Source organism: Rana temporaria, chromosome 9, assembly GCF_905171775.1.
Source record: "Rana temporaria chromosome 9, aRanTem1.1, whole genome shotgun sequence".
Taxonomy (NCBI): domain Eukaryota; kingdom Metazoa; phylum Chordata; class Amphibia; order Anura; family Ranidae; genus Rana; species Rana temporaria.
Genome location: NC_053497.1, coordinates 51,933,857 through 52,146,688, shown reverse-complemented (window position 1 = coordinate 52,146,688; position 212,832 = coordinate 51,933,857). Strand labels below are relative to the sequence as shown.

General features: G+C 45.2%; 3 protein-coding genes across 4 annotated transcripts; 2 read left to right on the top strand and 1 right to left on the bottom strand.

Moving 5' to 3' along the window:
- Positions 1 to 7,909: 7,909 nt before the first annotated feature.
- PPP1R18 (protein phosphatase 1 regulatory subunit 18) lies at positions 7,910 to 65,348 on the top strand. The gene is made up of 4 exons (XM_040323450.1): positions 7,910 to 8,359; positions 13,353 to 14,765; positions 55,777 to 55,969; positions 61,518 to 65,348. The coding sequence occupies exons 2-4, from the start codon at positions 13,497 to 13,499 to the stop codon at positions 61,535 to 61,537; spliced, it is 1,482 nt and encodes a 493-aa protein (XP_040179384.1). The 5' UTR covers positions 7,910 to 8,359; positions 13,353 to 13,496; the 3' UTR covers positions 61,538 to 65,348.
- Positions 65,349 to 88,802: 23,454 nt separating this feature from the next.
- Positions 88,803 to 154,319, top strand: DHX16 (DEAH-box helicase 16). Of its 2 annotated transcripts, XM_040323448.1 has the most exons (23): positions 88,803 to 89,029; positions 92,682 to 92,972; positions 96,173 to 96,381; positions 96,583 to 96,742; positions 96,918 to 96,974; positions 97,427 to 97,678; positions 100,677 to 100,895; positions 103,135 to 103,329; positions 105,121 to 105,231; positions 105,780 to 105,895; positions 107,654 to 107,864; positions 111,805 to 111,903; positions 115,428 to 115,580; positions 115,678 to 115,818; positions 124,458 to 124,620; positions 124,950 to 125,068; positions 128,390 to 128,457; positions 131,810 to 131,972; positions 134,880 to 135,041; positions 135,965 to 136,138; positions 138,055 to 138,202; positions 138,719 to 138,730; positions 154,212 to 154,319. In XM_040323448.1, the coding sequence occupies exons 2-21, from the start codon at positions 92,775 to 92,777 to the stop codon at positions 138,181 to 138,183; spliced, it is 3,099 nt and encodes a 1,032-aa protein (XP_040179382.1). In that variant the 5' UTR covers positions 88,803 to 89,029; positions 92,682 to 92,774; the 3' UTR covers positions 138,184 to 138,202; positions 138,719 to 138,730; positions 154,212 to 154,319. The 2 variants fall into 2 exon arrangements, with proteins under 2 accessions (XP_040179382.1, XP_040179383.1); XM_040323449.1 differs by lacking the exon at positions 138,719 to 138,730 and having other exon boundaries at positions 138,055 to 138,184.
- Positions 154,320 to 155,281: 962 nt separating this feature from the next.
- MRPS18B (mitochondrial ribosomal protein S18B) lies at positions 155,282 to 189,782 on the bottom strand. Its single transcript, XM_040323447.1, has 7 exons — positions 189,674 to 189,782; positions 184,469 to 184,580; positions 174,959 to 175,056; positions 165,896 to 165,964; positions 161,438 to 161,504; positions 161,275 to 161,334; positions 155,282 to 155,554 (listed from the first exon to the last, which is right to left on the bottom strand). The coding sequence occupies exons 1-7, from the start codon at positions 189,731 to 189,733 to the stop codon at positions 155,352 to 155,354; spliced, it is 669 nt and encodes a 222-aa protein (XP_040179381.1). The 5' UTR covers positions 189,734 to 189,782; the 3' UTR covers positions 155,282 to 155,351.
- Positions 189,783 to 212,832: the final 23,050 nt, after the last annotated feature.

Genomic DNA, 212,832 nt, shown 5'->3' with positions numbered 1-212,832 from the left:
TCCCAAAAAATGTGTCAAAAGTGTCCGATGTGTCCGCCATAATGTCGCAGTCATGGAAAAAATCACTGATCGCCGCCATTACTAGTAAAAATAAAAAAATATTAATAAAAATGCCATAAAACTATCCCCTATTTTGTAAACGCTATAACCTTTGCACAAACCAATCAATAAACGCTTATTGAGATTTTTTTTTTTTTTTTACCAAAAATATGTATCGGCCTAATATTTTTTGTGGATATTTATTATATATATTTATTATAGTAAAAAATATTGTTTTTTTTTTTTTTTTTTTTTTAAATTGTCGCTCCATTTTTGTTTATAGCGCAAAAAATAAAAACCGCAGAGGTGATCAAATACCACCAAACAAAGCTCTATTTGTGGGAAAAAAAGGACGTCAATTTTGTTTGGGAGCCATGTCGCACGACGGCACAATTGTCAGTTAAAGCGACGCAGTGCCGAATCGCAAAAAGGGGCAAGGTATTTACATGCATAATGATCCGGGGGTTAAGTGACACTGTACAATTTTGTATGGCTTCTCCCCTGGCTGCTGCTTATATGGTTATGAAGGGAGGGTGGAGGAGCTGGGCCAGCACTGAGAGTAGCTAGACACTCTCAGAAGAGAAGAGGGCTATGACATGACTGGAGACAGGGGGTTGTGCTATGGATTTGATTCTTCCTTGAGTCCTAGTCCTATTCACTAGCAATTTCAGAGGCACATTGCAAGTCAATAAAATCTTTAAGTAAGCATTTAAAATACTTCATTTTTCTGTGCTTTTACATGCAATTTTTCTTTCTCTGTCTCAAGGGTGAAACACCAGAGGTCTAGAGTGACCCCTGATATCTCACCAAAAATAATTCTAACAAATATAAAAAAAAAAAAATGACTGACTAACAAAGGTCACACTTGCGACTGGGCCCTGGCGTTCTGCTGCCTTTGTGATGAAGGGTAAAACAACTGGTAATACCAGAAAACTATTTTACAACTTTTTGACATGTGTTTGTAAAACTGTACATACCATCACAATGACTTTGTGTATCCAGGTGGGTTATACCTTGTTTTGTTTTTTGTTTTTTTAAGCTTTCTTTTGGTGGTAAATGGTAACGGATATACTATATTACCAAAAGTATTGGGACACCTGCCTTTACACGCACAACAATGGCATCCCCGTCTTGGTCCGTAGGGTTCAATATTGAGTTGGTCCGCCTTTTGCAGCTATAACAGATTTAACTCTTCTGGGAAGGCTGTCCACAAGGTTTAGGAGTGTGTCTATGGGAATGTTTGACCATTCGTCCAGAAGTGCATTTGTGAGGTCAGGCACTGATGTGAACGAGTTCTAGTAAATCAAACCCACTGATATAAATTTCTAGAATATATATATTTTTTTTTTAAATCCTACCCAAAAATATACCGATCCTGACCTTTTGACCCTAAATCTAACCCTGGCACTGAACTACATCAAACCTTGATCTAGCTATTTTGTTTTCTTATTTTTTTTTACACACTTATTTGTTTACATTTTTCCCTCCTGCAAGGATAGAAAAATACAATGTGCCTTCCTCTCCTTTCAGAAAGGAAAAAAATAGGGTTGTCCCGATACCACTTTTTTAGGACTGAGTACAAGTACCGTTACTTTTTTTTTTATGTACTCGCCGATACCGAATACCGATACTTTTTTTTAAATGTGTCCCCAAATGCAGCCATGTCCCCCACATATGCAGCCATGTCCCCAAACATATGCAGCCATGTCCCCAAACATATGCAGCCATGTCCCCAAACATATGCAGCCAGGTCCCCAACATATGCAGCCATGTCCCCAAACATATGCAGCCATGTCCCCAAACATATGCAGCCATGTCCCCAACATATGCAGCCATGTCCCCCAACATATGCAGCCATGTCCCCAAACATATGCAGCCATGTCCCCAAACATATGCAGCCATGTCCCCAACATATGCAGCCATGTCCCCAACATATGCAGCCATGTCCCCAACATATGCAGCCATGTCCCCAACATATGCAGCCATGTCCCCAAACATATGCAGCCATGTCCCCAAACATATGCAGCCATTTGGCATCGGGGGTATTTGCTGGAGTACGAGTACTCCTGCTAATACACGGTATCGGTATCGGGACAACCCTAGAAAAAAACACAGGGGCACGCTATACAGTGACTGATCACGGTGATAGGCAAGCAGAGGCTGTCACAGCGATCAGGTGACCAGAAACCGAGAGTCCTGTGTCCCAATGGTTAGTATAAAAGCCAGGGCTCTAGTCGAGAGCCTGGTCTCTGCTCCCAGCACAAATAGAAGTACACAGCTATGTGGGCCTCACAGACAAAGACCCACTTCTGTGAGGCTGCATATCTGTGTTGGTCAGCAGGAAGGAGTTAATGTAACTTCAGAGGTCATTTTTAGTCTTTTTAAATCTGCAGTTTTCATAAAAACAATTTCTGGTGCTGCTGCTATAAAGGTCTCTGTGCAGGCACTTCCTGTGATAACAATGATGTCTTTTTGCCTCGCAGTTGTACTTCTGCATTGTCAATCTGGCTTCCGATGGAGACCACCTGTAGCAAGACACACAATACTTAGGCATGGTCCATCAGAAGCCTGCCCTAAGAAATGTAACGCAGCCATTGCTGGAGTGCATGTGGACAGGAAGTGGCTGCAATAGCACTTATCCCTTATTCACACCTGTGTGATTTATCCTGCTTTTTCCAAAGCATAACAACGCTTCAGCATCATTACCTGAGCGTGGTGCTGCCACTTGTCACTTCAAAAATGTACACGACCTTGACTTTGGGCAGAAACTGCATTATTTTTTGGTCCCATATACCTCAATGAGTGCGCCTGAATGACAGAAAATAACATTTTTGCTTGTTTTTGTGCCTAACAATTGGTCTTGTAGCAATATCAGGTCCTTAAATAATATTAAGGATTTAGGAGCATCTGTGCTGGATGTGAGAACATTCATTTGCCTGGTAAGGGTCCATAGAAACCTCTATGACCCAGATGATCTTTATTACAGGAACCAAACCAAGTGTCAAAGGGCCTGAAAATAAATTGGCATAGTGGACATGGTTCAAGAACTCCAATACCACAAGACACTATGGGCCAGATTCACCAAAGAGATACAACGGCGTATTTCTCTGTTTTTATCTATGCGACTGATTCATAGAATCAGTTACGCATAGATATCCATAAGATCCGACAGGTGTAATTGTTTTACACTGTCGGATCTTAGGATGCAGTACCGCGGCCGCCGCTGGGGGGAATTCGCGTCGTAAACCAGCGTCGGGTATGCAAATTAGGAGTTACGGCGATTCCAGACGGATTTTCGCGTTCGGTACTAGTCTAGTTTCCCGTCGCAAAGTTATTTGTCGTTTGACCTGCCCTAACTTTACTCAGCAATCGTATTGCTGTTTAAAGTATGGCCGTCGTTCCCGCGTCGAAATTTAAAGTTTAACGTCGTTTGCGTAACATGTCCAGGAATACGGAAGTACGCTACGCGCGTCGCCGTTCGAAAAAATTACGTCACGGCGCGCAAAGCACGATGGGAATCGCGAAACTGAGCATGCGCAGTAGGTCCGGCGCGGGAGCGCGCCTAATTTAAATGGCACACGCCCATTTGAATTGGCCCGCCTTGCGCCGGAGGCCGCCGGCGTAGGTTTTCATTGCAAGTGCTCTATGAATCAGGCACTTGCGATGAAAACTTGCGGCGGTGTAACGTATGTACGATACGTTACGCCGCCGCTCACCTACGTGAATCTGGCCCTATGCCACCACATAGAAAAATCAGGAAGCCAACAGAAAGATGACAATGACAACAGATAATACTGCTTTTCAATGGCCATAACAAATATGCATGAAAACCTAATTGAATGCAAGTTCTGATGCTCGGTTGATAATTTTTAGGGTCTATTCACACCAATGAGTTGAAAAAAAACAAACGCATGGATTACTGCAACATGCCTTATTGCTTCAGATATGCATGGCAGCTTGTTGTTACCGTGTGTTGAGGTGTGCTGTGATGCTAAAACGAATGCATATTATTTTTTTAAGTACAATACATTTTTATAAATGTTTTTGAAACATTAAACATGCATGAGGTTTTGTATTTCACATACAATCGCAAACGTTTTACAACATGTATACAGCGGATTGAACATAAACATTTTTTTTTTATTTAATGCCAAATTAAAATTTAGTAATATATTTATAATAATTTTTATTTAACTATGGCCATTCTGGTCTCCATTTACCAGCCCCTTTCCCCGGGCACCCAGGGGGAAATCAGATGTGGGCAGCATGGGGAGGGGGAGCGGTGTGGTGGGACAAGAGGACAATTACAAAACAATGCACTGTGTCTGTGTCTCTCCCTTCAGCGGGAGAGAGTAGGGGAGAAACCGGCTTTCCGCTGCTGAAGACGGAGACACAGACGCAATGCGTTGTTCTGTAATTGCACCCCCCGTCCAGCCACACCGATCCCCCTGCTGTCCAGGCCCCCCTTTGTGCCTAGGCCCTCTATATGAGGAGTGGTGTCACCTAGGTGTGGTCCACACCCCCATAGCGACTCCACTGATCCCCATTGGGATTGGTTAAACAAGCATGCAAGGGGCAGCAGTATCCTCTCCTGAATGCCTGTAAACCGGCTGTTCACCATGCATTGTGGATCACTTTTTAGAGAGCGGTAAAGTTTTCCGCTTGTGTGAGAGTCCTTAACCAGCATGGCTCAATGTGTGATGTGAATGAGGCCATGGTGAATTGAAAGAAAAAAAAGTATATTATTTTGAGAATTTAATCTAAAATCTGCAAGTCTGGTTTTACAAATACGTTGTGCCAGTCTTTATGTGTACACTCTGGCATTGCAGGTGGTTCTTGTCTTCACGATGGATGCTGGTAGAAGAGACTCAAACATAATGTCCAGGAACAGCTTGTACGGCAAAGGCAGTACATTGATTGAGTCCCAGCTGGAGACTGGAATCTGGCTTGCTTGAAATGCTGACCATCCTGATAGGCGACTAAAGCATTCCTCACGCCTTGGTAAAGCAGGAACGAGTTTCCGGTCAGGACTGTAATGAAAGGCTATTGTAGTAAAATGGCACAATGGCACTGGGTTTATTTACTAAAGCTAGGGAGGGCAAAATGTGTCACATTTCTGCATAGTAAACAACCAGCTTCTCACCTCAGCTTGTTCAATTACGCTTTGGCAATAAAACCTGGAAGCTGAAGTTTCTATGCAGAATTGTGACAAATTTTGCATTTCCTAGCTTTAGTCAATAAACCCCTAAATTATATTCTTGGCTGAAGGGAAGATTCCAAGATTATTTAATGTTGTGTCGGGGATGACTGGTCATGCATGCTGAAAAGTCTATTGTGATCAACTTCTAGTTGTAGTTCTTTTCAAAATAATCCTTTCACTAAAAAAATCACAAAGAGGAATGAGAAAAGTGTATAGGCTCTTATTAAGTACGTGCAGATTTCCAACTTTTTTTTTTAACGCCTCTCAGATGTTTGCAACTGTTTCCTTTTCTTAAGCCTCGTACACACGGTCGGACATCAAACAAACTTTCCCTTGGATTTTTGTCCAAAGGGAGTTGTCCGACGGTCATACCCATAGCATACACACGCTCAGAGTTTTTCGGCAACAAACACGAACGTAGTGACGTTTCAACGTACTGACAAGAGTTTAAAAGAGGAAGTTCAATTCTCCGGCGTCACCCTTTGGGCTCCTTCTGCTGATCGAGAGTTAGTAGAGGTTTGGTCTGTGTGCATTCGCGATTTTCAGTTTCGTGCAATTTTGTTCGTTTCTGAACGTCCGTTCGTCAAGCAGACATTTTGCGCAATGGAGTTGTGCTAACTTGACCCACAAAAAAAAATTTGAAATATGTTTGATTCATATAACCAAAATACACTAAGGCTGCATTCACACTACAACGCAGCGTATTTTACCGCAACAAATTGCGGCGTTTTGTCCCGCGATTTGCCGCGACAAAACGCGGTAAAATACGCAGCGGTAACATACACAGGAGGGGTGATCTACATTGTCGACTATGGCCGAATACCGAAAGCCGCCTGAAAAAAAGGTCCGGGACTTGTTTTGGGCTTCAGGCGTTTCGGCGTTCAGCGTGGAGATGTGAACCATCTCCATAGCCGACAATGTAAACTCACCCCTCCAGCGTATCAGGGGCTGCTGCGGCGTCGCGCTTCAGGCGTATATACGCCTAGGTGTGAATGGGCACTAATTCAAAGTAAAGACATTTGTTTTTACTCCGTCAGTATCACCAGCAAAGCAGCTTTTAGTATTATCACATTATAAAGAAGAAGAGAATGTGCGCTGCTTTTCTTGATTTCAGAACTTGCCACGTCACGAATGTGCTCTTTCAAATACGAACGCTTGTTCTACCAGACAGATGGCTTTCGGCTGGTCTTTGCTTCTGAGCATGCGCATTTGTACTTTGTACAAAATTACGATTGCTTGCTGTACACACGGCCGGACTAGGCACCATCGGACTCTTGTTGGCGTAAAGTTTGTCCGTTTGCAGACCAAACTTTTTGTCCGATGAAACCCGAAAAAGTTTGTCCGATGGAGCGTACACACGATCGGACTATTTTGAAAACTTGCTCATTTTGAAGTTTGTTGGCAAAAAGTCCGACCGTGTGTATGGGCCTTTAGACAGACCTCTCACTCAGGGAAATTCTGCTATCTGTGGACCTTAGGCTACATACACATGGGAGCATATCTGCGGATACTTTGTTGCATTCAGAGGTCGTCACATGCTGTCGTAATATGCGGGTTTGTTTTTGTTTTTTGCAGTCCATTCAAGTGACAAATGCTCCCAAGTAGCTCCTTCACCTTTTTTGGGCATTGAACCTTGCATTTGTACCGCACATTTTTTATTTTCTCCTAACCACGTTACGTTCGATGTGCCATTAGAAAATAATGGTGCGGCAAGCCTGATGGCCGTTTCTGGGATTGCTCTCAGAATTGCTTGTTTCTCTGTGCGTTCCTGGAACGTGAAAGTGATTTGTATTTTTTTTTTTTTAGCTAATGATGAAGGTAAATGAAGAGCAGTTGTTGCTGGCAATCTTGTGTACAATCGTGTGTACAAGGCCTAACGAGTCACATGACATGGGGAGGGAAAATGGCTAATTGGGCCCAATTTTGACATTCTAACTTGGGGGTGTACTCACTTTTGTTTCCAGGGGTTTACACGTTAACAATTAGGCTGTGTGTTGAGTTATTTTACAAGCTGTACACTCACTACTTTACATTGTAGCAAAGTGTAATTTCTTCAGTGTTGTCATTGTTGAAATGATATAATAAAATATTTACAAAATTCAGCCGACTTGTGTACAATCTCCCTGTTAGGTTTTTCCCCGATCACTGCCGCTGGCTGTATCTAGAAACACTGATCATTGTATTGTGAGGTTGAGGAAGGCTCCCTGCTAGCCGAATACAATAGCACAGGAGGAGTGATTCAATCCACATTGAATGTGTTGATGAGGAAATTGGTTGAATTAAGGAAAAAAAGGAATTGTGTATGGCCAGCCTAAGAAACTCTTCATGCATTCCAGGGCATGGATAGTCTTTGGGATTTTTTTTTTTATCTGTATAGTCTCTCTCATTGATATTTTTGAAAAAGTAGACAAAGATTTTTCTGTTCTAACATGAAGCTTCTGTGTGCTGATTGTTTAATTGGGACTTTTGCGTAGAAGAGACGAAGAGGAAGTTATGATGGGAAGTGAGCAGTCAGCATCGGAATGTGGTTTTCAGTAACATTATCGGAGCGTTTAGCAGAAGCCCCTCAGCAGTGGCAGGGTTAATAAGCCTGTATCACCCCCCCCCCCCCTCTCCTCAGTATCTCCACCCTCCCCCTTTACTCACAGTATTATTCATAGCAGTAACCTCACCCTCCACCCCCTCTCTCTCCTTCTGTCTCTGATTCAATTTCTTCTTTCCACACACCCTCTTCCTTCTCTCTCTCTCTCTCTCTCCTTCATTTAAAGGCATTTTATTCCACAAGATCTTATCCAACAAGAGAAACTTTAAGATTTTTTGTTTTAATCCTCCCAAGTAGAAGCCCTTCATATTCTAAAAATCCCAACTTTTCTCCTGGAGAAATCGTAGAAGAACCAGGATCTGTCTGTGATTTCTGTGACTGCTAACCCCAGTACCCACTGAAAGCATTTGTTGTTATTTTCACTGAAACTTAGGTTGTAGGAGGAGAGTCAGCGACGGTTATCCCTGGTCCATTGCCACGGGTGGACGTTCACGTCAGGATGGGTCATTGGACATAGCGAGAGCGAGCAAAAGATTTGGAAGCTTTTGTGTCCAGATTTGGAGAAGAGGCAAGCAGTGGTATGTACATCTAGACTGTCCGTCATGTCATTTGTGAATATCGATGCATAAAATAAGATGTACACATATGGATTGTTTCACTCCTAAACATATATGTGTGTGTGTGTGTATATATATATATATATATATATATATATATATGTCATTCTACAGTATGTGTAAACTGTAGATGAAGTCTATCACGCTGGATAATGTACACATAACTACACTTTTAGTCTGTTCTATATGTGCACATTTATATAGTGTGTGTGTATGTGTAATATATATATATATATATATATACATATAATATATATATTAAACAATGGGCCTCATATATGTCCCGTCTTCCTTTTTACAGCCCATTACATTTTCCTTTACAAGTTTCCAAGGAAGCTTAGAAAGGGAAAGGAAGAATCTGGTTGCCAAAAACAGCACAGACTGTTCGCATTTTTTTTTACTATTATATATACTGTATTTTGTACTGTATGCTGCTTGTCCTTTCTGTGTAATGCTGTATAAACCTTCTATATACTGTACACCTTTTATATTTCTATTTTCAAATAACATGCATTAACATACATTTAGATTATAACTTTTTATATACAATAGATTTACATCATGTACCTTTTATTCACTGTACCCCTAAATCTGTAAAATGGTAGATATAATTTGTTTTCTTCGTCATATACAATCATCAATGTATTTATTCTTGATCTGTCCTTACAGTAATGGGTTCTATATGTTGCCTGTGTGTCAGATTTCATAGCAGAAGCCCCCCTTGGGTGTATATATCTTAGAGTGTGTGTGAACAGCTGCGCCTTTGTCTTGCTATTGTCTCTATAGACTGGCCTGATTACCCAAACTGTGCATGTCTTCCAATCACGACTGTCTGGACACAGCTCAGTGACACTTGCCTTGACATTTGTCTGTCTCTGCATAGTCTAATTGCTCTGTGTTGCCCCTACAATATTTTGAAGCTTTTGAATGCCCCCTTCCCCCCCATTTCTAGGATCTGTGTCCTGCTATATTAAGCCTGTGGTGTCTTCCTTCCGTCCCCAAGCCCCCCCCCCCCCCTTTTCCTTGTCTGGTTGTTTTAAGATGTCTCACTATTCTGTAACAATGCAAAGAGCCCAATCTATGGAGGTCTGTGCGCTCTCGTTGCCTTGGTGGCTGATTCTACTGTACTGTCCAGTTCCTTTGTCTAATTTCACTCAACTGTCTCACTCCCTTTTTATTATGGTGCTACCCCTCTGTCCTCCGTGATTACACTATGCTGTCTCAGATCTCTAAATAATTCCACTTTGTTGTCTCAAATCTCTATATGATTACACTTTGCTGTCTCACCGCTTTGTGCTACTGTGCTTTGCTGTCTCCCTGCTATGAATGATTGTGGTGATGCATGCCTACTATGTATGATTATGCTGGGTTGCCTGTACTGTTTAACTCATATGCTACCTACATGTGATTAAGCTTTGGCGTCTTACTCCATATTTTTTTTATCCAGCTTTTGACTTTTTGATTGGTATTGCTTTATTACCATTCCTAAGTCCATTGTGAGCCTTCAGTATATCAATTTCTCTCCAGTCTACACCATCCTTGCTGTTTATATATCTTTTGGTTATCTCTCACAACAAATCCACAGTATTGCGTAAAATATTATGCCAGCCTATCCTGTTCTTCAAAAGAAGATAGGAGCACCTTGTCACCACCCACCACATTCTACCGGTTTAGAAGGATTACATTTTTGTTCTATAAGTGCCACTAATGCAATCACTAGAACCAGTGCCGTTTTAATAGCATCATGGGCCCCTGGGAAAAGTAATGCTCTGGGGACCCTACCAGCTTGTCCCAATTTACACACCTACTTTGGCTACTTTCAATAAAATCGATTTTACAAAAGGAAAGCATTCCATAGATCAAAGAATGGTCAACACAAAGGGCACAGTACAGGAGGGGAATGCAGAAGGGCACAGTACAGGAGGGGAATGCAGAAGGGCACAGTACAGAAGGGGAATGCAGAAGGGCACAGTACAGGAGGGGAATGTAGAAGGGCACAGTACAGGGGGGAATGCAGAAAGGCACAGTATGGGGGGGGGTCAGGAGGGCACAATACTGGGTTCAGGAGGGCACTGAATATGTTCTGGACCATATTGGGACAGTTTAGTAAAAAGCATGACTGTCCCAGCAAATCCGGGACAGTTGGCAAGTATGATTTTTTGCAAGATTATTGTGGGGCCCCCCATGTACCTGGGGCCCCTGGGCAGTGTCCTTGCATTAAGATGGCCCTGACTAGAACACCTTAACACCTAGTACACACGGGCCGCATGTCTGGTGACATCAGCCAGTTCAATGGAAACCGTCCGACTTTTGACCCGTGTGTATGGCAGCCGGTCCAACAGAAGCCGGGCTTTGGCTGGCTTCTGTCGGACATGCATGCTGGAAAACCAACAGCCGACCTGCTTACAATCGGCACTCTCAGCCAATGCCTGAGAACACTGACTGGAGTGTTCTCGCTAGGGGGGAGCAGAGGAGATTGTTGTACTAACATTGGATTGTTAGTACATTGGCTCCAACCGGGGCTGTCCGTTTTTTTTCATTCAACCTTTTTTTTGGGTTGAACAAAGAAAAACTTGTGTGTAGTAGGATTTAGTCTGTAGTGTGCCCTCTGAATCCATTGATGAATAAATCAACGTAAATGGCCACAATGACATCGATATAGATATTGAGAAACCAGACATCACACTTATTTCTTGTTTTCATTGTTAACATCCACCTCTTTATCTCTTCTTTCATTTCTTTTATTCATTTTTTCCATTCTTATGCAGCTCATGTGTATTACACACGATCGGATATCCGATGGAATCTAATTCGATGGATTTTTTCGTCGGATATCCAATGAAGCTGACTTTCATCAGTCTTGCCTACACACCATCAGTCAAAAATCAGAAACGCGGTGACGTACAACACTACGACGAGCCGAAAAAAATTAAGTTCCAAGCATGCGTCGACTTGATTCTGAGCATGCGTGGATTTTTGACCGATGGAGTTCCATACAGACGATCTGATTTTTCTATCTTTTTTTTATCCATAGGAAAAATTTAAAACATGTTCTATTTTTTTTACACCGATAGAAATAAAACCGTTGGGGCCCACACACAATCGTTTTGCCTGATGAAAACAGTCCATCGGTCTGTTTTCAGCAGACAAACCGATCGTGTGTATGCGGCTTAACTATTCTGCAATATAAACTCAACTTTTTTTCTAGCACATTTACTTCTGTTTTTATTCATTTTGAGATTATTTTATCACAACATATATGCTATATGTCTTGGTGTGTGTTTATTGCTCCAATATACCTTTTTAGCATTATTTTGTTGCAAATATTGTAAATTTCAGTCACAGCCTTTGAAGAAACCCACAAAGTAATGTCCCTAATAGGCCTCGTACACACGACAGAGTTTCTCGGCAGAATTCACAGAGAAACTCGGTCAAAACCCGGATTCTGCCGAGAAACTCTGTCGTCTGTACAGTTTTGGCTCGATGGAGCCGCCGAGGAACTCGACGAGAAAATAGAGAACATGTTCTCTATTTTCTCGTTGTCCGCGTTGTTCTATGGGAGAAGGCGGCCCGCCGAGCTCCTCGGCGGCTTCATCCCAAAACTCGACGAGGAACTCGACGTGCCAAGCACGTCGAGTTCCTCTGTCGTGTGTACGGGGCCTTACAGTCGCAGACTTTTTTCGGCCAATCAGATGCCAAATTGGAAGCCAATTTGTCTACCGATACCTCTTTGAGATGTGGAAGGAAAGTGAAGAACCCAAAGAAAACTTAAAGCGGGAGTTCACCCATAAAACAATTTTTTCAAAGAATCCCCTTAGATGGATGCTCGTTTTGTCTAGGGGAATCGGCTAGTTGTTTTAAAATATGAGCTGTACTTACCGTTTTCGAGATGTATCTTCTCCGTCGCTTCCGGGTATAGGCCTTCGGGAGTGGGCGTTCCTTCTTGATTAACAGTCTTCCGAGAGGCTCCCGACGGTCGCATCCATCGCGTCACTAGTAGCTGAAAGAAGCCGAACGTCGGTGCGGCTCTATACTGCGCACCGACGTTGGGCTTCTTTCGGAAAATCGTGGCGCGATGGATGCGACCATCGGAAGCCTCTCGGAAGACTGTCAATCAAAATAGGAACGCCCAGTCCCGCAGCCCATACCCAGAAGCGGCGGAGAAGATGCATCTCGTAAACGGTAAGTACAGCTCATATTTTAAAACAACTAGCCGATTCCCCTAGACAAAATGAGCATGAAGCTAAGGGAAAAAATTGTTATGTACGGGTGAACCCCCGCTTTAAGCAAGCCATAGATGGCTCAAATTTTTGGCCCGTTCAGCAGGGACCGGCCAAGATTAGAACCATCTATGAGCAGGGTGATTGTCTCCAAGTCGATCCATTGATCAGCTTTGGTACAATCAGCATCTCTGATTTTTACATGCAATTATTGCCAGCCTCTAGCAATAACCACTGTGTTCTCCCAGCAGGGACAGCTTCCTGAAAATAGCTCAATGGGAGGGATTCCCCCATCAACACTGAATATGTTGATGGGGAAAACTTTTAATTTTTCTTTCCTGCAATCGCATCATGTATTGCCTGCCTTACACTGGATGTGTAGAAGAGGCTTCATACACATATGCACATGAAAAAAAAAGATTCCTCTATCTGCACAAATGAGGTGAATGGAGGAATCTCTCCCCAGGACCATTGTATTCCAACAGCGCAACCCACAGCTGTTGGAATACATTTATTGAGGAAAATTTTCCAACATGTCTCTTTCTACAGAAGTTGATTACGTATTGGCATTCTGTCAAGTGGTAGAGGCCACAAACTGATTGAAATTTGGCCTGTCCCTGATAAACTGGCAGAATTTCAGTCAATGATTTGCCAGATTTATTCTGCTGCTTTATTTGTTTCTAGATCTATCCTGCTGCCATTCCTTTAAATTTACTTTTTATTTTCTTTCCCAGGAGTATAAAAAAAAAGGAGAGCACACTAAATTGTCTTCTGTACAACCATGCCGCCTTGGAAGATACTGGCCACTGTGTTTGGACAATAGGCCAGAGCTGAGTCCACAAACACACTTTATAACTGGATTCCACTGCCAGGACGTGATGGAAGTCCCTGATTGGAAATTCCATCTACTAGAGCGGAAAAGAAAAGAAGAGGAAGAAGGAAAGAGGAAAGAAAGGGAAGAGGAGGAACGACTTGCCAAGATGCCTGCCTGGAAAAGGGAGATCATTCTACGACGAAAGGCCAAAGCTGAGGCTTCAATGTTGGAGAATAAAGTTGAAGTGGAAGATGGGGAACAGGAGGAAAGAGAAAGGATTGCTATCATCGAGGAGGAGGAGGAAAGAGAGAGCAGGGTCCTAAGAGAAAACATTGGGCCGGTTCAGCAAAATCCGTTTATCCAACAGGAGAAGCAGAGGAGGATCCCAGAGTATTCCTGTACAAGGTCCAAGCCTATCACGGAGCAAACTGTCCACCGCACTGCAAAGACAGAAGACATAGTCAGGGATCCTCACCTAGCTAATGAGGTGATGGACCAAGAGGCTTGGTCAGAAGACCAGCAGCCTCTTTCTGTAGAAAGTAAGGGAAGGGTGAGCAGGTTGCTTAGCCGTTTTGGAGGCTCAAGGACAGAAGATGAGAACAGTGATCCTTGTATGCAGCAGATGAATGGGGAGGCAGGCTCGCCATCAAAGACACTGCCACCCAGTCCTGTTGTATTAACTGACTTTGAGACCCAGGCTTCTACTGCTTTTGCCAACCCTTTTCTTTCTTCTCCTTCCTGTCATCGAGCTGTCACGGGAAGTCAGATTTTAACTCAGGAAACCACTCTCTCCTCCCACGTCTCCCCTTCCCCTTCCTGCATTGACTCTGAGCCATCTGAGCTCTCACCCTACGTGGCCCCCACGGCCATGAGTGGCTTCAGCAACAGGCCTAGCATGACAGAAGAAGTCAGGTCTTTTCCTTTCCAGCTACGTCCAGCATCTACCGGCTCTCCCAGACAGTTCAAACAGACTGCCCAGGTTTCACCAGCCAAAACCAAGCCAGAAACCTTGAAACCCAGTCCTGAGAAATTAGTGGAAGATGTGGAAAGAAGTGTCAGTCCATCGACGATTCCTTCCAACCTCCAAACCTTCAAAAGAGCACCGGTGGAGAGCCAAGCCATGCAGAGGAGGAAAGGTAATACCATTACTGTCAACCCACGTAAAGCGCCTATCTGTGAGAATGGTGTCGCCGCCACAGAGACTAAGACCCCAACTTCAAAACCAGACTCAGGCAAGAAGCGTTATCCAACAGTAGATGAGATCAAAGTAATTGGTGGCTACCTGGCTTTGTCCAAGTCCTGCCTTGCTAAAAACGCCAGGGACAAGAAAAAGGTAAGACTCTATATTTGTTTGCTTTATGTGTTATTGCTGCAGGATTTGCTTCCATTTTCTGTATTCATCTATTGATAATTTGCCTTACTGCAAATTATTCCCTTTCCTTCATGCATCTTCCTCTTTCAGAGTTTAAACACCTGCAAACTTAATAATCAGGAAAGGTAAAGCCCAGTACCCCAAAGCAACCAATTAAACTTCAGTTTATTGAATACATTTTTCAAACAAGAATATAGGTTGGTTGCTCTTGGTTAGTGCACATACTTTTATGCCGCGTACACACGATCTGAATTTCCGACAACAAAACCGTCTATTTTTTTCCGACGGAATGTTGGCTCAAACTTGTGTTGCATACACACGGTCATACAAATGTTGTCTGAAATTCCGAACGTCAAGAACGCGGTGACGTGCAACACTACACCGAGCAGAGAAAAATGACGTTCAATGATTCCGAGCATGCGTAGGATTTTTGTGTGTCGGAATTGCATACAGATGATCGGAATTTCCGACAAGAACTTTTGTTGTCGGAAAAATTGAGAACCAGCTCTCAAACATTTGTTGTCGGAAATTCCGACAGCAAATGTCCGATAGAGCATATACACGGTCGGAATATCCGACCAAAAGCTCACATCGAACATTTGTTGTCGGAAATTCCGATCGCGTGTATGCGGCATTAGTCCACCTTATGCCCCATATAAACTGTTTGCAGTAAGCATAGTGTCCTCTGTTGGAAATGAGGGGCACATTGCATACATGATTTTGGGGTTTTGTGCACCCCCTGATTGCATCTTTCTGTACATACTTGATCATTCACTGGACACATCCCAAATCATGCAGGAGGAAAAGTGAATGCTTTTTGCATGTGTACAGCAACCATTGTTGCAGGGAAGACATAGGATGACATTTCCCACCACATACTGAGAAAAGGTTCTTAAATATCCAGTCAAACTGGCTTTATTTTTCTGTTTCCCTTCCTGCTGGGCTGGAAATGGACTTCATATTTGTAAGCAAATCCAGCACTTCCAGGAGTGTCGGAGGCTGTGTGTACTACAGAGATCAAGCAGCTTTCTTATTCTCGGCCCTGATCTCAGCTAAGGTCTTGGCAGCTGAGGAAGCCTTGCATGATTCCTTACTCAGTGGGGCAGATCCACATACATCTGCGTGGGCGCCGAAGGCATACGAAGAAGTACGCCTGTCGGATCTAACCCAGATGCCGTTGTATCTTGTTTTGAGGATTCAAAACAAAGATACGACACAGGAATTTTGAAATTACGCCGGCGTATCACTAGATATGCCGGCGTACTTTCTTTGTGGATCTACCCCAGTATGTTTATATTGTTGGACACAGGGTATTGACAGGGTCTCTTGGAATCGGCCTTGTGTTTTGACACCTGGCAGGAGTGTTTGCCATGAATATTGTGTGCTTTGCCAAATGCCATGGTTTTCTTTTTTTCAGTAATGCAATTTATTGTCAGGATTAGTAGTAAAATGTGTACAATTTCATATTTATCTAGCTCTCCTATATCTAGTCATAATAAATCATGTTCACTGATATTTTCGTCTTGCATACCTTAGCATGTTATAACTTGCTACACCTGTGTTAAAATTATTCAGCAATTGTGCAACTTGTTCAGCTGATAATGATATAAAACACCTGGCAATATAAGCATGTGTCCCTACACAGGTAGATTCATATTGGATTTAAGTTTCACCTGTAATAAGAATTGGGCCACATATGAGTGCTCTAGGCAAGGAGACCATCTCACCCCCAGTGCTTACTGCTAAAGATTTTTTTCTTGCTAGTTTATGTGGACATCTTGTGTCAATACAGAAGAGGGAAGGAAGTGTTAAAGGGAAGGCATGGTATATTCAGTGTGTTTATATTTTAAGTTATTTTTGCAGTTAGACCTAAAGTAACCTTTTATTTGACTTTTGCATCTTTACGTGCTTATTCTTTCATATTTTTTTTTTTGTACCTGTAGACATTTGTAGATGAGGCACAAGTAATAAAGATCTGCTATTAAAATGTTTTTTCTTCATTACTTAAAGAGACACTGGAGGTTATTTACTAAAGGCAAATCCACTTTGCACTACAAGTGCAAAGTGCACTTGGAAGTGCATTCGCTGTAGATCTGAGGGGGACATGCAAGAAAAATAAAAAACAGCATTTTAGCTTGCATATGATTGGATGATGAAATCAGCAGAGCTTCCTCTCATTTCAGATCTACCCTTCAGATTTACAGCGACTACACTTCCAAGTGCACTTGCAGCGCAATTTCAAGTGCACTCAAATTGGTGGCATTTTCCGTCAATGGCACCGTCCTAATCAGTGCAACGCCTCATCTGCGGCACTGCAACGATTTCAAAAAGTAGTTTCTGTACTACTTTTTGCGATTTCGCCCCCAGGTTTACATTGTGCAGATGCCTCTGTAATCGAGGCAGAAATCGGGAATGACCATCGGAAGTGAAATCGTGCGAGTTCAGCTGAACTCGCACGGCTTCACTCCGGCAGCCCAGCGTGAACCTGGGCTTAATGATACAATTGATTCAAAGCAGAATTCTCTCTTATGTTTGGCGCTCTCATTGGATTGTATGTATGTGGATTCCCAACTCTGGGTACTTTCCCTATCCCTATCCCTGAGGATAGCCCCCGTTTTGATGTCAAACTGTAACCAGTATGCCCAGTGACAATTTCAGCGAGGCTGTGTTTCCCCACAACCAATTTGCATGACAGGAGAGTGTGGCCGGATCTCAATGGAGCCGGTTTACACAGCTCCCGGGCGGCCACGGTCTGCACTTAAAAAGGGTCCTCTGCTTCTTTGGTTCTGATTTCGGACCTTCTTTGCACCTGAATTGGTGAACAGGGATGTACCGCACCCCTGCTGTGAGCCACGACTGCAGCATATGTAAACAGAGTTTTAGAAAATCTGAATCCAGCGCCCCTGTTTGTTCTTGTTTGAGTACAATAGATGGCAGTGAACATTCCTCCATCCATAACATTTTGTGTGGATGGGAGAATTGATTGAATTTCAGCCGTGGTCCAAGCTGTGTATGGCTAGCTTAAAGCCTCGTACACACAATCGTACTTCCATCGGACAAATCTGTGGATTTTTGTCCGAAGGGCATTGGACGTGAACTTGTTCTGCATACAGACGGCAGAACTTTTTCATCCTAACATTCACGAAACTACGTGTTTTTTCTTCTCTTTAGTGCCACCCTTTGAGCAACTTCTGCTAATGTTGTTTTGTACTTTTGGATTTTAGTCCAACGGATTTGTTTACACACGATCGGATAATCAGACGTAACACATTTATTGTCAGCCAGTTGGTACGCCTAAACAGCCAACAATTGTTGTCGTTAATTCCGCCAACAATTGCCTGATGGAGCATACACATGGTCTGATTATCCGACACAACACGTCGTATCAGACAATTATTGTCGTAAAATCCGAACGTGTGTACGGGCCTTTACTGTGCAGCACTTCTAATAAATGTCCCGCAGAAGATTTTGGCCCATAGATTAAAGCAATAAGACAGTTAGAAATGTCCATGTAAGGCAAGCAAAAGGCAATGTGTTCCATCATTTTGAGATGACGAGATTGAAGACTTGTCACTTTAATGCTAAAGCTGTAATTTCCAAGAGTTCTGCGAACAAAGGGAAACTTCATCCCCAGTAAATAAAAGTTCCCTTCTTGTCTGTCTGTCTGTCTCTCTCTCTCTCTCTCTCTCTCTCTCTCTCTCTCTCCCCAAAATTGAATTTTCCCATTAGTGCTGTTCTCTGTCCCTCCCTCCCCCATTGATGTCTCGCCCCCTCACACATAACTTTGCTCTCTATCTATACAGTAGAATGTTATCATCATTCCACTGACAGGCTGGGACAAGTTAGAGGTCAGAGTCTTCCCCAGCAGGATGGTGCACACTGCTAATGACATTCCTACAACATTGTCCTTTTATGGAGGGGTCCCAGTAGTGTGCCAACTGGGAATGATGTTTTTGTGTCAATTCATCCTCTAGAAATTGGCTCTTTACAGTATATAGATTTATAAAGAGCAGTGATGTTCACAATGCAGAAACCTAAGGCACAAATTTAAAAGAATATTGTATAATCAGATTGTAAGGTATGGTGTTAGTATTGAGGTGGTAGTAAACCGCAAAAAAATAAATTAAAAAAATTGGGCCAGTGAAGGTAATGTCATAATGTACTAGTATGCATTACATACTAGCACCTTATGAAAGACCTTAAAACAAAGCCCTCAGGCAGCACGTTGTCAAAGGGCTTCCATCCTTACCCGGTCTTCCTTCCGGGTTCTCGAGCTTCTGCCACTTGAATGGCCGAATCGCAATGACGTCACACACAACGGATGGCATGATGGATGACATACGAAAAAAACTATTCCAAGAGTGTAAGAGGACACGGGGCCACACAATGAGATTGGAGGAGAAACGGTTTAACCTTAAACAGCGCAGGTGATTTTTTTCTATCAGGGCAATAAGACTGTAGAACTCTCTTCCTCAATTGTTGGTGGCAGTGGGGAGTATGGATATCTTAGATGCGCATCTTAATGAACACAACATACATGGATATGGGCTCGGAAGCATTGAATTTAATTTTCTCGGCTCGTCGTAGTGTTGTACGTCACCGCGTTCTCGATGGACGAAAGTTCAGAGAACGTTTGTGTGACCGCGTGCCAAGCTTGAGCGGAATTCCGACGGAAAGTCCTATTGTATGTACGCGGCATTATGCTCTGCATACAGTGAAATTTAAAGTAAGAAACCTCAGTAGAGGAGAGGAGCCTGTACAACTGTGAAAGACTGATAGGAAAGCTTGAGTTCAACTTGAAACTGTCACACCAATTTCCACTACAGCCTGCCCTGCACAAGGTGCGTCCAGCCATAAGTTATCCCTGGCTGTGCAAACAGTCACCAGTAGCCGTGGCTGCCAGCAGCCTGTTGCACTGTATGGGCTTGGCGGATCGCAGCTATTCACACACAGCTGTCATTCCCAGCTGCAGGAATCCGTAGATTCTTGCCGCTGGTATTTGTAATGTAGCTAAATGCCTGTGCGAAAATAGCCTAAATATTCATCATTAGAACTTTGTCTATCTTCCCACCTGCCTGCTTCCTCTTTATTACTATAGTACAGGTCCTATTGAAGAGCTTTCTTCAAACCAAAATGACGAGACCAAAGAATAATCGCTATTATTTCATAAGGCAGTGCACCAAGTAATACTGTTAGTCAAAATATAGTATGGTACAGCACCCAATCAAATTTTAGCTATCAGTCTAGGGGGAATTTTGATTTGTTACTGTGCTTTGTTACACTTTGCACTTTTGGTTTTATCTGATTTTAGAGGAAAGCTACATAGAGGTAATAGAGGCTGTGTTTGCTGATAGTTGCTGATAGTTGTCGGGATATCATTCTGATCTTTTGGCTTTGCTACGTTTTGATGCACTTGACTCAGAACAAGTATGGGGAGCAGGTTGTTTGATTTAACTCGTTTACACGCCTGTTGCAGGTCAGCGAAGCCAATGACGGCAAGGCCATTGTCATAGGAGGTTATGAATGGCTATAGTTGTTGTTGTTTTTTTTTGATAATCAACCAATCATCATTTGAAATGCAGATGTAAATTGAACATCAGATCCGTCCGTTCCATTGAGTACATGTAAATATGCGCGCCTGTGTTTTTGTGTTGGTTAGTCTGTTTGTTATTAATGGCCCTTTCAGGCACGGCATCCTATAATTTAGGTTTAGCGATCCTGTAATTTTCCTGGGAGACGGTTCTTCGGTTGATATCCCCAGAGACAGGGAGTAAGCCTTCGGCGGCTCTCGTTTATAACGATCACTGAGGAAAAACTGTATTTCAACCAGATTCTAGCTCATGTTCTCGCAGTGCAGGTGGGAAAATGAAAAATAGAAGACCCTATCGCCAGACCATTCATTGCAACAAAAATCTTCCCACAAGAATGTGCATTTCACATTTCCTGCATGGTATCTACCCAAAAGATTCCCTTTTGTCTCCTGCTGAGTGCCACCATCTTGGATGTGGTGTCAGCAGATTCAGAACTGTCACTCTAGTGGCATTCTTTAATAGTCCCAGGGGCGGACTGACAACTCATGGGGCCCCCGGGCAATAGAAGATTATGGGGCCCCTCTGGCTTACATATGGCCACCACGCCAGGAGGCAGCGCAGAGGCAGGGCAGCTAAAATCTTGGTATATTCACATTAAAAGCATGTCAGTTTCGGACATATCAGGGACAGATCTAAAAAAAACACAGATTTCTACATACTGTCCCTGGTTTTACTGAGCCTGGCAACCCTGATGGGGCCCCCTAGTGGCATGGGGCCCTCGGGCAGTGCCCGAGTGACTCAATGGTCAGTCCGCCCCTGAATAGTCCCCTTTGATGGCAGGGTCTCTTTAACCAAACATGTGTCCTAAAGTTGGCTGAAATGTGACATATTGTTCCATGACATAGTGCTAGTAAAGTGTGAATTTAGCATCTGCTGTCAGTCAAAAGATACTATCACATGCTACTGTCAGATTGTATTTAGCGACAGAGGACGGCATTTATTAATTTATAATTCCAACCTATCAGCATCTATCTTTTGAAAAGTGTCTAAATGACTTTGTTGTTAACAAAATTTTTTTTTGAAGAAGCATGACTTGCAAAAAGGGAGTTTATACCCAATTCCTCCAGACCATCCCTCTGATGTTCACAATAGCTTCTTCACATTCAACACTTCTGAGTATTGATAAGATGCCTAGTTCATCTACTGTGCTTTGTGATTCCTTTCCCTGGCCTTTCTTTACTTGGGACACAGAAGTGATGTAGGAGATCAGTGGAAGAGACCACAGCAAACAGCAGAATTCACTGATACTCCCTGTCTTGTATGAAAAACCAGAGAAACAGGCATTGGGACAAGTAAAGTTGGCCATACGGATCGAAATTTGTCTGGTTCAACAGGGACTGGCTGAAATTCAGTCCATTGATGGCTGGCCGTTCCCATTCAAGAAGAGTCGACCTTGTGTTTAACTCTTTTTGGAACGGGACTTTTTTTGTTTGATCAGCGCATGCAGCCAATCAACTGCAGCACTGATCAGTGTAATATGGCAGCAGAGGAGCCCCAATGTCAGAACACAATAGCGCAGCAGGGAGGATTCCCCCATTCACCTCAAATGTGTGGATGGGGAAATCCGTTGTGGTGTGTGTTTTTTTTTTTTTGATCAGCTGGTCAGTAAGCCTGTATTTTACACGTCCTAAAATTTTAGTTTTTTTTTAACCCAGAGACCCACTCTAGGGGTGAATAGAATTTTAAACGTAAACTCTTAAGCCCAGTACACACGATACGGAAATCGTACGAAAAATGCCTGCTTTCGTAACGATCGTACGGTAATCGGATCGTTAGTACAGAGCTTTCGAGAGCCGATCAGGACAGTTCATCCGATATTATTCTATCGGACATGCACGGAATTTTTTTTCGGATGATGCCAGATCGTACGATTTTCGTTTAATCAGTACAGCTGTTGTCGAAAATCCAATACAAATGCATTACAACACATGACATCACCTTCCGATTTTTTATTCTGTCGTATGAGAATTTTCATGACTTTAGTAAACTCATCAGATTCAACGTGAGATTAGCATAAAAAAAAAAAAAAACAGACGATCATTCGTCCGATAAACGGATCGTGTGTACCAGGCATTAGGAAAAGTCTGGAAAATGTATACGAAAATTTTCACAATGGTCTCAACATTTTGTTTTGTTATTTTAATTTTATTTTGTATCATTTGATTTTGAATCATATGGAATCATATGGAAAAACCACATACACTGTTAGAAATTAGTTCATTCGAAAACGTTTTTCCAACCCGTCCTGCTCCTTCGAATTTTCTTGCCACTACAGTGGAAAATGATGCCGGTTTGACCCACTAATTATTAGAAAACCGAACAAACATTCCTAGAACATTCTTTTCATCTGAAATTCCCATCTATGGCCATCCTAATGTAGAGCATTTTAGGGTGAGATGCTATCCAAATGGCAGCCAAACTACTACAAGACCACAAATAATCTCACCAACTCAGCCCTTTTAATTACTGACACACTACTTACACAGGACCTGTGATTGATTCAATAAGGATAAAGCAATGACTGAATCTAATTTACAATGGAACCCTGTAGATTAGAACTTTAAATATATCAGTAATTAAAGGGATTAGACAACAACTTTGGAAACCACTAACACCACAAGGACCCCAGCCTATAATCCAGTTGTATCCTAAGATTACTTACTCTGTTACCCACCTTCAAGATAGTCCAGGTCAAAGCTGGGAGTTGCTTGACAAGTGAGCCTTGGTGGATTCATCTCCTATTTCCACTGACCACTAACGTAAAAGAGCGATTTTCCACTTTCGGTGTAAGGGGACAATTTTATTTTTGCAACTTTCTGATCAGATCATTACACCATGAGCTTTAGATATATAATTAGGTTGATATTATTTAAAGCGGTAGTTCACCCTGACCCACATGATGTTACCATCGAGACAGGCATTGTAGCGCGAGCTACAGTATGCCTGTCCCGATTTTTTTAACCCCGTACTCACCTCGTAGTCGTCCATCGTAGATTTCGGCTCCCGCGGGGAATGGGCGTGCCTATGGAGAGGGAGGATGATTGACGGCCGGCCCTGGCACGTCACTCTCCCCGAAGACAGCCGGAGTAGGTCTCGGCTCTTCACGGCGCGTGCGCACAGGCTATGCGCACGCGTCGTGAAGACCAAGCCTATTTCGGCTATTTCCGGAGAAGCGTGACGCGCCAGAGCCGGCCGTCAATCATCCTCCGTCTCCAGAGGCACGCCCATTCCCCGGTATCTTCGATGGACGACTACAAGGTGAGTATGGGGGGAAAAAATTCGGGACAGGCATACTGTAGCTCGCGCTACAGTGCCTGATTTAAAGGTAAAAGAAAAAATTTTTTTTTTTTTCCTGTCGATAGGGTGAACCCCCGCTTTAAGCAGAGTTTTCTGAGACCTGAAAATTATTGCTAGGGTTATTTTGGGGTAAAAAGGTTTAGAAAGGTTTGTATTGCATAATGCAGGGGTCTCAAACTGGCGGTCCTCCAGCTGTTGCAAAGCTACATGTCCCATCATGCCTCTGCCTGTGGGAATCATGCTTGTAACTGTCAGCCTTGCAATGCATCATGGGACTTGTAGTTTTGCAACAGCTGGGGGGACCGCCAGTTTGAGACCCCTGGTAATGTGACTGTTGGCTATTGGTTGCTCATTCCCCTTGAATCCTACACAGCATTTTTAAAAGAGAAACTTAATGTTAGGGTTTACATTCATTTTAAAGTTGGTGGGAAAAAATGCTAGAACACCTGGTTTGGAGCGGAATGCTGCTTATTTACCACCTTGGGTAAATAGACTTCAGAAAAGATCATAATTTATTATTATTATAATACCGATTTTTTTTTTTATAATCTCCAAGAATATTATAAGCTCAGTTTTAGAAAGGAAGTGGTATGACATGCATAATATGTCATCCTGATAAAAAGGTACATACAGCACCAATTAGTACTTTGTAGATTGTACATCAGGTTTAGTACATGACAGATTCTAGGAATAACTCCTCTGTGCTCTTTATTACCAGACTGACCACATATATTAAAGACGTTGCAAACCCATTCTGTAAACTTGTACCTACAGGTAAGCCTATAATAAGGCTTACCTGTAGGTACTATGAATATCTTCTAAACCTGTTCTGTTTAGGAGATATTCGCACTTTTGTGCAGCTGGTGATGTCAGTGGCTCATGCGCTCTGGAGGGACGGTATACTCGTGCCTTCCCTTCAGAGCTCCGTGCCGTGGTCCATGACTTCTGTGCGTCACGTCATTATTGTGACAAGGCCAATCAGACAGCTGGGGAACCTGAACCCGGAAGGAAGACCGGTGAAGATTGAAGCGTCTGTCAGAGCACAGTGTGGCGGTGCAGGGCTTCATTCTAAGGTCAAATTTCATAATGTACTAGTATGCGATGCGTACTAGTATGTGATGCATACTAGCACATTATGCCTTTACTTTTGCAGGGTTTAAAAAAATAAAAATTTAAATGGTTTATTTCCTATTTAACCTTTGCTGTGAAAGAAATAGTGTGTATGGTGGCCCCATAACTGGAAGAGCCCATTGAAATGAATTTACTGACAACGTGCAAAAAAAGGCTTGAACAGAAGACATTTTCAGTGCAAAATGGTGCGTTGCAGCTCGCTGCTATGCATGTGCATTTGCTTAGTGTATTCAGGTACCAGTTGAATGAAATCTAATTTTCTGACATTTCAATAAGTGCTCTTTCACACGGGACGGATCCGTGATGATCAGCCCCGTGAACCTCCGCTTGCTCAGCGGGGATCGCTCCTCTGATCCCCGCTGAGCCGGCGGATAACAGGGTGGTCCCCGCACACTGTGCATTGACCACCTTATCAGATCTCCGCTCTCCCCTATAGGGGGATCGGATGAACACGGACCGTCTGTCCGTGTTCATCCAATCCGCAGACGGATGGAAAAATAGGGTTTTCCTCCATCTGCAGAATCGGATGATTGCGGACCCGGATGAGATCGGGTGTTAGTGGATGTTCATCCGCTGACACCCACAATCTCATAGGGATCAATGTATGTCCCTTTTTCACTTGTAAACGGATGGATGAAAAAGCGGAGATAGGGTCCGCCCGTGTGAAAGAGCCCTAAAGGTAAAAAAAAAGTGAAAAGTGCATTGTGTTACCAAACCTATCAAGCCACTCCTATACAATGCAAAGCAGTGAGCGTGTGTTATATGGATAATGGGAGTCGGCTGATGTAAACAGGCCCATTGTCAATGGTGGGGTCAGTCAGATTTTGGCACTCGCCTGATTTGTATAATAGCAGCCTCAAGATTCAGAAATGGAGCCAGAATTGTTAATTGGTTTTATATATATATATATATATATATATATATATATATATATATATATATATATATATAGATAGATAGATAGATAGATAGATAGATAGATAGATAGATCTTACAATAAGAAAACAAAAATGTTGGGGGTGTTCCTTTAATGTCTCCAGAACAATAAGGATGGCCATTTCTCCCACTACAGAATGTTATGATGAAGGGTTGCAACTGTAAAGCTTGTTAATGTGTTCCAGTAACTGGATTCTCACTGTTGCACTGTGTATGTCTGTATGAGACACACTGGCGGATGCGTGTACAAAGATAGCTGTGTGTTGCCTTTACTGGATATGTACATGTAAATACAGGAAGCTAGCGCTACGGTACACAGGAAGTTCTTTAGAAAGATGTTTGTTGCAGATTTACACAACATGATGTGACTTTGTAACCCTGTGAAATTGGATCTTGTTGGATGTTCTTAATAGTAAACTGTGTGTTTGGAATTGATTTTTGCAACAAAAATATTATCAGGATTCAGAAAGTGAAAACATGTGTTTGTATAATTGCCTTACTCAGAGACTTTTCTTTTTTTTAAGATTGAGTGGCGGGGGTTAGAACCTATGTTGTGTTTTTATTACTGTTTGGCATTAGGGGCATTTAGGGGGATTAGGGGCATTTACTCGCTGTAAACACCAGAGAGAGAGAAATCTTTATAAGGGGGACCCTTGTTCCTATGACAACTGTCTAAGGGGGATTTCCCTCACATTGGTAAGATCTCCCACTTCCTGTTGAGTCCTTGGGGCAGGAAGTCAAGGGAAATCTCTCTGAGACACAAATGGGAGGGGGGGGGGGGCGTAACCTGACAGCAGTTTTAGCCTTCTCTGCCCAAAATGTTTTTCTTTTTGCCTTTTAGATATGCTTTAAAGTAGAAGTAAGCCCTAATTGAATGACCTTTAGTTTGCTAAAGTAGTGAAAATTATACATAATTTTCATGTTTCATTTTATATATATAACTTGTTTCAAATGTTTGTAATCCCTTGTTGCATCCCATTGCTTGTGTAGCCTCTTTTGCAGTCACTTCCTGTCTACATGCACTCTAGCAACAGCTGCATTGCATTTATCCTGGTGGGTTTCCTGATGGTGACAACAGTGATCCATGAATGAATGAATGAATGAAAAACTTATAAAGCGCGGCGCATGCGAACTGAATCGCTTCTGGGCGCTAGTTGTTCGTGTCTCATGTCATCAAAAGAGCAGAGTTTTGATTCGTCTTCTGAAAGTCAGGTGGTTTTCCTCCAACCGAATGCTGGTTGGTAAAGCGTTCCATAGTCTAGGACCCTGAAAAGCAAACCTTCTTTCTCCTTTGGACTTGTATTTGGTTTTTGGTACCCTGACCAGATTTTGGTCGGTGGATCGCAGAACGCGATTCGAATTGTGAGGTTCTATCTTGTTGCAAAGATATTGCGGAGCCTTCCCATGGATGCACTTATGTGTCAGGCAGAGTGCTTTAAATGCAATTCTGTCTTTTACTGGCAGCCAGTGAAGGGTTCTCAACGAAGGTGAGATTGATTCCCATTTTTTTTTCCCAGTCACAAGTCTGGCGGCCGTATTCTGTACGACTTGCAGACGAGAGATTTGGTACTTTGGGAGTCCGAGGTAAAGGGCATTTGCATAGTCCAGTCTGGAATTCACGATTGTTCCCACCACGACTGCTACGTCTTCTTTGGGGATAAATGGAATAAGTCTGCGTAGTAGGCGCAACAGATGGTGCGCTCCGCTGACTACTGACCCTATTTGTGCGTCCATTGTCATGAAGGTGTCGAAGATGACCCCGAGACTTTTGACTTTGGAGCTAGGGGTGATGATTTGGCCCAGAATGGGCGGGGGTGTCCAGGTTGTTGCCAGTTGACTCTTTCGGCTGGCGTGAAACATAAGGAGTTCTGTTTTTGAACTGTTGAGTTTAAGATAACTCTTAGTCATCCAGTTTTCTATCAAAGAGAGACATTTCTCTAAACTGAGATGATGATCCTTTTTGTTGCAGATGCGAAAATACAGTTGCGTATCGTCTGCATAAGAGTGATAGAGTAGTTCTTGGCTACTGATAATATCAAAGAGAGGGCGAAGATAGATGTTGAAAAGCACCGGTGACAGGGGGGATCCTTGGGGGACTCCACATGACACCGTGCGCTTTTCCGACGTGAAACAACCCAATTTAACTGTTTGTGATCGGTTTTCAAGAAAGGAAGAAAACCATGGTAAATCACCTTCTGCGACTTCTGCTACCTTGGCTAGTCGCATCAGTAACAGTTTGTGGTCTACCGTGTCAAAGGCTGCGCTTAGGTCCAGCAGAACCAGGAGACAAGATTCTCCTTCGTCTGCGGCCTTGAGGGCATCGTCCCATATTTTGAGTAAGGCCGTTTCTGTCCCGTGTCCGGGACGGAAGCCTGATTGTAATGGATCCAGTAGATTGTGGGTATCTAGATGCTGTTGCAGCTGTTGTACCACTACTTTCTCCATTATCTTGGAGAGAACATTAAGGCCTGTTATGGGACGGCGGTGAGTTGGGTCCTTTGGATCCAGGTTAGGTTTTTTCAAGATGGGCTGGATTGTGCCCTCTTTCAACAGGGATGGCACTGTGCCTTCCTTAAATGACTGGTTTATAAGCTGTGTGATGGGTGGTGCCAGGATGTCGGCACATTCCTTCAGCAGTTTGGTGGGGATGATATCATTGGGCGATGTGCTGTTCCGCAAAGCACCAATGATATTTTTTGTGGTATCGATGGAGATCGGTTCCAGAGTGAACTTTGTTGATTGTAGAGCGTTTCTGTGGGTGTTTTGTGGTTGATTGACGGTGGGGTTGAGGGGGGTATTGTTTTGCATGATGCTTTCCCGGATTCTTTCAATTTTGTTGATGAAGAAATCCGATAGTTCATTGCAGAACTCTTGGGTGTCTGAGTTGGGGACTTCAAGACATCCTGGGTTCATGGTCTGGGTGACCATCTTGAAGAGTTCGCGGGGGCGGTTTAGGGCGCTGTTAATCGCCAAAGAAAAATGATGTTTCTTGGCTTTGAAGATTTCTTTATGATATCGTGTTGTTATTGCCTTGTAGATGATGAGGTTATCCTCTGCAGGACTTCTTTTCCAGGCGGCTTCCGCCCTTCTGCGCTCTTGCTTCAGAAGCGACAGCTGGTTGTTGAACCAGCCGGACTTTCTTTTTCGAATGCAGGCTTTGCGTTTCGGTGCTACTAAATCGGCTGACTGTAGCAGGGCTGCGTTTATGGCGTCCAGTGTATCTGCAGCTGTTTGATGTGGATGGATTGTTTTGATTCTGTTTCCCAAGGTAGATTTGAAGAGTTCCGAATGGAGCTTCTTCTGAGATCTAGCCCAGTGTATTGTCACCGGCTTGGGTGCTTTTATCACTGGGGGAATTTTGGAGATTATGAAATTAATTGCATGGTGGTCTGTCCATGGCAATGGTTCATTTTCTAAAATGCTTATTTTCAGATTTTGTCTGAAAATTAGGTCGAGTGTGTGACCTGAAGCATGTGTTGGCCCGCATATAAGTTGCTGTAGCCCTAATCCCTCCAGGTGATCAATGCAGGCGTCCGCAATGGGATCCTGTGCGGAGTTGGCCCACAGATTAAAGTCCCCGAGCAGCAAAAGGTGTTTGCTGTTAAGGGTATAAGTGGATATAAACTCCGTTAATGATGGCAAAAACTGCGATTTTGGCCCAGGTGGCCTATAGCAGAGGAGAATGTGAACAGTCTCCTGGGGGGAAGTTTGAAGTTGAAGAGTAAGGGTTTCCATGAATGGAAGAGGATTTTGAAGGGCTGGCTTAGTGATTGTAATGCGATTCTTGTGGATCACCGCCAGGCCTCCTCCTCTTTGCCCTATTCTGTTTTCCGTTATAATGCGATAGTTTTCTGGCACCAATTCTCCGAGAATGGTGTTGCAGTCGTCTGAGAGCCAGCTTTCTGTAATAAAGAGGCAGTCTAGATCGTTTTGTAGTAAGAAATCGTGGATTTCTAATCGGTGTTTTACTGCCGATCTTGTGTTGATCAAAGCACATGATATGTGCTCGAGCTGGGTTAAATAGTTAACATTTTTGATGGTCGATCGTCGATCGAATCTCAAAAGTTGCTCTATTTTTAAGGCCTTTTTGGTGACGGCTGGTAATGCTGTTGCGAATTGTCTCAGACCCCGAATAGAGTGCGCAGAGTATCGCAGATTAGCCATTGTCGCCAGTCACATTGTCATCAGTCTTTCCTAATTGCGGCGGCCGCGAATGAGGCCTGGTCTGGCGCGGATGCGGGAAGAGCCGCGAGACGCCGGACGTGATGGGTGGAAGACTGTCCAAGTGAGCCGTCACTCGTTGAGTCTTCTCTCCCCGATTGGTCCAGAGGAAGGCGAAAAACCCCCGGCGTGCTGTGCCAATCTGCAGCGATCGGGGGAAAAAATTCCTTCCTGACCCCTTAACGGCGATCGGTGCAACCCTGGATCAATTGGCTAGGGGGGTGTGGTGGACCCTGCCTGGCTGCACTATCCCTGGGGAGAGCCGACTCGTTTGAGAGCGTCCTGCTCTCACTATCCCTGGGGTGAGCAGACTAAGATGAGAGCGTCTGCTGCACCGCTGAATCTATATAGCAAGAGTTCCAACTTTATTAGCTGCAAGCTTGTTCTGGATCAGTGATTGAAAAAAATAATGAAGACTCCTGTCTTACCTCCTGTTTCAAACTCCTGGTTTTTAACTCGCACTTTTGATCAAAGAATGCACTTCTGATCAGAGAGTCCACATGTGAAGCCACCATCAACTGGGAGCCAGCTCCTCTGGGAGCTTGTACAGCCACTTTAATACTCACCTGTGAAGACCTGTGAACAAACACACACCTGTGAACAATTAAACCCTCCCCTTAATTAGCAGAAAGGAAAAAGAAAAAAAAGCTGTTTAAAAAGTGTCAGAGAAAAAGAGGGGAAAAAACAAATCTGCAAGCAGAAGCAAATGATAGCCAAATCCTGGTTTTTAACTCGCACTTTTGATCAAAGAATGCACTTCTGATCAGAGAGTCCACATGTGAAGCCACCATCAACTGGGAGCCAGCCAGCCATGACTGCATAGTGTGTGTTGGAATGCACTTCTTTATTTTTTTATTTTTTTTATCTCTATTAGAAGAGGCGGTGCAGGAGCCCAACTAGAAGACTGTGGGGTAGATTCACATAGCTATTACGGCGGCGTATCTCCAGATACGCTGCCGTAATTTTAAATCTGTGCCGGCGTATCGTTACGCCGATTCTCAAAGGCAGATACGCTTAAAAAATAGGCTTCCTCCACCGACGTAACTTGATTGTGGCGGCGTAGAATTGTGTGTAATATTACGTTGGCCGCTAGGAGCGCTTCCGTTGTTTTCGGCGTAGAATATGCAAATTACCTAGATACGCCGATTCACAAACGTACGTGCGCTCGGCGGTACGCTGTTTGCGTAAATGCTTTTTCTGCGTAAGGTTGCTCCTGCTATTAGGAGGCGCAGCCAATGTTAAGTATGGACGTCGTTCCCGCTTCGAAATTTGAATTTTTTACGTAGTTTGCGTAAGTCGTTCGCGAATAGGGCTGGACATAATTTACGTTCACGTCTAAACCAATACGTCGTTGCGCCGTACTTGGAAGCAATGCACACTGGGATATGTACACGGACGGCGCATGCCATTATCATTGAGCCTGGGTTCACACTTGTGCAATGTAGACACTGGGCCAGATTCAAGAAGCTATTGCGCCCACGCAACCATAGGTTGCGCGGCGCAATAGCTGTTTTGCTCCCGCGTAGCGAATGCCCCTGATTCAGGAACATCGCTACGCGGACTGCAGCCTAGGATATGACAGGCATAAGCCTCCTTATGCCTTCATATCTCAGGCTGCATTCTTGCGTTGTCCGCTAGGGGGCGCGGCCATTGTGATCGGCGTATAGTATGCAAATTGCATACTACCACCGATTCACAAAAGTTGCGCGGGCCCTGCGCACGCAAGGTACGGAGTTTCCGTACGGCGACTTTATCGCAAGGTTGCTCCTGCTATAGCAGGGGCAGCCAATGCTAAAGTATAGCCGCCCTTCCCGCTCGTGAAATTTAAATTTCACGTCGTTTACGTAAGTGATTCGTGAATGGCGCTGGACGCCATTCACGTTCACTTAGAAGCAAATGACGTCCTTGCGACGTCATTTGCCGCAATGCACGTCGGGAGAGTTTCACACTCATGCCATGCGATTCTGGCAATCGCACTGTGTTTTTGCAATCTGTTTCAGGGTGTCGTTAAGATAACATTGACACCCGCAACAGAACGCATGGATGCTGTGCGATTGCAATGCGGTGCGGGAAACGCACAGGATTCGCTGCTTTTCCTACATCGCATACATGTGAACCAGGGCTGAAAGTAAAAGTATAAGCAAATGTCCAATTTTGGGTTGTTCCCAGAAAAGTAACAGAGAATATGTGCTTTTCAGCCATACACAGGTACATTTTTGTACGTAAAATTGAAAGAAAATTCTCAGTATGTCCCATGAGGCATTTGCAAGGCTGCTAGTTACAAGCATGACTCCCACAGGCAGAGGCATGATGGGACTTGTAGTTCCACAACAGCTGGAGGGCACCCATTTTTTACATCATCTCTTTCTATGTTTATACGCATATGATCACTTAGAGCAGTGGTTCTCAACCTGGGGGTCAAATGATGATTTGCCAGGGGTCACCAAATCCTGGGCTGTTCCTGAAACCTGCACCTCTTTTGCAGCCATCCAGCAGGGCAGTCCCTGGAGCCCACCGCCGCCCACTCAGCCTCTTTGCAGCCACCCATTCAGTTCATGACATGGCTGGGGGGGCAGAGACTAGCGGTCAGCTGACTGGTGAGGAATGTGAAGTGGGAGGGGCTGGGGAGACCCTATCTCCTGATTTCGGTAGAGGTGTCACTGCTACGAGACACCACAAAGTCGGAGACATAGTGAGGGGGTGGGGGGGATAAGAAATTAGGATAGAGAGATAAAAGGGAAAGAAAGGAGAACAAAGAGTGGTACATAATAAAATGTACCAGGCAGAAGGGGTTTTAATACTTCACAAATGTAAGGGTTAGGGGCACAAATTACATGTTTTCCCTTGGGTGCTGACAGCCCACGTTACGAAAAATGTTACTGTTAGGGGTCCCCACAACTTGGAAAATTTTATTAAGGGGTCACGACATTTGGAGGGTTGAGAACCACTGACTTAGAGGGTTATTTACGAAAGGCAAATCCACTTTGCACTACAAGTGCACTCTCTGTCGATCTGAGGGGGACATGCAAGAAAAATAAAAAGAGCTTCCCCCTACAGCGATCAACATCGATTGCACTTACAAGTGCCTGGCCTTAGAGTATCTATGATGACGCTTCATGAGTTCCAATTGTCCCCCGTGCCTCACCCCCATAATCGGCCTGCATCCGCCTCCTGGCTGGTTTTCCATACTTTCTCCATTCATTTAAGTTTTTTTTTTTCAAAATTCTTTATTTATACGATACAACGGGCGATCTCGCACAGATCACAGCAAAAGTGCAGCATACAGAGGTGAGCATAAACTCGCAAGTTAAGTGCATATCAGTTATACAGTCATATTCCTCTAAGTCCTATAAACATGACCCGCCGATACGCCCATATTTTCCTGTTTTCTAAGAAATAGTAGTTAGAGGTAGAAAGGGGGTTGGTGGACAGCACCAGTGCCCGAGGGAAGTATGGGAATAAGAGTAGAAAAAGAAAGAAAAAAGGGGGGGGGGGGCCCGCGGGCATGGACACCCGCATCTCCGGGCCCGCTTGTCTTGCAGATTCATATATATTGGGTTTGGGTCCTCGTCCTCCGCTCCATTCAGGCTGGGGCTGCTGTTAGCCGCGTTCAGCCCTAGGGCGGTGGGCCTCTGAGGGACTGTCCCTCGTCTGAGTATTTGTGTACGTTCCACAGTTGCCATGTATTTTTGTAGGATTCCTGTCTGTCCTGGTTTGATAGGGTCAGGTCTTCCAATCTTCCAATGTCGTCCACCTTACGTAGCCACATTGCCACGGTCGGTGGATCGGGGGACTTCCAGCAAAGTGGAATGCAGGCTTTGGCGGCGTCAAAGAGGTGTCTGAGAATCGACTTCTTATACACACGGGTCGGGATGTCAGTAGCGTGTAGTAGATAGAAGGCTGGGTCGTCAGGGAGCTGTCGTTCCGTAAACGTCTGGGAGATCTTTTTGACCTCTGACCAGAAGGGTTTCAGTTTTGGGCAGGACCAAAAGATATGTAGTAACGTACCCGTTTCGCTCTGGCAGCGCCAGCACAGTTCGGACGTTGTCTGGTATAGCTTACTGAGGAGAGCTGGTGTGCGGTACCAGCGTGTCATGATTTTATAGTTCGTTTCCTGCACTTTTGTGCAGATGGAAGATTTATGGGTAAAGGTTAATATGTTTTGTTTTCGTTTTGTCGAGAATGAGCAGCGTAGGTCATGTTCCCATTTGACTATGCATGGGATTAGGTAGCCGTCCGGTGGCGTCAAGAGTGTGGTATACAAGATGGACAGGGCATGCGGTAGGGCATCAGTGCCCGAGCACAGCTCCTCCAAGGGTGTCAGTGTTTGCATCCTTGTGTCGGGAAGTGGCAAGGAGCGAAGGAAGTGATGAAGCTGAGTTGCTGCCAGGAAATTTAAACTGTAGTGTCCAGTCGGGTCTGTCAGTTCTGTCAGAGTTCTCCAGCGGCCGGCCACACTAAAGTGGGAGGCCCTAAGCATTCCCTGGTCCCTCAAGTTTTGGAAACTCCCATCCCGTAAACCTGGCTGAAAGTTTGGGTTGCCCAGCACTGGGTATAAGGGTGAAACTCCCTGTGTCGGTCCCGTTCTGGATAGTAATTTAGCACACACCTTAATCGTGGTGCCTATCAGCGGGTGGTCGCGTACCAGTCTGGGGAGTGCCGCGAGGCACCACGGGGCTGTCTGCAGTGGAGTCTCGCTCTGGGCTTGTTCTATGTGAGGCCACAATTTTATGTCCCTGTGTCGACCCCAGTCAATAAGGCGATTGAGATGGGCAGCATGGTAGTACGCCCGGATGTCAGGCATGGCCATCCCCCCGTATATCTTGGGCATAGTTAGCACCGATCTGCGTATCCGGGGATGTTTTCCGGCCCACAGGAAGGTCCTAAATACGTTCTGGATTTGTTTGAAATAATCTGCTGGTATATGTACGGGGAGGGCTTGGAGGAGGTATGTGAATTTTGGCAGTATAGACATTTTTAGTATGTTGCATCTCCCGAACCAGGAGTGAAGGCCGGTGGTCCATTGGTCTAGTAGTTTTTGGACAGCTTTTAGTAGTGGCGGAAAGTTTAGACGAAATGTTTGGGCGAGGGTCGGGGGGATGTGTGTGCCGAGGTAGTGGAGGGCTGTGTCCGTCCACTGTAGTTTAGTGCTGCCGCGGAGTCGCTCTAAACATGAGTCCGGGACTCCCACTCCCATCGCCACCGACTTGCCCATGTTGATCTTAAGGTTAGATATTTGTCCATATGTCTCAAATTCTCGCATGAGACTGGGGAGGGACACCATCGGATCAACTAAGGAGAAGAGCAGGTCATCCGCGTAGGCGGACACCTTGTACTCTCCTCTTCCCAGCTTAACTCCGGAGATGGTCGGGTTGTGCCTGACACGACGTAGGAAGGGTCCAGCGTAAGGGCAAATAGCAGTGGCGACAGGGGGCAGCCCTGTCGTGTTCCATTGCTTATTTGGAACGGTCCGGACAGGACCCCATTGGCTCTAACCCTAGCGGATGGGTCAGTATATGTCGCCTCTATCCAACTGAGCATCTTACTGCCCAATCCGATATGCGACAACGTTTGAAACATAAATTGCCAATTTACGCGATCGAACGCCTTTTCGGCGTCGGTGCTAACGAAGACGCACGGTGTTTTGGTGGTGCTTACTCTGTGGACAAGGTTCAGGACTTTGGCAGTGTTGTCCCTCGCTTCTCTAGAGGGAACAAAGCCCACCTGGTCTAAGTGGATCAGGTTCGGGAGGTGATTTTGGATCCTACATGCCAGGATTTTGGTGAGGAGCTTAAGGTCTACGTTTAGCAACGAGATAGGTCGGTAACTACCACACTGACCTGGGTCCTTTCCTTCTTTAGGTATGACCGCTATCTGTGCTTCCAGTGTGGAGACATGAAGCTTCCCGCCAGCACCCAGCATGTTAAACAGTGATACCATCTTAGGCCCCAGAGTTTGGAGGAATGTCTTATAGTAAGTCACGGTCAGCCCGTCTGGCCCCGGAGCCTTGCCCGGTTTGGTAGCGCTCAGAGCCGACTGTAGTTCAGGAAGGGTAATGGGTTCTTCTAGTAGGTCTCTGGTGTCTGTGGGTAGTGTCGGCATGTCTGACGAGGATAAGTAGTCGCGCATCGCGGCTATGTCAGTGTCCCGGCGTTTCGGGGGTAGGTTGTACAGGGTTCCATAGTATTCTCTAAATACCTCGGAGATGGATTGTGGTAGTGATGTTTTCTGGCCTTCACGGTCAGCTATGTGTGGAATATAGGACGCTCCGGTCTGGGATCGTAGAGATCTCGCCAGCATCTTCCCGCACTTATTCCCCGCCTCATAGACTTTATGTCTACAGATTTGGAGCGCGGCCTTTGCCTTGTATGTCAGGACATCTGTAATCTGCCTACGTACTGTGTCTAGCTCTACTCCTCGCTGTCCTGTGGGGGTTTGTTTATGTTGCTTCTCTAATGTTTGTAATTTAGATAGTAGGTTATTTAGTTGTTCTGTCCTTAATTTTTTCTTCCTAGCTCCATGCTTGATAAGGACGCCGCGCACGACCGCCTTATGGGCCTCCCATACTACTTCTGGTCTGCTGTCGGGGGTGGTGTTGTCTGTGAAATAATTTATCATTTCTTTCGTTACATCTGCTATAATGTCAGGGTCTTGTAGTAAGGACTCATTCAGGCGCCATGGGTGTCTCCTTTCGGAGTAGAGATCCGTCAGGGCGTAGATCAACGTGACCGGAGCATGGTCCGACCATGTAATTGGGCCTATGGTGACCCCTCTAACTGCACTCAGATTCCTATGTAGCACTAGGAAATAATCGATTCGGGAATAGACATTCATTTAAGTTTTGCTGATCTTACAAGTTACACACCCTTGGAAAAATGTATTTGAGACTCTTTAGCTTTTCATTTTGTGGTTTTTATTCAGTTCTTAAAATGATCCTGTCATCATATGGAAAAAAATAAAATAAAATCAAGGTATCATGTAAATGAGGACGTTTTTTACTTGCCTTTCCGATGTGCGGTGTGTTATATCTTCGCTTTCTTTTTTTGCTGTCTGTGCTTCCTTTGCTATATTTGCCAGTGCATGCAGATGCAGGTAAAAGTGTCCCACTTTCAGCCATTGGTGCTGATGGATGTCACATTATGTCTCAAACACTTTCCTGTGTGCAGTGAGACGCTTGGCGTGTGTGGAGACACGTTCTGCCCCCACCAGCTGGCCAGACTAGCTGCCAAGACTTCATGTTGCTCATTAATTTCAGCCAGACCAGCTTGCGCAGCAGCTCAGTGTGGTCTGTTCTGATATTTTGGAAGCAGCCACCTGATTTGGGAAAAATTGCTTTGTGTATTCTTTTTGCGAGAGCACACTTCTGTTTGTTTTTGTTTTTTAACAATTCTACACAAGAATCTACACAGATCAATCATAGTATTATGACCACCCAGCTAATATTAAATAGGTCCCCCTTTTTGCCACCAAAACAACCCTGACACATCGAGGCATGGACCCCACTAGACAAAGCGTTGCACTGCTTCCTCTGGTTTGTCTTCTTTGCATAGTGCATTCTGGTGCCATCTCTTCCCCAGGTAAGCGACAAACACACGTAACCAGCCATATGAAAGGAAATCTGATTCATCAGACCCGGCTACCTTCTTCCATTGCTCTATGGTTCAATTCTGATGCTCAGGTGCCCATTATAGGTGCTTGTGGCTGTGAACACGAATCAGCGTGGGCACCCTGACTGGTATCCGGATACTCACCCCCATATGCAACAAACTGCGATGCACTGTGTGTTCTGACATCTTTCTATCGAAACAAGCATTAAAGCGGTAGTTCACCCCCCCCGACACGATTTTACCATCGAGACAGGCATTGTAGCGCGAGCTACAGTATGCCTGTCCCGATTTTTTTAACCCCGGACTCACCTTGTAATCGGAGATCGTATTTTTCGGCTCCCGCGGGGAATGGGCGTGCCTATGGAGAGGGAGGATGATTGACGGCCGGCCCTGGCACGTCACTCTCCCCGAAGACAGCCGGAGTAGGTCTCGGCTCTTCACGGCGCCTGCGCACAGGCTATGCGCACGCGTCGTGAAGACCAAGCCTATTTCGGCTATTTCCGGAGAAGCGTGACGCGCCAGAGCCGGCCGTCAATCATCCTCCGTCTCCATAGGCACGCCCATTCCCCGGTATCTTCGATCTACGCGTACAAGGTGAGTACGGGGGTAAAAAATTTGGGACAGGCATACTGTAGCTCGCGCTACAATGCCTGATTTTATGGTAAAAGAAAAAAAAAAAAAAAATTTTCGTCGATAGGGTGAACCCCCGCTTTAACCTTTTCAGCAATTAGATCGGACTACAAAAGCCAGCCTTTCGCTAAATAATCCCACAAAAGCTGCAGTTTTTCGAGTTCCCCTGATCCAGTAATCTAGCCATTACAATTTGGCCATTGACAAAGTCACTTAAATCCTTAGGCTTGCCTTTTTATCTGCTTTCAACACATCAGCTTCAGGGACAACATGATCACCTGTTGCCTATTATACCTCATCCATTGTCAGGTGCCATTGTCATGTGATCTTAAATGCTATTCACCTTACCTATCAGTGTTCATAATGTTATGGCTGATTGGTGCGTGTATGTATTTGTATGTACATGTTATTTCTTTTTGTGGGCAGGCATATTAGTCCCATTCAGAAATAAACCAATAAGTAGTAAAGAAACCTGACGGCACCCATTTATACTCTGGGGCAGAATGGTGCTCAAAGAGTTGTATATCTCTCCAAAATTTGTCCAGAAAAAAATTGAAGGCATCTACCGTATTTATCGGCGTATATCGCGCACTTTTTTGCCCTGAAAATCAGGGCGAAATCGTGGGTGCACGATATACGCCGATACCCGCTTTCCCGCGCCGAGTTTTGAACACTGCGCTGACATATACCGAGCGCAGTACGCTCGGGTATAGTCGGCCAGTCTCGGCTTCTTCCGCGGTCACGTCCTGGACGTACAGGACGTGAGCGCGACAGTTGCCGAGCCTGCCCGAGTGTACTGCGCTCGGTATATGCTGGCGCAGTATTCAAAACTCGGCGCTGGAAACGAGCGGGGAGGACGCGAGGACGCCGGACCCGCCGAAGAGGACGCCAGACCCGCCGAAGAGGACACCGGATCCGCCGAAGAGGACACCGGACCCACCGCAGAAGGACACCCGAAGCCGCAGAAGGACGCCGGACCCGCCGAAGAGGACACCCGAAGCTGCAGAAGGACTGGGGGTCACTTTGGGGGTGCGCGGTATACGCGGGAGCGCGTTATACCGCGATAAATACGGTATTTGTAATACAAGCCGCCTTTGTAAATTTACCAGGCACTGGCTATTTCATTTTAACAAGTTTTAAACGTTTCTTAGGGTCCTTTCACACAGGCTTGTCTGCTCGTTGGACTCTGCTTGCTCGACAAGGATCGATCCGCTGATCCCTGCAGAGCAGACGGATGACAGGTCCGTCTCCGCTCACTGTGCAGAAACAGACCTGTCAGAGCCCCGCTCTCCTCTATATGGGGAGATCGATTGAAAATGGACTGCCTGTCCATTTTCATCCAATCCCATCTGCCAGAGGGATGGATAATGGGCCCACCATCCATCTGGATCTGGCAGAAAGGATCCAATCAGATAACAGCGTGTGTCAGCAGACATGTCACCTCTGACATCTGCTGCTCCATAGGAGTAAATGGAGGGTCTGATCAGGCCCGCCTGAAAAAAAAACTGACAGGCAGACCTGATCGGAAAGCCTGTGTTTAAAGGGGACTTATTTGTTCCCTCTGGTCTGTTACCTGTACCATTAAATCAGTATTGCTATCCCAATTTGAAAAATTTGAAAAAAAAAAAGTTTGATACCCCTGATCTACATCATCATCTCTTTCTATGTTTATAAGCATATGAACACTTACAGTGTTAGGCCAAATGCAACTGTGTTAATATGTTGTATGTTGCCTTTTCCTGTATGTTAAATTTGTGAATTATACTTGCCCAGTATGAGGTTCGATACTGCATCTGTCACCCGCCGGCTCTAAGGTTGAGAACTGAGCAATCAAACACCGCTGATCGCTCGGTTCTTTTTTGTGGGAGGGGGGTTGGTGGACAGTGTGTGTGTGTGTGTGTGTGTGTTTTTTTTCTTCTTTTTTTACAATTTTACCTTTTTAAATATTTATTACAAATTTTATTTATTTTTTATTATCATCTTATTTTTATTATTATTTTTTATTTTTATTTTTTTTATCAGCTCTGTTGGGTTTTGGTGAGATATTGGGGGTCATGACATCTCCCCTTTGAGACAGGTAAAGAGAATGAGGACACTGATTCCCTAGTCCCTTTCTCTGCAGTCTCAGCTGCACTGAAGATGAATGGACAGGAGACATCATAAACACAGATTACAATGCTCAGTTATCTGAATGCACAGTCATTGATCACTGACTCTGAGCATTCAGAAAAGGAAGGAGCCGGTAAATGACAGATTTACCGGCTCCTTCCTCTGCTCTCTATCCTGATAGATCTGGGACAGGTGAGGACCGGAGGAGCAGGGAGGACATGGCGGGGGACCAGAGGAGCACAGAGGAGGATACAGGGGACAGTCAGGGGTGATCGGTGTGGCAGTGGGAGGAGCAACAAGCACCAATCTCCCTGTATAGATTTCAATAAAGCAGCTGAAAGCCATGAGGTGGAGAAGCGGCTGTCAGCTGCTTTATTGAAGTCTATACAGGGGGATCGGTGCTTGTAACTCCTCCCACTGCCACACCGATCACCCCTGACTGCCTAGGAATCGGGTGAAGCATCGGAGCCTTTGGAGGAGTACAAGTATTCCTGCAAATGCTTGTTATTGTGCAACCCTGTCAGTCACTACTGTATGCTCTGCCCCTCCAGCGCTCACTGGAACACTGGGCTGCAGAGGGGATGAGAGCGAGCGGCCAGCTTAGGCTCTTGCCTGAGCCGGGTGCCAGTCCAGGAATGTGGGTGGATCCTGACCATATGGTTGCGATCTTCCCCCGAGCCTGGACCGGCTCTTTGGCATCAGTCCACAGCAGGCTTTAGCATGCTGTTTGCTATAAATGGGTCACAGAAGTGCAAAACGAACTGCACTCCTGGGATCCACAGGAAAAGTACAGCCAAATGAGCTTTGGCTGTACTTCTTTAAATTTATACCCCATTCAGACCCTTGAAGTGCATTACCACCATCGTTAAAATGCTTTGTGCTAAGGCAGTTTCTTAATTTTGAATGGGCTGCCAATACGTTTCTGTGCCCCTTAAATCAGAACTGACCTTTTTTTTGGCATCCCAGCACATTACAATGCATGGTAGTACGTTACAATGAGTATTTTTTTCACCCAAAGTGAAAGGGCCAAAGTGCACCAACAACCCCCAAGTTGGGAGCTGCTTTAGATTGCTGGCCCTTTTTGCATCTCTCTCTTGCTTAAGCACACAAGGCTGCCACCTCTTCTGCCTAACCCTTGGTCCAGCCATGCTATGGTGCAATCAGGCCCGTCGCTACAGGACAGGCAAAACAAACAATTGCTTGGGGCCCCGAGCTGACCTGGGGCCCCCAACTTCCCCTTCCCAGGCTGTAGCGTGGCCGAGCTCCTCTTCCTTCCTCCTGGAGTCCTGTCAGTCTGGACTGACAGGAAGTACACACTAAGTGCTCACTTCCTTTCAGTCCAGCCAGGAAACTGAATCTCCTGTACTGCACGGTACCCGGCCCAGCCCGGGCACTATCTGATTGGGAACTGGGGACCCATAATGATAGAACACCTGACTGACAGGAGGAAGAGGAGCTCGGCCACGCTACAGCGACCGCCTACAGGGAAGAAGGGGAGGTGAGAATACAAAAACATAGGGACTAGGGAGGGGGGGAGGAGTAAGAACATGGGTGTAAAAATTAGTGTAGCGCTAATGTAGGCTTTGCGTGCGGGGGGGGGGTGCTTGGGGGCCCCCATTTTGCTTGGGGCCCCCAAATTCCTTCAAACGGCCCTGGGTGCAATGCATTGCAGTAGCGCAAAGGTATGAAGCTAACCCTAAAAATTTATAGCTGTGAGGATTTTTATTTGATTCATTGATCCTAGGTGTTTACAAAGGGCTCACATAACCCCATATTAAGTGTTGTCCTGAAATCAGGTAAAAAAACTCTCTGAATGTTCACATTTGGGTATACATCAGTGCTTTGTAAACCAGAGACGTGAATCGCTCAGATATCAGCTTTGCTCTGAGCAGAGATGGTTTTTACTGTTGCAAAAACCTCCAGATTTGGCTTTCAGAATGCAGTGATGTAGCGGAGGGTACAGGATTGGCGTCACAGGCGGAAATGGAAGCAGTGAGTAATACTGCTATGAAGACATAAATGGTGAGAGGAGGAGGGGTGAGCACAGTACTGAGGGGGACAGCTGATAATGCCTATGGCAGCTGTTGCAGTGTTCATGATTTTAACCCAAAAGGAATTTCTGTGCAATGTCATGTCGTGAACAAAAGTTTTTTTCTTTTATACATACAGTATATATACCTGTAAAATCAGTTCTATTTTTTTTTTTACAGAAGGGTTCACAGTAAAAATGTACTCATTACAATACAAAACCAAACAGAGCAGGTCAATGTGTTATTTAAACTTTGTTAAAAATGCCACGCCCACAAAGAATCGCAGCCACAGCATGTGTACAGCCCTCTCTGTCTATGTTTACAATTTGAGTAGTCAGCCAAAGGGCAATAAAACCACGGCTCAGCCTCCTGTCTGCGAGAGCCCAAAGACTGCATTCACAACCGGGCATTTTGAATCACGGGCAGATTTGCCGCAATTTCAAAACACCCAGGTGTGAATGACAAACTGCACAACGCGCATTTCAGTTGCGATTCATTTGAATGGCACATAAAAACGCGGTGCGGATCTGCTGCGATTGTCACACGATCAATCGCCTTGGAAACCGCATCGCTTGAAGCATGTCGCCTAAAAAAAGCTTCTAAACTTATTTTGGGCGACAAGCTTCACGCAATGCGGTTTTCTGCAATTGCAGCACGATTTATCGCAGGACAATCGTGGCAGAACCACACTCCATTATTGGGTGCCATTCAAATGAATGGCATCTGAAATGTGCGTTGTGAAATTTGTTATTCAGACCTAGGCATTTTGAAATCGTGGGCAGAATTGTGGTAAATCTGCCCGCGGTTCAAAATGCCCAGGTGTGAATGCAGCCAAAGAGGTAGATATGATACCTCTCCTTTTGCAGGGGGCATCATTCTGAGTTTTTTTTTTGGGGTAGGGGTGGCAGTATTATTTTAAAGAGACTGTGTTGTGTAAGGCCACCTCCTGATCACCTAATACTTGCCTCACCAGCACTACTTTACTGCTCCTTCCTCTGCTGCCCCCAAAATACCCAGTGTTGGCGCTCAGGAGGAACAGTAATCTATCGCCCCTCCTAGTGTGACAGCATGCAGGTACAGTGCCAGGGAAGCGCGATTGAGGGCACTCCCAGCACAATATAGTGTCACGACCTGTGTGCATATATGTGGCAGCACTACATAAAGCCCACCGCTGTGCTGCCAGATATATGCATACACCAAGTGGGAAGGGGTTAATCGTGAGCCTAGACTATGAATGGTCTCCGGTAAGTGGAGAGGATGGAATATCATGCATTAGTGTGAAAGACTGAGGGAACAAATGACTTGCAAATTGCTGTAATAAATGATTAGGAAATATAATACACCTCCCTGGAGAGCTATGTTTTCGGGGATCTCTTAATATTGAATAGTGTTCTGTGTATAGGGAGAGTTGCACAACTCCCCTTTTTGTGTTCAGTCCTGTGAATGTAATTCTAATGGTTGGGGCTTAGACACAAAACAGGAGTACTTGGTTCTCATGTCTGCATGAGCGAGGCAATGAGCCAGGTGACCTCATACATACACACACGTGCTGTCCTCTCTTCGATATGCCAAAGTGAACTCCAGCAAATCTGTTTGGTTGGTTTGTTTTAGACAGAGTGGGTAAAGGTGAAGCCCTATATTAGGCTGGGTTCACACTATTTGAATTGGATGTGGTTTTCTCCACATCCAATTCGCATAGCAGGAGATTGTATGGAGCCGGGTTCACACATCCCCGCAGCAGCTCCGGGTGCAAATTGCACAGGAGCCCTCTGCATCTTTTGGTTGGTTTCAGGTCCGAATTCAACACAAAATTCGGGCTGAAATTGGACCTGAAATGGTGAATGGAGAGCATCGGACTCTTGGCTGTGAGCCGGAGCGTGCTGCAGTGTGGACCCAGCCTCAATGTTTTATTACCATCAGTATTCCTTTTTGGGAGATTTTCCCTCACCCCCTGTCAGAACAGATACAGTGAAGGAAAAAAGTATTTGATCCCCTGCAGATTTTTGTTCGTTTGCCCACTCACAAAGAAATGATCAGTCTATAATTTTATTTTAGGTAGGTTTATTTTAACTGTGAGAGACAGAATAACAACAAAAATATCCAGAAAAACGCATTGCAAAAAAGTTATAAATTGACTTGCATTTTAATAAGTGAAATAAGTATTTGATCCCCTATTAATCAGCAAGATTTCCGGCTCCCAGGTGACTTCTATACAGGAAATGAGCTGAGATTAGGAGCACTCTCTTAAAGGGAGTGCTCCTAATCTCAGCTTGTTACCTGTATAAAAGACACCTGTCCACAGAAGCAATCAATCAGATTTGTATTTTTTTTCTTCTGTCTCTTACTGTTAATAAACCTGCCATTAAAATTATAGACTGATCATTTCTTTGTCAGTGGGCAAACATACAAAATCAGCAGGGGATCGAATACTTTTTTTCCCTCCCTGTAGAAACAGAAAATCTCTCAAGTGGGGAAGCAAACAAAATAAATTGTTAGTAGATAAGGGAAGAATGCCTCTATTGTCTTTATTATAAGAATGGCCACTCTATTGATCCATAGGCTTTAGCCATGTCCAGTGAAGCCAAATCACTAGACTCGGGTAAATATTTTCTAAGTTGTCCAATTAGCGGTGTCCTTTGAATATTTATAGATGTGGACTTCCCTGGCATAAAGCCAGTTTAATCTGGGTGGATAATGCTGAGAATTACAGATTTAAGACGTTTGGCCAGAATTTTCGCAAGCATCTTCTAGTCTATACTGAGTAGGGAAATTGGACGGGAGGAGGCACAGTCAGTGGGGTCCTTATCGGGTTTTGGTATAAGTATTACTGTAGAAGAATACATAGATGGCGAAGTCTACCCTCATTACCCCCTATGAGAGATAGCCAGAATGGTTGGATGATACCATCTTTCACTGTACCTGATGGATAAAGATCTATGCACACCAAATCTTCAATCTCATTTATATTCAATTATTGATCCCAGTGATTAAATAGACATTGCATACAATGAACAAAGATTTTTTTTCTGTTAACTGTTGGATTGGAACTGATCCATTAGGTGCCGCTACCAAATATTTACTCTCTGATAACACAATGGGTAATGATTCACATTCCTTGGAAATTCTGAAGCCTCCTTATATTAAAAATAATGGAAACCTTTTGGATTTAGCCTTCCATATGCAAGTTTGAGTGGACACATTAGGGTTTTTGTGTGGCTTTTGTTTTCCGTTTTAAAGTATTTTTTATCCTAACGGATGTTCCTGCATCTCCATGCAGGCAGTCCCATTTATGTCAATTAAGATGCAGCGGCTGTTCCTAATTTATTTTTATCTTTTAAATAAATTCTTTATTTTCATTTTGCAGAGAGAAATGACAGACCGTTGTACACCTTAGTAATTCAAAGCAAACCGGAGAAATGTATAGCACCCGTAAAACCATCCATACAAGAGAATGTGCATATTTATAAAACTATTAGCTGCATTCAGGTAGATGAGCTTAATGTTAGGCAGGCGTAGCGTATCTCATATACGCTACGCCGTCGTAAGTTAGAGAGGCAAGTGCTGTATTCACAAAGCACTTGCGTCCTAAGTTACGGCGGCGTAGCGTAAATGTGCCGGCCTAAGCGCGCCTAATTCAAATTGTGAAGAGGCGGGCGTGTTTTTTGCTAATGAATCGTGACCCGACGTGATTGACGTTTTTTACGAACGGCGCATGCGCCGTCCGTGGCCATATCCCAGTGCGCATGCTCCAAATTACGCCGCAAAGACTTATTGGTTTCGACGTGAACGTAAATTACGCCCAGCCCCATTCACGGCACGGCTAATTCAAATTGTGAAGAGGTGGGCGTGTTTTATGCTAATGAATCGTGACCTGACGTGATTACGCCCAGCCCCATTCACGGCGTGCCTAATTCAAATTGTGAAGAGGTGGGCGTGTTTTATGCTAATGAATGGTGACCCGACGTGATTGACGTTTTTTACGAACGGTGCATGCGCCGTCCGTGGCCATATCCCAGTGCGCATGCTCCAAATTACGCCGCAAAGACTTATTGGTTTTGACGTGAACGTAAATTATGCCCAGCCCCATTCACGGATGACTTAAGCAAACGACGTAAAAATGGTAAAATTTGACGCGGGTCTGACGTCCATACTTAACATTGGCTGCGCCATCTTTTTGGTGGAATATCTTTAGGCCTGAAAACAGCTTACGTAAACGGCGTATCTTTACTACGACGGCCGGGCGTACGTTCGTGAATAGGCGTGTCTCACTAATTTACGCATTCTAGGCGTAAATCAGCGTACACGCCCCTAGCGGCCGGCGTAAATAGACAGCTAGGATACGACGGCGCAAGCGGTCGTATCTTAGCTAGATTTAAGTGTATCTCAATTTGAGAATACACTTAAATTTACGACGGCGCAGATTCAGAGTTACGACGGCGTATCTACTGATATGCCGGCGTAACTCTCTCTGAATCTGGCTATATATGTATAAATAAATGTATAGTGGAAATACAGTAAGGCTGTGTGCATCATGCTGGAGACATTACATCGATCTCTCAGCTGTATGGCTGCAAGCGCAAAAACAATTGAACAAGACAGGAACACAAATGAACATCCTCTCAGACATTGAGGAAGTATGTGAAAAAAGACCCATTATCAGAACTCTGCATCCAACACAGAATGCTACCATTAGCTACTGCTGTTCCCAATTTGACAGTGTGCGTTCGGGGACCTACACCCACATGCATGTCAAATTGGGAGCAGCAGCTGTGTCCATGCAGCTGCTGCGTCACAATCGACATGAATAGGACTGCCTGCCTAGGGATGCACTGAACACTTGTACAAACACAGCCCTTGCATCGGCATACACTTAAGTAAAGAGTCACTAAAGGATTTTTTTTTTAGCTAAATAGCTTCCTTTACCTTACTGCAGTCCTGGTTTCATGTCCTCATTGTTCGTTTTTGCTCTGATGTTGCTGTAATCCTTCTCTGTTCTGAACACTTCCTGGTTGTCTGTTTCCTGATGAAAAAAGTAATGGGAGCTTTCTCTCTGTGGTCACTAATCAAGGAGGTGTGATTACTGTGTGTCTGAGGCTGGGTTCACACTTGTCCGACAAACGGTCCTACATTGGGAGCCTCATGTAGCATGACGTGTGAAAATCAATGTTTCCCTATGAGAGCTGTCTTAACTGGTCCTACACAAGTCGGTCCGACTTTGAAAATGCTCCCTGTACTACTTTGGTGCTACATTGATCCTACTTCAACCCATTGAACATCATTGAAGTCGGACCAAAGTAGTATCCTGTTCATGAAAGTAGGATGGATGTAGGACCAATGTAGCAGAGCAAAGTAGGATGAAAGTAGTGTAGTAGTGTGAACCCAGCCTCAAACCCCTCAACACCAATCAGTTTTGTTTTACAAACCATCACTGCCCTGTATTGGCTCTGTGTCTCTGTATATCACAGAAGCAGGAAACAGCATGCAAAAATGAAACTGAAACTGTAGGTACATTATATGATTGATTTTTATCTATTTTAATCATTTTTAAAAGGAATCAGTTAACTATTATGTTTCTATACCCTTTAAATAGTCCTGTCAGCAAAAAAAAGTTTTTCCTTTACAACTCCTTTAAGTATGTCCATGAGAACAAGTCTTTAATATTGGTGTGACACCTTATGCTCATCTCATGCAAATGCCAGGCCATGTATGGTAGCTATTAAGCCATTACCAAGTAGCAGAACAATTTATGATTGATTCACCTTTTCACTGCAAAAGTGATTATACTGATTTCCCCACTCTCCTTTTATAGGTGAAATACAAAGTTATCCATTGCTCTGCTTATGTAATACTTTTTTGTATATTTGTGTTTGAAACATTTTTGTTATTTGGTAACTTTTCCCCCTAGAGTAAAGGAAGGGAAGGAAAAAACAGCTGACAGACTGAGCCCTGGTTCACACTGGGTACGATTTGGAACGATTTGAGATGCGATTTGACATGTCAAATCGGCGGCAATTGTCGGCAATGGCACTGTCCTAATCAGTGCGACGCTGCATCTGCGATTTCAAAGAGTAGTTCCTGTACTACTTTTTGCGATTTCGGGCCGCGATTTACATTTAATTGCGGCCGAAATCGCGGCAAAATCGCAGCCGCGAAATCGCGGTAAAATCACGCATTTTACCGCGATTTTGAATTCGCAGCAGTGTGAACCTAGGCTAAAGGATATAAAAACACACTTGTAAAGGGATCAGGAGGGGCGAAGCAAAGGACAGAAGGAAAGCAATAGGGGCAGACAGATTAAGAAAAATAAAAAAGACTCAAGACGATATACATCTAGGCATTTTACCCTTTTAATTTTTTATAATTTGAAAGGGATTAAAGTGCATGTTGTTGTGCGTTTTCAATGTGTGATAGAATGTATTTAATGTCAAAACGCACCATGGAGCACAATGATGCACACTGTTACATATTTGTGTGCTTTATGAAGCATGTGTTGCGATGCATTGCCATTGATTTCAAGCAGAAATTCAGTTACATAAATTGACCCTAAAAGTGAACCTGTATTTTGCCTGCGTTGGGTTACTTAATGGCAAACCTCCCTAGAAGTATATTATTATTATTATTATTATTATTATTATATATATTTTTTTTATTATAATAATACAGGATTTTTATAGCACAAACAGTTGGTGTTTTTAAAATCTAAAGGGACGGTACAGTTACAATAAAATAAAATACAAGAAGGTTAGTAGAGCTCTTCTCATAAAGAGTCTACAATCTTATAGGGTTGGGCAAGTGGTACAAAAGGTAATAACTGTGGGGGATGAGTTTATGGAAGAATTAAAAGTACAGCTGTTGGGGCAAGATAGGCTTCCCTGAAGAGATGAGTTTTTGGGGATCTTGTAAAGGTGGCCAGAGTAGGCGATAACCTAATAGATTGAGGTAGAGCGTTCCAAAAGATAGGCAAGGCTCTGGGGAAGAGCATGGGAGGAGATAAGAGAACTTTTTTCCTTTTACCACCCTGTTCCTCAGCCTGGAGTAAAGCCAGCCATAGATGGCTGTTGGTTCAGCAGGAACCATCCGAGATTTGTACCATGTATGGGGCTCCCCCTGCCAGGAGAATACAACAAGTTTTCTGGCAGAAAAAAAAACGCTTGTACAAAAATGCTCTATATGACCGTTTGTTTATGCCAAAAGAACTGCAATTTTTTTAAAGCCCTGTGTGCATGGACCCCAATTATTATTAGACATATATTCACTTCAGTCCTTGCATTTGAGGAGCTTATGAGAAAAGAAATGGCTGCACATCCAGGAATTCCGATTTCCTGTATTGTTCAAAGTGATAACACCAAAGACACCAACACGAGGTCACGTAGACGCGTTTCACACAAACATCTTGTGCTTAATCATTACCTGGCTGCCATAACCCCGGTATCCTCTTCTTCAGCGGGTGGTCCGCTTCAAGATAAAAGTGGTCTCTGCAGCGCATTTGCCGCAAGACCACTTTTATTGGCAGCAGGAGAGGTCCCCACCTCCCGCATCTCTCCCGTGCCCTTCGCCGCTTACTGGAGCCAACGATAGTGGCGGATGTGACCGGATCCTTCTCCTGGCTTGGCATGGAGATGAGTGAGGGAAAGATGGCCCCCAACCGTTTCCATATCATTACAAGGCAGAAGCTGTCAAAACATCACTTCCACCCATAGCTCTTAAAGGGCCTTTTTTTTTTAAATTACATAAAAAAATGTTTTTATTGCATTTTTGTGTAAATTTGAGATCTGAGGTCTTTTTGACCCCAGATCTCATATTTAAGAGGTCCTGTCATGCGTTTTTTCTATTACAAGGAATGTTTCTTTGTAATAGGAATACAAGGGACACAATTTTTTTTTTAAAAGAAGAGTGTAAAAATGTAAACTAAAAAGGTAAAATAAAGAAACAATATGTAAACGCGCCCTGTCCCGCCGAGGTCGCGTGCAGAAGTGAAAGCATACGTGAGTAGCACCTGCATATGAAAACGGTGTTCAAACCACACGTGAGGTATCGCTGCGATCGTTAGAGCGAGAGCAATAATTCTAGCACTAGACCTCCTCTGTAACTCAAAACATGCAACCTGTTGAATTTTTTTAAATGTTGTCTTTGGAGATTTTTAAGGGCATTCCACGATTTACTCGGCATAACATCATCTTTCACAATATAAAAATAAATTGGGCTAATTTTTTTTTTTTATTATTATTCAAATTTTATTTTTTCAAAAAAAAGTGGGCTTGTAAGACCGCTGCGCAAATAGGGTGTGGCAAAAAGTATTGCAACGACCGCCATTTTATTCTCTAGGGTGTTAGAAACAAAATATATATAGCCAGATTCAGGGAGAGAAACGCGGCGTATCAGTAGATACGCCGTCGTAACTCAGAATCTGCGCCGTCGTATATTTAAGCGTATTCTCAAATTGAGATACGCTTAAATGTAGCTAAGATACGACCACCGGCGCCGTCGTATCGTAGCTGTCTGTTTACGCTGGCTGCTAGGGGCGTGTACGCAGATTTTCCCCTAGAATGCGTGAATCAGCGAGATACGCCTATTCACGAATGTACGCTTGCCCGTCGCAGTAAAGATACGCCGTTTACGTAAGGCGTTTTCAGGCGTAAAGATAAACCACCAAAAAGATGGCGCAGCCAATGTTAAGTATGGACGTCGGAACCGCGTTGAATTTTGAAATTTTTACCTCGTTTGCGTAAGTCGTCCGTGAATGGCGCTGGCCGTAATTTACGTTCACGTCGAAACCAATGAGTCTTTGCGGCGTAATTTGGAGCATGCGCACTGGGTTACGTCCATGGACGGCGCATGCGCCGTACGTTCAAAACGTCAATTACGTGGGGTCATGCCTTATTAATATAAAACACGCCCACCTCTCCCCAATTTGAATTAGGCGCGCTTACGCCGGCACATTTACGCTACGCCGCCGTAACTTAGGACGCAAGTGCTTTGCGAATACATCACTTGCCTCTCTAACTTGCGGCGGCATAGCGTAAATACGATACGCTACGCCTGCTCAAACATACGCCGCCCTACGTGAATCTAGGTACTAATGTTTGTGGGTTCTAAGTAATTTTTTAGCAAAAAGAAAAGAACCAGTTTTTAACTCGAAAACCCCAAATCTCAGAAAGAGGTTCGGTCCTTAGGTGGTTAACATATGCACATTTTAAAGAGTATGTAATCTTTGTATATTTATGGGGACACTGATCTACGTCTAAGCTGCAGATGAGCTTATTTCTCACCATCAGCTGACAAGACATCTGGCCTAGCGTGGACCAACTGCTGAGTTCTCTTTGGCTTGGCCAGTGAGTTAACGTACACGCTAACCGCTTAGTCTTTTTACACCAGCGGTAACTCGCACAGAGATTTCCCATCAGGTTGGAACATAAGGATGATCTTTTCTTACTGCAGCCCTGAAGTAAGATTTCATTCCAGATTATCAAAAGAATGTAGCTGAGGGTGGGAGTGGTCAAGCAAAGTTTGTGCAATGTATGTATTCATGCTTTGCATTTCCTATTCCTTTTTTATTTATTTTTTATATTTTTTGGTAATATTAATAAATAGGGGTATAATTTTCAGACAGTGGAAGGTGATCTCCAAGTCAGTTTAGTGAAGAATTAGTAGATGAGTCAGTTTAGGAAAGAGGGGGGCGGAGACTGTGGCTTTGCAGAGGAGAAGGCTCGTGACATCTGGGGTCAGAGAGGAAGAGAGACAGCTGGGTGAGGCCAGAGGGGGATGTGACAGAAGTCTGGAAATCCCCTTGAGAGAGAGCTAGAGATTATTGGTGGACAATGCATAGAGAGAATGATAGAGAACTGCAGGCTGGAGACGAGAAAATAAACTCTTTTATTAACCGAACTACAAGAGGATATGAAAGTGCCGCTGTAATGGCTTTGTACAGCGGAAGGACATAGCTCGTTTACTAAACGCAATCATTCTTGTATTGTACAGTTCTTTCACCGTTATCTCCACCTGCACACCTCGCCCTCCTTTCCTGGACAGAGATCACCTGATCCACCCCCAGCCTGTCTCTCCTCAATGACCCCTAATGACATAATCTGGTTATGAACACATCCAATTTAGATTAGCTGTGATTACCACCCTTAACCCTTTCATAGTCAGAGACTCACAATCACCTTGGGCATTCAATAAGAATTTTGTCCCGGTCAGGAGCCTTGCACCCCAGGGAACAGGGTTGAGATCCTACTCGTTCGGGGGGTGGACTAAAACACAGTGCACTTTTTAGTGTGAGTGTTTCACATGCACTCTTTTTGTTCACTTGCAGGGTTTTTTCCCATGTCCGGTTTTGCACCACCGCATACCTAAATAAAAGTAAAAAAGAACTACAACTGATTTTGAAGTCTCATCGGGGTGTACACAATGCAACCTTGCCATATACCAACTTGAAAACTTCAGCCACTGTACATTTTTAGACTGCACATGACATACTGTTAACCAAACATCCTTTTTGTCTTTCACCGCCACTCAGCCCCTGCTGCTAATATCACTCCCAGTTGCATTTTTGGTTTCAAGGAAATGTGTTTCCAGGCTGACATCCCTACATGCACCCCATCTGCCAATCCATATTGCATAGTAGACTGGCCTGCACTGCAAAAAGGCTGCTTAAAACACAAATCCAGTTTTGGATAGACTTAAAGTGGTTGTTACCTTTTGAGAAAAAGATTTACTGGCAGCCCCTCTGTTTTATCTAGGGATAATGCAGTCTGTAAGTGTTTTTTTTTTTTTTGAATGATGCCTTTTTCTCAGCTATATACAGGCCGGCCACGTGGCTTTCGGCCGCTCTTCTACTCAGATCAGGGCTACTGCGGGAGGGGCCGAGATCTCCTGATGTCAGCCAGGGAGGTCACGTGGCTGCTCGGCGCCTCCCGCTGTAGCCATGGATCGGAGTAGCGGAGCAGACGGGAGTCACATGACTGGCTTGAATATAGCTACCATTGTTAAACTTTTTATAACACTTCGGCCTAGCTCCGGAGCCGCGGCCGTAACATTAGGAAAGGCCGCAGCTTCGGCCTAGCTCCGGAGCCGTGGCAATCCGCGGATCACAGTGTGTTCCGATCCGAAGGGGGTGACCCGTTCGGATCACGGATCAACTGTGATCCGTTGCAACCCCACCTGTGACACTTACTGATATCCGATCTTCTCTGCCAAAACCAGACGGATGGTGACCCTATTTTCCATCCGTCTTGTGGATCAGGTGAAAATGGACAGGCGGTCCATTTTCATCCGATCTCCCCATAGGGGAGAGCGGGACTCTGACAGGTCTGTCTCTGCACAGTAAGCGGAGGCAGACCTGTCATCTGCCTGCTCAGCTGGGATATGCGGAGCCCATGTGAAAGGACCCTCTAAGCTGATTCAAGGTTCAGGTCTTCCTCCTTTTGGGGTCTGTACACACATTATACATTGTTAGAGGATTATCTCCTGTGCCAGGACAAGGTTATATAGAGCTCGGGGTGAATTTGCCAAACGGCACCCCTTCCCCCCTCAAGATGTATGAGCATTATGTGTCAGCAAAAATACCCTCCCTCCCAATACAGTTGAGCAGTAATCTGCATGCTTACCCCCTAAGCATAAATTCCCCCGCTTACCAGTACAAATCCACCTCCCTGCTGAAATCTCCCCCAAGCAGAAGTATTTAATTTACACCTCTACCTCCCCAATCCCCCCTCCTAGCACAAATCCTCCACCTCAGATTTACTAAAAGTTACTAAGGTAATAAAAAAGTTACTAAGGACTTTTATGTGTCTCTGAGATATTCGTCGTTCTTTTACTAGAAGGGTGTTGACTCGGTGATGGCTATGGTTTATTGGTATCAGGCAATTCATGAGAAAAGTTTGATAGAAGAAGCTTGCTGCAATTTGACACATAAAGCTCAGTCAATCAAAACTTTAAAGCAAACTATTAATTTTGACCATTTTATTTATTAGGTTTGCAAGTCTAAGGAACCAATATTAGCACCGCTCTGGGCTCCTATTGAGCAGTTTGTTCGAGGACCAGTGGTGGGTGGCCAAGGCCTAGCTGAGAGATGTTGCACTATTGCAAAATGCATAATTAAAAATAAAGGCTGTTGAACTGCTGCTTACTAAAGCCAGCCATAGACAGAGTGATTTTCTCATGCGGAGCCATTGTGTTCTCCCAGCGGGGGAAGCCGCCCCTGCTGGGAGAACACTGTGATCGCTTGTAAAGTCCTGGATCAAAATGGGTACAATCGATCAACTTGGGTGCCTGCTATGGCCAGATTTACTTTGATAAAATTGTATTGCACAAAAAGGCAACAGTATCCCACTGGAGTAATGGCTGCTACCTTAGGGGTTTCATCAAAGTAAGTAAGCAGCGGTGCATTATGCTTGTAATTATGATTTAAACTGTTTGTCTGGAATTTTTTTTTTTTTATTAGCCCTACACCAGTAGAAATAAAAAAATCAATTTTCAATGACATCCAGCATCATTCATCCTACTTCCTGTGAGTGTTGGGTGTCAGGGACCCACCCCCTGGGGTTGTACTCACAGTATAATGATGCAGAGAGCAGTTCTGACCTCCATCCGCACAACCCTGTGGATTATAGAGAGCTGCCCTGCACATCACTTGACCAAAAGACATCTGAATGCAGGGCCAAACCACCCTATAGGCTCACTATGCAAGCTGCTTAGGGCCCCGCAAAGCTGCGGAGGGCCCCCCAAATTACTAGAGGCCCTGCCTGGTGAGAAGTAATTTTTTGCCCCTCCCCCTGCTTCTCAACTCGCTGGCTGCATGGGAGAAGAGGTAAGAAGTCAGCACCCCCCGTTTCTTACTTTAATGCAGTGTTTCTCAATTCCAGTCCTCAGGCCCCCCCAACAGGTCAGGTTTTCAGGATTTCCATTATTTTGCACAGGTGATTTGATCAGTTTCACTGCCTTAGTAATCACCACAGCCTTTTCATCTGAGGGAAATCCTGAAAACCTGACCTGTTGGGGGGGCCTGAGGACTGGAATTGAGAAACACTGCTTTAATGTAAGATGTAATTTCTGACAGCAGAACACCCCCTCCCCCCGCTTCTCAACTTTAATTTTTAATGTGACATGTCACTGTCGGCAGCGTGTCATTTTGCTTAGGGCCCTAGGGAGATCAGGATCGGCACTGTCTGAATGATGGTAATTATTAAAATAAAAGTACATGCTGGGGGAGGGGGGACTAGAATTGGCCTTTAAAGTAGAACTCTAATGTAAGCAAAACTTTTTTTTTTTTATCGTTGCTAATGCCAGGACAGTTGGAAAAAAATCTAAATATCACCTATTCACAATTATGCTTCAATTTGTAAATCTTGCAAAGCTGCCAATATAAGATTAGCTGATATACGAAACTCAATGATCTTCTGTTTGTCTTTTTCTCTTCTAGATGAACATCTCTTTTCCTGAGGCGGAGCTTGAACGCACCTTTGAGTATCCATCTGAGAGCTGTCTGCTGGCAGAGTATGGTCCCTGTGATGAGCCTGAGGTCCCCGTTCCTCCACTCGCTCAGCCAGAGGAAGATGACGAGGAGGATAGTGCCCTGTTATGTGGCATCTTAAGGAGGAAAGCTCTTATAGTGGGTGAGTAAAGCATTTATTAATTAAACAATGCAGCCAGAGTCCCCCCCCCCACAATTGCAGCCAGAGTTCCCCCCCCACAATTGCAGCCAGAGTTCCCCCCCCACAATTGCAGCCAGAGTTCCCCCCCCACAATTGCAGCCAGAGTTCCCCCCCCCACAATTGCAGCCAGAGTTCCCCCCCCACCATTGCAGCCAGAGTTCCCCCCCCTACATTGCAGCCAGAGTTCTCCCCCCCCTACATTGCAGCCAGAGTTCACCCCCCTGCAGCCAGAGTTCCCCCCCCCCCACTGCAGCCAGAGTTCCCCCCCCCACTGCAGCCAGAGTTCCCCCCCCCCACTGCAGCCAGAGTCCCCCCCCCCACATTGCAGCCAGAGTCCCCCCCCCCACATTGCAGCCAGAGTCCCCCCCCCCCACATTGCAGCCAGAGTCCCCCCCCCCCACATTGCAGCCAGAGTCCCCCCCCCCACATTGCAGCCAGAGTCCCCCCCCCCACATTGCAGCCAGAGTCCCCCCCCCCACATTGCAGCCAGAGTCCCCCCCCCCACATTGCAGCCAGAGTCCCCCCCCCACATTGCAGCCAGAGTCCCCCCCCACATTGCAGCCTACCTGTGCTGGGTAGGAGAGGAGCCGGAGCCGCCACGTTGTTCAAACCAGCTTTCAATTCAATAGCTGTGTTCCCCGCCGCGCGCGTCCATATACAGCCCCCTCCCCCTTGTCCGGGAAACTTTGATAGACAGATCACCCATCCAATCCCCCCACACAATTGCAGCCAGAGTTCCCCCCCCACCATTGCAGCCAGAGTTCCCCCCCCCCCCTACATTGCAGCCAGAGTCCCCCCCCCCCCTACATTGCAGCCAGAGTTCACCCCCCTGCAGCCAGAGTTCCCCCCCCCCCCCACTGCAGCCAGAGTTCCCCCCCCCACTGCAGCCAGAGTTCCCCCCCCCCACATTGCAGCCAGAGTCCCCCCCCCACATTGCAGCCAGAGTCCCCCCCCCCACATTGCAGCCAGAGTCCCCCCCCCCCCACATTGCAGCCAGAGTCCCCCCCCCCCCCACATTGCAGCCAGAGTCCCCCCCCCCACATTGCAGCCAGAGTCCCCCCCCCCACATTGCAGCCAGAGTCCCCCCCCCCACATTGCAGCCAGAGTCCCCCCCCCCACATTGCAGCCAGAGTCCCCCCCCCACATTGCAGCCAGAGTCCCCCCCCACATTGCAGCCTACCTGTGCTGGGTAGGAGAGGAGCCGGAGCCGCCACGTTGTTCAAACCAGCTTTCAATTCAATAGCTGTGTTCCCCGCCGCGCGCGTCCATATACAGCCCCCTCCCCCTTGTCCGGGAAACTTTGATAGACAGATCACCCATCCAATCCTGGGATGGGTGATCTGTCTATCAAAGTGCCCGGACAAGGGGGAGGGGCTGTATATGACAAGCGTGGCGGGGAACACAGCTATTAAATTGAAAGCTGTAATGATCCCCGCGCTTTGAACGACCAGACGGCGGCGGTGACAGTTCGCCCCCCCCCCCCTGCTCCCAGGCAGTCCACACAAATTTTGAGGGCTGCGCTATAGTATTCCCCTTTGCTCCTCCCTCTCTGCTACATAAAAGGTTATATAGGAGCTGGGTCGGCTCAGACAATAGACACTACCAGAAGAGGAGATAGTTAGGTTGTGCAAGGAGGGAGGAAGCTGTGCTAGAGAACTGACCCTTTTTTGTGGTCAAATTAGCTAGCATGTTCAGAAGTGCATTACGAATGAATACAAAATTGTTCATGGAAAAGAAAAAGGCTGCAATAAGCATTTGAATTACTTTATTTTGTGCTTTTGCCTCCAATTTTTAAGGTTGCTGACAAGATTTTTTTTTAACGTATAACTCAAGGCAAAACTTTTTGTTTTTGTTTTAGACAGCGTGCAGAAGGATTAGAAAGCTTGTCAGCTTTGCCTATAGTTCTACTTTAAAGTGCCACATAAGGATTTACCCCCTTAAAGAGGAAGTAAACCCTGATGGGTTTTACTTCCTCTTTTTTTCCCCTGCAAAGTAAAAGCATTGCATACTAGCCCATTATGCTTTTACTTTGCAAGGGGAAAAAAGAGGAAGTAAAACCCATCAGGGTTTACTTCCTTTTTAAGGGGGTAAATCCTTCCGGGGCTGAAGTGGTTAATTAAGCTTTATCAATGAAACCTGGAAGCTGATTGGTTTCTCTGCAGAATTGTGACTCGTTTTGCCCTCTCTAGCTTTAGTAAAAAAAAAAAAAACAGTGTGACCTCTGCAGGAAAGATAGATAGTGTCCCATGCCTACTGTAATCAGCCAGATCAAGCAACAAATATATACTGTGTTTGAAAACCTACCTGCAAACGTTACTTGCTAGTGAAGAAACGACACAGAGGGCCGTTTCTTCTTAGCATATGCGCCGATGACATTGGCGCAAGCGTATATGGTAAATATCTCTTAAACCGTGCAGGTTTAGGAGATATTTACAGTACCTACAGGTAAGCCTTATTATAGCTAATATGCTGACATTGTACTTATTACACTGGCAGGGAAGGGGTTAACATCAGTGGTGATCAAGGGGTTAAATTAGTTCCCTTAGTGTGTTTCTAACTGTGTGGGGGATGGGCTTCCTGGGACAACACACAGATCCATCTTCCTGTCAGAATGGAGATCTGCCTAGTTTACTATGGCAGATCCCTGTTCTGTCTCTGCAGGGAGCGATTACGGGCAGCCGGCGGACATTGAGTCCGCAGGACCTGCTTATTGGCTCCCCTGCTGGCCATTGGGCGTGCGCCCACAGAACCTCTAGCACAAACCGACCTTCAGCTACGCCGATTCGCGCAGTCGAGCCAACCTGCCGCATTATAACTGCGGCGGCTAGTCGGCAAGTGGTTAAACAAGCTGAAGTTAGAAACTGATTGGTTTCTCTGCGGAATTGTGATTATTTTTGCTAGCTTTAGTAAATAAACCCCATAGTGGCCACAGACATACTATCACTCATTTTCATGGGAAAAAGTTAGCTGACTGATTTCTTCCCCTAATTAAGAGGAAAACCTAATGAAATAATTTCTGCCAGCTAGGATGATGCTTCACAGCTATTTATCATTATTCCTTTATAAATCGGTACACTATGTTTAAAAAAAAAAAGGCAACCCCACTTTGCACTATAAGTGCAAACTACAAGTGTAAAGTGCACTTGAAATTGCACTAAAAGTGCTCTTGGAAGTGCAGTCGCTGTAAATCTGAGGGGTAGATCTGAAAAGAGGGGAAGCTCTGCTGATATTATTTCAGTGCAAAGTGGATTTGCCTTTCGTAAATAACCCCCTATGTTCAGCTAATCAAAGCATGCATGTTTATTATGATCGCTGAATGTTCTGTGACTGGCAGTCTAAAATACAAATATACAATATTTACAGTCTGCTCTCTCAATGGTTTATATGTGAAATATTACCATATTTGTGCTTTTTATATAATTTCCTGTTTCCTGTGATAAGCTCTATAAAGCAGAGCTGCCACACCTTATGACTCAATTTATAGTCTATACATAATGTGCAGGATTGTATCCCGCACTCTCTATTGTAATGTATTGCTGTGGTTGCTGTGGTGGTTAATAAAGACATTACTCAATACACCAATTAAAACTTTGGATTTACAGTTGACTTTATTCTCTTCTCATTGTAACTGCTGTTCTTTAGGAAACATGTCCTCAATGGAGTAAAGTTTCTTGTAATCTGAAATTTACAATTAAAGTTTTGGATGGCGTAAGGAAGGATTAGAATGTCTATGAAGTTTTTATTGCTGTGTGATTGTTGTCACTGGGATAGAAAGTGATGGGAAATTCAAAATGTTAGCATTGTCACCAGAAGAAGAGGTAAGGAGAAATCATCCAGTAAGGATTGTTCCAGTGACCGCTATCTAAGGTTGGGTGCACACTGTCGATTTCTTCTATAGTGATCATGGATCTCGCTATCGACTCGCATTTAATTGCTAGCAATTGATGCAATTGCATGTAGCAAACTGTCTCTCTCACTACATCTTTAAAGCAGTAGTCACCCATATGCATACAGACTAAGGCCTCGTACACACGGACGGACAGTCCGATGAAAACGGTCCGCAGGACCGTTTTCATCGGACATGTCCGCTCCGGATTTTGGTCTGATGGTTGTACACACCATCAAACCAAAATCCCCGCGTACAGGATACGCGGTGACGTGGCCGCGCCGTGACGATGACGCGGCGACGTGCGCGGCCCTGAAAGGTCAATGCTTCCACGCATGCGTTGAATGATTTCGACGCATGCAAGGGCTTTCGGCCGAGCGGACATGTCACGTGAGTCTGTACAGACGACCGAACATGTCCGACGGACAGGCTTCCAGCGGACATGTTTCTTAGCATGCTAAGAAACATTTGTCCGCTGGAAACCTGTTCGATCCGCCGGTCATTTGTCCGGTCGGCCGTACACACAACAGTTTCAGCAGACATGTTCGGTCGTGTGTACGGGGCCTAAGGCTGGCCTTACATTTGTAGAATTACATTTGGGCAAGAAAGTATAAAAATCGTATGTTTGACTATTCGATGGTGCCTTCATGGGCTGACAAATTTTGAATGACTTTACGTTCAGTTATCACGTTAGTGTGTCAATTTTTACTCAGCTGGCAGCAAATTTAACGATAAGAAATCTGCTCGTTGCCAGTAAATTTGACAAAAATTTCTATCCTTGTCTTTTGATTTTGCTTTCTCTGGGCAAAACCTATTGTCAAATCGTCCCATTTAACTCATAGATAATCAAACAAATGTTCTGAAAATTAACAAAATTCTACAGGTGTAAGGTCAGTTTAAATAGGAGCTCCAGCCCCCCCCCCCCAAAAAAAAATACTGTAGCTGCTGACTTTTAATAAAAGGACACATGCCTACCTCAGGATCCAGCACTGTCCTCCCCCAAGCCAATTCTTCAATCGGCTTTGGGTCCAGGCACCTGCAACTTAACTAAGGGAAACTTCTAGTGATACCAGCTTCCTACTGCACATGCGTGATCCACACTGCGCTTTGTGAATGGTCCCACATGTCTGGGATCTGTGATGTGTCTCAGAAGGCTGCAGGGGAAAGAGAGGGGACCGAACCTCTGCTCGGATTGCCACGACAATCTGGTGGGGAAGAAGTGGGGAAGCTGGTACCTGTCAAAACCAATCCCCTCCCCCCAAAAAAGTGCCAAATGTAAAGTAAGAAGAGGAGGAAGAGCTGAACTTCCCCTTTTGAGTAAAGTTCTGCTTTAAGAAGGGAGTGCCCCTCACTCTCTCTTCTAACTTCCTGTTGCATCCTATTGGAAGGAAGTTGAGGTAAAGTTCCCCAACAGGACACAGACGGCAAAAGAATAAAATGACTGGAAATTTAACCCTTCCCAATTATTGAAAAAAAAATGTTTTGGTTAGACTTACACTTTTAAGGGCACCTGTAATGATGGATATATGGATCTTCATTTGCTGATTTATTTGTGAAAATGCAGTTTGCCTCTGGAGCTTTCTTTGTCCTCACCACCATTCCTCTTTGTTCTGTTTATTACAGATGAGTCTTGCAAGCGCTGAAGATCACACTCCATGTATTCTTGGTACAAATCAGCAAGCACCCGTGGATCTGGGTTATTAAACCCCTGGAACTTCATCGTTTACCGATTAAAACCAGACGACCAGCTCACATCTACTAGTTTACCAGTGGATCTCTGTTACTTCCAAAGTGAAGAGCTGGAACCTGTCTACCAATGAATGGTAGCTTAGCCACTTGGCTTAGTGTTACCAGTGATGGTCTGGTTACTGTTGAAGCTGTTGAACATTTATACAAAATTATGGGTTCCATTAAGACTTTTTGCTAAGAATTGGAACCGTTTATTTTTTTCCCCTGCAACTTGGTGGCTTACCAACTGTTTATGGACCTAGCTACACTCTCTACTTTTTTGAAGCAGAGCTGGTAACAATGACTTGTTCTTATACACGTTTTAGAGGTGAAATTAGATGTAGCTAATGAAGCACAAAAAATGAACCTAGTTTTGACCATCTCATTCAGTTCACTTTAACTTTTTCTCCAAGCTAACTGTGTCATCAAACCTTTAACAAATGTAATCTTTCCAGTTACTAGCATGCCAGAGTTTAGTTTTAGCAGAACTAGTTATTGTTGCCAACCACTGAATGTAGACCTAGTAGCTGCTTGCTTTTACATATCCTTTTGCATGCTAGTCATTGTTAGCAATAATAATAAAAAAATAACCATTTGTATTTAGTTAGCCAGTTAGTTTAAGCAAGCTTCTAACTTTGAAACAAGTTTCCAGTGAACTGTTTTAACTTTACTAGTAAGCCAGCTAAATTGCTGGTTAAACTAGTCAAAGGTACTGGTAAATAGAAAGAATAGTAAATACCACTGGTATAACTTAGTTGGCTGGGGATCACCACTTGCAGCCATTGAACAAAGGGCAAATATTGGCTCAGGTTTGTTACACTTTTTAGTGAGGACACACTGGTTCAAGCTAGTTTACGTTACTAGTTAGTGTTACCGGCGAGTATTTTTTTCCCAACTGCTTTTGTTTTCCTTTTTTATATATATATTTTTTAATATTTTTGTATTTTTTCTAAAGATGCTGATAAGAAAAGAAGCATTTGCTACCCAGGCTTTAAAGTTCAGTATACATTTGAGTGCCAATTCCTGTGTTGGACCAGAGAGTAGTCTTACTATAATGGCATGCTCACTTCAGCCGTATTGAATGTTACTATGTTTTTTTGTTTTTAGGTTCTTGTTAAAAAAAATTATAATGGAAAATGAGTTGAAGAGGTGTCTGTGTATCGGTGGCAGCCATTGTGGAGTCAGTCATAGGAATATGAATATTCACAGTCTAGAAACTCACTAGACTGAGCTCTGAGGTGTCAAAAATGGTTTACAGTATAGTAGAATACTCTGCAAAACACAGCATTGTAGACTTAGTGGACGCTGCATTTTTTAATATTTTTTCTTGTACATGCTACCTACTATTTCTTGCAAAGCATGTTAAAGAGACAATGCACTTGCCCATTCAGCAAAGCATACTCACTGATCCATGCTCTTTTGGTGACCGCCTGCTAAGTGGAAGCTCTAGCTCTGTTGCTGTAATGCTACCAGGTTACATAGTTAGTCTGGTTAAAAAAAAGTCCATCTAGTGCACCCAATAAGCAGGTATGGGGGAGAACTTGACTTTCCCTATATGCAGCCAGTCACCCAGCCTGACCACTGTCATGTAGGCAGGAATATTCACTTAAGCTGGGTATACACTGTGAATTTTAATTTTTTTCATTTATCCAGCAGGTTAAGTGAATAAAAAAACTCAGATTCCTGCATCCGCACAATGGGTGTGGATGCAAGGCGAACTCCTCTGTTGTGCTATTGTATTTTGACACCGGTAACAATTCCCCGTGGCAGGATACACTAATCAGTGCTGCAGCGGCTGATTAATTGCTGGTTTTCTAGAGAAGGCTACGCATGGATCAAGATTCGTCTGATTCCTGCTGAAGTAGCCGAATTTCGATGTGTGCACCCAGATTTAGGTAAACTCCTACATCGCAGCTTACCTGGGTAAGGTTCTTGCAGCAGCAATGGTGTGAGAGGGCATCATTGGGTGAGCATACCCTACTAGTTGGGTTAGTGGTTGTGAACTCTTGTGTGATCTAGGAGAGAAATTCCTAAACTCACCCTTTGCAGTCACCTTCTTTTCAGTCTTTTAGTAGTTTGAGTGTGATTAATAAAAGCAGAAGAAATTAAACATGTTTCAAGAAGTAGAACATTTGTACTTTGTGGTGCTGCTCCAGGCTATGGTGTAGTGCCCTATTGGGTAGTAGGGATGCCTGCATAAGAAAAAACCCTCCAGTTAGCAATGAACATTTAATCACCCATCACGATAGCCAATCCTAGTGTGGATGTGTACATACGAAAGCCTCGGTCAATGTCGCTCCTCGGGCCACACCCCCTGATATGTTTTATCCTACCCACCGTGTGGATTAATCAAAACATGTTGGGGGCATGCAGCGAGGAGTGGCATTGACTCAGGCTTTCACATGTATACATCCACACTAGGATCGCCTATAGTGAGCGGCAGTTTTATGTTTAAATGCTTTAAGAAGTATACTCCCGGCTAGCTGCATGAGGGCTGAGCAATTCAGGCATGTAGAAAATGCCAACTGAATGCATTGCTCTTCAGATTAGCATTTACAGGCTAAGACTATATGCCCTTTTATGCCTAACCATGGCAGCAATTGTTTTCTGTGTGCCTTGATCCAGTGAGTAAAAAGCACAGGTCATTGCATGTGTAGACGAGCCCTCAAGGTTGATAATGGTCAACTCAGGACTAAAACATAACCATGTTGGCTGAACAAGGCTTTCAATTTCTTTTTTTACCTTACTCTGCTGTACTGTGGACTCATTTTATTTTTGATCTGGTAGCAGTAAGTGATGAACACGGTTTTACCTGCTCTGTTTTATATTATTTCTGGCACAGGCAGACCACAGCATGATGGCTGCTATGGTTTCCTGGGGTCACATACATGTACAACAGAAACTTTTTTTTAAGTTTTTTATTGGGAAGGACCAAATGACTATAAATACAATCCATTCTATGGCTCTTTAAGCAAAGCTTCTAGTCTCTCAAACCTGTGAATTTTCTATGTGTTTTAATAAAGAATTCCCTAGTGGGGGGGGGGAAGGACACATTTCCATTAGACTAGCAGCACATAATGCAGGGCGGAAAATATTATCTTATTTCCAGATGTGGGGGGGTGATCTCCCTTTTGGGACCAAGAAAGTTGTAATGACCCAGTGAGGATGAAAAGCTTCCCCACTACAGCCAAATAAGAAAATTCCAGTTTGGGTAAGCCTGTGTTGCCCACCACCACCAGATTCGAAGTTATAGACTCCAAAGGACACCTTCTTTGTTTTTACGGTTTGGCAGCATAAAGTCCAACCATTGAAATCCAGTAGTAGTTCTTGACAAAATGGCTGCCTCCAGTGCGTGGCTATGACAGGTCTACCTTGCACACCAGAACAGAAGGGGGTGCTTTTCTTAGGCACACCTGACATGATAATACTCCAGCAGAGTTACCTCTGCTTCAGTAATGCACTGTGTTTTGCACTTATTTTGTAATGTTTTAATATGTGTTTGTATATGTTTTGTCATTTGTATTTCTTGGATGCATGAGAATCAGTAAACAGTATCTCTTTTATGTGCAAGCTGTAAAATCAGACATGAGCTTGACTTTTAACCTGTTTGGGTTTGGGACATCACGAGCTGTAAAGATCAGATTAACCAAAGTTTCAGAAATATTAAACAGTTTAGGACCACCCCACAGCATATTTACTGCTACTGGGCGGTCCTCCTGTGCAGAATTGCATGTGTGTGTATGAATATGTGTGCACTTCCGTCGGGGTGGGTGGGGGGTGCGTGCCACCAGCAGGCCACTTCTGCTTTGGCTACTTACAGCAGAAGCCGATCGGTGGGTGCCGGCCAATGAATGTCTGCCAGCACCCACTGATCGTCAACCAGAGACACAGAAAAGAGCTCTGCCTATGTAAACCAGGCAGATCTCCGTTGTGATAGGGGGGAAGGGGGTGGTTTTTGTGTCCCTGCAAAGCAGGAAATAAATTCCATCACTTCCCTGAGTAAAAGCAGCACACATAGTACAGTAAAACACCAGCTAGGCAAACAGTTAACCCTTTGAGTACCCTAGATGTTTAAGCCCTTCTCAACCAGTGTCATTAGTACAGTGACCGTGCATATTTTTTAGCACTGATCACTGTATTAGTGTCACTGGTCCCCACAAAGTGTCAGTATCCAACTATCCGGTCTGGTGCAATATCGCAGTCCTGCTATAAGTTTCTGATCGCCACCATTACTATACATACTATAGTTTGAAAAAGCTATAACATTTGCGCAAAACATTTAATATATGCTTATTGGGGGTTATTTACGAAAGGCAAATCCACTTTGCACTACAAGTGCAAACTAAAAGTGCAAAGTGCACTTGAATTTGCACTTGGAAGTGCAGTTGCTGTAAATCTGAGGGGTAGATCTGAAATGAGGGAGAAGCTCTGCTGATTTTATTATCCAATCGTGCAAGCAAGCTAAAATTCTGTTTTTTTTTTTATTTTCCTTACATGTCCCCCTTGGATCTACAGCGACTTTCTGTAGTCACTTTGTGCATCTTTACATCCGTCTGTCAGTGTTCTAAATTAGAGTTTGTACATTTGCTTGGAGCTCTAAGGCTGGCCATACACCGTTAAATTTCAAAAGCATTTTCTTTAGAAAATCAGAAATTTAATGCGTTTTGTGATCTGATGGTGCCACCATTGATTTGGAAATTCGACCAAGCCTTCAATTTCATCTCCTGTTGCTACAGAAAATAATTTTCATGGCTGGGAATCTTTTCTTTCCGGGAATTTTCTTTTCTTGCACATTCACTTTTCTTTTTCGATTACATTTCTTGAACGATTCTCCCATCATTGATTAGAAAATCATTATTTTTTTCAAATCCGATTTTCAAAAGTCTTAGGCCCCATACACACGAGAGGATTTATCCGCGGATACGGTCCAGCGGACCGTATCCGCGGATAAATCCTCTGGAGGATTTCAGCAGATTTCTATGCGATGGCGTGTACACACAATCGCATTGAAATCCGCGCCGAAATCCTCTGGCGATGACGTGTCGCGCCGTCGCCGCGATTATGACGCGGCGACGGGCGCGACGCTGTCATATAAGGAATTCCACGCATGCGTCAAATCATTACGACGCGTGCGGGGAATCCCTTTGGACGGATGGATCCGGTGAGTCTGTACAGACGAGCGGATCCATCCGTGGGATCCGATTCCAGCAGATGGATTTGTTGTGCAGCACAACAAATATCCGATCTGCTGGAATCCATCCCAGAGGAGATTTCTCCGCGGAAACAGATCCGCTGGCGTGTACACACCATAGAATCTATCCGCAGAAACCCATTTGCTGGGATTTATCTGCGGATGGATTCTATCGTGTGTATGGGGCCTAAGTCTAGGTTATGAAACGTGACGTACAGGTGGGAAAAAATCAAAGAATATTATAAAGTCCTCATCTGATTTCCAGCATGTTACATGATTGAGATGTGGAGTTTTGTTTGTTTTTTCATGAAAGTGGCATGGCAGACTTCTAAATTGCATCTGAGTTTAATGAAAAGAATCGTGGGTAGATTTGTTTTCACTGCCCTCAGCGCCTCATTATGTATTAGTTAAGGGTCAGGGGATTTTTCAAACTATACACTGAGATAGAATTCCCTTTCTTACTAAAAGCAACTCTTGTCACTTTACTATGCTTTCTTATACAGAGGTTACCTGTAGGCTCGGTTCACACAATTCGTATGACAGAAAAGTGTGATCGGTTCTCTCTGGGGCGGACGCGGAGTGCTCTGCAGAAGGGTCCTGTGCATCTTTGACTAATTTCAGGTCTAAATTCTGGCAAAAATTGGGACATGATTCACCCCTGAACCATTGAACAGGGACACGCCGGACCCCCTGCTGCAAGCCGCACCGCAAATAGCGTGAACCAAGCTTAAAGAAGCAAGTAAATATTCTTCTGCCTGTGCTTCTGAATAAAGAACTCATCTCCTGAAGTAAAAAAAAAAAAAAACACTTCCAGGAGTAGCGATCTCCTGTGTTTCCCATGATGTTCAGTGGTTCTCTCATAACTCCACATCACTAAAGGCCACAGTAGTGACAGAGTTCAGCAAAAGGAACCACTGAGGTTTGATTGAGGCCTTGTTTACATGGACAAACTACAGCATATGTCCCTGGGAGGCCCGTGTACCTTCCTGTCTCAGGAACACAGACACAAATAATAAACTGACAGGTTTTAACCCCTTTTTTAATCTTTCAAAATGTAGGGAACATTTTTTATATACATACAATTTTAAAGATTTTTTTTTTTAATTATAATCAGTAATAAAATTATTATCTATTTATAAAAATCTGTTAGGCTGAATCCTACAATTTGTTTTGTTTTTTCCAATGTGCATTTATTTTTTCTAAAGCGCATATTATTTCTAAAGCACTATTTGCAAACTTTTAATACTATGACCAATATAAGCAAAAATCACGTCTTTTTAAAGTATTATGCAAGAACATATTATTCTTTGTTAAACCCAGTGCAACAACTATTTATTAAAGTCTTAATTTTCAGCCCATCAATGTTTTTTTATAAATTTCCACTAAAGAGTTGTTTTTAGTGAAACCAGACAAGGTTTGTCAATGAAATTTATAAGGGCCGATATAGCTTGGTCCTTCATATCTTCTGCCACTGGTAGAAAAATTGTGCATGCAGGACTTGTTCCAGGATCCTTTATGGTTTTGCCTCTGTGCCACTTCTGCAGACCATTCTGGTCCTTTTGTATGCTGACCTCCAGGAATAGTGTCATTATGCCCCTGATCCAGGAGGCAAGACCTAAGGACATATCTTACTGAGGTCATTCTGTACTCCATGACAATTGGCCTTTCCTGACATTAGCCAACTTGATAATTGCATATCAGTTGGCTTCCCCTCTAGGGCTTCCATTAAAAAGAGTTCTCTGCATCGTCTAGTGCCCCCACAGCTGCCTCTTGCTAGGATGGACCCTGGGGCCTGCACAACCTGATACCCTCTACCAATTCTAATTATCCATGTTAGTAAACACAAAAAGCAGTCATAACAGAGCTTTGGTTATGTTTAGGGGCAGAACTTCTTACCTTCCAAGGGGTGGCCATTGCATGTGTTGCCTGAGGTGGCACAGAATGTAGAAATGCCCTCCTGTGCATGGGGTTGCTGGGGTAGATGAGGATGTTTTTACTCAGATGCAAAGAGCAGCTGCCACTTGATTTTTGTATTGTTAATAAAGCAGTATTCAAAGCATTTGTGTAGTCTATTTGTTCTAAATAAAGGAACCGAAGCATACAACCACCATTGGAGTATTGTGAAATAGGTAGGGTAGGGGGCGCTACGTGCAAATAAATATAAGTTATGCCCTAATAACATATATAATAAAATTAAAATATATCAGTATATAAATGTGCATCCATGTGTATACAGTCCCTGCATGACCAAATTCCAAATGTGCAAATGAATATATAATAAAGTCCAAAAAGTGATGCATCCAATGCTTTCCAAGATAAACACAGAATGTGTGCAATACTGATTTGTAATATAAAACACCCAACGTGATCGAATAAAGGATGGCTCCTTACCAACTCCAGTTGACTCTTTAACTAAAAAGAAGTCAAATGCGCTTTTTGGGAAACACTGTCCCATGTGATCAGATTCCAATCTTGCAGTCAGTTTGATGATACATATACCGGAAGAGAGACCACAATAGTGTGATACCTTTTAATAAAACTATGTAAAATATAAAAACTTTGCCAAATGGCTCCTTACTAGAACAAGTGCCACAATCCCAGCACTGAGGCTGTGGGCATGGATCAGGTAGAAAGGAGGATCTCCGTTGCGGTGTGCTGCAGCAGCGAAGCTCTCGATGTGGCGTGCGTGTCAGCGCCGACAACCAGCAGACCCGGAAGTGCGTAGTACATGAATGGTGTACGCCTCGACGTACGTTTCGTAAGAATTACATCATCAGGAAGCGTACCCATTCACGTAGTGTAGTGTAATTTATACTCAGTAACCAAATGGAGTGACAGGTGAGACGCCGTATCAACAGCCCCGGTCCCGTATCGTGCAACGGAATATTCTCACCAATCATACTAACTGCTAAATTTGGGATACCATTTGGCATATTTAACAGTGATGATTAAAACAAATATACAATTATAATAAACACAACTGCATAAGTAAATGATCCCTTTCCACAGTCATTATAATGACTGTGAAAAGGGATCATTTACTTATGCAGTTGTGTTTATTATAATTGTATATTAACGGACTTGATCAGACTGATCGGGTGAAAGGGGCCTAAGGTTGCTCTCACACTGATGCACTGCGGGTGTAGTGCACTGCACCTGTGCCTTTCCTGCGGGTTAGCAGCACTTTGTTATAGAATTCTATTATATCTTGCAGGTGTGGTGCACTTTCTGAAACCACACCAAACCCGTAGAGAACAGATATGCCCATTGCTGTTGATTTTAATTAAAAACTGACCTCAATCTTCAATTGTTTCCAAAGGATTCATGTGGGTATGGCTAGCTGCTGCTGCTGTCTATCCCCCCGGACAAGCATGGCTGGTGGCTGCTGCTGACTGTCCCCCAGGGTGGGTATGGCTGGTGGCTCTGGTCCCAGACGGAATGCATTTGGTATAACTCAGGAGCTGGCAATATACCAGAAGCATCTGCTCTGCTCTCTACTGCAGGCGAATGCTTCCTATAGCGCCAGCTTGACACTGAATATGTGGGGTGGGGGCCTCAAAAAAATTTGGAGGCATTTTATGTACTTTGCGTAACTTAAATTTTTTTACTATTTAAAAATGTACCCTATGTGATGATTTTTGGTGACAGGCTCTCTTTAATGAGACATCCAGGTTCTAAGGCTGGATTCACACCTATGCATTTTTATTTATTTTTTAACAATCAGGAGTATCTCAGCATAGGCCCCCACACCTCTGTACACTAGGTTTTGTAAATCCCGCAGGGAGCCCAAGCGGGCCCTTTCTACGCACACCGCGGCATTGGAACGCGAGCCCTCAAACCACCAGTACGTGGTGACCAGGACCGCCGCCAAGTAATAAACCTGAAAATTAGTCATCTCCGAGATCCCCCGGCAACTGAGTAAATTTTGCAACTGAAGTGTGGAGCAGAGCCGTTCCATAAAAAAGAGCTAATGTAGCAATCCACTTCCTGAAAGAAAGAGGCCGGTATCCACACTGGGCTATTGCGGAACATATAGTTAAATTTAGGCAGGAGAATCATTTTTAATATATGTATATGGCCCAGTAGATTTAGCGGGAGTCCTGACCATGACAGGCATCTTTCCTTCAGGAGGGATAGCAGGGAAGCCAAATTGAGGTTATAGTAAAGGGCAGTAGACACCCCTAGATTCTTAAATTCAGTGACCCAGCTCAGTGACGTAGGACAGGCCAGAGCGAGGCCTGACTGTCCAGGGGAAAGAGGATGGTCCAATTAATACGAATGCCTGAGAACACTCCAAATTTGTAAAAAATTTGAGTCATTCAAATAGAGCAGGGCATCATTCACATAGAGTGATAGTTTATCCTCCAGTCTACCAATCTGCAAGCCCAGAACCCCCAGGGACTCCCTAATCAAAATCGCCAGGGGCTCCAGGGCTAGGGGCGAATAGACTGGGAGACAATGGGCACCCTTGACACATGCCTCTATGCAGCAGAAAGGGATCAGAGAGCCTATCATTAGTGCGCACCCTCGCTCACGGTGCTCTATAAAGCAACTGGACCTAGCACAGAAATGTAGGACCGAACCCAAAACGTTCCAGTTTGATCGACATGGATCAATGTGGAAATAGCCGAGATGCCGATATTTTAGCCAATACCTTGGCATCCACATTTAGCAAAGATATGGGTCTATAGGAGGCAAATTCCTGTGGGTCCTTACCGGGCTTGGGGATCAGGACAATGATTGCCTCTTCCATAGAATCCGGCAGGGAGTCCATCTCAGTAATCTCAGAAAAAGGGGCTTTAAGTCTAGGGGCTAGGAGATCGACATGCTGAGAGTAGAACTCTGTCGGGAGTCCATCCGCACCTGGAGTTTTCCCACTTTGCAACACCCCAATTACAGCCTAGACCTCTTCAAGAGTAATGCCTGTGTCAAGCTAATTCTTATGACTGTCTGACAACATAGGGAAGGAAATAGGTCCCAAATAGTCCTGCAACTCGTCCAGCGCAACGCACCAGATGAGGCAAATACCAGGTCTATGCGAGATAGCGTTTTATACGTGGTAGAGTGAAATGTGAATTCCCTGCCTTGGGGATAATAATGCCTCCATACATGAGAGCATGCAAAAGCACATACCTGCCCCCAGGGTGCGTACGAACATCTAGAATCTGAAACGGGAGGGATCAATATACTAACTCCTCTAGCATAATTTGAATATGTGGAACGGTAGTGAGTTCCCACCCATGCCCTTCTAAGACCAAGGATCCTGGATCCATTCATGTGGGTCTCTTGAAAAATACAATTATGAGGGACAGACTTCTGTAGGAATTTAAAGACGAGGGACCTCTTAATGGCCTAATTCATATCCCTGACATTCCACAAGGTTATAGATATGTTGGATATTAGTAAGTGGTGTGAAGAAAAGGCGACTGACAGAGGACAGGCCCTGCATGTTCTCGGCACCCCACATATTGATTGGATAGACATTTTTGAGGAAAACACCATGTCAGTGAACACAGAGAAGAAATAATAAGAGACAACAGGTCTCCCACAGACATAAGGCACTACCATTAACAATATACATTCCCACAACATCTGCAATGAAACCTAAACAACATGTATTATTAGGAGAACAATGACTGACCGGAGTCAGAACCCGTGAATACTGCAGGATACGGGAACGGCAGGAGCAGCCCCCCACCCCGTGCCCACCATCCCAACTTTCTAGGGCAAAGAAACAGGTAAAACAATCACGTATGTATCCATGTTGGTGATACTCTTTGGGTTAGCTTTGAGAGCGAGGCGGAGACAGGCACCCGTGCCATGACCAGTGCCCTGCTGAGTAGATAAAAATGACATAAACAAGCCCTGCGAGCCGCCCGGAGGATCTCGTCTCAATCCCTAAAGTTGAGCATCCGGAAGATCAGGGTGCAAGGGTTGGAGCCCGGTGGCCCAGGAACCGGAGAGATCCGGTGGGCACGCTGCACAATGAAATACGGGGAGAACTGGGCAATCAGCAACAGTGACCTCAACATCTCCTCCACAACGACAGTTGGATTCCTCCCCTCTGCCCCTTCAGGCATGCTCACGATCCGAGGGTTGTTCCTCCAGTTCCTGTTCTCGACGTCGTCCACCTTGTATTCCAGGGCACGGGCCTTAGTCTGTAAAGTGCGGATGGAGGTAGTGTGTTCCGTGACAGTATCCTCTGTCTGCCCCACGCGCTGCTCCACCTCTGATATCTGTGATCGGAGCTTGTCTATATCCTGGCGGATAAGGCCCACGTCTAGCTGCACTGCCTCGATCTTATTCGTCAGTGCAGCCTGGCATGAGGCAATAGCAGCCATCACCTCCAGAAACCCGAGCTGTCTCTCCACCGGCGAGTTCTCAGCCTCCGTCTGTGACACCATGTTGGTGAGCAGCCGGGGGTACTCTGAGGGAGAAATCAGCCAGGAGTTAGGATAAATACAAAACGGTCAGCAGAGCTCTGAATCCCACATCCTCTCAGGTTGCCATCTTGGACACGCCCAACCCTATGCATTTTTAGTGCTCTTTGCATTTTTCAGATTTGCACTACAGAACGTGTTCCATAGGAAACCATGTTAAATGGACTGTAGGGCAAATCTGCAAAATGCAAAAAGCACTAAAAATGCATAGGTGTGAATCAGGTCAAAAAAGACCCTGGATGTCTCTTCTGTGCTCCACTGAATGTAATTCAATGCAAATCTCATTGCATTACATTGTTTCCGAACATGCTGGCAGGGGACACTGAGAGGTGGCCCTGATAGTGACATCAAACGCATTGCTTTCCGGGTCAGCAACAAAGAGGGGAGGAGAGTGCATGTGTGTCTGCTTTGCTTCCTCCCCTCTACTGTTGTTGGCCTGCTCCCACCTGACATCCTTCGGAAGAAAAAATCAAAAAAACTAGGTGAAAAATTGTTGGCTGAACAGTGGCTGTATTCATTCTGATGAAAAAAATAAATAAAAACTAAGGCTGTATGACCAGACTATTATTACGAAGCTTCAGACCGACTTCAAACTATTGTTAACTATTTTGAGAAAAGCTTACAAAGTAGCTTGGGAAAATCATGAGAAAGAGCTAGGAACTGATGGCTAAAAATGATAAAAAAACATTAAATATACAAAAAATATTTCTATATATTTGTAGGACTTAGTCAATCTTATATTTGTACTGAATATCCTAAATACATTTTTTTTTTTTTTGCTTAGCTGGCCACTTTAGGGTTAAAATTTAGAGGCAGTCAGATGGAACAACTTACCAAACCTGCTACAACCAGTTTCAAACTTAATCAAGTGTAATAAGTTGCAATTTGATCCTGTGTCCCTGGACTAAATAATTATATTTATCCCTGAAAGGGTGTGTTTCCAATACAGATTGCATCAAGGGCAGTCAAGGGATCCGGCCTGTTCTGCCCATATCTTCGATCATAGCGAGTCAGCCGCTGCTATTAAAATCCTGGAACACAGGAAATGCAAAAGCCACAATTAAGATCCATTTCAGAGCATTCTTACATGAGCCTGCATAGATTAACCACAGTCACATGGCCTCATCACTGAGACGCTTTCATGCTGAGCCTTGTGTGACCATTCAGTAAACTAGTGATGAATACGTGTTCTGCACTGAAGATTATAAAATGTTAAAGAGACCCTGTCACCAAGCTACAGGCTCCTCCTCAAATACTGTAGCTGCTGACATTTAGTATAAGAACACTTAGGCCGGGTACACACGAGCAAACATGTACGGTGAAATCGGTCCGTCGGACCGTTTTCACCGTACATGTCTGCCAGAGGGCTTCTGTACGATGGTTGTACACACCATCGTACAGAAGTCCGCGCGTAAACATTACGCGGGGCGTGTCCGCGTTGTCGCCGCGACGATGACGCGGCGATGACGCGGAGACGTGGGCGGCCCTGCCATTTAAAGGCTTCCACGCATGCGTCGAAGTCATTCGACGCATGCGAGGGACGGCGGGCGCCTGGACATGTACGGTAGGTCTGTACTGACGACCGTACATGTCCGAGCGGGCAGGATTCCAGCGGACGGTTTTAAAACACGTCCAGGAATATTTGTCCGCTGGGAAAAGGCCCGGCGGGCAAATGTTTGCTGGAATTCGGCCCGCTCGCGCCCACACACGACCAAACATGTCTGCTGAAACTGGCCCGCAGACCAGTTTCAGCATACATGTTTGGTCGTGTGTACGGGGCCTTAAAGGGGTGTTCCAGTCATTTTTTATGTTTATTAAAAGTCAGCAGCTACAAAAAGTGGAGATGCTGGCTTTTAACAAACATACACTTGCTCCACGTTCCAGCGATGCGCCGGCCGGGGCTCCGCTCCTCTCCCCCCCTCTCCGGCCGGCGTCTTCATTCCAAGTGTGGGCACCCAGCCGTGACAGCTTTCGGCTTCAAGGCCGGGCACCCACTGCGCATGCGCGAGCGGCGCTGCGCCATCCAATTGGACAGGCGATCGCCTGGGACCTGTCATGTGTCCCAGGCGATCGCCTACAGGGAGGGGCTGCAGAAAGGCGATTAGGCTATTTGCCTTAGCAGCCCATCGGCGGAAGGAGGAAGTGGGACAGGAAGTCCTACTCCTCCTGAAGCCCCCACTCCCCCCCCAAAAAAATTACATGCCAAATGTGGCATGTAAGGGGGCGAGGAGTGGATTAAGCGGAAGTTCCACTTTTGGGTGGAACTCCGCTTTAACTGCCCTTAGATCCAGTGATGTCCTCATCCTGGCTGATTCTTCAATCAGTTTTGGGTGCCAGCTTCTAAAGTAAGGGAATAGGAAGTGAAGCCTTGTGGCTTTACAACCGGTTTCCTACTGCGCATGCATGAGTCGCGCTGCACCTTGTGAATGCTCCCATAGTCTTCTGAGACCTGTAAAATGTGTCCCAGAAGACAGGAGGGGGGGGCAAACTTAAGTCTTGCTGCAGCAATCTGAGCCAGAAGTGGGAACGGGTACCTATTTTTATGAGGCTGGTTCACATATCTGCAGTGGATTCGCACTGCGCAGTGCCAAAAAAACGTGTGCATTTTCTAGTCATTGCGGTGCGGCTCAGGTGCAAATTCAGGCCCATTATCTTCAATGGGCACGCATCTGATTCGCAGATGTGTTCAGTTCTCAACAGGATTTCTTTGCAGAGATAACAGAGCTGGAATTCGCACCCCTTACTTTATTTCCCTGAAAATGAATATATCTATACAGTAAAACCTTTGATTGCGAGCATAATTAGTTCCGGAAACATGCTTTTAATCCAAAGCACTTGTATATCAAAGCAAATTGAAATAATGGAAACTCAAATGATTCGTTCCACAACCATTCATTCATAAGTCCTTCAGTTTATAGTCCATATTAAAAGATTATAGCAATCTGATAAGTTGTGTAACCATAAAATGTCCATCCACAAATGGCAGCCTCCACAAGGGGATTAGAAGCAAAATCCAGCAGGAGGTGCAGAGTATAAAAGAGAAGAGAGGCGCCTCTAAGTGTAGCAATATGGTTACATTTAATGAAGGTACGACATTTAGAAACTCATATGGTTGATGATTAAAATAGGCACATCTAAGTATGCAGGCATCCAGGGTAAAGTGATCCACATAGACCGTCATCCTCACCACCGGCTTTCAACGCTATCAGTCTGCAATTGTGACCCGGAAGACTACCCTGCAGTAGAGCGATCTGAAAGCGAGGCTTGAACCACTTGTGAAAGGGACGACATCAATGGTGGTGAGGAGGATGGTCTATGTGGACAGCTTTACCCCGGATCCCTGCATACTTAGATGTGCCTGTTTTAACCACCAACCATGTGAGTTGTTAAATGTTGTACCTTTATTAAATGTAACCACATTGCTACACTTAGAGGTGCCTCTCTTCTATTTTATACTCAGTTGTGACATGACGCTACTCTTATATCAAGACATCACTTGTATATCAAGTCAAAATGTATTAAAAATGTTTGCTTGTCTTGCAAAACGCTCTCAAACCAAGGTTTTACTGTATTTTTTTTAAATAAGAGTATAAGTTTCCTTTATCTGTGCTTTGCTCATCCAGTGCAAAAGAACATGTTTGCTTTAACCTTCCTGCCTCTTTCACATTGGAGCGACTTGTGACGCTATGTGACAGGTTAAATCGCATGAAAAGCTGCACCCTATTTCCGGTGATCTGCCAATATGGTTCCGGCTATCCAGATGGTTCCTGTAAGGACTGCGCAGGCGCAATCCTTGCCGACGGAAATCTCCGAACCTCGGCGGGCATCCAGGGCGACGTGGAATTTGAGGAAAGTGGCCAGTCGGACAATCCACGGGGATGTTAAGGAATGAGCCTGGATGCCGGCCGAGGTTCGGAGATTTCCGTTGGCAAGGATTGCCTGCGCAGTCCTTACAGGAACCATCTGGATAGGGGAACCATAACGACAAGTCACCGGCAATGTCACTGTTCAAACCGGTGAGACATCGACTTTACGGCCCCACATTGATTTAAAAAAGTAGCTCCTGCACTTCTTTTGGCAATTTCGGGTGCGACTTGCATAGACATCTGTGCATGAAGCTGCACAGATGTCTTCAAAGTCGCACCTGAAGTTGCACTGAAATGCAGCTTTGAAATCGTGAGATTTCAGATGAAGTTTCACGATTTTAAAGCCAGATTCAATGTAAACGAGTGCTTCATCTTCACATGTGTATACAGTACATACGTTTCCTTCACTCTTCTGCTGTTCTATTCATTGTTGGGACCTGAAGGAAATACCAGGTACGTCTAGGTATGGAACAGCGTGTGACTCACCCATGTGACAGGACTGGGCCAATCAGCATTGTCACAGAGGTGTCCATAGCCCTATATGGCTTTGCACGGAGCTTAATTTTCTCCCCTATTGACTGAATGGCCTAAAAAAGCTTTTGTAATTTTTTTTTTTCCTTCTGCTATTTGTTTTGCACTGTATATAAAGTACTTGCTGCATCTCTTTAGAAATAAAGGATGACAATTATATTAATACATTTTGCTCTGACATGAAAAATATCAAAGAATTCAGCTGCTTTCAAATCATTTCTCTCCACCCCCAGTCGGAGGTTTAATCTCAGTGACTCACGCATGTAGAATGCGCCGCGAGGTGCTCACAGATGTGTCAATTTATTTTGTCAAAACACGTTTTCTTGGAGAAGGTTCACAGGTGATATTGGATTACAGATCGCTTGTCTGTCTTGTTTGGCAGGGAAGTCCATAGCGTCATTTTATTGCTGGGATGAAGGCATGGCTTTGTCATCACAAGTAATGGTCACACATGACACCACTCTTGTACAAGCAGCAGTCACGTTATTCTGCATTCTTAGCAGCACAGTGGCTCGTTCACACCAGGTGCATTGATCCACGAAAAATCGTAATAAAGTCCTTTCACAGGTAAGCCTGTAGGTAAAACGAATATCTCCTAAATGTGCAGTGACGTCACCGGCGCATGCACTCTGAAGGTGCAGCATACTGCACCTTCAAAGCCAAGTGCCAGAGCCGCAGGAGTGATGTCATCGCGGGTCCGGTGACTCATACAACCAGAGACCGCAAACCCAAAAAGGTGACAGCGCGTCACTGGAGGGCTTCGTTCTACGGTAACTACACTGCTCAAAAAAAATTAAAGGAACACTTTGAAAACATATCAGATCTCAATGGGCAAAAATCTCATGCTGGATATCTATACTCTATACTGATATGGACTAGGTAGTGTGTAAGGAATGAAAGCATGGCACGTAATTTGATGGAAATGAAAATTATCCACCTACAGAGGGCTGAATTCAAAGACACCCCGAACATCAAAGTGAAAAAATTATGCAGCAAGCTAGTCCATTTTGCTGAAATTTCATTGCAACAACTCAAAATGGTCCTCAGTAGTTTGTATGGGCCCCAAGTGCTTGTATGCATGCCTGACAACATCAGGGCATGCTCCTAATGAGATGACGGATGGTGTCCTGTGGTATTTGCTCCCAGATCTGGACCAGAGCATCACTGAGCTCCTGAACAGACTGAGGTGCAACCTGGAGGCACTGGATGGACCGAAACATAATATCCCAGAGGTGTTCTTTTGGATTTAGGTCAGATGAGCGTGGGGTCTATTCAATGGAATCAATTTCTTCATCCTCCAGGAACTGGCTGCATGCTCTCGCCACATGAGGCTGGGCATTGTCGTGCACCAGGAGGAACCCAGGACCCACTGCACCAGCGTAGGGTCTGACAATGGGTCCAAGTATTTCATCCCGATACCTAATGGAAGTCAGGGTGCCACTGTGTAGCCTGTAGAGGTCTGAGCGTCTGTCATGGATATGCCTCCCCAGACCATCACTGACCCACCACCAAACCAGTCATGCTGAAGGATGTTACAGGCAGCATAAAGTTCTCCGCGGCTTCTCCAGACCCTTTCACGTCTGTTACATATGCTCAGGGTGAACCTGCTCTCATCTGTGAAAAGCATGGGGCACCAGTGGCGGACCTGCCAATTCTGGTGTTCAATGGAAAATGCCAATCGAGCTCCACAGTGTCCGGCAATAAGCACAGAACACACTAGAGGACGTTGGGCCCTCGGGCCACCCTCATGAAGTCTGTTTCTGATTGTTTGGTCAGAGACATTCACACCAGTGGCCTGCTGAAGGTCATTTTGTAGGGCTCTGGCAGTGCTCATCCTGTTCCTCCTTGCACAAAGGAGCAGATACTGGTCCTGCTGATGGGTTAAGGACCTTCTATGGCTCTGTCCAGCTCTCCTGGAGAAACTGCCTGTCTCCTGGAATCTCCTCCATGCTCTTGAGACTGTGCTAGGAGACACGGTGAACCTTCTGGCAATGACACATATTGATGTGCCATCCTGGAGGAGTTGGGCTGCCTGTGCAACTTTTATAGGGTCCAAGTATCTCCTTGTGCTACCAGTAGTGACACTGACCCTAGCCAAATGCAACACTAGTGAAAAACAGTCAGAAAAGATGAGCAGGGACAAAAAATGTCAGACACCTCCACCTGAAAAAACATTCCTGTTTTGGAGGTCGTCTCATTGTTGCCCATCTAGTGCACCTGTTGTTAATTTCAATTAACAGCAAAGCAGCTGAAACTGATTAACAACCCCCTCTGTATACACCCCTCCCCCTCTGCTACTTAACTGACCAGATCAATATCCCAGTTCCGATTCAAAAGTGTTCCTTTCATTTTTTTGAGAAGTGTATATCACAACGTGCTAATATGCATTGCACACTACTAGCACATTATACAATTGCCTTACAGGGGGAAAGTTTTTTTTTTTTTACTGCCGGGGTTTACAACCGCTTTATAACTTAAATCCAGGTATTGCTATTAAAGTGTTACTAAAGTCAAAAAAATGTTTTTAAATTAAAGTAACAATCATGTTCCCTCTTTATTTACTTCTCTTTATTGTGTCTTCCTTCTTCTTGACCCCATGATAGAACTTGATAGGCCCCTGGTGGACCCAATGTTAATTACTGGTTGTTCATTCTTTCCTACACAATATTTGCTTTTGCCCCCCGGGGACCTGCTTACACTTATACATGACTTTTGCATATGTGAGCATTGTATACCAATGCTGGGAGCAGAGAAATAGAAAATGTTTTTTACCTTAATACAAGGAATGCATTACGGTAAAAAATGTTTTAAGCTTCAGGGCCAGTTCAAACCACATGCAGTCCAGTGTGGTTTCTTTCTGCATCACAAACGCATTGAAAGTAGGTTACCGTATATGGTTTCCAGTGGCATCGTTCACACCAGTGAGGTCAGTCCTGGTGCGTTTCAGAAAACATGCTGCATTTTTCCTGCACTGGACTGTACTGGAAAAAATAAGAAAAAAGCATCTGGAATGCACCCAGAAATGCGTCAAAAATGCATTTAAAAACAATAATTGGAACGTGAATGCAGAAATGCACCTGGAACGAATCTGGAGTGCGTTTTTGTGGTGTAAACCAGCTCTAACCACTTTAATACACGCACTGTAGCCAAGTGCTAGCTGTGTTGTTACCTTCATTCAGGGACACTCTCTTGCAGGTTGTGTATGGAGCTTCTTCCCCCTAGTGCTCAACACGGGGAATAATCACATCACTATCTGAGTGCAGAGGATTGTGGGACATATAGTCCAGTCACTACAATCTATGGTAGACCTAATACTGTTGAAAACTACAAATTTCAGTGTGCTGAGGCACATAGGAATTCTGGGTGATCAGATGAATTGAACTGTCCTGGGCAGGCTCACTCTCTTGGGACACTGAAGGTGCAAGTGTGACAGGCTGTCACCCCAGTGCTGTTTGAGGGTCATAACGGCTTAGGCAGAGCTTCTGAGCCAACAGATTGCCAGTCAGGCACTTTGCATCTAGGTGCATTCAAAAGCCTGTCCAGGGACATCCTGTCCTCAGGAGACCATGTATCTGCAGGATTGGTGAAAGGCGGATGCCTATATTATCTCTGACACCTTACCTAGAGACACTCCATGCAGACACCTTTACACCTTATCAGCTGCAAGGCCTTTGCTGTGGAAAATACAATATCTATTCCATTCAGGTCTCCTGGATTGCCACTATACAGTAATATCTCTGGGCACCACCATAGCTAGCTGAAGATCAAGGTTACCCATACTGCAAGGACCCCTCTCATCAAACGACTCTATTTGCAGACTCTATTTGATGATGTCACTACGTCACTCCACCCTGGGAGGGCGGAGTGACGTAGTGACATCATCACGCTCCCACGTGACCCCGGAAGCACGGGTGTTTCGCTTATTTTGAATTTTATACCTATGCCGGCTTTTTTATCTGTTTAACTGGCTCGTTTTACAATTTGCTCATTTTTTTATTGCTGTAATGCCCACAGCTTCACAATAAATACCCATTTTTGGAAAGGAGGTAATGCACATGTGGCCTATTTTTTTTTCATATCCCCTATGATCCATGGATTGGCGTTCTGGGGACTAATCACTACCATCCCACGGGTTGTCTCAGAGGAGGATTCAGTGTGGAGATACCGAGGAGCCCGGAGGCTAGAGGATCTACCATAACCCCTGCAGAGGTTTATATCTGCAAACGTGAGTTTAGACCTTATATCTGAGGTTCAACATTCTGGTAAGGGTCCCCCCTTTACTACTCTGTGTTGCACGGGAGAAGATTGTATCGCTGTGGTGGTGGATGACAGTTTCACTCTACATCTGCAGACACTTCTATCAGTGTTGACCTGGAGCTTTCATCTTTCCTCCCTTGATTGGACTAATCATTGATCTGCATGCTTGATCATTTCTTGTATATGTATGCCATCTGATATTGTTGTACCTACTGTCCGTTTCACTTTGGGACACTTTATGTTATACAATATTTAATATTTTTAATTTTATTACCATATCTTTTTGTGTGCTTCGCACTTTAATGTCTCATTGACATGATTAGTGGTAATATCTTCACTAGCAGACTCCTTGCAGTACAGGCCATCCGCTGTTAATTGTTATTTACACATTTTTTTCAATCATGTGATATTAATGTTTTTTGTCACTATTTTTGGTATCACTTAGCGCAACTATTATTTTTGTTTTATGTATGTTTCATGATTATCACATGTTTATGTTGCCGCTTAGACCTTTTATTTTCAATATTTGTTTAATCAATTTCATTTGTCACTGATTAGCGCAGGAGTAACCTCCCTATTTTCCATTTTTGCTTTAATGACCTACTTGGCAGCTACCTTTTCACTCAGGAAAGCTGAAATCTGTGCTTGGTTCCGGCATAGCTTACGACAAGGTCAGTCAGCATCAACGCATACAGTTACCTCCTAGATTAAGACAATTAAAAGAGCCTACTCTTCACAAGACCTTCTTGTTCAGGAGGACTTAAAGTGGTTGTAAAGCTTTGTGTTTTTTCACTTTAATGCATCCTATGCATTAAGGTGAAAAAAAACCTTGTACTCTCCGGCCCCCCTTGTCCCAGTTTTACTTACCTGAGCCCCGAACTTCCATGGCCTTGTTCCCGCGTCGCTATCCAACTGGCTCTTTCAGCTGTTTATTGGTTAGATTAATAGCAGCACAGCCATTGGTTCCCGCTGCTGTCAATCAAATCAATAATGCAAAGCGCCGGGGGGCGGGGCCGAGTCATACACTTGGCGGCTATGGCTGCCGAGTGTATCACATGGGAGCGTGCCTGCAAGGTAACCCCCTTTGGGAGAACGCTTTTTCAGAGGGGGTTAGCTCTTGCGGGGAGGAGCCGCAAGAGCCACCATGGGACCCCAGAAGAGGACGATCGGCGCCGCTCTGTGCAAAACGAACTGCACAGTGGAGGTAAGTATGACATGTTTTTTTTTAAAACTGAACCCATACAACCCCTTTAAGAGCACATTCAACTTTGGCAGTGCCAGCTTTGAGGACAGAGAAGTGCCGAGTGTCTCCTGAGGCTATTTGCAAGTCAGCAACCTTGAGACACCTTCATTACACTTTATTAGGTGAACCAGACTCACAAAGGTAAAATTTGGAAAACTGTGCATACTTGCGCTACTGACCTTTACATAAAAATTCTTGCACCCTCCTGTATGGCGAGTTAGTTTCCAGTATATGCTGCCATGATGCACCAGGAAAACGAAAAATTGTATACTCTCTTTTCCGTAATTTTCCTTTTTCTGGTGCATCTTCATGGGAGGATACATATTCCCACCCAAAAGGTGAGAGTTAGGCCCCTTTCACACATGTGAATGCATCAATGCATTCCTATGGAAAATCATCTATTTTCATCCTTACAGAGAATGCCACGAGCCAGTGCTATCAGGTTAACCAGTCCTTTCAGGTTATGGGGGCAGAACCACAACCCATTGTATGCTGCCATGAAGATGCACCAGGAAAGGAAAATTACGGAAAGTTGAGTATACAATTTTTCATTTTTTTGTGCTCTGGGAAGACAGACTGTAATCCCAGACAGAAGCGCCTGTGAAAATAGTCAATGTTACAAAGGATTACATGTAACTCTGGTTATGTAAACTGAGCATGTTTTCTGGATATTCTTAGAAGCTTGCTGATTGATTTCACGTAAGAACTATTTTAGTTAAACTCTATTACGCCTAAACTCCACCTTATTATGTACCAAACCTTAACTACACCTATGCAAGCTATGCCTTCTTTTCTAGTTCCAACAATTTGCACAGCTACAAACAAGTAATGAACTGGGAGGTTCCGCATGAAAAGGACATCGGGAATAATTATCCGTCAGATTCAGTGATTTTCCTAGAACAGAACTGAACAACCAGTTCCATGTGCCCAGAGGGCTACTTAGAAAAAGGTGGAGCCTACTAGACTTTTCACCTATTACTTGGGTTTTGGGCAAATCATTCCCCAAAGTACTCAAAAAGTAATACACACACAGGGGGAGATTTACTAAAACTGGTGCACACAGTGGGCCAGATTCACAAAAGAGATACGATGGAGTATCTCAGATACACCATCGTATCTCGTATTTTTACTGGTCCTATCTATGCACCTGATTCATAGAATCAGATACGCATAGATAGGGCTGAGATCCGACAGTGTCACACTGTGTTACACTGTCGGATCTTTTTTTTGATTTAAAAATGGCGCCGGGGGCGTTCCCGCTGATTTACACTGAATAATATGTAAATCAGCGAGATACGCGAAATTCACGAACGTACGCGGACCCGACGCGGTGTTCTTACGTCGTTTCCGTAGCGCGGTACCCGTCGTATACTTACCCCTGCTAAAAGCAGGGGTAAGTATTGTTAAGTATGGCCGTCGTTCCCGCGTCGATTTTGAAATTCCCTACGTCGTTTGCGTACGCCGATTCACGAACACGCGCGTCGCAAGTCCCGCTCACGTCGCAACCACTGACGTCCTATTGACGTCAGTGGGAGCAATGCACGCCGGGAAATTCCCCGGACGACGCATGCGTATTTAAATCGGCGCGGGAGCGCGCCTGATTTAAATATGACACTCCCCTAGCCGCGGAATTTGAATTCCGCTGGGGGAGTTAGGATCCGCCGTCGCAAGTTTGGAGGTAAGTGTGTTGTGAATTTGACACTTTCCTCACAAACTTGCGAGGGCGGATCTTAAAACACATAGGTTACACGGATCTAAAGATCCGCTAACCTTTGTGAATCTGGCCCTGCATCTGGTCCAGCTCTGCATAGTAACCAACCAGCTTTTAGGTTTTATTGTCAAAGCTTAACTGAACAAGCTGACATTAGAAGCTGATTGGTTACTGTACACAGCTGCACCAGATTCTGTGTGTGCGGAAGTGACGTCATCGCGGTTCCGGACAATCACAGCGCCGGAGCCGCAATACCCTGAAGTAACCCCCGAGAGAGATGTCGCCGGCCGGAGGGGGGAACGAGGACCGATGCGGGGGTTTCGATCTAAGGTAAGTAATTGGCTATTCATACTAGCTCAGTATGCCTTTGTCTTGCAGGTTTTTTTTTATAGGGTTTACAACCAATTTAAGTGTAAGTTCAACTTTACAAAAAAAGCACAAATTAGTAAAACAGTATGGTTGCTAAACCTACCTACCAGCTCAGGCTCCTTTCCTATGCTATGCCTACATACTTTTGCTAATAGGTGTCCCTCATTCCCATCTCAAAAAGTTGGAAGGTATGGGTTAGAGACTGCAGACATGATATAAAAAATAGTCAGTCTTCAGACATGATGCAAGAAATGGTTAGTTAGAGACTGCAGACAAGATACAAGAAATAGTTGGAGACTGCAGACACAATACAAGAAATATTCAGAGAAAATGGGCATGATACAAGACATAGACATTTTGGGCATGATACGAGAGAAAGTTAGAGACTGTAGGCATCATATAAGAGGATTATCAAAAACTGCGGACATGATACAAGAGATTATAAGACCGATTTCTCCTGCGCATGTGCTGGAGTTAGAAAGGGCATACTGTGCCGTTTTTATTTTGGGTCCTGCTGTTAAAAGCGGCTCCCGCGCTCCCGGGAGTAACGTCACGCGACTCCAGCCAGTCACAATGCCAGAGTTCGCGGCCCCGGAAGGAAGAGGGGTGAAGAATGGCCGCTCGCTACTGCGCTTCTCTTAAAAAGGTCACCGGAGGCATGTGTAATGCCGGGACTGGGAAGCTCCCATTCACTACCCAGACTCGCCCGCTTGCAAAGGGTATTTAATGAAGAGGGTAGCTATTGAGTATGGCCTGGAGTTCCCCTATGTGCCAAAGGCGACTATGGAGGAGATTGAAGCCAATAAAGAGAAGTGGTATGAGGAAGCCATCTGGGACAATTTGAATGTGCCTAAACCATCCCGAAACTTGGACTGTTCATTTATAATGGCTCACCGCTTCCAGGGATGCCGGCTGCATTGGAGCTACGGTCGGCACATTTACGCCGATCGGGTGGTCATCCAAAGAACTGGCAAGGATGACTAAGTGTACTTTGTCACCACCCTTGAGAAGCAGGGAAAACCCCTGACCCTGTTAAAAGTTAAAAAAGTTAAAAGTTCAGGTGCTGGCGCTCAGGCTTGATCAATAAGAGTAGGGAAAGACTCTTTTTAAAGCATGGGTCTTCAAACTATGGCCCTCCCATTGTTCAGGAACTACAATTCCCATCATGCCTAGCCATGTCTGTAAATGTCAGAGTTTTACAATGCCTCGTGGGATGTGTAGTTCCGCAACAGCTGGAGGGCCGTAGTTTCAGGATCCCTGCTTTAAAGCCTAGCTACTGTGTTCTTTTAGAAGGAAGAATGAAAGTTCCACCTCCACGGAGGTGCAGCTTTGTTCTGTCCCGAATGTCTATAATATTGGAATTAGAATTATTGTGTGTATGTTCTGTTTTGTTTTAGGTAAGCTGATCTTCTATCAAAACTGCCGGAGAGTGGGCGGGTTAGATAGATAGAACAGGGATGGTAATGTAAATCGGTGAATTGTTACAGCATGACAATGTATACTATGGTCCTATTTATTTTCTTCCCTTCGCTTCCAAGTTAAAAGTTCAGGTGCTGGCGCTCAGGCTTGAGTGCCATTGTTTCCGCCACTGGGGACAGTGTCTATCTGTAGTGGGGGGAGTATGTAGCACCCTGCTCCTGATTGACAGGCACTGCCTCAAATTTAATGGGGGGGGGGTCTGAGCTGTTATTTGGCTCAGACCAGAGTAATTAAAGGCAATTTAGCCTCTGTCCTAGCCATGGCTGTGCTGGGAGTGATCCACCATTGATCGCCTGGGGGTGTTATTACCTCCCCAGGCCAAGGGTGGCAGCAGTCATGTCATGGTACATCGAGTGTCCCCCTCAGCAACAAATTAATGGGAGTGGTTACCCCGCTGTGCATGCTGGGCAGGGGTACTTAAGAGACAGACGACATTGGTGCAGGGTCCGTTCGCGCCTCGTGGCCCACCTGGCCAGAGGTGCGTGTTGTGAATCCTAGCTCCGGGACCACGTTGGCCCAGGGCTGTGGCTTCTTCTGGTGGGCCCAGTTGTCTGACTGGGGCCCATACCGCAGAGGTGATCCTGTGCTGTCCGTCCTGCGAAAGGAAGCCACTTGATGAAGGAGACCAGGGGAGGACCTATCCTGGTAAGGACCATGCAAGAGGCTGGTACCTTACGAGAAGGCCTGGAAGCTTCATCCAAGGATGCACCGTACACCGAGAGGCCTGACAGTGTCACCTGTCAGGTTTAAAGATTCTAGTGAGAAAAGCTAAAGAGATCCGGGTGCTGAATCCTGTGACAGAGGATTCCGGACCAAAATATCTGTGGCAGAGACTGTACTTTATTTAGTGCGTCATCCCGGCTGCTAGGCCAGTGAGAGGGACCTATCCGGGTGAGCAATACCCACTCTGGCTAGAGTGGCGACGAGAACTGTTTGCTGGAAACAGGAGTGTTTTCTTACTTTGTGACTGTGCACTTGAACCTACCTACCCTTCCACCCCTCACTCCTCTTTTCTACTAAAGTTCTTCAAAATAAACCCAAAGAGAAAAGAGGTACATTGTGTGTGGACATTGAAATTCTTCGAACTCTCCTTTCATCCTGGACAGCGAGAATAGAGGTAACGTGCCACCCAAAATCTAAACCAGCAGCTCCTACGGGGGTAGTGCTACACTGAATAAGCTGAAATACCTAGCAACAAAGGATGCAAAAGGTGATAGTTTTCGCTATTGGCTAAAAAAAATAAAAAAAAATAAAAAAGCTGTATAAAAATGCAACAAAATTGCACATAAAGCGCGCAAAAAATTGAAAAATGCTTAAAGACGCTACGCTCAGATGTGAATGCAGCCGCGTGTTTTTTCTATGTGCGCCACCAGCCTATTTAAAATAAACAGGCTGCTTTGACCACTTACAGACCACCCACAGTCGTTATATACTGGTACTTTGAAGAGGCTGGCTAGCTGCCATGACCATGGTATCTTCTTCTTCAGCGGGCGGTCCGCTTTCAGATAAAAAGTGTATTTATTCCAAAAAAAGTGCGCTTGTAAAACCGCTGCGCAAATACGGTGTGACAGAAAATATTGCAACGACCGCCATTTTATTTTCTAGGGTGTTAGAAAAAACATATAATGTTTGGGGGTTTTAAGTAATTTTCGAGCAAAAAAAGTTGTAAACGCCAAATCTCAGAGGCTCAGTCATTAAGTGGTTAATATAGCTCTTTCCAGTAATGCAACTATGATGTGTATAGGCACTTAGACAATTGTTATTGGATATAGTACTGTACATTAGGGCGGGTTCACTTTCTTATGTAAAAGAGCGGTTGCTAACGTAAGTAAGCCAAACATCCTTTGTCTACACTAGTCGTCCTGTCTTCTCTACACCTATTCTACGCTCTTGATAAGTTGGAACTTTTGACAGAACATCGCTCGTCCTGCGCCAGTTCCCGTTGCTCTGTCATAAGTTCCAACTTATCAAAAGCTCCAACCGACTGTGATGCGCATGCGCGTCCACGAGAACGTCACACCGTATCTTTTGGACAACGTCCTGTGTCTCCAGCGCCCTGTGTCATATTCTCCAACGGTCAGAGTCTCCTGCGCATGCGCGTCCACGAGAACGTCATTCCGATTCCCATCAGAATCACCAACGAGTTGGAGAATATGACAGAACACCGCTTGTAGATCTCGCTGAAACGCAGTGTGCGTTCCAGAACACGGAAGTGTAGTGGACGTTGTGGAAGATGTCATCAACAGGCGCCAAAGGCTCCTTGTATCGTAACGGAGTGTGAGGAAAGCAAGGGGACGGAGGTGGTTGTTGTTTTTACATGGTGAGTATTAGAAGTGCTGGAGATGGAGGCCTCACCATTGTACAATAACAGAGGCTGGCGTGGGTGGGAAAGGCACGCTGGGACTTGTAGTGGTGAGGAGATACACAATGGCCAATAAAATGACGTATTTATGGACGATTGTTATTTAGTAAGAAGAGCAAAATTCACTCAAGCATTTAAAGTGAAACTCACATTTTGATGTGAGAAAAAAAGAAATCCCCACCAGATGAAATGCATACGTATTAATGCCCGTTCACACCTGTGTGATGTGCATTTGTTGTGTGACAGTATATGGAGGACTATTCATGTGGGCTGCCTTATGTGCGAAAAATGCGACAGAGCAGCTCCTGGTACTGAGACTCGTGCGTTTTGATGTGACAAAACGTGTCTGTAGCTGCACTTGGGGTGTCAGTAAAGTGGAACTAAAGCCAACGATTTAACGGTTTCAAAAAAACTTAAATTCCTGTCATGCTAGACTGCTAACTGTCACATTTGCTTGTGTCCTCAACCAAACTGTCAAACCATCCAATGGCTGGTGTCTATAGGTCGACCGATATATCAGCAGACCGATATATCGGCCGATATTTGTCCGTTTTGGAGAAATCGTCATCGGACGATTTTTATCCAAATTATGCCGATATTTTACATGGCCGCTAGCGGTGCCACGGATCCGGAGCTAGGCCGAAGCCGCGTCCTTTCCTGATGCTGTGACCACGGCGGCAATCCGTGGATCCGCGGATTGCTGCCGCGGTCACAGCATCAGGAAAGGCCGCGGCTTCGGCCTAGCTCCCGAGCCGCGGCCATCTTGGTACACCCAGCGCGGCAGCCCTCCTCTCTGTTTACGCCCACAGAGGAAGAGGGGCCAGCGCGTGGGACACACACCGCTCTCTGGTGTCTGTAGCGGGGGGGAGTGTCTATACTGGAGGGAGAGGGGGTCTGTACTGAGGGGGTGACACCATTTTTTTGCCAGTGCCAATTAGTGCCACTTGCCATCCAGTGCCATCTGCCAGTGGCAATACCAGTGCCACCATACAGTGCCAATTAGTGCCACCTTCCATCCAGTGCCATCTGCCAATGCCACCGCCAATACCAGTGCCAATTAGTGCCACCTTCCATCCAGTGCCACCTACCAGTGTTAACTAAAGCCATCAGTGCCACCTGCCAGTGCTAACTATTGCCACCCAGTGCCACCTGCCAGTGCCACCTGCCAGTCAGTGCCACTTGCCAGTGTCACCTGTTGGTGCCATCTGCCAATTAGTGCCACCTGCCAGTGCCAATAAATGCCACCTGCCAATCAGTGCCATCTGCTAGTACCATCTTTCAGTGCCATCCAGTGCAACCTGCCAGTGCCAATAAGTGCCTTCTGCTAGTGCCATCTTCCAGTGCCATCCAGTGCCACGAGCCAGTGCCACCAAAAAAAATAAAGAAATCGGCCTGAAATATCGGCCGCAAAAATCGACATCATATATCGGATTTCTAAATATCGGCATTTCTAAATATCGGCATCGGCCAAAGAAAAACCCATATCGGTCGACCTCTACTGGTGTCATAACTGATCACATGTGCAGAACCATGGCAACTGCCAATTAAACAAAGGCCAAGATGGCAGCTTTCTTGGTGGAAAAGGTTAGCAGGGTTTAGTTCAGTTTTCAAGCCCCGTTCATACCTGGGCGTTTTGCGATCCTGCCCAGAATCTCAAAACGCATGTCAATCGCAAAATGCAGGTTCAAGTGGCATTGTTTTCAATGGCACCTAAAACGCAATGCAGTTTTGCTGTGCATTTTATAGCGTGGCACATTGCGTGAAGCTTGTCGCCCAAAAAGGAGCAGGAGCTTCATGTGATATGATAAATTGTGGAAAATAGACACCATGTTTTAGGCGCCATTGAAAATAATGGCACCTGAACCTGCGTTTTGAATGGCTGAGATTCCCAGAAAAATGTTTGCGCGTCCTCTAATCTCCTCTTTAACCCCAACTCCCACTTTTCGTACTTCAGTGAGCTGTGGAGGTGAGGAATGAGAACAGAAAGAGGGAGTTCATGTTAGAGATGAGTTCGGAGAATGACTCATTTTGGACTTTTGACAAATGTTGCCTGATGGAGAATTGATCTCTGTCATTTAGCCCTGGTTCACACTGGGTACGATTTGGAACGATTTGAGATGCGATTTGACATGTCAAATCGCATCTCAAATCGGCGGCAATTTTCGTCAATGGCACTGTCCTAATCAGTGCGACGCCGCATCTGCGATTTCAAAAAGTAGTTCCTGTACTACTTTTTGCGATTTCGGGCCGCGATTTACATTACATTGCGGCCGAAATCGCGGCAAAATCGCAGCCGTAAAATCGCGCATTTTACCGCGATTTTGAATTCGCAGCAGTGTGAACCTAGGCTTAATGCATACAGATCTGGAAGATTCTGCACCAGAGAATATTTGGGGACCTCCCTCCCTTTTTTTCATGGTCTTAGTTACATTGGAGTGATTTCCCTTCATTTCCTGTCCCAGAGATGCAACAAAAAGTGAAAGTAAATCTCTGTAAAGTGAGAGGAATTCCTCACCTACACAGTGGTCACCTGAACTAGTGTCCCCATTGCAAGATTTTTCCTCTATTCCTGTTCAGGTGACAACTAGTAATGAGCTCAGGCAGGTTTTTGAATATGCGTCTGCAAAGTCTTTTGTCGTTTATTTGCTAATGCAGGATTGATATTGACAAACCCTTTCTCTGCTGCTTTTAATAACTATTTGCTGGAAAATTCTACCTGACCACTTCCTTACTGCTCTATAGCCGAAAGACGGCCCGCATCCGGAGCACTCTGTGATCGCTGTGTCCTTCGGACACAGCCGACAACAAAATGGGGGGGAAAGGGTCAATCACAGTGACCCTTTACTATGTGATCAGTTGTGTCCAGTCAAAGCTGATCACGGTGTGAACAGACTTTCCGGTTATTGGCAGTACTTTCCTTGCATGCTTTTACAGCAATGTCCTGCAAGCGCACCGCCCCAGTGTGAAAGCACCCATTGTAATGAATGGGATGTAGTTTACAGGCGCTATTTCTAGCACTAAAACGCCTGAAAACTGCCTCAGTGTGATAGCGGTCTAAAGGTGGCACAGACAGCAAATACAATTGACAGGTGTTCTTATCCCTCTGCACTCCATATAAAACTAAGTTGAAAAAAAAAACAAAACCTGGTCTCGATCCAGCGCTGTGCCCGAAAGCAGTGGCGCTCTCTCGCTCTCTCTCATTGGCCATGAAGGCAGCAGTGGGAGCCATTGACTTCTTCTGCTGTCAATCACAGATTGTGAAGAGAGTGGGGGACAAGGCCAAGCCATGCTCTGTGTGTCGATGGACACACAGAGCAAAGCTCGGGATTGAGCCTGCATGCGTGCCCCCATAGCAAGTGGCTTGCTATGGGGGCGCTTCAAAAGGGGGGAGGAGCCAGGAAGTATACCATTTTTGTTATTTAAAAGAAAGGTAATCCCTTTACATTCACTTTAAACATGTAGTTATAACTACATAGGGCAATATATTGTGTTTTCTTCAGGACTCTTGGGCAAAGTTGAGTAGTTTTGGCAAAGAAAGGCAAATAGGCACGACTGGTGTTTGTATGTAAATTTCACATTTTGTGACTCTATCATTCTTTCTTACTTACAGCTGCTCCTGCCTCCTCTTGCTGAAGCTTAGCTCTGCTCCTCCAGTTGTGTTTCCAGGATTCGCTCTAACCTGCCATTGACTGAGAATCTAAAAATGGATGTGGTGGAAGCCTGGGTGAAGGATCAGCTCCATGAAGTTCTGGGTATGAGCGATCGTCATGTGGCCCAGTTCCTTGTTGGCACTGCTAAACGGAGTTCAAGCTCTGTAGATTTTCTAAGCAGGCTAACTAGCACAGGAGCAATCGATGTCACAGATAAAGTGCGAAAATTTGCGGAGGAACTCTGGTTGAAGGTAAGAGTGTTAGTTATATGTATTGTGTACTTGATGAGGCCTGGAAAAGTGGTAAAAATTCCATTCTTAGAACTTTTTTAAGCCAAACTGGCAAAGTACTGTAATGTTTTGTTTATGGAGTTTGCATGCTGCTACAGGTGGTCACACATGTCATTTTTTAGTCCATTTCAACTACTTTAAAGCCACTGGGATTCGCAAATATATGAATGAAAATAATTGCCATAAGAATGAACGCTACTGGGTCTCTGATTATTCTACGCCAGTGTTTCTCAATTCCAGTCCTCAAGGCGCCCCAAAAGGTCATGTTTTCAGGCTGTCCATTATTTTTCACAGGTGATTTGATCAGTTTCACTGCCCTAGTAATTATCACAGCCATTTCATCTGAGGGAAAACCTGAAAACATGACCTGTTGGGCCGCCTTGAGGACTGGAGTTGAGAAACCATGTTCTACGCTGACGTTCTGGCAACAGCCAGCCTAAAAAGTTCATTAAAGGCTTGCTTCAAGATGATTTTACTGATGTAGGTGGTCTTTCAATTGAATGATAATGTTTCTGGTGTTGTGTTGGTACAGTGGGGGGGGGGGGGTCAAGTGAGGCCTCAGGCCAGGGCTTGCTATATTGTCTTGACTACCTGTGTGTGTGTGTGTGTGTGTGTGCTTAACACTGACACGCAAGAAGCTGCAAGGGAGCAGTTTAGGTGAGTATATGGCGATCGTGAAAAATAATTGCTATGTGTGAGTGCTGGATGAGACATCTGTTTTTGTTCAAGTTAGCAAGTGCCATTTGACGATTCCCTGTGATCGTTCTCTTTTTCTTTTTTTTTTTTTTATAGGGAGGGTAGTTTATTTTTTTATCTTGCTTTGTTAAGAGTTTGGTGCATGGCCTGCTGTGAAGTTTCTCCAGCAATCTCCTACCCTCGCTGCTCATACTTTCTCATCCTCATCATAGATGCCTACTGGCTAGGGGGCAGTGGTGTATGATTCCACGCACTGCACCATACCCGTTCTCTTTTTCATTGGGATACCTTTTAATACATACTGTACACTGCTACAGCGTCATTGTCAGTTGCTTGCTGTTGGATACCACATATAGATCGCCCTCTCTTCTTTAATAATAATATATTTATGGTGAAAAAGGGAGTGGAGGGGTATGGGATTATTGCGGTGCCAGCAAATAGAAACCAAAACACAATAGATATATAAAAAAGATTTATTGGTTACAAGAAGATAAAAATTGGTTCAAACATGTAAACAGAAACGTGGGAGCAAGACATAGAGATAAAGGCCATTGGTCAGGTCTACCCAACTAGTTTCGCCAATCGTTGGCTTCGTCAGGGGATTTGTGACATGACCGTCTCAGTGAGTGGCTCTGAAGGGATAGAACAAGAACAATTTTATCAAATCCATTAAATACAAGTACATACTTTATTCATCATTTGTAACATATATAGTTTGGCTGGAACATATGGCGAAGCAACAGGAGCCAAGGTACCACAACATAAGGTCCAAATCCCCCCCCCCCCCCCCCCCCCCCCACGCTACCATAATAGAAACCCCCACATATAGTGCAGCTATAGCACTAGCAACTAGCACTAAGGTCCCTGTAGGGCAGAAAGTGATGGAAACCTACCCTATGCTCCCCATGCGAACCAGGCAGGAAATCGCCTGAAGGTAGATACAGATTCAGGGACCCCAGCCGTGGCTATTAAAGGACAATGAAGAAAATCAAATTAAGGGAAGGCCCCATACCAATAATCATAAAATTATTTAATAATCGTAGTAATGAGGGCTGCAAATAACGATTATTTTCATAATCGATTAGTTGGTCGATTATTGTTTCGATTAATCGGATAATAGACTAAAAAAAAAAATTTGCTTTTTTTTTTTACCCAATTTGTTGTTGGGCAGATTACAAAACACAAATTGCCGCAAAAACACATTACATGCTTTTCTGCAGATTCTCCATTGAAGTATATTGAACCAAAAAACAAAATAGCACCGCTTTGCGTTAAAAAGTCCTTGCCCTTTCCAAATACGCAGCAGCTGAAAAGAAATCATGGATATGAACGTGTCCCATAGGAAAACATGGAAATGAACTGTAGTGTGTTTCTGCAAAAAGCACCAAAAAACAGAGGTGTGAACCCAGGCCTGAGATGTTTAGTAACATAATGGGGTTAAAAAAACAAAAATAAGTACCAAAAGAGCAAATAATTGCTACTGTAAGGGGTTAATTTTTTTACTGTGGGACAGTGAAAGTAATATTTACAGTAGCGATTTGCTTTTTTGTACTATAAAGGGCTAATTTTAGTTTTTTTAACCCCATTATGTTACTGGCCGATTAATCGATTATGAAAATTGTAATCGATTAATTTCATAATCGATTAGTTGTTTCGGCCCTAGTAGTAATCAATATAGTGTATAACAGCATGACACAAATAGTTGGTAAGGACCTACCTAGGGGGGCTGGCAATTAAAAGAAAGGATGAAAAATGCAGGGACGCTGGGCTAATTTTGTTATAATGTATCTAAAAAATAAGAGAAAGAAATAGAAATATCAAGCTCAATAGATGTAATGAAAGTGTAAGTGAAGCACCTGTTAGTACAGGTATATGCTCAAAAAAGAGCCCTTGTATTGAGAGTTAAAGGTTGATAAAAGGGACTTACAGAGTAAATCCAAGTAGGCTGGCTACTTAGGAGAGCCCAGGTATGAGTTCAAGGTAACCGCAGCAATTAACAAGTAAAGTGCCCAATTCTACAAGAAACAAAGTTTCAGAATAAACAATTGGTTAAGTATAATGCCTTGGATATCAGAGTATGTTTTTTTTTTTTTTCAAAAGAAGGAGCTTACCGAAAGGTTTAAGCACGGTGCATCAGCGTCCCTGCCAGCAGCACTAAGGCTGTGAGGGAGAGGCTTCTTCTAGCCCCACTGATGTGCCAGTGAGTGGCGTTGTCACGCCGTGTGTGCGCCGGGAGATAGACCGTGTTTTTTTTTATATATATCTATTGTGTTTTGGTTTCTATTTTCTGGCACGCAATAATCCCATACCCCTCCACTCCCTTTTTCATTTCTAATTAAGGGATGAGGTGCCATATCTTTATTAGGACCATCGACCACTAACCACCCAATATATTTATGGTGTGTATGTGTATATATAATCTCCCTTCTTCCTTCTTTCTTCTTTTTTTTTTTTCTTCTGCACAGCTTCCCCGTAAAGTGTCAGTTGAACGCCCAGCTCGGGCTGCAGAGCGAGAGGCCCTGGCCATCCAACAGAAAAACAAATCCTACACCCTTCTGGAGGATAGCGATGAGGACGAGGCAAAGGAAGAGAGCAAATATGACAAGAAAAAAAAGAAGAAACATCTGAGGAAAAGGAGGAAAGAGTCGTCTGACAGTGAGAGTGACCACGCACAGTGAGTACAGCTGTTCTGGGACTTGTTTAAAAGCTATGTAATATTCAGTCAACACTGTAGAGTTGCAAAGAATCTGTTCCCTATTGTCATGCCATACGTGAAAATAGAGTAGTGTAGCAAGTATGCCATGCTGGTTTTTGTTAAAATAGACATTAATGAATGATCTGACATCTGATTTGTCCATCTTTCAATGACTTCCAGAAAAGAAAAAGCTTCATCTCCTCAGATAATCTCAGATGAAGAAGACCAAGAAGAGATAGAACGGTTAAAGGATCTGGAGGAAAGAGATGCTTTTGCAGAAAGGGTAAAGAAGAGAGATAAGGAGAAAACCAGGAATATTGTGGAGAGGTCAGATAAAAAGGTAAGGTGTTCTGAAACATAAAGTTGGCTGTAGGGAGAAGGCACTGTGGGGGGAGTTAGTCTATTTGCTGAAAATGTCCACACCCGTTACATTTTTTTACGTATAGTGCTGTCATTTCTTCATTGTATTTCTAGACCTACTATTTTAATTTGTGTTCCCTACAATTACATTCTAGGCATATGAAGAAGCGCAGAAGAGACTAAAGATGGCAGAAGAAGATCGTAAAAAAATGGTAAACCTAATTTAATTCGATATTGCAGTTTTTTTATTTTTGTACTTTTTGCCTGTGGTTTAAAGTGGTTGTAAAGGCGCAACTTAAAACAGAATACATATTGGCCTAAATTTCTGAAGATGTCTAAATTTTCTTAATTTTTTTTACTGCATATATTTATAGCAGAATGTAAAAAAAACAAACAAAAAAAAAAAACATTATTTTTTTCATAATTTCCCGTTTTTTTATTTTTTATTTTTTTTGTTTGTTTATAGCGCAAAAAAAAAAAATGCAGTGGTGATCAAATACCACCATAAGAAAGCTCTATTTGTGGGGAAAAAGGGACATACATTTTATTTGGGCACAGTGTTGCGCAATTTAAAATGACGCAGTGCCGTATGGCAAAAATGTGGGGGGTAAATCTTGCAAATGTTCAAATGGTTAAGGAGTTTAAATGTTTGTGTTTGATACAGGTACCAGAGCTAAGGAAGAAGTCTCGGCGGGACTATTTGGGGAAGAGAGAAAAGGACAAGCTGGAGGACCTGGAGGCGGAGATAGCAGATGAAGAATATTTGTTTGGGCCTGGCCTGACCGCACCCGAGAAAAAGAATTTGGAGTACAAGCGCACAGTGATGGATCTGGCGAGGGAATATGATAAGGCCAAAAAGAAGCAGCACATAGAAACACATGACCGTTACGTTATGCCTGAGGAGACCAGGAGTAAGGTACATTTCAGATTTGATCCAGAACTCATGAAGCACATCTTGTAAAGGATGTAATCACCTAAGTCCATTGTCTGTTCTGACAACAGGGAGGGGTGCATTTGATGTCAGGTGTACAGATCTGAGACAAATTGGCTTATGGTTGGTTTGGCAGACTCTAATCTGCATGCCTAATGTCACAGGTAACTGCCCCCTGTCAAAGTGGAGTGTCGGAAGAAATATAATATTTTTTCGGACAAACCATTCCTCAGTAGTTGTGAGCATTTGAGTAGGGCTTTATAATATGAAATTCTGTCCTTAAAGCGGAGCTCCACCCAAAAGGCACTTTTTGTGGGAGGTATGAGCGGGTACCTGGCTTTGACAGGTACCCGCTCCCACTTTCGGGTCAGAATTTTGAATGGTCTCACAAGCATCTTACACTAGTACTATTAACACAAACCCAAAGCTCATTGACACAGGGCCCTTTATTCAGTTACCTAAATTTACAGAACTATCAAAACTGTTGATATTCCTAAAGGGAGCATAGCCTACTTTTTTTATTTATTAAAATGCTTAACCTACATGTCTTATCTGAAACCCTTGAGGTGCAAAATCAAAGACATTAACATTAAAAGTCCTTAAGAAAGGCAACACACCAGGATAACAGCATATAAAAAAAACTGAGGATCTGTCCGTCACACCCCATAAATTTGGTGACTCCAAAAGCTTGTACAAAAAGTATGGTTTTCAATTCCTGCCGAAATTTCAGAAGGTCATTCTGAAATCTCAGTTTCAGAGGCAAGGAGTTCCAAAATTCAGCTCCTTGTACTTCACTCGTTCTCCCTCTGCATTTTTTCTTTCTGAATTTTGGAATATTAAATTTGGCCAGATTCGCCGATCTCAAGGATCGGGTATACTTGGTGAATTTTTCCCTCAGGTACTCTGGGCCACATCCATACAATGCCTTATGGACAAGACATCTAGTTTTGACCAAAATCCGTTCTTTCACGGGCAGCCAATGCAGGGCTCTAAGGGATAGAGTAATGTGGTCACAACGGTCAACCTTGCAGCGGTATTTTGAATCAGCTGGAGCTTGTGGATGGTACAAGCAGGCAAGTCCAAGTACAGAGCATTGCAGTAGTCTAATCAGCTCCTGAAGATGGCATTGACCATGGTGATCTTGTCAGAGTCTGCGATATATCGTAAAGTCGACCTCAGGAGTCTCAGGTGGAAGTGGCAAGAACTCACAACCTGATTTACCTGAGGGGCGCAAGTTCAATCTAGAGTCAAAGATGACACCCAAGTCCCTGACCTGAATGGTCTCACAAGCATCTTACGCTAGTGTCATTAACACAAACCCAAAGCTCATTGACACAGGGCCCCTTATTCAGCTACCTAAATTTACAGAACTGTCAAAACTGTTGATTTCGCATTAGGATTCCTAAAGGAAGCATACTTGGTACCCTAATTTATCCAGGTATACTTGTAGTGCCACAGTCCACCCAAGAATATTTGTCAGTAATCTGGTGATCTGGTGATCCTGGAATGTGCTTGTGATGCTGGAACACACTGCAGGCTTTTTATATTCACAATCTGTACCACTGGATGTTTGAATGTGGTTTGTGATGCAGAAAACAGAGAGACAAGAAGTTACAGTCTAAGCGTCAAAAAGTACACTTCTAATGCCCTCCTACTTGACTCTATTTTGGGATTCACAGTTTGCATTAATCCCTTTTTGCCCCTTTACCATGACCTCATCTCTAACCCACCCTCCCTCTCCACAGGTGTGTGCCTTCCTCTAGCCGATGAATGCAACCTCCAGTGCTTTTTTAATTCAATCTTATTTTATTCATATAGAGAGAGATATAAGAATATATAAACATTACAAACATTGGTAAGGTACACCAACAATAAGTATTGTGTACGTTGGAAAAAAATGCATATCTAGGCTACATAAATTGGAATGAAAACATGTTTATGTGGCACATCAGGAGACCATCTGTGTTAGCAACCCCTAAAAACATAACAGGTTAAAGTAACATTCATCATCATTTCAGAAAACGGGATCATAGTAGTCCCATTCGTAATGCATCAGGAAAGGTTATATGAAAAACCTGTTTTTATGAAAAATAAGTCGTAGGGGGTCACACACTGAATCGGTAACAATGGATAAGTCGAAGTCATGGTACATTTGCTCAATGGATTCCTAAAGGTGTATTTAGACATAGACATAGAGGAAAATTAATAGGCCCATAAAGATGGGGGACGAGAAGCACATCATGGTCCCAAGGCAACGTTGTCTATGCCGCTCTCAGCCCAGGAGATAAACTCAGAGGAGTATCAGAACATGGACCATGAAGTCCAAGTGAGAGAAAATGTTTGTCTTTACCATATTTACCACTTCAGTAGCCCAACGCCCCAATCCCCCAGGGAAGGCATGATTGTCGATCTCCAGTGACAGGGAATCGCTACTACTGGCTGCTGCAAGAAAGTGTCGCCACACATCTTCTTTATTGGATTTAAATTTGCCAGGGAGTATAGAGAGAGCCACCTCAGGTAAATGTTGAATGGAACTCGCCATCAGTTTACAGGATAGTTTGAAGATCTGTTGCCAAAATCCCGATACAGGAGGGCAACAGGTATCTGGTACTACAGTGCTTTTTTTTACATCCACCAACACAAGTCTCGCTGTCCTCTATGTGCCTGTGCATTTCAACCCCATAGACTTCTGTGGGGCTGCATATTGAGGCTGGGAGCGCGAAGCAAGACGGTGAGAGATGTAAACAAACAACAGAGGCTGCGGCTTTTGGTTGGTAAGTTATACATCTGTGGAAGGGATAGGGTTAGGTTAGGTTAGGTCACATAAGGGAAAAAGGATTAGTAAACTTTTTTTGTTTTAAATTGCACTTGTCTCTAAATATGTTTTATAATTTTACCAGTTGTTAAGGGTATTTTTGCTACATGCTATAATCCAGTTAACTAATTGCAGTACTTCTAATGGTTTGTATTTTGTACTGTGCAGAAAATTCCAGACCGTTATGAGGAGCCGTTGACAGAAGAACGTTTTGCCCCTCGTGAAGAACAGAGGCGATGGGAGGAGGAGCACATTGGAGCAGCAGCTCTGTCATTTGGTGCAAAGGATGCTCGTGCACGGGGACAAAAGCAGTATGACTATGTGATGGAGGAAGATGAGGTGATACAGTTTGTCAGTGCAACGCAAATAAAAGGAACTGTAGAGCAGGTGAGAAGTCCCACTGTCACAAGTGTATCCCTGTTTTACACTCCAAAGAGCCTTGATTCATGCCATTGGTTACAGATGCACTTCGGTCAAAAATAAACCTTTTTCATTTTACACTTTCACTTTTAGGTCTGTACAACATACGAACCTGACAGTGGGGCATTTTATTATAACTATACAGGATTCATATAGCGCCAACTGTTTGCGCAAAGCTTTGCAGTGTAGAGGGGGTGACAGTACAATTTACAATACAGTTCATTACAGAAGGAATAGAAGGGCTCTGCTCATGGAGATTACAGTCTAAAGGGAGGGGGAGATGGTACAAAAGGCAATAGCTGCAGGGATGATCTGATGGAGGTGACTCGGGTACAGTTCCTAGGTGGAGGTGGGGTGGGCTTCTCTGATTAAGTTAGTTTTCAGGGATTGCATAAAGGCGGACAGGGTAGGGGCTGACCAGACATACTGGGGCAGGGAGCTCCAGAGGATGGGAGAGGCTCTGGAGAAATCCTGGTGGGAGGCGGTAACAAGGGAGCTAGAGAGCAGGTGGTCTCGGGAAGAATGGAGAGGACGATTTGGGCGATATCTGTAGCTGAGGTTGTTGATGTAGCTAGGGGCGACGTTGTGGATGGCCTTGTATGTTGTGATTAATATTTTGAATTTTATATGGTCTGGTAGGGGAAGCCACTGAAGGTATTGGCAGAGAGGAGCAGCAGTCAGGGATCGGTTAATTGCACAGTCAGATGGAAGCATTTGGACGGCGGCACTGCCGAATGATTGCTTCCACACAACCTCAGTAATGGTGATCTGCATTGCGTTTACATTCAGTGGACATCCAGGGTCTCAAAAAATCGTCACATAAGGAATTTTGTTTTTTATTTTTTATGGTAAAACATTCAAGTTACACCCTAGCACATAAATTCCCACCAAAATGTTTTTTTTGAGGCCCCGCCTCTATGTGTACGTACACACACGCGTATGAATGTAAACTCAAACACCAAGAGCGCCTACGCATGAAGACGCCGGTTGCAATATACAAGTGACATATCGCAAGCTGTTTGCTCTGGGCACAGGGAGGGGCCAGAAGCATCGGCAGGGGGACCTGAGAAGAGGAGGATCGGGGCTGTTCTGTGCAAAACTACTGCACAGAGCAGGTGAACTATGACATGTTTGTTATTTAAAAAAAACTAAACAAAAAACTTGCCTTTTAATATCACTTTAATTCTTAATGACTATAGTCCTACAATCGTATGTGTTTCTGTATACTTGCATTGAGTTGGTAACTGAAAGTACTGAAGCCATAAGGTCAGTATAACAGCTAGCCAACTATTATTATTTTAGGAGAAGATCAGCAGTGGCAGCCTTCATATTATTTTTGGGAAAGGCTTACTTTAAATTGACTAGGTGACATAGGAGATGGTTGTCATGCAACCTTGCAGTGTGTTTGCCTGTCTGGCTAAAACCCTACATTTGCCCCCATTTTTGTTTTTTAGATGACCTTGACAATGTTTCCTTCTTCCATTCTTGGGGGGATAGAGAGCACAGCATAAAATAAGCTGTACTCTAAATATACACATCTCCAACATAATGCACTGAAAAGTTGAGTCTTATCTCAAAAACAAAACACCAGAACAAGAACTTTGTAATTAAAATTTCAGAGGTGGGAAAGTATAGATAAGTATTTGCTTCTGAAGTGCATTGGTTGTTTGTGTTGGATGTCTTCATGTCAAACCTTTGCTTAGCGCTCTTTGGAGCCAGGAGGGTTTGGATGGCTGCAGTAACCATTCAAACCAAGCCATTTAACATTAGAAAAGTGTGTAATGTCTCAAAGGTATGTTGGGCCTAATTTTATAAAAATTATTATTTAATTCCAAAAGAAACCACAGAATCGTCAATATTTCTTTATTCAGGCCTTGGGCTAGCGCAAAATCAATGCATTTATGATTTTTTACTTTATTTGTGTAATAAAATCTATATTTTGGAATAAATTGTCTATAGGGTACAGAAAAAGCGTGTGTGTGTGTGTGTGTGTGTGTGTGTGTGTGGTTTTTTTTTTTTTTTTTTTCCTTCAATTGGATTTCTTTACTTTTAGAATGTCATTGAATAACATTTACTAGTCACGTCACAAACTGTTGTGGCTTATATGATCTCAGGCCTCACATCCATCATAGGACAAATTTGAAGAGTCGTTTTGAACTCTTAGATTAAGGCATATTTTTTATAAAAATTTTTTCTAAATTGTCAGGAAGATGAAAACGAAAAAGCACTCTCAGAGCTGGAAAAAAAGAACTTGTCCCTGCAAGAGGTGAGACGCAGCCTTCCTGTCTTCCCATACCGAGAAGATCTCCTCAAAGCCATTGCTGAGCATCAAATTCTCATTATTGAAGGGGAGACAGGATCCGGCAAGACAACCCAGATCCCACAGTATCTGCATGAAGAAGTGAGTTGTTCTGTTTGCATGCTTTTTTTTATGCTGATTAAATTGCGGGTCTCTACTATTTTTGTTTTGTAAGCTATTGTGTAATAGCTTTAGGCTTGGGAGCGCCAATCTAAGTGAAGGGGTATAACCATAAAGAGTTTATTAAAACAGCCAGATGGCTACTCGCATGACAATAAGGTTAACAGGCATGTACAGAGAGATATCGAGTCACTAGCAGGGTCCCACAATGTGCCGCAGCAGGTTCACCGTTCTCCCAGCCAAGTTGTAACAATCAGAACGCCGGGACTCGGCCTGACGGTATCGTAAACCAGATTGGAATGCACACGGAGTCCTGGACCAACTGTGATGTCAGGATGTGTTGGGTGACGAGTTTCAAATCTTCTTTTTTTTTTCTCAGACATGATAGGCTGGCGTGAGTGTTAAGCCCTGTACACACAGGCAAGAATCTCGTCGGGGGGGAAAAAAACGTTGTTTTCCCTGACGAGATTCTTGGCAAGAATCTCTTGCCACCCGAGTGTACAGACTCGTTTCAAAAGAACCGCGGTTCTCTTGAAAGGTATGAACGCGGTGACATCATCACGTACGACGAGCATGCGCTCGTCACATTCGATGCCATCTTGCTGCACCCTACCTATGCCTAGGAAGCTACCGCGCATTCATCAAAGTAATATCGAGCATGCGCGGGTTTCCACGGCGACCAGGTAAGTATACACACTCTCGGGTTTCTCGACAAGAAAACTGCGGAGAATCTCACAACGAGAAAATAGAAAACATGTTCTCTATTTTTTCTCGTCTAGATTCTGGGCAGTTTTCTTGTCGAGAAACCTTAAAGCCTCATACACACCCTCGGTTTACTTGGCAAGAAAGCTCTGCCAGCAGTTTTCTTGCTGGTTCTTGCCGAGTAAACCGAACGTGTGTACGAGGCTTCAGTCTTTTGTATAGGCTGACCCAGGGTCAAGCTGAGTTAACACTAATGCATGAATACATACAAATCCAAGCCTGGTGTGAAGGAGACTATTACAAGACGCTAGAACTAAAATCTAGTTGCAGTAACACTCTGTTGCTGGTTAAAAACATGTTTGTGCTAAATTAGCAAAAAATGGCCTGGTCGTGAAGGGGGTAAAAACCTTCTGGCGATGGGGTGGTTGAAGAGATTGTCAGTTAAGGGCAAAACCTCCCATCCCCACACCTATGTCTTTATGAAACTCCCCTCCAGCGATTTCTCACCACTGGAGGGGGGTGGATGTGCTCGGGTTTATCCGTCAATTGCTGATCTCCTGAGCACTGATGCACGATGAAGGAGGAAACATCACCACTTTTCCCAGGGTACTGCAGCAGCCTACACTGGGTACTTTGCTGACAGCCTCAGTGGAGGAAAGGGCGGTTAGAAACTGCTAAAAAAGATGAATATCATTGGGTTGAGAGGGTACTTTTTACAGAAACGATTACTTTACTGTGAATGGAACGATGCCCCCCCCCCCCCCCTTTTTTTTTTTTTTTTAAGGAAACCTATGAGAGAAATGCTGGAGCTGCTGTTCTGGGCTTGTTTTTAAATGGTGTGGGCTCTGTGGCCATCACCCTAATCATGGTTTCTCTACTTGGTCACTGACCTGGAACAATTATGCAGCAAGTGATATCGAACAGTCTGCATATAGTAAGGCCAGGGTCGGGATGACCGTGCTGGTATTGGTAACAGGTCAGCAACAAGCAGCTTACACTTTTTCTCACAGGTTCACTGTATTTCTTTGTGCAATATTTAGTGCTTCTGTTTTTCTTCTCTGTCCCATGTAGGGTTACACTAATAATGGAATGAAAATCGGATGCACACAGCCTCGAAGAGTGGCAGCCATGAGTGTGGCAGCTCGTGTGTCACAGGAGATGTCCGTGAAACTGGGTAATGAGGTAATCTGTCAGTGATAATTGTAGTTTGTTTTATTTCAGTTGTCATTTTTAGCTTTTTGTCTTTTTTATTTATGATGATATTCTTTTGCAGACACAACATAGTGCTGTGTAGATGACAATGAATAAAGTTTATTAAAGCGTATCTAAGCCAAAAAATACAAATGTAATATATTGAACCTTACCAATTTTTAGGTGTGGTGATTTTAAAGTTATCTCTATTTGATCCTTCTTTTTGTTTTTTCCTTTTTTTTTTTATCCTGTGATCCTATCACCCTTCCTTCCCTAGGGTGCCAATGTTTACTTTCTGTACTGTGTATATTGTGGATAAGCCTAGGAATCTAACTCTTAAATTTGGACAACCAAACCACTCCCCCACCCTCCTCATCTCCTTGACATAGGGGGAAAGGTTCTGTAGTCTACAGAGGGTACTGGGTACAGCTGATAATAGTGTTTGAGACTTCAGTGTGGCAAAGGCAGCACCTACAATAGGCTTACTGGATATTTGTATCCTCCTTAATTCTTTTTTCCTCCTACCCTCCCAAATCCAGGTTGGATACAGCATTCGGTTTGAGGACTGCACGTCTGAGCGCACTGTGTTGAAGTATATGACTGATGGAATGTTGCTGCGAGAGTTCCTCACAGAACCAGACTTGGCTGGTTACAGGTATGATATACAGATCTCTAATAAAAGTTACTTTTTTTTTTTTTTAATTTCCCATTTTCTCTTCTTTTTTTTCTCCCTATTTAGAAACTTTTCTTTCCATCTCCATTTGTTCTTTTTGCTCCCCCCCACGTTTATGTATATTGTTCGTAATATATTTACTAAAGCTGTGATTTTCCCCCCCCCAAACAGAAGTAAAATATACAACTAATTAAAAATTCTTGACATCTTTAACTACTTCCATACCATGCACTTACGCACCTTCCTGCCCAAGCCAATTTTCAGCTTTCAGCGCTGTCACAATTTGAATGACAATTGGGCGGTCATGCTACACTGTACCCAAACAATTTTTTTTATCATTTTGTTCCCACAAATAGAGCTTTCTTTTGGTGGTATTTGATCACCTTTGCAATTTTTTTTTTTTTTTTTGCGCAACAACAAAAAAAAGACCGAATAAAAAAAAAAAAAAAGTGTTAATTTTTTTCTGTAAAATTATTTTGGAAATAAGTAAGTCAATTTTCTTCTTCAATTACCGGCACTGATATGGCTGCACTGATAAGGCGGCACTGATGGACACCGATAAGGTGGCACTGATAAAGGTGGCACTGATGGTCACTGATAGGCGACACTGATGGGCACTGATAGGCGGCGCTGGTATGTGACACTGATGGGCACTCATAGGCGGCACTGATGGGTACTTATGGGTGGCACAGATGGGCACTGATAGGTGGGCACGGATGGACACTGAGGGGTGGCACTGATGGTGGCATTGCTGGGCACTTTTTTTAAATGTTTCCTATGTTGTGCCCATGTTGCCAGTCAGTGCCCATTTGTGGGCACTGATTGGCATCTATTGCAAATATTTTTTTTTAACATATGGATGGCCATGTGGTACATACCTGGCAATCCACGTTGCCCCCTTCCCTGGTGGTCCTGGTGGCTTCCCTAGTGGTCACAGGCGTGCGCCGGCATGTTTTCCTGCTGGACGTCAATAGACGTCCAGTCATGATTACAGAACCGCTTCCCGGACGTCAATTGTCTATTGACCGGGTGGGAGTGGTTAAATATCAAAATACCGTATATACTCGAGTATAAGCCGACCCGAATATAAGCCGAGGCACCTAATTTTACCACAAAAAAATGGGAAAACTTATTAACTCGAGTATAAGCCTAGGGTGTCCGTCTGCATGCCTCACTGTGTCCATGCGTATATACGGTAGGTACTTATTGCATATTATTTGAGGAAAATAAACCCTTGATATACAAGGGATAAATAATGCATCTCAAACAATGGTACAAGTTTTTCTATATATATACCCACTCTATTATGTATATTATATACCGTAAGTGAATCTGTATTTTTAACTAAAAACTTTAATAAAATAAGATTTGGAAAAATAAAATTCCCACTACTAAGCAAAAGTTTTGCCCACCTTCTTTCATGATTAAGGCAAACTCCATGAAATATCACAACTGCCACTGTTTTGCCATTGCTGAGCTCCTTCTGAAGGTCCTGTTTGCCTAACTAATTCACTAGCCCATTGGCTTCACATTTTTGAGTCATTGACCTGGAACTAATATGTAACCCAGGAAAGTTGGAAGACCTTATGTTGGTGACACAGTATATTGAGGCAAGAGGTTCTGCATGACAGCCAGACAAGCTAGCATTGGCAGAATGACAGCCTCCATGATTTTTTTTTCAGGAACATTTTCTTGTAATCCAAGTCATTTTTAAATGGATTGTTATTTAATTTTTTTCAGTGTAGTAATTATAGATGAAGCCCATGAGCGGACTTTGCATACAGATGTTCTGTTTGGCCTCATTAAGGACATTGCCCGTTTTCGACCAGATCTCAAGGTCCTAGTCTCCAGTGCCACTCTGAACACAGAGCGCTTTTCTGCATTTTTTGACGATGCACCGGTTTTCCGAATTCCTGGACGTCGTTACCCTGTGGATATCTATTACACCAAGGTAGGCAGCTTTGATTGTAAGGGCAAATGCTACATGAGGACAGTGGCTGAGGAGAAGAGTTGGAGATTCCCTTCTGAAAGAATATCTAAGCCCCTTTTCACACTGGTGCAAATTGTCATGTAATTTGACAGTTCCAAATCGTGTGACAAGTCACACCACATTGTCAGCAATAGAACTGTTTAAATTGCTGCGTCTAATGTCAGAGGTACTTTGAAAAAGGTTCCTGCACTACTTTTTGATGATTTAATTGCGACTTGCATAGACTTCTGTTGTAGCGCAATTTCAAAGCTGCACCAGTGTGAACAGGGGCTTAATCAAAACAGAGTAAGCCATTTTTAGGATTCCTGTTAATTTGTGTGTTGGGGGAGATTTCTTGCCCCAGTACACCACAGGAAGCAAGAAGAAATCTTTCAGTCTTTCTAATGTGAGGCAAACTTTCCACTTGGACATTTACCACTGGAAAGGGTGTATCTATTGGAAGGATTTCCTTCTCTTCCAGTTCTGGTGACAACTGTACAGTTTGACAGTTGTCACCATAACAAATAGAAAGGGTTCACTTCTAAGCAGACACAGGCACCAGAAAAATGTATTTGAATATATTTTAGATTGTACTTTTATACTTTATATAAAATCCCCAACACGTTCATGTTTTAATGTAAATAAGTTTGGGTTTTTGTATAAATAGAGAATAAATCACAAGTTATATGCAATTCTATTTATGTAAATAACTGCATTTGCCCACAGTTCAAAATGATAATCCCAAATATTTATGTAGGGGAATGTGGATATAAAAATAGAAACTGTTCGAGCCCTTTCACACCAGCGGGACCATATGTCCGTATTTCATCCATCCGTTTTCAGATGAAATACGGACATGCATGTATCCCTATGGGATAGCGGGTGTCATCGGATGAACATTTGCTGACATCGCTATGGTCCGTTTCTGCAGACGGAGGAAGATCCTATTTTTTTCATCCGTCATCGGATTGGGTGAACAGACAGTCCGTGTTCATCCGATCCCCCCCCCCCCCCAGAGAGGAAAGGGGAGATCTGACAGGGACCCCCCTGTCATCTGCCGGCTCAGCGGGGATCAACGGAGCAATCCCCACTGAGCAAGCGGATAATGACGGTACGGATACTCACGGGATCCGTACATTTGAAAGGGCCCTTAATTAAAGCATTTTATTCACATTGGTGTAAAAGGCTTAACTGTAATGAGTGTCAGTACACATAGTTTTTTATTGTGGTGCCATTCATTGTTAATGGCACTCCAGTGCAGTGTTTTAATAGCAGCAAAAGCACCTGCAGCTCTTGACTGCTTTAAACAGACTGCCTTAACGTGACACACTGTAAAAGCATTCTAATGCAATGTGTATTGTAAAGGTCCTGTAGTATTGGCATCTCTGTCTAAACAATCAAAACTTAAGAGGTTCTATCCCCTTTCACACTATCTAGAATTAAAACCATGCACATCTCTTACTGCAGAGAGATGTGATAAGTCGGCACACTCTCAATGACTGCGTTATAGAAGCTGAGGACACGCTTGGAAAAGCCTGGCCACCACAGCTTCCTCAAGAAGTACATATCTGAGCCTTGCCCATCAGGCAGGGATACGTGCCCTGTCCACGACTGGTGCTCACCTAATTGTTGTTCCCAGAAAAGAGAACTTCTGTACCCTCTCGACCTCCGCCCCTTCAATCACAACTGGTCCATAGCTAGTCTCTCTTCTAAAATCATCTACAATTACTTTCTTATCCATACTTGGGTCTAAATTATTGTCTCTGCACCAACCCTCTATGGCCTCGTTGCCATCTTCTATTCTCCCAATTAACGTGGTGTCACCTGCAAATTTTAGAACAGAGTTCACCTCAAAGCGGGAGACGCAATAATAAGTATCAAGTAAACAAAAAAGTGCTTGGCACACCTCCCTGTGGCACCACTGTTCTAAGGGATAGAGTCGATGAGTAGCAACTGCCAACTTTTATCCTCTGCTGTCTATCGGCCAAAAAATCAGTAAAATTGGTAGCTATCCAGCTCTGATGGAATACACTTTTTAATGTGATTTTATATTAAGTTTTAAAAGCATTTCATTATAATGGATGTCAGAGCCACTGGATGATGGTCCTTACCTGAGACCATTACTTATGTACTCGGGCAAGAAGGCAATACCTTCCGCTCTAAGACCCCTTTCACACTGAGGTGCTTTAATGCTAAAAATAGCGCCTGCAAAGCTCCCTGAAAGAGCAGCTCCATTCACTCCAGTTTCAAAGCCCGAGGGCAGGACGTTAAAAAATGTCCTGCAAGCAGCATCTTTGGAGCGGTTAGGGAGCGGTGTGTGCACCACCGGAAAAGCGCCACTGCAGCGGGCGCTTTGCGGGTGGTTTTAACCCTTTTTCGTCCGTTAGCGGGGGTTAAAAGTGCCTTGCTATTGACCGAATACCTCTGCAAAAATGATGGTAAAGCGCAGCTAAAAATGGCAGCGCTTTACCGCTGACGCCGCCTGCGCCTCAGTGTGAAAGGGGCCTAAGGAAGCATTAAAGATTTCCATAAAGACATCTGTCAATTCATAGGCACATTTCTTTAAAATAATTGAATGTTATCAGGTCATGCAGCTTTCCTCATTAACCCTTAGCAAGCCTAAATTTACTTTGTGAACAGAAAGCTTATAATATAACTAAGGTCAAAAACTAAAAAACAATATATTATAAAACGAAGTAGAATGTACAATATGTATGTCTTGGTTTGTCATGCAAAAGCAAGTGTATAGAGAAATGTTACCTGCTCCCCCTCAAGTCTGTCGGCTTCCTTTTTATTGTGGAGACAACAGATCTTCCTAGTTTTTCCAAATGTCTCTGTTGTCCCCTTTTGCATTATGCCGTCTTGAGGAGACTACAGCGCGGCGGGGGGACGTCATTGTAGGGTGTCGCTTTCTTTGCTTAGAAAGCCCTAGCATGCCAATCAACTTAGAAGACACGCCAAGGCTTCGCCCACTCTTCCCACATTCAGCTCGCCTATGCCCCTCATATACCCTTCCCATGTCCCACCTTTGCCTCTGTCCACTGGCCGTTGAATCATGGGAACTATAGTTCCCTGTGCAAGACGGACACTAGTATAGTGGAGGGCAATGACATGCTGTCTCTGCAAGACTCCTCCCAGCAGCACTATCTGAATCCAGTGACACAGGCTCAGAGAGGGGGAGAGGGCAAGCAATTGTAGGTGTAAAATGAGTGAACTATGATTTTATTATATTTAATAATGTGCTATTTTAATGAGCTTTGTTAATGGTTCACTAAAAATATATAGGTTGCCTTTAGTTGTACTTCAGAAGCATATTCCCTGGTAGGACAGACCATTTAGTATTCAGTTAATATTCCCTGATTATAATCCAATTGCTTGATTTATGTGTGTATCTATCTATCTTATATATATATATATATATATATAAAATCTCTATCTCTCTCTCTCTCTCTCTATCTTAGATAGATAGAATTTTTTTTTACATGTTTGGGTTATAAGAAAGCCCTAATGTTGAAATAACTGCAACAGCCAACAAAAAAGCAATCAATAAGTGAAAGTATCCTAAGGCAGGTTGTTTCTTTCATGCGTACCGTATTCTGTTGTACATGATATTCAAGTGCATATATAGTACTGTGCAAACATTTTAGGCAGGTGTGGGAAATAAAGCTGTAAATGAAGAATGCTTTCAGAAATAGAAGTTTATTTATTTATTTTTGGATTTCTCCATTGTTCAATTACTTTCCATTTTGTCAATTGCTAAAAATAAACTAACGCTTCTTTTTCTGAAAGCATTCTTATTTTGCAGGATTTTTTCACACCTGCCTGGGACCTTTGCACAGTACTCTGGTTTCAGGTTTTGGCAATTTGTAGAAGTGTAAGAACAGTGCTAAATTTGCTGATTTTAACAAATAACTTTCTGCAGGCCCCAGAAGCTGATTACCTAGAGGCGTGTGTTGTGTCCGTTCTACAGATTCATGTTACGCAGCCATTTGGAGACATATTGGTGTTCTTGACAGGGCAGGTAGGTACATATATATTTTTCACTGTGGTGAGTGTTAAAGCTGGTATAAATATTAAAGCCATAAAGGTATTTCTAATGGAAGTAACCATTTCCTTAAAAAAATAAAATAAAAATTCAAGCGCTGCCAATGATCTTCTTTAGGAATTGCTAGCTTTGATGCAAGGTCTCCATCTTCAGTATTCAGTATTGTCTAATGCTCTGACCCAAAGTACACAGATCAAATCCTTAGCCTACTTATTTTAGGTCACAGTATTGACTCCAGGGGCTCGGCATTACTGTGTAAATGTGACTGGTAGGGAAGGGGTTGGCACTAGGGGGCGATCAAGGGGTTAAATATTGAGTGATTGTAGGGGGAGGGGACTCGCTAGGGGAGGAGGCCGATGTACAGAGGAACACACATCAGTCTCCTCTCCTCTGACAGGACGTGGATCTGTGTTTACACACACAGATCCATGGTCCTGCCGTGATTGCGGGCAATCGCGGGTGCCCGGCGGACATCGCGGCCGCCGGGCATGCGCACTGGGTCCCGGGCGATATGACGTCTACCCGGAGGGAGGGAGGGCTCCTGCCGACGTCATATTACTATGACTCAGTAAGGAAATGGTTAATATCACTTTAACAATGCTGGCAGGCAGGCTTTTGTTGCAGAAGAGACTTCTGTATTTATCTTCTGCTATAAAAGTATCTTGCCTTCCAGCAATGCTTCTTCTGAATTTACACTCGGGTGCAGCTCAGAGTATATTCTTGCTGCACATTGATGTCAAGAGGAATATTAACTTATGCACAGCAGAGTTTTTTTTTTGTCTGGGATTGTCAAAGACACTGAATTGATAATAAGAGTAAATAATTTGTGTTATGGCGATGAGTTCTCATGCCTAGAGGTTGGTAGATAAATTTAGCAGAGTGTAGTTTTGTTTTATGTATAAAACTATATTTGTTTTCTAAATAGGTTCCTTTAAGCCAGTGCATTGTTGGTATACTTACCTTTTCCTTAGATTTACCTTCTAAATTATTTTTTTTCTTTGTCTGATTTTCTCACTTCCTGTTTCTCCTCAGTAAACTTGCCCCCATCATCCGAGTGGTGGTTAGTCAGCCAGAACAGCTTACTGAACAGCTTACTGACTAACCACCACTCGAATGATGGGGGCAAGTTTACTGAGGAGAAACAGGAAGTGAGAAATTCAGACAAAGAAAAAAAACATTTAGAAGGGAAATCGAAGGAAAAGGTAAGTGAACCAACAATGCACTAGCTTAAAGATACCTATTTGGAAAATAAAAAAATAACCTTTACAACCCCTTTAAAATGCTACATAAAAATACCTGTTGATCTATCAAAAATCCAGTGGTCTCCTTACTTTCTGTAGTGAGCAGAGAATGCTGCCTCTGCTGCACTAAAATCCTAAGCAGTGCCTTATGTGCCCTGCACATGACTGTCCCGATGGGTTTTAGAACACCTGCCCCTTATTTTATGAAGAGGGGGAAGTGAGCTGTAGCCCTGCAGGGGAGAACCCAGGCATGGCTGACAAGATGGTGTTGGTATTTCAGTGTCGCAGAGGCAATGTGTTGTCAGCTTACCACAGGAAGTGACTTGTTTTCTGGCAGGATCAACAGGTATCTTTCTGTAGTAAAACACTTAATAGCAAATGCTAGTATAGTCCATTTTCGTAACTAAGAATTGATATATGTAGCCCTTAAGTAAACGCATATTGATCTATAAAGCATTAAAGGTCCTAGATGTCGATGAGTTTCCATCTATACCGTATCCCTTGGTAAAGGCAGTGTCGTCTTTTTATTAAACCAAAAACATGACACTTGGTAGATCATATCTTTTGTGTGTATTGTGTGGACTCCTTCCTAGTGCTGCAATACACACACAAAATATGATCTACCAAGTGTCATGTTTTTGTTTAAAAAAAAAAAAAAAGACACTGCTATTACCAATAGATATAGATGGGAACTCATCGACATGTAGGACTTTAATGCTTTGTAGCAGTGGTCATCAACCCTGTCCTCAGGGTCAGGTCAGGTTTGCAAGATAACTGAAATACACTACAGGTGATATCATTTGCTGCTCAGTGATTGAAGTATTCTAGTCTGCATCTCCCCAAGGTAATGCATAAAACCTGGTTTGTTAGTGGGCCCTGAGGACAGGGTTGATGACCACTGCTTTATAGAGATATGTGTTTACTTACTGGATGTATGAAGTACTGGATGGCAGCCTTTATAGGCACTCCCCAGAAAAGACAAAGCAAAATGGAACTCTGTTGGTGCAAAATGTTTTTATTGTCACAAAAGTTGGCCCATAAAACACTGTATAAAAGCCAAATATTGCATAAGGCACTGCCACTCTGCTCGAGATGCGGTTTTGTACGTAATGTGCTAATGCATGCATGTGGTATTTTTATGCAATGCACCAGTGCAGTGCGGAAAAGGCATATAGAAAACATGGTCTGTGAATGAGCTGTTATCCATTTGATTCCACCAACTACTAGGTCAGGGGTGTCCAAACTTTTTTCAAAGAGGGCCACATTTGATGAAGTGAACATGCTCGAGGGCCGACCATTTTGCCTGATATTTTTTGAACCATTATAATTTGATCTAAGTGTGTTCGTCCGAGCAACTAATACACTGCCCAACAAGAATTCTCTTGCCTTTGTGGCTGTGTGTGGTGAAGAGATGAGCTTGGGCGTGTTTTTTGGATATACTGTATATATCTCTTTTGTGGCCCCAACGAGTCCCGAGCGCTGCTCAGGACTAATCATGAGCTTGGGCGTGTTATTTGGATATACCGTATTATCGGCATATAACACGCACAGGCTTGCCATTGCCGTGAATGCAGCCTCACCATTGCCATGAATGCAGCCTCACCATTGCCATGAATGCAGCCTTACCATTGCAATCAATGCAGCCTCACATGTGAGCTGAATGCAGCCTTGCCATTGCCATCAGTGCAGCCTGATCGATGCCCATCTGCAGCCTCGGAGGGGACAGGGAGGGGGAGCGACAAGTGCCGTCAGAACACAAACAGGAGAATTTCTTGTTTACTTGGTGGCCTCTTTAATACAAAGTCCCGCCTCCTATGATAAACAGTAAAAGTCATCCAATGGCATCCCAGGAAACGGGACTTCCTATTACAGACGCCGCCGAGTAAACAAGAGATTCTCTTCATGTAATCTGACGGCGCACGTCCTGTCCCGTCCAAGGCAGCTCTGATAAATACGGTATATATCTTTTGCGGCCCCCAGGGCACATGTGAGGCTGCAATGGATATATATATATATATATATATATATATATATATATATATATATATATATATATATATATATATATATATATATATATATATATATATATATATATATATATATATATATATATATAATCTCTCTATATCTCTCCAAATCCCCAGGGGGGCCATATTAAATCATCAGGGGGCCGCACTTTGGACATGCCTGTACTAGGTGGAAAACAATTGGCTGTGTTGATTTTTACCCAAGTATTTTACTGCTGTTTTTCTTCAGGAAGAGATTGAGGCGTGTGTTGAGATGTTGCAGGAACGGTGTCGCCGGCTTGGCTCAAAGATAGCAGAGATGCTTGTTCTACCAATATATGCCAACTTACCATCAGACATGCAGGCCAAGATCTTCGATCCCACCCCGCCTGGAGCCAGAAAGGTAGTGTATATTAGAAAAGGGGAACAACATTGAGGACAGACTGCTAGGAAAGTGAACGTCTTACTTTTATTATTTTTTTTCCCCTTCCCTCTCAAAGGTTGTCGTAGCTACCAACATTGCAGAGACCTCGCTGACCATAGATGGGATCATTTATGTCATCGATCCAGGATTTTGCAAGCAAAAAAGCTACAATGCACGTTCAGGAATGGAGTCCCTTATTGTTACTCCCTGCTCTAAGGTGACAAATTGCAGTTCTGTCTCACAGCTGCTGTAAAAGGGGTGGCTGTCATAGATCAAACCGTAGCGAACTAAACATCTATTGAGACTTTGTCTCTGTTTTTTAAAAACAAAAAAATAGGCTTCTGGCAAAGGAAAAAATACTTGCCATCGTGCTGCCCAAACCAACAATTTTCATTGTCGTGAGGAGTTAAGCTTACTGCTGTGTCTTGAGCATGGAAAGTCTCTGCTGTATCCTGTTGTGACCTTGGGGGCCAAGGTCACAACGGAACCAAGCAGCCTGATTGGTTGCTATAAGCAGTATTTAAAGAGAAACTTTACCACGCCATTGCAAATTTCTGTCTCTTTCCCGAATTACCTTTTAGTGCTTTGTTATGCTGTAATAATATACTTACAAGCCCAACATAACCTGTGTTTCTTTATCGTACATCACGGGACACAGAGCAGCATAGCCATTACATATGGGTTATATAGTGCACCTTCAGGTGATGGACACTGGCACTCTCCGACAGGAAGTTCCCTCCCTATATAACCCCCACCCATAGTGGGAGTACCTCAGTTTTTTCGCCAGTGTCTTAGGTGTTGGTGCATTGAAGAGCTCTGCCTATAGTTGTCCTCTGGACCAGGGCAAGCTGACCGGATCCGTCCAAGGTGCTTCATAGCCAAAGTGGACGGTACCCGGGCCCCCAGGTCCTGGAGGGGGTTTTGCCTATAACGCTTCTCCTTTGCGAGAGCTGGACTCTGGGTTCCAGGACTGGTTTCCTGCAACCAAGCAATTCCTGTTGCCAGCAGTGCTATATAGGTCCAGGAGTGTGGTGTTCCTAATCTGGACCCCGGTACCTGAAGGTCTATGACGTTACCCACGTTTTAGGGGGAAGATTGGGCCTCTTGCAGTATGGCAATACCCTGCGGCGTGGAGAAGGTAAGAGGGGGCCTGCGGAACTTGGTTTGTCAGCAGGCCCCCACAGGGGACTCTGGGTTTAGCCCGCTTTATGCCTCTGTGCATGGGCGCCTCATTCCACAAAGTCTGCATGACAGGATGGTTTCTATATACCCACTAATGTTTCCCCTGGCTGGTTCTGGTAGACGGCTGCATACCATAAGGTTTACAATAAGAGTGCTATTGCGCTAGGGGGGGTCACTTGTGTAGCATGGAGGTCTTACCATCCGCGCAGCTGCATAGCTCCCCCGTAAGCCTGTTCGGGCGTCTCACTCCCATACTGCAGCCCCACGTGTGTCTCTGCTCCTCCAGCAGCGTCCGGAACGGGCGCGCGCGCACCATGTAAATAGACGCGGCGACGCTGCGTGAGGAGGCGGAGTTTTTTCGGGGCGGTCCCTCTTCCTGCTCTGAGAGCCTATATTAGGCTGGCAGTCGATCTGGGTCGCCGTGGGACACGGAGCAGCGGCAGGTTAACTGCGTGAGAGCAGTACTGTGCAAAGGGAGAGTGACACCCGGTGGTGGATCTGGTGAAGTACACGTTTCTTAAAGAGCCTGCGGCTCGTTTTTTGTTTAAAAAGCCGGTGTACTTGCAGCAGTCTGAGCCTTGCTACCCACGGCTCTATCCCAGATCAGCATAAAGGTGGCTTTACTTAGCTCATATTTTGTGTGAGTTGCAAGCCCTTGGGGCGTTGTATTGTCCATCTTTATTAGGTTATGGGAGGTTTATTAATTTAACAGCACCCTAACCTATAATTTTTTTTGACACTTTTTTTCAAAGAGGTGTTTTTTTGTGTCTCTGCTGATTAAAACAGTTAGTGGTGTTTAGCGGAGTACCTTGGGTTTGTATAGATGGCTCCTAAGGGCGCGGGAAGCTCCAAAAATGCTAAAGCTACAAAAAAGCAGAAGGGTTCCCCATCGGGTTCGGAGGATCTTGGCCAGACCTCTGCAGTGCCTTCCTCCCCGGACAGACCAGAGGTCGTTAGCCCAGTTGAGCCTTTGGGGTTGCTAGGTGCTACGGCTGGCCCTACCCAACCAACTCCCTCCTTTGTTACGGAGGAGATGTTAGCCGCCACCTTAGGCGGATTTGAGCAAAGAATGACTGCTTTATTGGCCGCATCATTTCCCGGGAAGAAACGGACTAGGTCCCCTTCCCCTAGGGTCGACTCTCCAGATGAGGAGGTCCTTTCCCAAGAAGAAACTGATTTCTTGGCGGAGCAGGGGGATGACCCCCTGGAACAGGGTTCGGAAGAATCCACAATAGAGGAACCGTTCTCAGCCTCTCAGGCAGAGAGACTATGGATACAGTCCTTAGCGGACATGGTGCGGACGGCATTTAAGTTACCCTTGCCTGAACCTCAGGCTACCGTATCCTCCCTTGGTTCCTTAAAAGCTCCCCAAACCAGTGCGGTTTTTCCGGTCCATCCCTTGCTGAGGGACCTAATCTTTCAGGATTGGGCCAAACCAGATAGGATCTTTCTTCCTCCTAAGAGGTTTTCAGTTTTATATCCTTTGGAAGAAGGGTTTTCAAAAAAATGGACTGTCCCTACGGTGGACGCAGCCATTTCATGTGTCAATAAGTCCTTGACGTGTCCGGTAGACAACATTCACATGTTTAAGGATCCTGTCGATAAAAGGCTTGAAACTCTGCTAAAATCTTCCTTTGCCACCGCAGGGGCTGTAGTGCAACCAGCGGTAGCCGCCATTGGCGTATGCCAGGCATTGAAGGACCAGGCCAAACAGGTTCTAAGAGACCTTCCGGCGCAACAGGCACAGGACTTGGCTGATCTGCCTAGGGCATTATGCTTTGCCGTAGATGCCATTAAGGATTCCATCCAGCAAGCTTCTCGGTTATCCTTATTCCTGGTTCACATGAGAAGACTTTTATGGCTAAAAAATTGGTCGGCAGAGACTCCCTGTAAGAAACTCTTAACTGGGTTTTCGTTCCAGGGGGAGAGGTTGTTTGGAGATGATCTGGATAAGTATATCCAGAAGATTTCCAGTGGCAAGAGCACTCTCCTGCCTGTTAAAAAGAGGTTTCGAGGGCCAACCTTTAAGCGCCCAAACTCTCCAGGTCCAGGTCCCTCACCCTCCCGGCAGTATCGACGGCCTGCTGGCCGTTCACCCGCAAACAGACCGCAAGGGCAAGCTCCAGGTATCAAAAAACCGTGGTTTCGCAAACCAGTTAAAGCTGCCCCTAAAGCGAATCTGTGAAGGGACGCCCCCACTCTCTCGGGTGGGGGGAAGACTCCGCTTTTTCTCGGAGCTTTGGGAGGCCAGAATCTCCGACGAATGGGTTCTGTCCTCAGTAGCTCGGGGATACAGGCTGGAGTTTTTGGGGTTTCCCCCTCCTCACTTCCAGGAGTCCAGGCTCCCAAGCGATCCAAAGAAAAGGGTCTCGCTCCTAGCAGCCCTAGATCGCCTCTTAGATCAACAGGTGATTATGGAAGTACCATCTCAGGAGCGCGGACAAGGATTTTATTCAAATCTATTTATAGTCCCAAAGCCCAACGGAGATGTAAGACCAATATTGGATCTAAAAACCCTGAACCGTTATTTAAGGGTTCGCTCCTTCCGTATGGAGTCCATTCGTTCAGTGATGGCCGCCCTACAGGGAAAAGAATTTCTCGCATCCATCGACATCAAGGATGCATACCTGCACGTGCCAATCTACCCCGGCCATTTCAGGTACCTCCGGTTTGCCTTAGGCCATCGGCATTTTCAGTTCACGGCCTTGCCCTTCGGGCTAGCCACGGCTCCCCGGGTCTTCACCAAAATTTTGGCCCCGGTGTTGGCCAACCTAAGATCCCAGGGGATCCTGGTTATGGCTTATCTAGACGATCTATTAGTCGTCGACCTTTCAGTAGCCAGCCTAAAACAGGCAGTTTGCTTAGTGGTAAATTATCTAGAAACCCTGGGTTGGGTTCTAAATCAGGACAAGTCGGCCTTGCAGCCCACAAGAAGGTTGGAGTATCTTGGGTTAATTCTAGATACTATGCAGCAGAAGGTCTTTCTTCCCCAGTCCAAGGTGGACTCTATAAAGGAATTGATCCAGGTGGTTCTAAGCCGCGCAAGGCCAACAGTTCGCCTGTGTATGCGCCTCTTGGGCAAGCTAGTGGCCACCTTCGAGGCGGTGCCCTACGCCCAGATCCACTCCCGAAAATTGCAGAAAGCAATTCTCGCAGCTTGGGACAAGAGAATCCAGGCCCTGGATCTTCCCATATCCCTGTCCCAGGCAGCCCGTCAGAGTCTGTGCTGGTGGCTGGTCCCACAGAACCTTTTGAAGGGAAGGTCGTTCTGTCCAGTTTCATGGAAGATTGTGACCACAGACGCGAGTCTTCTGGGGTGGGGCGCAGTCCTGGACGGATTGACCCAGCAAGGGAAGTGGTCAGGAGCAGAATCGATCCTGTCGATAAATGTTCTGGAGATACGAGCAATCCGGTTAGCTCTGGTTGCATGGACAGATGTATTACAGGACTCCCCTGTGAGGATACAGTCCGACAACGCCACGGCTGTGGCCTACATAAACCACCAGGGCGGCACCAGAAGTCAGGCAGCCCAGAAGGAGGTGGACCGGATCTTTGCTTGGGCAGAGTCCCATGTTCCCTGCATTTCAGCAGTGTTTATCCCCGGGGTGGACAATTGGCAGGCGGATTTCCTCAGCCGCCATCAGATGTCTCCGGGAGAATGGTCCCTCCATCCCGAGGTATTTCAGGACATCTGCCAAAGGTGGGGAGTCCCGGAGGTGGACATAATGGCCTCCAGATTCAATACGAAATTGACCAGATTCGTGTCACGGACAAGGGATCCATTGGCCTACGGGACGGACGCCCTAGTATGTCCTTGGCATCAGTTTGCACTGACCTACGCCTTCCCTCCGTTACGGATGCTACCCCGTCTTCTTCTCAGAATTCAGGTGGAGCACAAACCAACGATTCTAGTAGCCCCCGCGTGGCCCCGGAGGCCTTGGTACTCCTTAATAATAAGGATGGCAGTGGAAGAACCTTGGGTCCTCCCGTTAAGGCCGGACCTCCTCTCACAAGGACCGTTCTTCCATCCTGCCTTACAGGCCCTAAATTTGACGGCCTGGCGGCTGAATCCCTAATTCTCAGAAACAGGGGCCTCTCTGGCCGGGTCATTCCCACCCTGATTAATGCAAGAAAGCCAGTTTCTAGGCTTATATACTATAGGGTGTGGAAGGCTTACATTACATGGTGCGAGGCTAAGAGATGGCATCCCCGCAAGTATGTCATTGGGAGAATCCTGGAATTCCTACAATTAGGAGTAGAAAGGGGACTAGCTATTAGCACAGTCAAAGGACAGGTCTCGGCCTTATCCATTTTCTTTCAGAGACCTCTGGCCTCTCACTCCTTAATGAAGTCTTTTTTACAGGGAGTCATTCGGATTAACCCTCCGATTAAAGCTCCCCTATATCCTTGGGATCTAAACTTGGTTCTCTCGGCTTTGCAGAGCCAGCCCTTTGAACCGCTGTCTGAAATCCCGCTGGTCTTGTTGACTAGGAAACTAGTTTTTTTGGTCGCTATGGCTTCCGCCAGAAGGGTGTCAGAACTGGCAGCCTTGTCATGCAAGACACCGTACTTGATTGTACATAAGGACAGGGTCGTTCTTAGACCACATCCGTCCTTCCTACCAAAGGTGGTATCTAGCTTTCATTTGAATCAGGACTTAATTCTCCCGTCCTTTTTTCCTGAACCTTCTTCTAAGAAGGAGAGACTCCTGCATTCCTTAGATGTGGTTAGGGCTGTTAAGATTTATCTAAAGGCCACAGCCCAGATTCGCAAGACTGAAGTCTTATTTATTCTGCCGGAGGGACCTAAAAAAGGTCAGGCAGCGTCTAAGGCCACCATTTCCAAGTGGATTAGACAAGTGATTGTACAGGCCTACGGCCTGAAAGGTAAGAGCCCGCCCTTGTCGGTCAAGGCTCATTCCACAAGAGCCGTGAGCGCCTCTTGGGCAGCGTATCACCAGGTCTCCATGGCCCAAGTCTGCAAGGCAGCGACCTGGTCGTCGGTTCATACGTTCGCTAAATTTTATCAAATGGACGTTAGGAGGAACGCTGATTCAGCCTTCGGGCAGGCGGTTCTGCAGGCCGCAGTATAAGATCCTCTTGTCCTATGGCACCCGCTGTTTTTTTCTGTGCATGGTTGTTTTCCCTCCCCTCATTTGCATTGCTTGGGGACATCCCATATGTAATGGCTATGCTGCTCTGTGTCCCGTGATGTACGATAAAGAAAAAGGGATTTTTAATAACAGCTTACCTGTAAAATCCTTTTCTTGTAGTACATCACGGGACACAGAGCTCCCACCCCTCTTTTGGGGGAATTTTGGGATGCATATTGCTTGCTACAAAACTGAGGTACTCCCACTATGGGTGGGGGTTATATAGGGAGGGAACTTCCTGTCGGAGAGTGCCAGTGTCCATCACCTGAAGGTGCACTATATAACCCATATGTAATGGCTATGCTGCTCTGTGTCCCGTGATGTACTACAAGAAAAGGATTTTACAGGTAAGCTGTTATTAAAAATCCCTTTTTTCCACTTCTCTGGTACCACTCTCCTAAAGATCCAGGCCCACGCTGCCATCTTTTTGCATCACAGGCAGCTGGCTGTCCCTGCTTCTCGCAGCTAGTTCTCCAGTGACGCAGCGTCAGATCGTGCGCATGCGCAGACAAAGATCTGGTACTGTTGTGTCTGTTTACATATCATTCTATTATTGAAGGATAGTAATGGCCCCTGAGATACTGATATCCTATAATCCAAATGGCATCACTTTCATACATATAGAACAAGATGTAAAAAGAAGGCAGCAGAGGAGAATGGAAAGTAATTCTCAATTAGGCAGGAATGAAAGGGACTGCAGAGGCAGATCAAAAAAGGAAAACAATAAAAGGAAAAAGCTCTGCTATATTTTTTTATTTTTTTTTTTTTAAAAGAAAAGGTGTCCGTTACTAGCATTAATGTTTTTGGGTTTACCCTTGTAACATTTTTATTACCTGTTGATTCTACCTGAAGATTATCCCTTATTTTGTTACTTCCTCTAATAGGGTGACAACTCTATTTTGTTCAGCATAGTTGTAGATGGACATATAGTTTTAAGGTTGAATTTATTTTTTATTAATTGTAACAAATAAACAATAACATGAATAAAGGGAGCGGGCTACAGAATGAAGAAAAAAAGGGGGGGGGGGGCGGTTCTTGCATACCTCCCAACGTATAGAACATACATGCACAAATGCTTAAAACCGACCTCAGCATCCCAAAACCCCCCGATACAGTGCCTGTTTTCTGGGGAGCACTGCCTAGAGTTTATAACATATAAACTGACTTTCCGATGCCAGAGGGTTTGGGAGTGAGATCTGGAAAGAAAAAAGGGGGAAGAACTGGGGGGCTCAGCAAGATATTTCTAGATACTTCTTGAAATCCCATATATTAAGCCTTACAGGGGTGTCTATACCACCTCTATGGAGGTTTCTTCCTATATTGTATACCATAGGACCCATTCCTCAAGGAGGTCCGAGGATGAGTGGTGAAGCCATAGGAGCCATAATTGCTTGTGTTTATCCCACGTATCCCCTATCTTAGCTTGCATCTCCTCCATGAGCATAGTGTTGTTAATGATATCTATGCAGCTTGTGATGGGGTGGTTTCGGTTTTCCAATGTTGCGATATCACATGGCGGGCTGCTGATAAAAAGAATCTGAGTAGGTTTTTCTTGTGGGATTTATTGGAGCCTGGTAAGATTGACAAAAGAGCCATAGAAGGAAAGGGCACCAGAAAGACATTGTACATGTCATTGTAAATGCCAAAGATCTTGTCCCAGAAAGGGCGAACCCGATCACATGCCCACCATACATGAATATAGGATCCTTTTCCTCTGTGACAATGCCAGGACATATAGTTTTAAAGGAACTCTATAAAACAGACTAACAAATTAATCCCTAACTCCAGCAGTTACAGCAGCAAGCATTTTATTTCAAGCAGTTACAGCAGGAGGAATCCATATGACTGTCAACTGGACAGCCTGGCCTGTTACAGAAGTGGAAAAAATGGATCTACTGACGGGAGCAACCAGTAATAAGCTTATGGGGTTGATTTACTAAAACTGGCAAGTGAAAAAATCTGGTGCAGCTGTGCATGGTAGCCAATCAACTTCTAAGTTCAATTTAGATCAAAGAGAAAGTTAAAAAGTGGCCACACTGCTGATACCATTCAATAAATGTCCTTTATTCCTCCAAGATGGGACAAATGGCACGGGGAACTTGACATACAGTTAACGTGTTTTACAGATTGCATAATAATCAGTTTTCTTTGTGAAGCGCATTAACTATAGTCATACGCCTACTTTTTCACCTTCTCTTTGGTCTTACACAGTGGTGTGCCGGGGTCGGTACCTGTGTGATCTCTTTTGAGTATCTACACCAGAGCAGTATATAGCTTTCCATTGTTCAATTAAGCATTGATTAAAAAAAAAAAAAAAAATGGAAACTGATTAAACCAAACCAGATTTTGCACTCTTCAGCTTTAGTAAATCAAGCCCCATGTTCTAAGGGTGACTTGGAAAAACTACTGCATTTACCTCTATTGACAGACTGCATCATATAGGAAATTTGTGATTTGCCCATAATGTTAACTTAATTTTTGTTCTTCAATCCAAACAAAGAAGTATGGTCTTTCTTTTACAGGCTTCCGCCAATCAGAGAGCAGGCAGAGCTGGTCGAGTAGCTGCAGGGAAATGTTTCCGGCTGTATACAGCCTGGGCATACAAACATGAGATGGAAGATACAACAGTGCCAGAAATTCAGAGGACTAACCTGGGGAATGTGGTGTTGTTGCTGAAGAGCTTAGGTGAGCTGAGCTTAGGAGTGGTAACGTTCTAGTGTCATGTGGAAAAGGTATAATGACGCTATAAAGGTGAAAAGTGATGGTTAATGTTTGACAGATAATTAGAAACATAAAGTAACCTATTCTAATATCTTTCTTACCAGTGTCGCCATCCCTCCAATTCCCCACAGTTCTTAGTTTGTACAAGGAGATTATAGCATACGTGGCCTGTTTAGATTGGACAGGTTGTAACATGTGCCTCCAGATGTATGCCTCTGGTCTCTCAACTGTGTGTGTAGCCTTTCCTTTGATTTGATCTCTTGCAGCTGAATATCATTCTGTATCATCTCTAGGTATCAATGATCTTATCCACTTTGACTTCATGGATCCTCCTCCTCATGAGACTTTGGTTCTGGCTCTGGAGCAGCTGTATGCCTTGGGGGCCCTTAACCACCTGGGCGAGCTCACTAAGGTTAGAATGAAAACGATTTATGGGTTTTATGTATAGGAAAAAAATCATTGATGCACTAAATTTTGTGTTGCCCATAGCGACTGACGATAAGTCAATCAACACGTATATCTAAATTCCTGGCAGACAAAAAAATTGTCATGTTATGTATTCATAAAAATTTCTGTGCCCAAGTAAGTTTTTCTATTGGCTTCCTGCTTGGAAAAGGAGAGTCTGGATTCTCGGCCAGTCAGGGCTCTTATGCTTTGCTCAGTGCTGTCATTGTAAACCTATCTATGTGCTGCAACTCTTTTATTGTACAATTAGCAGTTTGGGGGTGAGTCTTTAAAGCGGAGTTCCACCCATTTAAAAGTCAGCAGCTACAAAATAGTGCAGCTGCTGACTTTTATAATCACTCACCTGTCCAGCGCGGGGTGGGGGGGGACGGGGGGAGAGAGAGAGAAGTGTCCCAGCTGCACTGTGCTTTTGATACAAAGACTGGCTGAACAGCATTACAAATTATTTGGCTGGCACCCATATGTCTATTTCAATTGCATATGTGAATGTTTGCCTGCAGTTGTGTTGCTGCATACTCCTTCCAGACATGCTTACGCTCCATCTCCCACACACTTCTCTGTGAATATCTTACTGGGGAATACCCTTACTTGTAGCTGTAACAGTGACCAAGCTCCATCATGTCAATTCAAAATCGCAGGTGTAAAAAGAGTTTGCGAAGAAGAGAGCTATTTTAGTGGTTGCTCTCTCTATCCTAAACATCTCACTGTACCTATTGAGGATGTTCTTCCTGTCCAGAGTTTTTTGCAGATAGAAAATGTTAGACACTTCTCAAAGCTTTCTTTAACCTGGCAGGCCCAGCCCTGCAACCAGCTTATGCTGCAATTTGTGTTTGTCAAACTTCAGCTAACCTTACTAAAACCATGAACAGCCAACTTGACCCTGTATATTAGAATCATGCTGTTACAGAACAATTACAAAAATTGCCTCTGTTCTGCATTTTTGTGTGGATGCCCTAGATCAGGGGTTTCAAACTCAATTTCATTGTGGGCCGCATCAGCATTATGATTGCCCTCAAAAGGGCCGGTTGTATCTGTAAGATTAGATGTCCAGCGCATCCCCCTCCCCTTACATCCCCCTCCCCTTTACATTAGATGTCAAGAGCCATCCCACCATCAGAAGTTGAGTCCCCCACTCTCCCTTACATCACAATGCACCCCCCTTTCTCTATGCTGCTGCTGGGAAGAAGCTGGATTCATTGCTTGAAAGCAGAAGGTAAGGGTCTGAAGGAGGACCAGAGGAGGGCTGTAGCTCTCCTGCAGCTGCAGGAGAGGTGCGAGGGCCACATAAAATGGCCTGGAGGGCCGGTTTCGGCCCGTGGGCCTTGTGTTTGACACCCATGCCCTAGATCAGGGGTGTCAAATTCTTCACCACAACAAGGTAGTGTTGCGTCCTATTCCATCCTTCTTGCCAAAGGTGGTGTCGGCCTTTCATTTAAATCAGGACGTTGTTTTGCTTTCTTTTTTCTCTCGGCCTCGTTTGGCAGAAGAGAGATTACTGCATTCCCTGGACGTCGTCTGGGCAGTCAGAGTTTATTTGTCTAGATCTTTGGAGATCCGAGGACTCCTTTTTTGTTTTACAGAAGTACCCAAGAAGGGGCTGGCAGCTTCCATTGCCAATTGGGTCTGTCGGTTGGTCATTTAGGCCTGTGGTCTGAAACATAAGGCTTCCCTCTAAAGGGTGAAAGTCCCAGAAGGTATCTGTGGCTCAGATGCTGCTACCAGGTCTTCAGTGCATACATTGTCAAAATGTTATCCGATAGATGTTGGAGCAGCCGAAGATACGGCTTTTGGCTCTAGTGTACTACAGGCTGCAGTTTTTAAGTCTGATGACTATTTTTGTTTGTCAGGGTGTGTCTCCTCCCTCAAGGCTATTGCCCTGGGATGTCTCAGTAGATAATGAATAATGACCTAACTCTGTGTCCCGTGATGTATGATAAAGAAAATTTGGATTTTTTTTCCCCATCATACTTGCCTGTAAAATCATTTTTTTTGAATACATCATGGTCCCTCCCCTCTTTTAATGATTCAGTTCTTGCTGCAAAATTAAAGTACTTCCTGTATGGGAGGGGTTATATAGGGGGGGACTTACTGTCTAAGACTTTGTTTATCAGTGTCCATTCACCTAGAGATGGCATATAACCCAGTTGGTGATGAATAATGGCCTAACTCTGTGTCCCGTGATGTATTCAAAGAAAAGGCTTTTACAGGTAAGTATGACGAAAAGATCCTATTTTTTTGGAAAATTGTTGAAATGAATGGTCTCTTTAATGTAACCTTTTTAATTTCATGGAGATAATCTGTACATTACTGGTGTATAGAATTCCCTCATAAGTCTTATTTCTTGCCTGTGTGATTGGCTTACTACTTTTCATAGAAGTCTTCATTTTCAAATTCAAAAAGTCAAGCACTTCCTGCAATAGGAGATTTTATTTTTGCTCAGACAATCACTAAAGCATAGTTTTCTAACAGAAATCAGATTCCTCGCCTCATAGTTGTTGGCATTTTCTCTATTTTGTATTCCTATGCCGCGTACACACGACCGTTTTTCCTGTCATGCAAAAAACGATGTTTTTCTCTAACTGTTTTTCTCTACGTGATTCCTCTCAAGCCTGCCTTGCACACACACTTTAATGAAAAAAAAAAAACGCTCAAGCAAAGCACGGTGACGTACAACATGTATGACGGCACTATAAAGGGGAAGTTCCATTCGAATGGCACCATCCTTTTGCTAATTTCTGAGCATGCACGTTTTTCCCCTTGGAAAAGCATACACACGAGCGGTTATCGCAACGAGAAAAAGAACGATGGAAAAAACGACGAGAAAAAATAGATATTTTTTTGCGGGCAGTTTTCTTGTCGAGAAAACTGCTATGGAGCATACACGCGACTGATTTTCACGACTAATCTAAAAAAATTCATTTTTTTCGTCATGAAAAACGGTCGTGTGTACGCAGCATTACTCTCATGTAAGCAACCTGTTAATGGTGCTTAGCCAGAGGGTTTTAGTTAATTTTGTAATGTTTGGTTATCCTGCTTATGTCAGGTGTGATTGTAAAAGAAAGAAAACCCTGAAAATATTACAAATGTGTTTTACAGTGACCGCTGATTGCTGCTAAACTTCACAACCGTGTTAACCAAGGCCTGTTGTGCATGTACACTTCGGCTATCATCCTATAGAGATTTTCTTTTCCCTTTCTGACACCCTTTATATACAAACCCTTTGATTTCATGAAGATCTGCTTATGTTCTCTCTTCTTTATACTTGCAGCTGGGAAGAAGGATGGCTGAGCTCCCAGTGGATCCCATGTTATCCAAGATGATTCTAGCTTCTGAGAAGTAAGTCATTTGTTTTGTTGGCTGTTTTTTTGCAGCACCCAAATATTTAAAACGGACGCATCCTACCTTGGCTTGTATTAATTGCTGTACTGGCATTCGTTCTCATCGTTTGTTTTATTTTATTGTTATCAATTACTTTGTGCCTCAGCCACATCTGTAACATGGTGACAAATCCGCCAGCGTTGTCACCTGCACGCTCCTACAGCGGAGCACAAAGTGATGTACCAAAATATCCAACCTTTTCTTTCTCCTGCGTATGCCTGCACGTCTTCGTATACACATTTTTACAAGCGGGCACATAGAGAAGGCAGTTGAGATACTTTGTAGGCACGATCTGCAGGTAGAAATTGATTAAAAGGTAATAATCTGCATTTTCAGAACAAAACTAAATTCGTACAATGACAAGGAAATTAATGAATGCAGTTTTTTGAGGGCTTATTTACTTGTCTGCCACAAATTTGCTGTCTAACCGTATATGGTAATAAAATACTGCTTTAGGCTCCATGCACACTGAAGCTGATAAACTGCAGTTTATTGGCGTTTTGGCTTTTTTTTTTTTTTTTTAAAGCCCATAAACTGAACTCTGTTAGCTTATGTGCCCATGCACACCTGTTTTTTTTTTTTTTACTGTTAAAGAGCTTTGGAGTTTATTGGCTTTTTTCTGAACGCCCGAAATTTGCGTTCAAAGTGCAGTTTTTTGGCGGGGAAAAACGCCGGTGTCAACGTTTTTTAATCCATTAAAAAAAAAAAAAAAAAAAGGCAAATAAATAAAAGCTACACTGAAAAACGCTGATTAAAGCTATTGCAAAAACGCAAAAAAACTTTGAAAGTCTCCCTGCAAAGCTACTGGCGTTTTTTTTTATAGCTTTTATCAGCTTCAGTGTGCATGGAGCCTTAAAGTGGAACAAAACTCTCCTCGGCTCTAGCGATGTGCCATCCTCGAGCTCCTCTCCCGACCCCTGACATTTTTCAGGCGCATGGCCTCCGGGTCTTGATCAGCGGGCAGGGATGATGTATGCATAGGAGTTCAGTCAGGTTCGACATTGCCAAATTTGTACGAGTTTCACATGCGTGGCTCGCTCTACAGGGGTGGACAGACGGGTAAGAAGCTTTAATACAGACGAGACAAAGCACGTCTCTTCTGCATTAAAAATCCTGACTGTCCACCCATTTTAATGCTTTTAGTCTAAAGTTTCACTTTAAGGTGCCATTAAACCCATGTGCACATGCTTAAAATAAATATAGTACATGATAAAATTAAAATCGAGGCAGGTCCATTAATGAATAATAAGGCTTGGAAATACTTTTTTTTTTTTTTTTCTGGTAGTTTTAAAGTTGTTCATGTGATCCTTCCCATGTCCACAGTAACTCTGTTTTGGGTTTGTTTCACAAAATGCTTTGTACATTTTTTAGATTTCTTGTTTAAAAAGTAATCACATGATTGTGGTGCTCCACCCATCCAATCACACAAGCGCAAGGAGAAAATGTTCCACTTTCAGTCACCGCAGACTTGTACGCATATGTAGATGGAGCTCCAGCAGTCACATAATTGCTTCGAACCACTTAAATTCTGGGCACTTTTATTTTTTTAACCACTTAAGACCCGGACCATTATGCAGGTTAAAGGGGTTGTAAAGGTAAAAAAAAAAAGTTTTCCCTAAATAGCTTAATTTACCTTAGTACAGTCCTTCACTTACCTCATCCTTCAATTTTGCTTTTAAATGTCCTTATTTCTTCTGAGAAATCCTCACTTCCTGTTCTTCTGTCTGTAACTCCACACAGTATGGCAAGGCTTTCACCCTGGTGTGGAGAAAGCCTCTTGAGGGGGCGAGCAGGCGTGTCAGGACACGCTCTATTTTGCAGATAGAGAAAGGAGCTGTGTGTTAGTGGGCGTCCTGACACTCCTGCTCGACCCGATCACAGGACACCAGCGGCAATTGGGTCCCGCGGGTGCGGAGCTTTGGACTGGGTCGCGAGCGCGCTGCTGCGCTCGCGACCCACGGCTGGGCTTCTTAAAGGCAACGTACAGGTACGTGCCTGTGCCCAGCTGTGCCATTCTGCCGACGTATATCGGCGTTAGGCGATCCTTAAAGCGGGGGTTCACCCTATCGACGGGAAAATTTTTTTTTTTTTTTTTTTTTACCTTAAAATCAGGCATTGTAGCGCGAGCTACAGTATGCCTGTCCCGAATTTTTTCCCCCCATACTCACCTTGTAGTCGTCCATCGAAGATACCGGGGAATGGGCGTGCCTCTGGAGACGGAGGATGATTGACGGCCGGCTCTGGCGCGTCACGCTTCTCCGGAAATAGCCGAAATAGGCTTGGTCTTCACGACGCGTGCGCATAGCCTGTGCGCAGGCGCCGTGAAGAGCCGAGACCTACTCCGGCTGTCTTCGGGGAGAGTGACGTGCCAGGGCCGGCCGTCAATCATCCTCCCTCTCCATAGGCACGCCCATTCCCCGCGGGAGCCGAAATCTACGATGGACGACTACAAGGTGAGTACGGGGTTAAAAAAATCGGGACAGGCATACTGTAGCTCGCGCTACAATGCCTGTCTCGATGGTAAAATCATGGGATTGTGGGTGAACTACCGCTTTAAGTAATTAATGACATGCTGTCACCTGTGCAGTACAGCATCGTTATATAACTGGTGTGACGGTCATCAGGGATACTGACTTGTCACACTTTGTGTAAAATAAATGTAATTTAAAAAATATATATGTTATTACTTGGTTTTTAATACAGTAACCAGAGCAATACAGTGTTACGATACACTGTACTACTGGGAAGGCGATCAGGGTTTTTTTTTTTTTTTTTACACACTGATTGCTTATAACTGAATTTCACAGTTATAAGCAACCATTTTTTCCTGAATGAAAAAATCTAATCAGTGTTTACTATTGTGTTTGGCCACAGCTAGTCGCATAGTACAGATGGGCTGTCATTAGCTTTTTCTGTACCATTTTCTGTGATAATTGTGACCAATCACAGAGCTCATGATAATAGTACACAATGAAAGGCATGAATCAAAGTATTTTATTGTTTGCAATTGTCATGTGATTTGTTGTTGGCCACAGCGATCACATGGCACTGGGCCGGTACAGCGATCTATCATCGGTTGTGTCCAGTGGACACAGCGGGTGACAGATTGCGCTGGAGTGCGGCTTGATCGTGGGAGGACATTATAGGAAGTCCTCCCAGGATAACAGGGCTGCCACGTGGCCATCATATTACCATAGGCTGGGCAGGAGGGGGTTAAAATAAGAGATCCAACTGTGAATAATAGAGAAACAAACCCATGAAAGTAAGCAATGATTACATGTGTGTTTTTTTATTTTTCTTCATTATCAAGGTATGGCTGTTCAGAACAAATACTCAACATTGCTGCTATGTTGTCTGTGAACAACGCAATTTTCTATAGACCAAAAGATAAATTAGTCCATGCAGATACAGCTCGTGTCAACTTCACTGTTCCCGGGGGAGACCACTTGGTGCTGCTCAATGTGTACACCCAGGTATGTGTGCTGAATGTACATGTTCAAATAAAGCCAGGGAGGTACGGCTCATAGCAACTAGTCATACAGTATGTTGGCTTTCTTATATGTTTTAGGACACAGCAGACCTCTGTGGTACAACACTAAGCAAAAGCAGATGTCCATGCTTTCCCCTTCTGGGCTATTCAGTCCTTCACACAGGAAGCAAGAGTTGAGTGTCAGCTTGGTGTTTTTAGCACCCTTAACTTAGTATCTTCAGTGGTAAGGGCTTTAAAGCGGGGGTTCACCCTATAAAAAAGAAAAAAATTTTTTTTTTTTCCTCTAGCATAAAATTAGGCACAGTAGCGCGAGCTACAGTATGCCTGTATTTATTTTTTTAGCCCCGTACTCGCTGTGCAATCGTATATTGAAGATTCCGACTCCCCGCGGGGAATGGGCGTTCCTATCCAGAGGGAAGGTGATTGACGGCCGGCACGTCACGCTTCTCCGGAAATAGCCAAAATAGGACTTGGCTCTTCACGGCGCCTGCGCATAGTCTGTGCGCAGGCGCCGTATAGCGCCGTGAAGAGCCGAGACCTACTCCGGCTGTCTTCGGGGAGCGTGACGTGCCAGAGCCGGCCGTCAATCACCTTCCCTCTGGATAGGAACGCCCATTCCCCGCGGGGAGTCGGAATCTTCAATATACGATTACACAGTGAGTACGGGGCTAAAAAAAATAAATACAGGCATACTGAAGCTCGCGCTACTATGCCTAATTTTATGCTAAAATGTTGTTATGGAGGGTGAACCACCGCTTTAAATACAAAAAAAAAAGGGGGGCTCTGCTCCTTCTAGCTTAACCTTGGAGTATTTTTTTTTCTCTGCCTCCTAGCAGTGTTGCAGTGGCCTCTCAAACCCTGTGATTCGCTATAAACATTCTCTGTAAGCCACCCCTGCCCCCATCAGTGTTATATCAGATATAGAGATATTGGCCTCTTGTAACTTGCTGTATAAAAATGTTTGATAAGGCAAAATAAGTCAACTTTTATTTTATTTTTTTCCTAAAAAGCTTAAAAAACAAAAAAAAACTGTCATAAGAGAACCATGGTGTCTGCCTATTGTTTGTTGCCTGGGTTTCATGTTCATGCATAGACTTTAGTACTGTCTGCATCACTGACGTGGAATAGTTATAGACATGAGAAATTGACACTTATTTATAGCATGCATGTTCTGGGTATTTTCCGTATCTATGTCAGTCACAGCCAGAAGAATTTTTAGGAGACCAGCAATGGCTGCCATCATACTTCTCTCATAATGTTATTTTAAACAACCAAGACAAGGTACCGTAATGCTAACCTGTATTACTGACAGTACAGCTTACTTATATTTATAGCAGACCAAAGTGATCCAGCTCAGAGTGTTGTGTCCCTGATCGCAAGAGGTGATTACAAGAGGTAGTTTCTGTCTGGTCACTTGGGGTTTGTTAGTCTATGAGCCACTTGGTGACCACTGAGGCTACTGTGGTCAGAGTTGTGAACTGGTGGTGTCTCTGTCTATCTGGACATCCTTGGGTTAGGGTAGTTATAGCGGGATAAAGCCTGCAGCTAAATTTGAAGGCACTATTTTCCTTTTAAGCAGAAGTGATTTGAGTTGCAGGTGGGGGAAGGAGGGTTCCTCTCCATCTGATCGTAGAGCCAGTGAGCTCTGCAACTGGTGGCAAAGTCTGCACTATAGAGAGGGGAATACAAAAGAAAAAAAATTCTAGGAAAAGCATTATAGTCTTTAGATGACCCCAAGTTTAGAGTCTATATTGCAAACTAAAATCAGCCAGGTAAGGGGTTAAATCCAGCACAGGACCATGCAGCTCCATCTGCCAGTGCAACACTAAACAGTGAAGACATAAATGAAAAACAGATCACCTGGGGCTCCTTGTGCAATACAGTTTTATTGAGTAGATAAGAGATAAAAAAAAGTTAGTTACAAGAGTAATGTGAAGTCAAGCGATTCTGTAGAGAATCCAGGCCAGCATACAGAGTGAGATCATCTGGACGGTAGGAGAACAGAGGCTGAGAAGTGGAATTCAGCATGCAACGGCTTCTTTTCAATGACTGGCTACTAGGATGAGGCGACAATCATGGCTTTGCAGAAAACCAGCAGTAAGAAATGCTGTACAAGGAGGTAACCGCACACAGATTTACTGCAGGACTTGTCTCAGTAACCTCATCCTAGTAGCCACACCAGTCATTCCAAAGAAGCCGTTGCATGCTGGATTCTCTCAGCCTCTGCTCTCCTACTGTCCAGATCATGGGTCTTCAAACTATGGCCCTCCAGCTGTTCAGGAACTACAATTCCCATCATGCCTAGTCATGTCTGTGAATGTCAGAGTTTTACAATGCCTCATGGGATGTGTAGTTCCAGAACAGCTGGAGGGCCGTAGTTTGAGGATCCCTGGTCCAGATGATCTCACTCTGTATGCTGGCCTGGATTACCTAAACCAGGGATATGCAATTAGCGGACCTCCAGCTGTTGCAGAACTACAAGTCCCATGAGGCATAGCAAGACTGACAGCCACACGCATGACACCCAGAGGCAGAGGAATGATGGGACTTGTAGTTTTGCAACAGCTGGAGGTCCGCTAATTGCATATCCCTGACCTAAACAAATGCTCAACTTCACATTCCTCTTGTGAGTGTAACATGTTTTTTTTATTTTTTTATCGCTTATCTACTCAATAAAACTATTGTGTGTGTGTGTGTGTGTGTGTAATATATTATATATAAATATAGTGTGTATGTATATAATATATATATATATATATACATACACTATAAATGCAAGTAATTTTCTAGCAAAAAACATACTTTTACTTGTATGTCAGAATTAGCCTGGTAGGGAAGTAGTTAATTTCCTCTGTCTGTTGCTTATTCCCATTCGTCTTGTTTTATTCAGTGGGTGGAGACTGGACACTCTCTGCAGTGGTGCTATGAGAACTTTATCCAGGCTCGCTCCCTCCGCCGAGCCCGAGATGTCAGAGAGCAGCTGGAGGGACTCATGGGAAGGATAGAAATTGAGCTGAAATCATGTGAAGGGGACAATGTACCTATCCGTAAGGTAAAGTCGGCTAGACATTATCCAACCTGCATCATTCAAACCATACAAATAGAACTAGTACCGTATTTATTGGGGTATAGCGCGCACCCCTAAAGTTGCCCCGAATTCCTGTGGGAAACAGTTTTTTTGTACTTACAGTTTTGGTGTCTTGCGCGGCGTCCATCGTCGGGTCCGGCGTCCGTCTGTGGCTTCGGGTGTCCTCTTCGTCGGGTCCGGCGGCGTCCTCGCCGCTCGTTTCCCGCGCCGAGTTTGAATACTGCGCCGACATATACAGAGTGCAGTACACTCGTGTATTGTCGGGCAGGCTCGGCTACTCCCGCGCTGACTTCCTGTACGTCAGCGCGAGAGGAGCCGAGACTGCCCGACAATACACGAGTGTACTGCGCTCGGTATATGTCGGCGCAGTATTCAAACTCGGCGTGGGTATCGGCGTATACCGCGCACCCACGATTTTGCCCTGATTTTCAGGGCAAAAAAGTGCGCGGTATACGCCGATAAATACGGTATTTGTAAATGTAAGGACTTGTTATTGTACAGTATATGCCACTATAGCTTTTGCATTACTGCACTGTTTTGGTGGGATTATAGTGTCATTATGGGTGGAGGACCATGGTTAGTACTTTCCATTTTGAGTGTGTTATTTTATCTGTTACCCTGAGGATGGAGACCCTGCAAGACCCCAAAACATTGGCTGCTTTGACCTATGTGACATTACAATAAAATTCATGAGCGCATGCATGGAGTGCTAATGACTTCTGCCAGTACTGGTTTTTGCATGGGCCCCTGCGTTGACTAATTCCAGGTCCAGCATCATTGGGATTGTGCTGTTCCACCATAAGATTTTCTGTTTTAGCATATCATGCTCTGCAATGGCAGAAATGTGTTTATTACTCACCTTGCTATTATCCTCTGTTTTCTGTCAGGCTATCACAGCTGGCTATTTCTACCACACGGCCAGGCTCAGCCGCAGTGGGTACAAGACAGTGAAGCAGCAGCAAGGTGTATTTATACATCCAAACAGCAGTCTGCATGAGGAGCAGCCACGCTGTGTTATATACCATGAGCTTGTCTTCACCACCAAGGAATACATGAGACAGGTCAGCATTGAGAATGTACTTGTGTAATATCATATGTAATGTGCATGTCACAGGATTTCAGGGCTTGACTCGTTTTTGCATATGTATAGAAACATTTTAGGCCTCTTGCACACTGTACTGATGTGATGAGTATTGGACATTCCTGGCAGAAAAAAACGCACGGATGGACTGTATATCACTTTCACGTATTTGCAAGTATGCACACACAAGCAAGATGCGTGGCATTTGCATGTTTTTGTGCGTAGTTGCGGGTATACAAACAAAAATACTGACCGGCAACTCAGATTTCTGTGTGTGTGTATATAATTTTGGTGATCAATATGCAATGCATGTGTGTACAGACACATTGAAAAGAATGGACTGCATTTAGATCAGTAAACAAAATGCCTGAAAATGTTGTGTCTTCAGGCAGCAGTGTGCAAGAGGCCTTAAGGTAGATTTAGACATTTATCTTCTGAAGTCCGATATGCGTTCGGATCACACTTCAGAGGCTACTGACAGGTGGTAAGGAAGCAGTGTGGCATCTTCTCACCTCCGTGTTTTTAACCCAATTTTTGTCGACAAACATGCCTCAACTGCATGCATTGCATCCAGTTGTGGGACATTTGCAGTGCTTGCTCATTTGCTCTAGTGGCTTGCATTCGGTGGACTTGCCCCCCCTGCTGATTGTTACACCTTGGGTCATAGAGCTTTACTTGCCAAAGGATTTGTACTTTATTCAGTTGGGTACCAATGCCACATTGCATACCCAGGTCTACGACCCCAGCTGTCTCCCTTGCTATTAAGCAATACAGCTTGGCCACCAACTCACCCCCCAGCTGACTGAATAATGAAGGAGCCATCTGCTCTCTTCTATCTTGTTTCCCCGAAAATAAGACTGGTCCAAAAAAAACACACTAGGGCTTATTTTCAGGAGATGTCTTATTTACAGTATGTACAATAATCTACATTTATTCAAATACAGCCATGTCACCATGATGATCCTAAAGTGGATAAAAAAAAATCCTCCTGGTCCTTTAAAGCATGATAGGCAGCACAGTGCAGGAGTCGGCATTATGACATTCTGTAACCCCAAAAACAAACCTTGGTTAAAGTCATTGTAAAATTATGTAGACCATTTTGTAAAAAGATTTCATGTAACTTTATTATGGAAAATACCTTATTTACAGGGCAGCTGGGTGCTCACGTGACCCGCTGGAGATTTTCTGCACTGAAGAGGGAGCGGCTTCTGACATCAGCTGGGAGAAGAGAAGCGCTCTGGCAGGTCACGTGAGCACACAGCTGGCCTGTAAATAAGGTGTTTTGCCGGAAAAAAAATAAAAAAAAAATTAGACATACTGCACATTTATATAATTTTTTTACAAACATGTTTTTATAACAAATTTAACTAGGGCTTATTTTTGGGATAGGGCTTATATTGCAACCATCTCAGAAAATAACGCTAGGTCTTATTTTTTGTGGTAGGGCTTATTTTTGGGGAAACAGGGTAGCAAGCTCCTGACATTAGTTTAACTACTGCAATACAGTAGAACCTAGTTAGCTCCCAGCGCTACGAAGTTTGAGTCCTGCTGTGTGGGGAGTTATAGAAAGGTAAAAGCATGCTTGGGTGCTTTTACTGCCATATTTAAAATGCCATTTAAAGTGGAAGTCCAACCAAACAAGATACATAGTGGAAATATATAAATGTGAACTGTTTTAGCTGCCAAAGGGTTTGACATTTTGTTCAGCCCTTTATGAGATTTATACATGCATGTTACACAGCTTTAGGAAAGCACCAATCGCCTCACTGCTCATTGGACAGATGATGTGAATTCACTCTAAAGTAAGCAGGCTGGTGACATAGGCTTGTGTTGGTCAGCAATATCTATTCTTTCCTCATACAATTAATGACAAGTTAATTATGTTTATACTGACAGATCATAGAGATTGACAGTCCATGGCTGCTTGAAGTAGCTCCACATTATTACAAGTCCAAAGAGCTGGAGGATGCAGGAAGTAAGAAGATGCCGAAACAAGTTGGAAAAAGCAAAGATGAGCTGGGCTGAGGTGATATTGGTTGTTAAAGTGGAGTTCCACCCATAAATATAACATTACATCAGTAGTTTTAAAAATATGTCATTCGTTTTTTCCGAATTTTTTTTTTTTTTTTTAGATGCCTTCAAAGTGTTGTTGCTAGGCAGAATAGTTAATCTTCCCACTTCCTGCACCTAGGTGCTTAATGCTTCCTAACCTACACCGCACAGACTCCTGGGAACGTAGTGGGTGTAACTTTCCAGGAGTCTGTGCATTCCCCAGTCTCAAAGAATAATGTGATGCTGAAACCTGATCTGACACTGCTTGTGCAGCACTGAGCATGTGCGAGATTTGCAAGACTGAAATCCAGGAAGTCATACAGTCTGGCTTCATGATGCACACACTTAAGATGGCCCCAGTCAATTTCTATTTTATAATAGATGCTGTAACAACCTAACAAAACGGACCTTAGTTTACAGACTAACTTTACTAGAATACATTAAGCTTGTGTATTACAGGGGTATTTATATTTAAAAAGTGAAATTGTGGCCGGAACTCCGCTTTAAGTACTGAACTCAGGTTTGTGCTGCCACATGGCCTGAACACAATCAGGGGGGACCTTGTAAAGCCATATGCATTTCAATGGATGTAAAATACAGTGAACCTTTTAAAGCGGAGTTCCATCCTGAAATTTGTTTTACATATTCACACTCCTTTTATATATAATGAAAAGTGATGAGCGCTTAAAACTACTATAGTGGGTATCCACAAAGTGATAACATGTACAACACAATAGGTGATGTGAAGTGACACAAATTGACAAGTGAATCCTAAAAGGGAAATGGAAAAAACAAAACAAAACGTCCTTCAAAATATATGAACTGTCCTTTTAAATAGGTAAATGTTCAAGTTGGTGTCCAAATCTTCATTAGGATTTCTGGTTAAGGGGAAATCTGTATAAAACAATGAAATCCGTGCCCGGTCTCCCAGAACTCTCACCTTACTATTGTTGAATAGTGCATGTAGTATGGGCGTAAGAGTCTCCAGGGATGTGCTGCTCAATTCTCTCCAGGTCCTCTCTTATGTGTCTGCCTCTTGCATTAGGTGGTCACACTTGTCCCAAGGAATAGTGAACCTAATAAGTGCTCAGCGCACCATGTGTATGGGGGAGGAAGAGAAGGATGCCTCCAATGGTGAAGTATCATAAAAATGGGATGATCTTTATTAAATGGCTAAAAGGTGGACTCTTACATAGATAAAAAATAAATGTGCATATAAATAAACAAGACGCGGCGTTTGCAGCGCCGTCTTAAGTCTCCTCCGATGTCTTCCTGGTCTGTGACAGTCTCGCGTGATCCCAATCCTGATTGTTTTGTTTTTTCCATTTCCCTTTTAGGATTCACTTGTCAATTTGTGTCGCTTCACATCACCTATTGTGTTGTACATGTTATCACTTTATGTGGATACCCACTATAGTAGTTTGAACTACGGTTTTGAGCGCTCATCACTTTTCATTCTATTTATTTATTTGTGTACAGTGAACACCACTAGATACTGCTGTTTTTAACGTATAGCACTCATTTATTAATATTTGTTTACTCACAGTAGCGCAGACGTTTTCACCTTTATCACAGTCCTTTTATAGTTTTAAGAAACATTTGGGGGGGGGATTTACTCACCAGAAATGCCCTGTTGCAATGTAGTGGCTCCTAATCTGCCACTTCCGGGTTTGCGGCGCTCCGCGTCACTTCCTCGCCTGTGCTCAGTACTGTGAGCAAAAATCGTGTTTTCTCTTATCGTCCATGGACGGACACAGCGCCTTAAATCTTGACAAGTGGGTTATGTTCCCTGTTTACAGGAGAGGACTAGGCAGAAACATGTTAGATAATTAAATACATGTTACATTAACAGAGTTGAACAGCCCCGCCCAGGGGGCGGTCCCTCCAGACATAACCCTCCTCACTGCAGCATGCAGCCTCAGTTTCGTTCTGCCTAGCAAGGAGGACGACGTATGGCTCCCCTTTGGGCCCAGCGCCCTGAGGAGAAATTTTATTTTACTTTTTCTTGAAGAATCTTCTTTCAACTGTCGGCTGAGAGACAGGCTGGATAATATAGATCCTTGTAGTCTACTCAGTCCGACCAGCAAGTGTGGGAACACCTTTGCAAAGAGGCTTGGCCTGCCACGCCATACCTCATGACTCCTGAGGTGGCCGGTGAGCTTTGCTCCGAGGTCCACATATGACAGGGCTGTGGTGTTGTCTCACTCACAGTGGACCGGGCCGACAGCTACCTCCATTGCGGTTGTAGTTCTGTCAGGAATGCATCAGCAAGTCCTCGCTCGGACGGGTAAGTACAGTCCCTCCTGCTTCGGTGGGTTGGTACAGCTGGGCATTCCTGGGGTTCAGGGGTCCTCTTCTCCTCCCTTCCCTGCTCCTTTTCCCTTGCCGCTGTCAGGGGGCCTTCCTGAAGGGACTGTTATCTGGCCTGTGTTTTTTCTTTTTTGTATGGGGCTTTCCTGTGAGGGTTTTTTCACTGTTAAAAAGCCCTAGGAGGCCTTTCCTGTTAAAACGCGGCATTTTGCCGCCATTTGGCACACAGGTCCCTGCAGATGCCGCACAGTTACCTCACGCTTCTTTTCCTCTCACACGCTGTGTGATGAGAGCGGACGGCAGCGCTGGGCAGTCTCCTCCTGAGGTGAGTGCTCTGGGTACCCCTGATCAGCGCAGCAAGTGGGTGAGAGGCCCTGAATAGGGCTCTAGGAGCTTTTGTTTATTTGTAAGGACAGGTGTGCATATTATAATACACACTATATGTAAATATTATTAATATTTGGAGTTAGTATCTGGGTCCTTCCCCCAACATGCTGCTGGTGGTGGCAGCAGGTGTTGGCACCTGGGATTCCCACAGAGGTTTTATTGTTAGTCCTGGACACGTTTGTGCCAGGTTGGGGGTGGACTGCGGACAGGCGGTAAAAGAGTGCCCCCTTTCCCCGTTATCCCCTGGGGAATGCTCTGTTATGGAGCCATGGACCAGGTACCTGAGTAGTAAAAAAAAAAAAAAGCAGGATAAGGCATTTATGGGTGCGCTTCTCACTGCTGCAAGGGACTCTCTTAAGCTGGATAATGCAGCTAGGTTTCCGCCGAGGGCTCGGACTTTTTTGAATCGCACAAATCAGACGCTCTGTGTAGGTTTTTTCCTTCTGTGCCCTTCTTTGATAATTTCTAAGAGGCGGAATGAGAACAACCGCTGAGGGCTTTTGTAGTCCCTCACCGCCGGGCGGTTCAGTGCCTCTTTGAGGAGAGCCTTTTCAAAAGGTGGGCTTCTTCTCCGGTGGTGGACCCTCCGGGTGTAATGTATAGGTGACCACTCTCCCTATTGCAGGAACCCCCGCTTGTATGGATCTGACTGACGGAAGATCCAAAGTACTGGCCCGTTCCATGTTTACCATGCTGGGTCTGATTTGCGGCCTATTGTGGCCACTACTTTGGGGGTCTCAGTCGGCGCTGGCGCCATTTTATGGGAGGTTTTTCAATTACATTGAAAACTCCCATTGGTGGCCATTTTGTCGTAGCCGCGCTATGGCGCAGCTTACATTGCGGTCAGCCATTTTCCTGTGGCTGCATTCTGAACGCTCAGTGGCCATCTTGGAGTAGTCCTGACTAGGGTTGTCCCGATACCAGTATCGGGACCGATACCGAGTATTTGCGGGAGTACTCGTACTCCCCCAAATACCCCCGATACTGAAATAGAATACTATCCCCCCCGCCGCAAACCCGTTGCCGTAAAAACCTGTCGCCGCAAACCGCAAAGCCGCCGCCGTTAATCAGCATGCGGGGAACATTACAGCTTTCGTTTGAATAGCTGTATCCCCGCGGCGTATAGACACTCCCTCTTGCGGATGATCTGTCCAATCCCGCGCATGGGGGAGTGTCTATACGTGGCGGGGATACAGCTATTCAAACGAAAGCTGTAATGTTCCCCGCACGCGCGGCATCATCCAGGTATGTAGGACATGCAGGGCCGGCCCTACCATGGGGGACCATTGGTCGCTCCGCACGGCCGCCCCACCCCCCCTCATTTCACTGTGGATGCCGTGGCGCCGCTGCTATTAAATGTAATAGCAGATCACAGCTGGCCGCCTCCTCATATCCTCTCCGCGGCTCCCCCCTTTACTGCTGACAAGAGAAAGTCAGTTTTCAGGCTGACTGCCAACAGCGAGAAGGGGGAGGAGCTTTCTGATCAGTGGAGATCCCATGATGAAAGATGGATCACTATACGCACTGGCTGCTGACACTGAGAGAAAGTAAGTGCCAGCGCCACTAATCCCATCTCCACCTGCCTGTGTCTTAACTCCCATACCATCCCTGCCTGTGTCTAACTCCCATACCCCCTCCCTACCACCCATGCCTGTGTCTAACCCCCTCCCTAACCCCCCTGCCTCTGTCTAACCCCCCCTAGCACACCTGCCTCTGTCTAACCCCCCCTAGCACACCTGCCTCTGTCTAACCCCCCCTAGCACACCTGCCTCTGTCTAACCCCCCCCTAGCACACCTGCCTCTGTCTAACCCCCCCTAGCACACCTGCCTCTGTCTAACCCCCCCTAGCACACCTGCCTCTGTCTAACCCCCCCTAGCACACCTGCCTCTGTCTAACCCCCCCTAGCACACCTGCCTCTGTCTACCCCCCCCTAGCACACCTGCCTCTGTCTAACCCCCCCTAGCACACCTGCCTCTGTCTAACCCCCCCTAGCACACCTGCCTCTGTCTAACCCCCCCTAGCACACCTGCCTCTGTCTAACCCCCCCCCTAGCACACCTGCCTCTGTCTAACCCCCCCCCTAGCACACCTGCCTCTGTCTAACCCCCCCTAGCACACCTGCCTCTGTCTAACCCCCCCTAGCACACCTGCCTCTGTCTAACCCCCCCCTAGCACACCTGCCTCTGTCTAACCCCCCCCCCTAGCACACCTGCCTCTGTCTAACCCCCCCCCCCCTAGCACACCTGCCTCTGTCTAACCCCCCCCTAGCACACCTGCCTCTGTCTAACCCCCCCCCTAGCACACCTGCCTCTGTCTAACCCCCCCCCTAGCACACCTGCCTCTGTCTAACCCCCCCCCCTAGCACACCTGCCCCTGCCTCTGTCTAACCCCCCCCCCTAGCACACCTGCCTCTGTCTAACCCCCCCCCCCTAGCACACCTGCCTCTGTCTAACCCCCCCCCCCCCCCTAGCACACCTGCCTCTGTCTAACCCCCCCCTAGCACACCTGCCTCTGTCTAACCCCCCCCCCTAGCACACCTGCCTCTGTCTACCCCCCCCCCCCTAGCACACCTGCCTCTGTCTAACCCCCCCCCCCTAGCACACCTGCCTCTGTCTAACCCCCCCCCTAGCACACCTGCCTCTGTCTAACCCCCCCCCTAGCACACCTGCCTCTGTCTACCCCCCCCCCTAGCACACCTGCCTCTGTCTAACCCCCCCCTAGCACACCTGCCTCTGTCTAACCCCCCCCCTAGCACACCTGCCTCTGTCTAACCCCCCCCTAGCACACCTGCCTCTGTCTAACCCCCCCCTAGCACACCTGCCTCTGTCTAACCCCCCCCTAGCACACCTGCCTCTGTCTAACCCCCTCCCTACCACCCCTGTCTGTGTCTAACCCCCCCTCCCTACCACCCCTGCCTGTGTCTAACCCCCCTCCCTACCACCCCTGCCTGTGTCTAACCCCCCCTCCCTACCCCCCCTGCCTGTGTCTAACCCCCCCTCCCTACCACCCCTGCCTGTGTCTAACCCCCCCTCCCTACCACCCCTGCCTGTGTCTAACCCCCCCCTCCCTACCACCCCTGCCTGTGTCTAACCCCCCCTCCCTACCACCCCTGCCTGTGTCTAACCCCCCCCTCCCTACCACCCCTGCCTGTGTCTAAACCTACCTACCACCCCTGCCTCTGTCTAAACTCCCATACCATCCCTTCCCGAGTCTAAACCCCCCACCACCCCTGCCGCCTGTGTCTTACCCCCTCCCTACGTCTAACCCCCATACCACCCCTGCCTGTGTCTAAACCCCCTCCCTACTACCCCTGCCTGTGTCTAACCCCCCCCCCCCCCCCTCACCACCACCGCTGCCTCTGTCTGAACCCCACCATCACTGTTGCATGTAAATCTGACCTACTGATGAATTTAATTTTGGTTTTAATTGTCATGATATAAAATAATTGTGGGGGCCTTTTGGTTGGTATATATATATATATATATATATATATATATATATATATATATATATATATATATATATATATAGAGGGGGGGGGGGGGGCAGCACTTCATTCCTGGGCCCAGGCAGCACAATGTCTTGGGCCAGCCCTGAGGACATGGCTGTAATATGTGGGGGGACATGTCTGCAATATGTGGGGGGACATGGCTGCATTTGGGGACACATTTAAAAAAAGTATCGGTATTCGGTATCGGCGAGTACATAAAAAAAAGTTTCGGTACTTGTACTCAGTCCTAAAAAAGTGGTATCGGGACAACCCTAGTCCTGACACCTAGCACTGTATACAACTCACGGAGTGAGCATTTTGCACAGACAGTGAAGGAGCACTGACTCTCTCCTGAAGTTATCAGGCTAGCGGGACCAGCTGGTCCAGGGCCTCATATAGGTCTGTGATGCTTCATTGAATGCTGCACCCTTGTTATCCAGGGCTTCTGTGTCAGAATGGTTTTATGCACACGGTGGTGTGGTGGTTAACTCTATTACTTGGCAGCAAGAGAGTCATTGGTTAGAATTCAAACACTGACGCCAATCTGCCTGGAGCTTGCATTGTCGCTCCCTGTGTCTGCGTGGGTTACTCCGGTTTCCTCCAAAGGCATGTGTGCATACACACTATGGGCCAGATTCAGAGACCAGATACGACGGCGTATCTCCTGATACGCCGTCGTATCTATGCGCCCGATTCAGAGAATCAGTTACGCATAGATATCCCTAAGATCCGACAGGTGTAAGTTTCTTACACCGTCGTATCTTAGGCTAGCCGCTAGGTGGCGCTTCCGTATGTTTATGCAAGGAATATGCTAATTAGGTAGATACGGCGATTCAGAAACGTACGTTCGGCTGGCGCAATTTTTTACGTTGTTTACGTTAGGCCTTTTTCGGCGTATAGTTACCCCTGCTATATGAGGCGTAGCTAATGTTAAGTATGGCCGTCGTTCCCGCGCCAAGTTTTGAAAATTTTACGTTGTTTGCGTAAGTCGTTCGCGAATAGGGCTGGACGTCATTTGCGTTCACGTCGATTCCAATACGTCCTTGTGGCGTACTTTGGCGCAATGCACACTGGGAACTTGCGCCCAAAGTTACAGCGGCGTAACGTATCGGAGATAAGATACGCTCAGGTATCTGAATCCGGCCGTGTGTGTGTGTGTGTGTGTGTGTATTATTTGCTAAGCTGCGGGGTAATTTTACCTTTCCTGCAGGACGAGAGGTTTGGGGTTTTCTATGGGCCTCAGGCCCTAAATACCTTTTGTGAATGTCGGGTAGTTCCGCATGGAATCCATTCGTTCGGTGGTAGCTGTGCTCCATCCGGCGTCCTCAGACATCAGGGACGGATACATGCATGTCCCATTTTGCGCATGTCATTTTTTTTCTTTCTGTGCTTCGTGATGAGAAAGGGTCTCTGTCAGCCTGTGGCCCTCCCTTTTGGACAACTTTCTTGTGAGAGCAGCTTCTTTCTCAGACCTAGTGGATGTGTTATTCCCATTCAGACCCTCCAAAGATTCGGGTGGGTGTTAAACGTTTAGGCCAGAAGTTGTAGCATGCCTGCCCTCCATGTGTGCAACCCAGGGTACAAATCCTGGGCATGCTAGGTTCCGACCCAGTGTTGGAGTATCTAGGGTTGATCCGGACTCCTCGGTGGGGAAGGTCCTTCTTCCCCTGGAGAAATTGCAGACTCTTCAGTCTGCGGTGAAGGTATTGGCATCACACAATCGGTCTTCACTCTGGGTGCCTGCGGGTGGCTTTGGTCTACCATCAGGCGGACTACTGGAGTCACCAGATGCTGGACCAGGGCGACTGGTCTTTGTGCTTGGGGTGTTTCGGCTCCCTTGCAGAAGGTGAGCCTCACAGGGCATGAATCTCCTGGCCGCTCGTCTCCACCGCAAGGGTGTCGAGGTTAGTGGCCAGGTATAGTGATCTGGTACAGACGCGCAGGTGGCCCTGTGGGGTCTGTATCGGCAACTTTTTGCCGTTCCTCTATTGTAGTTGCTTCCTCGGCTGCTCCACAGAGTGGAGGCTGAGGAGATCCCGATGATTCTAATCGCTCCAGATTGACCTTGGCACGCCGATATCGGGCGTCTGGTAGCGGAGGTAACCTGGCGGTTGCCAGGGTGGGAGGTCCCTCTGTCTCGAGGTCCCATACTTCCTCCTGTTGTACAGTCACTGACTTGCTCAACATGGCTATTGAAAGCCAGACTTTAAGTTACCGGGGTCTGTCCGACTCGGCCATCTCAACAATGCTGAGGGCAGGATAGTCTTTTTCCTGAGGATCTACCGTCACACCTGGCAGGCCTACATCTCTTGGTGCGAAGTCCACGGACGTACTCTGTGTCCAGGGTCCTGCTGTTTTTACAACTTGGAGTGGATCTAAAAATTGCTTAAAGCACCGTTTGGGGGAAGATTTCAGCCTTGGCTGTGTTCTTTCAGTGGCCTTTTTGCGGCCTGTTTCCTGGTGTGTCCCTTTTTTGTGTGCAGGGGGTTTGTCATATTCTTTCCCCTCTTGGCCCATCTCTTCCCCCAGAGAGAACTCTGGTGCTCTCGGTTCTTCAGGAACCTTCCTTTTGGAAACAGAGAGATTTTCTCTTGACACTATCTCAGAAGGTGGCCCCTACCTCTGTTAGAGGGGTTTCTGAGTTGCTGGTCTTGTGAGCTGCCATGCTTGATCCTCAATAAGGATTAGGTGGTGGTGTGCCCGCGACCTTCCCTTCTTTCGAAGGTGGTTTCGGCCTTTTGCTGGAATAAGCACATTGCTCTTCCATCCTCGGCCGGCGCATCCTACGGAGGTTGCCTTTCATACTTTAGGCGTAGTACGTGCTTTGCGGGTGTACCAGCCTGCTACGGCTCAGTTTCGGAGTTCTGACTATCTTTTGTGTCGGTGTCTGATCCACAAAAGGGCCTGGCTGTCTCTTCGACGACCATTTCTCGGTGGATCAGGCAGGCTGTTATACAGGCCAATGCTCTTAAGGGGTGGGTCCCCCCTTTCCGGTCACGGCACTTTCGACCAAGGCAAGTGGTGCTTTCTGTTTTTTTTCCCCCTACATCATGCGTCGGTCTCACAGGTGTGCGAGCCAGCGACTTGCTCGTCCATTCACATTTTTTTTTTTCCAGAATTGACATTGGTTGCATCTTCTGATGTTTTTTTCGGCTGTTGCTTTTTGCCGGCGGCTGTTTAAAGTTGCACCTCCTCCATTAAGGAGCTTTGCTTGTTTTGGGGTGAAGTTAAAATTGGTTTTACTGATATAGTTCCCACCCCTCGTTTTTGACACTGCTTGGGGATGTCCCACTTGTCAAGATTTAAGGAGCTGTGTCCGTCCATGGACGATAAGAGAAAATAGGATTTTTTGTACTCGCTGTAAAATCCTTTCTCTGAGTCCATGGACGGACACAGCACCCACCCCTCCTTTGCAGGTTTGTACTGCATTTTACGAACTAAGGCTGCAGTGAGGAGGGTTATGTCTGGAGGGACCGCCCCCTGGGCGGGGCTGTTCAACTCTGTTAATGTAACATGTATTTAATTATCTAACATGTTTCTGCCTAGTCCTCTCCTGTAAACAGGGAACGTAGCCCACTTGTCAAGATTTAAGGAGCCGTGTCCGTCCATGGACTCGGAGAAAAGGATTTTACGGTGAGTACAAAAAACAGAGTTAGTCTTACCGGAAACTCTGTTTCCAGGAGTCTTCCAGGACAGCCCTTGAGAGATGGAGCTCCTCCCTGGACAGGAAACACATCACCCCCAGCTCTTTAAAAGGCGGTCCCTCAGGCATCTGTTCAGTTTTAATCCAAGAACCGAAGGACGGAGCTGAAATACAGTTAATAACATATATACCATTTACATTATTCATGCATATATATATATATATATATATACCTACCTCAAAGCATAGGGTGGGAACGTGCTGTCCTGGAAGACTCCTGGAAACAGAGTTTCCGGTAAGACTAACTCTGTTTTTCCCAAGGCGTCTTCCAGGACAGCCCTTGAGAGGATGAGCAAGCACTCACCAGTTTAGGGAGGGACTACTGCTTGGAGGACTTTTCTCCCAAAGGCCTGATCTTGATTACTCAAGACATCCAAACGATAGTGTCGAATGAATGTTGACATGCTTGACCACGTGGCGGCCTTACATATCTGCTCAGGGGTAGCGCCGGCTTTTTCTGCCCAGGACGTGGCTAACGCCCTTGTAGAATGTGCCTTCAAGCCTTGCGGAGGGTCCAGGTGCAGAGTTTTGTACCCTTCCAAGATGGCCATTTTGATCCACCTGGATATTGTCCCTTTTGAAGCTTGTTTTCCTTTTCGATTTCCGGAAAAAAGAACAAACAGGGCCTCTGATGTTCTAAACTCCTTAGTTGCATCTAGATAGGCAAGAAGGCATCTTCGGACGTCCAGCCGATGCAGCTGTTCTTCTTTGCTGTTTGCAGGTTTATTGCAAAAAGAGGGTAAAATAATGTCCTGACTCTTGTGAAAAGAAGAAGCGACCTTTGGAACAAAAGATTGGTCCGTTCTCAGAATGACCCGATCCTCCAATACCTGCATGTAAGGTTCTCTGATTGATAGAGCCTGGAGTTCGCTGACTCTGCGAGCTGTAGTCATTGCAATTAAGAAGACTGTCTTTAAAGTAATTAACCTTAGAGAAGCCTCTGATATCGGCTCAAAAGGCTCTCTAATAACTGCTTTCAACATAATGGAAAGATCCCATGTCGGTACTTTTCGGCATGGGGCCGGTCGTTGTTTAGCAACCGCCTTACAAAATCTGTTAATGAGTGGATCTTGCTGCAGTGAGCGTTGAACGTAAACTGATAAGGCCGCAATTTGAACTTTAATAGTGCTTAAAGCCAATTTCTTGTCGATGCCTTCTTGTAAGAATTCTAAAATTGTTGGAGAATCGTATTCTCTCTTCCTATTCTCTTTCAGCCAGAGATTAAATTTTTTCCAGTGTTTCTGATAAATTGCTCTGGTATTTGGCTTGCGACTCTGTAACAGAGTTTTGATCACCCTGTCTGATAGACCCTTAGACTTCAGGATGTCTATTTCAGATACCAAGCCGCCAGATTCAAAAAGGTTGGGTTGGGGTGCTGGACCGGACCTTGAGACAGCAGATCCGGACTGCACGGCAACATCCAGGGTGGCCGATCTACTAAGGATAGTAGAAGTGAAAACCAGGCCCTTTTCGGCCAAAAGGGGGCTATTAAAATGAGGGAAGTCTTCTCCATCTTGAATTTGGAGAGGACTCTCGGCAAAAGATGAAGTGGAGGGAAAGCATAGGTCAGGTTGAATGTCCAACTGTTCTGTAAGGCATCGACTGCTAGTGGCTGATCTCTTGGATTCAGAGAGAAGAAATTTGGTAGTTTGGCATTTTTCCTGTTTGCGAAAAGGTCGATTTCCGGAAGACCCCACTTGGTAACTATGTCTGCAAACACTGTCGGATCTAGAGACCACTCCTCTTGAGAGATCGACTGTCTGCTCAAAAAATCTGCTAGACCGTTCTGCGTACCTTTGAGATGGACGGCCGATAGGGACTCCAGATTCCCTTCTGCCCAAACAAACATTTCCTTGGCTATATTCATCAGGCTGGGGTTCCTGGTTCCCCCCTGCTTGTTCAGATACGCCACAGACGTGACGTTGTCCGACCTGATCTGCACATGCTGATGTTTTAGTTGGTCTTGAAATGCTGCCATGCCTTTTGCTACAGCTTTTAACTCTCTGTAATTTGATGAGCGCTTCTTTTCTAGGTGACTCCAAAGGCCTTGTGCCCATTGATCCCCTAGATGGGCTCCCCAGCCTTGGTTGCTGGCGTCCGTCGTCAGTATGAGCACAACCGAGGGGTTCCACAACAGACCTCCTTTCAGGTTGTTTTGGTTTCTCCACCACCAAAGTGCTTGTTTTGTTTTTTCTGCAAGAAACACTTTGTCCTCCAAGTCCTTTCCTAAAAGATTCTGTAAAAGGAATGACTGGAGCGGTCTTTGGTGAAACCTGGCCCATTTCACTGCTGGTATGGAGGCTGTCATGAGGCCTAGAACCGACATTATCTCCCTTATGGTTACAGGGAGATTTGTCTGTATTTGCGCTACTCGTTGAGTTATGTGATCGATTTTTTCTTGAGGAAGAAAGGTCTTCTGTTCTGTTGAATTTATTATATAGCCCAAAAACAGGATCTCCTGAGAGGGAATGAGGTTTGATTTCTCCTGGTTGATGATCCAACCTAACTGAGTCAACCACTGCTGGGCGACCACTAGGTCTGCCAGCAGTTTTTGCCTCGTCGGTGCTAAGAACAGTAAGTCGTCTAAATATGGGACGACTATTATGCCCTGGAGTCTTAGGGGGGCCAGTGTCTCCGCAAGAATCTTTGTAAAAATCCTCGGGGACGAGGAGAGGCCAAAGGGAAGAGCTTGACTCTGAAAATGATAAATTTTTTCTCTCACTTGAATGGCTATGCGGAGGAACCTTTGGGAGCTTTTCCTGATAGGAATATGAAGGTAGGCATCCTTCAAATCTATTTTTGCCATGAAACAATCTTTCTGAAGCAGATTTTTCACAGAATAGATCGATTCCATCCGGAACTTTTTGTATCGAATGGCCGTGTTCAAAGGTTTCAGGTTGAAGATCAGGCGGTACTTGCCTGACGGCTTCCGCACTAAAAAGACGTGCGAGTAAAAACCCTGACCCTCCTCTTGTTTGGGAACTGGTATTATGACCTTCTGATCTACAAGCTCTCCAATGAGATGTTGTAATGCCTGGGCTTTTGTCTGATTTTTTGCCAGTTGTGTAATCAAGAACCTTTTTGGTGGTGTTTGATCGAATTCCAGAGCATAACCCCTTTCTATGACTCCTCTGACAAAACTGTTGGAGGTCAGTTTTTTCCATTGTGGAAGGAAGTCCCCCAATCTTCCTCCCACTTGGATCCTGATATCACTGGGTTTTGGGATTTTTGTCAGGAGGGTTAAAGAGCACATTGGCTTTCTTTTTCCCCCCTTGCGTTTGAATTCCCTTTTTCCTGATTTTTCTTTTGTCCTTTAAAGGGACGAAAAAACTTCTTGAAACCTGACTTTTTCTTGTCAGGAAAAGTCTTCTTTTTATCCGCAGTGCGTTCTAACGCTTCATCTAGCGGAGTGCCAAACAAAAAATTTCCTGAAAAAGGAACGCTGCAAAGGCGTAACTTAGAGGCAGTGTCTCCCGGCCAGGTTTTGAGCCAAAGAGTTCTCCTCGCAGCCACTGATAGAGAAGCTGCCCTGGCTGAAAGCTTTACTGATTCTGCCGAGGCATCGGCAATAAAGCCCACAGCTTTAAACAGCATGGGAAAGGATTTTAACAGCTCTTCTCTAGACGTACCTGCTGTCAGGTGTTCCTGCAATTGTTTGAGCCAAAACTCCAAATTACGTGCTACACACGCGTGGTTGTTAATGCTGGCTTAAGGTTAGCCATGGCCGTGTCCCAGGATCTCTTGAGGATAACATCCCCTCTTTTATCCATGGGATCCGCTAAATGTCCCATGTCCTCGAACACGAGATCTGAGTGTTTAGAAACCTTTGCTAGTGGGGCATCAAGTTTTGGAGATTGATTCCAGACCGCAGCAGGGTCCTCATCAAAAGGGAATCTCCTTTTTAAACCACCTGAAAAGAAGGGCCTTTTGTCAGGTTCCTCCCATTCTTTCAGGACCAAGTCTGAAACTATTTTGTGCACTGGAAAAACCTTCTGTTTTTTCCTGCTTAACCCCTGATACATTTTATCATGACGTGAAAGCGAAGCTTTTTCCTCCTTCAACTCCAATGTCTCATGAATAGCCCCAATTAGTTCATCTACCTCCTCCTGGGAGAGTTTGAATCTAGTAGGGGTGTGGGAGTCATCCTGAACATTTTCTTGCCCAGAATCTCCCTGGGAAGAATCTGCCTCAGAATTCTCAAGGGAAATCTCCTCATTCTCTACAGGATCACCTGTTCCTGATGCTACCAGAACTGGAGAGGTGGGCACCTCCTGCTGTTTAGCAGCTGAACCTGCAATCTGTGTGTCAGCAATTTTTGTTGAGCGGGGAATCCTCTTCGCTATTCACAACAGTAGTAATACAGGGACCACATAAGCTTTTGGTATAGCCAGAAGCAAGCCTTGCATTACATGTGGCACATTTCTTTTTGTCTTTAGAAGGGGTTTTAGTATCCTTTGATTCTTTCTGACAGGAAAAGAGAGAGAGAGATAGAGAGGGACTCTTAGTAAGTACATAACACGTGCCCCCTCCTCCCCTGTTCTAAGGTGCCCACTGAGCTATACATAGGAATACAACCTATCTAGCTCCCCTATACAGGTGAAAAACACAGGCATAAGGTTCTGGCACAGCCAGCCTACCTGTGAAGAGCCGGCGCCAGACTCCCCTGGAGCGTGTGCAGCGTCCATGCTGCTCGGTGAATAGGCAGAGTACAGCCCACGCTTGCTGCCTTTTGAAAGCGCCGACTCGGCCTTCTTCAAACCCCGCGCCAGAAACCGGAACCTGAGCTTCCGGCGCACAGTGATGACGCGCATTCAGGCCTGGAGGTTACGCCCAGCGACTTCCGGGTCACGGCGTCCACCGTAAGGAAGATTTTCCCGCCGTCAGACGCCGCCGCCCATGCACGCCATCACTGCCCACTCCCTCGCCGGGCACCGGAGGGAAGGAAGAACGGGGAACTCCAAGCACATGCGGAGGGAACCCGTGGCCCAAAGAACGGAGAGGATTACCAGGTGAGGGAACAACCAGCCCAGCTGTCTTCCCCCGCCCTTTAGAGATGGACACTCTCCCGGATCCATCCCTCTCAAAGACGGTTCCTCAGTGACATGTCTCCTCCGTTCTGAGGAAACACATAAAACTGAACAGATGCCTGAGGGACCGCCTTTTAAAGAGCTGGGGGTGATGTGTTTCCTGTCCAGGGAGGAGCTCCATCTCTCAAGGGCTGTCCTGGAAGACGCCTTGGGAAAAACATCCTATTTCCCAACAGGAAATTATGCGTTTTAAGGCGGATCACATCAATGTTGCCATAACAAAGGGGATGGGACCTTCCTGCGTCTCTGCCTGTTATGGCAACTGTCTAAACAATTTGCGCTACAGCCGCCGGAGCATTGCGCATGCGAGAGATGCACCTCATCGCAAATACAGGAAAATGTTACAATTGGGCTTCACATGCCCACAATCATCATGGCAATAGCCAGAAGAGGATTTTCTAAATGAGTATAAAAAAGATAATTCAGATCCACTAGCAAACACATGTAAACTTTATTTGGGTTATTGTTGCATTATGATGGAATGCCTGGAAAAAAAAAAAAAATTCTGTGGCCGGAACTTGGCTTTAACTCTGTTTTATCCCTAAACCCCAACGACAAACATATTGCATACATTTTGCACACACCTACTTGCTTATCAATGGACAGCAGTATAGGCACAGGATTTTTCGGGGGTGACTTTGTAGATCCTGGTATATGGTCCAAAATTGCCCTGTACTGTCACATTGTGACAACAATGGATGTATCCAATAGTTTTGTCCCTATCTCCTCATATGCCTCCTCCTCAGTATAGCTAGGGCTGTTGTGCTAGACTCCCCGTTTGCAAAAAATAAATAAAAAATATATACAGAAATTCCCCAAAAGCAAATGTCTTCCCTCACACTCCTCCTGTGAGATCAAAAAATAAAAACGGTGCCCTAAAACACATGGTCAGTGTGAATTCACCCTTAAATGGACTTTAAAGGTTCCCTTTTAGCAAGTCACTAACTTGTGAGACTTTATAAATGTATGTACATATAGATGGATATAAAGACTTTTGGGGTAATTTTATTTTATTTTTTTCCAGAAAGAAGGGATGGAGAAGATCACACAGATCCTGAAGATGCAGCCTACCTCTGTTTCTTATTTGTACAGATTTTGTATTAAAGGTTTTATAAATTTTCAGTTCACCATTGTTTCTTGGTTTGTTTGAGGCACCAATTATACACATAATGGTCATATTATCAAAAAAAAAAAAATCCCATAAAAGCAGTGTGCTTGTGCTGTGTCATTTGGCCCCTCCTGCCATCTAAAAAAACCTGGCTATGCCCTCCCCCCTGTAAACTGGCCATGGTTTATCAGGGCTGCTGAGCCCTGACACCATGGTCAGATTATGTGCCTCTGTCATCTGCAGCTCTCCTCTCCCTGCTAGTCTATGCCACTGTGCTCCCTGCTTCTATCATAACTGTACAACAAACATCCTCTTGGGCAAAATTGACAGTTTTTTTTTTTGATCGTTCTGGAATATTGGGGACTAAGTGCTGGTCTGAGCATGGGAGGGGCCCTTTGTGTGGAAAAACAATCAGTGCCGATCAGTCTCTCCTGCTGCCTGAAAACAATACATTAGTGGAGGGATTCTCCCAGTCAAAAAAAAATGGCATACTCAGAAACAGCTGTGCATGGTAACCAATCAGCTTCTACTTCAGCTTGTTCAAATAAGGTTTGACAAAATAAAAAAAAAACTGCAAACTGTTTGGATTCAATGCAGAGCTGCACTCCAGTGTGTTTTTTTTTTTTTTTGTAAATGAACCCCATTCTGTGCTTGAGCTAAAAAATAAACCAGACTCATCTATGAGCTGCCAATTTTTTTTTATTGGCGTTTGTGTATCCATTTAGGAGACATCCTACTTATAGGAAATGAGGAATACTCTCCCAAGTAGAAAACTCTTCACTTTCTAAACTGTCTTTACTAGAAATAATTGTATTGTTTTTTTTAGCCCCCAATTCCTGTTCAGCCGCTACCACCAGTATAGGGGAACCTCTTTATATATTCCTTTTCTGAACCTAGTAGGCAAGTAATAGAACATGATGGCTTGCTGTGGGTCACACCACTTTTTCTTCTTCAGCGATATTAAAAATAAAAACAGGCTCAATACATTCCCAGGATTTAACATTTTATTTTCAAGTATCAATATACACATTTATAATAAGAAATGATCACCCATTTTTATTCTTCCCCCATCATCTTCTTCAAGTGTGGCCTGTACATCTTGCGTAGTCGGGTCACTTCTTTGGCTGGTGGTTCTTGCCACTCATACCAGGAATACCACAGTCCTTCTGGAGCAGGAGGAGTTTGTGCCACAGCTCCGTGATTATATGAATATTCTCCAAAGGTCACCTCTTGGCGTTGTATTGTCACTTCGAGAAGACCTTGAGAAGGAGATCAGATTTTTATATTACACTAAAATTTTGCTTCCTCTCCCCTTACTTTATCAAAATGTCTGAAAGGAGAATTGTTCATTTATAGCAATGGCTCAGATGCTGGCATAAATAAGGAGAATCTTGTTGCCACAGACAACATGGTCCATTCCTTTTTCAGATACGGACAAATATAACCACCTCACTCTTGGAAGATGACAATGTTATATTTGTTTTGTATTGTACATGCATATTGTTTTTCACATATACAGGGTCCTTACTTAGCACAGTGATCACACTTTACTGTTCTTTTTCAATGCACCTCTATGGTCAGCTCAGACTACCCAAAAACCACATATCTAAATGGTTTTATTCTAACTGTTCTGCTGACTAAGGTGTCTGACCTACAGCTTTGTGTCTTCCATGCTCCCAGTGGGAGGGTTTCAGCAAAGGAGGCATGGTCAATCCTGAAAGCAGCGGGCGGGACTAGGTGCTGATTGACAAAAAAAACAATGTTGATGGCCACACCCTACCAGAGTGACAGCGCTGCTCTGAAATTCAGAGCTGTGGGAAATCATTGCCACACCTCACCCAGCAGTTGTGGGACTTTGCAGAAGAATTAAGAAACTTTAATTACAGATAAACACTTTTAACCGCTTGGGATCCGCGCTATAGTCAAATGACGGCTACAGCGCGGATCCGAAAATCCAAGTGGACGTCAATTGACGTCCACTCCAGAGCATGCAGCGGGCAAACTCTGTGTTGGCCGTGTCCCTTGGACACAGCCAATTACAGGTGGCCGTTTGCGATGCGATCTGTGCGGCCAATGAGAGATGATCTCATATGTAAACATGAGATCATCGCTCATTGCCGTTTTACACAGAGACAGCGTCCTGTCTCTGGAGAGGAGACCGATCTGTGTCCCTTGTACATAGGGACATAGATAGGTCACCCCCCCCCCCCACCTACCTACAGTTAGAACACAATGCAGGGAATACATTTAACCCCTTCCTCACCCCCTAGTGTTAACCCCTTCAATGCCAGTCACATTTATACTGTAATTAGTGCATATTTATAGCACTGATCGCTGTATAAATGTGAATGCGTCAAAAGTGTCCGCCATAACGTCGCAGTCCCAATAAAAATCGCAGATCGCCGCCATTTCTAGTAAAAAAAAAAAAAATAATAAAAAATAATTCTGTCCCCTATTTTGTAGGCGCTATAACTTTTGCGCAAACCAGTCGCTTTTCTTTTTTTTTTTTTACCAAAAATATGTAGAAAAATACGTATTGGCCTAAACTGAGAATTTTTTTTTTTAAATTGGGATATTTATTATAGCAACAAGTAAAAAATATTGTATTTTTTTCAAAACTGTTGCTCTGTTTTGTTTATAGCGCAAAAAATAAAAACCGCACAGGCGATCAAATACCACCAAAAGAAAGCTATTTGTGCGGGAAAAAAGGACATCCATTTTGTTTGGGAGCCACGTCGTACGACCGCGCAATTGTTAGTTAAAGCGACGCAGTGCCGAAAGCTGAAATTTCACCTGGGCAGAAGGGGGGGTATATGTGCCCAGTAAGCAAGTGGTTAAATGGTGTTCCACCAAAAAAATAAGAATTAAAAGCCAGCAGCTGCTGGCTTTTAATAAATAGAAACTTGTAGTCAGTCTTCGAGTATGAACTGTGATAACCCTAACACCCAATGCCTGAGGTGTGCCTTGGCCTAGCTGGTCGGTATGCCTGAGAAGAGGGCATACCCTGAATGTGAGAATAGAAAAATGTAGAAAGAGGAAAAAGTGTGTATGAAGCTGGGGGAACGGGTGGGTGGGGAACCTGAAATGGCGCCAACACAGGACCCAGCGTGGGAGGAGGCTTAAGTACTCAGCAGACTCCTCCCACAAACACAGGCTAGCCTTCGGCCAGCCTTTACACTTGCCTGTCCTGGAGTCCAGCACCAGTGTTAATTTTGGTAGCAAATTTCAATTTAGTCTTAGGACTAAAATGCCGTTTTAGTCGACTAAATCTCCAGTATATTTTAGTAGACTAAAATGTACTACATTTTAGTCACCTAAAATCTAATGGGTATAATTAAATTGCAATGCATTAGTTAACATTTCTCTACAACTTCCAAACTCATTTATATACTGCTGGAGTGAAAAATTAAGTAAGTTATTATTTATGGTATTGGAGTTGTACATGAACATGCACTACAGACCAGGGTTCAATTTAGTTGTAGTCTTTTGACTAAAATGGCGTTTTAGTCGTATATTATAGTCATCTCAATAGTTTTAATTGTATTTTAGTAGACTAAAATGTTTTAGTCTACGAAATTAATACTGGTAAGCACCCGCAGCTGATGTTACCATCTGTTGGGTGCTCCGCTGCCATTGCGGGTACGCTTTAAGGAAGACTATAGTTCTGCTTTAAACTACAGTACGTTAAAAACATTTCCCCAACAAATATACAACATTTCTCATCCCATCCATGACAAAACAGTAACTCAATCCCACTCGGCTGGTTCACACTAATGAGATGCAGGAACCCTGCGAATCCACTGCGGATTCCAAATCGCACTGCAGTTCACACTGCCATATGCAAACTGCTGGGGAGTGTAATACAATGTTAATGACACCTCCATTTCAGCTTACATATCACACTGTGAACTGACAGTTCGGACATGAATCAGATCGCATAGGTGTGAACACACACGCGATCCAAAAAAAAAGTCCTGTGGGTGTTTGGTTCTGAATGCGGTACGATATCAGTCATACTATCTGTATGGCTGAAATCGCACTGCACGGACATTGCACGTGATTTGCACTAAGGTGCAGATTACATGCAATCTCACACAGCGCACCAGTGTGAACCGGCCCTGAATGATACAACACCAACAGTGATAACTTAAAGTGACACCATCCAAAAGAGGAAAGACTTTTATTTGTGTGTGTGTGTGTACACACACACACACACACACACACACACACACACACACACACACAAAACCCCTCCCCAACTCTGTACAATTAAACTAAAAGTCCAGTGTTCATTATTCATAAATTAAAGTGTTCTTTAATCAGTACCATACACTCCTACTGTCCCCATATGTGTAATAAAATATGCACTCATCAAAAGTTGGGCCATCTAGTACTCATAAAATTAATATAAACCTATCTGTCAGTCAATGGATTCAGATGGCGAACCAGGTACTCCCTTACGAAAAACTTGGAGCATAGGCATTGCCCACATAAAATATAGTAAAGTATGGGACATCTGGTGCTCTTTGACTCTCACCATTACTACCACTTGAGAGGTATGTCATATGAAGCCATTATATGTATGTTGCATGAACCTATACAATTCCTAACCAGGTTTTACATGCTTGGAGAGTATCATTATCTTTACTAATTGTTCAGTACCAACCGTTCACATGTAATATTTGTGTGTACCCAATGTTGTATTCCTTAACGCTCATGTTGAGTGCAAGGATTGTTCTACTGACTTTTTTATACCTTGTCAATAAAAAAATAAACACAAAATAAAAATGCATTTTTGCCACTGGAAGGAGATTATGCACAACAGTCAGTAGGACACAGAGTTGCAATCGAGGCAGGAGAGCAAGTACACAGCTGGCTTATGCTTTCCTTGAAAATGTTGTTTATTTGACTTGTCAAGCAAGGTTGTTCACACACCCTGCTAAACCAGCCACATTTTGGCTAGCCTTGATTTTAAGTGTATGAGCGTAATAACAGCTCATTAGTTCCTCTCCCACTTTGCCAAAACCAGTGTTTTCCCCACAATGTGCAAAAAAGCAGAAATATTAAAACTCAAAGCAAAGAGTCTGCAGCAGTGCTGCAATCAAACTTGCGTTTGAAAAAAGTTCATATATATGACAGTTAGTGTAGCTGACAGGGATGGCTGAAAATTAGTCAATAGTCTTAACATAAGTGCTCCTTTCACCAGGGGATGTTCACCACGTGGGGGGATTGGTTCCCCTTATGGGGATGCACTCACCAAAGGTAAGATCAACAAAAGCCTTTCATACACATCAGCTTCCACCGTCTGTAGTCACCACCTTAGGTTTACTGGATATTTGCTTCCGTGATCATATATATGGAAAATAAACATCCATTTAGAGCAGTACCGTTTTGTAAGTTTTAATACCCCCTTTTACATAAATGCGTACCAAAAAGGTGATCAATTCAAGCAAATAAATTGTGTGTGTGCTCAGACTAACTTGACCCTGAAGACTGCTGTTTCCAAGTTCCTCCAGCGTCTTCCTGGTTTGCGTCCGTGGAGCGCACACGTCACTTCCGGTTTGGTTGATGAGGAGTCCCGCCCTTGGGAAGTGACGTGTGCGCTCCACGGACGCAAACCAGGGAGACGCTGGAGGAACTTAGAAACAGCAGTCTTCAGGGTCAAGTTAGTCTGAGCACACACACACAATTTATTTGCTTGAATTCATCACCTTTTTGGTACGCATTTATGTAAAGGGGGGTATTTTGGGTATTAAAACTTACAAAACGGTACTGCTCTAAATGGATGTTTATTTTCCATATCTATGATCACGGAACCAAATATCCAGTAAACCTAAGGTGGTGACTACAGACGGTGGAAGCGGATGTGTATGAAAGGCTTTTGTTGATCTTACCTTTGGTGAGTGCATCCCCATAAGGGGAACCAAGCCCCCCCACGTGGTGAACATCCCCCGGTGAAAGGAGCACTTATGGTAAGACTATTGACTAATTTCAGCCATCCCTGTCATATATATGAACTTTTTTCAAATGCAAGTTTGATTGCAGCGCTGCTGCAGGGCTATTGTGGACGCTTTGCTTTGAGTTTTAAATATTTCTGCTTTTTTGCACATTTCATTTTTTTTAAGCAGCTGCTACATATTGGTATGCACATCTGACCGTTTGACTTTGAGATCTTTGTAGCTTGTTTCTAAGCGCTGGGCTGTACTACTAGGCAGGGCCACCTTCGAGTACTTTTTTGTTTTCCCCACAATGCTCCTTTGGCAATCACATTGAACAGGTCTCTGTGTGAGTTGGTATGTACCCGATGACTGATATAACCACTCTTGTTTTTAAAAAAAAAAAAAAAAAAAAAAACAGAGGATGGTGTTAAAGGATAAGTTCACCTTTTTAACAAAATATAAATGCACATCTTTTTGCACATAAAACAAAAATGTGCATTTACAATTTTTTGTTTTGGGAGCCTGGAAAGCATTACACCAGTAATTAGCAGATCACCTGCAGACCTGTCAGTGTATGTTTTCTTGTACATAATACCGACGGGAAGAATCGATGAACTGCCACAGCGCTCAACAGACCAGAAGAAGATCCATGCAAGGAAAGATGAACTTCTCCTTTAACTTCTATGTGGCTGTCCTGTGTCATCAGGGTTTTCAGGTGTGGGCCTAACTGCTATGGGACATGACATACCTAAGCTGGCTGGAGAGTGAAACATTGCTTCTGCATACACCCTCCTATTCAGCAGCATTTGAGTCATGCAGTATGGAAAAAAGGAGGAGTATCTACAATATGCCTTTACAATATAAAAACTTTAAAAGAATAAGACACGAGCAACAGTTTGATTCTTTCATGGCATTCTAGAGTCCAGGTATAAACCCACTGGTAGGCAGCTTATGCTCTTAAAATATCAGAACACAAGTATGCAGGATATGACAAAGTAATGAGTCTCCTAGCAAGGCAAGGGAAGGGCACAGTTACTCACCATGCTCTTGTGCATCAGTTATGGCTTTTCCAAGCTTCTTGTACTGCTCCATACAGACTCCTAATCCACATAAATGAAAGGCATAATATCTGAATGTTAGGGTACATTATACAGGCAATTTAATTAATTCTGAACGCGACTCATATAATAATGGAGCACACACCTGTTTTGGTCGGATCGTGCACCACTCCAGTATGTGGACAAATAAACTGCTCAAGTAACCTGATGTTCTGCAAACAAATGAACAGCAGTAACACATAAAATTGTTAAACCATCATGTACTTGTGTAACAATTAAAAATACAATACATTTATTACGAGAACTAAAATGTGTCTTTACATTAGCTTGCACAGCAGCTATCAGACTAAGTGAGGGGACGTTCGCTCTTGATAGACATTAGGGACTCTGTATACTGCAAACGCTAAACACACTTAACCTGTGTCTGGGGCAAACATTCAGTTTATTTCTGCAATACAAATACCCAGGCAAAACCCCTCTCAACTCAGTTAAAGAGGAGGTCTGTGAAAATAATAAAATAAATTAAAAGCCAGCAGCTACACATACTGCAACTGCTGGCTTTTAATAAATGAACACTTACCTGTCCTGGAGGACAGCGATGTCAGGAGTAGGGTTCCTGGTGTGAAGCCACGGGTAAGGGAACTCGGCAGTGTAGCCTTCCGGCTTCACGCCGGGAACCCTACTGCGCATGCGCGAGGCACCGCTCCTCTCTCCTATTAGCCCGGCGGTGACGTCACTCCCAGAAGTAGGAAAGAATACCTGTCCCCCCGAAAGGTGCCAATTGTGGCAGTGGAGGGGGAGGAATCCAATGAGCGGAAGTTCCACTTTAGGAAGTAGCTCTGCTTTAAAGCCTGGTACACACAATGGGATTATCAGACAAAAGGATTGTCCTTTGCATGCTAAGCTTTTCATCGAAAATGAAGAGTTTACTAAAGTTTTGAATATTCTCGTATGACAGAATAAAAATTTGGTAATAATTGTATTTTCAAATGACAACTGTAGCGATTGATCACTTTCTGCCCAAGGTACGCCATATGACGTCCTGGACTTTGAGTGAGGATATCTGAATGACGCCTGCAGCTACAGTCATCATCTAGATATCATTTTTCGGCCAGCGATTCCATGCACCGTAAGATCATTGCACCAGTTCAGCCGCTTGATTGTTCTTACAGGCAGCGGGAGGGGACGTCTCTTCCCCCCTCCCCCCGATGCTTGTACAGGTTCGCTCAGCGAGCCAGAGAACTAATCAGTTGCCACTGGAAGTTGAGCATAGAGATTTCTGGTGATCAGATGGTCCCCAGTCATCTCTATGACCCTCGGAGGCCGGTGCGCAACGTTATGACTTCACATCCGGGCCGGAAGAAGTAAACAATGCCTGGGACGTGGCTGGAAATGCAGAGACAGTTTATTTTTTTTGATCTCTGCTTTTCCAGCCTGAAGGGTTATGGGGGTTGAGAGGAGTCATATCCATACACATATCCAAAGACATTTGTGCCAAAATAAAAAACTGAATTGTAAAACTATGGAATTAAATTGGAAACTGCATCAAAGGTGGCTACCAATCTTCCCCAGCACCCTCATACAGGCACAAATTGAGGGGCTTTTTAATTATCTCAGGGACTCCACCTGGGATGAACGAGACAGGTACTTCTCCTGAAGGTTTAGCACCCAACTAAACTTCTCCATGACTTGTTTTGTCTGCAGATTTGAGGTCAATTCCTGGGCTGAATGCTCACTGAAAAGCAAGTCTTCCAGGGAGACTCCACTACAGGGATATTCCATATACTCATCAACCCTAAACCTGGAGCCAACACATCGGTGAGCACTCTGGGGGCCATGGCCATGCTGAATGCTGACAAAACTGGAAGTGGCATCTTCTATTGTGAATCAGAGAAACCACTGTTGAGGCCAGACAAGCAAGATGTGTAGGTGGGCATCCTTTGTATCCCCCGACACCAGAAAGTCCCCCTAATTAAATTCATTATTGGATGAACTCCATTATAAAATTTTTGTACCGTCAGGAACTTTAGGCTCGGTTTACATAAGTGTGACTTGTCATGTGGCTTGGGACTGCAAAGTCGCATGACAAGTTGTACCCCATAATTTCCAATGAGTACTATTCAAATCTGTGCAACTTCAAAAGTAGTCCCTGCACTACTTTGGTCCCACTTTGATGCGACTTGAGGTCCATAGACCTCAAGAATACACAGGCATTGCTTCAAGTCGCTTTAAAATCGCACGACTTTAGGGTTGCAATAGTGGAAATCTAGCCTTAGACATGAGGGCCAAAAATAGGCTGGATGTATGTTTGCTTTGGGAACCATAAATAGGTTGCAATGGAAGCTGTGAGACCTCTCCCTTCCAGCAGAGCTGCAACGAAAACATTTTTTTTGTGAATTCTTGCGCACAGACCAAAATATGGATCTTCAACCACGCGAGTGGGGGGGGATGGGGGTGCCTTCTCTTTGAAGAAGACATGCCTTCAGATCTGGAGGAAGCATTTGTTTCTAACCTATCATCTTTGCCACTATAGAGGTACAAGTGTGCTTCTTCCCACAGTTACCTTCTGAAGGAAGGCATCCAAAAGATGGTCCAAAAAAGTGTTAACTTTTCCGCAACAAACAAGTGAAAGGGCAATCAACCAGCACTTGAGCCACATGATATTTCTCATGTGGACAGAAGGTGATGCCCAACTAAGAAAGCTGCCTGCGTTTTCCCAAGGCATCCACAAAGACAGACAAGGCTCTCTGACATTCTTCCAGGAACTGCCAAATGGAATGGAGCCACACACTTTGTCCAAACTTTGAGGACTTGGCAAACTCCCACTGCAAGCCCCTCGGCCCACAGAGCTGGTCTTACTAGACAGAATGACAATCTAAAGAGGGCCTGTAACAGATTACTGTGGCATCTTCAAAGCCAAGGACCAGCAGAGACTTTTTGCAAGTAAGGGGGGGAATGGAAAAAGTTTACAAGGAGGGCTACAGAAGTGTTAACTTCAAGCTGGTTAGCACTACATCCACCAGGAAGCCCACTGTGATCTTGGGTGTCTGAGATAGCCCCAGAGAGGGCCAAGTCAAACAGTACTACAGCTATTCTTTCAGTGCTGGGTGATGGCATGCAGAGCATCCTGGCACCCTGCAAAAAGTAGACAGGGAGTTACACAGCATCCAAAACTCACATTTCCTGCCCCTCGTGCTTCAACTGCCCATAGTTGTGTGTCAAGGAGAAGAGGCATATTAGAGACTGCAGATCGTTTATTGCAGCAGACAGAAATTGCCTATAAGCATTTTGGGTACTGTGGTTTTTTGCCATTTCATGAATATGCAAAAATTCTGAGGCTTGACATATTTGGCATTTTTTACTCAGTACAACTTATCTCTTATTATATTTTATCAACAAAAATAGTTGATCTACTGTGGGGGGGGGTTTGTTCAATAATTTTTTTTTTTTTTTTATTATTGAAAATACAGATTTGATAAACAGTAAGGCTGGGTTCACACCCATGCGAATTGGATGCGGTTTACACAGCATCCAATTCGCAGGACATTTTAAAATACGTTCATTTGAATGAGGCTGGTTCACATATGTGCGTTGCATTTGCACTCCGCATTGCCCAAAAAAGTGTGCGTGTTCTGGGCGGTGCGAATTGCAAGCACATTATCTTCTATGGGAACGCATCTGATTCGCAGATGCATTCCATTGTGAACACTGAATTCTCGCCCCCTCCTCACTACACCTCCCCCTCTCCCCTGATCCGCAGATACAATGGAGAAGAAGCGCTGAACAGCTGCTTTTTCTCTTTGCACAGAGAACGGAGCTGGAATTCGCACCTGCAAGTCTATGGAGCGACAGATGTCAGCGGTGACCATGTCCACCGACATCCGACCTGCTCCGATATGCAAAAAATCGGACGTATGGCGATACGTTCACCATCCGTCCTGGCGATCTTTCCATAGGAATCAGTGTTGCTTGACATGCCCCTCCCCGCTCAGTGAGCAGAGACGGACCTGTCATCCGCCGGCTCAGTGGAGATCAGCAGAGAGATCTCCCGCTGAGCTGATGGACTCCGCTGCAATGGATCCCCCCCTGTGGAAGGAGCCATAATCATTGTATCTGGAGAAGAAAGGAGAGGGGATGGGAATTACATAAGGCTAGTGCACAAGATATGTAAAGAACTGACTGCTATTTCTCTGTCTTTTTTTATCTCACTGAAAAAAAAAAAAAAAGAGAAGATTGCTCAGAGCTGGATTAACTCTTTGTGGCAAGACTGGGCACAGATGACATGAAATCCTATACTGTACAAGTCTTAATGACATTTTTTTTTTCGGGTTTACATCCATTCTCACCATCTTAATTTCCAAATCATTAACCCTTGCAATTACGGAGAGTTTTTTTCACACGGTTAAATGCACATTTTAGACATGAAGATGTCTTAAAACCTCCAAACGTTTTTTTTTTGTTGCACTTACAGGGCAAAACATTGGAAAAATATGCATGTGCAGTGTATACACTGAACTTCTGCTCAGCACTGTCAGGCCGAAGCCTGTAAAAAATTAGGTTTGCCTTTTTTGGATGTAGAATATGCATTGGCGATCATACTCACTCTGTAATCCACATGAAGCTTCTGATCTCTACAGATTGGACATGGGTTTCCACAGACCTTGCCCGCTCTCTGTCAAATAAACCAGCATGTAGAAGTAATGACTACATATTTACTATTACATTTTAGGAATGAAAGAATAAAAATCTGACAGGTAAAACAGTTCTTATATATGGATTTTATCTATGTATTTAATTGTTTGCCTGAAAAAAAAAAAAAAAAAAAAACACACACACATATATATATATATATATATATATACACACACATACACATATACATATACACACACACACACACACACACACACCCCAGTTGACCCTGACAGAAATTGTGAGCAGATAACTTTCTATGCTGACTTATCTGGCTTGAAAACAGACTTCACGGAAGAGTAAAAAAGGTAAGCAAAATGTGCAGAGATGTGGTTTGTCCCTAACTGAACACAAAGCTAGAAATAAAGGTATAACTTGTACCTCACTTCATATCTTGTTATAAACTGGGGTGGTTGCCATTTATGTACAGCTTGCTCGCTGAATTTGGCTTGGGGACACTTTGGAGGTCTTAAGTGGCCACTGTGCTACAGCTGGGCTTCTGATGTGTCCCTGCACTCTTAAAGGAGGCATGGGCTCCTTCCACGCATACTTGCACATCATTTTTCCACTGCTATATATGTGCTCCAACTTGGAGACTCACAAATATAGAGTGTAAAGACCACACTTTACAGAGGAGCCTTGGTGAAGCAGTGCAGCATCCACATAAAGTGCCTTGGCAAAAGTATTCATACCCCTTGAAATTTTCCACATTTTGTCATGTTACAACCAAAAACTTAAATGCATTTTATTGGGATTTCATGTAATAGACCAACACAAAGTGGCACATAATTGTGAAGTGGAAGGAAAATTATTTTCAATTTTTTAGACCAATAAAATATCTGAAAAGTGTGCCGTCCATTTGTATTCAGCCCCCCGAGTCAATACTTTGTGGAACCTCCTTTCACTGCAATTACAGCTGCAAGTCTTTTTGGGGATGTCTCTACCAGCTTTGCACATCTAGAGTGAAATTGTTGCCCATTCTTCTTTGCAAAATAGCTCAAGCTCTGTCAAATTGGATGGGGAGTGTGAACAGCAATTTTCAAGTCTTGCCACAGATTCTCAATTGGATTTAGGTCTGGATTTTGACTGGGCCATTCTAACACATGAATATGCTTTGATCTAAACCATTCCATTGTAGCTCTGGCTGTATGTTTGGGGTCGTTGTCCTGCTGGAAGGTGAACCTCTGCCCCAGTCTCAAGTCTTTTGCAGACTAACAGGTTTTCTTCTAAGATTGCCCTGTATTTGGTTCTATCCATCTTCCCATCAACTCTGACCAGCTTCCCTATCCCTGCTGAAAAAAAGCATTTCACGGTGGGGGATGGTGTGTTCAGGATGATGTGCAGTGTTGGTTTTCCGCCAAACATAGCATTTTGCTTTTAGGCCAAAAAGTTAACTGTTGGTCTCATCTGACCAGAGCACCTTCTTCCACATGTTTGCTGTGTCCTCCACATGGCTTCTTGCAAACAGACTTCTTATGGCTTTCTTCTTGCCACTCTTCCATAAAAGGACAGATTTGTGGAGTGCACGACCAATAGTTATATATCAGACAGGAGGCTCATATCTTATGCATTATCTTTCCTTTAATAATGCCCACAGCAGAAATACAACTTTAGTGAATTTCAGTAATAATAAAAGAACTTTTAAAACAAACTACAAGTCCCAGCAGCCCCTTGGGCATATCAGCCAATCACGTGGCCTCTGCTAGTATATAAGGGGCTGCCCCTTTAATCACTTCCTCTTTCTTTCTGCTCACAGCAAGAAATCAGATAAGTACTATTCAAAGAAGTACTATTTATAGATTTATTTATTTTTAGATTGTATTTTATATTTGCTGGGATTCGTGGACTGGGACTTGTTCCCTCCACGCTTCCCATCCACTTAGGTACTGTCCATATTTATGTACTGTACTCTTTTTTCCCATTTTTTATTGTAATTTGTAATTTTGTCTATTATCATATGTCTGTGGAAGGTAGTAAACTACTACTGTTTTAACAAGCGTTCAAACGATCCGTTTGCGGCGTTTTCACAAAACTTCCTACTACTGTTTCTTTCCCCTAGAGTTTTCTCTCTCCGCAGGCAGCGCCATTTTCACTGTCTTGGCGCCTTCCCTTACCTCCTCACACGCTCCGCGCGCTTCCCTCAGTCAATCTCGTCCCTGGGGGGGCGTGCCGAGCAAACCACACGCTTCTCCTATCAGCGCTCAGTACGCTGCGGGGGGCGTGCCCGGCGGAGCTCCGCTCCAGCCTATCAGTATGCAGGAGACGTAATCTCGCGAGATTACGCCCTCCTGAACGGGGAACTTCCTATCTTGCGCCGCTGCTCCAGTGTGGAGTGAGTCGGCTGTACGGTAGGACGCCCCTATAGTGCCTCTGCGGCCCCTATAGATATATATATATAAAAAATCGATTAACCCCTTCAGCGGTTTGCCATTCTGATAGATACTCATAGTATCTGTCTCTACCGCTGGGTATATATACACCTCCATCTACCCTAATACTGTACTTCTCAGCTGCATTAGAGATCCTATCATGGCTGATGAAGATTGTAATGAGTTCCCTACCATGCCATCTGAGGGAGATATTACCCCCCATAACCCTATTTTCCTTACTGCTGCCCAGATACAGGAGTTAATCAATCATTCAGTGCAAATAGCCATGGCTTCCGCCCCTGTACCACACCTGGCTGCACCTGTCATGCCTGGACCCCCAGGCCGTGGTGAACCGCCCACAAAGGGCAAAGCGACACACAAGCGCAAGCATGTTCCCACAACATACGACTCCCCGGCAGGGGAAGTAAATAATGTGCCCCAGGCAGCACCCAACCCGGTCTGCCGACCCACTACCCTCCCAGACTCTCACCGACCCCTGAGCCTCGGGGAGCAGCAAAAGCAGAGGCAGAAGTCCGCTAAACGGACCAAACCAGATTCCTTTGTGGACACGTCAGATTCGTCCACAGGATCTGAGGCGTCAGACGCCTACGAGTCTGATGAAGATACTGATTATGAGGGTAGTGGGCATATGGCGCCACCTGACAACGCCACCCCTGTAACCCAGGGCGAAATTATCTTAGATGCCAGGGGAGAACCCTTCTTCGACCCAGAAGGGATTTCTCACCCCCGCTCTGGCGAATGGGCCCCCCTCCCGGAGGTTGCCCAATATATCCAGTACTGGGCCCGTAGGTCCGTAGATAAAAATAACCGCAGTAAGCTGAGGGCGGAGTGTCCCCGACCCTGTATTCCGAAGAAGACGGTAGTCACCCCAGAGGTAGACCCGGTACTTCTCAGGTACCTTACCAAACAAGGTAAATACTCCAAAAAGGGTATTGAAAGATCCTTCCGCTCCATTCAGGACCGAATCCTCGACCTGTTTGGCCCAGTCACCAAAATCCTAAACATTGCCGAACAGGCCTCCTCCACGGAGACCCCGGTCGACCTGGACCAACTTAGAGGTTGGGCCCAGAGAACAGTGTGTCTGTTAGGCTGCGCCAATACCATTTGTTCCACGGAGCGTCGCCGCTCCATCCTGATGAGGTTGGACCCTCAACTGGCCCACCTCGCAGACTCAGAACCGGGCCCTTCAGCCGAAGGTATGCTCTTTGGCGATTCCCTTATTAAGGACATTAATAAGATGGTAGGATTGTACACCAGCCTGGACAAGGCCCAATCATCCCTAAAAAAGGCAGGGTCAACCAAAATTTTTCCTAGGGCCGGCAGAAACAGGGGCCGTTCTGCCGGTCGCTATTCCGCAGGCAGGCAGTACTATAGAACTCCCGCTCAGTATAGCCAGGCTCCACAATCATATCCAATCCCAGTGGCACAACCAGCTCCCTTCTTCCCACCACGCGGACGTCCCTGGAGAGGACGCGGAGGGAGAGGCTACCCCCGCTCAAGACCTACTACCGGTGAGTGTCACACACCCGAATTCTTTTCACATTCTCTTGGGGGGAAGGTTGAGACATTTTATCCACGCCTGGTCTGCGATTACGGCAGACGCCTGGATACTCAACACGGTGGCGGGATATCAGATAGAACTGTACTCCTTGCCAGAAATGAATGTAATGCCTCAACCCATCAAATTCTCAAACCAAAACTCAACACTCATAGACCTAGAGCTTCAGGCCCTTCTTACCAAACAGGCCGTGATAGAGGTGGACCCTGTCTCCCCAGGGTTTCTCAGCAACCTTTTTCTAGTAAGAAAAAAGGATGGCGGATTTCGCCCCGTTATAAATCTAAGGACCCTCAATCAACATGTCGTCTACCGACATTTCAAGATGGAGGGGATCCACTATTTGAGAGACCTGTTACGCCCCGAGGACTGGCTAGTAAAGGTGGACTTGAAGGACGCCTACCTCACAGTCCCCATTCATCCTGCTTCCCAACACCTTCTGCGTTTCCTTTGGAGAGACAGGCTGTGGCAATTCACTTGCCTCCCCTTCGGACTCTCCTCCGCCCCATGGTGCTTCACCAAGTTGCTGAAGCCGGTGGTGGCGGCCTTACGGAGCAGAGGCGTTCGGTTAATCATATACCTAGACGACCTCCTCATAATGGCCCGATCTCACCATCAAGCGATGATCCATGCCGCCTGGACCGTCAACTTGCTCCAGGGGCTAGGTTTCGTCATAAACCACGAGAAATCCATCTTGACCCCTTCACAAGAGATGGAGTTTTTGGGGTTCTTAGTGGACACCAAACACTCTATACTTCGCTTACCCAAAGCCAAACTAGCTACTATCCGCAAGGAGATTCGTTCCGTATTGTACAAACGGCGAGTATCCTTACGCGGTTTGGCCCGATTAGTAGGACTTTTATCGGCCTCTATTCAGGCCATCTTCCCGGCTCCCCTCCATTACCGAGCCCTTCAGAGACTCAAAGCGCTCCACCTGCGACAGGGTCTTCGCTATGCAGACGAAGTACCTCTGGATGCAGAAGCAGTAGTAGAATTGCGTTGGTGGCGGAGTCACGCCATCGATTGGAACGGGAAGACCATTTTCAGCTCCAATCCGGATTACATTATAGAATCGGATGCGAGTCGGCACGGCTGGGGGGCTCGCTGCGGAACATCCACCACAGGAGGGACCTGGTCCGCAGGGGAGTCTCTGCTTCATATCAATGCGTTGGAACTCATGGCGGCCTTCTTCGCCCTCAAGAGTCTCCTTCCGAACGCCTCCAATTGTTGCGTATTGCTGCGGATGGACAACGTAACCGCAGTCCAATACGTCAACCGCATAGGAGGTTCCAGATCCAAAGCTCTGGCGAATCTAGCAAAGGAGTTTTGGCACTTCTGTCTGGAACGCAACGTCGTTCCCCTGGCGGAATACATTCCGGGTGCCTCGAACTTGATCGCGGACTGGAATTCCAGATACCTCACAGATTCCAGCGATTGGCGGCTGGATCGGACGGTGTTCCTTTCTCTGGTCCGGTTGTGGGGTCCCTTTTCCGTGGACCTGTTCGCATCCCGCCTCAATTGTCAACTCCCTCGCTTTTACAGCTGGAGGCCGGACCCCGAAGCCCTGGCAATAGATGCCCTTCGCCAGACCTGGCCACGAGGGACACACTATGCGTTCCCTCCCTTCTCCATGATCCTCAGATTTCTCTTGCAGGTGGCAAACCTACAGGCTTCCGTTGTGCCGGTCACTCCCTGGTGGCCAACACAGCCGTGGTTTCCCCTTCTCCTGGGAATGACTGTCGATCTTCCCAGGCTGCTTCCCCGTGTCCCCCATCTCCTTTCCAACCCTGCAGGAGAACCCCACCCTCTGGTCGTGGATCACAACCTTCACCTCCTCGCTTGGCTGATTTTGGGGTGTCAGGCGCAGATAGCGACCTTTCACGAACAGCTAGGGACCTTCTCGCCCTGGCCTGGGCCCCCGGGACTAGATCGGCATACCGATCGGCCTGGGGAACCTGGGTACGTTGGTGTGATCAACGGGAAATTGATCCCGTTCACGCACCTGTAGCAATGGTTGCTAACTATCTGGCGGATTCTTTTGCATCCGGGAGATCTTATAGCTCCATTAACGTGTATCGTTCTGCGATTTCGGCCTACCACTCCCCGGTAGATTCCCTTCCAGTGGGTAAACACCCCGTGGTGTGCCGTCTCTTGCGAGGCGTTAGGTTCCAACGCCCTCCTCGCCCCAGATATCAAAGCACCTGGGACGTATCTAGGGTATTGAACATGTTTTCTACATGGGACGACAACGACGCTCTTCCGCTAAAACTGTTGTCCTTTAAGCTTACGATCCTCTTATGCCTTGTCTCCATCAAGCGCATATCCGATGTCAGAGCCCTGGACATATCCAGACGCCAATTCTCACCTCAAGGCGTGCAGTTCTCGGTAGTTCGTAGAACAAAAACAGGGATACAATCCGTATTCTATCCTTTTTTCCCCATCGCATCCACGTTTATGCGTGGTTCGCTGTTTACAAGCGTATGAATTACAGACGGCCCCGCTTCGGTCTCCGTCTCTACCCCAACTCCTTATTTCCTACGTCGGCCCACACCTTCCGGTTTCCTCGGCCACTCTGGCCCGGTGGGTTAGATCCACCATGGACTTGGCTGGGATTGACGTTACCCGATTTGGCGCACACTCTTCCAGGGGTGCAATGGCTACGAAGGTGATCACCTCGGGAGGATCGCTTTCGGATCTTCTGAGAGCGGCGGACTGGTCTTCCGAAACCACCTTCCGCCAATTCTACTTTAGACCGGAGGAACACGTATCTATGTCGGTTCTGTGACTTGGTTATTAGTTAGACTTATACTTTGTTGTCACTGTATTTATATCCATGTATGACTTTGAACTTGCATAAGATATGAGCCTCCTGTCTGATATATAAATTGAGATTTTCCTAGCTTGTGACGGAAAATATTAGTTATATGAAGACAGGAGGCGAGTATCTTCCCTCCCGACCCAACCCTATCATGGTCTTTATTCTCATATTGTTCCAGGTTATTGATGACCGCAGCACGCGAGCCACAGGCTGAGAAGTTTTCCGGAGGGATCTCCTTTGTTGTCCCCGTTGGGACCTCTACCTACTCGACTCACCGAATCCAAGTCGTTGATGGTCAGAAGACTAGTTGGAATTGAAGTCGCGGTTTCAAGTCCTTAGCAGTTCGCTCCAAGAAAGAGGAAGTGATTAAAGGGGCAGCCGCTTATATACTAGCAGAGGCCACGTGATTGGCTGATATGCCCAAGGGGCTGCTGGGACTTGTAGTTTGTTTTAAAAGTTCTTTTATTATTACTGAAATTCACTAAAGTTGTATTTCTGCTGTGGGCATTATTAAAGGAAAGATAATGCATAAGATACTCGCCTCCTGTCTTCATATTACTAATATTTTCCGTCACAAGCTAGGAAAATCTCAATTTGTTCTGTGGACAGATTCTCCCACCTAAGCTGTGGATCTCTGCAGCTCCTCCAGAGTTACCATGGGCCTCTTGGCTGCTTCTCTGATTAAGCCCCCTTTCACACGTATACAACTTGTCCCACAATTTTGGACTGCAAAAATCGCATGACAAGTCATTCTCCGTGATTTTGAATGACAACCATTCATACTGGCACAACTTTAAAGTCGTGCCGACTTCAAAGTAGTTCCTGCACCACTTTTTTTCTGAAGTTGGATTCCGTATGTAGGGATCCGACTTTAGCATGCGACTTGTGCATAAGAACTCATACCAGACCCTTATCCGCGGAGAAGAGCCTGGAGAAGTCGAAGAGACCCCCAAAGTCGGAAGAAGACCCCTGGAGCTGCCTAATAAATTACTTTAAAAACCTTTCTAGTGTGTTTTTTTTATTGACTCCCCCCCCCCCCCCCCCAGGAGAATTGGAAGGGGTAAAATGTGCCCCATAATCATTCACATAGGGTGAGGGGGGCTCCCAGATTCCGATAAGCCGCCCGCAGACCTCAAAATCAACGACCAGGGTTGTCGGGAAAAGGCCCTTGTCCTCAACATGGGGGCAAGGTGCTTTGGGGTGGGGGGCGGCCAGGCTGGTGCTCGGATAAGGGTCTGGTATGGTTTTTGGGGGGGACCCCACTCCATTAAAATCCATACCAGACCGAAGGGCCCGGTATTCTCATGAAGGGGGAACCCATGCAGTTTTTTTTTTTTTTAATTGCTGCTGAGTTCCCCTAATAATTGGGGGATCAAAGTCGCCTCCCTGCTCATTGAAGTCGTACTTCAAGTCATGGAGCAAAGTCGGATCGATCCACAGTCGTATGACTTGTCAAAATCGCGGCAAAGTCGTGCGACTTTGGAGTTGCACAAGTGTGAAAGGGGCTCTAATGCTCTCCTTGCGGGCGGCCGGTAAGTTTAGGTGGATGGCCATGTCTTGGTAGGTTTGCAGTTGTGCCATATTCTTTCCTATTTGGAATGATGGATTGAACAGTGCTCTGTGAGATGTCCAAAGCTTGGGAATTTTATATTTATTTATTTACCAAACAGTGCTTTAAACTTCTCTACAACTTTATCCCTGACCTGTCTGGTGTGTTCCTTGGCCTTAATGATGCTGTTTGTTCATCAAGGTTCTTTAACAAACCATTGAGGGCTTCACAGAGCAGCTCTATTTATTCTGAGATCAAATTACATACAGGTGAACCGTTTACTAATTAGGTGACTTCTGAAGGCAATTGGTTCCACTAGATTTTAGTTAGGGGTATCAGAGTAAAGGGGGCGGAACACAAATGCACAACACACTTTTCACATATTTGTAGAAAAATAAATAAGAAAAAATACAAATAAAAAAATTAAAACAATTTATCCTTTTCCTTCCACTTCACAATTACGTGTCACTGTGTTGGTGTATCACATAAAATACATTTACACTTTTGGTTGTAACATGACATACTGCACTGTATATTTGCAAATGTTGAGATTTTAAATGTAAAAATTGTTAGACAGCAAATTTTTTTTGCACGATAGCTGGTAGGTGTGCTGGGTATTTTTTTTTTGTAGAGCATGAACCCGGTCTTTGGCTCTTACTTACAATGCACTTTTTTCGGGTTTTCTGTGGTGGGATCGGTCCTTTGTGGTTCCTCCTGTAATTTGACCAGACTAGATTTTTCCCATAACGCTCCAAGTACTCTAGAAGAAGAGAAATACACAGTAGCTAAAGCTATGATATACTGGTAATAAAATATACACACACATTTGCATACAATAAGCTGGACTTGAGTTGCTCGTATCCCCCATACTAAGGTGCATGGCTCCCTGATCCTTTGCTTGCCCGCAGCAGGGCTAAATGTAAAAAAAAAAAAAAAAAAAAAAAAAATAGAAATAGAAATAAAAATGATTGCCCGGAACGGCATGTGTTGGGCAATACTATCTGTGCATCCCTGCAGAAGGAATGTCAAATTTTGATTCATCTGACCACAGAAAAGTTTTCCACTTTGAAACAGACCATTATAAATGAGCTTTGGTCCAGAGAAGATGGCAGAGTTTCTGGATCATGTTCAGATATGGCTTCTTTGCATGACAGAGCATTTTTGGATGGCGCAGCAATCTGTGCATACAGACAGTGGTTTTTGGAAATATTCCAGAGCCCATGCAGTGATGTCCAGTGGCGGAACTACCGCCATAGCAACCCATGCGGGCGCTATGGGGCCCGCAGCCAAGTGAGGATCAGGGGGGCCCGGTGAAGTGAAGAGAGAGGAGAGGAAGAGGCGAGCTGAGGGCCCCATGGCCACTAGGGGGCCCCATCAGGGTTGCCAGCCTTGGTAAAAGAAGGGACAGTTTGTTGGAATCAGTGTTTTTTTTTACATTTTTCACTGAATTGGCCACTACCGACATAATTTTGATGTACAAATCTCGAGATTGTAGCTGCCCCGCCTCTTCACTGCCTTCTCAGCCAATGGGAGCACAGTGTACACGCCCCCTTCTCCAGCGCGGCTTTTTTTACATACTAGCAGGAGATGCCGACTGCTGGAGAGATGAGAGGGAGGAGAGGACAGCCTGCAGTGTGGGGTGGATTGTTGCCTCATAAAAGGTAAGCTGGAAGAATTGTATTATCAGTGCTGCTTACCTATCCTGGTGAGGAGGGGGAGGGGGAGACTGTGTAGCAGCAGGGCTCCTCTTGCTGTTAGATCGTTTTTCTGTGTGTGAGAGAAGTGCCATGTTTCTGGGAGAAGGATGTGCTGAACTTCTCCAATCTCTGCTACATCTCCCTACTCATCACCTGCCCACCAATACACAGGCACAGCCTCCTCTCCTGTATTACCACATGCTATGTCTGTGAGCTGCTGGGGCACTACAAGTACCAGCATGGCAGAAGGGGCAGCAGCAGTGTGTTCTATCAGGATGATTTTTGGAAAAAAAGTGCTGGTGTGTGTGTGTGTGTGTGTATATATATATATATATATATATATATATATATATATATATAAATAAATATTTATCTATATATACACACACCAGCACTTTTTTCCCAAAAATCATCCTGATAGAACACACTGCTGCTGCCCCTTCTGCCATGCTGGTACTTGTAGTGCCCCAGCAGCTCACATGTGGTAATACAGGAGAGGAGGCTGTGCCTGTGTATTGGTGGGCAGGTGATGAGTAGGGAGATGTAGCAGAGATTGGAGAAGTTCAGCACATCCTTCTCCCAGAAACATGGCACTTATATATATATATATATATATATATATATATATATATATATATATATATACATATACATATACACACACACACACACACACACATACATACACACACTGTATGTATACAGTGCGTGTGTGTATACCGGGGGGCGGTCCATCCATTAAGGGCACCACCCCTCTATGTAGAATGTATAGATTCATGCATTGCATGAATCTATCCATGGCCACCCCCAATTCAGGTGTCCATCCCCTTTTAGGACGCTGGGTGCCTAAATTGCGGGGGGGGGGGGGGGTTGAAGCATCTGATTAGAGCCCTAGGCTCTAATAGGCTTCACATTAGGGTGGGCTTGGAGCGCAGAGCACTCAGAGCCCATCCAGGTGGGTTTAGAAAAGCAAATTAATGTTTGCTTTTCTAACAATGAACCGGCTCTCCGCCAATCAGGAAGTGCGGGTATGAATCATGTGATTGGCTGAAAGGACAGGCGCTCCTATTGGACGCCTAGCAGGAGAAAAGAAGAGGTGCAGGGAGTAAGCAGCTCGCCGCTGCCCGTCCCACATCTCACCGCCATCACCCACTGCCTGACCTGCCACCAAGATGGGGCAAGTGTTGGTCAGACAACAGGGAGGGGGGGGGGGTGCTGAGGGTCACAGTGGCTGCATTTAATGGCACGGTGGCTGCATCTGTGCCCCATCAAATGCAGCCAACTGTGCCCCATGTGGGGGGGGTCTGAGGGGCACAGTTGGCGGCATTTGATGGGGCACAGTTGGCGGCATTTGATGGGGCACCGTGGGCTGCATTTGATGGGGCACCGTGGGCTGCATTTGATGGGGCACCGTTGGCTGCATTTGATGGGGCACCGTTGGCTGCATTTGATGGGGCACCGTTGGCTGCATTTGATGGGGCACCGTTGGCTGCATTTGATGGGGCACCGTTGGCTGCATTTGATGGGGCACCGTTGGCTGCATTTGATGGGGCACCGTTGGCTGCATTTGATGGGGCACCGTTGGCTGCATTTGATGGGGCACAGTTGGCTGCATTTGATGGGGCACAGTTGGCTGCATTTGATGGGGCACAGTTGGCTGCATTTGATGGGGCACAGTGAGGCTGCATTTGATGGGGCACAGTGAGGCTGCAATTGTTTGCCCATGAGAGGTTTCTGATGAATTTAGTGGGTCACCAACTCTAAGCCACTCAGCATGTCACGGAGCTTGGTGCCTCTCCGCATGGGTTTGCCCACATTCATGTTGCATAAAAAAAAAAAAAGATGGTGGCCATCTCTAAGCCTGGGGGCCCCATAATCCCCTATTGCCCGGGGGCCCCATGAGTTGTCAGTCCGCCCCTGGCTGTCCGTATCAGCAGAGAGCGGAAATTGCCCGCTGTAATAGCTTTCATTAGAACTTCCAGTGTTCCCGGGGCTCATGTCACATAGCTCCACCTCTTGGTCTGGCACCTTTGATCGACAGAACGCCGGTCCAGTGTCGGACATGTGACGTCATCAAAGGCGTTGGGCTAAGAGGTGGGGCTATGTGACGATGAGCCCCGTGAAGTCGGGAAATTCAAATGAAAGCTATTACAGCGGGCAATCCCGCTCTCTGCTGATCCGGCCGGCTTGCCTCTTCCTCTGCACATGTGAGGCTGTATTGGGCACAGGCAGGCCAGGCTGTATTGGGCACAGGCAATGCTGTATTGGGCACAGGTCACGCTATATGGGGCACAGGCAGTTCAGACTGTATTGGGCACAGGCAGGCCAGGCTGTATTGGGCACAGGTCACGCTATATGGGGCACAGGTCACGCTATATGGGGCACAGGTCACGCTGCATTGACACTAGGGCGGCTCTGGGGGGCCCCATACAACATTTTGCTATGGGGCCCCTGTGATTTCTAGTTACGCCCCTGGTGATGTCCATCACAAAATCATGCCTATTTTAATGAAGTGCCATCTAAGGGATCATGGGCAGTCAATATTGTGTTTTGGCCTGGTCTCTTGTGCAAAATGTTTCCAGGTTATCTACCGTAAATGTTTTGATATTATGTCCTGTAGATGATGATATGATATATTTAAAGTATTTGCAATTTTACATTGAGGAACATTATTCTAAAAATTGTTTGACCATTTTTATACGCAGATTTCCACAGACTGGTCAACCTTTGTCCATCTTTACTTCCGAGACACTGACTCTAAGATTTTTTTTTTTATAACTAATCATGTCATTGACTAGGGATGAGCCGAACAAACCCCCCCCCCCCCCCCCCCCGTTCGGTTCGCACCAGAACCTGCGAACAGACCAAAAGTTTGTGTGAACTTTTGAACCCCGTTAAAGTCTATGGGACTCAAACTTTTGAAATCGAAAGTGCTAATTTTAAAGGCCAATATGCAAGGTTATTGTCCTAAAAAGTGTTTGGGACCCGGGTCTTTCCCCATGGGACATGTATCAATGCAAAAAAAAAAGTTTTTAAAAATGGCAGTTTTTTCGGGAGCAGTGATTTTAATAATGCTTAAAATGAAACAATAAAAGTGAAATATTCCTTTAAATTTCGTACCTAGGGGGGGGTGTATAGTATGCCTGTGAAGCAGCGCTTGTTTCCCGTGCTTAGAACTGTCATTTCTGAAGGAAATAAAGTAAAATTTAAAATCCCTCGCGGCTATAATGAATTGTCGGCTCCCGGCAATACAGAGAAAAGACATTAAAAAAAAAAAGTTCGGGGTCCCCCCAAATATCCATTACAAACCCTTCAGGTGTGGATTTTAAGGGGAACTCCACCCCAAAAAAAAAAAAATGGCGTGGAGTACCCCCAAGAATCCCCAGACCCCTTATCTGAGCATGCAACCTGGTCGGCCGCAGGAAAAGAGGGGGGGCGAGAGAGCGCCCCCCTCCTCCTGAACCGTACCAGGTCACATGCCCTCAACATTGGGAGGATGCTTTGGGGGTCTGTGACCCCTCAAAGCACCATGTCCTTGTCCGGTGGTTGTGGGGGTCTGCCGGCAGGGGGCTTATTGGAATCTGGAAGACCCCTTTAACAAAGGGGACCCCCAGATCCCGGCCCCCCTATGTGAATTGGTAATGGGGTACATTGTACCTCTACTATTTCACGAAGAACGTGTAAAAAAAATTGAAAGACTAAAACACACAAAAAGTCCTTTATTAAAAAAAATAAAAGCGGTGGTAATCCACTCTCGGTCCCCACTCCAACGTTGTCGGTATCCTGCGACGGGTGATCTCCTCTCTGCCGGGGGCCAGCGATCAGAAGATCTCTTCATCCAGGTCCGGGATCCAAAGCGCACGCATCGCCGGCCTCCTGTCGCCACCAGTCACGTGACTCCGCACCCCTATGACAAGGGAGAGCCTGGGCTTCCGCAGTGAGGTAGTCAGAGGGTGCGTCAGAGGGGGAGGGGGTCACGTGACGGGTGGCCCCGCCTCAGCTATATAAGAGCTGTCACTGGCTCAAGCCGTGTCATTCGCCGGTCTGCCTCCGGTGGAGACAGGCGGCTGGCGATGCGTGCGCTCTGGATCCCGGACCTGGGTGAAGAGATCCTCTGACCGCTGGACCCCGGCGGAAAGGAGATCACCCGTCGCAGGATACCGACAACGTTGGAGTGGGGACCGAGAGTGGATTACCACTGCTGTTTTTTTTTTTTTTTATAAAAAGGACTTTCCATGGTGTGTGTGTTTTATCCTTACAATTCTTTACACGTTCTTGGTGAAATTGTAGAGGTACAATGTACCCCATTACCAAATCACATAGGGGGGGCGGGATCTGGGGGTCTTCCAGATTCCAATAAGCCCCCTGCCTGCAGACCCCCACAACCACCGGGCAAGGGTTGTGGGTATGAGACTCTTGTCAACATCAACATGGGGACATGGTGCTTTGAGGGGTCACAGACCCCCCCCCCCAAAGCATCCTCCCAATGTTGAGGGCATGTGGCCTGGTTCGGGGGGGCTCTCTCGTCCCCCCTCTTTTCCTACGGCCGGACAGGTTGCGTGCTCGGATAAGGGGTCTGGCGTGGATTTGAGGTGAAGTTCCCCTTAAAATCCACACCAGACCTGAAGGGTTTTTTTTTTTTTTTATGAATGCTTTTCTCTGTATAGCCGGGAGCCGAGAATTCATTATAGCCGCAAGTGATTTTAAATGACTTTTTTTCCTTCAGAAATTACACTTTGTGCAGAGACAGTTCTAAGCACGGGAAACATGCACTGCCTCACAGGCATACTATACACCCCCCCCCCCCCAGGTCCGAAAATTTAAAGGAATATTTCACTTTTATTTTTTCACTTTAAGCATTATTAACCACTTGACACCCGCACGCCATCATATGACGTCCAAAACGGGGACCTGTTATCCCGGGTGGACGTCATATGACGTCCTGGGCTTTGCGGGGGGATATCTTAATGATGCCTGCACCCAGAGGCATCATTGAGATATAATTTTTTAGCGGCGGCGATCCTGCGCACCGTAAGAACGGTTCCGCCGCTAGATCGTTCTTACAGGCGGCGGGAGGGGACGTCCCCCCCTCCCGCCGCCATCCGGTGCCTCTCCCGTCCCACCGGGAGCCCGGAGAGATGATCGCCGTCCGCCGGATGTTTGCCATAGAGAAGACTGGTGACCAGATGGTCACCAGTCATCTCTATGACCGTCGGAGGCCCGGGCGCGATGCGATGACGTCACGCCCGGGTCCCCGTAAGTAAACAAACCGCAATTGCGGCTAGTTTGAATGAGATCTGTGAATTTTTTTTCACAATCTCATTCTTTCCAGCCTGGAGGAGAGATGTGGGGTCTTATTGACCCCGTATCTCTCCTTAGAGGACCTGTCACACACATTCCTATTACAAGGGATGTTTACATTCCTTGTAATAGGAATAAAAGCGATTGAAAAAAAAAAAGTGTAAAAAATAAAGAAACAAGTAAAATAAAAAAATTAAAATGCCCCTGTCCCCGGTAGCTCGCGCTCAGAAGCGTACGCACACGTAAGTCCCGCCCACGTATGTAAACGTCGTTCAAACCACACATGTGAGGTGTCGCCGCGTGCAACAATTCTAGCACTAGACCTCCTCTAACTCTAAACTGGCAACCTGTAAAAATTTTAAAGTGTCGCCTATGGAGATTTTTAAGTAACGAAGTTTGGTGCCATTCCATGAGTGTACGCAATTTTAAAGCGTGACATGTTAGGCATCTAGTCACTCGGCGTAACATCATCTTTCATATTTTACCAAAAAATTGGGCTAACGTTACTGTTTTGTTATTTTTTAATTTATGAAACCATTTTTTTTACAAAAAAAAGCCGTTTGAAAAATTATTGCGCAAATACGGTGCAAGATAAAAAGTTGCAATGACCACCAATTTATTCCCTAGGGTGTCTGCTAAAAAAACATATATAATGTTTGGTGGTTCTGAATAATTTTCTAGCAAAAGAATGAGGATTTGTACATGTAGGAAAGAAGTGCCAGAATAGGCCCGGGAAGGAGGTGGGTTTTAAAGCCCGGTATTGAAGTGGTTAATATCACTGCTCGCGAAAAAACGGCCGTTTTTTTAAAACTTTTTTTTTGCATCGATACATGTCCCCTGGGGCAAGACCCAGGTCCCCAAACACTTTTTAGGACAATAACTTGCATATTAGCCTTTAAAATTAGCACTTTAGATTTCTCCCAAAGACTTTAACAGGGTGTTCCCCAGCTTTTCGAATTTGCCACGAACACCCCAAATTGTTCGCTGAACAGGCAATGTTCGAGTCGAACATGAGTTTGACTCGAACTCGAAGCTCATCCCCATTTTTGACCTGTTGCCAGTTAACCTCAGTTGCAAAATGTTCTTCCAGCTCTTCCTTGTTAGTACCGTGTTTCCAGCTTTTTGTTGCCCTGTCTCAACCTTTGAGACGTGTTGCTGCCATCAATTTCAAGATTACCTTATTTAAACATTTTATGCGGTTTCTATTTTGAATAAAATATGGGTTTATGAGATTGCATTCTGTTTTTATGCAGATTTTACACAGCGCCCTAACTTTTTCTGAATTGGGGTTGTATAGTATGTGTGCGCGCGTTTATGATTTCTTGGCCATTTTTCATATGAAAGTTTTATTTTTCGAATGAATATGAATGATGACACAAACATTTCTTTCACTCATGGTTAGTGTTTGGCTGAAGCCATTTATTATCAATCAACTGTGTTTACTCAAATCATAATGACAACAGAAACTACCCAAATGATCCTGATCAAAAGTTTAGATACCCTGGTGATTTTGGCCTGATAAAATGCACACAAGTTGACACAAAGCAGTTTGAATGGCTATTAAAAGTAACCATCAACAGTTTCTGGACTCCTGACAGACCCTTGCATCTTTCATCCAGTGCTACACTGACATTTCTGGATTCTGAGTCATGAGGAAAGCAAAAGAATTGTCAACGAATCTGCGGGAAAAGGTAGTTGTACTGTATAAAACAGGAAAGGGATATAAAAAGATATCCAAGGAATTGAGAATGCCAATCAGCAGTGATTAAACTCTAATAGAAGTGGAAAATACTGTACATTGACACACTATTCAGTAAGCCAAGTTTTATGTATTAAAAATCAGTGGGGGGTGTGTGGGAGGGGGGGGGTTGGGTCAACTCCATACATATATATAGTTCTCTCAATCAAGGTTCCTTGAGCGGTGACTGATCTTTTGCCTACACTGGCCACCAATGTAGGGAGACGTTTCCCTACTGATCCCCATCTGTTCTCTTCTGGCCATTATTATGATTTGTATCATTTCCTTAGTATTACTGAAAATCATATGTTGTCATAAAAAATAAATAAAACTGCTCTGAGTGTCAAATATTCTAGGTGTACAACATTCTTTAACGGTCAGAGGGTACAGCAGGCTGCTTCAAAAGGAACATGCTACAGGTAACAAAAGATGAACGTAACCTTTAACCCTTTCCCTACCGAGTCATTGTAAAATGACATCGGCAGGAACCCTCCCTCCCTCCGGGTGGACGTCATATGACGTCCTTGGCTTCCCGGATGGCTAGGGGTCACCGCAGTGCTTGGGACCCAGTGCGTGTGCCTGGCGGCCGCGATGTCCGCTGGGCACCCGCGATTGTAAACACACAGATACATGTCCTGTCAGCGGTGAGGAGACCAATGTGTGTTCCTAGTACAGAGGAACACACATCGGTCTCCTCCCCTTGTGAGTCCCCCTACAGTTAGAACACACTTTAGGGAACATATTAACCCCTTCAGCGCCCCCTAGTGTTAACCCCTTCCATGCCAGTCACATTTACACAGTAATCAGTGAAGTTTTATAGCACTAATCGCTGTATAAATGTGAATAGTCCCAAAAACGTGTCAAAAGTGTCTGATACATTTAAAATGCATTGTTTATTGTGAAAATGACAGTTGCAGTTTGGGAGTTAACCACAGGGGGCGCTGATGGGGTTATGCGTGACCTCATGTGGGTTTACAACTGTAGGGGGGTGTGGCTGTAGGTGCGACGTCATCGATTGTGTATCCCTATAAAAGGGATCATACGATTGATGACGCCGTCACAGTGAAGAACGGGGAAGCAGTGTTTACACACAGCCCTCCCCGTTCTTCAGCTCCGGGGACCGATCGCGGGACTCCAGCGGCGATCGGGTCCCGCAGCTTCGTCGCGGGCGCGTGCCCGCGACCCACGGCTGGGCACCAGCACAAGACGTACATGTGCCCAGCCGTGCCATTCTGCTGACGTAAATGTGCAGGAGGCGGTCCTTAAATGATATTTATTAAATCAAAAAGTAAAAAATAGTGTTTTTTTCAAAATTGACGCTCTTGTTTATAGCGCAAAAAATAAAAAAAACGCAGAGGTGATCAAATACCACCAAATGAAAGCTCTATTTTTCTAAAATAAAAAATGAACATAACATGTAACCTGAAGCACACTACCTTCACTGTTCAGATATTCCCAGGGCTCATCTTTATACCGAGATGACACATCAAACGTTTCAGGTGGGTTGCAGAGCGCACGAACTCCAACAGGCAGCACAGACACTGGGGGCTAGAGAAGAAACAATAAGTACGGTATGTATAATTCAGTAACACTAGAAGGAAATGTATTTCCTCTCCCCTTTCTTATAGCATAGTCCAGTTGCATGCATCGACTATTCGGTCCTGTTTCCTCATGTTAATTTAAGAATCTTCTCATCAAACAGCTGAATGATATGCCTCTTATATAGCTGTCACATTAATACTGTGATTTAAGCACAAAGTAAAAGCTGAACACCAGGCAGATATTTAAAAACACACATTTTATTCACCTATGTATTTATTTAAAATCAGGAAATGCATTTTCCTTAGAACTAGCACAAGTATCGGTACTTAAAGATGTCTTGATATGAGCTTCCTGTAATCCCCTTTACAGCATTACAAAGCCTGGAGAGGGAGGGACACCATTAGAAGTCTTCCAGGCTCTGCATATTTGCACGCTACATTCATACTAGTTGTGTAAACATGCGAAGGTAACAATTCTCAACCCTCCAGGAGGTTGCTCTGGGTTCCCTGGGAAATGTTTTAGTCTTGGATAAATAACCACTGACACCCATTAGCTGTAAGGAAGGCATTCTTCTCCCAGTGACCACCAGTGTAAACGAGCCCTTCTCCCAGTGACCACCAGTGTAAACGAGCCCTTCTCCCAGTGACCACCAGTGTAAACGAGCCCTTCTCCCAGTGACCACCAGTGTAAACGAGCCCTTCTCCCAGTGACCACCAGTGTAAACGAGCCCTTCTCCCAGTGACCACCAGTGTAAACGAGCCCTTCTCCCAGTGACCACCAGTGTAAACGAGCCCTTCTCCCAGTGACCACCAGTGTAAAGGAGTCCTTCTCCCAGTGACCATCAGTGTAAATGAGTCCTTATCTACTGACCACCAATGTAAACGGGCAATACCTTGATCACCACATGGTTTTCAAATATAAAAAGGGAAATACACTGACCACTGATAAAAGGGGGCACCTACACTGACCACCAATGTCAGAGAACATTATGATTTTCATGTTTTTTTCCCCCTGTCAGAATCATTACATTTATTTTATTATTATCACTGAAAATAAATGTCACAGCCCCAGGTGTCACATACGTCAAGCACGCCACATTCTTTTAGATTTTGATAGAGCAGGGAGGGAGAACCCTAAAAGAAAATATATATATACATTTGGTCTTTTTTTAACCACTTAAGGACCGCCTCCTGCACATATACGTCGGCAGAATGGCACGGTTGGGCACAGGCATGTACCTGTACGTCGCCTTTAAGAGCCCAGCCGTGGGGCGAGCGCGCTCGCTACCCGGTCCGAAGCTCCGTGACCGCGCCCATGAGACCCGATCGCCGCCGGTGTCCCGCAATCGGTCACAGGAGCTGAGGAACGGGGAGAGGCGAGTGTAAAAACACCTTCCCTGTTCTTCTGTGTGGCAGTGACACTGATCATCTGTTCCCCGATATAGGGAACAACGATCAGTGATGTCACGCCTACAGCCACGCCCAAAACAGTAAGAATCACTCCCTTAACGCCACCTAGTGGTTAACCCCTTCACTGCCATTTTCACAGTAATCGGTGCATTTGTATAGCACTTTCCGCTGTGAAAATGACAATGGTCCCAAAAATGTGTCAAAAGTGTCCGGTGTCCGCCATAATGTCGCAGTCATGAAAGATAAATAAAATCGCTGATCGCCGCCATTACTAGTAAAAACAATTAATAAAAATGCCATAAAACTATCCCCTATTTTGTAAACACTATAACTTCTGCGCAAACCATTTAATAAACGCTTATTGCGATTTTTTTTTACCAAAAACAAGTAGAATACGTATTGGCCTAAACTGAGGAAAAAAATAACGTTTTTTTTTAATATATTTTTTGGGGATAGGGGGAACAGCAAAAAATATTGCATTTTTTTAAAAATTGTCGCTCTATTAAATAAAAACCACAGAGGTGATCAAATACCACCAAATGAAAGCTCTATTTGTGGGAAAAAAGGACGCCAATTTTGTTTGGGAGCCTCGTCGCACGACGGCGCAATTGTCAGTTAAAGCGACGCAGTGCGGAATGGCAAAAAGAGGCCTGGTCCTTTACCTGCATAATGGTCCGGATCTTAAGTGGTTAATTATATTTACACATTTTTTATTACAATTACTTTATAATAATATTTACATTTTTTTTTAATTATATTTACAATTGTTATATATATATAAAATGTATTTTTTTTATATTTAGGCTTCATTTCCACTGGCGTTTTTACAGCCACTGTTAGCCTTTTTTACAGCTTAAAAACGCCTGTCCATGTTTATTTTGTAAAAAAAAAAAAAAATAAATGCCGCGGTCGCGTTTTTAACGTCTGGCGTTTTTACAGCTCTACTCTGGAGCTTCAGAACGCCCTGGTCCTGCGTTTTTTTTACAGCTCAAAAACGCCTATGCCATTTGCAGCTCAAAAACACCCATGTGGGTATGATGCCATAGAATAACATGGACAGGCGTTTTTAAGCTGTAAAAAACGCTCAGAAAAGTAGCTGTAAAAACGCCAGTGAAAATGAAGCCTTACAGTTTTTTTTATATATATTATTTTTTTTAGGAGACCTGTTGGGGGCTTTGGTGAAATATCAGGGGTCCAAACAGACCTGTGAAATCTCAATTCTGAAACTGAAAATGGGAGTGAGGACAGAGATTCCTCAGCCCCTTTCTCTGCAGCCTCAGCTGCACTGGACAGTGAATAAATGGGAAGTGTTCATTCACAAACTGAAGCATAGTAAACATAGTTACAGAGGTGGAGGCTGAAGAAAAGTGAAACCTGGACAGAAGGGAGCACAGGCAGCATTTCCCACCTCCCAGGTGCAACAGGAAGGTCGCACAGGTCCGGTCTGAATAACCAGACACACGAATCTAAACTTCTTTTGGGCAACGCACGTACTGCGATTCTGGTTGCACGATTTTACCGCGATTCGCCGGGAGATAATCACAGCAAAAATCACACTACGATCGGGGGGGGCATTGGAAGTGACGGGGATTGCAAAGGGTGTCCTGCTATTTGCCATGACTCGGGATTGTGGATGTAAATGGAGCCTCAACCACTTGCCGCCCGCCGTCATTATACGTTCGCTGTTTGAAGAGAAATATCATCGTTATGGTAGCAGCTAGCTACCATAACCCTGGTATCCTCTTCTTCAGCGGGCAGTCCACTTTCAGATAAAAGTGGTCTCTGTGGCAAGTTCGCCGCGAGACGACTTATCGGTGGCGAGGGAGGGGGACCCCTTACCAGAGTAGTCGGTAGCGGCGGAGGGGGATCGGATCCTTCTCGGTCTGGAGATTAAGGATGAGCTCTGGCGTGTTCGCATAGAACACGTGCAGAGCCCGCCAGGAAGTGTGCACGGCGCTGCGCTAATAACAGCCAGGGAGACATTTCACGATCCCTGCAGCCAAGCATCGGGACAATGTCTCCCTGGCTGTGATTAGCACAGCGCCGTGCACACTTCCTGGCGGGCTCTACACGTGTTCTATGCGAACACGCCAGAGCTCATCCTTAATGGAGATGAGTGAGGGGAAGATGGCCCCCGCTCAGCTCCATACCATTGCAGGGCTGAAGCGACGTCAACATAGCTCTTAAAGCAGGCATTTTTTTAAATGATTTTTTCAAATTGCATTTTAGTGTAAATATGAGATCTGAGGTATTTTTGACCGCAGATCTAATATTTAAGAGGTCCTGTCAGGTTTTTTTCTATCACAAGGGTTATTTACATTCCTTGTAATAGGAATAAAAGGGACATTTTTTTTTATTTTTAATAGAACAGTGCAAAAAAATAAAATAAAAAGTTAAACAAATAAGTAAATGCATAAGTGAGTAGCGCCTGCATATGAAAACGGTTTTCAAACCACACGTGAGGTATTGCCGCTATAATGAGAGCAATAATTCTATCCCTAGACCTCCTCTGTAACTCAAAACATGCAACCTGTAGAAATTGTTAACCATTTCAGCACTGGAAGATTTGGCTGCTCAATGACCGGGCCATTTTTTGCGATACGACACTGCATTGCTTTAAATGACAATTGCGTGGTCGTGCGACGTTGTACCCGAACAAAATTGTGATCAAGGGATTAACTGTGTTCCCTAATGTGTGTTCTAACTGTAGGGGGGGGGGAGAAGACTGACTAGGGGAAGAGAGAGATCGCTGTTCATACTTTGTATTAACACGATCAGTCTCCTCGCCCCTGAGAGAACCAGGATTTGTGTGTTTACACACACACACTCCCATTCTCGTTCTGTAACGAGCAATCTCTTGTGCCCGGCGATCATCGCGACCGCAGGGCACTCGCATCGGCTCTGGGGACACGCTTCGAAGGCGTCTTAAAGAGCCGACGTATATCTGCGATAGCTCGCGCAGGGGTGCATAACTGCGGTGGCTGGTCCGGAAGCGGTTAAACTTAGACTATGGCGATTTTTTAAGGGTAAAAGTTTGTTGCCATTCCAAGAGCGGGCGCAATTTTGAAGCGTGACATGTTGGGAATCAGTTTACTCAGCATAACGTTATCTTTCACAATATAAAAAAAATGGGCTAACTTTACTGTTGTCTTATTTATTTATTTTTATTCAAAAGGTGTATTTTTTTCCCAAAAATAGTGCACTCGTAAGACCGCTGCGCAAATACGGTGTGACAGGCAGTATTGCAATGACCGCCATTTTATTCTCAAGGGCGTTAGAAAAAAAAAAAAAAAAAAACACATACGTTTGGGGGTTCTAAGTAATTTTCTAGCAAAAAATAAATACAAATTTTAACTTGTAAACACCAAATCTGAAAACGAGGCTCGGGGGGTAATGACACCACTGGGATGCACACAGCCCCTGTACATCCCTGCACCGGGCGAATCCCCCCCATGTGGAGGAGGCTGTAATACACTCACTAGAGGTTTGCTTACATCTCCTATGTATGTGAGCGGTCACTACAAACCTCCCCCTGAAAATACTCATCAGCTGTGTGTAAAGCTTTCATACTTTAGTCACAGCCCAGCAGACAAGAATACTGTAGATTTGTATCATTCGTGTATTGCAGTCACACGGCTGCCAAAGAATGAGGAGCTCCAGTAATGACCCTCCATTCCCCTCACACATTACCCTGCTCCTCAGGACTCCTCTCACACCGGTCACACACAACCTGCCCAAGGAGGCCGCCATCTTGGTGAGGAAAGTCACGTGGTCTGACCTGCCAACCAACACGTCTTTTTTTTTTTTTTAACCTTCATTCAGCTTTATTGACAATTGACACTCTGTCCTCGTTGGGAAATACTTCAACTGTATTTGTTCACATAAAAATTGTACACACGGCTACACTATTGTGTAGTTTTGCGAGCGTCAATAAAAATCAGTAACCAGCAAGACCAACAAGCCGTCGTACCCGCCCACAAAATGTAAAGTGTGACGTGCAAGCGCATTCAAGGTGTGACAATGACAAAATAAATAAAGCCCATAACTAACACAAAACCATTCTAGCGCATCCCGACATATTCAGAAAGAAAATGACAAAATAAGTGAAAACTATACTGTATGAAACTCGTCTCGAATTCTTTTGCAATAGAGCACACGAAGGCGCCATTTTACCGGAGACCGCTTCTATGTCGTATAACACAGAAGTGCCACAAACAAAATGGCTTCCGCCGGGGACACAGCTAGTGAGGCGACTCGCTCTCTACGGGGCCAGCATATTGTAAAAGGTCAGATATGGCGACCTGTCAGAATTGGTAACGGGAGTCCGTCGCCATCTTGCTACACCCCGCACTCCTCCACAGTAATGATACATCGAAAAGGGGGCAAGCGGACATCTTGTTACACCCACCGGAGGTTTGCATTTCACACTTTTTTTTTTTTTAACACAAAACGGAGCTTATATGCTTAAATACAGTATTTTGAAATCCGACGGACTGTTTACATGTTGAATTTTAAAATCAGAGGTGTTCTGTCACATTAGCAAATCTGTGAAGTCAGCAGTTTTGTCGCTGCTTTTAAAACTTAACAACTAAATAGTCTGTCGGATTTCCGAATACAGTTTTTAAGCATATATGCTCCGTTTCCTGTTAAAAATAACTGTGAAATGCAAAACTCCGGTGGGTGTAACAAGATGTCCGCTTGCCCCCTTCTCGGTGTATCATTACTATGGAGGAGTGTGGGGGTGTAGCAAGATGGCAGCAACAGACCATCGCCTCCATTACCAATTCTGACAGGTCGCCATATCTGACGGAACAACGGTTTCAGTGTACTTCGGTGGGTGCAACAAGATATCCGCTTACCCTAGGGTGACCAGACATCCCCAGTTTCAGAGGACAGTTCCCTGATTGAGGACACTGTCCCCGGACCAAGTCTGTCCCTGGTTTTGTCCCTAGATTGGATTTATATGGGGGGAGGGGCAATTTCAAAGACAGTCAGTGCAGGATTAAAAAAAAAAATTAGAATTGCACACCCCCACTCCGTTGTGGCTACTAGCATAGGGGGGGGGGGGGGGGGGGGGTTTGTATTTTTCCCATTATCTGTGCCCCTTATGTGCTGGTCGCAGCGGAGGGAATATTTTTTCAGTTTCGGGCACATGCCCACTCAGCTCCGCTCGCATGTTCTTCTGCCTTGGCTCAAGTCCCGGCCAGCCGCCTACCTGCTTATCTCCTTGTCTTCCCTGGTGGAGTGATCTTCCTCCGCTCCCCACCCAGTAGTAGCCGGGAACCGGAGAGTAAGACTTGACAGGCTGTGAAACGGGCAAAGAGTCTCTCATTGCCGCCATTAGTAGTATTTTTTTTATATGTCCCCGGATTTTGTTTAAAAAATCTGGTCATCTTAGAATAAGGCCCCATCATTGGTATCAATGGGAGGAATAGTACCCCATAATTTGTATCAATGGGAGGAATAGGGCCCCGTCGCTGGTATTAATAGGAGGAATAGGGCCCCATCACTGGTATCAAGGGAAGGAGTAGGACCCCATCGTTGGTATCAATGGGAGGAATAGTACCCCTATCATTGGTATCAAAGGGAGGAATAGGGCCCACATTGTTGGTATCAAGGGGAGGAATAGGCCCCCATTGCTGGTATCAAGGGGAGTAATAGTGTCACATCATTGGTATCAATGGGAGCAATAGGGCCCCATCGCTGGTATCAATGAGAGGAATAGGGCCCTATCGTGGGTATCAAGGGGAGGAATAGAGCCCCATCGCTGGTATCAATGGGAGGAATAGGGCCCCATCGCTGGTATCAATGGGAGGAATAGGGCCCTGTCGCTGGTATCAATGGGAGGAATGGTATCCCATCATTGGTACCAATGGGAGAAATAGGACCGCATCGCTGACCTGGGGTCAATGGGAGGAATAGTGTCCCATCATTGGTACCAATGGGAGGATTAGGTCCCCATCGCTGGTATCAATGGGAGGAATAGGGACCCATCACTGGTATCAATGGGAGAAATAGGGTCCCATCTCTGGTATCAATGGAAGGAATAGTGCCCCATCATTGGTGTCAGTGGGAGGAATAGTGCCCCATCATTGGTGTTAGTGGGAGGAATAATGCCCCATCATTGGTAAAAGTGGAAGGAATAGGGCCCCATTGCTGGTGTCTGTGGGAGGAAGAGTCTAAATCGCTGGTGTCAGCTGGAGGAATAGTGCCCTGTATCAGAGGGAGAAATAGTGCCCCATTGTTGGTGTAAGTGGAAGAAAGAATGCCCCATCGTTGGTTTTAGCTTTAAAGCATGATAAACAGCGTGGTGCTTGTGCAGTGTCATTTGTCCCATTTTTTTGCTGTAAAATGCCTGGTTGATCCTGCCTGTTCCTGTGTCCCCCTTAGTGTGCTGACCATGGTAATCATGGCTGCTGATCCATGATACTGTGGTTAGTTTACATGCCTCCATTATCCCACAGTCTCTCCCTTTCCCCTCGCTATCTCCTTGCCTGTTAGTTCCAAGTGTGTGTGTGTGTGTGTGTGTGTGTGAGCTGATCTCCTCCCTTTACTCTGTGTGGCTGTAAAGGCACTGAACACAATTACTGGTATCCCCTCTGTTATAGCAAGCTATACAGTACAGTGTATATATGTTACTAGTTCCGCACTTAGGTATAGGCTAGGCTGCTGCCTCCCCTTTAGGCCCCCAAATAAGGAGCACTGATAATAGAAATTTAGAAAATGTGAGTTTAGGGGTAAGTGGTGCTGACTGTCACCTGAAGAGTGATCTGCCTTAGCGAGTCGCTCTTCTCAAGTGAGAGTAGAATTCACTAAGGTAGAATTCAATTAGAGATTTGAGAGTATCATGTGCTCAAGTTTGTGAAGTTGTTGGTTTAACACCCTTAAAGATATTATCCCCAGTTAGGCAGTCCAACCTTGTATATCAAAAATAGCAACATTTCCAAGTGACTTGTGGAATGTTCAAAGTGACCAATTCTTGTGCAAGGTGATGAGGTGACTTCTGTGCCCCCCTTCAGATCCCTACTCACCAGATCCTAGCACCCTTGCAGGGGTAAACCACATATAGTGAGTATATGGCAGCTACCAGACCGATCACCTCCTCTTATGGCACATCCAATATTGGGATATCTGAATCCTTATGGAATAGTTGGGATAAGTTGTTTGCTCTGGGTCAGGTTTCAAAGTTCTTCTCCTCTGTGACCTTAATAATGTATTTTCATATATTAAAGAGATGGGTGCCCATAGTGTAAATCCGTAACATTATTTATAAAATAAAATAAAATGTAAATTAAAATAAATATCAATGGATGTTTAGCAAAAACCCAATAGCAGCTTGCAAATCCGAATGTATCAGGTCTGCGTGCGTTCCAAAGACCGGAACTTCGCTAGACCGGAAATGACCTGTGTGCGTAGCAAGCTTCCACTTACACGTTTCGCCTTCAGGCGTCATCTGAGGCAGTGAAATATATATATATATAGTACAATGTGTGTGTTTTTTATATAATTATGAAGCGAGCACGCACGAGTGCCTCCAAACAGGGACGTCTTTAATGTTGATTGGACCCTGGGCATAACATTTCTTGCCCCCCCCCCCCAAGACTGATTGCTAGAGGTTATAGTACACATTACAGCTCACTGATTAGTTGCTAGAGGTTACAGCACATGATTTCTTCTTACTTCTCACTGATTGGTTGCTAGAGGTTACAGCACATCATCTCTTCACTGCAGAGGGGCATGATATACATATGAATGCCGCCTTTATTTACATATGAATGCCGTCGACCTCAGCTATTTACATATGAATGACATCATTATTTACATATGAATGGCGGTTATTTACATGTAAACACAGGGTCTGCTTTTGAGTCATCTGTACACAACAATAGGGCAGGGCTGGGTAGCATTAGTAGCAGCACTTCACACTGAGATATCAGGACACAGCACAGGACTAAAACTTCAAGGGACAAGGGAACTTAAACTGGGATATATGGCAAGTATGAGGCAGCTGCTTTGGGCCCCACAACAATGACAGGGCCCAGGGCAGCTTCCCCTTTTTCCCTGCCTTAAAGACGGCCCTGCCTCCAAAGATAGCAGCTTGCAAAGGGGGGTACTTGCTGAAAAGAAGAGGATCAGGGCTGCTCTTTCAAAAACAAATACACAGAGCAGGAAAGTACAGCATGTTTGTTATTAAAAAATAAAAAGATTGCCTTTACAATCACTTTGGGCACTGGAAGGGCAGATTTTTTTTTTCCTAGAGTTGGGATTTAAACCTTTATTATGAAAGAGAAGGTCAGAGAAGACACTTGGGTCAGACCGGTACATAAATGGGTGGTTTTATGAATATTTATACGTGAGTGTTTGTATGAATGTGTGCGTATATAGAGGTGTAAAATGCTGCATAGGGTGTACTGGTGTGCACTAGGGTATATACAGTATACTCCTGGTCTCTGTACTCTTGACTCCTGCACATTATATATTACATACTGTACACCCGGGTTTATTTTCTCCACCCACGGACCCCCCAGGGATTGATTTGGAACCCAACATTTATTCTGTCTCATGTGGATGATGATTTCATATTGTGATTAAGACCTTTAATTGAGGGGGGCGTGGCCGCGGCATGAGAGAGTGAGGACGCGCTCTCTGTGAGCTCCGTGCGACCCGCGCTGATACAGGCACCTACGGCAGCTTCCCGGGGGGGATTCTCACACCGAACGATGCCCGCGAAGCGCAAGCCCTCCCCGCAACCTCAGCGGACACCTCGGGGGAGCTCCGGTCTGCTGGATACCTACTTTGGAGCCGGCGGCGAAACGGCAAGTACCGCCAAGATGGCGCCCGGGTCCCACGCTGCTAGGCCTGAGGCCAGGCAGACCTCGCCTATAGCCTCCCCACACGTGCAGGCTCCTACCCAGCCTCGCTCCCCATCCACCTCCGGCTCAGAAAGCATTGATGAGCAGGGGAGCGGAGCGGATCCCTGGGGAGATAAAGACATCCGTTCTCACATACTCTCCCTCCCCACTAAGGCTGACCTGGAGCGTTTTGTTCACAAGGTGGAGAAGGCCCTAAGGCAGGACATTGCAGATCTGCAGGTAGACACTGCTCATTTAGGGGGCAGAGTGGAAACTCTGGAAACACAGTGGGAAGAAACAACCCCAGCCCTGCAAGCACTCACTGAACACTGTAAAATGCAGGATCGCAGGCTTGAGGCCCTGCTGGATCAAATGGACGATTTTGAAAATAGAAGCCGCAGGGTGAATATTCGCATCAGAGGCCTGCCTGAAGCGACAGGCCCGAGGGAGATTGTCCCCACCTTACAGGGGGTATTTAAACAAATCCTAGGCCGCCAAGCCCCTGACTTCATTGAAATAGATCGAGCACACCGTGCCCTGCGCCCTCCCTCGGACGACCCAGACAAACCCCGGGACATTATTTGTAAGCTGCACAAATACTCCCTCAAGGAGCGCATTATGACCCAGGTCAGAGGTGTCCGGCATGTGGACTTCGATGGCGCACGACTAACCTTCTTCCCAGACCTTTCCAGGCGCACGCTGATGCAACGCCGGGCCCTCAAACCCCTTCTAGGGGCTCTCCAGGATGCCCAGCTGACCTACCGTTGGGGCTTTCCATTTAGCCTGTCAGCTACTAAGGACGGTCAGTCACATACGCTTCGTACCAAAGAGGACCTGCCCCGATTCCTGGAATCCCTGGGGCTCCCTCGTGTAGATGTCCCGGACTGGAGGGCCTCGCCGGACATACCTTTGCCTAGCCGCCCTGGGCAGTGGCAACCGGTTCGCCGCCGCAACCGCCGTCGTGGCCCCAGGAGGGGTCCACCGGGCCATACTCCGCTCCCTCATTCCCCGCAAGGAGAGGCATGAATTGTGAATTGTGACCTTTGAAGTTCCTGGCTCCTGTTCCTGAACTGCCAGGTTCTCCTTTTTCTTGAAGCTGACAATACTGAATGGTATCCCCCCCGGATTGCCGTTATACTAGTCTCCCCTGGGCTCAGGGGTAGACGATGCTTTAAATGATGCCAGCGGGTCGCTGGACGGACTTGCACTCTGTGCCTCGTCACTAACCCCCCATTAGGCCGACTCCTTTGGAGTTATGCTCCCTTTGTGGGGACAACCTCTGCTCGCTGATCCCCGCCGCTGTTCCCTTTCTGGGAAGCGGAGGGGATCCCCGACCAGCGGTGTAATTGCACTAAGTTGTGCCCGTTGGGCACTGTGTTATTTTTGGATGTTTTCTTTTTTGCTCTTTAATGATTGTTTTTCCTTTATCCCTCACCCACCCCATGTGTTTTTGGTACTAAGCATCTGTTCTAACCGTGCTCTATCTCCTAGGCTCCATCGAAGTTCGGTGAGTTCTATGTGCTCCTGTTGGCTGATGGGGTTGTGTGAGCGGTCCCTCCCGTGTCCAGTCCTAGATCATCTGCGATGGCTGATATGAAAGTCGTATCATACAACGTTCGTGGCCTGGGCTCTCCGATGAAACGCAGTAAGTTGTGGCTTGAGATGAAACGCATGGGGGCTCATGTTCTTTTTTTACAGGAGACACATTTCCGCACTGACTCGGTCCCCCGCCTTCCCACTCACCTTTACCCTCAGTGGTTCCTTGGCAATTCCCCCCGAGCTAAATCGGGGGGGGTGGCTATTGCGATCCACAAAAATTGCCCATTCATCATTGAGGATCAAAAACTAGACCCTGGTGGTCGCTTTGCCTTTGTCAAGGGTACCATCTCTGGCCGTAAATATACACTCGCTACGCTCTATGCTCCGAACAGCGGACAGATTTCCTTTCTAGACTCTGTACTGGAGACATTGTCCACCTTCCGGGATGGACACCTCATCCTGGGGGGAGACTTTAACGTATGCCCGAACCCCCAGGTAGACACATCCTCAGGCCGCTCGGGGCATTCGTTTGCCTTTTTAAAGCGCTTCCGGAAGGCTCTTCAGGCCCACCATTTGGTGGACTGTTGGAGACTGCTCCGCCCGACTGACAGGGACTACAGCTACTTTTCAGCTACGCACGACGTGTATACCCGCATAGATCTTCTATTGATGGATCAGTTCTCCCTTGACTCATTGGCCGGGGCCTCCATTGGCTCCATTACTATTTCCGACCACGCGCCGGTGTCCGTCTCCCTGCGTCCCCTTTCGGTGGAGGCACGGACTTGGTCATGGCGCTTGAACGATGGCATCCTTGATGATGCTGTTGCTCAGAAGCGAGTCTCAGATACTATCTCCATGTACTTCACAGAGAATACGGTTGGCGAGGTGGGCATGGGATCTGTCTGGGAGGGCCACAAGGCGGTGGTGCGGGGAGAGCTGATCTCACAAGGGGCTAGGCTTAAGAAGGCTAGGGAGGGTGAACTACAGACTCTGCTGGCTAAGCTTCACACGGCGGAACTTACCCATAAAAAAAAGGTCACCCCAGAGCTGGCGGTGGAGCTGGCCTCTCTCTGCCGGGATCTGGCGGATATACTGGACTCTAAGATCAGGGCACGGCTCCGATACCTGACCCATAAATTTTATGAGTTCGGCAACAAATGCGGGAGGATGCTGGCTAGGGCCCTCAGGGGTCAACGGGATGCGGGCCACGTACACAAATTGAAGTCTGCGACGGGTACGCCTGTTGTCCATTCATCCAAGATAGCGGCGGCGTTTCGGGACTTCTATGCTCAGCTTTACAACCTCCCGGACACGCTGCCGGGAGTTTCTGATACACAGCGGGCTGCTAGAATACACCAATACCTGGCAGAGGCGCAATTCCCACAGTTAGAAGCGTCGGTGGGTAAGCAACTTGATGCCCCTATCACGGTCGCTGAGATTCGGGCGGTGGTAAAGGATCTCCCTAATGGGAAAAGCCCTGGCCCCGACGGTTACACCAATACTTACTATAAAAAATATGGGGAGGAACTGTCGAGGCCTATGTGCGCGTATTTTACGGCGTTGGCGTCAGGCACAGCTATGCCTCCGGAGGCACTGCTGGCCCATATCTCGGTCTTACCAAAGGAGGGGAAGGACCACGCCCTGCCGGGTAGCTATAGGCCTATATCGCTCCTGAACACCGACATTAAGATTCTGGCCAAAATATTGGCCAATAGGCTTAAGCCGGTACTCCCGTCTGTGGTACACCCGGACCAAACGGGCTTTATCATGGGCAGGGAGGCGAGGGACAATGCGAATAGGGCACTCCAGCTGATCCACTGGGTAGAATCGCAAACAGCCCCACAACCATGTCTTTTGCTTTCGACTGATGCCGAGAAGGCATTTGACCGGGTGGATTGGACATATATGACTATAGTTTTGACCAAGCTTGGTCTGGGTCCCAATATGCTGGCATGGATATCCTCCCTGTATAGCTCTCCGTCCGCCAGAGTCAAGGTTAACGGCCTGCTATCAGACCCTTTTCCGATTAACAATGGGACGCGGCAGGGTTGCCCGCTGTCACCCCTTGTGTTTGCTTTGACGCTTGAACCGCTGCTCAGCCGGATTCGCCTCAATAGCAACATCAGGGGGTTAAAGGTCGGCCCCAGGGAACATAAGTTGTCCGCCTATGCGGACGACGTATTGTTTTATGTGTCTGAACCTCTGGTGTCATTGCCCAACATTATGGCAGAGCTGGCGGAATTTAACCTTCTATCTAATTTCAAGATAAACTACGCCAAATCGGAGATCCTATCACTGACCATTCCCCCGGGACTGCGTGCGCAGCTGCAAGCTGCGTTCTCATTCACATGGTGTCAATCGTCACTGAAGTATCTAGGAGTTCATCTACCAGCGAGCTGCGCTCGGTTGTATGAATATAACTACGCCCCACTGCTCTCGACCATCAGGGTGGACTTGGGAAGGTGGGATAAGGCGGCCTTCTCGTGGATGGGCCGGGTCAGTGTGTTGAAAATGAATGTGCTCCCCAGAATTCTGTTTTTCCTACAGATGGTTCCGATTGCTCTGCCCAGGGCCTTCTTCTCAAGCCTCAATAGCCTATTCATCCAATATATCTGGAGTGGGAAATGTCCTCGGCTAGCTCTCCGCATTCTGCAACGCCCTAAGTCGGCGGGTGGGCTGGGAGTCCCAGTGGTGAGGAGATATTATGAAGCAATAGCCCTTCAGCGCATTCTGGACTGGAACCATAGTGTCCAGCACAAGATGTGGGTGCCTCTAGATAAGTACCTGGCTGGGCGTAACCTGTCCCACGCTCCGTGGGTGCCCGGGGAGCATAGGGGGTTGTCTGGACTGGTTTCCCCTTTTGCTGTCCATGCCCTGGCGATCTGGGATGCCCTAAACAAGTCGGGGGAGTTGGCTTTGCCTACCTCTCCGCTGGCGCCCCTGGGGGGCTTCCCCTGGTTTACTCCGGGGGAACACCCATCCTTTTTCCGGACGTGGACGGCGGATGGGGAGTCCAGGTGTGGGAGGTTTGTCCAGGATGGGGGTCTGTTGCCTCTGGCCACGCTGAGGGAACAATATGGCCCCTTCCTAATGGATGAGTGGCGCTATCGGCAACTTAGTCATTTTCTCGCCTCTCTGCCCCAGGTAGTCAGGTCACCCACACAAGCGTCCCCTTTTGAACGCCTCTGCATGTCCCCGGCGGCTGTCCCTCACGCCATCTCTGAGTTATATGCCTTGATCTATTCCCTGCGGGAGGACGGGAAGCCAAGGTTCATACGGGAATGGGAGGGAGACCTGCAACACAACTTTACTCAGCCTCAGCTGGACCACATGTACCAGCTCACACATTCGAGCACGGTTGACACAAAGATGCAGGAAAATAGCTATAAGGTGCTCACCAGATGGTACAGGGTCCCAACCAGGCTCACTCAGATATACCCTTCCCTATCAGATGCATGCTGGCGGGAGTGTGGCCAACGGGGCACTTTCCTGCATATTTGGTGGGAGTGTCCCAAGCTACGCCCCTTTTGGCAAGATGTCCATGCCCAGATTAAACTCATTCTGGACGTGGTACTTCCGGACTCCCCATTGGAGTCCCTGCTCCACTTCCCCACCATCCCAGTCAGCCTTTATCGCAAGTCTGCACTGCCCCATCTGCTCAATGCGGCCAGGCGGCTGATTCCAATACATTGGAAGACACCTCAGGTACCGTCCCGCTCCGAGTGGGTGGATATGGTAAACAAAATTATGGAAGCAGAGAAGTGGATGGCGCAGTGCAAAGATAAATATGACAAATTCTACCTGATATGGGCGACCTGGATACACTATACGGGCCCTGAGGAGCTGCCTGGGCTTGGGCCCCCCCAGGGGGTGAACCCCTCTGGTAGGGGGCCCTACGTTGTTGGAGGAGGTGCCGCTGATGACCCTAATGAAACAGTGGACTGATGTAGCCATAGTAGAGATGTTACAGTCTATCTAGTGTCTCTTTGTTGTGGATGCACTTGTACCGAAACCCCCCCCCCCCTTTTTTGTTGTTCTTTTTGTTTTGTTATGTATGTGACCCTCTCCTACCCCCCCCTTCTTCTCTCTGCTTTCCCATTGCACGTTAACCCGAAGCTCGGAGGCTTGTTCAGATAATTCTAGCGGGTAGAGGGGCATCCCTCCCCTAGGGGGGTGCTTCAGTGGTGCGGGCGGGGTGATCCATAATGGAATTAGCTTATAATATACCCTGTATATGATGCTCCTTATTCCCCCAGCCGTGCGCCCTGGCATGGGCATGCCCTAGAAGATATGTTTTAGCAGTATGTTCCGCTCGAATGCCCGAGATAAGATCCGTTTTGATGTGCACTGCAATATGATGGTTGTACTTCTTGTACTTCAATTATCAGGCCATGTTGGCCATCCATCTGTATGTTTGTTTTTCCTGTGAAAAAAAAAACCTTTTTGAAAATAAAGATTATATAAAAAAAAAAGACCTTTAATTGATCTATTGTATAAATGATTAATACTTTTTTTTGTGAGGATAGCTTCTGTTATTAATTTCAATATCATTGATCCTTATTTCCTGCTTTATTCATTTCCATTTTTTTTTTATGCTGCAGATAAATATTTATTCATTGAAAAATAAAAAAGCTGTAAATTGAGAAAATACCTCATCATGGCCACTAGATGGAGCTGAGGGGCACAGTTCTTTTCTATGATACTCTCTGCCATCTAGTGGCCATGATGTGGCACTTCCACATTCATTTCCAGTTTTTAAACTGTATTGGTGTCTTGCGCCCTGTACACACGATTGGACTTTTGACCGACCAAATTCACATCGGAATTTCCGACGGAATTCTATCGGAGGAACAGAAAACTTGTTCTCTATGTAATCTCCGATGGGGCATACACACGGTCGGAATTTCCGATGGAAAAAGTCAGATCGCGTGTACGAGGCCTTACGTGGATAAAAGTGGGTCTGTAAGGTCCTGAAGAAATGCGTTGACCCATCACATCAACCACAGATATCTCACTCTGGTTATATTTCCGATTGGTTGATGGTGAAGTTGTGACCTCTTGTGCAATAAATTAATTGTTTTCACTATACACTTATATCATGTCTCTAATGTGATTTGTTAGGAACATTTTGATATTTTTAACTGGTGTCTGTGTACAATTGGAGGCATGTACAAAGTCCCACACTTTTTTCTTTGGATTATGCCATTAGGGATGATGCTTCCTTTTGTAACTTATATCTGTTTTACATGAAATTCGCTGCTACCACATGTTTGTATCACATTATTTTTGTTCCTGACCCTTGCACTTTGTAATTTATCCAATCCTGATCTCTGCAATTTATATTTAGGTATAATGATCAGGTATGGGTGAGATGATTGGTCATGGGAGGGCAGCCTGGCTTGGCATTGTTCATGGGGCAGCTTGGCATGTTCTCCCTGGGCGCTGGATGACCTTGTCCTGACACTGCACAGGGTTGATACACAGGGTTAATAAAGCTTTCATGGTCACCATGTGACAGCACCAGGGGTCTTCGCAGCTATTTGCCAAGCACTGCCACTGTAAATTGGAGAAAGGAGTGGAACTCACCTGTTCTCCTATATCTGGAAGATGTATGTATTTTACTTTGCTTCTGACCACTGAACAGAGCAACATGGGTGTGAAACAAAAGCAAATTATGTGCTGCCTTAGTGACACATTGTCTGCTTTAACCACTTGCCAACTGTCTCCTGTAGCTTTACTGCTAAAGGGTGGCTCGGCTGTGCAGCTCAGGGTAGGGTATGGGATTTGCAGCTCAGGGTAGGGGATGCATGTGAACTGCAGTGCTTTCATGCTGCCAATGATTTATGGCCGGAACCCGCTGATCGGCAGAACGAATGACAGAAGAGAGCCCTGTGTTGCCAAAAAAACACAGGGCTCTCGACAGACAGCTGCAATGTGCCATTTTTACCTCCCTTCAAAACAGAGAGTGAAAACTGGCACACTGCTGAGTAAAACAGCCCACAGTACACACATTAAACATTGTTAGGCACACAGTTAACCCATTGATTGCCCCTAAATGTTAACCCCTTACCAACTAATGTCATTAGTACAGGGACAGTGTATATGTATATTAATAGAACTGATCACTATATTAGTGTTACTGGTGATAGTAGTGTCAGTTCCCCCTCCCCCAGTGTTAGTTAGTGTCAGATTTCCCGCTGCACTATTGCAGTCCCATTATAAGTTGCTAATCACCATCATTACTAGTATAAAAAAATAAAAACTCAAGTACCATCGTTGGTAGAACCAATCAATATACATTTTTTTTTTTACCAAACACATGTAGCAGAATACATTTTGGGCTAAATTTATAAAAAATAAATTAGATTTTTTTTTATTGGATATGTTTTATATCAGAAAGTAAAAATATTGTTTTATTTTCAAAATTCTGGGTCTTTTTTTTAAATTGATTATATAATAAAGAATAAAAAACCCAGTAGTGATGAAATACCACCCAAAGAAAGTTCAAATTGTGGGAAAATATGATATAAATTTCATTTGGGTACATCGTTGCATGACCGCGTAGTTTTCCCAGTTAAAGTAACTCAGTGCTGAATAGCAAAATATGGCTTGATCATAAAGGGGGTAAAATCTTTCTGAGCTGAAGTGGTTAAAACGGAACTAAAACTTCCTATCGTTTACAACCAAGAAGCTGCCATATTATCCTCGGTTGAATCTACATAATTTCCATAATGCTGAACATACGATGAGCTATGACACCAGCCATATGATGGCTTGACAGTTCATTTGAAAGCTAAGGCTGCATTCACACCTAGGCGACAAAACGCCTGAAGCGCGATGCCCGTGCCGCTGGAGGGGAGAATTTCCATTGATGTCTATGAGATGGTTCACATCTCATAAACGCCGTACGCCTGCCGCCTGAAAACAAGTCCCGGACCCTTTTTTTCAGGCAGCATTGGCGTTCGGCCATAGACATCAATGGCAATTCTTTGTGAAAAAAATAAAAATAAAAGTAAACTAATCGCGGCAAAATACGCCGCGTACGCGGCGTTACAATGTGAATGGAGCCTTAGATAGGCACACTAACAAGGCATGGCTTGAATGTAACCTTTTCAAAAACAGTTAAATTGGTGGATTTAGTTCCACTTTACATGCAGTAACCAGGGATCCTATCAGAATTCATTCTAAAGAAGTCAGACCAGTACATAGATTCCGATTGGCTGCCGTGGGTTACAGCAGTTAAAGAGGAACTGCAGTCTGCTCACATAATTTGTAATAAAAACATTTTCCATTCTGAAGCTTCCCTCCAACCACTTTGCATATTATTTTATATATACTGTGATTCTGTACTTGCCAAATATGCTGCAAAAATCTCCCTCCACTGAGTCTGGTTGCAATCATTTTAACTGTGGCAACGGAAGCTGCTGCCTGTTAACTTCCAGGATTTACACCGACACACATCTCCAGCTCTGCAGCTCTCATTGGCTCTCTTATGACTCACCCCCCCCTTCTGGAAGGGAGTGAGAGAGAGAGCTGTGCATGATGTTATAAGCCTAGGCTTTTTACCAGACAAGAAACAGGAAGTAAAAGAAACAAAGAAGAAGCTACCCTGGTCGTGCGAGGAGCCTGTGAGACGCAGCAGAACTGCCAGGACTACTTACGATGAGCATAACTCCAACTTATATATTGTAAGTGTTTTTAATCTTGTGCAATAAATGTTACTGTTTTAATACTACACTTAGAGAGGCGCCCCCCTGTTTCTTTTATATGTTTTGCAGAGTTGCTGGACACACTCTGAGTATGGCTGCCTCTTTTTAAATCACAAAGACAAAGGGCCTGATCCACAAAAAGGATACGCCGGCGTATCTACTGATACGCCGTCGTATCCCTGTTTCTATCTATGGAACTGATCCACAGAATCAGTTTCTCATAGATAGGCAGAAGATCCGACATGTGTAAGGGACTTACACTGTCGGATCTTAGGATGCAGTACCGCAGCCGCCGCTGGGGGCATTTCTCGTCGAAATCCAGTGTCGGGTATGCAAATTAGCACTTACGGAGATCCACGAAGCTTTTACGCTTCGTTTTTTCTCCGTAAGTATTAGTTTGCCGTCACAAAATTAGGGCTGCTTTTACAAAGTGTAAACTGTTTACACCTTGTAAAAGTATACCCTTCTATCCCGCGTCGCTGTCATTTTTTTTTATTTTTAATTTTTTCCCTGCCACAACTCTTTTTTTTTTTTACGCCCGTCGCGATTCTCAAAACCCGGCGCAACGTAAATCCGCGCAAAGCACGTCGGGAAAATAACGTCGGGAGCATGCGCAGTACGTCCGGCGCGGGAGCGCGCCTAATTTAAATGGGACTCGCCCCATTAGATTAGGCACGCCTTGCGCCGGACGGATTTAAGTTACACCGCTGAAAATTTCTAGGTAAGTGCTTTGTGGATCAGGCACTTAGGTAGAGATTTTGCGGCGGTGTAACTTAAATGGCAAAAGTTAAGTTACGGCCGGTTTTTGTGGATCAGGTCCAAAGTGGTTCAACTTTGTCTTTTTTTTAAATTTTCATTCTTTATTTGTCTTTTTTCTTATTCACATTTGATTATTTAAACAAATCATTCATAAAAAATTTCAGGAACCGACATCATTCCTTATAGGTATCTTAATCTTAATATAAAATACAGATAATATAAAAGGTAAGTACACATTGATTATCTTGTTTATAAAAGGAAGGAAAAACGACATCCAAGAGAAAGGAGAAAAGGAGGGAAAAAAAAAGAAAAAAAAGAAAAAATGCTCAGATCACATCTACTGATCAGGAGAACTATTCCTATACCTGTTCACGGTGTGGTTAGTACTTAATCTCTTCACCCTTAGTTTTATATAACTGGTCCCTCCATCCGTTTTCCTCTCTCCCCCGGTGAGGTTTCAAGGCCAGCCCAAGTTTTACCTGAGTTGGCACACATATGTCTTTATTTTAGGGTGTTATTTTTATTTCTACTTCACCCCAGCTATAGTTCTTACCCACTAGAGGGGCGGGCCCTTCTCTTCCAGCCAAGGCCTCCACATCTCCTCAAACTCCTTAAGGTTACCTCTTTTTGTATACACTGCTCTTTCTTTACAGATCGTCTCGTTTACTGCTCCAATCCATTCTCTTATTGCCGGGGGTGTTATCGCCTGCCATCTTGACATTATAAATTTTCTGGCTTGGAACAAGCATCTCAATAATGCCACTGTAGTGATTTTCTTCTCCTTCCGTTCCCTCCTATATCCCAGTACACATAGTGTGGCTTCCGCCTCCAAAGGTATACCAAATGTCTCCCCTAAGACACTTAACACTCCCTCCCAATAACGGAACAACTTTGGGCATCGCCACACCATGTGTACTAGGTCTCCAGTCCCCTGGCATCTAGGACATTTGTCATCTGTTCTTCTTCCGAAGTTGAACAGACGTTTGGGTGTATAATAAGCTTGATTTACCAGCATCAGGTGGGAGACCCTTTGTGGGGGTGAGACCGAAACCTTCGGCCCCATCTCCAAGACCCTCCGCCACTGATCCTGTGTCACTTCCCCCACATCCTCCTCCCATTTCTCTTTTATTTTTAGGAGATGCAAGCCCATATTAGCCTTTTTACCTATCTGTTTATATAGTTCAGAGATAAGTCCCTTAGTTGGTCCTACCTTGCCTAAATTTTGGAAAAGGGGCATTTCACACCACACTAGGGTTTGTGTCCTAAATTGGGCTTCAAGGGCATGACCCACCTGTATATAAGTAAAAAATGAGTATTGTGGTATCTTAAATTCCTCTCTTAAATCCTGAAATTTCCTATATTTATCCTCTTTATACAGCTGTTTCAACCTTTTAATGCCATTTATTTCCCATGCTCTGACCTTTCCTATCTGGAGGATTTCCTTCAATTTAGTGTTATTCCACAGTGGGGAGAATTCAGAAAACCCGGTGTATCCCTATCAACTTTGTCTTTACCTAAAGACTGACTAATCAAATGTAGATTATTACAAACTAAGGGCATTGCCTCCTGGAGCGCCAGATACCCAATTTACCTTCAAAGAAGCAGGAAGTGGGCTGTATAAGGTATTTACTGGCAGAAAAAAATGTTTTACTATCCAAAGTTAAAACAACAAGGGCAGAAGATTTAATAGATCGAAAGTTGAATAAATTACTGAAGGTCCGCTTTAAGCATAAGAGCTCTTTATTGAATAAAGAATATTTCTTTTTGTCTATTTAATAAGTATGCTTGGGGTTTAAAAGGCAGATTACACAATTTGTAAAAAAGAAAATAAAAAAAAAACAATGTGAAATAGGATTTAAGATGTGGCATTAGTAGGCAAAATGACTGTTATACGTTTATAAAAGCATAGGATGCAGTAAAGCAGAAGGTAATTTTTTTTTTTTTTTTATTATTATTAGCACCTTCCTATATTAACAAAGTGAACAGGAAAGTTATCTCTGCAGGTGACACATATGTAATCGGTGGTAATGCTTTGAGAATATTCACACCTGACTGTTCTTCTGCAAATAGTTAACGGAAATGTTTGGCTACTTCTTTTATTTACGCCAGTGGCTCCTCTGCAGATCTGCTTGACTGGTCCAGTGGTTGAATGGATGAAGGTATTGACCGGCTTGCACTGCCCATCTGGAGTATATATAGGATCGTTCATGGTACTGTTGCAGTTGAATTCAGTGGTAGTTTTAGAGGTGATATGCTTTGTTTTAAACTTTTCCCATTCCCTGTTTTCTTTTAGTTTGCATTGGCAAAGGCCAAAGAGAATTCCACAGATAAACAGAAGTGTGGTTACTGAAAACATCTTGCCAGGCATGGTCTGCAAAAAAAAAAAAATACAAGCAAAGTAATAAACAGAGAGAAACAAACAGAGATGAAGAGCGCCCCCTTTGTTTGTGTCAGTGTGATGAAAAGTGCCCCCCCCTTGGTGTCAGCGAGATGAAGAGTAGCCATGAGTTTGATTTAAATTTTATCAGCAAACTCTGGTATTTACCTCCAGGATGACCATTGGATACTACAGAGGAGAAATCAGATGCCTGATCTCTTCTCCATACAGTACAGTGAACCTTTGCTCAAAGCACTCTCATGCCACGTACACACGATTGGTTTTCCCGTCGGAAAAAGTCAGATGAGAGCTTTTGCTCGGGAATCCCGATCGTGTGTATGCTCTATCAGACTTTTTCCAACCGGAAAACCGCTGGAAAAAGATAGAGAGCAGGTTCTTTATTTTCCCGTCAGGAAAAAATCCGTAAATCCGGAAATTTCCTACCGCGTGTACAAATTCCGACGTGCAAAATTACGACGCATGCTCGGAAACAAATCGGCGCATGCTCAGAAGCATAGAACTTCATTTTCACTTCATTCACTCGCAGGGGCGTTGCTAGGTGCCAAAAAGACCAGGGGCTTCAGCCAAGCCGGCACCGGGGGGGTTCGTGCGCGGTCAGTGGAGTGGCACGGGGTGACCTACCTGACACACATACCCTGACCTACGTGTGTGTGTACACACACTGACATAACCTACATAGACTGACCTGACCTGTCCTGCATACACTGACCTGACCTACATACACTGACCTGACCCACTGACCTGACCTACATACACTGACCTGACCCACTGACCTGACCTACATACACTGACCTGACCCACTGACCTGACCTACATACACTGACCTGACCCACTGACCTGTCCTGCATACACTGACCTGACCTACATACACTGACCTGACCCACTGACCTGTCCTGCATACACTGACCTGACCTACATACACTGACCTGACCCACTGACCTGACCTACATACACTGACCTGACCCACTGACCTGACCTACTGACCTGACCTACATACACTGACCTGACCCACTGACCTGACCTACATACACTGACCTGACCCACTGACCTGACCTACATACACTGACCTGACCCACTGACCTGTCCTGCATACACTGACCTGACCTACATACACTGACCTGACCCACTGACCTGTCCTGCATACACTGACCTGACCTACATACACTGACCTGACCCACTGACCTGACCTACATACACTGACCTGACCCACTGACCTGACCTACTGACCTGACCTACATACACTGACCTGACCCACTGACCTGACCTACATACACTGACCTGACCCACTGACCTGACCTACATACACTGACCTGACCCACTGACCTGTCCTGCATACACTGACCTGACCTACATACACTGACCTGACCCACTGACCTGTCCTGCATACACTGACCTGACCTACATACACTGACCTGACCCACTGACCTGACCTACATACACTGACCTGACCCACTGACCTGACCTACTGACCTGACCTACATACACTGACCTGACCCACTGACCTGACCTACATACACTGACCTGACCCACTGACCTGACCTACTGACCTGACCTACATACACTGACCTGACCTACATACACTGACCTGACCTGTCCTGCATACACTGACATAACCTACATACACTGACATAACCTACATACACTGACCTGACCTGTCCTGCATACACTGACCTGACCTACTGACCTGACCTACATACACTGACCTGACCCACTGACCTGACCTACATACACTGACCTGACCTGTCCTGCATACACTGACATAACCTACATACACTGACCTGACCTGTCCTGCATACACTGACCTGACCTACTGACCTGACCTACATACACTGACCTGACCCACTGACCTGACCTACATACACTGACCTGACCTGTCCTGCATACACTGACATAACCTACATACACTGACATAACCTACATACACTCACCTGACCTGTCCTGCATACACTGACCTGACCCACTGACCTGACCTACATACACTGACCTGACCCACTGACCTGACCTACATACACTGACCTGACCCACTGACCTGACCTACTGACCTGACCTACATACACTGACCTGACCCACTGACCTGACCTACATACACTGACCTGACCCACTTACCTGACCTACTGACCTGACCTACATACACTGACCTGACCCACTGACCTGACCTACATACACTGACCTGACCCACTGACCTGACCTACATACACTGACCTGACCCACTGACCTGACCTACTGACCTGACCTACATACACTGACCTGACCCACTGACCTGACCTACATACACTGACCTGACCCACTGACCTGACCCACTGACCTGACCTACATACACTGACCTGACCCACTGACCTGACCTACATACACTGACCTGACCCACTGACCTGACCTACATACACTGACCTGACCCACTGACCTGACCTACATACACTGACCTACATACACTGACCTGACTCACTGACCTGACCCACATACACTGACCTGACCTACTGACCTGACCTACATACACTGACCTGACCCACTGACCTGACCTACATACACTGACCTGACCCACTGACCTGACCTACATACACTGACCTGACCCACTGACCTACATACACTGACCTGACCCACTGACCTGACCTACATACACTGACCTGACCCACTGACCTGACCTACATACACTGACCTGACCTACATACACTGACCTGACCCACTGACCTGACCTACTGACCTGACCTACATACACTGACCTGACCCACTGACCTGACCTACATACACTGACCTGACCCACTGACCTGACCTACTGACCTGACCTACATACACTGACCTGACCCACTGACCTGACCTACATACACTGACCTGACCTGTCCTGCATACACTGACCTGACCCACTGACCTGACCTACATACACTGACCTGACCCACTGACCTGACCTACATACACTGACCTGACCCACTGACCTGACCTACATACACTGACCTACATACACTGACCTGACCCACTGACCTGACCCACATACACTGACCTGACCTGTCCTGCATACACTGACATAACCTACATACACTGACATAACCTACATACACTCACCTGACCTGTCCTGCATACACTGACCTGACCCACTGACCTGACCTACATACACTGACCTGACCCACTGACCTGACCTACATACACTGACCTGACCCACTGACCTGACCTACTGACCTGACCTACATACACTGACCTGACCCACTGACCTGACCTACATACACTGACCTGACCCACTTACCTGACCTACTGACCTGACCTACATACACTGACCTGACCCACTGACCTGACCTACATACACTGACCTGACCCACTGACCTGACCTACATACACTGACCTGACCCACTGACCTGACCTACTGACCTGACCTACATACACTGACCTGACCCACTGACCTGACCTACATACACTGACCTGACCCACTGACCTGACCTACATACACTGACCTGACCCACTGACCTGACCCACTGACCTGACCTACATACACTGACCTGACCCACTGACCTGACCTACATACACTGACCTGACCCACTGACCTGACCTACATACACTGACCTGACCCACTGACCTGACCTACATACACTGACCTACATACACTGACCTGACTCACTGACCTGACCCACATACACTGACCTGACCTACTGACCTGACCTACATACACTGACCTGACCCACTGACCTGACCTACATACACTGACCTGACCCACTGACCTGACCTACATACACTGACCTGACCCACTGACCTACATACACTGACCTGACCCACTGACCTGACCTACATACACTGACCTGACCCACTGACCTGACCTACATACACTGACCTGACCTACATACACTGACCTGACCCACTGACCTGACCTACTGACCTGACCTACATACACTGACCTGACCCACTGACCTGACCTACATACACTGACCTGACCCACTGACCTGACCTACTGACCTGACCTACATACACTGACCTGACCCACTGACCTGACCTACATACACTGACCTGACCTGTCCTGCATACACTGACCTGACCCACTGACCTGACCTACATACACTGACCTGACCCACTGACCTGACCTACATACACTGACCTGACCCACTGACCTGACCTACATACACTGACCTACATACACTGACCTGACCCACTGACCTGACCCACATACACTGACCTGACCCACTGACCTGACCTACTGACCTGACCTACATACACTGACCTGACCCACTGACCTGACCTACATACACTGACCTGACCCACTGACCTGACCTACATACACTGACCTTACCCACTGACCTGACCTACTGACCTGACCTACATACACTGACCTGACCCACTGACCTGACCTACATACACTGACCTGACCCACTGACCTGACCCACTGACCTGACCTACATACACTGACCTGACCCACTGACCTGACCTACATACACTGACCTGACCCACTGACCTGACCTACATACACTGACCTGACTCACTGACCTGACCCACATACACTGACCTGACCTACTGACCTGACCTACATACACTGACCTGACCCACTGACCTGACCTACATACACTGACCTGACCCACTGACCTGACCTACATACACTGACCTGACCCACTGACCTACATACACTGACCTGACCCACTGACCTGACCTACATACACTGACCTGACCCACTGACCTGACCTACATACACTGACCTGACCCACTGACCTGACCTACTGACCTGACCTACATACACTGACCTGACCCACTGACCTGACCTACATACACTGACCTGACCCACTGACCTGACCTACATACACTGACCTGACCCACTGACCTGACCTACTGACCTGACCTACATACACTGACCTGACCCACTGACCTGACCTACATACACTGACCTGACCTGTCCTGCATACACTGACCTGACCCACTGACCTGACCTACATACACTGACCTGACCTGTCCTGCATACACTGACATAACCTACATACACTGACATAACCTACATACACTGACCTGACCTGTCCTGCATACACTGACCTGACCCACTGACCTGACCTACATACACTGACCTGACCCACTGACCTACTGACCTGACCTACATACACTGACCTGACCCACTGACCTGACCTACATACACTGACCTGACCTGTCCTGCATACACTGACATAACCTACATACACTGACCTGACCTGTCCTGCATACACTGACCTGACCCACTGACCTGACCTACATACACTGACCTGACCCACTGACCTGACCTACATACACTGACCTGACCCACTGACCTGACCTACATACACTGACCTGACCCACTGACCTGACCCACTGACCTGACCTGACCCACTGACCTGACCCACTGACCTGACCCACTGACCTGACCTGACCTGACCCACTGACCTGACCCACTGACCTGACCCACTGACCTGACCCACTGACCTGACCCACTGACCTGACCCACTGACCTGACCTGAATATGAATTTTCCAAGAACAGACAGGTGATCTTTTTTTAAATGATATTACTTGTAAAAGCTCTTCATATAGGTTCACAGTGTATAGTTTTTCACTACTTTGAGTCATTATACCATTATTATTGTTTTCCCACTTAGAAGCACCGTTTTTGTTGGTTGTCACTAGCT

What these genes read in the sequence shown, in the direction of transcription:
- PPP1R18 (XM_040323450.1), top strand. Translation starts at nt 13,497, where the DNA reads ATGGAAGTCCCTGATTGGAAATTCCATCTACTAGAGCGGAAAAGAAAA. An exon ending in ACGCCAGGGACAAGAAAAAG is followed by an intron (nt 14,766 to 55,776) that starts GTAAGACTCTAT and finishes TTTCTCTTCTAG; the next exon opens with ATGAACATCTCTTTTCCTGA. An exon ending in GAGGAAAGCTCTTATAGTGG is followed by an intron (nt 55,970 to 61,517) that starts GTGAGTAAAGCA and finishes TGTTTATTACAG; the next exon opens with ATGAGTCTTGCAAGCGCTGA.
- DHX16 (XM_040323449.1), top strand. Translation starts at nt 92,775, where the DNA reads ATGGATGTGGTGGAAGCCTGGGTGAAGGATCAGCTCCATGAAGTTCTG. An exon ending in CCCCGCCTGGAGCCAGAAAG is followed by an intron (nt 115,581 to 115,677) that starts GTAGTGTATATT and finishes TCCCTCTCAAAG; the next exon opens with GTTGTCGTAGCTACCAACAT. An exon ending in ACAATGTACCTATCCGTAAG is followed by an intron (nt 135,042 to 135,964) that starts GTAAAGTCGGCT and finishes GTTTTCTGTCAG; the next exon opens with GCTATCACAGCTGGCTATTT.
- MRPS18B (XM_040323447.1), bottom strand. Translation starts at nt 189,733, where the DNA reads ATGGCGGCCTCCTTGGGCAGGTTGTGTGTGACCGGTGTGAGAGGAGTC. An exon ending in GCACGATCCGACCAAAACAG is followed by an intron (nt 161,335 to 161,437) that starts GTGTGTGCTCCA and finishes TATGTGGATTAG; the next exon opens with GAGTCTGTATGGAGCAGTAC. An exon ending in AACTGATGCACAAGAGCATG is followed by an intron (nt 155,555 to 161,274) that starts GTGAGTAACTGT and finishes CTCCTTCTCAAG; the next exon opens with GTCTTCTCGAAGTGACAATA.